Source organism: Hydractinia symbiolongicarpus, chromosome 15, assembly GCF_029227915.1.
Source record: "Hydractinia symbiolongicarpus strain clone_291-10 chromosome 15, HSymV2.1, whole genome shotgun sequence".
NCBI lineage: Eukaryota > Metazoa > Cnidaria > Hydrozoa > Anthoathecata > Hydractiniidae > Hydractinia > Hydractinia symbiolongicarpus.
In genome coordinates this window covers 11,039,478-11,264,398 of record NC_079889.1, presented here as the reverse complement: position 1 = coordinate 11,264,398, position 224,921 = coordinate 11,039,478, and the positions used below count along the sequence as shown (strand labels likewise).

Genomic DNA, 224,921 nt, shown 5'->3' with positions numbered 1-224,921 from the left:
TTTCTTCTTGCTAAGGTTCTTTTTCGACAAAGCTAAGCACTGGCGGGTCATCAATGTTATATTTAGACCAAAATTGGGGAAAATCGTAAAACTGTTTCGGACACAAAGCATACAGAACGTGATAGTAATATTAAAAGTTTCGTTTCACTTTTAACAAAAATTGTTCATACCAAACATTATTTAATTTCCATACCTAGTACCTTTAAACTGGTCTAGGATTTAATATTCATCTGTTTACACTGCCATCCAATCTATAACTTCTCATTCTGCAAAAAATTGAATTGCATTCGCACAGGGGCGTATTTGGGATTTTTCCGCCTGGTGTAAAGATAGCCTAGAAGAGGCTATATCGTCCGTAAGGGTGATAAAGAACAAATGGGGGTTTGTAGAGCGTTGCGAAGCTTTCAACGGGTCGAGGGCGGCGCCCCGAAAGCCCCACCTTCTAATGCTCTCCAGTAGTCAAAACAGTCTAAATCAACTCTTAAACCTTGTTGTTTTTAATTTACTTAAGTTGTTGCTTTTATTGAAGTCGTCACGTTTATTTACTTTTCTTTGCCAGTACAACAAAAAAATTTGTTTCTTAACAATGTCGTTCTAATATTTATTTATTTTCACAGACAGCATACGCTGTGTGACTTAAGGGAAAATATTAACCCTTTTACCTTCTTCGCAAGGGTTGGGTGTGTCAAAAAAATAAGCCTATTTGATGAATTGTAAACTGTTTAGGCTATCTATTCTATTCTATTTATTAAGTTTCAGCTCGTAATAAAACTTTGATATACACGAGCATTTCTTCGCAAGGATTACGTGTGTCAAGTAAGTAGGCCAACGCAGGGATAAATGTCTATTTCATCAAGACTTGTGGAATCGTGTGTCTATGTAGATATATAAGTATAAGGGCTTTTGCCACCATTTTGTTCTTACCTTTTATCACGTGACTTTGTTCATGTATCGGCTGTTTTTGCCGCCATATTTTTGGAACTTTAGTAATAGATATAAAAGAGATAACACGTGCGTTTTATTTATCAGCTTGTGTTCAATTTTATGTTATACAGTCGTCAAAGTTACACAAGAATAGATAATACAAAAGGCACCGGAATTGACTTTTCTTAGCTGTTTCCTTCCCTCTTTAAGAATAGTTAACCAATGTAAATGTATTACACTAAGGGGTATGTAGTTGGCTCGTTTTTTAAAAGAAATTAAATTTGGAGGACTATCGAGCAGGAAAGACTTTTTCCAGGTCAAAAATTTCAACAAAAAACACACTGAAAAAAATGAGTCTGGCGATATGGTTTTGTTTATTTTAACATTGAATTTTTTTGGCTTTTGTATTTTTGAATTTTTTTTTTTGACCCACATTTCTTCTGCATCTTGCTTGTATCAACAATTACAGTTGTTGATGTCCACTTGATTTGAAAGCAATGAAACCATGAAATTTTCGTTCACGCGATCTCCAGTCCTTCGCTTGTTCCATCTATTAATTTGTTATAGATGTCTCCTTTGCTTGTAAAACAACACAGCCATGTTGATGCAAATGTAATTAGCAGAATAGTATGTACAAATGCGATTATCTCGTCTTCGAAAAAACATTTACGCTTCCACTTCGTGAAGCTAATTGGCTTCTGATTCCTACAAAGAAGTAGTTAAGCTATACAAAAAATGATTTTTTTTTCTGACGTAATAAAACCTTCAAACGAGCAAATAAACGTTTTCTTTCTCCCATCTTGCTGAACATGCGATCTCCGGTATTAACAGCAACAACATGTTAGAGGAGGCTGGTTGACATCGTGTATGTATCACGTTCAGTGCCGTGGACGTGGACGCACATGGAATATAAATCATGAACACAAGAGACAAAAAGTAGAGAGCGAAATCAATGAATTCATATTTCGTGCACTGTGTTATGAATTCTTTTTTTCTCCCATTATTATTACAGACTAGTCGTTAGCCCTTATGCTAAATTCACACTAAAAAAATTTTCTGCGTCGCGACGCGTTTTCGCCATATATATTAGCCGCTAAATGACGTATGCTCACTTTCGGTTTGCCGTATGATGACGCTGCGTCAAGTTTGGATCAAAACCAAACTTGACGCAGCGTTATGTGTAGCTGCATGCTGAAATTAGCATTTTTCATTGTTGAATTTTCGCGCCCGAAGGGATATGAAATTCTTTAAAACCGTCGTTTTTTTCTTTTGGAGCATTTTTTTAAAAAAAATCGACCCTGGGATTTCACGTTCCTCTGATTATTTGTTACCTAAATGTCATTTTAGGCCAAAATTGGTCCAAAAATTAAAACCACCTCATTTTCGACCAAATTTGGCACGGTTAACAAATAAAGTATGCTGAAAATGATGGCGATACAAAAGTTTGATTTTTTGTCACTTAAATGTTATTTTAGGATTAGGGTTAAAAATGCTGACTAAATGCTGTTTAAGACCATAAACGTTTCAATCGCAAGACTTACAACCATGAATGATAGGCTGTATTTTTTGTTAGCAATTTCTTTAAAAATGTGAGTTTATTATGACACGTTTCATTTTGCTTGCGTTTGTTGTTAATGTCACTTGTGTGCTTTATCTTCAGAGCTTCATGCACCAAACCTCTTCGAATGTTTGGCACGAATTAGCAGGTTGTCATCAAATATTTTGGTAGCAAGCGGAAATTCTTAGAGCCTCCAGGGCTTCTTGTTATTCTTGAATTGCCTGTTTCTTTCTATTGTATACAAATATAAAACTGCGTTTTCAGTGTGAATTTAGCTTCACTTGTTATTTTTAGCTTAGAAATTTTGCGTTGTTTAACATGGCACGCTTTTGGTCGACAATTATTATAGAGACTAATAGAAAATCCACAGAAATTTCCCTTCACAGAAAAATCGTTTAGATTATATTGGAATTTTAATGCTTAGTTTAATATGACACAGTTTACATATAGACAGCGGCTACCATTATGGAGACCAGCTGTAAGCCCATAAAAAATGGCCACCGGAATTCACACGTCAGTCTTCGTTTTTTTTGGATCCTCGTCCGCGAAAATGTGCTGTGATCGGACATAAGCTGTGCGCAACCGTTTTTAGCACACGCAACCTCGTTCCAAGGGCATTAACAGCTCAGGGGCCATAAGACCCTGGGGACGAGGTTGTAGCACACAAAGTACAGGCATTTTATTTTTTATATTGCTATTTTTCTGTAGGTTTTACCTTCTATTTCTGCATCTTCTTCAGTTAATTTTGGAAAAACATCTTTTAGAATTTCTTCTCCAGATCTTAAACTGAAAAGCAGAATTTGTTGTTAAGGTGTATCTAATATGAAATACACGCATAAGATAACAAATGTGCTCCGCTTTGATAAACAAAATAACCGTCTTCTCTTAGCATTTGAGGAGAGTGAATTGTCAAGATTTTCACGTTGTGAAAAAAGGGGCACTGAGAACGAGGTTGGTCAGTGAATTAAAGTTTAAAACATCCATACAAAAGCCAACCTCTTTCTCGTAGCATGTCTAATGTCACATTCAACTGTTTCTTCTAGCTGGTCCATAATCGAGTTATTTGAGTGAAATTTCGAGTTATTTCTTGTCTCATTATTATGTTTTTTTATTTCTAAAGAAATATCAAGAGGAAGTGATAAAAGTTTAAAGGCGTTCATCTCACCTGTGAAACTAACAACAACAACCCTCCGTACAATCCCTACACAGGGATGGTATTTTTGGTTATCTCCGCCGATAGATGGGTATGCGGTGTAACTTTATACTAAATCGAAAACAATAGAATGCGCATAGGCATATGGAGGACAAAAAATACAAACAACAGATCACATATTAAGTAAAAAATGGCTGACGCTAAAGTTGGTAATGTTTGATCTTAAACAGAGATGACAATAGTTGAGAAAAAACAACTCCGATGAATTTTTAATCTTGTAACTCGTAAAAATTGATAAAGTAACGTAAATTAAATAGTCAATTTGGTCTATGCAACCTAACTTTCTATTGCCTTGAACAATGGGCCTTTTGGTGTTAGGATGGACGCTTTGGCGTTAGGATGGGCGCTTTGGCGTTACGCATATATGAAACGTTTTTTAAACATTCCTAACTCATCTATAGGGTTTTAGCACTGACTCTTTTGGGCGTAACAACCTCGTAACCAGGCTGAGGCCGTTTGTATACTCGATGGTATAAGTGATAACCGCTATAATGAAAAAACCTCATTTTCATGTCACTCTTTTGTCAGGACAAAAACATACCGACCTTCAATATCAAGACTATTTTCGTGATAAAGAAAATTTTTTTGATAATCTGGCTGCTTGAGTTTTTCCAATTCCAACATTCCTTGTCGAAAATCACGATTTGTGTTTGCAACGGCGCGTACCATGTTCAGAACTATTTCTTTTTCTAAAAGAAAGTTGGTATGACTGTTGCTATGGGTAGTAACGTTTGCAGCCGGCAGCAAAAGATAAAGAAAATCAAAATGCGCGTTTCAACCCATTTTAGTAAAAATGCTTTTATTCTCTGATATATCTGACACAATTTCTATATGTGTTGTTTTGATTAACATCCGCCATCTATGATTGTACGAAATAAAAAATACGATACAATTTTATCGCTTTTGTTATTAACTCCCGCAGAGAAAAACGCGCGCATCTGCGGCGTCGGGTATCCAGGCTTGCAAACACTAATTTTTTGAAAAGTATCGATTGCGTAATAAATATTTTGAAGAGAAGAACTCAGGTTTTATCTTAAGCAGCTCTCGGGATGAAAATCTGAAAAAAACACTTTGTTTTGAAATAAGAAATACCTCTTCCTGGTGCCTGTAGAAGCCAACTTCCGATATCATCGATCGAATCTGTTTGTAAAACTTGAGACAAAATATAAAAAACCTAGAAATATAAGAAAAATGAAAAAAAAGAACGGAGGGACAAGCAAGAACAAGGAATGAATAAAGCAAACATAAATAAATAAATAAATAAATAAATAAATAAATAAATAAATAAATAAATAAATAAATAAATAAATAAATAAATAAATAAATAAATAAATAAATAAATAAATAAATAAATAAATAAATAAATAAATAAATAAATAAATAAATAAATAAATAAATAAATAAATAAATAAATAAATAAATAAATAAATAAATAAATAAATAAATAAATAAATAAATAAATAAATAAATAAATAAATAAATAAAAAAATAAATAAATAAATAAATAAATAAATAAATAAATAAATAAATAAATAAATAAATAAATAAATAAATAAATAAATAAATAAATAAACATATAAATAAATTTTTAGTCCTTACATACGCAGGGTTGTCTTCAAACGAAATATTCTGAATGTTAAAGAAACCATTTTTGATGTTGTTTTGATTGACATCCGCCCTCTTTAATTGTTCACACGATTGGCGTACAAAATCCTCTTCGATTCTTCGTAAGTGTGACCGATTTTGTGAACGATGATTCGACGCTCGTGAGGACTGCCGACTCATAACACCTCTCTGTGGGGAGGTTTCACCCACAGGAGGAGGGAGAGTTACTTGTAAACGAGGCATCGGAGTGGTTGTAGAGATACGCATTTCGCGTTCTTCATTTATCGATTGTAGCCGCAATGGAAGCGATTTTGTTCGAGTTGGTTTCTCCTCAACTTTTTCGGTGAACTCTTTTAAAAGTTTTACCCAGGATGGCTCTAAATTTACTTAATGCAAAAAACAATATGCAATTTTTAAAGTATAATTTAAGATGTAGTAAACACAAATCAAAGGTACGTACCTATACCAACTCCAGGAATGAATTTCTCTTTTTTTTTCTCACCAGGATAAGAAAAAAGGAAGTTAGTTTTCAATTGCTGTTTTTTCGGTACATTTTCGTTGTATCCGGCGTCCAGCACTGTACAAACTGGAACATTGAGAAAACCTTTGATGTGCCTCACTTTTGTCGGATGAGGCGCGTTTCGGATAAAAAAAGGATTTTTACTTTGTCTTTCTGGAAAACTCTGCCCGGTGTTTGGACGACTACTATCTTTATCCCATGCGTTGTTTAGCGGCATGGAACGTTGAGATCCCGGGCGTTGTTGACACAGTGAGCTTTTTCCAAACAAAGAACGTTGTTGAGCCACTGGGCGTTGTTCAAACACTAGTAGTGGTTGGCGTGGGCGTTTGGATTTAAATGATGCGGAGGGCGGTTGGGACAACTGTGAGATGATTCTCTGTACAGAAAAAGTATTTCATGATTTTTGCACTTACATTTGAATTGAATTTTTTGCAAACATAGATCACAGAGGCAAATATTTTTAACTGCTGTAATAAAAATTTTTACAAAAGAGAATATTCTTTTAATTTTATATTAGAAAGAAATATTTCATCAAGACTCATTCTGGATGAAAACATGACCAAGGCTGGACATAAAAATTCTAGATATATCTATATGTTCGAGTCTGTAAATTACATACATGCCAGAAAAAATTGCCATTTTTGTTTTTCGCCGCCTCCATCTCGACTTTCGTGTAAGTCACTAAAGTCAAAAACCAATAGCCGTTCCGTAGCCCCTTTAACGCCAAGAATAGGCGTCACATTCATGCTAAATATAGCCGTCATTTAAATACCAAAAATCGCTGCCACATAAATGCGACAGATACAACAACCGTCGCTTAAGCCGAAAATTAGCATTCGCATTTTGATAGTGCATGCATGCAGTTTCTGTTAACAAAAAAGCCTTATAAAAACCTAAGCATTGTAATTTTTTTAACGTAGTCAGTATTCAGGTTATCTTGACGAATAAAAATAACGAAAAATTTCTAAAATGAAGTGTGTTCTGTGAATTCTCGTAAGCAGAGCTCCTTATAGTCGGTTTACATTAAAACTTGTAATCGTTGTGCAAGACTTGTTGTGCAACATCTCCTGCGTCGCTTTTATTGTGCAACATCTCCTGCGCCGCTTTGTTGTGCAACATCTCCTGCGTCGTTTTGTTGTGCAACATCTCCTGCGTCGCTTTGTTGTGCAACATGTTTTACCAATAAAGTGGTAACAGAGAATGTTGTGTGTCAGTTATACCGATCTAACATATGGGTGGATGAAACTTTAATCCAAAACTAAAGTCTATTAAAATTTGAATATTTACAATACCTTCTCCACCATCTTGAATTTTTAAATTGATTGCTGCTTTCTTGTTGTTACAAAGTTACATCACTCGTGAAGTAAATTAGTATGCAAATAAAAGAGAAGTAAATATAAACCATAAAAAAGTTTGTTGTTACTTATTCTACCATCTTGCTGTTTTTATATGTTTAATACTGTTGCCATGGTAAAGCTTTTAATTTATGTAAATATGCGTAGTTATATTGATGGGTTTTTGTTTTTTCTCATCATAGCGATGCGCTAAATATTAAAATCCCTTAAGAAGGACATCTTTATAATTGATACAAAAGAAATTAAAGACCTAGTCAGACAAGTTTTATGCTAGGCTTTTGTGAAGAGGTTTTTCAACCATTATTTTTTTGTAAATGCTCTATTGGGAAGTAAAATCGAAAACTCATAGCTCATAGTCCATAAGCCCGTGGAATCATTCATGGTTTTACCAATCATACATATTTTCGACCGGAAGTTACATTCCTTCAATAAGTTTGAACAATGCACAATAGTACTCACTACAAAGCCCTACCTTTCAAACCTACCTTTCAACTAAACCTACCAGATACATTGCCGTCTCACCATAAAAACACCGGACATATTACTGTCTTACCGGGCACATGACTCATCATCAAATTTACTGGACATATAAGTTACAATATAACCATCCACATGTTTCACAAAAAATACTGCTGAAATACAAAAAAATACAGGCTGAAATCTATATTCCTATATTCTTGCTGTTATAGTTGTCATTCCAACCTTTTAATTTTCAGCAGCTTGTTATTTCGTGTGCGCGGGAACTATCTCTCAATAGATATAAGTATGAACAGAGAATCGGTAGATTTGATCGTAGTCAGTGCGACCACAGACTGTAATTACCGCAGTATTTTGAAATCAAAGTTTTTCTTATATCGCATATTGCTCTTTAGCCCGCAAAAAAGAATACATGGATTTGCCAATCGCAGCTACCATTTTTACTTACAGACAACTTTGGACCCAGTCCCACAGGCACGAAAACTAAAACAGCTTTTGCAACATATACGCATATTTATAAACAACATTTTTAAAACAACACGAAGTTCAAAATCTTGAAACAGAGAACTTCAATCTTGGTCAAAAATGTTGAAACAAGACAACAAACTTCGAAGTTTGCCACCACAAGTAATTGCGTAGGTTCATTCTATATTAGATTCACACACTATGAACTTGTCAAGTCTATCCTACGTGTGGGCAAAAGTAGCAAAACTGATGATTGCAGAGCATTGACCATTTGACGCTTGTGTCAATATTTGAGAAATGGAGAATAAACAGCATTTATCTCAATTTTTTTGGCCACGATTGTAGAAGCCATCCTTAGTTTAGTAAAAAGAAAGATGCAAAAAACATAAAAATTAGTTGCTTCCACGTTTGCTCTGCTAAATCTATATCAGTTTCATAAAAAGAAAACACGTGACTTGATTGATTCATTCGCCTAACAGAGGAAGAAAAGACGTGCCTTTTGTAGCCTACAAGCACAACAGTACAAAATCCGACTTAGTTACCAGTTCCCTGCTATTTTAAAAAATGAATTTTTAACATAACGTATTTACACAATAAACACACATAACTCCGTTACCAGTTCCTTTTTATAAAAAGGAGTCTGGTAAAAACACCATAGCCTATATACAAATCTAGGATCAAAGATCCAAATTTATATGAGAAGTCCTAGTATTACAATCAATTACCATTACAGTCTGGTGACGAGGTTGCAAATAAAAATGTTAAAAAACACAAAACGAAATACTTGCTACTTAACGCTGTGAAGAATTTAAGATAACACTGTACAGGGAGATTCAACTTTGCATAGATACTACTCATCCTAGTGTTTGGATGATTCAGTACAGGACAAGACTACACACGAACGTCTACTCTGTATAGATACATTTTACGCAGAAAACTTATCATTGCTTCGAAAAAACGTTTATAAAAAAAGCTAAAAATTCTATCATTAAAAAAAATACTGTATGTATAATGGAGATATTTTATCTCAATCATCAAAAAGAAGTCTCTTTTACCCAGCTTATGAAACTATTTGTCTCGATGGTTTGTGGGTCGGCTGGGTTGATGAAATTTTTACACCATTGACTAAAGTGCTACTATATACACGAAACATATGAAATTTTAATTTCAACAATTAATTAGAATCTATTGACAGAAGAAAAAAGAAACTGAAAACATAAAAATCAGTATGTTGTTTCTGCGCATGCGCGCAGCATATAAAATATTTGCAACACAAACATTTACGTGAAAAAACAACATAACTATTCTGATATAAAAAAAAACTATAAAAAATTGCTAGATAAATAAATTCAGTATAAAAGTATGCTATTGCCATGGTTACTCGTATTCACCCAATGGGACAACAGAATGTCTTTCAGTAGATGAGGCGGAGTTCGTGCTTAGTAATCTTTTGAATTCAGTGGAATGTCTATACGTAGGATTGTCCGCGCTGAAATATTTACGATTCGCCTCCCTCCTTAAAGTCTCATTCGGGTCTAACTCCACAGTTGGCGCCATGTTAGCTGTTTTAGGCGGTTCTTTTTCTTCTCTAAAATAGAAATATCCTCAAAAGCTATTTACACCTATACAGAAAAACATATCAGATGGAGTGTGAAATTAATAAGCGAAATCTACATCACAAGAAACAAATATTTCGAACGTGATGACATTATATTATGACAGTAACGTGATATTTAATAGAATTGATCTAAACGCTCCATCGCAGTGGAACTTTAAAAAATATTCAAACTACAACAAAGTTGATTAATGCAAATCGGGAGGAGAGACAATTCTCATCTCTCACGAAAAATATAGTTAAGAGTGCTGATGTTTTTATCACATTAACTTATTTCTGCGTTTTATTATTACTGCGCTACTTTCTCGATTATCCGTACTTTTCTCGATTATCCGTATTTTATTCAATTATCCGTACTTTTCTCGACTATCCGTACTTTATTCAATTATCCGTACTTTTCTCGATTATCCATACTTTTCTTGATTATCCGTACTTTTCCAACTACTACGCTACTTTCTCGATTATGCATATCATTGGAACTTTGTCACGTGCCTTGTATTATAAAATGGGTATATTAATATTTTTATTTATCCTAAACCCGGTCCCCAAGAAATAGTGAAGAAAATTTCTCAATTTGCAAAAAACTTTTGAATTTTTCCGAATTAATTTTCTTTTCCAATTGGACTTACTCGAGGATGATGCCTATTTGATGAAAATTAACCTTAGAGTAAGGCTTATCCGAAGGAGGGTGGGTAAACAAGTATTTTCTGTTATGATAGTTTAAAGACGGGTTTTATTCTAACTGGTATACAGGCAGGATTTGAATAATCAAGAAAGTAATCATGTGCAGATTTGGATAATAATCGAGCAAAAATTTAATCAGATTTATAATAAATTTAACCAAGCGTTTTAAGTTATTTAAAGATATTAAAACACAAAGCACACAAACAAGTGCGAGGAAGAGTGTAATGACAGTGCTCACACGTAGGTGCTCCTTTTTGTGCTTCAAATCAATGTTACTTACATTTACATATTTTTTCTTTACACAAAGTTTGGTTGATTCTGCTCTTTAGAATTAGAATTTAAACATGCATACCTACATACAAGGTTAGCGAGACAAAATTAGTAGTTTAGAACAATATTTTTAAGTCACAACTCCAATACATCCTTTTATTAATTCCTTCATTATGGCGATTTTTAACAGTAAACCAAATAAAGCAGATAGCAAAATTTTATACTTAAATTTTTTATTAGTTTCTTTAACAATATAAAATAAAAATTAGTAAGTATAAAGATTTTTCTGCCAAAAATGAAGCAAACCTGTTTTTAATTCTTTGCAGAACCAGTATTAATCCTACTCCAGTTAAAAGTCCAAAAATTAATCCCAAGATGAGACATATTGCAGTTATTGTTGTGAAAGTTGTTTCTAGAGAAAAAAAAGAACATTTAATTTTGACTTTTAGAGAAATTTGAACATCTTCCTACCGATTTTTAGGGGCTTCAAATATGTCCGAAAGTTGGTTTACTTTTTTTATACAAACGATTGTTCTTGTTTCTTTTATAGCCTATTTTAACAAAGCTTGACATTTCCCACAAAGACCAAAATAAAATTTGAGGAGGTTACCAACGCTTAAATAATTTCCTAGATCTGCCCCGCCCAACCACAGCTGGCACAATATAGTAAAAGTTGTTTTTACATATTCAAACCGCCTTCTCCAACTATTAACAAGTAACAGTAAGATTAAACTCTGTTAACCCAGAAAGCGTTAGAAAACATACCACCACATTGTTTGTCTGATTGAGACGGAAGTGCAACTATTTTCTTTTTTGTCGTCTTCATAGTTGACGTCGTCGACGACGTTGTTGTTGTTGTTGTTGTTGTTGACGTTGTTGATGTGACTGTGAAAGCTTTTTTAGGATTTCTACATGCCGGTCTTTTATGACAGTTCGAACCAACCTCTAAAATAATATTAATTTTCTTTTAAAATAATCAAATTCAACAGGTTTGCGGATGAAAGGGTGTTCCAAGCACTAAAAATTTCTCATCAATTCCCCTATTATCTTCATGTTACGAAAGCTGTTCTGCCTTACCTGTAACAACCATTGATGTGCCTTTTAAAAGTGGTGTAGTCTACGAAATTTGTTGTCCGCGATATAATTCGCACTATGTCGGTCAATCAAGTCGGCATGTAATCACCCGTATAAAGGAACATTCAAGAGTTTCAAGTTCGGTGCCCAATAAATTATGCCAGATTCCTCATAACTTGAGATATTGAAAATGGCCTCAAAATAAAAAAGGACTGACCTTAAGTAGCCCGAGAATGGCTTTTTCGAACATAATAGCTGATTGATTTATGCTGATTGAGTTTATTTTTGCACTTGAATATCTTGATGTTTATTTTTACCATTACTTATTGTAAATCATCACCTTATGACCAACACTGTTTGTTTGTAATTGAACAAATGATCGAAAAGATAAGGTTTGTTTAAACAAGGTTTGTATGTTTTTATATACTTTAAGCTCTATATTTATATATTTTGTTACTTATTGTACTTTTTAATGCTGGAAAAGGCCTGAACAGAGCTGGAACCGGTGAGAAATTTTGTTACTATTAGAAACGCCCAATTGGCTTAGCCACTTTATTGTGGTTCCTGTGTACTTAATGCATATATTAGGTATACACCAGCATTTCCTATCCAATTTTCCTCACATAGCATGGGTTGATCTGTAGTTGTGGTATGGACACTGGCTAAACATGCTCGCGCTCTGGACCGAACCACGGACCTTGTGATTACGAAGCAAACGCCATAATCACAAGGCAACGCACCACAAAGATTCAAAATGTCCAAGTGTACTTTGCTTTACCTTTCCTTATTTTTTATATTGAAAGAGAACTACTTTGTTCATCACTAACATACTGCCTGGCAATGAGCGGGATTCGATCCGCGGTCCCGAGAACTGGAAGCCGCAAACGAACCCTCTACACTACGTGTGGCAATATGTTAGTGATGAACTCAGATAGTTTATCCGGATGGTGTGTATACATAGGTGAATATTTATCATTTTATTTATTATATTTTAGTTATCAGAGCAAAAAGAATGAGTAACAACTGTCTTTTCAGTTTGTTTGACCATCTTCTGTCATCTCTTGTTAAATATCCCTTAAACGATTGCATACTTTCACTATGACTTTTAAGTATGTGATATGATGTGAAATGACGGAGCATTCAACTGATATTCAAAGGGTTTGTAGGTAACGTTTGTATATATCCAGTGTTGCCAGCTATTTGGCCATCTACTGACTGGCAATTGGCTTGTGTTGCAGGCAAAAAAGTTAAATCAATAAGTATTTCTATAGCAGGTGATGTAAGTGCGATCAATAAGAAAAATATTGGCATATGACCACAAATTTAAGTTCTGTTGCCACAAGTATTAATTAGGTTGTTTTTATACTAGATTCACACAATTTGAACATTTACGGCAGACTTAAAACTTAGTATCTTAGGTTACGTTAGAAATTATTGTGCAAGAAAAAAAACTTAAAATTAGCAATTTAATTTGTCAATTTCCAAGAAAAAGAGGAGCAAAATCTGTCAATGCATTGATATATGAGAATTACCAGGGGAATCCCCTGAATTATTTCCACTGAAAGAAATTTTTAAAGGAATACATTTTAATGACCAAAATGAAAAAATTGATTAAGCCAAAAATGATCCATGAATTTCCTGAAAAAATTCATGGATCATTGCTTCAATTCACAATTTTAAATTCTGCAATTTTGTTTTGCGCAAACTTTTATTTCCCTTTTGGTTAAATCCAAAATATTAAGCTGTGCTGATTGTTGCTGACATCAGCATGACCTATAACTTGAATTCATACATAATCTTAGCATGTTAGAAAGTGCAAGCAGCGCATTCAAAATGCTGCTTAGCATACCTATGTCTATAATAGAAGTATTACATTTGCTTCCCGGTTGTGCAGTATTGGTGGGTTGATGCTCTTTGCCGTTTTAAAACATGTCAAAAAATTTTTGTCAAATATTTTGTCACTGATTGTAGTTTTTTATTATCATTATTTGGAAACAAAGAAAAACTAAACACTAGGATGCAGCCTCTGTAAAACTCCCTGCTTATTTGTTTAACAATACGAACAAAGAACTTACCACAGACTGTAAGTGCAATTCGCATATTATTGGTTTCACAACGACCACCTTTTAGGTTATTTATTCCACTTACTGTTCCATTAGATGTTGCTAAAATAAATGTTATTCAATCTAATAAATATGCACATTCACTATACTTTTTTCAAAAATGGCAGCTCAGTTGCGAATCAAAACAGACCAACCATTTTTTAGGTTATGTATAGGAAATTTACGAGGTGTGGCTTCCCTGTATTGTATGGTAAAAAGGATGTATACAATGACCCAAATGACAGACTGTATGTTTCTGATCAAAAATCTGTACTAGTTCCACCATAAGGAAACTAATTTTGCTGAAAGGTTTACTTGCTAACTCTGTATTTTTGTGTGAAAAAAATTAAGGACACTTAGCAGACGAAAAATATATTCCCATTAATTCAACAAAAAATTAAACATTTCTCAGGACAAGAACTTACCAACAAGAAAATATGTTTTATTGACACCAAACGAGTGACTGCCTGACGTAATATCTGAGATATACCAGGTCTTGAAAATTATATTATTGGGATTCAGCGGAGAATTACAATTAAGTATGCGATTTTCTTTACTTTTATTAATATCACAGTTTTTAAATTCTTCTTCTTCGACAAGATACATGCTCTCATATAAATCACTCTTGCTGACTTCAGATTTTTCGCCTGTGAATCTTATTACACTGGATGGACATAAAAAGTTCATTTGAGAACCACTATCAATAAATATATTTGTGTACTCATCATCACAATCTTGCAAGTTGAATCTATGAAATTAGAAATAGGATTTATGTAATTATGTTAAATGAAAGAAGTAGAGTAGGTTACAGGGAGAAAATTTAAAATGTAGGAATTGATCAAATATCCCTACTTTTAATGAATTCTTTTTTACTTAACCCCTAAAATTCTTTCTACAAAAAAGGATTTAAGAATAAATTTTTGATATTATTGAAGATATTATTTCGGTTTGTCTGTGCAGTATTTATATTACTGTGGAAAGTTTATCATTTCTTGAACATGATAGTTTAGTAGCCTACGTTTCGGGAGATCCTTCTCCCATCATCATGGGACTGCATAACAGTTCCTAATTTTTTAACTGAACTTATTGAACTAAGTATTTTTGTCTCAATGCTGTTTACCCTGTTTTACAAAATATTTTCCCTTGATTATATAGTACTAGTTAAAAAACAAGTTGAAAAAATATCAGGTTTTTTATTATGCCATTAATCAGTCTGCTCTGAAACGGGTGGGTCGACCCAGCTTTAGGATGGTGGCAGGTGGTGCCTAGTTACTTCCGCGGTGAAGAATAAATGACATCATCACCCCATTTCCTAGTTACTACATGTCCACTTTCTGTTTTAAAATGAGAAGATGAATAAATTAGTTATCTGAATTCATGACAACTTATAGTCTTTGCCTATTACAATGTTGTTGTTGTTGTTAAGGTTTAAAAAAAGACATATGACAGAGACCTTTTTCATAAACAAAACAAATTAATACTTTTATATCTAAAAAGTAACTTTTAAAGAAAAATTTGTTTGCTTATGTCATTGGAGTTCATGGCTTGCAGTACTGTTTTTGTTGAACACAGTATGTTGTGTCCACCAGATGGTAGTTTTGGACACTAAATTTAAAATTTTACTGTTGTTCTTTTCAACTTTCAAGTTTTACTTTTGTTTATAAGGTCCTGGGAATAAATTTGCAGGTTTTCTTTCTAAGGAATTGGTTATCCAACCAACAGACAGAAGGTTTTTGCAAATGAGATTTCTACTTCTACTTCTGAATAACTTCTTGTTTTCAACTTTCACCTTTTAGAAATGTTCCATTTTAATAATGAATGAATTAAAAAATCATGTAATATATACCACTGAATTAAAATATTTTCTGCACAGATCACAAATTTTATCATTTAAAACTGACATTTAAATTTTCATGATCAAAATATGTTGTGGCGTGTTATATTGTGGAAACATTTAAAACATGATTGGGTTAAACTTGTTTAGTGTTAAAAAAATGTCAAACTTTATGTTAAAAAGAATGTATATACATCATTTTTGGTTTAACATTCCTTTTCTATGTTAGCATAATATAGCTTTCAACACTGATACACCTTAGCACTTTGTTCCTGCTAAAGAAATGCCAGAAAAAAGTGTACATTAGAGAACATGATTTATTTATAATAATTATCTTATATTTCGTTGTGCAATACTATTTACTGGTTCTAAACATAAATCAATTCACTTAATTTGATCGAGAGAAAAAAATAATAATGCTGACTTAGGAAAAACTAAATAATACAAGTTTGATCTCTATGGCAACACAAAAAAATTATATGTCTAATTACAAAAGGGAATGAAAATTAAAAAGTTAATTGAGTTTTGACGTCCTACATTCCACACAACTCTATATTAAAAATAACTTGCATTCTGTAAAAATTAAAATTATCCCAATGGAATTTTACAATAAAGTAAATTCCTTTTTGAGAATTAAAACAGTATATGACCATAACATTGTAAGATCCCAACCCCCTGAACATTTGGCAACAATAACAAATAATTTATGGTGCCGGATGAATGATTGACCTTTTTTAATAAGATGAAATTTTAATGGGATAGCTAAAGGTTTGTTATTAAAAAATTTGCTAGCTAGTTTTTACAAAGTCTTCTCAACATTTCAGAATTATGTTCCCTTCCCTTTCCTTGAATAAAACGCAAGTAGCTGTCGTGGAAAACACCAATGACACAATTTTGTTTGACAAATGTAAAATGTTCATATTGTTAAAAAAAATTAAAAAATCCCAACACAGAGAAGGAGAGTTGCCATCTAAAGTGAAGAAATTTATAACTGTGTGAAATTAAAATAGTGTTAAGTAGCACAGTCATTATTAAAATCAGTTTCTGTAAGACAACAGATCTCTTAACATGTTTCACACCATGCTTTAAACAAAGATAACCTGTGTTATTTGATCTTCATATAAAATCAAATAAAAACAATGCTCACAAAAGCATTTGACTTATTACATAAAGTAAAGAGAATCCTTATTGCTAGTTTAAAAAAGGTTTCAGTGAATGGTTTATAGTTAACCCTGAATAATTGACATTGACATTGTGGTAAAAACAAAGGGATTGTCAAAAGTATTCTGGATATAGAATAATCATAATGTAAAATATTGAAAAACAAAACAATGATTGTTATAGCTGCAAACACAAATAAAACTGTCACAAAGCAAACAATGCAATGATAAATATTATTATCCTTTATTAAGTTGCATCCTTTAAATCAGCTTGTGAATATATATAACACGCTTAGAAGTGCTTGTGAGTCCATCCTGAATCTAAGATTTCATAAATATTATGAAACCGCATCTTACTTGAAATACAGAAATGTGATATATGAAGTCTTCTTAAACTAAAAAAATCTTGCACATCCTATAAAATTCTCTTTAAAAAAAATATTGAAAGACATGGGGACAGACAAGGTAAAAAAATCAACTTTTCAAAGTGAAAATTTCTGTATTTTATTTGAGAGAAACAAGGACTTTTCACAATCAAACTCTTATAATAGAAGCCTTTGTGGAAGAGAAAAACATAATAATGACACAATTACCAAAAGGGATACAATAAATTACTAATATATATAATATTTAAGTTAGAAAAAAAAGAATGACTCTGAAATCAAGATTTAAGTTCATGAATTCAATCACCTCATATTGCTTTCCTAAAAGAGCACTACATTTACATTACAATATTGCATATGAGCAAAAAAACTCTTGTTGTTTTTTCATGCTAGTTGCTGAACGAAAATGTTTTTTGACTTCAGACACTAGCTACCTCTCTGACAGAAAATTTCTGTGTTTTACAAGAAAATCTCCAATTTTGGAGATGATCTCCTAAAACAGATATATCCAACCTCCTAAATAAGGTCTGTACTGCACTTACAGCTAGAAAGGGCCACTTTTAATTAAAAAGAAGACATATACATCATAAAATAACAAGAAAATATAATACTTACAGTGGATTTCGAATATCCCAGTAAAATGTAGGCAATAGTAAACATTCTGCCATGTAAATGAAGGTGTAAAATATTAAAATCTTTTGACTGAACATTCTTAGCTACAGTTTTGTTTTTTGAAAGTTTTATTTTGTTAAATATTTTTCTAAAACGATAAATATAATGCATATAATATTATGTTAGTCATAGTATCATATAGCCGTGTAGCTGTCATTTAAAATTTATATAGTGGGAGGAAAAGCACAGCATATATACATGCCACACATAATTCACACAAACTTCAACAAAATATATTATTTATGCATAGCTATAAACTTTAAAAATGTTAAGCAAGATGAAACAAGAAATTTATTTGACCTCTTGATGATTCATGTATACACACAAACCTTATATATAAATATATATATATATATAGAACTTCAAATATACATAGATGGCTCAAATGCAAATGAAATACAAATAGATGCTTCTCCATTATAAACGAACTTTCCGTCTGTCTGTAGGTAAAAATAACAACTATAGCTAGCTAGCTTCTTAGGTAAAGAAGGGTCACTATTAAACCCCATTAGAAATCTGTGGTAATATAACTGAACCCTTCACTCGTAATAAAAAGCACTAAAATTCCATTAAGATATTATTTTCGTTTATACAACGGTCAAATCAATTTTCAACTATCACACTTCACACCAAAACCAATTTCACAATCTTTGGAAAGACAACACACTTCTTACCGTCCCACTGTAGTAAAAAAACATCAATGGATTATCACGGTTTATTCGGAAAGCATAAATTACATAACATCGTCGGTATAAATTTCCCGATGACGTGTCGGAAACAATTTTTAAGTTTCCAAAGAAGATAATATTTTCTATCGAACACAATTAATGTCGATTAGGTGACGTTAATGTAGAAAGTTGACGAATTTATGAAAACTTAAGTAAGCAGTTTTTAACACAAACGGAGAGGATCCACAAAGAATTTATCCTGATACTAACCTTACAAACTGTAAATTAAGCACAACCAAATCCCTAGCTACAAGTTTCTACATGAGTCAATACATCAACTAGCTTTCCTCTTCATTATTTTGTCTCATTACTTTTTTCTATTTGACTATATGGTACTGAATTTTCACTAACCCTAACTAATTATAATCAATAATGCTTTTTCATTTTAATCTTTGTAAACTTACAGTATTTACTGACATATGAAAATATTTCACATTTTTCTTGGTGGCTTTCTCCTTTGTTTAGCCTTGGCTATCGGGAAAGTCTCCTTCCTAATTGCTAATTTATTCTTTTAGTAATGTAAATTGTCATTTCTTAGGTAAATAAATGTTTACTTACTTACTTACTTACTTACTTACCACGAGGATGAACATTTCTACGACAAAAACCGACACACAACTATATGTGTCAAAAAACGCGTGCTTGGGAATAAACAAAACCGCCGCCACATGTGATGCGTCCGTGTTTTTGGTTTTTCTCGTTAAAAATACAAAAAACTTTGTGCGAAAATGACGCTGTTTTAACACATTATCTTCAGTTACATAAGGACGGTATCACTTTCGACGATAAGAACACGAACTTTCGTTTACCACTTGGCCAAATTAGTCGACTTTTCTATTTCGTACATTTTTTTGTCAACCACCTTTGTTCAAAGCAAACGTATTTAAAGTGTACTACTTTCGACATTATTATGAGCCTGTAAAGTAGTTTTTATATGAATTGCAACTTTACTAAGAATGTGGAGAAACAATTAATTAGTTCTGTTGCAAACATGATATTCAACTAAACTCTTTACCACCCGAGTAACATTTTTTACGTCGGAAACCTAAAGGTTCCCGTCCAGGAAAACTTGGGGAGAGCTTAACAAATTCTTAAACTTCACTGTTTCCCACAGTTACATTAATAATTTGTTTTAATTTTTGCTATATATTTTGCTATATTTGTGGATCAAAACTCTTCAACTCTCTTGTTTCCGGGAGTCCCTTGCCTAGAAAGTCTCCTTGTCATGGTTACCGCAATTGGGATCAAATCGGTGGGTAGAAATAATGGTCAAGCAAACAGTATAGAATCTTCTTTTTTTAGTGGAAGGTGGAAAAAATAGTGAAATTTTAGTTAAAATGGTGGGCGTGATTATTCGTAGAAACGTAAAGCATGCACGTACAAACGTTGGTACAAATAAAAAGAAATTCAAAGTTTGACATACATGGAATATGTAAAATCGCAAATAGTAAGTCAGAAGAATGATTTGGAAAGATATTTGCAAAACATACAGTGGCATATATATACACGATATATTATAATAGAAATATAAAAATAAAGGAAAGAATATATAATTAATTTATGTTTCCTCGAATATCACAAATTTCGTAAAATTTTCGCGATAATAACCTAGTTACTCAATTTGGGGAGATAATGATTATACGCTGTTTTAGCTTGGGGAGATAATGGCTTTTCTCCATTAAATGTATTAGCTCCGTGATCATAAGCACCCCTCTTCTCACTGTAATACGACAATTTTTTCGATTTTTTTGTCGGCAGCTTTCTAACTACAACTACCATAGTACGAAGTATTTATTTATGGGAACCGTGAATTTTGAGTTTAGCAAAACGTATATGCATGAAAAAAATTGCGCGAATAGTTAAATATCTGGGAACATTTTCGCGAATAGTAAAATTTGCGCTAATACCGTAATGCTTCGAATAAACGCCCGGGGCTTTTATTAAATTTTTTGACATCTTGGAGGGGCTTGTATTCAAGGGGGCGTTTAAAAGAGGGGGCGTTTATTAAATTTTTTACACTTTGTCTCTTTTGCAGTTCTTAAGGAAATCTATAATATATATCTTCACAACAGAAAATAAAAGATATTTACATGTTTTAGAGAACGAACTTCACAAGCGAAAAGCTAAATTTCCAATCTTAAACCTAAGATTTAGGAAAAAAGTAAGTAAGTAAGTATACTTTTACTATCGCCTCGCATAAACTCCCCTTATGAGGGAGGGGCGTCTATTCGAGGGGGGTGTTTATTTAAAAAATGACTGAAAAGGAGGGGAGTCTATTCGAGGGGCGTTTAATAGAAGGGGGGCGTTTATTCGAAGCATTACGGTAGTAAAATATATGAAAAAATTTGGAGATATTTTCAACCTCGTTCCCGGGGCTACGTCTTTTTTCACCATGACGGTGAGAATTGACGGATAATAAAGAGGTTGGTACGCTTCATAATAATAGTTATGGGAACAACAAAGATTGTCGTTCCGCCACTTTTAAATCATAGATGATATTACCCAGTGTAAACAGTGCTTAACTACAGACGCTAATGAGATTAAACGACTTTCAAATAAAAACAAAGAAAGCTTAAACATGTTGTCCCAGTGTCATCGTCAGTATATTAACATTGAATGTCGTCATTTCAAGACGCGCCATGATGTATACACGTTTTTTTCTTTTTGCTCAAACTTAAATTTGGTACCTTTAATTTACCTTTAACTTTAAATTCAGCCCCAACCTCGTCCCCAGGGTCTTTTTAACTTTTTGATATCGGTAAAAAGGGACTTGTTAACCTGTCTGTAATGTCACATATCCACATTTCCGTCTCTTTCTTATCACAGTAAAAAACGCAAAAGTACCTTAGATGTAGTAGAGACAAGGGAGGAGGGTGAGGAGGGTTTTTGGCGAAGAAAGCTACCACGTTATTAAGGGCTATTATGCAGGACTCATAAAATAAAGACTGGTGCGTTGAAACTCACATATGTATTATATTATATGTAGTTCTAGAAACAAATCAGAAAAAAAATTAGTGTAAATAATTTATTAACGGAAAAAAAATCTTAATGTTGCAGACATTAATTTATGATTGGAGACTTTCACAATAAAATTGATTGTTTCTTTCAAATTCCCTTGTCACACTCACTGAAATGACACAATATTTGAAAATCGCGAAATTTTATTTTCTAGTATTAAATGAAGAAAAAAACTTTTAACACAAGACAATCCGTATCTGACGAATATTTTGAACAAAAAAATAAATGTCGGTCAATATTTGATGCGACAAATATGTAATCCGGCGAGTATTTTATTCGACGAGTATTTTATCCGACGAGTATATGACCGAACGAATATTTTATCCGATGAATGTTATAACGGATAACGAATAAACCAAACGGAGTTTTTTTTAAAAATTCAGCATTTGTAGTAGCGAATAATATCAGATAATAAATTGAAAAAAAAATTATATATTTATAAGTCATAACATTTTAAAATACATACATGATATACATGATACGTCATTAATAGCAAAGAAAATTGCCCCTCTTAAAATTTCTAATATTACTACCACAGTATTATCAAGGCAATATTAAGAACAACAGAATTTATTAATAATTAACTTATATAGGAAGTGTGACCATGGTACACACTCGACCAAGTTAATTTTGCTACGACAGTTTTAAGCATCGACATTTTACCGGCTATAATGCGCTAGTTGATATCTAGCTAGCTAGCATGTGCCTAGCTGATTGTGCCCCGCTAACATCTACCCAGCTAGCATGTACCAAGCGTTTATACATTGCACAGCCTCCTTCCGAACAAAACGTTTCTTATCATCCAATGCCGGCTTTACAACTCGAATAACACCAACTCGTCGTGGTTCTACGATGTATGTCGGATAAGTCGATAATATAGTGAGACATTGCAAACAAGTCATTCTAACACACATTTTTTGATGTGCTACTAACCCCGACAGATTTGATATCAGAGAATCTATATACTCAATAGTCGTGTCTTTATTTTGTTCCAATACATTTTTGACGGTTGTTAATGCCGACGTAACGTCGTTTTTCTCACTTGCCGACAAAGATGTTAGAAGAATCGGCATCAACTGAAACACAAAGAAAAAATACTCAAATTATATTTTGTCTAAACTAATATACAAATTTTAATTTTGATCATGACAAATGAGTTTTAAACTTTAGGTGTGAAGGGTACATATAGAAACCGAGTTTAAGTTAAAACCAGTTTAAATAAAACCAGCTTTATTTGGTACAACTGTGGTATAACTAAGGTTGAGTCTTCACTATACACGTGTAAATCTAGTTCAAAAATAAAAAGATCTGGCTGTCTACGACAAGCTGACCGTTTTAGGGAAGATTGACATATATGTACTACTTACTGATTTCAAATATTTCTGGATTGTTGTTTTCGGCATAGCTGACAGTGTATTCGCAATTGCAGTCATGTAAAATGGCTTCGTAGTGGTGCTACCATTATGATAGCCTTCCAAAAGCAATGGAAGAACAAATTGACCAAATCTTTGTTTGTACATCAACTTTATGCGAGCTCCGGACTTCAAGTCAAAAGAATTTTCAATATCTTGAACAATGCGACCAAATCCACTGGCAGCCCAAAATCCGGTCGATTCTTTGCTTAAACATTCGTACAGTAACTGGATGCTGGGTACAGATTGCTTTTGCCAATTCAGGACAAGCGCTTTAGTAAGCCAAGTCAAGAGAATTACACTGGAACATGGGTATGTTACCAATTTGCTCTCAATTTCGTGGAGAAATTCCTTCGCTAAGGGTGTGGCAGAATCTAAAAATAGAGTTGACATATAAAATAAACGCATAGATATAGCAGTCCAAATTACAATAAAAGCATTTACGGTGTTCACTGCAAAGTTGTTGCATTACAGGGACTTAGTGAATAGTTTGAATTTCTGTTATTTTTCCCAAGATTTCATAAAAAGATCACGTTTTTCTAAGATTTAAAAAAATCCTGCTATTCTTGACAGAGTAGATACCCTGCCAGTTATTTGTGCAAATAACTGAAAAGCTAAACAATGTTTTTTTTTATCTCCGCCACCTCCTCTCTGAAATGAGACATTTTTGTTAAGAGACAATTGGGTTAAAATGTGGACGGGATATCCAGGACTTTGTGCTATAAGAAATAATCCAGAAATATTTCGGCACAATGATACATTTCTACCCAAAAAGTTTAAAAATTTGCCAGATACCGTTTAGCTCATTTAAAACCTCATGTAAGTTTATTAATTTTTTTATGAATTTTATGAATAATAAATTTTATTTAAAAAAAATGAGTAATAATTTTTTTTAAATTGGGGGTAAATGTCTCAGAGCTGTAGCAGACACCCTAATTTGCGGAAGGATTTGGGTGAAAAATTTGAGATTTCTGAATATTTTGTGCTAACTTATTTTACCAACAAACAACATCTTTCAAAAACTGACACTTATCCAATTAACTTTAAGAATTATTTCTTAGTGGTGAAAAATAACAGAATGCTATGTCTGAAATTTTGATTTGGACATAACCGATCTGAAAATTGTCATAAGGAAACAGTACTGAAATAAAAAAAACTGTAATCCTTGTTGAATAAGGTTTTCTTTCAGTGTGAGACTGTGAGAACATATAGGATACTGTTTTTATAAGACTGTTTGAGGAAGCAACGAAGGTTTTTGCAGGCTGTTGCTAAAAAATACATCAGTCAGACTATAAAGACACAAACAAAAATAGCCATACCTTCTGGAAGTTTGTTAATTACACAACCAATTGCCACACTTCCTTGTTCAACTGCAAACTGATCAAAATTTGAAAATACTCCAGACTCTATTTTTACCATTGCAAACCAAATTTCTTTTAAAACATTTTTGACATCATGATTCAGCAACATCGCTATATCAACTTGAGTAAAAAGACTTCTGCATAATAAAATAAATTGTTTCTCCTCAAAAGGATTATGATGAATCGAATTGTGCTTCAACACAATATTACAAGTTTCGTCAAGAACTGTTTTACTTTCAGACACTGTCAGCTTATTGTATGCATGTGATAAACATTGAGACATCTTGCTGAATTCTTCTATTGTGTGTTGAGTGGAAGTATGTAACAACTTTAGCAAAGGGTCATACACAACATTCCTGTCGAACGTTTTTATAGTGTGTTGCAATATTTCGCTAACTGCTTCGAAAACAGCCATGCGCTTATTGGAGCTTGTGGATGCAACATCCAATATAAGCAACAAAATTTCTTCAGTAAGGACTTCATTTATACAACATTTTGAGAAAATCTTTATGGATTGCTTTTGCAAGTCAAAATCCTCAGTATCGATTTTCTTCTTAGCTGGATTAACAAAGTGATGTCTAACCAAACGTGGCAACTTTGCTGAACAGATTTTAATTAAGGATACAAAAGCATTATACAGCTCAGTTGTTAAAACTTTTGATAGTGGTATAGCAAGTACGGATTGTGCTAGTACATCAGAATCTAGATTATTCAGTAACTTTTTCTTTGCTACAATTCGCTCAATGCAACTCAATGCTAAAACATGAAGTTTGGTGTCTTCGTATTGATTTAGTATAGTATACAAAAGTGGAAGAAGTTCTTTCGCAAACTCAACTAAAATAACAGGTAACATTTCACTGTGTACGCCGAGAATTTTCCATGTAATTTCAAGGAGATTTCTACGTTGAGGAACAGATGAATACTTCAGTAGTGAATCTTGTATTGCAGGAAGTAGCCTGTTTGCAACTTTATCAAACACATATTCCGATGCATCACAAAAACAAGAAATAATGGCTCCACATTGTACAGCGATCATCATATCAGGGTCTTTTAAAGTCTGTAAACAATCTTTAATCAAAAGCTCAATCAAATTTGACAAATGTTCTTCATTATCTGATTTTGATAAACATATGATAAAATTTGAAACAAAGGTTAAATAATAGGATGAATATTCACTCGTTTCTGAAAGGAGGTAGTCTTTACGAATTTGTAACCAGATCTCTTTGGTAAATATTTCAACATCTGCAGGATTGTATATTTCTAAACATTTTGTAAAGGTTATGATTGAATCAATTTTAGCATCTTCCATGTCGGCAGATAACTTTTCAATGAACAGTGGGACAGCAAATGGTGCAAAATTAGCAGTGGCGGTTAAGCATTTTCGAAGTGATAAAACTAAATCTTTTTTTGTTATTTCAAAATTATTTTCTTTAGGTGGTGTAAAATCAACTGGAAAATAACATGACAACACTTCAAAAAAATCTTCCGTAAACAAAGAAAAATCCAATTTCTCCAAAACCATAAATGAATTTTCAAAGCATATCAAAAGATTACGAGGGTCTCTTTCCCCATCCATTGCTTGAATAAATCCAAGTACAAAATCAGCACTGTACTTCTTAAGACATTCAATCCTACATTTAAGAAGGTTCGAAAACAAATTGAATACATTGTGACGATCAGATTGAACAAGTGACTGCACATGAACTTCTGCGAAAATGGATTGTAAAATTGTAATAATAAGCTTGTCACTAACATCATGAAAAGAGGTTAATCCAAGAAAAGCATAAATAACCAAAGGTTGGATGGAATGATGATCACGCAGTCGATCACAAAAGAATTGAATTATAGTTATAAGCTCTCTTTCATCAAGGGTTCCACTGGAAATACTATAAATATAAAACAAAAATATTAAGCATTGTGATTTATCGTTATGTATGTATATATAGCAAGTAACAAAGAAAAACGCAACAACTAAAAACTGATAATCATTGTCACATCACAATTGCCTCCAGGGAATTTAAGCATACGAAATACTACAACTTGTAGCTTAGTATAAATCATCCAACTAACATTGTTAAGGCAAAGGCAAAAAATGATTTTTTTTCGTTTATTTTTTTTTTTCTTCATGAAATTAGGGCAAAATATACTAACTTTTTAATTTTTTCAAAAATTCCATCTGGATCTTGTTTATTTTGTTTGTTTATGTTTACCCACTAATAACGCTGTGATGATCTTTGTAACACTCTTTCTGTATCATACGGAAAAGGCATTATCCCGCAAATGAATGTAACTTTCAAAAAAAATACATTGCGGAATGTAGTAACAACTATCTTTGTCTTTATTTTATTTCCCTCTGAGAATTGTCACAATAAAACATCTTCATAACCATGGAAAGTCATCTCATTTACAAAATGTCAAACTATAATCACAATCCTTATTTGAATTCGAAAAAAAGACTCACCTTCCAAAGAGAAAAATATCACGCTTTTAAAAATGGAAAACCTGTCAAGTGTAATTTCAATGCCGCAAGTAACCACATGTGAGTAAAAACTTTAAAACTCTTATTCTCAGTGTTTATTTTTTGATGAAATGGTATCTACATTTAAACTTTCTCTTAACTAAATAACATCTGTGTAGGAGTGCGGTTTTGAAATAAAGCTAAATAATATATCTAAGAAGGGTTTTTTAATTTTTTTGTAAAAACCAGTTTAAATTTTTTTACAGCCGTTTATGTAAAAGAAAACAAGTTGAAAAACAAGTAAGTAGCATTTGATAAAATATGAAATATATAGTAAGAAAACTAAAATTTTGAACAAAATAGTAAAACCCCTTTTTAGATACAGCCCAGGTGGGAAGAATGGTAAAGGTTTGAAAAAAAATTCAGCCGTTTTGTAAGAGAAACATCAGTTAGGAGAGCCTGGGGAACTTTTGTATACACCTAAACCTCAAACAACCTTAATATTTTTACAAAAAAATTATATCACTGAATTGAGAAAAATAAGAGCTTCCAAAATATCTACATATCAGGTTATAAAAATGTCATTTAGAGGTGATATTTGGATTATAAAAACCATGCACACTTTCCTTTACACTCTTCGCCCAAGTTACTTAAAAGTTAATATTTTTTGGACTAAATTCATTAAAAATAAAACTTAAAAATGCATATATTGCTGGATTTCAAATATTACAAAAAAATATTTTGGGAATTGAGTATTTTGGAAATTATTTTGTGAATTAAAATTGTTTACCTTAGCGACCGTCTCCACCATCGTTTCCCATTTTATAGGAATGATATCAACATTTTTTCAAATTGTTTACATTACAGAACGTTTCATGAAAAGAAAGTGAAGCGTTTTGAAACGATTGTAATTTATTATAAAATGATACGGAGTAGAAGTGTATGGAAAAAGATTGGGAAACGATTTCTAAACTATTTTAAAGCAAATCTAGAAACCAAATTTGAAACAAATTACAAAAGAAGTTCTGAAACAAATTGTTTTCCCAAAGCAACTAAAAACAATTAAAAACATGACAAATTTATTACGTTAAACTATACGAAATAGAGCAATCTTTTCAATGATCCCGTTTTCACGATTTTTAACTTTGCATTGTATGTCTTTCAAGGATGCTGACTCACCATGGAATGGCAAAAAATGTCAGTTTTGTCTATATTTTCCCCAAAGCCTTCATTCATTTTAAAGATAAACAACATACTTCTTGGTTATAGTAAAGCATCAATGCTGTATATATGTAAGAACCCCATGAGAACTTACTTAGGCGGACGTCACAAATATCTGGTGTTAGAGTCATTTGAGGACCAAAAATAGAGTCAGTCGGTCGGCGAATGATAACTCAAAAATTCGAAAAATTGTATCCAACCATCCAGCCATTAACATGTGCCATTAAATCGCTGCCGATATTTAAAGCTTACCTCCCGAGAAAAATTAAGTTGACCTAAATTGGCTCATATTCATACGTGATTTATGAATATAAAGTTTATTTTCCTTAATTCGCACTTATAAGTTAATAATGCCTATTCAAAGATTCAAAAATTCACCTCTGACACGAGGTAACACATCCGCAATGTTGTTTTATAAATTTCTTCACCTTGAGTGCTCTGACGTCACCTGTTAGAAGATCGTAAATCATCTTCCGCATTGAAATTTTTACTCAAACTTTAATAGTGAAATTAATTGGTAATGAGTATATTTACCCCCGTGAAAATATCAGGAAACTTTGAAAATGAATACTAACTTCGATTGAGAAATCATCATTCAATTGCAATGCCGAGAAGCTGTGACGCAAAAAAAGAAAAAAAGTGCGACAGGGAAAATGTTGTAGAATTTCAATTTCAGCAGGCCAAATACTGGACCAAGCACTGACTCGGATTTCAGTTGGGAGAGCTGTGATGAGGATACTATTCAAGAAGAAGTCGCTTCACGTGTTGCTGTTGCTGTAAGGACGTGGTGCAAGTGTGGAAAGTGTAAGATAATGACGAGCTAAGCGGAGTGTCGTTGCTATTGCGAGTTAGAATCCGCGAATATTTTTAATTTGATCAGTGAGTTTTGATATGTAAATGTATTCGAATTAGATAATAGCGCATGAGTTCGATGAATGACGATAAAAATGAAAAAATCAAAGTCAAAAAGTCAAAGAACTCGGAAGTAAAATGAGCTTCACAAATCTTAAAATTCTTTGGAAGCGTATCCTCTCTCTTGATCAGTTTGATCCATATAGTTCGTTGTTTTGGATCTTTGGAAAAGTTGAAAAAAATACACCTTGTTTCTTTTGGTGGTTAAGACAACTAGGTAAGTAGGCAAGAAGCCATATTATTATTTAAAAAAAGGGTTCGTCCTTATTCATCAACATGTGGAACTTTTTTTTACAAATCACATCACATCACATCCGCAAAGTTTCGCCTCTCATCCCAGGGGTCCAAATGTGAGCTTCTAACTAGTGACGTCAGGCGCATAATTATACTCTTAAATGCTCACTTGAAAAATGCCGAACAAGTGAGGTGAAGGCTTAAAAACATGAGGCAAACATTGTCTGGTTTCGTGAATACTGTAGTGATTTTAATAAAATAAACGTTAAATTGTTTTTTCTGAAGATGTTATGAATCGATTTAGGTCAACTTGATTTTTCTCGGGAGGTAAGCTTTAATATGATAAATTTGGTACCTCGTTTAAATAGAGTTTCCGCGCCCCGTTTTATTTCAACTAGTTCTCAGAACCCTTTTCGCATTTTAAAGGGAAACACAACAATAATAGTGAGTAATGGCTGTTGGGAGACAACAAGTGTATAATAATTTTTTGTCATTTTAGTTTTTCCGACTCAGTATATCAAAAATTTTGATCAAAAATTAGGGTTGGTTGGGTGTCTGCCTTATGTCAGAAAAACAAAGAGTTTATGTCAACAATGTTAATCAAAGCAAGGATCTTCTTGTAGAAGAAGGCTGAAAAACTTTCTCATTACTTTAAAAAAAAATTGTAAGAACCATTTGTTAAGTAATAATACGCACTAATTAGAAATGAGTGTTTGCTATGATGAGCTTACCAGTGCATGCATTCAGCCAATAAGTTGGTTCCCTTCGCCCGATTTTCAACAATGTTACTAGTTAACATAAATGAGAGAAGCTCCACAACATTCAAAATCGATTTATCATTCTTTAAAGATATTGATGCACAAATCTTTGACGCATATTCTTTAACTGAGTCAGAGTTATTATGATATTCCGTTACTAATTTTTCCATTAGATCCTCGTGGCTGGAGTCAGCCATTTTGCGTAGATGGAAAACAACCCAAAATGCAATTTTACGGACCTGAATGTTGAACGCCCCCGGGATGTACTTCCGGGGTACTTAAATTAAAATAAAGGGTGCCTTGAAACAAATTCACATGTTATTCCCTTTCGAACCTTATCCCCAAATTATATTACAGTTTTCGTGTTGGGATGAAAAAAAATGTCTTTGGGATTCCTGAAAAACTTAAAATTGCAAGAGTTTTACCAGTATATAAAACAGGCGAAAAGACTAATGCATCTAATTATAGACCAATATCAGTTCTTCCATGTTTCTCAAAAATACTAGAACGCATAATGTACAATAGATTTTACTCTTTTTTAACTGCTAATAATATTTTATACGACAATCAATTTGGCTTTCAAGCAGGTCATTCTACTGATCATGCAATAGTTAAACTTGTTAATGAAATATCAAAGGCGTTTGACGAAAACAAGTACATGCTAGGAATTTTTATAGATCTAAGCAAAGCATTTGACACCGTAGATCACAAAATTCTACTAGAAAAACTCAAAAACTACGGTATCCGCAATTCCAACATTCGCTGGTTTGAAAGTTATTTATCCAATAGAAAACAGTACATTTCCTTTGACGATGGAAGTACAAACTACAAAACAATCATCTGTGGAGTTCCACAAGGTTCCATATTAGGACCACTCTTATTCCTTATATATGTCAATGATTTAAACAAAGCTTCGAATATTTTACATTCAATTTTATTTGCAGATGATACAAATCTGTTTTATGCACATAAAGATGTAAAAACATTATTTCGCACAGTCAATTATGAACTCTCTAAGCTGGCAGAATGGTTTAAGGCAAACAGACTGTCCCTAAATATTTCTAAAACAAAGTACACACTTTTTCACAGGCACAATAAAAAAGATGATATGCCATTGAAGTTTCCTTATTTATATATAAGTATAAAAAGAGCACAATCCATGAAATTTTTAGGAGTTATTCTTGATGAAAATGTTACTTGGAGAGAACATATAAATATTTTAGAAGAAAAGGTCGCAAAGAATATTGGCATCCTATTTAAAGCAAAATTTGTTCTAGATCAAAATTTGTTTAAAAAACATATATTCTTCTTTCATTCACTGCTATCTAAATTATGCAAATATTGCGTGGTGCAGCACCAACGCTACAAAATTGACAAAATTACAAAATAAACAAAAACATGCAATCAGAATTATTTTAAATGTTGACAGGTACACTCACTCCAGAGAGTTATTCAAAAAGATCAGTGTACTGAATTTATACCAACTAAACATTTATCAAACTCTTATTTTTATGTTTAAGCTTGAAAACAATATGTTACCAAGAGTATTTAATGATATGTTTCAGAAGATACAACATAAATATCCATCCAGATTTTCAATTAACAGTTTTTTTCAACCTAGAATTAATTATACAATCACAAAGTTCTCTATAACTAGCAGAGGACCTAAATTGTGGAATACATTTCTTGATAACGACATGAAAACCATTACATCACTTAACGAATTCAAACATAAACTAAAACATAAACTATTGACTACTGACAATCTATGTTTATTTTAGAACACACGACAGTTACAACGTACGACACATATAACACAACTCCTCATCATCTTCAATGCTAACCTTTTATATAGGTTGGGGGCTTCGTGATAAGGCTATTATAGCCTTCTTCTCGCTCCTGCCATTTTTTACCTCTCTAGCTAATATTTTTAGCATATGCAATCCTATCTTTAGATTATACGATATAATAGCTTAAGATTTGTATTTTATTCTTACGGAAAACTGTAAATTCTACAACGGCAAAATAAATTAAAAAAAAAAAAAAAAAAATGTGTATCGTTATTTTTAACATTGTCTCTCACTGGACCTGCGCGCTGTCCCCCACCGTTAAAAATTACGACAAAACTGGCCCAATAGTAGAGATGCAAAATGGTAGATCACAGAATCTTAATATTACTTATTACAAAATATAGCGGCATATTTAACGGAACCCTTTTAATTGATGTCAAGATCGCCATCTTAGGCGTTGTTTTTTCGCGAAGACATTTTGTATTTTCCTACTATAAATAAACAACAAATGGCTACCACAAACTTCTTTTCTATCACACGTTTCAGGTTAATCAGTGGATGCTAATTAGTTTTGATTCTCCGCTTTCATTGCAAGTTTTAGTCATAAATTCATCTGCGAGATTTCACATTCATAAAACAAGTTTAAGAAAGTTGGGAACGAGACACAGTGATCGTGGTCAAACCACGTGATTTATGACTCTTTGTGAATGAAAATTGAAGAAACATCACATTATGGAATGCGACGAAAATAATTCGAACAAAAATTGTTTTTAAAAACACCGTATTAAAAGATATATTTACAAATTGAACTTTAAAATTGCTACAAATATATACAAAATAAAACTGTATTTATTAAAACGAGATAAAAGTTAATGCGAACTTCAACATTTGTTGGACATCTAAAAAACAATATTTTTAATTTACTCATTTTATTTACATTTATAACCCGGAAATTTACTCCCATCAAAACTTAGAAGTTTTCGCATCCGTTCTATTAAATTACTGGAAAACCGTATTCCTCAAACAGTTTCTCACCTGAAGATTGTAGTTTTCCAAACAAATTGAATCTTGAGATATTTTAACTGACATTTTAACTTTTCATTTGATAAATTATATCAAAATTATCTTTTTTCACAATTCAATAATCTCTCTGCTTTGAAAAAAAATTTAATTCTCTTTAGGCCGGAACAGCACAAAAATGTAAAGCGCCTGGGTACTAAGTTGTGTCGCTATTCAAATTTAATTATATCTTTATTTTATATTTTATAAATATATTTCATATCTTTTCTATGTTTTCCCGTAAAGTAAAAATTTAACATCAAAAGAATAAACAAAACAATTTTCAAAATACACGATCTGGGTACGAGATGTATTATTCGAATAGCTTTATTACATTCAATCTTTGTGTTTATTAAATTAAAAATAACACACAAAATAATTTGTCTTTCTAACTTTTAAACTTAGTAACTAAATTCATTTATTCATTTATAAATATTAACTTTTCGAAAACTTACTTTTCGTAATCTTTAATCATCCTTCTTATTTCGTCACCATTTTGTTTATTCTCCCAACTTCCAGCCATATCATACGCAGTTTCTCCCCATCTATTTTAACCGCCACATCAATATTATTATGACGTAACAAAACATCAACACATGAGATGTGACCACGATATGCAGCATGATGTAATGATTGTCCAGTTGTCAACATCTTCACGGTTGATGTTTGTTACATCATGACGACATAACGTGTCTAATATTTTGTGACGATTATACAATGCTGCGTTTGAGTTGTATTCATCCATCGCCCAAACATCACATCCATATTCGATGAAAATGTTCACTATTGATGAATTGTCAGTGTATTCTGCTGTCCATATCAATAGTGTACGTTCATTTCCATCTCTCATATGGACGATGTTTGGATGTATTGAGAAAAGTCTTTTTAACTCAATTGTATTTACGTTTTGGATAACTTTCACCATATCTAAAAGTAAAAAAATAAATAAAAAGTATAATTATTAATTTAAAAATTTAAGAATAAAATATTATAAAATTTGTGAACAAGAAATTAATAAAAGGTAGGATTGGTAGAGATAAATGGTGTTAAGGATATATTTTTGTAAAATCATTTATGTATATTATAGTCAAAAACATTTTTTTAAAGTACCTGCGTTGTCATATTGTTTTGATAATAATTATCAAAATGTTATCTGGTAGGAAAGAAATTCTGGCTGAATACGTTTACTCGGTCTTAACGTTCTTATAACCTTTTTTTACAAAAAAACGTTTAGCTATATTTAAAAAATTGAGATGAATATATTAATACCGTCATCAGAAATGTGCATAACATACAAAATTGAGAAATTATGGAACTTTTTTGGTAGAACATGGAGGTAGAGGTAGAAATAGAAAGAACAAAGAACTTTACATCAATAAATACAAAATTATGAACATTGAAACAAATAAAATTTTAACTGAAGGGAACGATCTTTAAGTGACATCTTAATAAAATAACGAAGCGTCATAGGAGAATTGTTTAATATTGTAAAAATTCCAGGTGCAATATTTTTTAAAATGACGAAGAAAACGTTGTTAGTTTGTTAGTTTTCTACTTTTGTATCGTAAAAAATCTCTTAATCGAGATGAGTCGTTATACCTTATTCAACATTTTTTGGGAAACGAAATCGTTGATGTTATACTCGGAGATTTTAATGTAAATGCATTTAGTGACAAAAACTATTTCCTTGATTTTCTCAATGAATATAAACAAGTTATAACCTCTCCAACTCATATATCCGGTTCACTCATTGACCACATTTATGTCCATGAGAATGTCCTCAACACCTTTGAAGTCGATACACTCGTCAAAAATGTATATTCCAGTGATAATGACGCAGTCAGGCTTAGACTTCTCTAACATGATGTTTTTCCGAAATCTTTTAGAAGGGCTAATTCATATCAATTTCGTCCTCAGAACGAAAGATATTTACGCTGGGTTGATTTTATTGTTTTCTCTTTGTTTTAAACTTGTTAAACTTTGGTTGCAAACAACATGCATGGCGTTTTTGTTCTCTGAGGATAGTCTGGGACTATATACTTATTATCTATGCTAATGGCGAAAATCTTCAAGCCATCGGGCTTCTTGTTTAAGATTTATACATGGCTAAAGCGTGACAACTTTTTCACCCTAACATGCAAAACATATAAAGAGCACAATGCACAGCATTTAGAAAGAAAAAAGGTCAAGAAACGACCTACAACTTTTCAAAATGGCCACCATTACATTAGCACTACCACTAAGCACACCGTCATTGCTAAAACTTGTCTAAAAAAAATAATACAAGGGATAACCATGACAACTTCGTAACAACGGCATGACTGATAGCAAGCATGTTATTAAGGTAAAAATAAAAGAAACATTCCGCAAGTACAGGAAATGTACAAAAAACGCGTCGAATGCGAAGCGTTGCGGCTTGGTGCATAGCTTGAATACTGTTTCGCGACACAAAACGCGAGTTTTGAACACGGAACAACGAACAAGGTGGAATATGTGTTGGAGAAAAAAATATCCTTATTCGCGAAAATTATTTCTCGCGAAATGTAATTTCCCAGGCATGCTGTCGCTTATCACCGCGTGAAACTAAAGTTAAGAAACAAGGTACAGCCTCTCAACTCATCTACACTTGAAAGTTCGTTTGATATAATCATGAACATAAAATGTATTTCTATTCACAAGCTATTTACGTTGAAAATTATCTACATAATAAAAATAATTACAAAAAATAAATCATTAAAATCAACAAATATATATAAAAATATATAATAATATCAAATAAAAAGGATATCATATGAGAACTATATATAGGCTCAGCACCTTTTTTTAGAATTTTTATTATTCATAACAAATTTAAAATAAATACCCAGGTTCTAACAACTTGTAGATCAGTTTAGTCCAACTTTTATCAGCTAATCAGTTATCCTCATACTCCTCTTGAATTCAATACATTTACACCAATTTATCCACGATCTCCATAGTAACTAATATAAGCATGGAAACAGCCAATCTCTTTTTTTAAATAATTTTTAATTCCACCTCTGGATTTTGAGAGTATATTTTTTTATTTTCGTTGTATAAATTCGTCAGTTCATCGATGTATTCCGCATGTAGAGAATCGATTTCTTCTTGAGACGGATTCGTTGATTTTTTCACTTTGATCGGAGCGCCCACTAAAAATGATAACATATATGCTACATCGGAGCGTCCACTAAAAATGATAACATATATGCTACATCGGAGCGCCCACTAAAAATGATAACATATATGCTACATCGGAGCGCCCACTAAAAATGATAACATATATGCTACATCGGAGCGCCCACTAAAAATGATAACATATATGCTACATCGGAGCGCCCACTAAAAATGATAACATATATGTTACATCGGAGCGCCCACTAAAAATGATAACATATATGCTACATCGGAGCGTCCACTAAAAATGATAACATATATGCTACATCGGAGCGCCCACTAAAAATGATAACATATATGCTACATCGGAGCGTCCACTAAAAATGATAACATATATGCTACATCGGAGCGTCCACTAAAAATGATAACATATATGCTACATCGGAGCGCCCACTAAAAATGATAACATATATGCTACATCAGAGCGCCCACTAAAAATGATAATATATGTTACATCGACAACCTAAATTGTTCTTACATTTAATAAAATTTGAGTTCAAATATTTCCATCCAAAATTTAGGTAATTTCTCAAAAATACGACAATAGATTCTGCAAACATTTCTACCTTAAGATAAATACTCAATGTTTGTTGTCTACTTTCACAAAAACAAGATAAAAATATTTTAGTCTTGCCATTGTTCTTATTTCGTTTGTTTTTCTTTCTTAGTCACACCCAGTCTGACTTTTGAGGGTGTCTAGTGTGTCCTCGATTAAATGTAGGCTCATTTACTGGAGAATCTTGTGACTTCCCATAGTTTCTGTTTCATTTTTACACATCAAAAATCTTACATAAAATAAGGAAAGTGTCACCAAGTTACTTAGCTATTAAATATCTCACTGAAATTTGTCATGAAAAAATAGAGAAATATACTATTAAAACAAGAGATTTACAAAACTTTCTGAAAAAAACTTTTCTTCAATCAACAAAATTGTAGAAACTCATTTAATCCATGCCAAAAGTGTTGAGAAATTATTTATGACAAAATTTTCAGCATTTTTTTTCAATATTTATTTTGCATTATTTTTTTTAATAATTTAGATAATTTTAGATAATTTTTTAATAATTTATCTAAAATCCAAGGTTCTTAGTGTATGTTAAAATTTGTGTACTAACCAACAACCTTCGAAGTTCTGAACGTAACAACTGCTCACATTCTGTGTCTCTAGTGACAGTGTATTATTCTAATTTTGGAAACGGTAAGCAAATATAAAAGTCTTTAGCAGGGCACATTGAAAAAAACGTTTGACCCATAACATAGCCTTGAAGAAAAGAAACATACTTTGATGAAAAGAAACATACTTTGATGTCAGAAAATTTGAGAAATTAAAGTCGTGAAAAAGTTTCAGCTATACACCATGGTCGTTACAAACGCATGTTTTTTTTCTAAAAAAGAAACCTGGATATGTTAACATTTAAAAATTTCAATATTTTCTTAATGAGCTACGGGAAGAACGTATTCGCCAAAATAAACTTGCGCAAAATATTAGATTTTAATTGATTCGCGAAAATATATTCTCGCGTCTCGCGAAATATCAAAAATTTCGCAAATGGCGCGATTTTCAAAAATTGTCACTAAAATTTTAAGTATTAGTATCCAACTAGTATTCCAAAAAAAAAAGAAGAAGGAAATTCTTACCCACGATAGAAACCGGAACGCGGAAAGGCATCAAACCGAAGCTATATTGAAATATTCCTCTCCCGTAAAACATAACAGGTGCAATCCCGCTCCATTTGCGAAACATCTCTTGAAATTTGCGAAGCATCGGGTATTTGGCTTGGTTCAACAAATCGTTCTCCCCAAACGCGTATACAGGGACGAGATGAGCTCTAAGAATAGAATTACATTATGCAAAGCAAAAAGAATGGTATCTCCGTTTGGTTGCTTACAAAGAAAATTAGGATCAGCTATCGTAGGGGTAAGGAGAGAATTAAAAGTTGATTCTAAGTCCTTTTTTTATTTATACGTTTTTGAAGCAAAAAAAAATTAATGGTATTGGGGAAAGATTTCTCAAACAAAAAAATCGACACTGTTTTCATTTAATAAAAGGTTTGGTTGTAAAATTCTCCATTTTGTGACGGGAATGTATCGTAAACAATTCTTCAGTATCAAATAAATTAAACTTGATAACCTTGTTTAACACTCAACAATATACCCTATAAAAAATTAAGAATATCCGAAGAATATGATCATCTTCAAATTTTGCTTGCAGACTAAGTGGAATATCATTCTTTGTTAACTTGTATCCTATCATTGATGTAAAGTGTCTTTTGTCCGGTTTTATTTGAAGTATTTTTCCCCACCTAATCTAGTTGTCTGTCTGTCAGTTAAATTAGGCTGGTTAAACAACAGCGCCTTAGGTGAAATTTTTACGCACCCGTTTGCATTCTCTTTCAATCTTAACCGTGATAATTTTTGTGTAAAAGTTAGGAATATTCGTGTTGAAACGAAAAAAACAACATTGAAATTGTACACTGGAGTTTTAAATTGAAAAACAAAACCATAAAAAAAGAAAAATGTAAAGAAACCTCACCCTGTCTTCAGCGCCATTTTAACAAAACCCTTCCGATTTTTCAACGTCAACGTAGCAGCCCCTGGGTAGGCTTCCAGCGACTCGGCTGCACCCCCAATCACCACGACAGCTGCGTTCCCTGCACCTTTCTTTGTGCATATATATGTGATGCTTTCCTTTGATACATCACACAATCCCAACGACATCAAGTAGTCGCGATGAAACGGCCATCGAAAGTTAACTATAAATAGAAATCGTCTACCATAAAAATAATTTTATATATATATTTTAGGTAAAAATTATGAAGCTTCAGCAGTGTTTTGATAACACGTGGTTTTGAAATACTATATTTCCATTAAAATGAGGTTGGTGGTCTTTCGCGATACTCTAAAACGAGGTCATGAGAACTACATATTGACCACCTTTTTTCATTTAAGCAAATGAGTTAAAAAAAATAGTCTACCAAGAAGTATTTTACGCAGTGTTCCGAAGGGCACACCTAATTGATGAAACAGCCAAACCTGTATACAGCAATACAAAATGCATTTCTGTTATATACAGGATTATGTGTTTTCTCTTCTAACCTTACTACATGGTTACAATATACTTACATTTTAATGTCAGCAGATGTGGAGTAATGCCTGGAAATAATTTGGAAAAATGCGCCCCTTCAGTGGCGAAACTACCAAGCGCCCCACTGCTTATAACGCCATGTGGGTGGTAGCCAAAAATGTAATTTTCATTTGTTTTTAAATCCTGTGTTTTTATAAGCGTGATCGGAAAATAGTCGCAAAAATATTTCCAAATTGGTAGCCGTCTCATTAAAGTAAAACATCGACCCCCTCTGGAGGGTTTATCGAAATCCCACAAAAACAACACTCCAACGTAGAGTATAGAAATAATTGATAGCGGTGTAAACAGCATCACCAAAAAAGTCGCTGTACCAAGTAATGGACCGAGACCCCCCAAAATGCTGACAGTTAAAACAGCCAATGTTTGTAATCTTCGTGGGAAAGGCATGGATAGCGGTGCAAATCTAATCAAAGTCATTCTCAATACAGGTGTATAGAATCTAGAAGACAAGAATAAGCAATGTTTAACAACATAAAAACTTTTACGAGATCTCGGAACGTGCTACAGAATGGACACTTTTGGTGAAAAAAAATTTTAGCTAGTGTTATTTAGCCTTTTCACAAAAATAATTTAGTTCGACGAAAACATAAATTTCATTAAAAAAAAATATCTTAAAAGGTCCTCTGACGGCTAAAACAAAACAGGAAAAAAACGATTCAAATTCAATTATGGTCACCCTGTACTAACGTAAAGCGCGTCATTGAGATTTTAACTTTGCGTAAATCAACCACTTCGCTAAAAGTAAAAACCACACAGCGTTGAGAGAGACTGGTAAAAAAGTTGCATCTGCGTTGAACAAATAAATAAACAAATAAAATTATATTGATTTGATATTTGTGACAGTTTAAAATAATCAAAATGGCTGCTTTTACTTGTAACAGTTAAAAAAAAAGAAAATCGTCCTGTACGACATATGAATAATACAAGTATCCCGACTGACTTAAAGATGGTTCGGTAATTTAATCAATGTATTTTGAGGAATCCTTTACAAATGTCAATTTATAAACCATACTTTAATGTTAATAACGCTTAAAAGTCATATTATAAAAGCACAAACAGGGTTGCCAGATTTTACAGGAAAATAAATTTTAAACCTTCTTTACCAAAACAAACTTAAAAATACTAGATTTCCAACCATTCAGAAAATTTAAAACAAAATGCCCTGAAAAATCTTCAACAAATTTTGTCTTTATTTAAAAATCATTTGTTTACGCTTTTTCAGTTATATTCGCAAGACGTTAAAAAAATCTGACGGGACTCTAGACTATGACTTTAAGTCAACATCTTAACGCAGACAAAAACCTTGGTGTGTTAAAAATATTCGTTGAAAAACTTCTTGTCACTCTTAAAAGTTTGTCACTTAGTTGCAGTAAAGAGTTGAGACAACCTTGGTGAGTTCAATAACATAAAATCTGACTACAATGTTATAATTCGTTTATTTTGAGCCCTGGAAACCCTGTTAAAAGTCATACATTGAAATTTAAATCAAATTTTTCTTGATTAAACGACCGTTAACAATAGAGTATGGTGTGAAAACAACTGAAGCAAACAAGTTACAAGAATGAAAATAAGTTTGGGTTAAAAAAAAGTGTTTTAAGAACTGCTGGCATGGCATGACGTCATACATATTTATATCACAATGGAGAGCATGCTCTCCTCCACATGCAACAATTCTCAAAAAAGAGTAAAACGTTAAAATCTAAAACTTCAGAAGATGCGAAAAAAGTGCATCGTGAGATATACATCAAGAAAGAGTAGATAGTAATTTATGCTGACTGTCAGCAAAAAATAAAATTAATAAAGTAAGGTCAAATAAAAAGAACATTGACAAATAAAAAGAACATTGACAAATAAATTACAAGCGGAATACAAATAGATTTGAACCAAAAAAATATTTTATTGTATAAAAATAAACTAAAACCATGCATTCGATGAAAAATGGTTTCGCAACGTGCAACTAGAAGTTTGAAGCCTACCAAGGGAATATCTAATTTGTCAAGAAGTATTCGGTATTTTTAGTATTTAAACTTACAACAGATCCTTAACATTGGATTGTACGGTAGCTTAACTTTGCATCTTTTAATGGAAAATCTGATCACGTGCGAATTAGAAGTCAACAAGGGTTTTCAAAGTGTAGATGCAGCGTAAAGTTAACTTTAGTATATCTGGTAAAAGGACACGAAGCCTTAATCACAATGAGAAGTCTTACTATATCCTGAGGAAAACAAGAAGAAAAATAATGACCTATTCCCTCCTTTTTACCCTGAAATTAAAAATCAGCACAATAACGGAGTGCAGTTAGTCAGGTCTTTATATAGGCTTCTCTTCACCACAGGAGATATGTAACAGATAGATAAGGAAGGAATATGTTATTGTTAATACTATGGTCACACTACGTGTATGCATGGTCACACTGAAAATAATTTAATACAACTACATACAACTGCTATTAAATCGCAGTTTCAACAGATTTTCTTTTCTCAAGTTTAGACTCCACCTCCATGCTACTTTCGAAGTTATTATCAACAGGCGGTCTAAGATTTATTAAGTTCTCCATCCCTGGGTCCGTTAACACACTTTCAGAGAATGAGAGTTCGGGAGAAGTAGAAGTAGGGAGGAGATCAGACATGTCTGTATTTATGTCTAAAGCTCCTCCATCATCTTGATTATCTCCATCAATTTGTTCACTAGTGTCTTTCATATTAGTATCCTCATCTTCCTCGCTCACTTCGAATATGTGTTCAGATTGTTCGATACATGTTTGAATAAACAAGCCCATGTTCATGTTTTGACTCATGTTTTGTAAGGAATCAAAATTAGGACGAAGGAGTGTTGGATAGAGAACTGTTTGCAAGTTACGCACATCCATTTTATTCACCGTTTTGTATTCAGTGATGCTAAAGACGAAATAAAGAAAATAATCAGCACGTCGTAAATGTATGTCGTAAACGTATTATTAGCGAGGTTAAAATTTTGGTATTCTCTTAGTGTTATGAAAAAGGTATTAGGCGAGAAACAGAGAAACAAACTCTCTTCGATGACACAATAAAAATGACATACCGTTTTAGATGACACATAAACATTTTGAAAACTTCTAAATTCGCTGATGGTAAACTATTGACAAGCGAGCGTAACCGCTTCAAACGTTCTGCTGCATCCATAAGAACTAAAATAAGTAAACAAATCAAAACAGTTCAGTTACACTTGAATCCAACTAAGAAAATATTTAAAATATTTTAGCCGTAGAATAATAGAATAAAAACACAGCAGACACTCTCTTCCAAATCTCCCTTAATTCGAACCATTTTCCCTTAATTCGAACATTTTTTGACACACTCGTGACTTCCCATAATTCGAAAAACTCCATATTTTTTTCTGTCACGTTTGCCGATTTTTGTTGTTGTTGTTGTTGTTGTTATTTTTCTTCTAATTCGAATAGCTCAAAACAAAATTTAGCAAATATATCAGCATTAAACGTCAATTTGGATGTTCTGAACGCCTCAAACCGTGTTAAGCAAACTTTCTTTTTAAATCAATGTATACCAGTGCAGTAACATTAATTATTGACTTTTTGAATTTCCGCGCCCGAAGGCGTAGGAAATTCTTTAAAACCGTCGTTTTTTCTTTCGGAGCATTTTTTGAGAAAAAATCGACCCTGGGATTTCACGTTGGTCCGTCACAGATGTAAACTTCGTACCCAAGCTCCTTAACTACTGAGAAGTCTAGTATTGACGCTTCAGGCCAAAATTGGTATTTCTTTTCGACAAAATTTGGCACAGTTAACAAAAAAAGTATGCTGAACATAATGGTGACATAATAATTTTGATTTTTGTCACCTAAATGTCATTTTAGGCCAAAATTGGTCCAAAAATTAGAACTACTTTATTTTCAACAAAATTAGGAACAGTTAACAAATAAAGTATGCTGAACATGATGGTGACATCAAAATTTTGATTTCTTCTTACCTAAATGTCATTTCAGGCCAAAATTGGTCCAAAAATTAAAACTACTTTATTTTTAACAAAATTTGGCACAGTAAACAAATAAAGTATGGTGAACATGATGGTGACATCAAAATTTTGGTTTTTTGCCACCTTAAATGTCATTTTAGGCCAAAATTGGTCCAAAAATTAAAACTACTTCATTTTCAACAAAAATTGGCAAAGTTAACAAAAAAAGTATGCTGAACATAATGATGACATTAAAATTTTGATTTTTGTCACCTAAATGCCATTTTAGGCCAAAATTTATCCAAAAATTAAAACTGCTTTTTTTTCGACAAAAATTGACACAGTTAATAAAAAAATGATGGTCACATCAAAATTTTGATTTTTTGTCAACTAATGCCGTTTATGACCATAAACGTTTCAATCGCAAGACTTTCAACCATAAATGATAGGCTGTATTTTTTGTTAGCAATTTCTTTTAAAATGTGAGTTTATTATGACACGTTTCGTTTTGTTTGCGTTTGTTGTAAGATATAATGTCACTGATGGGCTTTATCTTCAGAGGTTCATGCACCAAACCCCTTCGAATGTTTGGCACAATAACACAACGAATTAGCAGGTTTTCATCAAATATTTTGGTAGCGCGCGGAAATTCTTAGAGCCCCCAGGGCTTCTTGTTATAATTCGAACGAATTCTGTGCTCCCAGGGTTCTTAATATAAAGTCTACAACATCATAAACAAATTGGTGGCCAACTGACTGGTGACCTTGTGATAAAGCGTTCTTCTTCAGTACAAGACGGTCGTGGATTTAATCCCCGGCCATGTCAAGTCAGAGACTATAAAAGTGTGAATCTATCCTTTCTGCTTAACGTTCAGCAAGAGAAAACAACTGATATCTTAGGCTGTTGTGTTTGCACACCTTCCGTCAGGACCCTTATTGATAGCAGTATCATTAGAGCAAATAAAAACAATAACAAAAATAATAACAAAAACAACAACTTAAACAAAAAAAACAACAAAAGAAGAAAAAAGGAAAGAACTATAATGACAACGACATGACAACGACGACGACAACGACGACGACAACGACATGACGACGACGACATGACAACGACGACAACAACGACATGACAACGACGACAACGCCGAGCCGTCGTTGTAGCTGTAACAGAAAAAACAAACTCACTCATAATGTCGTTAATTTTACATCCGAATTCATATGGTATCAGCGGATCAGGTAAAAGTTTAAAGAAATTTTTAAGTGCTCCTGTAATGGCGTGAACAGAAACACCAAGTTCTTGTAAACTGATGTTATTATCTAGAAGAAAAGTTGATTGATTAGATGCTACGAAATAAATAAAAATACTAGCCTGATTTCCAAAATGCTAGGCTTGTGCGTAACCATATTTTTGTTATATGAAACAAAAATCGTTAGCAAGGCAAGGCAAAGTTTGATAAACATAACATAAACGTGTAAACACTACTTCAAAGGCGGTGATAAAGGTGGTGATACACGATTCAATTCGTCCCCTTAGATTTATCGAGTATGTCTTCTGCTCACTTTAACACTACATACTTGGACTTTGCAACGAAATATTTTAAAACAAGACACTATAATGAGAGCATCATCGCCTGCTTCTAATTCTTTCGCATGCCTTTTCTTCTCATTCCTGTCATTTTGTGGCCTTGACATTCTGCTTCAAAAGTTTCATTCCTTAATTTTTTTTAAGCAAACTCTACTGCACCAAATTCGATTTACAATACCAAGCATTTTGATTGGTTGTACCAACAAAATCAAGTTTTTTGATTGGTTCTACCAATATACTTACTAGCTTCAAATTTTTCCATTATGACATCTATATCTGGTTTCTTCCCACTTAATCTGTATATACCTTCACTTTGCATACCTGAATGAAGCAGATGTAAGATGAGCATGCTAGCAGTCAAAACAACCAAGGCTGCTACTGTTTTTGTCAACAGTGAAAAATATATCATGTAAACTTAATATGATTATTTCTGATTGTTTCATGGCTTAAAAAGTCAAGAAAAAAAACATTTTAAGAGCTAGATGGTTCGAAAATACAAATTGTTTTACGGGGTTGCTTGTATGAAGCCAGATTGGCTCAGCCACTTTTTGGGCTGGTTTCTACTTTGTTTATATGCAAAACACTTATCTCGGTTAGGTCAGCTGGCTCTGAACAATGGAAATAATAAATAATGTAGAGAAAAATTCTTTTTTATAACAAAAAATTAATAAGATAAGCATAAAAGACCATCTAACCTACAATCGTGGACAAAAATATTGAGTATCCAAATATAGACAAAAGAGTCAAATAGTCAATACTCTGCAGCCGGTAGGCTGCAAAGTTGCTACTTTTGCACACAAGCAGGCCAGGCAGAGAGCGTTGAAAAGTTGCTAGTCACATTGTTTAGCACGCCCGCACACCGAAATAATTCACGTCGGGGACCATGAAGGCCCCCAAATTCGTATTTACCAAATAACCTAAGATCCAAAGTCCTAAATACACACTGAACATTGACAAGTGAACTTTAACAAGTTCATAGTGTGCGAATCTAATATAGAATGAGCCTACGCAATTACTTGTGGTGGCGAGCTTCGAAGTTCGTTGTCTTGTCCCAACATATTGTGACCACGATTGTAGGCAGGTTGGCTTGGGTAAAATGTGTCTACATGGGAAAAATTTATCTCGCCTTGCTGGAATCTCAGCCAATTTAAATGAGATCTCCGAAAGACAAGCTTCTTTCATAAACAACCCGTAAAAAGTATAAAGTTCCAAAATTCAAATTTATTTTTAAATCAAAAAATTTCAGGTGCCAAAATATTACGAAAATTGGGGCAAAAAGTATAAGGTGAGAAGATCATTACTTGACAAATTTGTTAAAATAAATTTTCAAAATTCATTTCTAATTTTCCCTTATACCGCGAAATAGGATGAAACTAAATTCACTTTATTGAAATATATAGGATTAGAATAAACCAACCAATCAAGATATCTTTAAACTACACTTATATTTCAACTTGTGGACCAGGTCCTATTCAGAGTGCCACAATAATTTTTGTACTGAAAAATTTAAAGTGCATCCATGCCCAAGTTAAAATGCATAATCACGTGTTTATTGACAAAAGCAAAAATTGCAACATCTTATTCACATAATATACATTGAATAATAACTACGATCAAGTTGAAACTGCAAGCTGATTGCGTTCGAAGACTGAGGTTTTATTTAAACTTTGATGTAAATGTGACTTTAGTGAAAGAAAATACTTAAAAACAAAAACACAGAATAAAGGCCCTTTCACATAATAGCAATATATTTCCAGTAATGTTTTTCAATTTAAACAATTATCTGCTATATTGCTGTAGTGTGAAATGGTCTTAAGTATATTACCGTTTGCTTCTACATGCGCAATAACACTTTTCACAAAGAGTGGACATGCACTATTAACTGGACAAATATCTTTCAACGGTCGACCAAAATAATTACTGGATTTAAATTTCTGGTTTTTAAGTTTCTTCTGTTGCCAGTCATTGACTTTATTTGAAATGTCTGAATCACGTTTACGAGTTTTGTTTGGACGAGAACCCTTGGGAAATCTCAGAGATGGTTTCTTTTTTTGTGGTTTTCTTTTTTCCTAATTACAAAAAAAAAAAATAAATAAAAATAAATGGGTGGATGAATGAATGAAGGAACAAAGATTAGCACAAATGCATTCTTTTACTTCACTGTAGTTAATTTGCACAACATTTTTGCTCTATGAATAAAACAGTGGGCGAAATACACAACACTTGTTTACAGATGATTTCTCATACAGACTTTCTAATTTTTGAATTTTAGACAGCGCTCACATGAACGTTTCACTCGCTACAAGTGAGGTGAAATATTAATCCAAAATGCTGTTAGTAAGATTTCACTTCACTACCCAGCAAAAGAGAACACCCATGAAATGCTAACTTAAATTTTTCTACAAAAACCTATAAAGACGAAAGAGCGATGGTATAAGAAATTGTCACATTGAAGAAACAACAACTATGCTAAAAAACTCACCCCTGAACCTCCTATTGACAAATACAGATCATCTCTTGTTTCCTAAAAATTGAATTAATAAATAATGTGGAGACCAAATAAAACCACACCAAAACAGAGAACAAAAAGCTATACTGACAAACTAACATTACCTTGGTTGGTTTTTCAATTTTGTTATTTTTATTTTTTCTGAGATCTAAAGTATGATATTTTTCTTGTTCAGCTGGTGTTGACACCGTTAAATTGATTTCCGGTACGTTTTTCATAAACGATGGCAATTTCAGCTTTTTCTTGCTGTCTAATGATGCGAACTTTGGTGTGTGTTCTGAGATGAAAGTTTAAAGTCATAAAGTAAAGTTTAACTATACCCCCTAAGAACACACGGCTAATGTGTAGTAGTAAATGAAGCATGGCATTCATCACTATAAATTTTACCATAACACACTGTTTGAAAAGTAAGCTGATGATAAAGCAGAGACAAAAAAAAGTTAAATGTCTTACTTGGACTGTCAATAACAGGTAAAGTATTTGACCGATCTTTTCCACTTGCATCGGCTTCATTTACTACAACTGTTGGAGTGCTGGTCGAAGTTAGGTTTTGTTTCAGACGTTTACTCCTACGTTTCTTTCGTGGTGATTCCACAACTACTTCTGACTGATCAAGATCCACGTCCGAGTTGATTGGAGATGGGTTGGGTGACACTTTATTCATTAATTTCTTTATGAAACTCTGATTTCGCACCTCAAGTGAACTTGTGCTGTTGTTGCTTTCGGAACGTCCTTTTCGTGACTTTTTGTCTTTATATTGATCACCAAATTTTCGCGGTGATACACTTTTGCTACGTGGGGTGTCAACAATTAAAGTTTCACTTAATTTTTCACGCAGTTCTTTGATCTCATCATTTTCATCATCCTGTCACAAACAAATTAAATTATTTAAACACCTAACCCAACCTTCTAACTTGACCCATCGAACCTAAAAATATACAGCCTCTCTGGTCTGGACATTACTAAAATATCCCCACACTAAAACTACTGAAAAAGTTGCCTTTATAATTTTTAGTTGTATACTTTATATATGTATATTTACGAAAAAACATTAAAAACAAAAAGTATCAGTAAATAATAAATTCCTCCATTAATGGCTCTAAAATCTCTCTCTTTATTTCAACAATATGTAAATACAATAATGTTGCTCATTCGATAATAACTGAACAGAAAGAAGTTTTGCCTTATATTATACCATAAAGCCTGATCTTTGCTGATTTAGGGGCCTGATGTATAACATTCTCTTTGTAGCTTATAATAAAATGCCTATAATCAGTACAGTAAGGAGTACAATGTTGCCAACTACAACTTTACAATAAATCCTAACACTTACATCTTTTTTTGCAAGAGGAGCTACAGGTTTTTCTTCAGTCTTTTCTGGATACTGCCACATCATTTGCAAACTTGAACTACTTCCTGGAGAGTTAAGTGGAACTTTTGACTGACTGGATGACTTCAAATCACGCAGTTCTAACTGTGAACCAGCTGACTCTTTGCTTTTGGAAGACACACTACTTAAACTATCAGCTTCATATCCTTGATCTTTATTCGAGTTAATCTGAGATTTAATCTGTTCTATGGAAGCATAATCTGGTTCATACCAACCCTTCTTTGAACTTTCAGCAGGCAAAGTTGCAAACTTCTCAAAATCATGTAAAATCGGTTTATGTCCTTTCGGTAAGAATGGAACTGTGGCATAAGGCCTATCAGATATTCTTGGCGAATCCAAATTTGATGACACGCTTACTCTAGTTGGCTCTCCACCCTGGGCAGCATCATATGCGAGATTCTCTTGCCAAACAAGATCATCATCGTCTTCCTCGAATGAAAATCGCTTCTCCACTTTTTTAATGTACGTAAACTTTTTATTTACTTTTGCGTATAATCCTGACTCATCATGATCAACATTTATCACCCCATCATCATCGTGACTATCAACAGTTGAAGCTCGAGAGCGATCATCAAGCAATACATGATTGCGATCTGGAGATGAAGGTGACGAATCACTTTCAATATGATTCATTATAAAGGAATGACGAAGAGCAACTTCAACATAAGGGCTATCTGGTACTCCAGTATCTGATATAGATGCGTACATTCCATTTTCTATGTCGCCATTGGTTACTGGATCAACTTCACCAAACCTAGTAGGAACTTTTGGTAAAGGTTCTTGCCGACGCCGTTTTATGCCTTTTAAAATGAGCTCTGTATCTCTGCGCTTGTCATAAACATTGTTGAAAAAGGTTAAAAACTTTCCAGCTAAAAAAAAGATATGACGTACATCAATTATCAAATAGAAGAAAAGTTTTACAGGTTTTAGGGTTTAAGTGCTCACAACAGTGTAATATAAACATTTTGTGCTGAGTTCAGCATTTTTGTGTTGAATTTTACGAGGAAATATATATGCTAGCCAGTGAATTGCCATTGTAGAGATCATGAACATAGAGTTGGTTACCATATATTCTGGTCTGAAAAATACAATATTGGGACCAACCACTTAAATAAATGAATAACACACCTTGATTTTGTGGAGTTTGCTGCAGTTTGGCACTAAGTTTACTTGCAACATTTGATCCTTCTGTTAACAAAAGCATAGCATTCTCTTCATGAAATATGATGCTTGCACCTGAAGCGCTGCCAGTCACGGCTAATACTTGCATAGGAACTTCTTGATAAAGTGTCGAAGCATAAGCCCTATTAGAAAATTTACAAAAAGTTTTGTTTAACACATTAGTTAGTTGCCCAAGACTATTAAAATCACTCTCAAAAACATATTGGTCGCTCATTTTCAACAAGTATTTACTTGTTGAAAATCAGTTTTACAGGGGTATTATTAGGAATGACCTGGTTCACAAAGAAAGAAATTTAAATAACTAAGAAAGAAACTTGATAACAATAAGAGCAATAACAAAAAAGATCATTATCGGTGCTGAGTATTGATTATTATAAACTATGGCAAACAATTAAATTACTATAACAAAAAACTGACAAGTACACAGGGCACGGATTAGCTGGTTGCAATTCGCAATTCGCGAATAGAAATGTATTATGCTTGATTATTTCATGCTGATAGTGGAAATAATACTTCTTTTTCGTTATGGTATTTTAGTTATACAAATTTAAACAAAGTTTAAAATGAAACCATTTGAGAAAGTTTTGTAACATTAATTTCTTCTAAAAAGATGTTTGCATTATATAAAATTATTAGTAAAACCTTATTTATCAAGCACAGCTCAGTATACGTGGTCTGCAGTGTTCCCATAGCACATCTAGAAGGTTTATTACAGAGCGGAAATTTTAGTTAATCAACCTTACATTCCTAATTCAAACCCTAGTATATATTCTATTTCTAGTTTCCGTGAGTAGTCGCCACGATCAATAAAGTTGGTCTACATGTGCGTTTTTATAAATATATGATCTACTAGTGCATCAACATTTACACACGACAACAAATCATTACCTTAATGTTTCCAACGATGCCAACCTGGTAGCCGAATAAACCAAAATACATCCATGAAACATTTTATCCTTTAAACTGTAAGCACCTAGATTTAAAAAGAAAATTAATTTGAATTTCTTGTAGATTTAAAAAGAAAATCAATTTAAATTTCTTGTAGATTTAAAAAGAAAATCAATTTGAATTTCTTGTAGAGTTAAAAAGAAAATCAATTTAATTTTTTTGCAGAGTTAAAAAGAAAGTTAGTTAAAATATCCAGCACATACACTGCTAAAACAAACAAAAACATTTCATGCATGTGCACATAATTTATTGGCATAACACTGAGACAGAAACAGATTCACATATGTTGATTTTGAATATAAAAAAATGGCCTGGTAAGCACTGTACTTAAATTTTCTGTCAAACATACAGAAGATATCACATGGAAACAATTTTAGTCTTGCTTTAAGTGTGCTACAATCTGATAACACCACAGTGTACACAAATCTTCCTGACAGAATATCAGGTTGGTAACTAACTTACTCAACTCTAAAATAGCACACCTTTATATTATTCTGTAACTGTTTTGTAAGCGCTATTACACCCCCTTCGAAAGGATTGTCAAAATAATAAGAATTTTTTAGACACCACTTTGCTCTACGAAGTCTGCCTAATATATAAATTGAACGCAATCTAACTTAACAATAGATATGCCAGTCCTGTCCATGCAATTTAAAGCACATAAAAGTAGCAAACCTGATTTTTTTAAAATAAAATGATTTTCACTTACGATGATATGATCCAAGGGTAACTGAAATTGTTTTTCTAGCGCCACCCAACACCGCCTCAAGCATGATTGTATCTTGTTTCTCAGGGTTCGAATAACACGTGTTATGCTGAAGCATCGTTCCAAGAATCAGTTCAACGGGATATTCATCACCGCACATAGCACACAACAAAATCCTGAAAAATATCATGAAAATACAAAATTGGAAAAAAATGTAAATAACTTGATTCATTACTTAAAAGCACAAATGTTTTAAAACATATATAATGAGTTTAACAACATTTCATTTTTTTATTAAAACACTATTCTTTGTTCTGTACGAAAGGTTTTGCAGTCTTTTTTACTTTACCTTAACAAGATCAAAATAGACAGTCAAAGAAAGTTAGCCACTAATTTTGGAAATAAAAATTCCAAGTATTTCAAAGTGTTTTTAAGAGGAAATTGTATGGAAAGATAAGTACTAAATATTCTTCTTAAAACATTAAGCAAAGTAGGATCTAATAACTCTTGGGCTTACAATTCAACAGGTTTTATTCTGCATTACCAATTTACACAAAAAAATATTTGCAAAAAGGTTTTCTTTAAAGTATCACACAACAAATACTGAAATTAAAATCATTATCAAACCAACCTGACATCAGCAACTGCTTCACAACCTCCCGTGGGGGTGGAAGCAGGTCTTGCTCTTCGATTAATCACATCCACTATCCCACGTATGGCATCATGAACTTGCGAATCGTGTATACGATCATCCATAAGTGAAACAGTGTAAGGGTAATCAACAAAGCTACACTCCATGCTAAAATGAACACAGCAAAAATTGAAATACCTAAGAATACCTTTGTAAGAAACAACACGAGGTGATGAGGGCACAGTCTTTCTATTGGAATTGTCAATACAGATACAGATATGTTAACAAAGCAAGAAGCAAATAACATACTATGTCGGTAATATTTTGTTAAAGCAGAAAATTAAAATTAAAAGACGTGGCATCAAAATTTTAGCAATAAAAACAATGGTTTACGTGTTAGCAAGGTTTTGTCCCCTGTTTCGAAGCATCTGAATCTCGTCATCACGGCCAGTTTCATTCGCCAGTAAAACAATAAGAGGTAACGACATGTGATTGATGCTTTCATATTCCTGAATCTTTTTTAAACAAGTGTCAACAAACTCAAACGAATCAGCTTTTGAATATATAGCCAGGTATCCTAATAAACATCAATATCATAATAATGACTGAAAATAATTGGCTTCCTTTGGAACACAAGTCGTTGAGGCATCAGAAAGACAGATATTAAGTGGCCTTTGTTAGAGTGTGTACTCATAAGCACTCGGGAATATCAAATAAGCTTTTAACTCCTAATCAAAACAATAAATTAAGTAAGCCAAAAAACATACTCAAGTACAGTGTTAATCGAATATGCGGCACCCTTTTCTAGCTCGATCATAATGATCAAGCTGGAGGATCAAGATAACATACTTCGAAAAAACTCATTTACCATAAATTAAGAAAACGAATGTGTGATGGAGCAAATGTATGTCAGGACACATTTTAAATTTCTATAAACTTTGTACAAATGATGGATAGATATTTTATGTTAATTTATTTACCTTTATAATATCTATGTATTGATAAGTCTTAAGGTCTTAAGTTACTGATAACAAAAATGTCAAAATTTGCTATTACTTAAAGACGACATCATAATTTATGCAATTAAATTTGAAATTCTTTGAATGTGAATATCTTAAGAACCAAAAGAGCTTTTTAAAAAATTTAAGCTTTGTAAACCAACTTTTTAAGCTCTGTAATATAAGTCCAACATCATCCTATACCTTGGGTTTCCTTTAAGCTTTATAGAACAAATTTGGTCATTTTCAAACAAAATCCGATGATTTTAAAGCTTTATATGGCTACGTTATTAAATCCACACCATTTTTTTCATCATTTTAGAACGAAATATCGCTATTTTTAAGCTTTGTAGAATCAATTATTTGTCATTTTAGAAACATTTTAACAAGATACCACAATATTTAAGTTTTTCATAATTTAATTTGATGAACAGATAAAAATAAATCTAAGTAATTTTTATTCTGACAATTTTTGTCCCAAATATGATGGTTTTAACAAATTGAATTGGAAATAAAAACTATTTTTATTTTCAAACTAAACCATAAGTTGATTTAAGATTTTAGCTCTTATGAAACGAATTTAAGACAAATTGAGCTGATTTAATGTCAAATTATACCTTAATAAATTAGTCTTGTGATAAATTACGAAAAAGAATTTTAATAATTCAGGAGAAAGTTCATTCTGAGCCGAATTTGTAGTTCCTTACCTTGTGGCTTAAAATCCGCAATAACTTGTGCCAAGTCCTCTTCTGAGTTATTGTAAACTTTGATATTCAATTCATAGATTTGGCCATCAACAATAACTTCAATACTATCATATGATGAGCTCTCAATCTAAAAAAACAACATTTACTTAAAGCTAGCAAGGTATGAATTCAATAGATTTACAAAATTAATTTTTTACAACTGTTCATAAAAAATAACATATGCACGCAGTACAGTTAAGTTTCAAATCTTTAAATTTCGAACAAGGAAAATTAACGTGGAAGGTTTAGGACTTTGAACAATTTTGTTAGTTGGTGTTTCTTTTACCTACAATCATCTTCTTGATCTTTGCAACATATAAGAAACGGTACAACATCTGTTTCAGTACAAACCTTGATTTTCTCTTCTAACTCCTCACCGAGACCATCTTTACCAAGGACAAGCAAATTAATCAACTCATCTTCACTGTCACGGAATATTTCATTCTCATAAGGATTGTGAGCAGTTCTATAAAATAATACGTTACGCGAGTCCAGGAAATGTGAAAAAGACTCGTGTAAAAATAAGTTAAACAAACCTATTTTTTTGGTATTATTTCACTTATGCTTAAAATAATGACATAAGTAACATCCGAACAAAGTTTATTAGAAACAAAAACAATACTTACTACCTTACTTCACTTACGCGATTTAATTTTTTTTTTAATTTTGATTTTCTATTCCTCTCTAAAGCACAATCCTCATTTTTTCATGTTGAATGTGTTTCTAATCTATTTATTTCTTTGCAATCACATTGAGCATATTGAAATGATTTGCTTCTGGTAATAGAACAGTACAACAGGTTCCATTTTTAGGTGTTATTGACATGATTTCACAATTTAGTGTCCAGGACTAAATTCATAAATGCTGTTAAACATAGTAAAAAATGATAAAATTAAACTTGGATGATATTCAACTTTTTTCTTTTTTATCTTTTATTATACTAGAGAACAGGTAGTCACATAAATAAACAATTAATAAGACACATGAAGCTTTGTCATCCTCATTAATGCCACTCATTTTATTATACACACTGTGATTGCTAAGATAAAAATGGATTCACAAAATTATAAGGATATGAGAAAAAAATGGTCCGTACATCGTTGTTTCAGAATTATTTTTATACGAAGAAAACTTTGCATATATTAAAGACCTAAAAATAGATTTAGATCAAATAATTATTAGTGGCATGTGTTGCTTTCTTGTTATTAATTTATTTAATTTTCTATTTTTACTTCGTTAGAATAACTATTGTGACCTAATATTTTTAACAACGCAATTTTCTACATTACATAAGAAAGATTAAAGTTAATGACAAGGGGTGTAAATCCTTCTTACACCAAGACTGTTTTAAAAATATCTTGGCAATTACATCAGTAAATGCTGAGTTACAATGAATTACAAGGGCTATGTATATATTCAATTGTTGGTTGGGTGTTATTTTCCTATTGATAGGCCTGGGAACCTAACTTGCAAAGTTACGTATACTGATATATCAAACAAATGGGGATTATTTTTTGAATAATGGTTTCTTGTGGAAAAATGTTTTTTTTTTTACAATCCCATCCTGAACGACAAAAATTATTTGTTCTACATTCAATTCTTAAGTTTGTTTTTTAAGGAGAGTGTTCCAATTCCAACATCATTTTGTACTGGATAATAAATTGTATAATGTTTAATAAACAATTAAAATTATTTTATACAAACTGTCTTCTATTTATATTAAATTTTAGACAGACTGTTTCGTCAGTGAAAATATAATCAACTCGAAAACCTATTCTGAATGCAGAGAACTCCTTCTAAGTCTGTACATTGCATAGTCTGTTTATTTTAATTCTTTGTTTATATAATTTCTTAAATTTTCAAAGAAACATAAGCTGTTTCAGTAAAGATATTTAACAGTTTCTTTATTTTCTGGTAATCAAAAAATCTCTGTTGTTGTTAGTGTTTTAAAAACAAACTTTGTTTAATAGCTTTCAGACTATGCTATGATTTATCCTTATAAGGATATTACTCTACCATATATGGAAAACATGGACGTTATAAAACAAACATGGAGGTTTCGCACATTTTCAATCAAAACACATGTGTACGTTCTGAATGAATGCTTATTTTGAATTTTGATTAAAAACTAATCATAAGTGGAAAAAAATATTTGTAAAATAATATAAAAAAAAATATTTAGAAGCAGAAAAAATGAGCCCATGTGTTTTTAATAAAATTTCTGAAAAAAAATTCTGTTGATAGATTTTAAAAAAGGTATTATAGGCTTTTATTTACTTAAGTTCTATATTATATATTTTATATTTATAGACCTCAAAACATATGTCACAAAAAATAATGCAAAAAGAACTTTTTTATTTTGTTTACAAAACGTTTTTTAATCAAATGTTATAATTAAATGTGAAAACGAAATTAAAGAAAAATATTTAAAAAAAAAATTCTACAGTTTGTAGCAATAAAATTGCATTAAACCAGGGGGAGTCACTTAAATTAAAATGCTAACAAGTTTTACATTTCGCTCATATAGTATTAGTTCAATCTACCTTAGAAATTAATAATCCATACAGGACAGATTTTTTTTCAGGGTCAATGATTTTATGAACAGTTACATTTTTAATTTAGAAAATACAAAAATATATACTGATTAAAACAATTTAAACAACCTGCAAATTTTGCAAAGAAAAAGTTTCTCACAATGATTGAGGCCAAGAAGGTATTATACATAATGACAATTTTTTGATTCTTATCCATAATTGTTATAAAAACACTTGTTCCTTTTTATCGTTTCTGTGGGATAAACAAGTTTGTGAATGCCATTCAAAGCACAAAAATCAAATTAAAAGCAGTAAAAAAGGTTAGTAAATTGTGCTATTGTCCAGCTTATTCTCGTGAATTTTTGGGAAGGAAAACCAAAAGCTGGTACATTTGATTTTCAATTATCCATACAAAATTCATATGCATAAAAAAACACCTTGCACATTTAGGTTAAGATACAACAGCATGTAAAACTGAAATTAACATTCACAGTCAATAAGGCATGCGGAAAAATCAAGATGGTAAGTCTCAATAGCAAGCTATGAGCAAAAAACATAAAGAAGAACTTACGTTCTTGCAGTCATTTCCACAACTTGCTGCATCAACCTATCCATACATTTCTCTGGACCACTTAAGCAGCGATTTGGACTTTGCATTAATGCCATATGATTAAACAACAAAATATCTCTAGCGTTACCAACATTTTCGAGGCGTTTGTATCTAATGTCATCTTGTAAGTAACTGTATATATTTTTCATTTCTTCAGGTGATGGTCTGGAATCTTTGCTCAGTTTTGAAAATCTACTGGCAGATTCAAAAAGCAACTCTTGAAAATCAAGTTTAGCTCTTAGTGTAATGTCTCGAAGATATGTTTCAAATAGCATTTTGCGTGTGTTTTCATCCAAATATTTATAACTTTCTTCATGGGAAATCAACTGTGATGCATCTAACCAATTTGTACCTGGTTGAATTTTAAGCGTCAATTCTAAAAGTTTTCTGAATTCATTTTTCATGTGTGCTTTAAGTGCAGATTCTTTAAGCTTTTTGATGTGACGATCAAAACATGCTCTTGACCGTTCAACCTGAAGTACATCAAATGGGATTCTGTTGTTTGTTGTTGTGAATAATCGCTCAGGAGAGTTCCATTTCTCTCCGTTAGGAAGTACATGAAACCATTTATCAAAAAGAATATGGTTCTTAATTGCTTGCTGACAATTTTCCCAATTCCATTCAATAGATTGTAATGATGGTAAAAGTTCATCTAATGCATCAGGCAACTTGTTAAGGAATTCATTCAACTTTTTATCTTCGTAATGCCTTCTAATCTTTTTTGCTTGTTCATTAAATTTTTGTCTGGCTTTTGGCATACCACATGAAGAGATGTATTGTGTAAAAGCTTCTTCCTCGCTGTAGGATTTTTTGAAATCTCCCCAACTCATTAAGAGTGCTGAGTCAGTGGCTGTACTTTTGACAAGAGAAAGGTATTTTTCATCTAGCTTTGTCAAGAACTCTTTTCTCACAAGTAACCCTTCATTAAAATTAACAAATTTTGCACGGTATCGGCTTTTAGTATCCACCAAGTGAACAAGTGCTTGAAAACCTAAGTCTATATTAACATGACATTCTGCTGACGATTCAACCAATGGAGCTGATAGTTTCTTTTGTACAAAGTTGTGTGCCCTCTGCAGTATTTCTTCACTGCTTTCATCACATTTTGTTGCAACAACAACAACTGGCTTTTTCGTCTTGCTTATACTTGATAATAATCGAGACAGTAACTCCTCTTGTATTTCCGTATTATTCACTCTTTCTGCTAAAGTTTTGCTGACATCATATATGCATATAAAAGCATCGATTTGTATCTTTCCATCCCTATCCATTTGTACCTTTTCGTAATCTGATTCAAGGGCAACCTGATCTCTGCTTATATACATAATTTTACCTGGAGATTGTAACCTTGTAACAGTAGCACGCTTAACGTAAGGTATTAGTTGACCACTCTTAGATAATGGTGCATAGCTAGCATCGTCAATAAACTCAGTCTGTTCGATAACCCTAAATGTCATTGTGGTATTTTCGTCTAAAGTTTTTTCTACTGAGCCCCAGTAAATAAAATGGTCATTATTCAAGACACTTCCAACAAAATCAGAAGTGCTGAAAAAAGATGCATGACCTTGATAGTACTCATCTTCTTTTGGTCTCACAAAGCGATTACAAAAACATGATTTTCCCACTGCATATAAACACTTTTCTTTTATATCATACCCTGATAATCCAACAACGCATACATTAATGACTTTTCCAAGCTTCTTGTTAGCCATTGTAGCTCTGCTTCTATAATAACGGTCAAAGATACAGCAAAGCGCGACTTAGCTACGAATTTTGAATTAAAAAACACTTAGCTAATACCATAAAACATGCTTCTAAAGTCATATTTTTGTAACACAAAAAAATAAGGAAGGTTTTGCTATTGAATCTAAATTATCAGAGCATTTTTTTCTTTATCACCGAGTAATCATAATTTCCCATGTCTCGTAGAAAAAAATTCTATCACCTTCCTACAGTTTCTCGCCAGACCGACTACAATATTTTCAAAATGGCGGCTGGGCGAGTTTACTATTTAGTCACGTGACCAAAACATTCTAAACAAAAAATCGAGTTAAAAAACAAGCCAAAACCTCCCACGGTTCCAAATGCACACTTAATATAATCGTTCTCGTTAGCCATATAACTATTCTTAGTGTTATCGATGCAATGACAAGACAAATCTGCAACGAAAATCAAACGTTTTAATCTTAATACATCCACACGGTGGCTGAGAGTTGAAGCAAATGGTTCACGCATCAAACATGATTCTCAAGCATGATCACACTGTGTTTGTTTTAGGAGTTTTTTCATAACATAGATAAATGCAACTTACTTATGACAAACTTTATGGAAAGAAGCCTTCATTGACATTATTTAGCTATAAAATGTCATTCATTTTACATTTAATTGGTAATCCAATGACTTTTATCGTTCAAACAGACTTGACACCAACAGAATTGGAATTCATAAAATTAATTTGATGATAAGAATTTAGTAACTTTGTTTACTACTGTGAAACAAAGTTTCTTGCTGTGTCCTGGTTAACAACGATTAAAACATATCCCCAAAATAACATATTTTTACGATGAAACAACCCCGAACTTATACCTTCCTATGCGCTTGTAATGCGTCTCTTCTAAAAGAAAACTGGAAACAAAGCGTTCGTCTTACAGTTTTGGTTTTTTCTTTCCTTACAACAAAGGCGTATAGCTTACTGCTCTGTATAATATTTCTAACGTTTCACTAGGTCGTAACGTAGGACAAATGCGTTGGTGACAAAACTAAATGTGCTTACAAAGGTAGCATCTACACATTTTATTATGAACTTCACACCGGTAAAGTTTAGCATATTTTTTTGCAAAAAAACAACAACATTATTAAATAATTCAGGACTTATTTGTTGGGATTACAACTGTTTCCATTTTACGGATTCAATAATTAATGTGAATTTATTAAAGCTAAATTACATTCAATTAGAATTTAATTAGAATTGAAAAGAATATTAAACGATTACCAAAGTGTTTGAAAACACATTGGTGGAGATTATTCCTAAGATTCTACAAAGCCACCGTGCGTCTAAGTGCAATCGTTGCTCGTGTTATTGCGACTAAGTATGTTTACAGGATGGTAATCGTGCTTAGTCGTCCATGGGTCGTACGTAAACTCTTTTAGGCGCTTGAAATTTTTTGGACGCGTGGTACAAAAACATTGATCAAGGAAACTGCCATCCCAGCGACATGTTGTGTACCACAATAAACAAAGACAAAGAGAGGCCAATGATTTCAAATATATTCTAATTTTGATGAAGTTTGATCCCTTTTATAATCAATTTTTCAAGTATTTAGATAGTAAGCAAATATTTTGATAAACCGCAGTGTATAAGACACTCTTTTTTATAATAATATGGTTTATAAGAACATCAAGCTAGGAGTTTAGGTTAGCAACAATAGGTTTATTGTTTACAATAGAGAAATAAGAATAATTGCCAGCTTGGTTGAATTTTGATATTCCTATCATTCCCCTTGCTTATTGTTACCAAATTTTAGCATGTAATTTTAAAGAAAAAAAGGGGCACTAAAAATACTTTTCAGTGTGCATTTCTTACTGTCTGGCGTATATAAACACAACACAATTTAAGCTTAATCTGAAAACGCATGTCCGCATAACACACCCACTTTGTTACCAGGCTATTGATCTTTTTCGCGAAATTCCATTTCTGGATCTACAACTGCGTGTTGCTGATATTAAAACTACGCCCTGGGAACGAATATTGTATTTCGCCACACCTAAGAAAAAATTTGAAAATTCACAAACACGTCACCAGCGCTTTTTGTCTCTTTTTTTTTATCAGTCCAGTAAACAAAGCAGAGACAAAAGGCGCTTTGGACGAGTTTGGAAAATTCAAAGTTTGAAAATGTTGCTTTTTTTAAGCCATGCGATTACCTTGCCACAATACTCTCTCCTTCTGAATGTGAAACCTAAATCAAATACAAACAACAAAATAAAAGTTTGTGGTAGATGATAAGTGTGCAGAGAGAAAGGGAGACGCAGACGTTTTTAATCCGATTTAATCCGATTAACAACATGTCAACATACACGGTAAATTGTTCATGCATTGCGTATTGTTTATTTATATACCGGTCGTTCTCGGTAGATAAAATGCTATCAAAATTCCTCAGTATCCCCAAAAATGTATTCTTGAATTATCAATACTCATTCCACTAGTTTGTTACTAACCTCGTTCCCAGGGTCTTGTGGCCCATGAGCCGTTATTACGGAATCAAATTTACCAACAAGGAAAAATGCCCTGAGGACGAGGTTGGTTTGTCACATGGTTACGCAAACGTAGAAAACTATGGGCAAATGTTTTAGCAACAAAATTTCACATTTCCAATAAAGTTCGTAAAAGGGGCTGCATTCCGTCTTGAATTTCTTTAAAAGAATTAAAATTTGATTTAGTTATATATTTTGTCCTTTGGGCAAGAATATTCAAGCAGTTCTATCACATAGCTACATGAGTGGTTTTTCAACATGTGAAGCAAAAGTATTGAGAAGAAGAACGGCGGGCTGGTGCAACAACAATACAAATAAATTCTCTCCCTTCTTTTAAAAGCACCTGCGCAACCACGTTTCCAGCGCCTATTGTCTCTTTTTTTATTCGGGTCGGCGAGACGATCGTCCCGTCGTCACGAAGCCCTGGGGAAGATGTTGGCTTACGCGCTTTTTTATAAGAACCAGTAAAATTTGATTTGCGTGCTCTCTGATGCATCTTGACTTTTTTTTAGCCTGTGTTCTTCTTTTTTATATAACAAGAATGGCTCAGGTTGTTTGTTGATGTTATTTTTGAGCTTACATTTCTCCATTGTACATAGTTATATAACGTATTGTAACATTTTTTGGGCAAGCACAAACTAGTCTAAATTGAACAAACTTCACAATAAACAGAAAGATGCTTGTTGCATAGTGGTCGGTGCAAATAGATACACACCCTCTGACCCTTCATTTAAGAAACTCGGAGTTTTAAATATCTTCAAACTTAACATCTATCAGGTATTTAGTTTTTTTGTTTAAGATAAAATCCGCTTCATGCCCGTTAGCATTTGCTGACAAATTTTCAACATAAGTATGAACAGGTACTCGAAAGATAACTTTGTTATATCAAAAACTACTCTAAAAGTGAGTAGCTATTCCATAAAAAGTAAAAGACCAGTATTGTGAAACAGAATTTTAGACAATAATTTTAAAATGAATATTAGTTTAGAACAATTTAATAAAAAGGTATCAAAGAGTGTCATGCTCAAAACTGACAATGATTTAACTCAATTTTTTTAATCTTTTATCCTAGTTTTAATTCAATATTTTTAAGTTTTTAACACATTATAAGTTGTAAATAGCTCAACCAACGGGGCTTGTTGATAAGACGGTCCACTTCTTCTACTTGCTCCGGACAATGTATTTATAATTTAGTAACTGATTATGTGTATTCTTTTTTAACGGCGAAATATATCTTATCTATCTATTTTGAAAGGTAATGTGTATAATTTCTCGCACTACTTTTCATGTATTCTCGTATCGTGATCGACTGCTTTGTATTCTCGTATCGTGATGGACTGCTTTGTATTCTCGTATCGTGTTCGACTGCTTTGTATTCTCGTATCGTGTTCGACTGCTTTGTATTCTCGTATCGTGATGGACTGCTTTGTATTCTCGTATCGTGTTCGACTGCTTTGTATTCTCGTATCGTGATGGACTGCTTTGTATTCTCGTATCGTGTTCGACTGCTTTGTATTCTCGTATCGTGATGGACTGCTTTGTATTCTCGTATCGTGTTCGACTGCTTTGTATTCTCGTATCGTGTTCGACTGTTTGTATTCTCGTATCGTGTTCGACTGCTTCGTATTCTCGTATCGTGATGGACTGCTTTGTATTCTCGTATCGTATTCGACTGCTTTGTATTCTCGTATCGTGTTCGACTGCTTTGTATTCTCGTATCGTATTCGACTGCTTTGTATCCTCGTATCGTGTTCGACTGCTTTGTATCCTCGTATCGTGTTTGACGCTTTTTGGACAAACATTGCAGTAAAATTCTGTAGCCTGTACGTACATGGTAACTTCGTCCGCATTTTCTTTGGGAAAAATTCCTTAAGATGAATGCATTGACGAATAGCAGCATGTTTTAGCATGCGCGTATTTAAATTTCGTTGACAACTTTTCTACTACATGACGTATTAAGGAGGATAAGGAAGCTAGTTTTAAATGCAATGTAACTTCCTCAACATTACGTAACGATTTACACTTATGTTTTAATTAGCTAATTAAATTTCTTCATTATAAGAGTGTTGTTGTCATCATCGTGTTGTTTGAATCTACTAATAGAATGGTGATTAAAACATTTTTAACACGAAATGGATAGTCACATACTTCGAGTTATTCAGTGTAAAAAACACAGGTTTTATAAAACCGCGACGCGTATAAAAGTTAGCCTGATTGAAGCAATTTTCTTGGCTATTTCATATGGAGGGCTGCATTACCAGCTTTTTGTCATTAGTTTTAGTTATTTATTTTTTCATATATTACCTTTTGGTGTCCTGAGTTATTTTTGCTGAGAGTTTGCAAAACTAGCAAGTAAAATAGTTTACTCACGTTTTTGCGTTGCAGTGTTTCTCTTCAACACTGCTTACTGTTTTTAAACTTAATCTCTCTATGGTTTCCCGCGCAGAGCTGGGCACTAGCAAAGCGGTTGTAGGGACAGGTTTTTGGCATGTTTTCATTTGGCAAACTCGTTATTTATCTTCTTTTTTGGCCTTTCAAATACGCAAAGTTGTTCTACCGATTTTTATCTGCTCGGTTTTCTTATTTAGACCATTGTCAGGCTGACGACACAAGAATAAAAGTAGAAGGGATGATATTTTGTTGATGTAGGAGATCCCAACATGGTTGGTTCTGACGCGTGAGAGAATTTGTAGAATATCTAATTATTCTTGATATTATAATACCAGTATCAAAAGGTTAAAAAAGAGCCCTGTGGACGAGGTGGGGATTTTAGTTCTGACCCCACATTTGTCATTTTTTGGCGGGAAGCACAACTGACAAGCAATCCAACAAATCTCAATCTCGACCCCAGGGTTTCATCCTCTTGTTGACATTGGGAAGGAACGTTGTAATTTGGTCAAAAAAACAGAAAATAATATTTTTCGCAGCTACTAATGCTTTGTACCGACCAGAATTTTTCACCCAGGTTGTTTATACCAACACTACACACAAACTTGTGTAGTGTTGGTATATGCACATTCACACACAAACCTGTGTAAATGTGAAGTGCTTACAAATATAAGTCCGCCATATTTTTATTCAGCGAATAAAAATTTTCCCAATTTTTTTTCGCTGATAAGGTACATGTCACAAAATTCCTGGCTTCACTTTTAATCAGTTTGCTCACTTTTTACGTAAATACCCTGGGTGTAAAAGTAAATATATATCCTTCTTGACTAGGAAATCCATACAAAGTACTGATCAAAACAAACAAGGCAGCAAAAGCTATCACAGTGGTGAAGAGAACGGTTTAGTGGGACCGTAGTGGGATGTAAGAAAGTAACACCAATGTTTTGTTCCAAAATATTTTCGCACTTCTAAATATACATCTGTAATCGTATTTACATTATTTTGAAGAAAATTAAGACAACAACAAAGACAACAACAACAACAAACAAACAAACAAACAACAACAACAACATCCACAAGAAAAACAACTAGAATAACAGCAGCGCCATACAAACGCACAAACAAACAAACGCACAAACAAACAAACACATCACGAACCAAACACCTCCTGAGAAGCATATACTATATACAAGAAGCCATCTTCATCCTTCTCATCGCGGTATACGTCACAGATTGGCATGGATGCAGTAAACATATTTCGGTTGTTCACTAACAGAAATAGAGCTTGTGTAGAGTTTAGCTGAAGTCTTCTTCTACAAGAAAATAATTAAAATAAATACCCAACTTAGTGCCCAAATTATCCCTCTCCCTCCCTCCCAATTATTATTATCCCAATCCGAATTATTAACACACGTTTTTTTATAAGAAACCTAAGCATTTGCTTAAGCCTTAAAATAATGAGAATTTAAAATGCTTCTTGGAACCTAAAATATATTTTATTTCTAAGGCTTTTTGAACTTTAGAGATGTTTTTACAAAGTGAATTCTTATGAGTATATTACTTCCATTCTGGTGTCTAGGTATTCCTATTAGGACTGAGGATTTATATTTTTTTAAGTAGACTTAGTAACAAGTATACGCTCTAAAACTAACCTACGTGTGCTAAGACGAAAAGGCGAATTGGAAAGTTAAAACATTCTGGTAAATACATGTTATTTTTTATACGCAGCAATTTTAAGTAGACTTGGTATTAGGACTCCTATTGGTAACAGGTGAGTGTTCCAAGTATACGCGCTAAAACTACCCTACGTGTGCTAAAACGCAAAGCCAAATTGGAAAGTAGGAAATTGTAAGTGAAGTTTTATCAAAACATTCTGGTATATACATGATATTTTTTATAGGCAGTGATTATTAGACGAAAAAATAATAATTATCAGGTCTCAATATTAAATTCTACCCCATAGGTTTCATTCCAAATTCTTACAACTGAATACAAAAGCGGAAGGAGTACCTCAAAATGCTGTTGAGTGTTCCAATGGTCATATCAGATGGTACAAGAAACTTGATCTTATCTATCACTGGTAAAGCCTTCTCATTTTTATATCGTTCAATTATAAGCTATAATGAAATAATAAACAATACAAAAGTAAAATATAATGTGTATAGTGCAACATAATTTCAGCATGTAGTATTTTATATCATAACGCTTTTAACTTTAGATGTCTAATGTGTCATTTTTAGGGGTGTTAGACCCCCGAATTTATAGAGTCCCGCACAAGAATAACATGGATGAAAATGGCTATGAAACTAGAATATGAAAGGACTATTTACACATGAAAAAGTTTAAATGAAAAGAGTATTTGAAGTCTACCTACTGGAAGTTTGTCTGAGTATTGCTCCATGATACATTCTGAATCACGTTGCCTAGCATCTAAAGATACAAGATAAAGAGAAAAAATGTTGAAGTCTCTGTTGAAATGATAGCCATGGTTTTTCAGTCAGAAGATGTAAATCTATTGATCCTTCTTCATATTAAGTGATTAAGGACACCCACAATGGTTCAGACCTATTAGACAGAAAATAATTGGAAATTTAATAAGACCTACAGTCTGGCTAAAAGGCTCTTTAAATTGTAGGATTGAAAAAGACAAAAAAATATTTGAAAGGTGCTTAAAAACAAAATACATTTTCAACTTTCGAAGGACTTTTAAAACTAACATGTGCTTTACTTTGCTGCATGAGAAACGTGAACATACAGCTAATGACAATGACAGTGACAATGACATAATGACATAAGCACATTCTATGCATTTAAAACTTGTTAACTTACTTTTTTTATTTCACTAGCATTTGCAAATATTTTCTTAAACAAGTGTGAAATAACACATTAGTTCCTTTTCTTCGTTATATATACACCATGAATTCACAAAATTTAATTCTGGGAACAAATTCATATCAGCCAATTCGTGAAGTCTGTGAAAGTTTCTATAAAACATTATTTTGCCTCACAAAACTTTGTTACAGAAAATTTTCCACCTTTAGTGTGACTCAACCATGTTTAAAACTCGTAATTTGAATGAAACACCACCAAGGATGCATTTTTTGAAAAGAAAAGTTACCTATTACAGGAAATTGTTGAATCAGAAAATTAACAACTCAGAAATTCACGTATATACATGATATTACACACTCTGTCAAGAATTTGCATTTTGGAAGCATAAAATTATCACCATTTTCTGAAACAAAATGCATAGTTGGTGCATGAAATTAATTCAGTTTGGGAGAGTGTAGTAGCAAATAATTTTTGGTTTAAGTGTACAAATATTCTGATGATTTATCATAAATTTTAAAGGACACTTGTGACAATGATTGAGCCAGGGAAAGCAAAGAGAGTGAGAGTGATGAAGAGATAGATGAATAATATATATATATATACACAATATGTGTTAAATAAACGAAGCCTTTGTTTAAAATTTTCTCTCCCAAGTTAAAATGTTTACTATGCACCAAAAACAATATTTATTTAGTTACAGTCACAAAATCAATATAATACTAATTAACATGTATTATGAAATGAAATTAATGCTTCATAAAAATATAACTACATTAATTTTGAGTAAGAAGGTCTATTAGGGTAACTATGACTATAAGTAAGGGAATATCTATGTGAGATGATGACTAAAAGTGATAAGTACAGCAGGCCTGGAAATTTGTGGAGTGTAGGGAAAGGATCCATCGTTACCGTGATTTGAAGCTGACTAAAAAGATCAAAACGTTTTTTCGTTTCTGCGAAGTAGACCTTGCGATACGTTAACGACAGTAACAATTAGCTTTAAACAGATAAATAAGTGTCCTTATTTTTATTACTTTCTTTTGTCTATGAAAGTTTGAATACTTTCGTTGTTACTCACAAAGAATAACAATTTATGATGCAGCACAATTCTCATACCATTCCATTCTAAACAGTCAAGATTATCATGCTTCACTGCCCATGTCTCACTAGCATACTGTATAACACTTCTTACACAGGCCCCATATAACCTACCTTTAACCTCAATTAACAAGACTCTTCTAGACAACAAAGGAAGTATGTAACTCTCTGAACTTTTTCCAATTAGAACCTACCCTACAAGTAACTTTTTTCAAGTAACAGAAGTTCTCAACTATCTTTAACGATCCACTGTTGTGCATTATTACAGCCGGAAATACTTTATTGTCCATAATCTCACCTTTGCAACACTTGCATACAAACTGAATGTCAGCTCTTAACCCTAACACTACACTTCTTATGTACCCAATGCTTACAAGTCTGATAAAAAATAGTTACTATCAACCCCTTTCCTGCAAACTGCACAAGGCCACCAACATTTACACTAAATTCATTGCTAAATGAATCAATAATCCTGAAAAAACTTCTAGCATTGCTGTACATAGACTCTATTGTATTACCAAGCTACCTAATTAATTTTCCCCTTAATTTTAGTCTAGTCTGAACTCGTCATTTTTTCTGAATTCCAAAACGAGGCAACACCAGACTGCTGGGGGAGTGGAGTGCAAGAGCGAAAGAGGGACAGGTTATTCTGTCTTGTCTAACAACACCCACTAAAATGTCTATCAGTTTATTATGCTATATTTTAGCTAGAGTAAAAACTGAAAAAAATAGCCTTCGAGACCACCCTCATCATCTCTCCTCTGATCTCTGAAAGAAATGCAAAGATAAAGTATTATATAGAGCTATATTTTACTTACGGAAATTTTTCTTATCTTTAAAACACTTTGATGATAGAGAACTCATCGTAACAATAAAATTTAAAACCTTGTTTGTATAAAAAGAAACATGAAAATGCACAGAATTCTTTCGAATTATGGCAAGTTTTCCACAAGTTTCCTGCACTGAAATTTTTTGTTTATGTTTTTACTTCTCTATTGGACGCCGTTTTGTACATGCAATGAAGCGCTAAATCTGAAATAAAAACAAAAAACAAAACCCTGGGTGTGTGTGTTTTTTTCCACACCACCACCACCTCATGGGGAACCACCCATGTTCTGCTACACCAGTACAATATATACGGTTTCAAAGCTACGATGATAAAAAATCCACATAAACGAGTTCTTAAAATGTCTTACCCCTGAAGCGCAGTATATTTATAGCAAACTCTCTTGATTTCAAACTCGCAAGGAACTGAAAAGTTTTCGAGACAAAAAACTTTCAACGAAAAAGATAAAAACAGGGAAGAAACCATAATATTTGTTCGTTACAGGGAGAAGTTCGAAAAAAGACCTCAAAATTAAAAAGTCCATTGTGGTTTTCGGACATTAGATACCTATTATGCGTATGTGTATACCAATTAATATTTCTCTACTATGTTTCTAAACAACAGCGATGGTTATTCGGACGATTATCAGGGCCGCTAAAAAAGCAAAACGATGAGGCGGTTGGGTGAGGAAGTTTAAATAAAGTGAGAATAGTATACGTCTTTCCTTTATAAGAGTATGCTTCATAAGAATATTAGGCTGAAATTTTGGGTTAACAAAATAGGTCTCTTGTTTAAAAATAAAGGCATGAAAATAATAACCGGCCTGCTTAGAGTTTTGATACTTTTCTACAAAAAATCGCGTAATAGATTTGTAATCAACTACAGTAGACGTCCGTTAATTCGAACACGCAAGGGACTAAATTATTTGTTGGAATTATCGGAAGTTCAGAAAAACAAGAATTTTAATAAACGTTAAAAGGTTTTATGCTAATATAACTTTATTACAACTTTAGTACAACTTTTATAAAAATCTTTTAACGTTTTTTGCTTGGCGATGGGAAAGGCATCCAAATTCCTTGTAAACTTTATTTTATTGGAAATGCCAATTTAATTGATAAACTGAAAGAAATTTTGTCACCATTAATGCAATAAAAATAAATAAAATTGAAAACATTTTTTATTTTCCATAAGACTATATTTATTGACACACAAAATTTCGAATTAACGAGCATAATGCAGCCTTGTAATTAAAAAATTGTTCAAATTAGCGAAATGTTTGAATTAGCGAAGTTCGAATTAAGCAGCTCAAAATATAAGACTTTATTAAACCAAACTCAAGGGACTTGGAAATTTGTTCGAAATAACGGAAAGTTCGAATTAAGCGGCATTCGAATTAACGGACGTGTACTGTATATACGGCAAGTTGGTTTACTTTATCTTTTTGCCGGTATAAAATAAAAATGGGAAGCTGTAAAACTTGGGGAAACTTACTCTCCCATCTCTCCTTGTAGGGGGGGGTCAAACTACCGATTTTTTGATTTTTTCCATGGATTTCAATTTATTAGCACCCCCAACCACCCCCCAACTTATAGAAATATCAGCAACTTCCTCCCCCCCTAATATTATTAACAACCAACCCCCCAATTTACGAATTTATTGGATACCCCCCAATGAGGGGGTATCCAATATGAATTTCCGAGATTTCCACCCATTTCAAACTATTATCACCCCCCAATTTACAAATTTCCAGTAAAATGCCTACCCCTATAATTAGAGATGGGAGAGTATGACTGTAATGCAACCGGTCAATGACCTGGACGTTGTGTTTAGTATTTTGACATTCTGTGTTTGGGAAGTGTACATGCGAAAGAATTGCCCACTGTCAGAGACACAGCGGGCATGAATCAACGTGAACATGAATTCAACTTATATCTTTTGCGGAACCAAAGTAATGTAAGGTATACTTTCAGATGTTTTGTAATACATTCCCGGAATCTTTTGCACCAGAAGTAATAAACTTTATTAATCTGATACATTTAAAATAAGTTCCACATGTCATTTTAATTGTATTACCATTTAAGTCTGCCCAAATTGTTGTATCCCCACCCTCGTCCCCAGGTTTTTTTGACTTTTTGAAACGAATCTCTCATATCAAAAAGACAAAAAGCCTTGGGGGGGGGGGGGGGAGAGGGTGGTTGTATCCCTTTTCTGCACAACAGAACCGTCATTCCTTTATTGTGCACACATGAATTTCATTTTAAAAATGCATAGATAAGCAACCGGATAGTACCTTTAGAATGCTTCCCAATAAACTATTTTTTAATGTTAGAAAGTTCCACCGCCACCACAACTTAATACGCCTGGCGAAATAACGAATATTCAGATATGTCAGATAGAGCAGATCCTGGGATCCAGGTTGGAGGCTGATGTCAGCGAATTTTTTGAACGTTTTAAGAAATTTTATTTTCTCCGTAAATTTGGCATTTCTGATTTTAACTTTTCACTTTCGTTGAGGGCCATTTTGGTGATGGCGCGCCAACGTATTAGTTAACTATTGTTTGACGACGAGGGCAAGGGCAGCTGACTTGAGGTTTTACGTTGCCGCCGCGCTTTCGTAAGCTCTCAATCGATATTTTTGTGAACACATCATCTTTGAAAAACCTTTTCCTATATTACGTTTTTTCAAACTCTTCTCTATCTTATATCCTAAACGCTACCCTCTTTTAAACGTGCACAAAAGTTGGGTAAAGAGTGTAGTTCAGAATCACGAAAATCAAGAAGGCCAAAGGAACAAGGGTAAATATTCCCTTTTTTCCACAAAAGAAACTTCTTATAAAATTATTTGATAAAGGCGTTCTCTAGAAAGTTTTAACAAAAATCCAGAAAACTTAGGATTTTGGAGGCATGAGAAAAAGTTGTGGCAAAGAGAAAGGAAACAGATACGTGCATTCCACTGGCAAAGATGCAATAGGAAATTAAAGCATAAAGCTAACTCTGTTTGCCAAAGTTAAGGCAAAATTCCAACAAAATTAACCTAACAAATTCCTAGATCCTTTTCAACCTCAAAACCATAAAAGAATGCCACCAATACGAACTACTTACTGTGAGGTTGTTAGATAGATAGATAGAAAGATAGATCTATTGTTACAACAAGAAGAAACAAAACAATTTATTTGTAGTGGAAGTGTATTATTATCAACCAATTGTACAAAGTTGTATCTCTGCATCCAAATTACTAAAAGAAAAATAAAAAAAAAATTATTAGTAAATTTTCTGGACATACAGATGTTTTGTCTATTAGCAGCTTCAGATGTTTTTTGTGCACAGCTGCTGCACAATGAACACGTATTTTATTAGGAAACTAAGGTTAAAACAAGGGACAAAGAAATTTCTAAAGGCTACCTTAACTCTATTGGCACAGGATTTCTTGGCCTTGAAGTACCCACAGTCTATAACTTTTGACAAAGTTATTATTATGTCATAAAACTTGTAGTATGTGACAAAGAATAAATTAGAATAACTATTAAAATCAGGGGATAATCCCTTACCTAAAAAAATCAGTTTAAGAACGTCAAACATTATTCTGTCATTCTATCTTGATTTTATGTTAGTAGAATAAATGGTTTTTAACAATCTTCTGGTTTTTGCACACAAAAATAAATAAGTATTGACAAAAACTCAATATATTTCATATAATGGAATTAAATCAGGAAAACCAAATCAACAAATGGCAAAAAATTGCCAAAATATTTTAAATAATAACAAACACTGTGAAAATTCATGTTTATATGATTATTACATTCAAATTTATAGCATTTTTACAATTTATAAGTTTACTATGGTTGAAAATGGTGCCAATTGTTAAAATATCAATAGTCTTAAATGTTCATAACAATCGAGAAAGTAATTCAGAAGATATGGAAATTGCTGCAGGCACTTCAAACAAGAGTAAATTTGCCTTGTATCTGAGTCAATTCCCACTTTTCTTAAAAAAAGAAAGATCCTGTAATCTTGTATTGTGCTTGTTAAAAATATTCCTGTAACTTCATACTACATACACTAAGCAGACATTTGCGTTTTCGTTCAAGAATTAAGATTATCGACTCGTTTTCATATTTTCATTTGTTATAGAAAATCAAAAATAATTTTTGCCAAAACTCTGGTCATGCCTAATATAATTTTTTTAAAACTACCGTTTTCATGTGTTTATACGCAGTAACAATGTTTGAGAACGAAAAACGGCATGAAAACGTAAAAACATTTTTGAACTAGATTTTGTTTTTAGATTTATCCTTTTCCATCAGAATTTTACCCACAAAAAATAAATTTAAAAAAATGTATGGAAACCGAAAAATTTGCACCAGTGTAAATGCAGTATTATTATTAAATCGCCTTTAGACACAGGATATTAATTTCAATTTGTGAGTCACCACTAATAATGTGAGAAAGATTTTAGTTAAATTTTAATATACTCGTATAGCATACAAAGAAGAAACACAGAGAAAAACAGAATCAAAGCTCTAACTCACCTTTTTGCCACCGCTCACTTTCGCTTTGGCGGTACCGCGAACCTTTTTCATTCTGTTCTTTCTTTCTTTACGTTGCTTTCTTGGTGCTTTTTCTTTCTTGTACAGGCCAAGCTAAAAAGTAAAAAATATTGAATAATTTAGGGTTGTTCTTGTTTCAAAATCTGTTTTAATCAATTTAGAAAACCTTTGCGCAGTAAGCATACATACACATATATACACTACTAAGTAATTCTACGTTTCTTTTGGTCTTGGAAAATAATTTAATCAAATATAATCTTGTGAAAATCAAGGGGAAATACCAATTAACTGTCAAACTCATTTTTGCAAGAAACTTAGGACATAAACACGAGAATGTTTGATGGTGGCCCCAGCAGCCACACAAATAGCCAATTAAGCTAGTATATTCACAGTATTTCCATAGCAACGGCAAAATATCAGAATATGATGGTGAGTACTATTTAGAAACTCTCTTTTTAACCCAAGTCAAACATCCAGTCTTATCATGTAATATTTATAACATCTTTGCTAATGCAAAAGTTCATATAGAGTCACAGAACAAAGGATGTTATATCCTGTGATTGCAAATACTACGTTCATTCTCACAGCTCTTGCTTACCCTTTGTAATCTGTATTTTGGTTCGTATTTCTTTAAATAATCCAAATTATCATAAACCAAAGCAAAGCCAGTCGTTTTACCACCACCAAAAACTGTTTTAAATCCAAAACACATAACACAATCTGCAGTCGATTTATACATGCGAGCTAACTTTTCACGAATTTCACTTTTTGCGACAGTTGCACTTCCTGGATGCAAGACATCAACGACCATTTGTCGTCTCATTAAGAGACGATTGGTCATAAACTTTCTAGTACGGATGGTGGCGGTATCACCCTATAGAACAATAATAAAACACTTTGAATATCATTTTGTAGCCACCCATCGTATAGTAATTCATTTAAAAAAATAATACCATCGCAATGAAAATTCTACTAGGATAAAGTTCTGAGAAGATTTGGATGTCAAAAGTAAAAGATTGGCTTGATTGGAAGAGATCAGTAAATCATATAGAATCAAATTAGTAATTTCACCCACCATCTTGGCTAGAACTTTCAAAGGACATGACTGATCGGTTCCGTAAAATAAGACGGTAGCTGCTTCTCAGTTATTTCCATGCCGCATGGCCCCTTGCCTTTCCGTTATTGAACCCACATACCGAAAGTCGAAAAAAGCTCTTTGTTGTGGTTGTTTTTTTTTGTTTTTTGCTTTATTGTCATGTTTATTTAAATTCTATTAAATGTCAAACATAAATTAGGTTGTTATCTTACGTATACAGGTATAAACCCCTTTTTTTTAAAGTCAATCACACTTCTTGATGAATTGTGACGTTGCTAGTGCGAGTTCAAACTCTTCTAGGTTATTCTCCGCATTTCTCGCCAACATAATTGATCTTATCAGTGAAAAATTCTTATGACATTGGTTGCGACCGAATTTGAAATGCTTCGATTTTCTGGAATGACATCAGCTAACCGCTTGTATTCTTTTGCCAGTGCACTGTTCGTAGCGAACACCAGTGGTGTGAACGTACCGTTATCGATTTGCAACACCCGTTCGTTATACTGTCGCTTCTTCTCTCTTTCGTTCATCAGAAAAAAATCGCTTAATTTCAGAACGCCTGTACCTCTGAGCGTGTTGGTAAAAACCCTTACGTCAAAGAATACTTTTTGGCCAGACGTCCAGAAACCCTTGACCTCAATCAGCATTGGCTCCGTCTTTACGTCATGAAAGATTTCTTTTAAGAGTGAGACGGTGATGTCACGCAGTTTGTTGTGTTTCAGGGTGACCATGCCCTCTTTTTTACAAGACAAGGTACGGCTAAGGTCGAATTTGTCACCACATGCACATTTTGTCGGGAGTTGCTCGAGGTTCCAGTTATATCTTACTCTGATTAAATCCCAAAACTGCAGTTTATTTAGATCGTAACCCCACTCTTTTAGTGGTAGTGTTGTCAGCCAGTTCGGAACGCCACTTTCAAGGTTGGTGTCATATAAAAGTTTTTCGGCATCCACCATTTGTTCTCGTAGACTGTCCAGCTAAGCTTGTTTCTATTGTCTCTGTTTTGCCTTGATCGCTGATTTTGTCTTTCCACCTTCTACCAGTGTGTCTAGAACCATGCTCTGAGGACCTTTTCGAAAGGTTTTAAGTTGTTTTCAATCCCTGGGATTGTTCTAAGGAAATATGTCAACTTATGTTGATATCCAGCAATATAACAGCCGTATGCTGCTTGCGCTTGTGTTGTTGCAATTCGAGAAAGCAGAGACATTTCATTCACCCATTTTTTGACTAATTCATCGACGTATTTTCGCTTGTACTGTTCGCTTCCTACCATTGACCCGAGATCTTTCTCCTTCAGTGGTTATTTCACCCTAGCTCCTTAAAAATCTCTCTCGCCTCGTCTAACCTCTCTGGCTTCACGATAAGCCACGGCTTTGTTGATTGGGGGTGATATTCATATTTTGGTCCATATTGGATGAGATTTGACCACCAACTTCAAAGTGCGATGAGTGTTCCAGATGCGCTTAGATCATCTGCGAACGCCACCACTTTGTTTTTATAATCCTCAGTTGTTAAAATTAGTATGCCAAGTAGAGGCGATATAGTCATCGCGTAAATAGTCATTCCGAGTGGATTACCCGCTGTTGTGCCCCTTCCGATGACAAACTTTTTTTTGCTTCCGTAGGTATTTCTTTAAAATCTGTACTCAAACACAAACAAAAGTAAGCATTTTTTGATAAGAGGATGAAACGCATACACAGCGTGCACGACACGGGGACTACAGCTTTATCAAGCAGTGTTTTGCAAATCATCCTCGTCTGCAGGGTTTGTTGCCTATGCCAAAGTTGCTAGCATGGCGCCCGCCTCGATGTCAAAACGACAAAAACCCCTGGGACGAGGTTGCTTTGAAAATTACATCTTTTATTCCGATTTTGTTCGCTGTATTGTACATATTTTGGGCACCACAATGTCGTGGGCATCCTGAGCACAAAGTAGCAATTCGGATATCATTTTGAACACACAAAATGCTACAGAGGAGACGGATTCACGAAGCCATCTTGAAAATTATGGGTATTAAATAAAGGACACACACTGCGCTTTAAAGGAAATTTAATTCCTAACGCTAATTTTTTCTCGCAGCAGATAGACAGAATACGACTATTATTAATATGGAGATGGGGTTAATAGAAATAACAATATCAATGTCATTGTACAATAAAAATCCGCTGTCCACGTAAAGAATTTCTGTGCTAAAGTTTTAAAAAAAATAACAATGCTTTTTTGTTACTCAATTTTTGCGTAAAGAATTGAGTTTTTGAATCTACGCGCCCGATGGCGTAGGAAATTCTTTAAAACCGTCGTTTTTTTCTTTTGGAGCATTTTTTGAGAAAAAATCGACCCTGGGATTTCACGTTCCTCTAGTTTTTTGTTACCTAAATGTCAGTTTAGACCAAAATTGGTCAAAAAATTAAAACTACTTTATTTTCGACAAAATTTGGCACAATTAACAAAGAAAGTATGTTGAACGTGATGATGACATCAAAATTTTGATTTTTTGCCACTTTAAATGTCATTTTAGGCCAAAATTGGTCAAAAAATTAAAACCACTTCATTTTCGGCCAAATTTGGCACAGTTAACAAATAAAGTATGCTGAACGTGATGGTGTCATTAAAATTTTGATTTTTTGCCACCCTAAATGTCATTTCAGGCCAAAATTGGTCAAAAAATTAAAACCACTTCATTTTCGGCCAAATTTGGCACAGTTAACAAATAAAGTATGCTGAACGTGATGGTGTCATTAAAATTTTGATTTTTTGCCACCCTAAATGTCATTTTAGGTCAAAATTGGTCCAAAAATTAAAACTACTTCATTTCCAACATAAATTGGTTAACAAGTAAAGTATGCTGAAAATGATGGCGATACAAAAGTTTGATTTTTTGTCAACTAAATGCTGTTTAAGACCATAAACGTTTTAATCGCAAGACTTTCAACCATGATTGATAGGCTGTATTTTTTGTTAGCAATTTCTTTTAAAATATGAGTTTACTATGACCCGCTTCGTTTTGTTCGCGTTTGTTGTAAGATATAATGTCACTTGTGTGCTTTATCTTCAGAGCTTCATGCACCAAACCTCTTCGAATGTTTGGCACGATAACACAACGAATTAGCAGGTTGTCATCAAATATTTTTGTAGCGATCGGAAATTCTTAGAGCGCCCAGGGCTTCTTGTTACATTTGGAATGGCTTTTTTTATCAGCTTTAAACCTGATCCCCAGTGCTTGTTGGGTTTTTAATACTTGGACGGAAACAGTTCATTAGAGACGAGGTTTGAAAAGTTTGTATTGTCTAAGGAAAAAAACCAATTCAAGGACTGCCTCAAACAATGCAATGAATTCAAGAATTTTTTTCCACAGTTCGGGTCCGAGATTATCTGGAAGAGAAAAAGAGTCCTGTGGACGAGGTTGAGAGGCAAAAATTTGATCAGAAATTATTATGACAATTACACAGTACCCAAATGACAGAGTAAAGTTTATACGTTGCGCATGCGTGTATATTATAAAGGTGGGAAGCTTTTTCTCAAATAATTTTTTTACTTCCAACAAGAAAGTGTAGAGACTTGATAGTTCCTGGGGCAAAGCCCAGAGGCAGACCGAGAGAGACTTGGCAGGAGGTTATAAGGACAGACTTGACACAGAGGAAGTTGAGTTTATCTAACACGGTCTAGATCAGATTGGAAGAGGGTCATTAATATACCCCGTCCAGCCCATGCTAGCTTGAAAAACGGACGTTAATGAATGAACACGAGCAGTTGTTTAGCAGTAGTTAATTATGACCTACACCTTCACTCTCGTTCCAAGGGTTTTTGCCTTTTTGATCTAATATAAGAGGCAAAAAACCTGGGGACGAAGGTGCTACACCTCAACTAAGTTTCTTGGTTGTCTAAAAAAAAACACCTCATTAGCTTTAAAAGTGAGGGAATTTTACATTTATTATAACATGTGCGTAGTCGATTGAAAGTTTTTTTATTTAACCAACATATTACAGATGAATAGAATCTCAATCCCAGGGCTTGCCGTCATTGCGTCGCGTGGAACATTCTAATCTGATGTTAAAATAAACACTCCCTGCTCTTCAGTTCCCAATTAAAAAAAGAGAAGAAAAATGGGTTGGGAATGAATTTGAAGTTATAACAAGTAAAAGGCGACACGGTCAACTTCATGCCCAGGTAAATAGGTTTTTTGGGACCAGTTTAAAAGAAGAAATTAGTGAGGACTGATTTTCAGACACAGGATTTAATCCTAATCCCAAATGGACCATACTTCAAAGTTATTGCTGGCTTTATAGATGAAAGACTCGTTTTTCCAATATACACAATGTGACAGAAACAAAACAAATAATACATAATCGAGACAAAACGAGACAATATTAAAAAAGAAGTTTGGTTTAAATCACAACTATGTTGCCAATGTTTACGTTGTCAGAGCCACTAGTGTTTACTTGATGAAAAGGCAAGAACTGGTCCTGGTAACAAAGTTGTGAGAATTAAATAAATAAATGTTAAATATAAAAAGAGATTCACCGAGTTAAATAGAGTATGAAAAAAGTTCAATTTTGTATAAAATTACTCTTCCAGAAAGAAACCTCGTTCGCATACTCTACTACTCAAGATTAAAAGTTAAGTTAAGGAGAATGAGAACGAGGTTGCTTAGATTAAAAATATTTTCAATAAATATACACAATCAACTGAAAGATTAACAGAAAAGTGTTTTTAAAAAGAAAACGGCAAGATGTTTCATGAAGAATGGGAGATAGCATGCAGAATATTTGAAAAGTCCTATTCTATTTGCAAATTCTTCCCAGCGCAAAAACAATTTTATCTCCCTTTCTTAACCACGGTCCCTGCCTGGCGATATATTCCAATATTTTTAACAGATAACTCCGCCCTTTAACGCCAAAATGAACGCCACTAGGTGGTATCGTAAAAGAATTTTACGGTATATACATGAAAGGTGTGGAAACCTCTTCGGATTTTGTTTTTGTTGTTGGAAAATGTTAGATGTCTAACACCGTGTCATTTTATAAATAAAAAAATTACGTCATCTTACAAAGATTTTACATCACCTGACAAAATATCAACCTCGTTCCAGGCTACAAGAATGAGGGTATAAAATAAGTGAAACATTACAATAACTGCAATAAATACTCTCCATCATATTATCATCAACGATGGAGAACAACGAAATATTCGAATATTTATACTATGTGCAGTAAATATACAAAAAATCAACAAATTGTTTGCTATTCTGTAGAATTTTGAAAATTTCAAAATTATAAAAAAAGGGAAATAAAATTATCTCTTAAGCACATCTGGTCAGTTTTTACGGTACCGAATAAACCTAGGGATAAAACAATACCTGTAAATACATTAATTTATTAGAAATTAGAAAACAATACGTCTACTAAATGGGGATTCCTATACAAAGGAATCCTCTTCACCCTTCACAAGCTTGGCTTTTTCATCTTGTTTATTTTTAGACCCCTTTTTACTCTCCTCTGTATTGTCTTTTTTGAACCAGTTATTTTTCTTTTTCTTCTGCGAACTGTTTTTACGAACCAATGGTTCATCATCCTGTGTTTCGTCATGCGCAACGTCACCATGACCGATGTTGCTCATTTCGTACTCCTCCAGAGGTGGTTTTTCAACACGCGACTGATCGATGTTCTCGTTATCGTCTTCCGCTTCAACATCAACGTATCGCCTTGAATCGCGGCTCGCGATCACAACATCTTCAGCGCGATCCATTTGCGCGTAGGCATCAGTGTTCGACTTGCTTTTCTTTAATGATGCATTTTTAAATGCTTTTTCGTTATCTTCCGCTTTGCTGTGTGACCACGGACGTTCTTTAATAGCATCACGACAATCTTTAAACTCCCACATGTAGAGCAAAACCTAAAACAGTCAGAAAAGTTTGAATAATTGCAGAATTCCGTCTGTCATTTTGTGCGCTAGAAAAAGGTGGTGTTACAAGAACACAAAATGCAGTATATAAAGGACGGGCGACCCCGTAGATTTTTCCACGGGTGGCCGACTAGTCTCTTTAATAATAGCCATCGTCTGTCTGTTTGTGTGTCTGTTTGTCCTTCTGTTACGAAAACACGACAGACGATATAAAAAGACGGGCGACCGCACGTATTTTTCCACGAGTGATCGACTAGTCTCTATATTAATACCTGTAATTTGTCTGTCAGCCAAAAGCGAGTCGTGGTAACCATGCACAAAATCTTCAAGCCGTGAATAATGCCATATAATTTAATTAACTTTGATGCGACGGGCGAATTCCCATGGATTTTCCACGGGCACTATATTCATAATAGCCGTATTGTCTGTCCGCAAGAAAAACGTCGTGCAACGGAAACACGAAATGCGTTATATAAAGGATATATATATATATAATTTTAATTATTTAGTGGTTAGTTTTTTGTTGATCAACTTAGAAAATTTTGTTTTTACATAAAAAAAAATGCATCGCAGTTAGTTAGTGACACGCGCGCCTTATAGTTAATGCCACGCAAACTGCAAGCTGGAGTAATCAATTCATCACACCATTCTAATTTTTACAAAAAAAGGCTGTGAGTGCGAACGAAAACATGCGCGGTAATCGATGAACGTACCCTATTCGCTTCGAGGATGACACGTTCGGAATACACTCGAAGCGGCTTTTCATCTTGTTTTCGTCCGCTCGATGCTTCTCTGGTTAAGCCAATTAGTTTTTCAATACCACCGCCATCTTTAATATACCTAAAAGTTAGTCAATAAGAAAAATTAAGCTACGAATTTCAACGATAGTCATCGACAAACAATACATTGAACATTTTAAGGCGAGATATTTTCAAACAATGAAGTAATAACAGAAAAACGAGCTAACATCGAATGAGATGAATGAAAGTCCTGTAAAAGAGTAAAATATTCAAAATAGTATTATTCTGGAAACGAGGCTCACTTTTAATCGTAAAAACCTTCAACAAATAAAATAATAACAGCAAACAAAACAAACAAACAAACAAACAAGCAAATAATCAATCTTACTTCGAGTTGTAGTAATCCTTGTAAGCCAGAGTTTGCAAGACAGATAATACTGCACAGATGGTTGAGTCAGCTGGCTTCAAGTCAGTTTCGTAAGTTTTTACCGTGGGCAAAACTTGCAGTAAGCCAGTGTGGGCAAACTTACCTACAAAGAAAACAAGGACATTTAAACTATTTTAGCGTCTGAAAGATCTACTAAAAAGTTGTTATAAGTTAATCCAACCTTGTTTCCAACTCTCCATGCAGATTTAACAATAATGCATCTATCAAATACAAATGAAAAAACTCACCAATGGACCATTTGTTAGTGCGATCTATAGACAGATTTCTTAAAGCATATGCGATGGAGCGCACTACATATTCTTGATCAACGGAGAGCAAATCGTGCATAGGGGGAATCCCCTTCTGTAGACGTATATGTACACGAAGTAAGCCTGCCCACTAAAAATAAAATTGAACAGTTTGTGAAACAATTTCACGCCTTGTTTAAAAGGAACAAAAAAGCTCTTTTTTAGTTAGGGGCTAGTGAACCATACCTCTTTCGTTGGACTAAAACGCTCTAAAACGTTTTTTCTTGCAATAAATAAATAAATAAATAAATAAATAAATAAATAAATAAATAAATAAATGAATACATAAAAATATGTAACTCCTTACATTCCACTTGCAACCACACAAATTGTGGATAGCCGCAGCAGCAGCCTCTAGCGTGATTGGATTCGTTGAATTCGTCAACAAATAGCTATAAATAGTCACTGTTTCTTGTTGCCATAGTAATTCAACACCAAGGGGCGTGGGTCTGTGTTCTTGAACGGGCACAAGGTACTTCCACTGTTCAGGGGGTGGTTTTTTGTTGCCGTTTGATAAAGGATGTTTGCTACGATTTGTCTTTCGCTTCACGAAGGGTTTTTTCTTCATCCCGATACAACCGGTTTTAGTTGCGTCTTGTGGAACAAGTTCTGTGGTCGGCTCCTTTTTCGCTCCTTTGCTACCATTTTTATTACTGTTGTCATTTACTTGATTGTCATTGATGTTACTATCGGTACCATCTTTAATTGTTACCTTGGCAGCGTCTGGGTAAACATTTCGGTCTATCTCTACATCGACTTTGTACGATAAATTCCTCAGTGTGCAAGTTACGTTTTCAACAATCTGTCAAAAACAAAGTTTACGTTAACAAGCAACTTGGAGGAGAGCATAGAAGATTTTACCTCGCTCTCAGGCGTCATGCTGATAACGAAACATAAACAAAAATCTGTAAGATACAACGTAAAATACACTGTGGAAGAGACTCTATAGAGAAGATTATCCCTCCTGCAGAAATGTAAACAAACGGCACCTTATTGTTGATATCGTTATTCTTGGATGCTATGGCGGCTTTTAAAATCCACACCAACGAGTCAACTAGCCCGTCAATGGAGCGCAACTTTGAGCGTCCTTCAAAACCGGCAGACGAAACATTTCGTAACACGCCTGTAGAGTTACGTAATAGTGTAGACCACGTGACCACACCGGGTTTCTTTCCCATCTCTGCAAACTCTTTCTCCCATCCGGAGAGAGGAATAACGATGAGTTCGGCAACAGCTTCGACGGCCTCGTTCAGAACATCTTGTTTGATCGTCTAAAAAGTTTTGAGAAAATGAGCTATACATTTTTAATAAACGCTTGATAAAATTGCTATCGATAGATTATCGAAACAGAGATTATCGATAAAGATTATCGAAACAGAGATTATCGATACAAAGATATTCTCTAGATAAATCACCCAATTTACCTCAATTGAGCTAATATTCCACAGAACACCAGTGACATGCTCGCGGACTTCTATCCACGATGTTCGGTAAAGTAGTCTGGTACAAGCCGTGATACCTCCGCAATTTCTAATTGCCATCTAAGAAGACAAGCAAAAAAGTCACGAAATTAAATCAAATCGCGAATGTTTCGAAATAGATGAAAGAGTCATTACGGCTTATAAATATTTAAAATGAAGCGCAGAGGAGGAGAAGAAAATAGAATTGCACTCCACCGCTGTTGTTTACCTTATTATCTTCAATGAAATGTCCATAGGAGAGATTTTTGAGCGCTCCTGCAGCATTTCGATGACAATCTTCGTCTTCGTGATCAAGCAGTTGAACCAACAGTGGAATAATGTCCACTTCTCTAATGTAAACAAACATTCTAACTGCAATTTTAAATTTGGGAGAATTGATTCAAGTTCAGAATGGAAAATTACAATATCCTGACAAAAAATGAAATCCTAACAACCAAGTTTAGTTTTTAATGGCTTTTCTGAGCACTCTTAAACTTTGCATTAACAGGGAGGCACATAAAAGGGGTGGGAGGGAGGCACATAAAAGGGGTGGATAGTTATACAATAATATCTGAAATGAGAGCGAAAACAAATGTACATGAACTTGTGTAAATTTGGTTAACAAAGGATGAAATAAGAAATTTTTTAGAGAGGGGTGCTTTTTGGAAACAGAAATTAACCCGACATGTAATAATACCCTTTTGAATTAGAAATTATTTTAGAGTGGATGTATGGTAGGATTTTACATTGAAAGCTCATCCTTATATCTAAGAGCAATCACATGTGGAAAACAAAACATGACCCTATTTGACTAAATTCCCAAAACCGACCACGCCCATTCTCACGTACCTTATTCTTCTTTTGGCGTCATCATCATTATAACTGAGATGCATGATATAACCTGCAGTATTCGCTTTCAAGGCGCTATCATCGGTTTTTAAGTACATTAGTAAGTCAAGCAGGTCGACGCCATTTTGTTGAGCAGATTTCTTCGTACCTAAATTTAAAAGATGCATTGTTGTTGTTGTTGATGTATTTGCAAATATGAAGACGGCGTTCTCATGAGACTTTTACTGCACCCGAAATAAAGTAAAATCAGTCCTGCCTTTACATTAAACACCCGAAATTGTGGCTCATTTCGGTCAATTTAACAAAAGTGAAATGTTACTGCGGATGTCAGTGTTTTTTTTTGCTATCATTAAACGATAGTATATAATCAATCTTAAAATTCAGTTTATAAACTTCATCAAGAGATAAAAAAAACTCTTCTTTGCTTCAATTTAAACTTTAACTTGTTGAAAGAAAAATAAAATTAGAATAACAAACATTCAAATGATGCTCTGTCTCTACGCGCTATAGTGTCTTCCATATTCGTTACGTTATAACAAAATAAACCACTCACTATCCGCATGATTTTCGCTTCCATAGTAGTCCGTTTGTTCCATTCCAAACGTAGAACTACCAACTACACCACTATTGAAATCATCATCCATTAAACCCCCACTAGCTGCTCCTTCATCGAGGTAAATATTATTTTGTGTTATCACTTCCTCAGTAATATAAGACTGACCACCTCCATCTGCTTGTAGACCGTACGGCAGTTTCACAGATGATGATTTTGATGACCGACGCTGGCTTTGATCATTACGTGTTTGGTATTCTGTGTATTCAAACGAGGTATTCATCGTTCGGCTTTGATTGTTATCGCCATAACTTGATCTATTGTGCACAGAACTAGCCTGGCTAGCAGGTCTGTATGGAGGGTTACTGTTAGGCTGTGAGCCTGAGCCTGAATACGCTCTTTCACTACCTGCAACAAAGAGAATTTAAAACATATGCAAAAATCATTAAAAACATACTGCGACCATATTGTTATTACCATTCTAAGCAAATGGTATTCTGGCAAGAAATAGGATGCAAACATGTTTTTACCTCGAACAGAAACTCGCTCATCGTTATCTTCGTTGTACTGATGGTCAGCACGCATCTCATATCTGTTGTCATGGTTGTATGAAGTTGTAGTCACTTGTTCATATTGGGACATCGAGTTCATTTGACTGGATGAGTTTGTCTGCTGTTGGTGTAAGTGCGTATTTAATTGATGATTTGGTGACAATGGGGGAGATATGAGAGTTTCTGTAGCAGGGCTAATATGTACTTCAACTTTTGGGACCTCGTTTTCATGATAGGCTTGTGTGGTCGTTGCTGTAACAACCCGCCGAATAAGCACTGTTGAACCTAAGAAAGGAAAATGCACGTCATTCTAACATATGGTAGGTTTTGCACTGAAATAAAAGATAGCCAGTACCTAACCTATATGCATATGTATTTACCTGATAGTTGACGTACTTAATTGCATTCCAATACTGCAAACCACAAACAATTCGTTTTAAAGTAAAAAAAATGGATTTTTATAACAACAACGTAGGAAGCCTTCACATAGTCACAAAAAGAGATTCATCCGAAATGAATTATTTTCATCGCGTTCACATAATGTCATTACTTTGTATACACGAAGCCTCTTTTCAGATGAATCGTGTTCACATGTAAACTTTGAGAGTTAAAGAAATAAACACTAAAATAAGTTTTATTTCACTCAAAAACCATGTAAACATTTTTGAAGACTAAACTAGAGACCCAAATTTTCATTTTACCCTAAAATACAACTTTAAATTTTAAAAGAAAACTCTCAAAAGAGAAAAATATGGATTTGATCAGATATTATAAGGATGGTTTGTTTACAAACTTGAACAAACGTAGAAATGTTTTTCTTATAATTTTAATAACTGAATAATATTTTTAATTTTAATAACTGAATAATATTTTCTTTAATGTTTTAAGAAAATATAAAACATAAACACGAACCATCAGCATTTACACGCTCCTCTTCTACTATAGCTTCAGAAGTTGGCTCTGGCGTGTTGGTTGAGGCTGGTCGCCGTGGCAATGTACTTGAACGAAATTCCTCACGATAATAAGCATGGCCATTATTCTTCGGCAATGTTTGTGAACGTTTCACGGCATAACTACCACTGCTGTTCCTGGTACGTGACTGGCTGTTTGTTTGAAATTGGTTTGTTTGCCTGTATGGGGGAGGCTCACTGCGACGTGATAAGGAACTTTGACGAGATACTGGCCGACTATACTGATCTATAATAAAGTGATTATCCTTTTTAACAAAAATAAACAAAAATAGCGAGCTGAACAAGTCATAGAAGTCATAGAAAGTCACAAGTCATAGAAAGCTGGCAGAGGGTATAGACAAAAAAGCTTCTTAGTATTCATCAAAATCTAAGTTTAATTTTTTAATGGACTTGTGAAAGAATTTGCCTAACGTTGAAAACACACAACCTATGATTAAAAAAAAATTGATTCGAAACAAAGAATAGGTAGCCAATAAATGAACAGGTAAAAAGTTAGAATCTGAAAAATTCCAGGTAAGTTTTATATCCCTTTTTATGTCAGCAGTTTTAAAGAGGTTTACTATAAAACCTTGCATTTTTTTAAATCTTATGAAATGTAGTTATTTAATGTCAGTGATTTACATTTGATGTGAATAATCTCACTAATATCGAGGGATATACCTTGTCAATTGAGGAACCACACAGGCGGTTCTAGGGTGTTTAATTTGTGAATTCACAACCTCTTTGACATGATTCGAACGCTCTACTGACTGGTGTGGACGTTCTAATTTTTCATAATGACAATTACTTTCATTGCTAATCAAAACACTACTCATTTTTGTATTTGTAAGGAGAGACGACATTTATCTTCGATTCATCTACTCTCTCTTACTAAACCCAAGCAAAATAAAACAAGAAGGCCATGGGAAATATAACAGAATACTAGGGAAAAACCTTCATAAAGCATTTTGGACTAAATTTGAATTGCGTAAAGCTGCAAACAAAATTAAATGATGCTGCATGATCTGAATTTTTGTGGACTGATTAACCCTCCCACAATTTCCTTGTCAACAGCAACAATTTCACAGTTGTTTTTATAAAAAATAAAGATTTTAAAGACCAAGTCTTAAGGGAAAATTGTTTTAAAAATTTAACACAAAAATATACCTTGTTGAAAAATAAAAACCAGCTTGAGAAATAAAATTATTTGTTGAAAAATCAAAGTTGTAGAATAAGATGATAAGTTTTGGTTTTATCGAAAGTTGCAAGAAATGCTAGACGGATAGGATTTGGAAATCAAACAATTATTTCTTGAAGAGCGAACAGAGATTGAGCAAAGCATTACCTGCAGTTATAATATCATATTCTTCCAAATCCCCATTTCGGATTGATGAACGATTAGATCGCACAGAACTGGGTCGACTAGGAATCCTATTGGCGCTGCGATTAGATGCACTTCGTTTCATATTTGTTCCGAAGTGGTACATTTCTTCATGTTCCATTATGTCATGACTTCTGAGGGAACCAATTGATATGTCTGGATCTTCGTTGTTGTATTCATAATTTCCTTGATAAGATGCGTTGTATTGAACATCTCCATTGTGTGATGAGTAATTTGTATTGCCTTGTTGTGTGTAACTGTATGAAGATTGTTTTGTTTGTGAAATTCGGTTATCTAAACACAAACAGATTTCACGATAGGCAAACAATAACAAAACAATGTATCTTATAACAGGTTTACATTTTGTTTGTTAAAATGGCACTTGGATGGAATAGGAGAGGAAAATAATTAAAGTGCAGTAAAGTGAGATATAATAGTTCCAGGGACAAAGCACAGAGGTTAGTCAAAAAAGACTTGACAGGATGAAATAAGGACAAACTTCTCACTGAGGACTGGTTGGAGAATAATCAGAAATATACTCTGGTCACACATGCTAAAAAGGAAAAATAAGTGTTATGTTAGTTAAGCTGATGGTGACTTGGAAAGAATGAAGGAGGATAATTGGGGAAGAAGATTTGATAACTTCAGGCACTCAAATCAGAGTAAACCGAGGAAGGCTTGGCAGGAGGTACTAAGAAGTTTAGAACTAACACAATCGTAAACCAAGTGTGCAGAAGGCCATTAATTTTACCCTGTTCAACAATGAAAAATAGATGTTAAGCCAAGAATAACCTCCTTATAACAGTGTAAAACAATAATATCTTTATCTTCAACAACTCTTTTTTTGGGCTAACTTCAATTTAACCTTCATAACTTTAAAGGAAAACTTACCATACATTCTGTTTGATTTCTGGTCAGATCTAAAGACAGAGCACAGAGGTTAATGTACTTAGTGGTTAAATCAAATCTTATTTTTACAAAAAAATTATACCTGATGGCTACTCTTTACTAATTTACATTTCCATGTGGTTATTAAAATTAAGTTGTGGCCTCATTACATTTCAGCATTTTATTGAACTACATTTGAAGCAAAGTTTTAGAAAACTGTATTTCCATTTTCTTTTCATGATGGTCAAAATTGATCTAATAACTTCTTCCAGAGGCAATTGTTCTTATGCATAAAATAAAGATTATCAACCTGGGTGTTCATTTTGCTATTGTTAAGTCCTTGCTTGAATTTTCACCCAAATTGAGCAACTTGTTTGCTTCATGAAAACAAATATTTATCATTAAATGTTTAGTTATCAAAAAGTTACACCTATGGTTGCCAAATTCTAGCTTCAAGCTGGTAATGAACAGTTCCACTTTATTTTAACCTTATTATAATTTTTAAGCAGCGATCCCTAAGTTAAACAATACTCATAATCATGTGATCTAACAGCGAGAGTTTGAAATTTGAAAATGGCGACACAATGTAAATAATTAGACAGAAGATATGGAATAAAATTGATACTAAGGTTTTTATTAAATCACTGTTCGCAGAAAAAGAAAGTTGTATACATTGCATTATCAACGCATAATATAACGTTGCAAATGGAGCATATTTCTTTAAGAAATACATTGTCAGCTGAAAGTGTCTACCATTTTGTTTTTCAAAGGGACTGCTCATGGTTTTCACTAGAGTCTGTTGTTGTGTATAATGCATATTGTCTATAGCAAAGAATTTTGTGAACTCCCATGGAAAAAACAGTAAAGTGATTCTTTGTTTGGCCTTAATATAATCGCATATATATTTAACATTCTGAAGCATAATCATATGCAGGGACAAACACATACGGCTAAGATTCCTTACACGCTAAACTAACTAAACAACCTTATTATGTGGAACGAGTGTCATTTCAAAGCAAACATTTGTGTTCGTATATCTTGTAGTAATTGACAAAACTTACAGAAAAGGTTCAGCTAGCACGTCGGATTGAATTGACTCATCGTCACTTTGGTCAAAATGATTTGGATCCCAATAATATGAACCATCAGTCCTAAAACATAATTTAAAACAATGAAAAGTTTTGTTAGAAACCAACACCAACGCTAGAAAAAAAAAATAAACATGTTTTTTTTTTCTTTTTAACTGGGTAAGAATATAAAAAATGTTGAATGTGAAATCAACAGTTTTCAAATATCAAAATCAAAATCTTACATAACTCAGAGGTTAAAAAAACTACTTACATACTGGCTAGTATGAATCTTAAGTTAAAGTCCAATCAATAAATGAATTAAAAAAAATCAAATCTGAATGAAAAAATCAAAGTGAACTAGAGGTCCAGATTTTCATGCAGTTGTATCAAGCGTTGTAAATTATACAGTACATGTTATAGAAACTGATTCAACTTAAAAAAATAGTAATTTATAATTTATTTATATATTATTCATTACAACTTGTATAACCTTGAGAAATGACACGCATTGAAATGTCTATGAACTTAAATATATCATCTATTCATGAACAAGTCATCTCTGTTTTTAACTCTTTTTATTTTTTTATTTCTGACCTTTCTGTAAAAGCTGAAAAAAATTATAACAAAAACAATTGAATTTGTTGCTTTTATTTCACTTTATTTTTAAATTCAGTTTATTATATAAAAAATCATAAAACAATAGGCACTCTGTAACAAATTTGAAGCTGACAAAACACTGGTCAAATGCTTTCTCATGCAATTTTGTGTGATATGCCATTTCCCAGTTTAGAGTCAGCAAACTTTTCACGTCAACAATTTACATTTCGTTTTGCAATGGAACGGGAATAATAGTTAAATTAACAGAGAAAAGTAGAGCATAACTTTTGTAAGTTCAAGTTACACCGAACTTAAAAAAATACCATGTTTACAAATATTTGCTGATTTGAATCAATAATTTCTGTAAACATACAATTCTAATTGCAACATGAATACAGAGGCTGGGTCATGGTCACACCAGGGCTTTAAAGTTCGAGTTGTAGTAAAGATTTACATAAGAAACTGTAAATTTAACATATGACAGAAAAAAAAGATTTTTTCAAAGGTAGAGAAAAAAAAATTAACTCTGATGTGTTAATGCAAAATTTACAGAATAAGAATTTTGTTTTTCCGAATTTGACTTCGCGGATTTATATTGACATTCAAAGTAAGGTTGGATTTACATTGACTTTCAAAGTAAGGTTGGATTTTAAGAAAGATGTATATCGAATGAACACATACAATGGTGCAAGATTTAAAAAAAGGTCATAAACTATAACCTACTTAGTTACTCAAAATTTGCTTGGGTGATACTTCACAATCTATACTAAAAAGTTATTAAATAAACTATTATATATTTGGAATGACATGAAGTAACAAATTAAAACAAACATTGAAGAAACACATCTGAAACTACAACTGGTCAAAAAATGGCTTTCTGTATAGCAACTTATACAAGAACTAAATATGAGATAAATACAAAATGGACACAATATTAAAAAAACTAAAAAATGATAGCTGAATAAAACCTACAGCCAAAAGAGATAGAAATAAAGAACAGATTGGCTTAAATATATTGAACATAAATACTCTATATGTCAATAATTATGTTAATTACACTAAACTACTATCAGCTTAATGGAGAATCACTTAACTCATTAGACTAATAAAGCTTTGTGATTACCATAGCTAGCATTCAATTTTTAGAATAACAACAATAACAACAAAATACACCAGTGAAGCTCAGTAAATCACATCATTATATAAAACTGTTGTTTTTAAAAAATGTGTTTCTTATTAACAAAGCTGCACCTTGTATTCCATCAGTTAAAATAAATGTGGCATGAAAAAAATAATAACGGTATGTACGTGACATGGAAAACATTCCTCTTTTTCTAAGGAATATGTATGTGCTTCTTTTTTATACCTGGTATTGACTCAGTTAAAAGAATTTAATTGCATAAAAAAAGTAAAAAGTAATACCAAATAATATGATATGTATGAAAAATTAAGGAATGTATGTTTATATGCATTTTCATATATATAAAAAAGTGTTTATACTTTGAGAAAATGGCAACACAACTATACAATTACAACATCTTTTTGAGACAAAATACTTACAACTGTGATTAAAACTGCAGTGTCAAATTAAAAATCAAAACAAAATTCTGAACTATACAATACTTGCAGAATACTTTTTCGTGTTTTTCTCATGTACTGGTTATCTTAAAATAATTTTCATTAAACATTCATCACATCCAGCCTTCCTATAACTCTCCTGAATTGCTAAAGTACTCCATCTTACAGATGATTAAATTCAACTCATTCATATTGATAATCTGGGGGCTTATTAATTAATAAAACATTCTTTTTTTTATTTTAAAACTTTTAAAAGAGTTCTTTCCTGAAACAAAAGTTTCCTTGTATCGTTGTCTTTGATTTTAAAGTGCCACTCTGCTAGTATTGTTCTCTGCTGTAAAACATTTGAATACATCATGTGCAATCAAGCTTTATGTTTCAATGTATGTTTTATTCTAGCGAAACACTAAAATGAGAATACCTAACTTCATCAGCTGTTGAAAACAGAGTGTGGTTTAAGTATGCCTAGAAAAATCTTGATTTATCATTCCATATTTTGTAAGAAACATTAGGACACTTGCCAATTAAAAGAGTAAACATAGGTGAATATTTATCATAGCACATCCACATTTCATTCTCAACAGAGAATGCTTCACCCCAATCAGACCTCTGATCATGACGAGTTTCAGTATAAAAGAGTAAAGTTAAAAATTAGGAAATAGGATAAAATCACAGAGAAATTGTAAAACTTTAATTAAGATAAAATCAGAGAGTAATTCTAAACTTTAAATAATTAATATTAAATTTGAGTTCATGCTTGATTAATTCTATTGATCAGAATTTTTTTCAAAATAAATAGTTTTTTAAATTTTTTAACTGACCCAATTATAACCAGACATAACTTGTTATTAATGCCACCATTAATGTTATCATGTATGCTTAGCGAAAAGATTTTGTTTTGTGTTATTATTAAAGTCCTCTAAACCATCCCATCTCATACAAGCACATAGGCGATCAAAATTCAATTTCTTTGAAATAAACTAAATTTTATTTCAAATATATTAATAATTTATGGACAGGTACAAACAAAAGTTATATATAAATCATATATTCAGGACTAAACATCCTTTAAGAAAAAACAATTCCACCTTGGTTTGCATAATTTATGAAACAAAGTACGATACCAACCACATATGAATGAAACTTATTACTTTTTGTTACTAACAAGTCACGTTCTAAAAATTTCCTGTTTTTTAAAAAGAGCAGACAAGTTGTTTCAACTTGTTCTCCTTTTAATCTACTATCCTTGAAAACAAATACAACAAAGCATCTAAAAAATCCATGTTTTTTTAGGGTAAGCTTGTAAAAGCTCTATATGCTTACTAACAAAATTTAATTGCAAACCCACATGCACATCTCAAGTTCTGGGGTCGTCAGCAAAAAGTTAAGAGGTCTGGGACAAGCAAACAAATGTTATTTTGGCGAAAAATTTTATGTTAATTAATTCACCTTTAAATATATCTATGCATTGATAACGTTTGAATTTACATCCCTTAACAGGTCTAAAATTACTGAAAATGTCAAAATTTGCTATTACTGAGTTATCCCATCATAATTCTTTAAATGTGAAATCTTGAGAATGAAAAGAGCCTTTTAAAAAAATGTAAAAAGACTTGTTAACCAACTTTATATAAGTCCAACATCATTTTATACCTTCGGTTCCCTTTAAGCTTTTCAATATTTAAAAAAAAAGTTTGGAAGGATCAAACAATTGAAGTCCAAATTTTGAAGGACCATTGTCAGATATAAAATTGTGCATATTTGTAATAAATTGGATTTGTTTAGACGCGTTGTGGTCCCTTTAAGATTTGCTTTCCCATAAAGTCTGATTGGACAAAATATATATATATTTTTCTTTTTCAATATGTTACTCGCTCTCAAACCAATAAAAAAGAGAAGAAAATTATTATTATTATTTGAATATTTATACAGGACACAACCACTTCAGTGTTAGAAACACTGTTATCAATGTGGGTCTCCATAACATCAAGGTCACACACCACTCAGAATATTTTTCTCTCTACATTTGTTAAGCAGAATGTGGCAAATAAAGCTGTTAGTTATAAGAACTAAAAAATAAGTTTAAAACTAACCTGTTGCCATTGTTGTGACCAAATTTTGAGGGTAAATGAAGTTGACCCTGAAATGAGAAATTAAAGATATAAACTCAGATAAGTTTTTATGTTATTGTTTTTTTATCAATAAGCAATTTTTTTAGCTTTGGGGACACGTGTTATTGTCATTTTAGGACAAAATAATTCTTTAGGACAGAAGGGACGTTTCTTGTATTATAGAACGAAATACAGCAATTTTAAAACTTTGAGAGATTGCTAATTTTTAGCTTCTCAGCGATGTGATTTTGTAATTTTAGGATGTTCTTTGTTTTGAACGTGAAACTATTGTAGTAACTTATGATTTTTTTAAATGTTCAATTTTTTTTGAGTTGATGTGATCTATTTTATAAGTTTTTTCGTCTTAAACTCTGTGTGAGATTTGTAGTGTCCATTATTAAAGTATAAACAAAGTTGTAGGTAAAATATCACAAAAACAAAAAATATGCAAGAATTGTAGACAATGAATAATGTGGAATTAAAACATGAGATAATTGCACCACATAAACCAAGCATAATTGGAAAAGTACAAGTAGCTATACTCCACATGTTTCTTTTGCAAGATCTGCTCATTGAATATGTTACTTGTTGTTTTCAAAGATTTAGCAAATCAATAGAGTGTCAACCAGCCAAATGGGACAAGACAATCACAATTTGTCTAATAATAATTAATAAATTCAAAACATGTATAAAATATATAGTTGACATAAGCATAAGTGACATGATAAATTTTCCTATATTTCCCACGTTATGATAAAATTTTGATGAAAGAAATCATCATAGACCTTTTGAAATCGTATCACAATTTTTTACAGATCGTTTCATGGGACCAATATATTTCTTAACATTTTATTCAATGCTATTTTTAACTTAAATTACGCTAGCTAAATTGTAATACAGCAAGACTTTTAGTCAATACCAGGATAAATAATAAAAACAAGGTAAAATATGCAAGGAGGGTGTTACAACCACCCTTCTCCGTTATGAATTTTAAATAAATGATTTTAGCAATGCTAAAGATTTTAAATATTGTCAACTAAAGCACTTAAATTTAGATTTCCCTATAAAAATGTGCAAAAAACATTAAAATTGTTTGTTTATTAATTTAAGTAGGAGAAAAATAACTTACATTTTGAAACGGTGCAAGTATAACTTGCTGTATAGATTTTAAAACCATACAAGTATATTCTGTACAACTTTCAAAACAGCACAAAAATAGTATTCTTGCTGGCATACTAACTTTTAAAAAATGTAAGAAAAATACTTCCTGCATAACTTTTCAAAACAAGTTTTTGAGCATGCAAGTATTTTTATCTTTTCACCTTGAGAACTAGTTACATTTTTTTACTGAGAAAATTATTATTATTTTTCCTTCACAACTAAAAAGTATAATCTGCGTGCATTATGCGAAAATACATGGAACACCCTCCTTTGTTACTATTTTTTATTATTTTTTTTGTTGTTGTTCAGACCATACATTCTTTAAAACAAAGTTATTTTATTTTGCCGACCGACTTTAACTTCGCCCGTTGGAGTCGCCTTATAAAAAAAACTGAAAAATTAACTTAATAAAAAATTTTTGTGCAGTCATAAAAAATCTATTTCCCACATGTGCAAATTTTTTTAAGGAAGATAGTATAGGCAAAAACTATGTTATGGAGGGTGTTACGACAAACATATTCTGCGATGTATTTTTTATATTATTTTTCCTATAAAGCAGACTGTTTAAGGGATAGTCAGCAGTATTACATTTTAGCCAACAAACGTATTTCACCATTATATAATATATGATTTATTATAATAATCATAAAGAAGGAGGGAGTTACGACAATAACGCGTATCTTGTTTTTTTCTCGAGTCTTTTCAGATCAGCGTCACGATTACTAAGTTCTACAAATGTATTTAAATCGTGTTTTGAAAATATAAGAGATTTTAAATCTTTCTCCAAGATAAAAATTAAGATAGTACAGTAAAGTTTATTTTTATATTTTTAATTGCTTTTGTTTACAAATTCTATATAGACTTCGCGCCGAAAGTATTCTTAACATTGTCACACACAGGTTATTGTTATTTATACAATAAGTTTCCCTGATCTTCTCAATTTTTTGCCGTGCAATTGTATTTTCTCTAAACGACAATAGTCTATTATGAAAGTAATTATTTATGCAAGTTGTGTGTACGCGGAAGGTTACATTCAGACTGCACTATAGCTAAACCCATTTTTTACCTGGGATACATTGTTGTTTAGGATTTACCTATTTTTCAGTGTTTAAACTTTAAAATAAGCCACAACAGGGCAGTGCAAGGGCAGCAAGAGAAATAATAATGTTTTTCATAAAAGGTAGCAAAATTGTAGCTACCATTGACACTGCTATAGCCAGAAATGTGTTAAAGGCGCATAATCACCCTGTAGGCAACTTTTTTAAGGTGCCTATTTTATTGTAAAAATTAAAAGATATACTAAGAAAACATTATCCTGAAAATTTTATTGAAAACTGACAACCAGAACATGTTCAAATGTTTCATAGAAATAGCAAACCCAATTTATCTTCGCCTACAGAACCGCCATTACATTGCAAGAATCATGCAATAATAAACGCACAGCAAAATCGATCACATAGTTGCTGCATTCAGAAAAAATAATGAATGAGGGAGGGCATCTACAGCTGTGTTTCCATCGTAACAGTTAGTCGTTTCCTTATGGAGACAGTATCAGATCTAGACAATTAGAATACCTAAATTTCCAGAATTCCCCCTTTCATGCTCTTAATTTTATTATCTCTATAGTGCTTCAACTATCTTCAACTATCACAATGAGCCTTTTCCCCCATTGGGTTTTTTGGCTTATAATATGCAATAATGCCAGCCATGTTAATAAAAAAAGAAAGAGCGTGATAAGCATTAATTATCATAATTAATAACCACGAGGCAATGCGTGATTTCTTCTTTCTGTTTTGTTTTGTCTGTGGTCTCCAAAAACAATGGCGAATAGAATAGAAGTAAACTAAATCAAGTGGAGAAAGTGATACAGATGTTTTTACGCGCGGCCACTTTTTTAAACAGAACCAAAATTTCTTTCCACTTTTTGATGCCATGTTTTACAAAGAAAAACAAGCCAAAAAGAACAGCATGAACGAAGACTAGCATAATGGCGATTTTATTGAACTCTATCCCAGTGCTCGTTTAAAGATAAGGCCGTTTGTTTACCTACGGATTCACACAAACATTTTGCGACAGCCCGCTTATTAGAGGAGAATAAGAGATCCACAAGATCGTTAAATATGGCGGCTCGAAAAAAACAACAATAAATTCAAGATATGGAAGTACCATTATTTCCATTTCTAGTAGGTTTTATATCCTAAAATTTTCAGGAAAGTTATAACTCAGTTTGAACTTTAAAATAAATATAAAAAATGTATATGTTAATTTTTTTAGATAAGGGTGATTACGCGCCTTTAAGATATTTTGTTTGTCAGAAAATGTTGGTTTAAAATAATTTATGGCTCGTGATTCAAAAGTGACCAGCTGATCAAATCTAACAATTCTTATATCAAACTATTCTGCCCGGATAATAAACGCTGCCCTGATTAAGTACGGCAGCTTGCCCCGGTTTAGAACAGGGCAGAAAATACATAATCAGGGCAACATAATCAGCGCAGGCCAGTTTATATACGACAGTCTAACATTATTTCTCACTTATTATAGAACACACTTAATCGGGGAAGGCCGGCTTATTATGACAGACCTATAGAACCTATATAATCAGAGCCGAGCTTTTATATCATTCGTTATCACTGCAAGCAAATAGCGCTGGTGGGAAAGTTGTTGTTGTTCTCAAATGAAACGAAATTTCGTGGCAAATACTAAAATTTGGGATTTGCAAGTTTAATAACTTTTCACCAAACTTAATTCCTGCAAAAAGAATAATTTAGGTTCCGTGAAATTTAGTTACTTCAAAGTATATTATGTTGAAATGTATTTACTACACGAGTAGTTTATACTAAGAATTATGTCAGGACTTTTTTCTTTCGCCATGTCTAGTTTTTAGGGGTGTTCTATCTTCCTCAGAAAATGTTTAATTCACAAAAGTTCAAAGAAAATGCCATTCACAGTCTGCCTGGCCAGCCATTATATCAGCGTTCATAATCCGGTCACCACGACATAACCAGTGCAAAAAAAACATAATCGGACAATGCGTACATAATCCGGCTGTCCCGGTTGTAAACAGGCTGTTTTCGCAATCTGGGCAGAACAAAACCATGATATAAGAAACCTATAAAATCATGTCTTACAGATTTTAACAAAACCCCTTCATTTCTTCCACCATCAGCAACAGCATCATCAGCATGTTGAAAGCTTTCGTCTTGAGTAAAATTTCCCATCATGATTTACAAGTTAGAAGATGGGTTTCCATTATATTCAACATGCCATATGGAAATTGTGGTGGATCACGGAATATTGCTTTGATTGATCAGAAGAGATGGCCTCGATATAGCCAGCTAGCTACGACTGTTATTGGCGTAAACTTGGATGTTCAATTATTTACATCTTGATCAAACTTTGTGTAATCTTTTTAAACATTTTTCTATCAATCTTTTGTTTCATTTTGCTTGCAATGAACAAACAAATCATCAAAATTTTTTATAGACAGTACGTCTGCCATTAATTTGATTAAGCGCCAAAATGACTTTTTCACTCTTACGAGGTGCCGTTTTTCTCGCAAACAACAGTTCCCTGGCGTTCCATTAACTCTGGGGTCGTCACGTATGATATTCATTACGCTATAACAAGTACGGTAACACACCGGTGCGACCGTTAGCCAACTTTTCTTTGTTTAAATAGAACTACTTAATATGTCAATCAATAGCCATCAACGCGCGAAGGCCTGCCCTACTGTATTACTTTCGCAATACAAACTACTTACCACCGTCGAGAACTCGTCCCTGCGTAGCGAAAGATAGTCATTTCAAATATACTGCTCGGATAAGTAAAAATGATAAAATGGCACCAAAGCTGTGCACCAAAATTCAAATGCATACAAAAAAAATCCAAAAAATATCGGAGAAAATATCACGCCATAACCTATTGATGACGGGCCGCCCCTCAGGCGGTCGATAATGTCCAGAAAATCACTCGCTATGCTTCTTCACACAAGCTGGATAGGTGTAAATATTTCACATGATTAGTCCCACAAATATCAGGGATATAACCTGTCTATTATTTCATGACTTAGATAGGGAGTCCTGAAGTATTTAATGCTCATTTGAGCTACGCAGATTTAATTACGGTCCGCGCTTTCTTAGAAAACTCCCTGCAACAACCAACGGCCCACATAGTGTGTCATCTCTCTATATCCATTACATGGTTTAGGTTAATCCGGTACTATTGGAGCATTTGATCGCTCAATTTAAATCGCTGCTAAGGAGAAACGAACCCCGGTTTTCACCTGTCTAAATTGCGGGGGTTAAAACCACTAAGCTATTGCGATAGCATAAGGTGGATTTCTTGTCTACCATTATAAGGCTATTGCTTATTTTTCAATTGTCAAACGCTCACCATTAATCAAAAACGCTTTGCCTGAAACAAATTTACAAATCAACATCTATACCCCATTTTTTGATTATCTAATGAGTCAATTCTATTTTCGCAGCGCAAAGTGCGCACGGGCAATACTGGGATATTTTTTTTATAATTATTGCTTGGATCTGAGAAACTATCATGAAACCTACTCGCGTCACCATAAAATAAAAACTGCTGCTAAACATGCTCAAACTAAAAATCACAAACGAACAAACACGTGTTATGCTGCAATGGATTTTTAACTGAGCTTGAACAAATATAAAAACCTAAAAAGCTCTGGGAACGAGATCGGTTAACGTTCTTATCCCTGATGCAAAAAAGTTCGTAATAATAGTAACGTGTGCAGAAGAAAATACGCTTAACAAGATTTTTCGTTGCTAAGCATACTTACTTATTTGCTGCTAAGCACATTTTTATACATGACGATGCTGTTGGGTTTGGGAGAATCAACACAGTAGAATAACAACAGCGCACCCTGGCCTCGTTCCACGTTTATTATATGCCCTGGGAACGTATAGAAAGAAAACGAGAACAATGCTGCAGAATTGTCGAGTCACAATGACTCATAAAGAAGGACAAAAAAACGTTGAAAATAAGACTGTGGAAATTCATGTACCTTATTATTATTTTGAATACTTTGATGTTTTTTTCTGGAATTGTTACGGTTGCCGTCACTTAAGTATCCTGATCTGGAATGCGGCCGATGCCGTCGTTCGCCATGTTCATCTTTGCGCGAAACTTGTGGCGTAAAAAATTGTATTTTCCCTGCAGCGTTGTTATTCATATCAAGTTTTTCTCCACGACGTTGACCTCTTGAATATTTGTTCTCAGCCGTATGAAATTGATTAATAGTATTATTTGCTCCCAATTGATTAGGATTTTGCCCGTTTATTTGTCGATTCCGCGGTATCACTTCCGGACTGGATAGGACATCTGTACCGTGACTATTGTTGCGACTGCGAGAGCTTGGTGTAGTATTTAATTCGTAACTTTCAGAAGAGTTTTCTCGCTGCGAATATTGTTTAGATGTTTGACGCGATGATGAAGTTTGAGAATAATAAAAATTTTGATGATGATTCATAAAGTTGTTTTGATGCAATGCAACACCACCTTCTGCCATCTTTAATTATAACACGATACTGTGTAGTCAACTTTGTAGGAATTTTACTACGTCTACTACCTTTCAACCTGTACTTAGTACATCTAAAATAATATTTATTTGTTGCTAGTTATCTACGTTTTCACCTCCTGATGATCTGTTTTTAAAAACACACTACACTTTATTAAAAGTCTTTCTCCATGTTTCAGTGCAGAAAAGTTCTCTTTAAAGCCAGGTTTTGATACTTCATCTCCACACAGGATGATCGGTGGTAATTGAGCCTACTTTTTTTAAACATCTATAATTGCTTTTACTAATCTGATTCTTTTTTTTGTGAATTGGATAACATCATTTGAGAATTATAAAAACACACAAAAAATGCTTTGATTTGTCAGATAAAGGCTTTTCAAGTGTGCGTTTAATTTTACTATAAATACATTTGTGCTTTTTCTTGTTCTTTCATTTCAATGCTATAGCTCTCCTTTCCCGACGTTTTTACTTAAATCAGTTTACCAACTTCGTACTTAAATCTCGTAGCTCTTATTTCATTTTACATACAAAAAACTTACAGGCTCCTGGGTACGAGTATGCCATCTTGCTTAACAACTCAGATCCCAAGAAGCCCTGTTCACTTAAAGGATGCTTTGGGTTTCACAATGTCAAGTGTACCTTTAGCTTGACTTAGAATTTTTAATAAACAAATGGGAGATAATTCAAGGAAAGAGTTTGCAGGTAGTGTAAAGTGAGCCATAATTCTTATTCCTAAAAATTGAAGCTACAGGTGCATTGGGAAAAAACTTTCCGCACAGAATTTTTTTTTTTATTTCTAGATTCTACGGTTTTATATAGAAAAAGCTTTCCATCATCATCATCATCATTCCAACATTAAATCTACTTATCCTCGGTCTTTCACGGTGCGTAACACTGACTCGATAAAACATCTATGGGGGAGATTTCGGTGCATCCGGTAAATATCAAATGCATGGGAAAATATATGAAGTATACAGAAGTGATAAGAATAAAACTCAGTAGGAGACTCTCAACATTCCAATTGAAGAAAAATTGTGTTGCTGCTGACCACAAAAACAATCTCGTACGCCGTACTAATTCGTATGCATGTCAAAGTGCTTATAACATAAACAATTTATGATCATGAAAGCAGGGAACTCAGATGTTCATTACACTCAGTAATGTAGCTTGTCACCACAAACTTCTGAGTTAGATTAGACATTTCGAACTTGTAACTTCATTCGCCCAATGTTCGTCGCAGACTTAAGATGCGAGGTTCTCTGTTATATCTACATCCAAAGTGGTTACTATGTGTTGTCAACGTCGTTGTCGGCAGTGTCGTCGCCATTAGTGTCGAATTTAACGCATTTTTGATGTTTAAGGGACCTTAATACGAGTGGCTGATCGTTTTTTTATAAACAATGCCAAATTTCGTACCAAAAATTGAAACAGTACACGTTTCCCGAATTTCTTATAATTTTGATGTTTCGACTTAAGATCATATTCAACATCATTGAATTGTTGTGTGTATTTAACTTAATCCGACATGTGAAAATGCTGTTTTCATGTTGGTATTCGTGTTACAGTCAGTCTTCCCAATTTTCTAATTGTACTATTTAGCCTCGGTTTCAAAAAGAGGTTAATTAGCACAAATTGTTTGTTTGTTGTACCAATCTGAAGATATCACATTTTATAAAGTTTCAGGTGAGAATTTTAAAAATCATTTTTGTTTGAAAAAGTTGAGCAATAGCAGCGGTTTATTAAAGAAAACTCATTCAGGAAAGGTGTAAACAATTTGCATGAAAAAATAGTCGAAAATTAAACAATTTGCTTGGCATATAATTAGTCAAGTAAAACACAATTTCTATGGTGCGAATTCAAGTCGTGAGTACAATTGCTTGCAACCTTAACTTAAGAATTTAATATAAAAACATTTGAAAATACTTTGGAAATAAACAATTCTCCCCATATAAATTTGCCCCGATACACAATAACTACAAAAAAATTGTTTTCCCTAAGTAGCTACACAACAATGTATTGGGGCGAAGTAAAAACATCAATTGATTATAAAAAGAAGTGTTTATTGGTTCTGTCTATCCTACAGCAGAACCATTATTGAGAGAAATAAGGGCCTTGAGTATCTATAAACTGAACATACGCCAGGTTTTGTTGTTTATGTATAAAATCAAGTATGGCATTGCACCCAAGGCTTTCACAAATCAGTTTCTAGAAATAAAACACAGATATGACACAAGATATTCAATAAACAATTTTAACATTCCAAAGACCTTACTATGACTAGTTGACTCAATATCTTATCGGGGGCCATTATTACGGAACACAATCTTAGATGAAGACAAAAAATCTATTTGCTTGTTGGCGCATTTTAAGAAAACCTTAAACATTTCTTGTTATTTAATGATTTAGATTATTCGCGATATTTTTAGTATCACATTTTTGTAATTTTTACAACTCCAGAGGTATTGTAAATATTTTTTCTTTACGTTAATTTTAACCTACTCTCTTTAACCTGTCTGAACTATATGGGGCTTGATGATAAGACAAAATATGTCTTCTACTTGCTCCATTCATGATTTGATTGTAAAAACGAACTGTAAAAAAAAACTTATTCTGACAAAATATATACATACATACATACATGCGTATTAATTTCACTTTTTTCGCCCCTTTTTTTCTACCTAACAAAGGTTCGTAGTGCAAGCTTTCAAATTTCCGACATTATTAATCCGCTAAAATTTTACCCTATAAGATAAATATTCGTGGAAAAAAAGAATTTGGAGTTAAAGTTCGCGAGTAGTGAGTTGCATGCTATCCTAGGTTGAGAATAATCCTACGAGATAAACACGTGGTAATAAACGGAATAAAAGAATTGCAAATGCGTTATGCTAGCTTTGCCCAACTAAGTTTGGGAATATCATTCTGAATTTTTTAAAAATCCGTTCTTCTGCATTTTAAACGAAAAAGTACCACATAAAACCATCCTCGTCCCTACGGTTTGTTGCCTATGCGACACCGCTAGCGCTTACTTGACGATAATTTTGCCGCCGCTTCGATGTCAAAAAGGCAAAAAATCTTGGGAACATGGTTGTACATAAAAACAAAACAATTCCAAAATATTAACATTATTGATACACAAAATTCAAAAATAAAAATCATTAAATTAATACATATTCATTCGGTATAATTTCGGAGGGGACGGGCTCTTCATCGTTGGTTTTACCAACTCGAGGGAAACAATATTCGAATCTTGTGAAAACGTACCACTCCTCCGTCTTGACTCTCCACCTAAGAGCTCATTTTCCAACGCATGGATAGGTATACTGTCGATGTAATCCAAAAAGTCAGATTTTATTATTTCATCATTGTTACATTCGAGCGTTCGATTCGAACGTCTGCGATTACAACGAAGCGTGTTAATTGGCTGGCTTAAGATAGTTTGAATGTTGGGTTGAGAGAATTTAGTAAAATAATCATTATCAAGCACAGATGGATGTGGAAAGTCTCCCAACTCTGGCCTGTTACAATGTCTAGTCGGTCTATTTAGATGCGAAATGTCGTGTTTCTGATTGAAGACATTCGAAATGTGTGAAATCACGTGACGTTCTGTATGTGAGAAAGGACTTGTTTCTATCGTGTTTCTACATTCTTCGGGAGGCTAAAAAAACATTACCGGAATAAAGGTTAGCAACGAAGGAAGAAAACACTCAAAGGTCAAGACTTTTCACTAGAAAAGGAGTTTTTAGTACCTGAAATTCCTTAATTTAAATAACCAGCCGACCTGAATTGTTTAAAGCAAGGGATATACAAAGGGATATACCTTTTCGTCTGTTGGCATGTTTACATTTTGGGCTGGTTTTTCATCAAGTTGTATATCATGTAACACAAAGTCGTGTTTTGGTGACGTGGAAATAGTTTGAAATGGATGAAACGAAAATGGCGGTGAAGAAGTGCTGAAATGCAAAACATCGGCTTGTTACAGGAAACTTTTCTTTCTATTATCCTTATTTTTGAACTTGCTAATCAGGAAATTCACGAAAATTAATTCTCGCAAAAGCTGGATTTTTTTTCTCATTTGAAAAACGATTTAAAAATAACTTTTTCATCTGTTTTACTTTATAAAAGGTTTAAATTGAGAAAAAAAATTCTCACATTAATACCAGTTTTTTGCACGATTTTGTACCGTGGTACGGATACACGAAATATAAAGGGTGAATTAATCCACTGGCTATCGATCTCTTAATAATAGCCGTAAAATATCTGCGCACTCATTCCGCATCCACTCAGAGTAAATAAATTTTGCCGGGGTTAACAACTAGTGTTATCAGTGTTTTGTTTTTGAGAAATATTACGACTATTCTCGCGACAGTCAATTCCCTTAATACACAGTAAAGTCGCGCTAAAATATCACGGAGACAGCTGCTTATCAAAAATACTACATAGAGATAAAAAAGCAACCTGGTGCAAACAACGTTAATACCTAAAACCACCACAGAGTCAAGTGTTACTCTCAAACATGAAAAATTATTTTGTTTTGGATCCTTATGTTCTCTTTATCACATGTTTTGTCTCCATGTCCACAGAGATTTCTAGGACAATGGCGTCATTAGAGTAAATAAAAGAAGTGACTTACGTTGTAACATGGTTAGGTTTCTGTTTCTTTAATAATGGTTCAGTTTCCTAAACGAAAGGCGAAATGTTAGCGGCAATTTTGGAAGTAAAAAGTATTTTACATTATTTTTTTCATCTGGGTATTCCCTCAATTTCTGACATTCTTAACAGAGTGGACATCTTGTCGAGATCTTTCTTTCAATTGCAGAAGATATCTTTCCTTAACATTTAACAAGAAATGGTATCCTCCTTTATAATTATACTAGTCGTTGGCCCGTGGAAAACTCCACGGGTTCGCCCGTCTTTTTTATACTGCATTGCGTGCGTCTCGCTACCTGCGCAGCTAAACTACCATTTTGCGTGACAGACAGACGGACGGACAGACGTATACGGATATTATAATATAGAATCCTCATCCTTTAAAGTCCCCATTTTTGTTTAACTTTTAAGACCGCCATTTTATTCATCTATATGTTTTCAAACATTATAGCATGGAATTGAAATCATTTCACCATTTCTATCAGAGCGGAGTCCTTTTGTTTCGCCTATGAGATAGGTTCTGTTTCGTGCCAAGAGACTGTGAAAATCGTTTCAATACGACCTTAAAAAACACCGTCGTAAACATTATTAAAAACAACAACAACAACAACAACAAAAACACAAAACACTACAGTAATTGAAAAAAACTTTTCGAAGCCAGTCAAGATCTTCTCATGAATATACTATAAGGGAAAAAAAAATTTTGTTGTTGCTTATTTTCACTAAGTAAATAATCTGTTTTTTTATGTTAGTCTTTTAGTAGTTGCTCTCGAACTGTACCATTCAATAAAGAACGCACAAATATATTTTTTCTCAGCTTCGTGTAACCTTCCATTCCCAAACTTATACATCTCGCAAATCATCTTAAGTGAATGAAGAGTTCTGTGATTCATGACGCAATTAAACGTAACTTGATATCAGTGTACTGACTTTTGGGCACCTATAGACAACGATGTGCGGGTTTTTGACCTAAAAGCTCGAAGATATAAGGGATGGAAGGTCAATAATGGTCATGTAACATAGAGTTGGAGAGGAGGAATAGCCAGCCGTTCGGATGGAATCCCCAAAGACATCTTACCGTTACTTATTTTTAAAATAAATGAAGATGAAAACAAAAGAAAACAAAAGAAGTTAAAACAAATGAGTTATAATTGTAGAAAACGGATCGTTCACACCAATAGTATTCGCGACGAATGGTGGGTGCAATTGGTTAAAAAAAGTCTGCGATTTTACAAACGTCTTTCTGAAATGATAGCAAAAAAGAAGGACATAAAAGCTGCACGAGCAAACTCTATTGTACGTACGAGGTTCCAGAACATTAAACACTGAACATTCTGTAAATAATATAGAATTATCAAACGCTATCTCGGATATTCGGAAACGCTATCTCGGATATTTGGAACAGTGTTTGATTTATTCTCATTAACTTAGGGTGAAATTATTTTACGTCATGTCAACATTTAATATTTTTGTATCCTTCCTGGTGTTATGTCTTTTTTCATCGATATCATATTTTGTAAATTAAAGTTAATATTTGCCGGCAAATCTGCATTGTATATATTTATCAACGAACATAAATTTAACATGAAAAAAAGGAGAATACGCTGCCGCCTTTTCATCAAGTCTTTTGGGATGTTTGATGAAATGGAAATTTTCATGGTAGCCTTTCTAATTCAAATTTCTTTAAGACCCCCATTATACTGTTTCGCGCCGGCATTTACACATTTTATTTCAGCAAGAAATGTTAATGTGAATTTTTTTTATGATGCGCTTAGACAATCAACAATTTTACGTCGGCAAAAACGGTGACATGAACTTTTATTTTAGTGTCTGCTTCGGCAAATTGCCTTTCAAATTGGAGCTTTTCTTTTTCAAGCCAGCTTGTTCACATTTAAACTACTTTAATTCTATTTAGGGTAAATAATCAAAATGCTCAGCAACCACTTTATGATCTTTATTAATTCTTGCATGTAAGAAATACATTCTACCACTTTTCTATCTATACTTTCTATATATTTATGAAAGGCAATTGAAGGATTCTATAAATTGCGAAGAAAAAATACGCATCAGCAAAATTTGTCGACGTGAACATGTGTTTTTACAAATCACCTCAGCATTTGCCGTATGCCGACAACACGTGGTTCGAACTTTAAGGTGTGAGTAGGGGGAAATCTCTAAATGGCTAATAATTTGGCAGCTTATTTCACTTTTAAAATTGTAAAAACGCAAATAATAGGGAATCGCGAAATGTATGAAACTCGTATATGCGCAAAAGTTTATCTCCGTGAAAATAACCGCGCTTAAAATTTTAAGGCGATTTTAGTACCGCGAATTGTGCCAAGGTATTTTCCCTAAGGTATGAAAAACAAGAAAAGTTTTTAAACAATTTGTTTTTTATAAGAAAAAAAAAATCTGAAATGTTTGTTTGTTTAATCATTTTTTAAACAAAAGTTTTCAAATTAATAATAATGAGAATCTCGATACGATTGACTTTACTTATCTCAGATTTGTATGATTTGAAAATTCCCTGATCATCTTCAAAACATCGGTTAGATAATTCAGAAATACAGGTCACATACAGGTTACAAACAGAAAACTAACTATGTATTGTTTTAGTTATCTCATTTAGTTAACTAACCATGTTAAGGAAGCATTACAGACAGAATGTTGCTGTATCTGGTTATTTTAACTGGTAAACTTGACATTGTTATTGTTTCTATCCTATGAAAATGTTTTTGTCTGTAAATGTATTGTAGGAGTTAGATATATAATCATTTCCAATGCTCCTTCAAACTTCTTAAAACCATATTTCTTGACGACGGGCAATACCGCTCCATATCGGCCCGTCGTTAAGAGCGCTAAGCGAATCAGAATGCCTAAAAACCCGTATTGCCCGGTTGCAAAATCCAGACGGTTAACAAAGTTACATAATTCAGACATATAGCTCAAATACAGGTAACTACTATATGCGTTGTTTTCAATTCAAACTGAATAAAATATCATACTTTGGTAAACATTGTATCTGTTTCTGGATGGTCAGAAGCTTGGGAACTAACACCAGTCGCTGGCTTCTCAGAAGCTTGTGAACTAACTTTACTGTCTGGCGTTTTCTTTCTTGTTTCAGAACACACCGTGGGTTGTGAGAATTCTTCCTTCTTAAATTTAGGAATCACTGTTAATGAACTAAAACAGAAAAATTGATAGATAAAAATATAACTGGGTGGTAGTTCTCTTTTTCACCAAGCCTAAAATATGACCAATGATAATCGATGTAAACGTACCATTTCTTTAAATGAATTTTCTTTAGTTCATACTTAACATCTTTTAGATAGTCTAAGAAACAAAGAAATATATCAAAGTTCTGTTATAAACTACAACTTACTAAGTGTCAAGGCTGTGACAGTAGCACATTCAGTTATCTTTATCTCTTTAATAATAGCCATATTTCGTCTGTCTGAGACGCATAATGGTAACTGCAGTAGCGAGACATTGTGTGTGTTCAAAAGAGTTGCGCAGCAGCTTTACTTAAGACCTCCCGCAGAGTAATGCTACTGTGAGATGTGTATTTTTCTATTTATTAAGTTTGGGGTCTGAGTTCAAAGTTGGGGGGTGTCCTGCCCCTGTAACATATATGTTTATGTGACAAAGATAGCAGCGTCATTTTCATGTTTATGCACAGCTATAATTGGGTGCCGAAATGAACAATATGTCCTTTCAAAGTTAGTACGGTTGTTTGACGTCAAAATAGGATTATTTTTAAAAACCGTACATCTATAATCCTTAAATTTAAAAATATACACCTTAGAGCTGTTGTAACTTTGCAAATCCAAAAAAAATAGCATAGGCGTATCTGACGCCCTCACAACATAATATTGTGGACGTTAAAAAACATAAAAAGGACGCAAATGAAAATTGAAGAATACAAAACAGAACATTCAGTAGTAAAATAACCAACTCATCAAAAATTATATGGTTTTGCCCTTTTCCTGTATTGGTTACCTGGTGGTACCAGATAACTCAGCAAGTGTAAAGCTAAACCTTCCAGAGAGCAATCACACAAAGAAACATATTCTCCAATTTCACTTTCATAATTTAAAATTAAAATGCACATAAATCTTTCAAATTTCAAACAAAATTACAAGCAAGACAAGATTTTTCGGTTGCTTGTAATTGCTTGATGGACAAAAAAACATTATCATTTACTTTGTTCGGCATTTTATACGCCATTCATACATTAAAATTTTCCAGCATGCATCTCCAGTTGCAAGACAGAAGTCTCACTTTAAATCAGAATTTATAGAAACACAGAAGTTTGCATATGATAAATTTCAAAAATCTGATACTTCATCATTTTCATTCCTATTCTTTCACTTTAGCATAAGTACTTGTACTTGAATGTAGTTGAATGCAGGTCTTTGGTCCAGGTTCGTGTTCACACAAAATGGGTTATAGAAAAAGTTTGAGTAGCATCATCAACTTTAACCTCTTTTGAGGAAGTGTCATAAAAACATACCTTTATCATTAAACAGTTTCAAACGTGGTATTGCACTTCGTATACTATCCGCAATCTGAACATATTGTGTCTGCAAAAGGAAAGAGATACAATATATATAACAAAATAACCCATTACAGTTTAACCCCGCTGGGGAGAGGGGTGGGGATGTATTCCATCACCAATCCACTTCTTTTATTATGAATTCTAAAATACTGATCCAATAGGGCCAAAACGTTGTGACTTTAAAAATTTTTCTATTTGGAAATTCATGGAAAATTTTTTGAAATTTTATTTTAAAAGATGCAATGGCTAAATGTTGTCCTAAAAAACAATCCTAGACTTTAGAAAGTTATTCCTACACACCTTCTTTCTAAATGGATATTAGTGGTGTAATAGCAAGCAGAATTCACATACACGCCAATGAAATTAAATTCAAACGGTGGACATTGAGAATACGTTTTCTCAAAAAAAATAAGGCCATCACAAAATTGTTCAGTAAGCAGGTTTTTATCCCCACAAGCAATTCAAATTTTATAGACTAAATTATTTATGGTTGACATATTTGTGTATATTATGCTTAAATATCTCACATAACATAAGTTCGCTAAATGAGAATTTTACGAAAATCAGTGCTACCAACATTTCTCAGTTAAATTCAACTGAACAACAACAAAACAACAGTTGCAAATTCTATTATTCTTGTGTTAAATGCTTTATCAGTAAAATAATGTTTTTTTTGATAACCTTATGTTAGGAAATTTACACTACCTCACATAACTATACCCTGCAGAATATTACAACTTTTACAAGTTCTATCACCAATTTATCACCAACCTGTAGTGGTTGTGGTGTCTTTTTAACAGGAGAAATTAAACTACTGCTACTAACTGATCTTGCTACAAAACTTCCGATACTAAAACAAACATATCACTATTCCTTTTAAACTTGATGAGTTACACATTATAACTAATAAATTCAAAAAAAAAAAAAAAACTAAAGTTAAAAGGTTTAATAGACCTGGTAAAAAATGGCCCCTCTACTACAAATGAGATCTCTTTTACAAAACTACTAGAATTTTTTTTCCACATTTCGTACAATTCTCAAGGTTTTGTAAACTGTAATTCTGTAATCTATTGACTTACATAGCATTGATTTCTTTAAGGCACCATATAAATTTTGCCAAAGGTTTTCTCTATTTTTAAGATTTTGTAAAACATCTTTATTGTTTTAAGAAAACACTGACAGTCAAGTTTATTTAAATACAAATGTGAGATACAATGTGAGAGAAAACAGAAATATTATAACTCACAAATCCTGATTTCAAGAAAAACAATCGTTTTGTATAGAATAAGGTGTCCCAAATATCTGGTTTCTAATTATAAAGAGACAAGCTTCTGCGACTAAAAAAACACCAAACTTTGCTAATTCTTGAAAGTGTCTCTAATTAAATTGCCTTACACTGCAATTTTCAGATGAAACATCAGGATCACAAATCTGTTGCGATTAAAAATAAAAACAACAGCTATGACAAGTTTCCTCAATCACCCATCTTGTAATAGAACTCACCTTCGACTTTTGTGTATATCTTTATTAATTGGAGTGGATGTATCACCTAAAAGAAAAAAATAAATTAAATTTACATTACTGTGCAGATAAAACAATAGTGTAGGAGATGTGAGCACACCACGCCAGACACTACAAAACAAAGAAAAGAAGAAAAAATAAGTATGAAGTTAAAGAAAAGACCTACACAACTCAATGACATAAATTTCAGGTATATTTGTGTTAGCAATGTTGCTTCGAGTTAGGAATAACAGAGAAATAAAATCTATATTATAATACCCGTATACGTCTGTCCGTCTGTCACGCAAAATGGTACCGAAAGTAGTGAGACGCACGCTATGTGGTTTAAAAAAAAACGGGCAAACCCGTGGATTTTCCACGGGCCATCAACTAGTTTAAGTAAAAAACATACTAAAATAACGCTAGTGTTCTACAAGTACTGAATTTTTAACCTACAGATGTTTTTCTGATGTAAAAGTTTCCATTATGTTAGTTTTGATGATCTAATTTTCTAACTCAGGCTAAGTTAAGTGGAGAATTTTTTGGAGAAATTGACCTAGACTGGCTTGTAACCTAACACTAGTGTTTGCTAACAGTGCAGAACGTAGTAAGTTTAAATATTGACTGAGTCATACAAGAGATTACAAAGCTTAAATCTACTTTTTCGCTTAGCGTTCAGGATCTAAAACATTTTAACTCACAGTATTAACCAGTATTTAAAAGAAAAGACGCCAACAAATTGTTGCATATGAGCCACATGAACTAAAGAAAAATTATGCTTAAATTTATATTTACGTGAGAAAGAAATGAATTTTTTTCGGATTTTATTGACTTGAATTGGATTAAATAGAATTAAACAAGAATATACCAATACAGGCCATCTTTTAAAAATATTTTTTTTCTGGAACGGCAAATTATATATAAATTGAAATATTTGGAAATTATACTTTAAGAGATTAAGTTAGTAGGAAATCAAAGGTAAAAAGTTGATATTTTTTACAAACATTAACTTACCAAACTTGGAACTTTCTACTGTTTTATTATAACTTAAAAATTGTATCCGCGACTGGGTCTTTTTTGATAATATTTTCACCCAGCCGAATGTTCAAAAAGCAAAGTTGTTTTTAAAGTTGGTGTTGATGTTTTGGTAATTTTGGTAGTGATAATTTTGAAATTATACAATGTTGAATGGTCAAAATGTCTTCCGTGCATGCATTATATACGCATTCATTTTAATCCATAACATGACATGGTAATTCAGCCTAAATCACTGTGATTTATTCAACTCTAATTTCATAGTTCAACACATAGTAGGGAATATCAAGAGCCATGATAAATTGTTTCTTAAAAATTCAGAGTTGAATTGTGAAATTCTTTTTTTCAAGTTTGCAACAACCACGTACCTGGTGTGTGAAAACTAGAGTTGTAAAACGTTCGCAGACAGCTGTTTGATTTGTCCGTATGTCTGTCATGACTTCTACTGGGTACAATTCTTGATAAGCTAAGCTCGATTTCGGAAGCAACAGCTTTAGAATACTAAAAAGACAAAATATGGATTGTTTAAACAAAGGTACATTATTCCCAATAACAAAAAAATTTTAAAAGGAATTTACAAAATTCTATTGCACAGTGTTTAATGTTCTTCCTGCTTACATGAAACTAGTATGCATATTCTAACATAAAAGCATATGTGTTTGCTTGTCACACATCATCAATTAAAAAAATTAGATACTGTCTTATAATGCGCTTACAATCAATTTTTAAAAATATGCACAACTTTGCTTAGAAACACTTGGTGTTCATTTTAAAATGTAAAAGCTTGATTGCATGTGCTACGAAGCTTTGTTATATTTATACCAAAGCTTCGTATAAATTTAGAAAGGCATCATAACTCTCAAAATTTCACTTTGTATTTACTAATTTGTATTGTATTTATGATGAGGAGATGGGAAATTGGTTAATTTATCTATTAGAGTGATTGGACACTTTCAGGTACAAAATTATTCACCTTTTTTTTCTCAATCCTGTCTTGAAGATCTAGTTGAAAATTTAAAAAAAACATTAACATTGCCCTTTTAATTACATCTTCTGCTTTATATATCTTTTTTACCTCGATATACAGAAGACGATGTCTTTGCATTTCCAAAGATACCTTTAACTCCAACCTGTAGAAATTCAATAACTGTTGAAAACCAATGTATGTTTTTTTCAACAGTCTGACAGTATTACTTTGGTGACTAGTTATATGTGGTTGGATCAGCATAAACGGTAAAAATTTCCAGCATGGAATTCATTTTAGACAACTTGGAAGAAAAAAGTTGCCCAAAAGGAAATTTTAAAAGTTTGCGGATAAATTTTTTAAAGAAAAGTGTGTTTAGTTTCTAACACTACATTTAATCTAACATTTTTTTCTAATTTAAAAAGCAGCAAATATCACTAATCTTAGAAAAAGGGTTAGATTTAACAGGGAGGTACAAAACAACAAAACTTACAGTGATTCTCTTTGCTGTGATGACTGAACTATTCAACTGACCAAGTCTGAAAGGCTTGTCCACTTTTTTTTCGAGCGGATCATTTTTTGATTTTATTTCCTACAAATGAAGAACATTCTGAAAATATTTTGACTTTTCAGTCCAGTTAGGATTTTCTATCTTGATATGATTTTTTATCATGTTGTGGACCTGAGGATTTACGTTCGACGACGTTTCGAGAGATCCTTCTCTTATCATTGGCCGATGCAAAGGAGATGAAACATTCGTTTTATAGTATTATTTCACATGGAAATATCCGGACCTTGATGTAAACACTTCACACCTGGATTATTGCGGACGCAAATGTAAGATGTTTGCCGTACGGAATTTGATATATAGCATGCAGACATTTTCTTTGTTTTCAAAGACTGTATTTTATAAGTATTTTGTTTTAGCTGCTTTAATATCTTGGCGTTAGAAAGGCTGAATTAAAAGATAATTTGCACACCTTCAAGAACACGCATTTTGACAAAAGTGTACAAAAAACAAATAGTAAAGAATGGCTAAATAAAATTCTAGGTGAGAAATCTGCAACATTAAGAAACTTTATTCATACTCCAGAGAAAAGACACCAAGAAATAGATGCATAAAATCACATTTTTATCACTCACAATAAAAGAATTTTTGTACTTTGCATGCTTAAGAAATTTATACCTAAAAAGAAACTATTCCTTTTCAAAAAAAAGTATAAAAACTCAAAACAAGATGATATTTGACTAGATATTTGACTAGAAGCTTTCACCAGTTTTCTCTATTTTTTGTAAATACTCATATAGATAAAAATATTCATACTAACTAGTCAATAAGGCCCATGGAAAAACCCACTTTAGGTAAAAAAACAATGGAAAAATAGGTTGTTTTAGATGTTTTGCTGACATCAGCAGTAAAAATCAAAAAAATTTGTAAAATTTAGCTTATTCTTTAATTGTAATGTGTAGAGGTTGAAACTTTAATGAAGATAATGTATTGGATATCCTATGGTACTGACGAATGGTTAAGAAAATATAAAGGTTTTTGTTGGCATCAGCAAAGTCCCTAAAAAAAGTACAAAATATTTTTCTTTTAAATTTATTGCCTTTGTCGCAGAGATCTTGGATTTCTGATCAAGAAAATGTATAGGATCATGTACTTTTGACAAATGTTTGCAGAGATATTGGGGTTTTAAGGTTTTTGATGACGTCACCTGAGTCCTCAAATCCATTTCAGAATGGACTGGTTGTCCATTCCGAAGTGGATTTGAGGACCCAGGTTTGGGAAAGTTACCCAAATTGGTTCTAGGTGGTCCCTAGTTACCCACATGGTGAAAAATCATTGACGTCACGACCTTGTTTTCAAGTTATATTTGGCCTCAAAATTTAAAGTGCACTGTAATGGCTTCATTAATTTAATATAGGATATTGACGTTAAAGTAGTGTTATTGACGTTTCGCCGTAATGTCATAAAATTTAACATTTCACTTTCACTTCATTATAAGAGATTACCTGGTGACTACTCTTGTGTTCTCTTTTGTGATGTTCTTTTTTACGATGCGATTTATACTTCTTCTTTTCATCCTCCTCTTTTAATTTTCTTTTTGATGATGGCATACTAACTTCCTGTATATATTTTTTATATTTATTATTATTTAAATACTATAGTATGCAAATTATTATTATTGGAAACAATTTTTGTTATTTTTTAAAAAATAGTATCTTATATTAGTACACATACAGGCCTGGAAATTTGTGGAGTGTAGGGAAACGATCCATCGTTACCGTGATTCGAAGCTGACGAAAACGATCAAAACGTTTTTTCCGTTTCCGCAAAGTAGACCTTGTGGAAACGATACGTTAACAACGGTAACGATTAGCTTTAAACCGATAAATAAGTGGAGAAGCATTTCATAATCGCCCTATTTAGTGAAAAGACCTACTCCATAGTAGTAAAACATTATATTATAAACATATATATATTATAATATAAAATTATTATAATTTAAAATATTGACCAGGGGAAACAATTTATCGTTACCGTTTTTATTAATTTGTGGAAACGTCGCAGAAACAAAACGATTGTTTCCGCCAAATTTCCAGGCCTGACATATTTTGTCTCTGTGCAGTTTTATAGAAATGCTAGGGATACATGAAATAAGGATAAGCAGAAGTGGGCTTTAGACAGCACTGTCTGTTGTTCAATAAGCAACCTAAATTCCAAGCCTATCAATAAGAAAATAAAACCAAAGCAATGATCGCTCCCCAAAGGTTACATTAATTTAGACTGGGCGAGCAATTAAACGCATATTTTAATACAAAATCTTGTTTATATTTTTTATCTATTTTATCATTGACAAAAAAGATAAAAAAGATTTTGTAATAAAATATATGTTTATGAACTTATTCTAGTCATTCAGATTGCTCGCCCAGTCTAAATTAATGTCTTTTTCATAATATATTTTGGTTATTTTTTACTGAAAATAATAAAAAGGATAACATTGATTTTTATGTGAGATGAATTGATATTGCTTAGCCAGACAATTTTTTTTCAGAATTGGAGAAGGAAATAATGGCTCAGCTAGTTTCTCATTTCTCAGAATTGGGTGATTCTTTGCAGGAGCAAAAGCTACCACTCTTCCCTTATTGATAGGCCTGGGTTTCCAGTCATATTTCCAATATACTGCATCATCTTAATGATTGTAACAGGCATACTTGTCTCCTTATTTTAAACTGTTGAAACAAACTGTGTCAACTGGCCTGCTGTGAACTTCCACAAATGTAGGCTAGGTAAAAAAAACAATTGCCTTTCGCATTTTCTTATGTGGTTGCATCAAAATATCAAAATATCAAAATGAATATTAAACATTGCAAATTTTTGCGAGCTGACTTTATATTTCTAATTAAACCCGGACATAATACATGAAATGTGCATAATACAGCTAGTCTACGCACAACAACATAAAATTATTTTACTATATATATAAAGCATGTAAAGAGAGTTCAGAGATTCGTAGAGTAAGCACTTGAAATCGTAATATTTATCTATAAGTAGTTGATAAAAAAACAAAACAACACCTAAAAACACTGATATTTTTATATGTTTATAAACATTAATAAAATTAAGCATGTATGTTAAACTACTAAAAAATTAGTACAGGCTTTCATCGTTAACAGATTTTAACTTAACATAACGATCAACATATTGCACTGAATGAACTTTAAATTTTATTGGTCGAATTAGGTAAGTCATACTCTCTAGCTCATTTTTCATTGGTTGCAGAGAGTCCTCAATATCTGATACTGTTCCAGTTAAACGCAACAAGTACTTGTCTTTTTCTGCTGTTGTCAATGTTATCGATCTCTTTAGTGTATCGGCTAACTTAGGAGCAGCTTCCAATAGGAAATACAATTTATGGAACTTCTTTTTTACACTTCTCTTTGAAACAAGCAAGAAGTAACTCAAGCTTTGAGATGCGTCATCATCAGGTATTTCCTTGTCCATGTTTAAATTAATCAGTGCAGATATATCAGCTTTTAATTCGATTTTTGGGGCCATCATTGACAGTTTGTATGGCGTGTGAAATTTTAAAGAACGAAAACACTCACATGTGATATAGGAGCTTTCAAGGAACTTTCCAGTATCCGTCTTTAAACTAAACCATGTTCCCAACATGTCATTTTTCAAGGGTATAGGAGAACAACTATAAACTTGATATGTTGGTATAAGGAAAATAACCCATGCAAAACATAATACAAACTTAACTGCAGAACGCAATGATTCAACTTTTGACATAAAGAACAACGCAATTAAAGCTCCACCGATACAGGCTGTAAACTGCATTGCTGATTTCTCAAACTTAAAACGGCCAAGCATTTCATAAACCATCACGGCACCCGTAACTAACATTGGGAATATCATAAACAAAGCCACAGCTCTCTTACTGGTCAGGTTCTCCTCCTTACCCTTTTTTTTCTTTTTCTTCTCGTCAACAGATACTTCTTCTCTCAACATGTCTTCACCACTATCATCACTTTCTTCACAGCTGCCACATTCATCAAAAGATACAGTTTTGCGAGGCTTCACTCTCATTGGCTTAAATTTTTTTATTTTTTCTAGTAGCAAATTCTTGGGAGTTGGTTTGCTGAAATCGATTTCATCCTCAATGGAATCAGACATCTAAATAAAAAAGTTATAGTCAAATAAAGAGGACATCTTATAAATACTGTAAATATTTATTTTTTCCACAAATTTTTTTTGGTGTTACATCATCAGTGGAGAATGAAAGTATGCCAATTACATTTAATAAAAATTTAATAAAAAAATATGTCAATATTATAAAACAAACTTATTAGTCGATTACAAAATAATAAATTTGTCATGCAATTATTCAAGCATCCTTTATATATAAATATGCATTAAAATTTGTTGTGAGCCAGTCGAAAATCCATGAGAATTTGTCCAAGGAATTTGTCAGCACAACTGACAGAATATGGCTGTTAATAAATGAGATAAGCTGCCCCTGATCAGGTGAAAATTTTAACTAGTTGAAATATAATAAAATAAATCACAATTTTTTCCATTGTGCAATTTTATTTTAAATATCCACGTGTTGTTACATAATTGTTCTAAGAAATATGTAGTACACTTCAAATCTTCTACCGCATAGACATAAATCTAGTGCATTGATGCAGGGTTAACACAGGAAAAAAATATTTGAGAATCCAAGACTTTCTAGGAATATTTTTCTAATTTTACAGGAAATTTACCATAAATAATTTGATGACAGAAAATTCCATGGGGGATAGATAACACGTCATACATATTTCCTCAGGGAATTCCACGAAGAAAACAACACGCGTGCTACACATCGCACGCGTAAATCTATTTTAGAAAATTTGCGCGTGCGTTTTTTCGATTTTTTTCCTGGTTTATTTCACTCTTATCAGTCCCGTGAGTGTTAAGTGGTGTAAATGTGCTAAATATATTAACAAAACACCTTGGTTCGTTGTAGGAAGTAATTTATAATAGGTAAATAACATATAATTAAATTTAAACAGTGGACGAAGAGACGCTGACACGTGCCACACGTTGCACTTACTGCAATGGTCTGCCATTTTGTTTGTAGTGCTATTTATCCCCAACCTTGTTCCCAGGGTTATATTTTCTCCGTGGGTTATCTATTATCTATAAAAATGGTAAAAATGGGAGTCATTTTTTATTTATTGAGGTTTCAAGTTTTGTTTGTTAGATTTTGGGAGACGGCTTGTTTGGAATAGTTTAAAGTTGTTTTTAAATTTAAAGTTGTTCTTTAGATTTTTAAAAGTAAAACAAGTATGTTATGTTCTTTTATACAGTTAGGAATTTTAAATTAAAATGTTCAACATACATTTAATTTCACACAGGCAGAAAAAAACACATTTAATTTAAACACGGGAAAAAAACACGGCGTTTAATTAACGTTTTTAAAAAAATTTAATTTAACCACAAGTGGTTATTAACTGTTTTTAATGATACAGTTGAAGCTGTCGATGTAAAACGATTGATTTTTGGAATACAGTTTTTAATAGTTAAATGCTTAAAGCATAGCCTTAAACGGCGACATTAACTACGCTGTAGAAAATCAACTTTTATAATTCCTTCGTTAATTTTTTTTATTTTACGAGAGTAAAGAGCGTAATTAACGCGTGCGATGAATTGCACGCCTGAATGGCTGTTGCACGTGTGTGGGCGCGTGCGCGTGCGATCGCACGCGTCTCATGGAATTCCCTGTTTCCTGCATCGCAATGGTGTACATCCTTGCCTGCATGTTAGCAAAGTTAATGAGATTACTTGGATAGGGGTTATTGCTATGATTAAAGGTGTGATTATAATGCTGTTTAATTGGGTCGCAGGGATACAGCAAGTAGTATAACAAGATCCAAGGAAAGTAACTGTACATGTATACGCAATGTGTTGCACGAGCTTTCGGTCAGGTTAAAACTTTCATTGTTATTGTTATCAATTGTTAAATACATGAGCTAATTTTGCATGTCAAAAACAATATAGTTTATTTTTCACACACAAACTTTAAAAGTACGATATATTTTTATTATTATAGAATCAACAAAGAATATATATATATATAAAATGCTAGTAGCAAACGTAGTTCTATAAATAAAAAAATGCCGTACAAAAGCTTTAAAATCAGGGAATTCCATGTGACTTGTGCAATTGCACTAAAACTGGCCCACACGCATCCCGCACATGTGTGTATGTGTGTATTATTATAAGAAAGTTTGTCTATTCTTCTGACAAAGTGGATTGTTGCATGGACCCTTTAACTAGTTAGCAATTATTTGTACATTTAACCAATTTTTTTTTGGATAAGGAGAAAATTAAAAAGGTTAGCTCACCTTTCTAAGGTTCACGTTTTGTTTTAAATTTAATGTGTAGCTAAAGTACAAAAAATGCTTAACAATTTTTTTAAAAAATTATCTTTAAGGACAATTTCTGAGCAAAAATGTTGCAGAATTAAAATGGTAAATTTTAAGCCTTGTAAGGTGCCTGACCTTTTTCTTAAATAAAAATAATTTGCATGTGCACATTTAAGAGCCAATGCCGGATAGTTAAAAAAAATTGTTTATCTTCAGATATTTCATAGTATTCATTGTGTAAAACAAATTCCCAAAATTTTGGGATCCAAAAATTCACTTTGGCAAATTTATGGCCATTTGAAGTTTATGGCAGTTTTTGCACAAGTGGAAAATTTTAAATTTAAGGAATAATATTTCTTGTTGGAATTAAGATACGTTTATGATTGTACAATAAGACCGTACCTTGTATTATGACTTATATACTTGAAAATGGCCGTTCAACGGTCGTCAAGCTAGTGCTTATTACTTTCTATTTTATAACCCTACACACATAATAATTTTTCAAACTGTACAAACTTTTCAAATTTTACCAATTGTATCGGAAAATAAAATTCTTGTGATTATGTTAATATAAATATTATTTTTTAAGAATGCCAGTTTTTTAGTTATATGAGCACAAACACAAACACACTAATCTCAGATACATATATGCGTTCATGGGGAATTCAAAGATCAAATACACGTTTCTGGGGTTAAATAATTAAAAAAAATTCTAAATTTGTTTCAGTTCAAATCATTTTTAAAACGCCTATGCAAATATTTCTCATTGTATTTTGTTCACGAACCATCAAAACAAGAACGGAGAAAGCATAAAGATCACTATAGATTGTTTAAAACCATCAAAATGAGATTGTAGAAAGTATAAACATCACTGTGTGATAGAGAGTGAAAAGAGGATCATAGGAATCAAAAAACATCTCATTGTTTTAGCCATCTTTCATGTTCACAAAAAATTTAGTATTCAGCATAATTGCCAAACAGTTTTTTTTAAAAGAATGCAATTATTTCATGCCAGGGGCTAATACAGGTCAATTTAGACATTGTTATACCGATTTTGGGGACATCCAATTTGGGCACAGATGAAAACTGGGTTACTTCTTGTAATGATGGGTAGGGAAAAAATGTGGTGATAACAGTTCAAGATCTTGTAGGTTCACTGTAAAATATCAGTTGTTTGATACTAACAAATTGAGTTTCTCGTTTTCTGAAGAGGTTGAAAGAGAATTTAAGGGATTAACGATGCTCACAGTAATTTCCTGGATTAACCCCTGAATTCTGTCATAGGTATACAACTAAAACATGAATCGTGCAGTTTTTTTTAACAAGGTCAACAAATAACAAATTTTTTTAAAAATATAACTATTCAACCTGTGATCCAGATTCTTCTGTGTGTATGTCTTCGTTACCAGAATCTTCTTTATTTTCCTCATAATTATTTATTTCGTTTTCTTCTTCTTGTTTTGATCCTGGAATTTCTTCATCATTGTGTACTTCTTCAATATGAACCATGATAAAATAATTTTCCTATATAAATATACAAAATGAAACACAAGAGTTAGAAGAAGTTTACAGAAATTTGTATTATGTAGCACCTATAGCATTAATAAATTTGAAAAACCAGTACTCAATCACTTCCTAGGAAACCGTCTTCACCATTATTTCAAAACTAATTATTTCAATTTGTATTATTTCAACATTAAAAAGTAAACTTGTGAATTTTTTCGGACAGCTGATGAAAGTGAGAACCGGATGTCTAAAAATAGCTTTTTATTGCTTCAGGGAAACAATTCGCTTCAGAGTTCGCTTCAAAAACTGACTTAATTTTTTTTTTGATAAAGTTTGAAATTCATTTTGCATTTGTTTTACAAAAGAATATATATACAAAATATATATAAATAATGGAAAAACTGACGACATGATCTAAAACGATCATATGTGATACGACCATGGAGACATTCCTTTATCAGATTTTTTAGCATGCCACTGAAAATATTTTCTGTTAAATAAGAAACCAGTCATTAGACCTTTGGAAATAATCCACTTAGGCCGGTCTGTGCTAAAATTCCAAAAAAAATTAATTAAAAATTTGTTTATTCATAAGAACAAAGGTATCTAATACAGAAAGTATAGTGTATATCACCCTATTATGGCCAGCATTCTAAGTTTGGTACCAGAAAAAAACGTATGATCTATGGCCACGGTAGCTATTCCACACCCAAAAATGAAGTTTTACCAATGCTGTTAAAGCAAGTCTGTACGATATACGGTTCAAAAGTTAGAAATTGACTAAAATTTGACAATTGAATATATAAATTATAGCTAGATAAATTAGCAATAGTGGCACCATTTTAATAGTGCTATTCTAGGGGAAATAGGTGTAAAATGAAATTATCATTACTCAGAGTTTGTTTATGTTGGAGATTTAAAATTTTGTGCATAGTCAGATATATTATCAAGGTTACTGAAAATTATGTTACTTTTCGAAATGGCTGCCATTCCTAGGAACAAGGCAATGTACCATAGCAGTAATATTGGTGGAAGGTTAAGTGCTGACACTCAGTTTGTATGCAAGCATTGCAAAGGTGAGATTATAGAGAATGGAATATTTCCAGCTTTAATGATGTACAACAGTGGCTCGTTAGAAATAGTTGAGAACTTCTGTTTCTTAGGTGATATGTTGGGCAGTGTAAAAGAAGTGTTACCTGCAGGTAGGTTCTGCTTGGAAAAAGTTCAGAGAGTTATTTCATTTGTTGACTAGCAGAGTCTTGTCAATTGAGGTAGTGTAGAGACTTGATAGTTCCTGGTGCAAAGCCCAGAACCAGACCGAGAAAGACTTTGCAGGAGGTTATAAAGACAGACTTGATACAGAGAAAGTGGAAGAGGGTCATTAATATACCCTGTCCAACCCATGCTAGCATGGAAAAAGGACGTGAAGCTGAGAATGATTAGAATGACGAAACAAGTCACTACCACTATATTAATGAAAAACAACTTTTAAAATTTGAGTTCTACATTAGCTAAAAACATTACTTCTATGAATTTTTGCCTGATAGATCAAATAAAAAGCATTGGAATGATTCATGATAGAGACGAAAGAGAAAAGGCACATACAGTATATTTAATTTATACAAATTTACAAAACTAAGTGTGTTATCTATAACATGTACATTTATTATATATTTTATATATTTATACATAATAATATATATACTATAATGTATGTATATCAAGAAAAAACCAAACACATAAGACATAAAAATATAGTTTGATAGTTGAAAATATCACCTGCGGGTGGCTTTTCAAAAAAAAAAACTGAAAATTTACATCACAACTGTGGAAAGTTTATCATTTCTTGAACATAATAGTTTAGTAGGCAACATTCTGGGAGATTCTTCTCCTTCTCCCATCATCGCCCGATAATATGGTTTTGATGAATAGAAAATAGCTGAAAATCGGATTAATCAGTATTTCAATGTTATATACCGGAGGAAAGCACAAGAAAAGCACCTGTGGGACCCAAAAACCGCATTGCAATAGTTATATTGGTTTAGAAAATATAATGCAAAGAAGTTGAGATAAATTTCGAATTTTTTCAATGACGTCAATGGAATTTTTGTGTCCCGTGGAATGGCTAGCCATGGTTTGTGTACGGATAGTTGTTTTGATATGAACAGATCAAAGTAGCAACTAACTACATAATCACACCCTTTTTCCGCGCAATTTCCAGTCATTTTCAGGAGAAGCATGCAAACGCAAGAGTGCACGCCTTGGCACCCGCCTCCTAAATCGTTGTGATTAATAGCACGCCTGAAAAATAAATATTCAGTTTTCAAAATCAACCTAATATATATATAAAATCCATTTTGTAGTGTGTCCATGCTTTCTTTTACTAAAATAAAGCTTAGAAAATAGGAAGTGAGTATTTCACCATATTTTTACTTTCATGAATTCTAAAGGATTAGCTAGTCATAAATAAATCAAGCACAAAAATTTTACCTAAAGAAAACTACAAGAAAGCAACACAGAAAACGTTTCCATAGGGATATACAGCTTAACATTTATAGAGGGTCTACCTATTTTTCAATTAATCAATCTAGCTACGTCTACTTTCTAATTAATCACTTATCATTTTACACTAACAATAAGATAAAAATGTTTTCAACAGCGTTTATGATTAGAATAAAATGTGATAATATTTAGGCCCGCTCTGTTCCCGCCATGTCTATTTTATGACTACGTATGTGTATTTACTTATTTATTTGCTGAACTGTAGCGGTAAATATTTTTAACGGGCCAGAAGGCGCGGCGCGGCGCGGCAAGGGGGAAGAAAAAAGGTGCAGACAAATGTTACAGAATTTTGCCTAAAACATTATTTTGCCTAATTGTACATTGTCTTTTCATAAACAATACGATTTAATTTCAAACAAAAGATTGAAAGTGATGAACATAAAAGTAAAATCGGCCCCTAAACGAAGGAACGAACGAAAATTTGTTAGGCCTGAAATTGAAGCATGTTTACTATGGTTGCTGTGACAATGTTCTTTTTGTACTGTCATGACGTCATCACCAAAAATGCTAACGTCATCATTTTTTTTCAATACATTGTTTAATACCTGGACCAGGCGCGGATCCAGGGTTAGTCAGATAAGTCTAGGTGTAAAGTGACTAAGCGTAAATTTGACGAAAAATGTTAGCCAAGTGAATGATGTCGACGATTCATGTTGCAGACGGAGGGCGTTAAAAAATCCGTTTAGATTATAATATTTTTACGGCGAAAAGCCACGGTTCACAGCCCTCTCCATTTTGCCCTATATAGCGATGGTGACGTCAAAGTTGTGACGTCGCTACCATATAGACTGAGAGGGTTGCAAATTATGGTTTACAGATTTTGACTGATTCATTTTAACTAATCAGTCACTTAGTCAATCAAACTTAGTCAATCAAATAGCTATGGCCAGCAACCCTTCCCATCTCACTTAAAGGGCATGGGACGTCAAAATTGTGACGTAATTTCGCATTCTATGCGTAGCCCAACTAGAAATTAAAAAAAGGTTGTGAAGCATTTCGCAAGTTCAAGCAAAATTAAACTATTCAATGCTTTGTCCTTAGTGCTTCTTGTTTCTTTAGCGCTAACATCTTCCGAAATACATCAAAATTGAATATCATAGCGTAGAAGAACCCTGGGGACGAGGTAGGGAAATGAACGCTCTGCAGAACAATTCGCTGCGCAAAAACAGTTTTTTTGCGAATAGACTGCGCGAGCATTTGATGTGCGTGGGATATTTCTTTTCAAATTCTGCGAGAAAATTAGATTACGCGAAACTAACAAAAACGAATAACGAGTGTTAAAATTTTGTACCACCTTTTCCAACAGAATGATAAAAAAGAGAATACAAAATTACACTTTTAGCAGCATTCCAAAAGATATGTAATACATCGAGTTGTACAACCCGCAGAAGTTGGTCCTAACGTTAACGATTTCGTAGATGACCTTACAACAAAACAGTATTTTTTTCACGTAAAAATACCGACACTAGAAGCCACAGAATCTGCTGGAACGAATTTCGAAAACTCACGGGAAACAATTAAAACAAAAACAAACAAATCAAAATAGTTTTTTAACTTTATCAAGATTTATTAAATAAATTTTTGGCAGAAAAAACAATAATGGTTTCGCCTTCTTTTCACCACACGGATTGGAAGATTACCTCACTCACTCCCATTGTACACAATCTAAAAGAAAAAGAAAACATTTTCATATAGTGAAGCTTCCAGTGCCTTTAGGGGATGGCCAAGTCAATGGAATTGAAAGCGCTGTTTTTCATCTCATAAATAATTAAGGGAATTCGGAAAAGTATAAAAGAAAAAACTAAACAATCTGGCAACTTTACTAATTGATTGATGCAAGGCCAAGGGAAATTAAATAATTAAATTCAAAAACACATGCTTCTCATCATTCAGGTTTTTTTTCAACCAACATTAATGTAATCACCCAGAGGAAATTATAATGTCTATGGTCTGTGTTTTAGAAGCTGAGTACACAAATACAAAAATATTACAAGTGCTGAACTTTTGCAATCATATTTTGCAATCAGACCCTTTTAAAAACTATGCTGAATCATGTCAATTATTAAATTCAGCACTAATAGAAAAGCACCTTGGATAGGATTCCTTGTTGGATGAATAAAATGACTGACAAATGGTTTATCGTGAATGAAATAGTAATTTTTACACAAATAATTTAAAAAATAACGAACTTTTTATGTGGGTTGTTCTCAAACACACGTGGGCGGTGCACAAGTAACAGTGATGTAATTTCTCTTGATCTATTATTCCTGAGAATATTCTAAAATAAGAGGGTGTCAATAAGCTGCAAACACCCACATATATAAGGGCGAGTTCGGGCAACTTTCGAATTAAATTAGCGGTTGTCTTCCAAAACCGCCAGCACTTTCCCGAACTTGCCTTGAGCATTTCCAAAATTCAATTCCTTGTAACATACCTTGTGGACGATAGTTGGAAAAAGATGCTTTAAGAGAAAGGAGTTAATAAAGTTTATAAGTTATTTATCAAGTAAATTTTATCAAAAAACATCAAAAACAGTTCTTTTAAGAACTTTGCTACCACATAGTTTATTTTATGGTCTATGCGGGATTTTTCGGGTGAATACTTAAATTTTTTTCAAAACGCCAAACTTGCTTAAAAACGCCTGCACGTTATACGGCGTATGTAGCTTATCAGCACCCTTGTTCTAAAATAACAAGCAGTTTCGAAGATGCCCACGACGTGTGCGGCTTCGGCATCCTTGGAGTTCTGTTTAATGACAGTTTTAATGTTTTAATGTCGTTTTAAACCTTGTTCTCAGGGAGGGTGTACGGACAACTAATTCCTATTGACAATTACATTGCTGTTGGTTTGATAGCAAAAGTGGATAATTTTTTTTAATTACTGTAACAGGTTACTTAGCTATATAATAAAAAAAACTGTGATAAAAAACGGTTGGTCGGCTCACTCTAGCACCCAGAGCTATTTGTTTTGTCTGCGCCCTAGCTACAGGTTTTCCTATATTTGGCTATCAGTCAGGTAGTAATGCAGCTTCTCCATATGTATTCTACAAATTACTAAACAGAGCTCTAGCTAGCTAGCTAGCTACCTTTCGTGTGATTAAGCCTTACCTTGATTTGAATAAAACCAATTAAAATTGGTAATATTGTATTCTTACATCTTCTTAGAAACAATAAAATAAAACACGGCTCGGCGCGTTATAATTGTACAAATTACTTCAATATATTTTTAGAAAAGGGTACCTTACACAGGAGCTTTCCAATCCAACTCAAATCTCCAGAAAAAGCAGAGCAACGAAAAAGCTTAAAATACACAAGTAAAATCGATTAGAAACAGGACGCATGTACAATTTTCTGATTGCAAAAAGTCACGCCTTACTGTGAGGAAATGTTGATCCACACAATATCTTAGCCACAATAATAATTAGAGAAAATTTTTTCTTTAATTTTCTGAGAAAACGTTATTCGCGCTAATTAAAGAACGCCCTAAAGTAAAACCTCATGCACGAAAAGAGTGGACGTAATTTTTTAAGAATATTTACCGAAGCCAGCCTCGTTCCCAGGGCTTTTTGTCTCTTATCGGCGCTGCGCTTATTGATAGGCCGTCCGATATGCAAAAAGAGACAACATGTCCTGGGATCGAGGTTGTACCGAAGCCTATTGGGGCCATGAAGAAACTTATTTAAATATTTAGAAACTCATTTAATTTGTAAAATTATCTTCAGATAATAAATCTTCGAAAGAAAATTGTAAATCTTTTTCAAATAAAAAATTATCTAATAAAAAAATCTTCTTATGAAAATTATAAATCTTCAGATAAAACATTTTCTTCAGATAATGAACAAGAAAACACTAAGCTTGAAGCGTTCTGACAAAAATGTATAAATTGAGATTTCTACTGCAAAATGTCACATCTTTACTCAGTACATTTCATTCATTCATATCCTTTTTTTGAGCGCAAAAGTTATGGAGGGATGATTTTTGCGCCCAAAAATCATTTTCCTGATTATAAGTATTTCATAGAAATAATTTTGTTAGGATTATTCTTAGGGCTTGAAACTTACAATACAACTTTATTTCATCGAAAATCAAGAAAAAATGGGTTTTCTTCCTGCGAACTATGTAAAAACCAGTAAATATCGTAAATAACTTTTATTTGGTTGTCAGAAACTGTAAACAAAATGTAGAAATTCGCTCTAGAACGAACGTGATTGAATTTTAAGCAGATAGCTGGTATATTAGACACATTTTATGCTTCCAAAGAAGTCACAGAAAATGTACTGACATAAGAAAAAAGTTCTTGCTCTTGTTTTGTTTCTTGTGCCAAGTTTGGTTCAATTTGAACAAGCCTGTCTAAAGCTATGGAGGAGGAGGGAGGTTTGCGCGAAAAAATCGTTTTCTCGAAGAGATTTTATAGGAGTAGTTTCAAGTAATAGCCAATATCTAAAGCTCTGAGAGTTATGGGACCTAAATATTTGGCATACAAGTGCTTAATAGCTAAATATAAAAACTAGATAAGTATCATAACCATGCATCATGGTAAAAAAAGAATTTAAAAAAACCCGGCAGTCCAAGACCAAATATATAAGGTTAGAAATTTGAAGATAATAGAAAATCAAAGTTTGTTCATCAAAAGTTTCAGTGTATCTCTCACATCATGATCACTAGGTTAATACAGTCAGTTAAATCTTTTAAATTATATAAGTTATTTGTTAAAAAAAACAACCAGTTATAGTGTCTTCGGGTGTGATGCTACATTAATGTTGAACTTTTAATGTTTAGTGATTCTTGAAATGGATGATTTCTATTTAGTGACTGTTCGGTAACTGCGAAAGGTTTTCGGTTACTTAAACGTTCTTTGAATAATTTTAAAGACGACGTTTTGTCCAAACCTACAACAACGAACATATTTTACAGCGTGTAAACCAAACAAAAGTTAAACATTTTAGGTATTACACAGATTTTTTCTACAAGTTATACAGAAAATCAGTCTCAGGTCAACTTTGAAATAATTATCCGCGAACAACCTAACCGAACTTTATTTCAATTTTTCTGAATTAGAACTGTACCCAGTTAACACCAAAACTACTTCTATTTGTCATTTCACAAAAAAAAGAAGAAACAATGACTATTCTGCACCTCTGGAAAATAAAAACACAAAAATTCTTATCCTGTCAGAGCTAAAACAGTCATCACTATGTTACGTTTTGTCAGATAAAATATTCGTTCAAGCAATTAACATTGGTAGGCCATGTCACACAACCAGTAAAGCGTCTCTTTCGAGCAACACCTTAAATTTTTCTGTTTAAAAAATGAAGATTTGTTAGTCCAACCTAGCTAAAACAGTCACACAGGGATATTTATTTACAGAATAGGTTCCTATGAAGCTGGCGGAATTATTGGTAACCAATGCTCAAAATACAGAACAGCAGTGAATACATGTAAACGATGTTGGTTGTAATCATAAAAACACTTCAGGTATATTGCTTCACATCTACTCATTTCCAAGAAATACCTTTGCCTCAACTTTTAATTGAAAAGACAAGATTTTAAACCCTGTGATATAATTCACCCAGCATATGGTCTTACTTGGTAGAATACGTTCCTTGCAGATCTGTATATGCTGCACAACCACGGTATAGCCTGGTTTGGTTCACGAGTAAATTATTTCTTTAGGCAACGAGGTATTGAAGGTTTTTACACATCTACTTTTTAGACAATAATATTCAGAGTTGAACTCGCCCATAAAAATCTTTTTGTGATTTCACAATTTTTGGTTTCGGTGTAGTCGCTCAATTCGTTAGAGCATGATGAATTTGGTGTCTTGGAAATCGAAATTATTTGATGTATTTTGTGTTATTTACAAATATCAAAAATATGTTCCGGCATAATCTGTTAGTTTTCTATTGTGCTACCTGTTGTTTGTTATACAATAAATCGCGTAGTTATAATTCTTTCAGGTTATTGCTTTATTGCGCAAAATTGGTATACAATTGTAGCGAATACTGTAACACGTATCTCTCCAAATGAATTAAATAATGCTTACGGTGAAATTAAACAGTGTCATAGTCATCTCAGCGTGGTTTAGCAAAAGACAGTTGTTTTAAAGGTTGTTAAGCGTGTGAAATGTTCATTCTAGAGTCCCATGATTTTCGCGATTTAATAAGATAATTGACTCGTCTACTTTTCAATCAGTCCAAATTACCTATTTCAAATTTTTTTGATATGATCTTGCCACAAAATTTTGCTAATTTTTGTGCTGACGTTGACAATGGTAAGCAAGAATTGGAAGTAAAAAAGTGAAAGTGTTGAGATTGATCGCTGGTAAAGTATAGAATTTTTTTTTCTCTTAAGGTCTAAAATACCATTTAATGTTTTAACGACGACTCCACTGAGATTTGTCATTGTTTATAAAAAATATTGTTAAAGTGAACAAAGATTAACGGTCTCCATGTAGACCTATGCCAGCGCCGTTATCGTAACATGCAATTTTGTTCGCCTGTTCCTGTGTTTTACCGAAATTCTTATTGCTATTGTAAAAGCCAGAGAAGAGACTAACAGCAGGACTGAAAACAAAATGCCATTTTTGAGTATTTGTCACCCAAGAAAGTATTTTAATGCTCTCAAACAATCTCTATGTGTTGTTTTATGTCAAATTAAGCAAGAACCCATTTTTCTTAACCAATCAAACGCATTTTTTGTACACGTGTTTGTTTCCAAATCTCAGCTCAATAATTAGTATCTTTTTGAATTTCCGCGCCCGAAGGCGTAGGAAATTCTTTAAAACCGTCGTTTTTTTCTTTTGGAGCATTTTTTGAGAAAAAATCGACCCTGGGATTTCACGTTCCTCTGATTTTATGTTACCTAAATGTCATTTTAGGCCAAAATTGGTCCAAAAAGTAAAACTACTGTATTTTCGACAAAATTTGGCACAGTTAACAAAAAAGTATGCTTAACATGATGGTGACATCAAAATTTTGGTTATTTGCCACCTCAAATGTCATTTTAGGCCAAAATTGGTCTAAAAATTAAAACTACCTTATTTTCGACAAAATTTGGCACAGATCACAAAAAAGTATGCTGAACATGATGGTGACATTAAAAATTTGATTTTTTGACACCTTAAATATCATTTTAGGCCAAAATTGGTCCAAAAATTAAAACTACTTCATTTTCAACAAAAATTGGCAAAGTTAACAAGAAAAGTATGCTGAACATGATGGTGACATTAAAATTTTGATTTTTTGCCACCTAAATATCATTTTAGGCCAAAATTGGTCCAAAAATCAAAACTATTTATTTTCGACAAAATTTGGCACAGATCACAAAAAAAGTATGCTGAACATGATGGTGACGTTAAAAATTTGATTTTTTGACACCTTAAATATCATTTTAGGCCAAAATTGGTCCAAAAATTAAAACTACTTCATTTTCAACGAAAATTGGCAAAGTTAACAAGAAAAGTATGCTGAACATGATGGTGACATTAAAATTTTGATTTTTTGCCACCTCAAATGTCATTTTAGGCCAAAATTGGTCCAAAAATTAAAACTACTTAATTTCCAACAAAAATTGGCAAAGTTAACAAGAAAAGTATGCTGAACATGATGGTGACATTAAAATTTTGATTTTTTGCCACCTCAAATGTCATTTTAGGCCAAAATTGGTCCAAAAATTAAAACTACTTCATTTTCAACAAAAATTGGCAAAGTTAACAAGAAAAGTATGCTGAACATAATGGTGACATCAAAATATTGATTTTTGTCACCTAAATGCCATTTTAGGCCAAAATTGGTCCAAAAATTAAAACCACTTTATTTTCGGCCAAATTTGGCACAGTTAACAAATAAAGTATGCTAAAAATGATGACGATACAAAAGTTTGATTTTTTGTCACCTAAATGTCATTGTAGGCCAAAAATTAAAACTACTTTACTTTCGACAAAAATTGACACAGTTAATAAAAAAAAACTATGCTGAACATGATGGTGGCATCAAAATTTTGATTTTTTGTCAACTAAATGCCGTTTAAGACCATAAACGTTTCAATCGCAAGACTTTCAACCATGAATGATAGGCTGTATTTTTTGTTAGCAATTTCTTTTAAAATGTGAGTTTAATATGACACGTTTCTTTTTGTTTGCGTTTGTTGTAAGATATAATGTCACTTGTGTGCTTTATCTTCAGAGCTTCATGCACCAAACCTCTTCGAATGTTTGGCACGATAACACAACGAATTAGCAGGTTGTCATCAAATATTTTAGAAGCAAGCGGAAATTCTTAGAGCCCCCAGGGCTTCTTGTTATTTTTGGAAAAATTCACACTCAGTGAATTACAACGTGTCACTCAATAGCCGTCTCTTTTTTACTGGTTCTTAGTAATTCGTTTATATTCTTATTTACGAATTCTTTTCAAGTTTTTTTTTTAAAGGAAGTCCTATCGCCAGTGTAACAAAACAAATTGGATGTTCACTGTTGAAATCGAAAAAAAAATTAATATTTGTGTTGACTATAGAACAGACTTGATGTAAACATACATTTGTGATAAAGTTACCACCTGAAATAATAAAGAAGCAAGAAAATTTCTGAAAATAAAATGATCATAAAATTTTACAATTGTGAAAAAAATAGACTGGCAGCACAATATAGTTATAAAAATCGTCGTTCGCAACTCCTATTGCATCTTGCGACAACACTTTTATTTTATTGCACATTTTTCTACTTCTGGCATTGCTATTCATTTAATTGCATAATAATCTTTTTTTCCAAACTTTAACTCTATTTTGGGAATCGAGTAAAGTAGGATCTTTGTACAACGATTTCAGATTTTGAATAAGAAGCCTAATAATTGAACGAGTGTGTAGTTGCAGAATGTCTTGAGAGATCGTACTTCAACAGGCTTTCGTCCTTTTTGATAAAATTGATAAAAATGACACAGTTGCAAGTTGTTTGTTAACATACGCACCACCTTACATATTTCTAGCGTCCGTCAATATTAGTTTAAAAATTAGTAACTCTAGCATGCTTCGTTGTACATTTCAAAAAAAATTATTTGGGAGTTAAAGGAACCAAATTTCCAAAAACTAATAGACAGTTTCCTTGCATTCACCTTGTTAAGATATCCAGGTTCTGCACCAGATAAATATAAAAGCAAAGTAACACCAAAGAATGTCCCTTTCCTATGGCAAGTTAAATTTTATATATTAGGTTACCAAAACTTCTATATCATCAAAATCACAGCTGACACTAGAATCATTTAAAAATGCTGTCGCCAAATCGATTTCGTCTGTCCGTTGTTTTTTTTATTATGTTATATTTAATGAGTGAGTTCCTTGAATCGCACAGCATAGTTTACAAAAAAGTCCTTACGTCTATTTTATGCTTAATGCTACGCCTAAGTTTTATCCCGCTGTTTGGTGGTTTGGTTGCCGCGATCTGAAACATAGTTATCCCCAATATGGATGAGAGTCAAGTTCCCAACTTAATGTGGTTTGGCCACCTCTACTCTGAGCCATCGTTGCCTTGACAGTCCAGTGAGTTTTGATTTAAAGACAATAACAACTATCGGTCTATGTTCGCTCCCGACAACGGCGTAAATTCGATAACATCGGTAACAGAAATACGATAAAACGCAATTAATATCGATAAAAAAATATTCGTTAACACGCAACTATTTCTCAACTCAAGTAAATGTTTTGTCTTCAATGACATCCTTGTTATTAATAATTATCAAAAGTTCTTTCCATCCAACATAATCAAGTATATTACCGATCTCAACACCACGGGTTTTGACATTCATCGAGCAGCAGATCTAGACGGGTGCGAGGTGAAAACGTTTGTATTAATACAAAATTTGCTCAAAATAACCTTACACCATCTAGAGATGGTGTCCCTCGAGACAGGGTTATGTGGTTTAATTGACCTTATGAACAGCTTTGCAAAACACCAAGCTAAGATTGGTGATTTTCATCATCAAAGATTACTTTTGATGCTCTTTTCTCGAGGCTTTTTAATTTCTCACACTGCATCATTGTCAACTTCAAGGGAATGAACGAACAATATGTAAATAGATGCGTTATCATGCAGTTGTAGTTCGACAAAGCTGAATTTGAATCGAGAAGATATCTTAGTCTGGCAAGCAATCTCAGTCGTCTAGCAAATTTTCGATAGTCCGCGCCAAACTGTTCTTCTATGATAAGTGTTTCGTTTGCATTCACTCCAAAATGATTCTATGACTTTGTAACATTGACAACATCATCTTTAAATCGTATTTCTAAAGGTTTGGTAACTTTTAAAAGACGTTTCGAACTGCCAAATAACATAACCACCGTTTTCCCTCTTTTAGCATGAGCAATTAGATCATTCAAGTCAAGCCATTTCCCAAGATTTTCCATGTCTTTATTTAGTGCATTCTCAATCACTTGAAAATGTTTACTACTGAAGTAAAGGATTTTATCATTCTCATTAATACCATAGCTACTTACTTCCTCAGTAGACTGGCGTGGTTAACAGTGTTAAACTCTTTAGATAAATCTACAAAAACAGCTCTAACTAATTCTCCAGAGTCAACGGCCGATCTAATATCATCAACAAAAATAGAGATATACCCTGTCTATTATTTCCAGGAGGAGCCATGGCTTAGATGGAGAGTCCTAGAGTATTTATTGCTCATTTTGAGCTACGCAGACCCAATTAGGGCCCGCGCTCTACTAGACAACTTCCGGCAACATCCAACGGCCCACACAGTGTGCCATCTTCCCAATTTCCCTCACATGGCTTGGGTTAACCCGGGGCTATGGTAACATTCACTCGCCCATGTTAAATCGCCATCAAGAGGAATCGAACCCCGGTCTCCTGCACAGAGTACGAGAGCTGTAACCACTAATCTACGGCGCCACAAAATACTCGCACCTAATTCGTAGATCTACATTTGCGATAGTCAAATTGTGCAGTTGATAAAATCTTGTTTTCCTCAAGATAATCTAAAAGTTCACAATACACTGCTTTTATATAATTTTGGAAAAAACTGGTAGTCAATTGGTATATGGTTTTCAATGCAGGTATCTCTCCCTGATTTATGAAAAGGCACAAATGTTGGTTAAAAATAGGTTTATTATTTTGGCTAGTAGTTCAGCGATGATAGCAGCGGTAGTAAATCATCCATAACCGCGTATTTTTTTCGTTTAAGGCTTTTTAGGTGTGCGCGTACTTTTAATCATTTCACAACCTAAGCTCATTATACTGTCAATAACTCACGCACGTGTGTTTAATTAAATTTTATTTCTGGAAGCTTTTGTTTATATCTCTTTAAAAATTCAATTCTCTATAGTAATAAGCTAAAGTATATTTCCCGGTAACATGTTCGGGTCTGTATATTACATTCATGCCGGAAAAATAGCCAGTTTGTTTTTATGAAGAGACGAAGGCAGCAGAAGGGAAGAAGCTCACTTAAAATGTTTCTTTTATTTGCTTTTTTTACAGTTTTTACATTTGACTCTCGATAACTCGAACTTTTACGGCGCCCTAAAAAAAGTGTAACCTACCGAGATGTCCGAGTTATCGAGAGCCGAATGTATTTTCTATTTTAAAGACGGGTAACAAATACAATAATAATCGATAATTGCCACGAGTTTGCAAGCTCCGTCAGTACATAGGCCCTTGGCTGATAATTTGCTGTACAGCCCGTGGTAATCAGTTATTATTGTATTACTAGTCGATAAAGCCCGTGGAAAAATCCACTTAAGCAAATGAACAATGGAAAAATAGGTTGTTTTGGATTTTTATGCTGACGACAACAGTACAGATACAAAAAATATTTGGTAAAAATTAGCTCATTCCTTGGCTGTAGTAAGTAGAGGTTGGAACGCTGATCAAGAAAATGTATAGGATCATGTACTTTTGACAAACGGTTGCAGAGATATTAGAGTTTAGGGGTTTTTTGATGACGTCATCAACCCGTCCATTCCGAAATGGATTTGGGGACCCAGGTTTGAGAAACTTACCCAAATTGGTCCTAGGTGGTCCCTAGTTACCCACGCGGTGAAAAATCATTGACATCACCACCTTGTTTCCAAGTTATTTAGCCTCAAAGTTTTAAGTGCACTGTAATGGCTTTATTAATTTAATATAGAATATTTACCATATTACACATGCATTTTTCGGCCACTTCAAAGAAAATTTCATCGACATCAAAGGAAAATGACAATATCCACTAGCGCCGTTCATTTATTGATTTAAATAAAAAAAGCTGTTGAATGTACTGTTGAATGAAAGTTTGACATTGTACTCATTGTTCATAAGTTCTAAAGTAAAAAATATATATTCAATATTCCAAAGAACGTTTCTCTCACCATCCAGTAAGTAAATGAAGATTTAATCACTATATAGCTCCTTGCAGACACTTCTCTATTTTAAGCGCAGTCTCTGTTAAACCAACACTCTCCATATTAACAATGATTGCAATCACGGAGCCGTTCGGCTGAACGAGTTTCTGGTCTTGGTTTTGTTGTAGTTTCTCTCCTTCGCAAAGCATAAATACGCTACTACATCCAATAGCACCTCCTAAACAAAAAATGTGTACAAGCAAGCGGATGCGTTTAAACTTGGCCTTATGCTGAAATCTGTGGGATACATTTCAAAGCCCTTATTTTTTTACGAAAAATAACGTACTCTAAAATCTGGTAAAACAGCACAAAAAGGTTCGACAGGTATTTTACAAATATCAGTGCAGCCACATCCTTATAACAGGTATTTCGGAGTTCAAAAGCAAAAGATAATGGCTTGTTTCATTCGCTACCAGATCAACAGTCTCCGCCGTTTGGAACAGTTGCTGCAAATGACTGATTAACAAAATAGCGAACCTGGTCAATCAATTACATGCATGTTTACGACAAAGAAGGCGCTAACTTGAAAATTTTTTGGAGCACGGGGCTGGGGTATGTAATGCTAAATTGAAAAAAAGTCACGTAGTATACTCAATTTTGGTTTGCTGCAGCGTTTTGCTCAAATGAGCATTTTTCATTGTCATTGACTAATCACCTGTTTCTTTCTATTGTATACAAAATTAAAACGAAATATTTTAAAATTTAACGTGAAACAAAAAAAGAAGACGTGTCGCGCCGCCAGGAACTGCGCCTTTAGTGTGAATTTATCTTAAACGTACTAAGCATGCGTAAGTAACTTGAGAATTAAATTTCAATAGTTATTATTGTCAAATAATTGTACCTATGTGAATATATCACCCTTCTTCGACTTTACAATACAATTTACAAAATCCAAAGGGTCGCCCGCCCTTAATACATCGCATTTAATGTTTCCTTTACAGTCAGACAAAAGAGCATCTGACATATCCTAAAATGCCAAAAACTGGTCGACATAGTCAGGTAAATCAGATAGAGGGCATCTAAAAATTGCTAGTGACATTCTCCAGCGCATTCGCACAAGGAAATAATCCATGTAGGGGTCCACAATAGTTGCGAAATTCGACATATATGGCCGTGCTAAAGTCTGCAATAATTATCATGTTCTAAGAATATCAATTTAAGCACATAACCTCAAACCATAAGTCCAAAGTTCGAATTTAATTCTCTCGTTTCATTATATTTTACCCAGGTTTGTAAACTCATTCAAAACTAATTCAAAAACACATGTAGTTAAAACAAATTTTAAATCCTATTGAGGATTTTAATTACATGAATGTAACTGAATATAACATACCTGTGTGTAATACTGCTCTTCTTTGATTCTCCCTGTTCGGCAAAATAGCCCAACCAAGTGCGTAAGATGATTCTGGATATGTTTTAGACCCTTTTCCGGTGGTGACACGACATGGTGTCCATAGTGTTGACACCGTGGAAGGTTTTAAGAAACCTGTCATTATAAAAAAATTGTTATATTTTGCAATTCGCGAAATCGGACTTTTAAAGTTATGTTTTCATAAATTTATGCAATTTCCTTTACAACAGTTTCCTAACTTCTTAAGCAGCTTTGACATACAGCTGACTCTCTCTAATCCGAATCTCTATTAACCGAATCTTTCTATAAGCCGAACAATGTCACCATCAATTTTCTTTAAGAAACTCTCATAATTTACTTTCTATCTCTGTAATCCGAAAATCTCTATAATTCGAACTAATTTTCAGGTCCCTTCGGCTAAATTCTAGATTTTTTTGTAAGACAAAGAGAAATCGCAAAAAGTCAGAGAGTTCTTTTATTTTCGTTCAAACTTACTTATTCGTTTTTATTTCTCACCTTACCTTTTCTTTTTCTTTTTTTTTTCAAAAAAGTTCAATTTCTCTCTCCTATAGGAATTTTCACCCTTGAAACCTATAAATTCGAATTAGAGAGACTTTCTACTATCCGAATCTCTCTGTAATCCGAATATAAAGTTATCCCCTTGAGATCCAGATTAGAGAGAGTGAACTGTAGTAACAATTTAAATTTTAAAGTACAATATCAGATTTAATTTGTTATTCGGCCGCAAAATCTGATTCTCGCAAAATTTCCTTGCTTCTCCCATTCGCGAAATTTAATGATCCATAGAAAGATAACGCTGGTAATAAGTACGCGAAACCGCATTCTATAGCTAGCCTTTCCTCTTTTATAGACTAACCGTTACAGTAACATTTTGGTATAAAATTTGGCGCGTACTAATTTTGGCGCACATACCATTTGCGCATAATAATGGTATAAATTTTGGCGCAATTTTAAAATTTTGCGCAAAAAAGCGCTAAAAATTTATACGCGCCAAATTTTATACTAATAAGGTAGCCTTTTCTTTTTCTTAGACTGACCATTACAATCACATGTCTGAGAAAACTTTTCCTGGACATTTTTTTACTCTTTTTGTTTTGCTCACAAATAAAAAAATTAAGTAACAGAAAGTTTTAACATCCTTGGGAATTTCTTCCCAACGGTTGGTTCCTTTTCCCCTCCAACGATAACTAAGTTACATTACCGTCTAGAGATACGTATAGCATTGCTCTAACTTGCCTGCGTGACACACAAGAGAATTGGCGGTTAGTAGATGGTTTCAAATGTATTAAAAAGCTTACATTTTAAAGTGAGCTGAAGTAGAAACTGGAATCTAAAACTTTATGATTACAAGTTGACAGCGCTACCACTATCTCCGCCAGATAATCTAAGGCATACAGGACATGTTTCTTTAAAGTCTTACCTTTATCAGTAGCAGCTGATATTAACATTGCATTTCCAAACTTCTGCAAGTCTTCCACATTTGATAAAAATCCACCACCACACCATTTGTACGAGTTGTCTACATATGGAACATTTTGAAGACGACCATTTTTTCGTATATAGTTTCTGCAATATAGAATATAGAAGATAACAAAGATTAAATAGAACAATGAGGGTCATCTGTGGAACCTTACCTGTTTTTCTGCTAGCAAAATGTTACTATTAGATCCCAAAAGATGTCCAGAAAAGCCAGTGTGACATATGCTAGCCATAGCTGGTAAACATTTCACATTAACAAGATATCAAAATGAAGGTACGTATGAAAAAGATCAATTTGCCCTTTCAACGGCACGTACCTTCATTAAATTTGAAACAAAGACCGCAATATACAGGGTCTTAACGTACTGTTGTGCTTAAAATTAATGGGAGACCGATTCGCTTTAATTTGGTAACAAATGAAAAAGCTTGTCTACCTTAATCGGACAAATTTTCGCGCGGAGAAATTTTCGCGGTTTTCGCGAATTTTGCCCAAATTCGCGAAATTAAATCCTCGCGAAATATTTGCAAACAGTCAAATCGCGAAATTAAATCCGTGCGAAATTTTTAGAAAGCCTGAATTCGCGAAATTAAATCCTCGCGAATTTTTTTTTAATTTGTACCATCGCAAAAATTAATACTCGTGAAATGTTTTGTTCTCGATTATTTTTTTCTATGTAAAACTTACAACAAAATTCGTAAAAAAATACGGTAAATAATATTATTTTATCTCTTTTGAAAAAAGTTTCGGATGTCTTTGCTCCCTGCTGTTGGTTGTACTGTTTTTTTAACGCATTTGCGTTTTTTTGCTCTGGCTGGTTCGGTACGGCTAACATTGTTCTCAAGAAACGAACCCATGATGACCTCATTCTTTGGTTGACAATATAATTCATCCACCATATCTTGATAGCGTCGAAGAAGCATGTGCCCCTTGATACTTCCAGGCATCGAAACTGTTATTTCGCAGGCAATTTCAAGACCTCCTTGAAATAGAGGCGATCTTCTGTAGTGGGTGGCTGTCAGCTTTGCCACAACCGTAGCCCCTCTATCCAAAAGATATTTGGTAGGGCGAGAAATTTCCCTTGGTAAATGACCAACTGTTTCATTATTTTCGATGCGACATGTTTTGATCGCGAACATATCAAATATATTGTTTTTCTCAAAACGACATTCAAGCTCTTCATTTTCATAGGGATTCCAAACATCACGGTAAACGTGAAAGCCACGTACTGCCAATGAAAATACCAAGACCTTGTTCGTGTCCGCCATATTTCTGAAGTGTTGTTTAAACAAAGAAGGAATTCCATTGGAATTCGAATTTAACGTTCGAATTTAAGTACGTGGGGAAAAACCTGTTTTCCATTTCATGACATCTTTTTCTCATTTGTTTTGGTGAACGAGGGAAGTGTACGATCAGAAGTAAAAGATGTCTATTATTAATAGCCTTGGAAGAATTAAAAAAAGTAGACAAAATTCATCAACGCCAAAACAAACTTTATGTGATGTAGATTTGACAGTTGACGACTATAGTTCTCTTGCATCATCGTCACCGATTAGCACGCTACAACCTTCTCATTCGGAAACAGGACTTGGTTTGCTGGACTATGAAGCGTCTGCCGCAGCAACATCACGTGAACTAGGAGCGAAAAAGAAGCTGAGAGGATCATACACTAAGTACTCTGATAACCAAAGACACGCTATTGGAAAGTATGCTTCGGAATACAGTACAGCTAGCACTTTAAGAAGATATAAAGATGAGTTTCCCGAACTGAGCGAAAGCACTGTTCGAACAATGCGAAAAAAATGCGAAGAGGAGATTCGGAATGCATTACGACAAAAACGCCAACCAAGTAATACATTGAAAACCGCTCGTCGTGGAAGACCTTTGCTCTTAGGGCCAATCGATTTGATGGTACAGAATTATCCCAGTTATTATCCCAGAGACCCAGTTATTAATGTACACCCCAAATAAATGTCTTACTTAGCATTAGGACAAGGTCTAACTTATGGTAAGTATGCCCGCCAGGTGTGAAAAGATTTCTCAACAAGCAACATCCTCGTATGTACTAAACTATGACGTCAACAAGTGAAATTCCCCAACTTAAAAATGAAATTGAATAGCATTTTTTTAATTCTCACCCGAAGGCTGAGACCTAAGATTATCGATAGAGGTAGAAGCATATACTTTTTGAGACAAAAAGGCAAAATTCTAGGCAATCATGTAGGGGTAAATACTTTGCCTAGAATTTTGCCTTTTTGTCTCAAAAAGTGACAATCATGTAGGAGTAAATCGTAGGCCGGCTGAGATGCTTCACGCCTGCGTGGCTATTTCATAATTTTTTACTTTTTAGGCTGTACGCGGAAGAGGAGGAGTTATCACTTGGGGAATCGCCGAGTCAGTCGCAAAATCATTAATAAAACGTCATCCCGAGATGAATCTCGATCATATTGATCTCAGCCATTCACACTGGGCACAAAGCTTGTTTCGAAGGATGGGCTTTGTCAAAAGATTCGGTACAACAGGGAAAGTCCCTATTCCTGAAGCACTTCGAAAAGAGCTTGAAATTTCATATTTACATGGAATTGTCCGAAAGATCGAGGAAAACAATATCCCACCATCACTTGTTCTCAATCTGGATCAAACGCCTTCAAAATACGTACCCGTATCCAACAAAACGTTAGCACAAAGAGGATCAAAAACTGTTCCAATTAAAGGTTCGAGCGATAAAAGAATGATTACCGCGACCTTCACAATAACATTGGATGGCAAATTTTTGCCAATACAGTTGATATATGGGGGAAAAACACTACAAAGCCTCCCTAGAGTAAGCTTTCCATCGTCGTTTTCACTTAGTGCGAACCCCAAATATTATAGTAATGAAGAGGAATCAGTTAAGCTGTTGAATGAAATAATTGTTCCGTACGTCAAGAAAGAGCGAGAGAGGCTGGGATTGGAGAAAGATCAGTCGGCTTTAATGATTATGGATGTCTTTAAAGGGCAAATGACCGGTCCTGTCTTGAAGGTATTGTCTGACAACCATGTATTGCTAGAGAGCGTTCCTGTCAATTTCACATACCTCTTCCAGCCTCTTGACGTCCAAGGAGGCCCAAATGGCTATGTAAAACGCATGATGAAAAAGAAGTTTACCACCTGCTACGCAGATCAAATCACCCAAGCTATGGATAAAGGTCAAGAGCTCGAAACGATTGAAGTAGCACTAAAGCTTTCGATTGTCTAACCGTTACACGCGAAATGGCTTATTGAGATGTACAATGAAATGACGTCGGATGATGGGAAACAGGTGTGCTTGAAGGGTTGGCAAGTAGCAGGTATAAAGGATGCTGTAGCCAAGGGTATGTCCGGTTTACCAAGCCTTGATCCGTTTAACGACATCGACCCAATATTAGACGAAGAACCTAATGTTCAAGCTGTCAATTCTTCTGGTTTGTCCACAGCTTCAAAATACGTCAGTGATTACGGGATCGAAGACGAAAGCGACGAAGAAGAATGGGTCGAAGAAAATGAAGAGGATGAAGATAGGAATTTTTTTTTATGTTTTTGATGACGAAGATGATTTGTAAATAGATTTTGACATGTAACTCGGAAAAAAAAGCATGATTCTTGATACTGATGACAATAAATCAATTTCTTTCCTTTACAATTTTTACGATATGCAAATGTTTCGTGAAAATTTGTTTTAAGTTAAGACAGAATTTGCGAAATTAAATCCTCGCGTAGTTTTTAGAAAGCCTGAATTCGCGAAATTAAATCCTCGCGAAATTTTTGAAAAGACTAAATTTGCGAAATTAAATCCTCGCGAAATACGATTTATTTGACCTCGCGAAATTAAATCCGCGCGAAAATTTGTCCGATTAAGGTAATTGACGTTAAGCTTGTGTAATTAACTTACTAAGTAAACCCTAACGTCTTGAGACTTACAATTGCCGACAAATAAGCCAATGCACTATCAAAGCAAGCAGGCATATGGTTAATACTTTATTGTAGGAAATTTCACGAGGGGTGAGAGGCGAAAGTTTTGCATATTCGCCGAATAGATATTTGCAGTTGACAAGTTCAATGGATCTTGCGCGGAAGATAAAAAATTAATTTTTTCCGCATAAGAGCTAGATTCTAATACTTTTTAGTACTTCCGAATTTTCCGATTTTTTTCCCGCTAAAAATGGGATTAAAGGGGCGGCAGATAAAATGAATCAGAAAATTGGCAATCCTCGTTTTAATGTTTCCTGTCATAAAATAAATTGTGAAACAATACCGAGCACGGTGATAGATCAACGGGTCATTCAAATCCACCATTGTATTATCCATTTCAAGCTCATCACAAATTGATTTCATATACTTCACGTAATCCACTTTGCTCGCTTTCTCAACAATACAGCTAACAAGGGTATAAGCGATTGATGAATATTCATAATCAGTGCCAGGTTTAAAAATCAGTGGGTCGTTTTCAAATAGAGCCAATCCATCAGCAACTTTTTCATAGTAATTTTTATTATACATTTCATCTGAACCAAAAAAATTGTCACCGTACTTTGATTTTCGGATGTTTCTTTTGCGTTGTAATTTATCGTCAATCAACTCTTCACCTTTAGAAAAAATAATAACATCAAGTATCAAATCAATTTCGGGAAGAATTTAAGTAATCCTCCACCGCTAATACTAATTTCTATACTCTCCACCGCTACTACTAACTTCTATATTCTCCACCGCTACTACTAATTCCTATACTCTCCACCGCTACTAATAATTTCTATACCCTCCACCGCTGCTACTTATTTTGATTTGGAGTTAAAGGAGAGCCTGTTGATCCGTAGGGACAAGCCAAATAGAAATATTGCGTCTATGCCATTATTTCTATTCTCTGATATTTGACTTCCCCCTTGGGATAATTTTGATCGTACGATACGATCGTATCATGTTATTGTATATTTAAAAACATATTGTACTAGGACTTGTTTACTTGAAAATGGCTGCCGAACGAACGGCCGAAACGTCGTAAAGTGGAGTGGTTATTACTTTTTCATTTTACAACGTCACACAATAATTTTTCAAAAATCTAATGTCGTTGATCACCCTCTTTATATATAACCACTTAGATTTTTTAGGACAACACAGTCATACCAACATAAGCACACTGCAAGCATATCTGAGCCTCAGATTTAAATCCAAATTTAAGTCCGGTATTTTGATCCGAGAAAACAAAAACAAAAAATATATATAAAAGCATTTCGATAAGCAAATGGTAAATTACCTTCAGTTTAAATTATACTTAGCATTTTGAAAATTTCAGCCTGAATATATGCTTATCTTAAACAATATTAAAATACATACGCGAGAAACTTTTACGACCTAAATACTTACTACAGTCTAAAAATTGACAATAAAAACTTGCTTACTAGAGCCTTAAAATTGACAACGATATCTTGCTTTCTAGTGTCTAAAAACTGACAATAAAAGTTACTTCTAAACGATTTTAAAAGCACAAAACCAACAATAAATTTTAAAGTAAACACAACATTTTTAAGTTTACAGTACATGTTTCGATTGTGTTACATCAATCATTTTCAACTGAAACATTTAAAAAGCTATTTTCTAAGACAAACTTACAGTTTAAAAAATTGAGAAGTCTTTTCAGAACTGGAAACTGAACTGGAAGTTTATTTTTAAAACACTATGGTTCCCATAGTTTTTAAAGCGGTAATTATTTACAAAAAGTGCAGCAAGCCTGGCACGCTAAGCTTCCAACTTAAGTGCCATGGTATGTACTAATAACTATGCTAAATTTCTTTCGACAGTCTCCATTCTTTTAATGTGTATGCTTACACAATAGGCATATGGTTTTAAGGGTGAACTCTTTTACCTAATTAAATGAACCAAAACATCAATAAAACTCACCCTTATCATCAAAGTAGCCTCTGATTCCACTAGTATGAGATAGCAGGTCATATGTTGTGATTGAAACATTGGAACCTTCAAATGTCTTCAACGGAAAATTTGGAACATATTCTTGGACGGGTTTATTTAAATCAAGTTTGCCTTCCTCCATTAGTTTTCCTAAAATATTGAGAATGGTAAAGCATTTGGAGACAGCGTTAGATAAGATTTTCAGTGAGGGGACAAAAATCTTGACCTTCTTCAATGCTTTTACTAATTGCTTAAAAGAATATAAACATCCATATTAATTCTAGAAAACTGGAAAAAAAAGGGTGTCGTGAAAAAGTATTTAATCAAAATGATGAGACATGGGCAGTGAAGCAGGAAGATCTTGACCGTTTAGAAAGGAATGATATGAGAATGGTTAGGTGGATGTGTAATGCCAGTCTGAGAGACAGAAAGAGTTCAGATGAGCTAAGAAGCAGGCTAAGTCTCCGTAGAATTAAAGATGTTATCCAGATAAGAAGATTGAATTGGCTGGGGCACTTGGAAAGAATGGACGAGGATAATTGGGTAAGAAAGTGTAGAGACTTGATAGTTCCTGGGGCAAAGCCCAGAGGCAGACCGAGAAAGAATTGGCAGGAGGTTATAAGGACAGACTTGATACAGAGGAAGGTGAGTTTAGATCTAACACAGTCTAGTCTAGATCAGATTGCGAAAATCAAAATCAAAAACTTATATAGCTATAGGTAATTGAAAGTAGATTCTTTAAATATGTTCTTACGTAATCTACTTGGGGTTTTTACGGATTTAGTAGGTGTACTTGCTCATAATATATTTTTCCTCTTAAAACCTTTTATAAAGCTAAACACCTACTGCTTTGAAAAAAACAATGACTTGTTGACATACTTCTCATGAATAGGACAAAAATGTGCGTAACACGTAAACCATAAATACACACTTGCATATCATAGTCGTGATTCTTCAAAAGTATTGGACGAAGAGTAAATAGACTGTATCAAGAAAAGAGGAGACAATATGCCAACACCTATACAATTCATGTTTTTTCAAACTACATGCACGGTAACTTATCAACATACCTATCGCTAATGTTGTTAAACTTTTACTAATGCTTGCAATCCGAAGAACAGTTTCACTAGTGCACGGAACATGATTTTCAACATCAGCCAATCCAATTCCACCTTTAAGTACCAAATCACCATTACGTGAAATTGCAAAACTTATACCAGGTGTGCCAAATTCTTCTTTTGCTTGATGTAAAATTTTAAATATTTTTGGAACGATTTTCTTATACTTTTTATTGAAGACGACATTGTGACTTGATAAACCACATACTTTAGAATTTATTTTTATGTGGTTTCTTTCTGTATCTTTTGAGTGATCGTTTACAAAATTGACATATGAGAAATCAATCTTTCAAATATAAATTTGAATTAAGGAAAGTTAAGACATTATATTATTAATATTTATACCTGCGAAGTTTTACTAATAATACTAAGTTGTAATACACTTTAAAATATTAACAGAATAAGAGCAACTTTTTTCAACTAACCTATTCAGACTGGAGTCTAAATGACCCGATCGAAGGTTAAGAAGGAGGTGGTGGAAGTAATTTCTAAACTACAAACTGTGTTATTACTACAAACACCTATGACCTGTCACAAATTCAAAATGTTGGAAGACTTGTTATCATGTTTAGTTAAGTGGTAAATTCAAAAATTGCAAAATACTGACTTTTACAATGTGTATACTTTCAAGAAAAGTTCCAAAGATCCCAATTGTCTCATACATGATTTAAACATCTTATTGCAGTGAAGCAATTTGTACTTGAAACTCTATGTTCTTGGTAGCAAACAATAACAAAAAAATTGCCTATTTGTCAGAATTGAAAATAAACCACATAAAATAAGCTCCTTTTTAAAACCCAATCGCAAATTTGGATTTCTTTTTTCAATAATTTATCTATTTTTTAATTCAATATATATAATTACAAAAAATTCTCTATCAGATATGATGTCAAAAATGAATTCAGGTTTTCCACATTATTAGGACCTCTTACTCAAAATGGCAATCCCATTTGTATAGAAGTTTAATCTTTTATTTTTTTACTCTTTTAGTATCCAGTTAAAAAATATAATTTCCTAAATAAAATTTTACATGACGACACATTTGATTTAGATAAATTGGACATTCGACTAAAATGAATATCATTGAACACACATAAAAACAGTTGTACAGCTGTAAAAACACATCAAAAGATACACTATCATCTGTGTGAGTTTCTTTTTTATCTTCTGCATTGATGTTTGACTTATACCATGCCAGTGTCAGCAAACCAGATGACACCCCAATGATGCCACCCAAAACTTTATAGATCCTATTGAAACCAGGATACACATATGTCATGTTTTTCTAACCTGCACTGAAATAAAAAAAATTTGATAACAATGAAGGTGTTTACTTGGACATGAACACAATTCAAAATTCAAAAAAGTTTTGAACAACAGATTACTATTAGACACATTCAAAAGCTGTGATTAACCAATTCGAAAAAATATCAACTTTTCGATGTACATCATGTACAATTTGTTTGGATTATTGTTTTAACAAGTTTACTGACACACTGACACAGATTTCCCTTTTAAAATTGTGTCAGTTGGGTGATGCTAACTAAACAAACTTCTGTTGGTGGTTCTATATGCGAAATCGAAATGCAATCAGTAAATGTATGTACAATGTGAAGGAAAAGGTGTAAAGTCTTTTCTGTAACAAAATGGAAGTACAAGATGTACAGATTGAAAGAAGACATAGAACTGTATAACCTCAGGAAGACAAACCGTCTAACCGAGTTAGGAGAGAACACAATGCTTCTCAAAACACAATATCTTAAAACACTTTCAAATAAGAAAACATTTTCTTTGCTAAATATAAACACTAACAGTATCACAAACATTTTTGACAATTTAGAATCTATGTTACATGAGCTAATATTTTCTTCTCAGGCCATTTTTGTTAGAGAAGCGTGATGCAAAAATGCATCATATGATGCAAATTTCAAACTTTATAATTATACTTCTACATATACATCAATCTTGTGATTCTTATGATCATTATAAATACAAAGATAGTGGATCCCTTACACAACAGTGATAGCTGTCTCTCTATTCATAACTCAATAATTATAATTGTACAACAATTTGAGTATAAACAATACAGACTGAGAGTGCATAACAATAAAAATTCTTAACAAATTTTAACAAAACGTACTAAAAATATATATATATTATATAATTATTACCATGTATAGATCACCAGACACCAATTTTAAAGTTCATGCATCAAAAATAAATGGTTGAAACAAACATATTTACATACTTAACAGCAAAGTTTGCAAACACTTGATCACATAATTACTAACTCTTTTTACAATGGCGTTAACATGGAAACTGGAATGATAAGTAAACATAACAATGTAGTTTTTCTATTATTATCTTTAAGAATGTTTGACTAGACAGAAATGGTACATTTAGATATATATCTCTAATAAGAACTGTCTGACTTAAGGTGATTACACGCCTTAAAGGTACCTATTTATAGTAAAAACTGAAAGATATACATAAGAAAACATTATCCTGAAAATTTTATTATTATTATTATTATTATTATTATTATTATTATTATTATTATTATTATTATTATTATTATTATTATTATTATTATTATTATTATTATTATTATTATTATTATTATTATTCAATAATTTACTTGGTTACAAACTTCAGAAAATAATATTCTGCTATAAATGTTGGACCAAAAATATATATATTAAAGTTACAATAAATGTATAAAAATATTCAATAAAATGTTATAAGGTTAAAAGGTTAAAAATAAATAAAGAAGTTAACATACAGAGTGTCTAGAAAAGTGTAGCTGAAGAAGAAAGAAGCTGAAAAAGCAAGACGTAAAACACTACAAATACAGACTATACCAAACACTCCACATACTCTTAATCAAAAGTTTATTGTTAATAAAAACAAATTAAAATTCTAGCACCTTGATATGGTTTTTAAAAGAATTAAAAGTTTCAACTTCTCTAATATTCCTGGGTATGAATTGTAAAGTTTAGCCCCAAGAAAGAGGAAAGACTTCCAAATTCCAACCTAACTTTAGGGAATTTCAATAACAGCCCTTTATTTCGAGTGTTTATTCCGTGTTCATTAATCATAAAATAACTTTTCAAAGGAGTACAAACATCATTCAACATACATCTTTTTACTGTTAAACAACATTTGATTTTTATTTTATTGTTAATTGAAGCTACAGTCTCACCATTGAGTGCTGATGCCCGGTTCTCAATACTTATGAGCTTCTTTTGCTGGGTTGAAGTAAGATCTAAGTTTAATGAACAACAATACAACATCAGTGGTTCAATCATGCTATCATATACTTTATATGTAGCTTCAGGTGTTAGATATTCACAAATTTTTGTTAACAATCTGATCCTGTTGGACATGTTCAAATGTTTCATAGAAATAACAAACTCACCCCAATTTCTCTTCGCCTACAGAACTGCCACTGCATTTCATTGCACAAATCGTGCGATAATAAACGCACGGCAAAATTGATCACATGGTTGCTGGATTCATGCCATTACAGAAAAAATAATGAATGAGGGAAAGCATCTGTAGCTGTGTTTTCATCGTAATGCTTTTATAATGTATCCACAAAGTTCCGAACATGATAAATCAGATAAATCAATCGAAGTTTCTGTGTTATTCTTTATTATTTAAAAGTTTAACTTACTGAAATTAGACTTCTTTGCAACACCGACCTCTCGTTGTTGTTGTTTCAGAAGACAGCTTCTCCTCGCTAGCTGTCTTACTTTTTGATTATTTTCCTTTGTTCAAACAGTTAGTCGTTTCCTTAGGGATACAGTATCAGGTCTAGACAATTACAATACCTAAATTTTCAGAATTTTTCTTTTTTTGCTCTAAATTTAATTATCTCCATAGTGCTTAACAACTATCTTCAACTATCACAATGAGCATTCTCCTTCGTTCGTTTTTTTTGCTTATAATATGCAATAATCCCGATCATGCTAATAAAAAATGAAAAAGCGTGATAAGCCTTAATTATCATAATTAATAACCACAAGACAAGGCTGTGATTTCTTCTTACTGTTTTGTTTTGTTTGGTCTCCAAAAACAATGGCGAATAGAATAAAGAGAAAATTAAATCATTCCTTCTGTGCCTTTTCAATAGAAACTCTGGATAAAATTTCTTTCCATTTTTCGATGCCATGTTTTACAAAGAACAAACAAGCCAAAAAGAACAGCGTGAACGGAGCCTACAATAGCAATTTTATCGAACTCCATCTCAGTGCTCATTTAAAGTTGAGGCTGTTTGTTTACCTACAGTTTCACACGAACATTTTGCGATGGCCTGCTTATTAGACGGGAATAAGAGATCAACAAGATCGTTAAATATGGCGGCTGGATAAAAACAACAATAAATTCAAGATATTAAAGTACCATTATTTCCATTTCTAGTAAGTTTTATATATCCCCAAATTTCCAGGAAAGTCATAACTCCGTCTGAACTTTTTTAAAAAAAAAAAATGCACATGTTAATTTTTTTTTGATAAGGGTGATTATCAGAAAACTGTAAAAATAATAAAAAAACCTTTATTATTATATACCACAAATTTCAATTTAATATCTATTTGTAAAATATTTTTGCTAGTCAGCAGAAAGCAAACGTGGTTTTCAAATTTCCCGGAGTTGAAGGAACCATCACGGCATTATCGGATGATAGTACATGTCGGATCCGGCTTATTTGTCCACAAATAAATGTATTTTTTTCTTGCCATACCCCCGAATGGTCCGGGACAGATAGCGCTACGATAATAAAAGTTTGAAATAACCGATTTGTTGACGATATGGATATAAGGACGTTAAATGTGTTTTTTTTCACGGAGTTGGTGGATGATACACTATGCATTTTATGGGACTGCCGAAAGGAATTTTTAGAAAATCGCTAGGCAAGAAATAAAGTGAAATTATGGTTAAAATCTTTTGTACTCTGGCTACTGTCATCTATTCACTGGTATATGTTCTAAATCTAAACTGCATGCAGGCTATAGCTATATTTTAACTTCAAGATCGAATCGACTGGTCCATGGCTTACCGCCTGCCTGCATTATTTTGCCTGTCAATTTGTGTTAGAGGTCTGAGGATTATAAACAACTATAGCCTCAAAATAAAAATCGGCTATTAGATCCCTTTCTACTAGGTAGGGAGTAAATGGATTTCCACCAAACGTACATGGTGTGAGAGACAAATCCACAAGAAAAAATGCACAGGGCTGAAAAAACACATTTAAAAGAATAATGCAATGTCACTAAAAATATTTCAACAGAATAAAACACAGCACAAAACAAGCAGCGCACATACTAGCTAGCTATAATATAGCTTACAATAAAAAAAATCAGAAGAAAACGAAAGTGTCTGTATCTAAATATTTGGTACCATTTTTATTGCGAAGCGCTAACACAAACGCGCAGCGTATTTGTCATTAACATATTTTCGCTGGCCAACCGGCCTTTGTAAAGCTTTTCATAATCTCGTTCCCAACCTCGTCCCCAGGGCATCTTGTATCTTTTCTGACACTGGGACAGCGACGATGCCTCCTACAGGGCCATGTTCGTATCGCCGTCCCGGGGTCAGAAAAGATACCAGATGCCCTGGGGACGAGGTTGGCATTTTTTATCACACAAGTAATACAAGAAAGTGATGGACGTTACGTTACCAACCACGAGAACAGCGGTATTTTCAAATTGCAATCACTAAATAAATTTTTGAAAAAGCAAAATGTATTGCAAAATATTCAGGAAATGTATTAAATGTATGTACCAGGTTGCGCTGTATTTGCAGCTTACTAAAAAATAATACCACTGAGACCCGCAAATTTAAAAAAACTAAAGGGTTCTTCCAGTCGTACGTATAAGAGCCCTGGGGACAAGTTGATGTAGCGGGTATTATTTGACTTTGTCTGACACTGAGGGATTGTAGTAGCTACTAAATGCAATTTATCCTTTCAGCTAACCATCAGAGCTAGAAAAGGGATCACTGCTGTGGTAATTGTTACAGTCACCTAAATTCTTTTTCTGCGCTAGGGTATTAAGGTCGAGCTGAAAACGTTACGCACATTTTTCACATATAAGTTTCGCTCCACCTTATCCCCGGCGCTCATTTTCCCTTTCTGACAATCTAGCCTTGAAGTTCCGCTGCATCACAGGTAGAAAGAAAAATTAATGAAGGTAAATCTTATTGTCTAAGGTGCAGAGCGTAAAAGAAAAGATGGGACAGATTAAACAGTGTAAAAGGCGTGGAGCGTTAGCAAAAGAGGACAGATGGTACGAAGGGTACACTATACGAGAGGTACACCATACAAGAGGGGGAAGGGGGGGGGGGGGGGGTGCTGGCGTACATGAGAGAGAGAGCACGCAAAGAGGGGAGAATAAAAATATAGTAAGCGATTTATCAATGCGCTTGCCCCTTTGAAAGATTAAGTTTAAAAGCTTACCTGGCATGGGGCAGGTACACGGATCTCCACCTTATCCCCGGCGCTCATTTTCCCTTTCTGACAATCTAGCCTTGAAGTTCCGCTGCATCACAGGTAGAAAGAAAAATTAATGAAGGTAAATCTTGTTCGTATCCATGTCTGGTTAGTCAGAAAGATGCAATATGATCGAGACTTGGTTGTACTTTTTATAAACCCTACCTGATGCAACCAAAAATTGATGTATTTCATAACGGTATCAAGATTTTGCAGATTTATAACGATATTCAGCAGGCCAGATGATTGTTTGTAGGAGATGGGCGTCCGCCCATGTTATCACCAACCACCCTACGCGGTGCTAAATAACCGATCAGGGCAATCGCAAGAGACCCCGTTTTAAGCGTTCAAATCTCATAACGAGTTATAATAACTTCTACTTGTAATAGTAGATAGCAGATGAAAACACGGACCCTCGGCCTCAGTGTTTAATAAATGATTAAATGATTAAGGTAGCCGCCTTTTTTACTGCACGATTTCTTGACGAAGTTGTCCGAATTTGCTACAGTAGCATTTATCCTCGTTTTCAAGATTGTTTATCTAATTCAAAGCTAATACTGCTTACTTGACGGCTTCGATGTCAAAAAAGAAAAACCGCTGGTGACAAGGTTTTGCAGCAGGGCGTCATACCGTTTACAGATTGGCGAAAAGAAAGAGAAAGAGAGAGAAAGTTGTTGCGCAGAGATATTTTGATTGTTAATTCTGAATGCTATCAATAATATAAATTTAACATGGCACGTAAATTTAAATTTTTTCAAAACAAATCAAATATGGGGAAAATGTTAGCACAATTATTTATGCATAATTTATTTATTCTCGTCTCAAACGACTCGATATTAATTATGCAATTTATACAACTTATGCAAATACCATAAAATTCATTAAATTTATGCATATGTATGAATAAAATTATGGAAATTAATGAATGAATTTTAACAATGAACGCATGTCATTTAAATTCATAAAAAAAAGAGAAAAAACAGAAATATTCAAAGACGTTTTGGCGAAAGACATTACTTCAAAGTTTCCTTTGTAGTAACCTTTCATCTAAGTTTTGTCAAAAGTGTCCAAGAAAACATTAATATTTCGCACAATGACTTTCATTACATTCGTTTGTTTTATATCGCTCGTTGTTGTAAGTACAAGTTTGCTAGTTGCACAAGCGTTGAGTTTCAGACAGTGTTTCAGAGGTACGACACAAGCGCATGATGATGGCTGCACTGTACCCTGAAGATCGTTGTATTTAGTCAGAACTAACAAAATAAGAAACTGCAAGATTGGAAAAAGAAAAGCAATTTCATAGGCAGACATGAATTAATGTGTTATAAAAAGCCATCAATCGATGTGTATGTGCTGTGGGTGGTCACTGAACGAACTGTAAAACATTGCAAAAAAATTTGAAAATTTTAAATAGTCGTTGATAAATGTAAAAATATTTATTTATATATATGATATTTGTTTCGATTTCTTTTTACCTCTTTGTTACTTCCGTTGGATAACCAATGTATAAAATCAGGGAATAAACGGCCTCAATTACATTTGTGAATGTTGTGAAAAGATGTTTAGAGGGGATTTATATGAAATGACAACTCGGGTAGGGAACTGCTTCTAAATGTAGTAGCCTATTATTTGTATTCTTTTGTAGCAGCGAAATATACCTTATCTATCCATCTATCTAAAATATCGTTTCTCTATCCCATTAACACAAAACGTTTAGATAGGAGTTGTTCTTAAACCCGTTCGCGTGCTAAGATTTTCGATAGTCAAAATCTCGACTAACCCAACTACTCCCGTCTACATATGATTTCAAATATTTCTTCGCGAAACTTTACCTAACTTTATTAAGCCATTTATTTATTTATTAAAACAGTTTGTGCTTGAATTTTTTCGTTTCCAAAACTCGTACAAATGCCTGAAAAGATACAAAATACAATATTCTCCTTTCCTTTCCTCCCTTCCCCCATCCTACAATTAAGCACAACAGTCTGACTAAATCCCTTCATCATTTCCGATCCCTGAATTTACTTTTCGAGTTCTACGCACGTCCATTCAATCCCTGTGTGGATTTACGATAATTGATATTTAGACTAGCTATGGGAATCGACCACATGAGTTAAATGTCCTGATTGTAGAAAAAACATCAATTATAATTTTCATATTCAAATGTAAAAAATCATTGGACTCTAAAATCAAGAAGTGAAAGTTGTTTTTTCCATAATCCAAATAGTTACCGTACTTAATTCGAATCTCGCTAATTTGAAAACTCCCATAATTCAAATTAAAATTCAAACACTTTAGAAATTCTTAACCTAATTGTAATAGGGTGGGGGTAACAGTGACAGCAACACATTTTACCACCCATTTACCAGGCTCTCCCCAAGCTTCGATTTGAAGCTATACAAACTCCGAAATAGGGGTTACTAACCCCTACAAATGGTGGTTTAGCGAATCCCATCAAATAGTTTCTATTTCTCCGTCGAATGGTTACATCGATTTTCGTAAAATTGAACACAAAAGCGAGAAGTAAATTTACCATAATACCTATTTACCATTTCATCATCCAGTAATGCAAGTAGCTTTTTTAAGTGAACTAGTCGGTGGGCTACGTCCGCCCGTCCTTTATTTACCGCATTTTGTATGTTTAGCTACTGCGGTTACCATTTTGCGTGACAGACTTGTTAAATTTCGAAATTTCACATGTGGAGGGGAGTAGAAGGGTTGTATTGTTTATACATGGTCTGCAAAAAAAATCCCATTGCCATCTAATTAGCCTAAAAACCAACCTAACTGATGTAACATTTCGAACAAGTCATAACAACAAATTCAACTTTTAAGCTAGCGAAAAGAGCTATATATGCCTGGATTCAACGAGACCTTAACCAGTAAAGGGTAGCAGAGGGTGGATTCAAAAAACAATTATTTTCTGTACCAGCAAAATATTCTGATAAAACACAATACTAAAAATAAAAATAAAAAACTTTAAGACCATGTACTCCAGTGTTGTCGAAGTTAAAAAACATTTTATCTGTAAAAATCTCTATACATGGGGTAAAACCTACGGGAAAAATGGGGTACATGATTAAAAAGCGTTAGCTTAAAACTAGGAGGATTTATCTTGAAACAATAGGCAGGCCTAAACATTTTCAATCCAATATAACTTATTGTCACTGGTTAGTTCTCAACATGGCCTATGACATTTTCTATATGCAGGGCACTCTACAACCACGAGCTGCCAAAACCCATAATATTTGTTGAAAATAAAATAACCTGTCTGTAACCAATCTATATACATAAACGCTACGCGGCGTGAACATAAATTTTATAAATAAAAAAACTCCGATGAACATACAATGACGCACGTCCGTGATTAATTGACGTCTCAAATGCTGTAGAGGTGGCGACTGACGTAAAAATAAATCTTCGACAAAAGAAAATGTAAAATTCTATAAAAAGAACAATCGATCTGATAATTCCAGTGCTGGAGCCTTGTGTAGTGACTGACCAACCAAGAATGCAAGTTTGTGAGCGTACTAAAAAAACCAGAAAAATTATTACAAGGGGGTAAAGCGCACACGGAGTGGAGGGTTCAAATTGTATTATGGCAAAGCTTACAAGAAGGGGCAAAGCGTACTACTAGGCGTAGCGCGTGCACAGAGTAAAGGATCCAAGGAGGGAGGGCGTGGTATGAGGAAATATTGTCTGTTTGAAGATAGATTGTCTAAGGTGCAGAGCGTAAAAGAAAAGATGGGACAGATTAAACAGTGTAAAAGGCGTAGAGCGTATACGGGGTAAAGGATACAACTGGTTAGCAAAAGAGGACAGATGGTACGAAGGGTACACTATACGAGAGGTACACCATACAAAAGGGGGGAGGGGGGTGGGGTGCTGGCGTTAATGAGAGAGAGATTACGCAAAGAGGGGAGAATAAGAGGGGAGAAGAGAGGGGAGGAGAGGGGAGGAGAGAGGGGAGTAAGCGGTTTATCAATGCGCTTGCCCCTTTAATAGATTAGGTTTAAAAGCTTACCTGGCATGGGGCAGGTACACGGATCGTGCCAGGCCAATTGTAATACAAATGCGTAAGTTTATACGATAACCTGAACAACAAGAAAAATACAGTATGAAGGAGAGCGAAAATACAATAAATATAACACATGTCGACAAAAACAAAGTGAATTATAGATTGCAGCAAAAAGACAACGAATTTTGGAAGGCGAGTTCTTGTATAGTCCAATAAAAAAAGCTAAGTAGGCAGAGAGTGCGACATTGTTGGTTGTCCGTTGAAAGACACGCAAATTGAGAGGTTAGGACGCACATAGCAGCGCAAAGTGAGATTACAAAACTTTCAACTAAACACATAGAGGGCAACAGCGCTTTTTCTTTGTCCACAACACATGCATGTTAGGAGTGCAGCCGTATCGTCCACACAAGGCGAGAGCACTTTATGCATCCGCTAGAAAACACACAGAAAAAAACAACCTTAATACTGCATATCGACGGAACTATGACACTACCTTTTTACTTATACGCGGACACAAACAAACAAAAAAATATTTGTAGTAATGTAAAAAAGGTTTATTTTACCTTTGGAAATGATCAGCTTTCATTCCAGTAGTGTCATGCACAACAACGTAATGTGTAGGCGTCACCGTCCCTTGACGAACATGCTGACTCACCAAAAAGAAATCATCCCTAAGAAGAAAGTATTACAACTCAATGTCGTTCATTTTTACATAGTTACTTAGTACATAGAGCCCTGAAAACATTTAAAATTCACGTCTAAAAATACAATCAAAATTATTACCAATCACATCTAGTTATTGAATGATCGAGAACTGAACCAGGTTTTGGATTATCAAGGTTACCGCTTCCCTAAATAACAACAATATTAAAAATCGTTGAAAGAAAAAGTAAAATATAACACAAGAACACAACATTGAAACAAATATATTCATTATTTATTTGAGTAACTACAATTTACGGTTTAACATTTTACGCCCGACCTTTTCTTTTTGATTCGAAAACATAACACGTCCGATTTCTCGCATAGGTTTAAGAGTTGCTTACAAAATAGCATATGTTGAAGTATTCACAAGCCTAAGCAGGGCCTGGTTTGTCTGCAAAAAAAAAAAAAAACGTCGATTCCGCACCTGCACAGCAAAGATTCTTTGAGAGATTCGTTTCTGCACAACGATAACTGAGAGTTTAGGTTCGTATGATTCACCAAGTAATGGAAAACATTCTTGGAGTTGTTTCACTTCGTAGTTAGCAACTACACTGAGTTGGCCATCACCTACACCATCTCGAAACACAATAATCTTTTCTGGAAGCGAATGATTTTCCTACAGGTAAATTCAAGTACGTTACATGTTTTTAAGCAAAACTGCTATCATCTACGTCTGTGTCTATCGGGGCATACTTAGGCTTAGACAGACGTATTTTTAAAGCATTTGCTAAGCATATCCCACCTATTCCTTTCTTCTTACACAGGCTTAATTAACGCTACTATGCTGCCTGAATTTCGCCGTGTCAATTTGCCCAGTTTTTTCTATCAATTTTAAAGTGATCAAACGATGTATAATACAAAAAATTAAAAGTACAATCACAATCACAATAAAGATACACTTTTAATTCAGTTTTATAAATATTTCTTATGTTCGTCGCCGCTTGAACAATCCCTTCAGTGGTCAGTTTGCCTATATGCTTCAAAAATACTACAGATTCAAGTCCACTAAAACCGTGAATTTGTATAACAACAAAATTGATACTAACAACTTTAGCCTACCTCGTGATATTTGCGCAGTGCGCTGGTAAAACACACTTTTAAACCATCGATCAACTCCTGGCCTGGCATTTGAAAACAACATCGCGAGTACCAGCGAGTGAAGGATTTATTTGTACTCGCCACAAAACCTCCGATCGATCGTGTAGATTTAGATGAATCGTGGTAAACATCGATACCAACAATCATGACGTTTTTCTAGACAGTAAGAATAAACTCAACCACAGGGTGATTAAAAATCCTTTATCAAAAAACTTTAACGAAAATGAAAAAAAAAAGCAATCATTTTCAGCACCAAATTCTAGTCTCAATAGCCTAATAAGATACCAAACTCTCAAAAAAGTGACTTTTAGTTAGTTGATAGTGGGTAAAGACCTTGTTTTTGCGAACCAATCACCCTTCCCTCCCTAATAATTCAAGTCCTGCTACCCAAGCTTTAACTAAGCGTACACTCGCAATTTGACTAGCTGACTCTTCATTATACAAGCTTTTGTATATAGCAACAAAAGAAACAAGGGAAAAAAAACAGCTAAAGTTTATTTGATATTTTAAAATTATTTTATATATTTCAATTTGCACGCACTTTTCTTGTTTTCAAAATTTTAATGCCATGAACCGGGATTATTGGGGTGAGTTTGACCACGAAATAAGGACTTAATGAGTTCACCAGCCACACAATAAACTTCAGGAACCGGGATTGTTGGGGTGAGTGTATCGAAGCAAGGATTTTATAAGTTTACCAGCCACACAATAAACTTACCATTGGAATCTGCAACGCCCACAATTCTCCACCTAATTTGCAGTTAATTTGAAGTGCGACTTTTTGGGTTACGCTTCGAAGTTTGTTTTGTTGCGATATTGTTCTAGCGTTTATCATCTACAAACAAAGAATTTTACTTTGATATCACAAAAAATCATTTTAAACAAATACAGAAAATCCTAAAAATACAGATGATTGTTTGTCATAGCACTCTACTGATCGATTCACCCTGGTTAGATCAGTATAATCGGAGTAGCTTTGTGCATTGCCAACACATTGCCTGATAGCGAACGAGGAGTCGTAGACGAACTTGGCCATTTGACATCATCAGTGTAAGACGAGTATTCATCGTAATCAGAAACACTTATATAGCTTCTTTGTGCTGGGATAAAGTTTTCAAATATCCTTATTTTGAAACAAAGCTTATAGTTTCATGCAAATCAAAGAAAAATGTAAAATTACAAACGAAAAAGTTCCCTAATTTTATCAAATTTTTTAATGATGGTACCGACAAACAGTACTAACAATGTTACAAACTAATTTTTTAAACAAACAACAAACGTCACTTACCTGTGATGGAACTGGCGACTCGACACAACATAACTTTTTCACAGCAGCATATCGATCATCTCTTGAAGTTGGAAATATACACACAACACATTGAACTTGCGGATTTAAGTTTTCCCTGATAGCACGCAGGTAAGATTCCGTACGATCATCTCTAATAGCAAACGTAGATGGGTCGCGACACTATAATAAAAAGATTTATATGTCTCCACATCTTTATTTAATCAATTATACTTAATTTTGTACACAAATTCTCCTCCCAACTGCAGTTATACTTGTGACCAGCATTGTCATTATAGTTCAGACTTTTTCTGTCATCATTGCCTTAAATATCAAGTTTTGAGATTGCCTATCTCTCATCATTGCCTTAAATATCAAGTTTTGAGATTGCCTATCTCTTGCTAACTGCACTTTTGCTTGTGGCTAGCCAAGTTAACTAAGCTAACTGTCGCATCAGAAAGACAAAATATGTCTAGAAAGTCAATGTAATATTGTCTACGAAATCCCGTGTAAGGATGTTGATGGTGTTTATGTCGGTGAAACGAAACGAATGTTCAAACAACGTGTGCAAGAGCACAAAAGAGCCGTACGCAACGTAGATACAAACAAAAATGAGATTGCGAACCATAGTTGGAAAAAAGATCATATTATTGATTTTGGACAATAAAAAGATCATAGACCGAGAATCCGGATGGATAGCAGGAAAAGTGAAAGAAACCAGAAATAGTTTAGACAGAAATACTCTTATCAATAGTATTTCCTATCAACTTCCAGAAATATGGTTACTCGCATTTTGGAAGGCGAATATTTAGAAAAAAAAGTGCAAAATCGTTCGAAACAAACGTAACAAAAAGCGAACTTTTAGGCCCTCTTTTAGAAAAAAAAAAAAAAAAAGATTTTAATCAATCTATCGCATCCATTTGCTGTGATCTGATTTGGTTGATTTCGATCATCTAACCTTAACTATCCCAATTATCTAGACATGGAAAATTATGCTGCAATTCTCCAAGTAGTTACATAGATTAGCTTCAATGCTAGGTTCACGCAGTTTAAACTGTGAACATAGGACTCAATGTTATTTGGTTACACTCTGAAAATGCGCTAATTTCTACTGACGTCAGCATTTCTCAAATTTCAGATCTTTGTGGGCCCTAACGTGGATTATTCAGTGCTTACTTATTAGCTTGTTGTTACTTTTTATTAACTTTCTGAAATAGCTAAAAAAGTGCCATTGTGCCAATATTTTAGCGAAGGGTGGTTGTGACTTTCTATGTTACTTGTAGTGATCACGTGGTAATACATTGACATTTAAACAAACAAAACACATACCTGTATTCCCATTTGTGGGCAGCATTGTTTCATGGTTTGTACAAAATCCATTGCTTTTTGCTGATCACGTTTCGTGCAGACGACCATCCAATTATTGATATCAACCTGTGAACAAAAAAACAAAGACAGCTCAACTAACATGCTCTTCTAAAGGGATCAGCGTTTTTTTTTAATAATTATTTGGAGGTTCCTTAGAACACGGAAACAAGAAAAATACAAGAAAAGGTAATGTAAAAATACTTAAAAATGACAGTGCTGAATATTTAAACCTTTTGGGAAGTTAACTATTTTTTTAAAAAATGCAAACACAACATTCTACTGAAGCAATGTTCCACAACAAAACACAAATACATTTAGATATCTATATTTTATGGGTTTTAAGGTTTCTAGAGCATAATCGATACTTAGGATTTTCAAGGTCACCTTGTCCGCTTAAAGTTTTTAAGTTCCAGCAGACACTCTGATTAAGACAAAATAACACCCTGAATATATATAAATTATTTGCAAAAAAAAATTTTTGAAAAAAATTTTGTGGAACTTATTTTAGTGGAATATCCTAAAGTTGTAAAATGAAGTTCAGAAATTTTTTCAAAATCAGACAATTCTTTGATCCGCAACAATTTTTACCACAGAATTTTTCATCTCTTTGTCCTTCGACTTAAGTTCAAAGCAGCATTTATTAAAATAATTTAAAACCATATCTATTATTTTAGGGGTCTAAATTAGAGATATCTCGCAAATTGGTATGTCATAACAATGTCTAAAATAACCAATGCAACTGCAGACAATCAATCTTAGGTAAGGTTAAGTTAATGAATCTACTAAAACATTCATAAGGAGATATTCCTACAGTACATCCATGATTGAGAAGATAAATCAAGGTTCCCACTCATTTTGCAATTAATCTTAGAGAATATTTAGGAGAATTTAGAAGTTTTAAGGAGATTAGCAGGGAAAATACAGATTTAAGGAAAGTGAAACTTAAATTTACAAAAATCAATGATGTTGTAATTTGATTCCCTCTTTAACCAATGCAGAATATAAATATTTTGGATTTTTTTTATTCCACAAAAGAAAATCTATTATAAAAATTGAGTTTAACAAATGGATGTTCCCTAACAATGACGGAAATCTTAGCAGTTTCACAAGACGTGGTGAAATTTTAGGCTTTTTTAGGATCATATAGGTGTAGGGACCCTGTAAATACGGTGCCATAAACTAGTACCATTTCATACTTACAATATCTTTACAATGTCAATTTTAGTTGTTAGCTGTTTCCCTGTTTACTTTTACTGCACAAATGACTTTTTCACGTGTGACCACTCTATTCCTCTGCCCTCCTCCAAAAAACCTGCAATACTTACAGCACTGATGACTTGTTCACGTGTGGCCTCTCTACCCCAGTCAGCTTGATCGTTACACATAATCGTTTTACTTCCAAGTATAATTTTTTCGGGTGGTAATAAACGTCCTTCCATCTAGTAAGAAACAGAAAATAAAGTTGAATGTGGTCACTAAATCACTGAATGCTTAGAATAGCCTTCTCAATCTCATTGGTATTATTATCAATGACTGACTCAAGGGGTCCTAGTGCATTCAAAATTTTTATCTTAGCCACAGAAGTCGTGAAAGCACAGCAACCACTGAACTAGACAACGAATAAGAAATCAATCATATTTTAATATTGATGGCCAAGCAGGTAGGGCTGATTACACTTTCATGTCTCTGATCGAATACAAGCTTCTGCACTAGAATCGAACACTAAATAACATGTGCATAATTACTTTCATTAAATCTTTATCCAGTTCCAATCCCCATGAACGTAACTCTTCGACTGCTTCTGGTTTACTGTAAATATTTTGTATAAATTTTGTCATGGCTTGCTTCCTTTGGTTAGGTGTCACTCTCGTGTGTTGTGAGATGTCCTGAAAAAAAAAAGTCAAACATCAAGCATCTCACCAAATTTAACTGACTTAATTTAACGATAGAGGATAATTTTTGCGGCAAAATATCTGAAATTAGTATATCTTTTGTACGCAATTAATCCCACAAATCTATTTTTTTACAATACATGAGAAATCTTGATATAACTGAATGTAATATGGCTAACCCAAATAACATCTACTTTACCTTCATAACGCGAAAATCTGAGCGGATGGCATCTGTTAAACCAGTCATTGAGCAAAGTTCAGGTATCAAACAAATCACCTCGAGTGGTTTACCCTACATTATAAATTAAAGTGGAAATAACATTATATACAATAATAAGACCTTCCTTGCACAAACCACAACTGCCACTGAAAGATTGGAAAAATTTGTTTGCAACTAAATTCTACAACATAAAAATTTTTAGTTAAAGTGCAGTTCCGTAAAAACAGGCATACTTTACCATACCAAATATGGGAAAGTTTATGTCACAAAATAATTAATTGATGAAGGTTTATAAACATGAAAAAAAGTTTTTCTTTAATTCACAAAGTAACTGTTTACAATAGAGAAAAAATTCCAACTAAGAATGGCTATTTTTGTTTTAATTTTAGCTATTTTAAGCACAAGTTGTTATATTTAACTTATAATGTTTCGTGAAGGTTAATGCCTGCAGAAATTTCTAGGAGCATTAATTTGCAAAAGTTCACATTCGCAAACATTTTATTACGTTATCATTTACAAGATTTATATTTGTGGAAATGTTGCAAATGTTTATTTGGGAAAGTTTCTGCATTAAAACTTTATCACATTGTTCTTTTACAGTACAATCTAATGGTTATCCTTCTGTTTCACTTACTTTCTGTTGAACACCTTTTTTTTCTTTAGGTCGATGTATTAATAATGGTTGGCCGGTGTCTGATAAAGTTTTGTCATACGATTTTCTAAAATACAACATTATTTCAAAAGGTTAGAGTTATGTTTTTTAGTTTTTTTTAATCCATATTAAACAGATTTACTTAAATTCCATTTTGTAATGACTCCTATCCAAACTGCCTCCCTTTAAAAACTCATCAAAATTGTGTAAAAAACTTTGCAATAGTTTGGGTTTCAATACAGACAGTAGATGAGGTTTAGGTGGTAGTAATTCTCTCTATCCAGCTACTCACTTATAATAATCAATGTACGTCATTTCCTCGCCATTGTGATATGTAAATTTTGATTCTGGACTTTTATCCCATGCAATATCGTCTATCCTATACGTCTTGTTGTTATACCTGAAAAAGTTGTATTCTATATATGTACAACAACAATGAAAAGAAATAATAAATATAAGATGACACTTTCAAGTTTGTAGTTTCAATTTGTTTTTTGCTATATTTCATGATATATGTACACCAAGCATTTTAAACACACAGAGCTAAGCAAAAACCCTACGATAGAACAGAGTAAAAATGTAAAAAAGACAAATCTTTATATGGAAATTGGAAATGTGTATTTCAAGATTATTAAGTTCTTTTTCTAAAAAATAAAGGGTATTCCACATAGTCCTAAGTTTTTTATAAGGTCTTTAGGGTTTGAAAGACACATAGTTCACAAGCTCTTAATGTTCGAAGGTTTAAAATAGAGCATCCAGTGGAAGCAGAGCATCCAGTAGACAGTAATTTCATTTTGAGAGCACCCAGTGGGCAGGGATTTTCATCTTGATTGTATGGATATTCTAGATAACTGTCACAGTAAATACAAGTACTTTATTCTGATAAATGACATAATTAAATTTACCGTGTTAATACAACAGTTCCAACCAACTGCTTCGTTACTTCTGCTTGGAAGTTTTGTGGATGTTTGCGGAGGATATCATACCTGAATTGATAAAGTATTACAGTTAACTTCTGGTAACTCTAACACTGGATAACTCTAAATTTCATTATTTAGAAAAATTTTCTTGGATCCCTTGAACTTTCGTTAATACTTTCTTATAAAAAACTCAGGTTAACTCAAACCTTGGATAACTCGAACATTCTTTAAATTTATTTTTCGTCCTGCCTAATTTCTTTGGATAACTTGAACAGCTTTTTAGATAAGATAAATGTCAGTCAAGTTTAAATTTTTATTAACTTCTGATGTAAAATGCATAAATAATGTTTCTGTCAAGGAAAAATTTAAAGGGACTTGCATGTTTTGTTCATCGCCAATATTGCAAATTTTTCCTGTTGCTTTAACATGAACTATAATCTAATTTTAGACTTCAGAGCTTCATTTAACCCAAACATTTGTTAAGCCGAACTATTTTCCTTGGTCCCCATGGAGGTTCAAGTTACCGGGAGTAACTGCAAATGTTTTAAAGTACAATAAATTTGGTGTCAATATTTCTTCAATACAACAATATTAATTTAAATATTTTTTAAAGACAGAACATGATGTTGGGTCATATCAAACACGGAGAGATAACAGCCTTATATTTTGATTAGTTCCATTGCTTTATATTATCCAGCCTTCTAAATTAACGAGAACATTCAGCTGCTAAGTCCCATCATGTTCCAAATCCACAACAACAAAATTACAAGAGAGATGATTAACTGTCTCAGCATCAGACCAGACTAACATAAAAAAAACAAAAAAATCACTCACATAAAGTTTAAACAAGTATCTGTTCGTAATAACCTATGCGAAACGTCAGCAAGTAGCATAACACCACCTGCAAAAAATATAAACAATTCATAAGAACATATCACCCAACAACAAAAATATTGTTGAGCATCTGCAAACTTTAATTGCACTAAAAATGACATAAGAAATGGTGCACAATACAAATTTTGCCACAGTGGCACAACACTGCTTCTTTTTCACGTTTAAAAAACTTTTCCGCAACAACAGGAAAATGGTTCCAAGAAGCAGAATTATAAAACAAACAGAGAACTCTATATTTGTGTTGTTTTCAATAAAAGTACAATGATAAGATAATTTTCCTCTTTTATTTGCTCTGGCTAATGTAACTTTTAGTTGTATTTTACTTGCATTCTTATTTTAACGACAAAATAAATGTTATCTTATCTTAAAAAAAGAAAATATGTTAACAGACATATGAAAAATATTTTGTCAACCCTGGACTCGATTGCACTGGAAACCTAGTTTAAGATAACACATTAAAGACAGAAATTAATACAAAGATTTACAAATGTTTAAAAAAAATAAAGTAAACCTTCATAGGCTTGTATAGCTGTGATGTAACCGGGCCACAATTCCAATCTATGTTCTGGTATGGGTGAAGGACGCTTAGGATCGTAGTAGTAACGACCAACTTGACTCATTTCCAACAGCTTCATAATTCTAAATAACGTGACATAAATAACGAGTGGAAAATTGTTATAAACTGGGACACTGAAATACTAAGGGGGGGGGGAATAATAGCGGGAAAAATTTTATGTGTCACAACCAAAGCTTACAATGTGCAGAATCTCAAAATAAAAAAGTTGAAAAAAAAATTATTTATACAACTTTTTTTATCCCCCATACATCACACATGGGATCCTGCTAAAAACATACAGGCAAGTTCCAACATTATAGGAGCAGTTGTAGGTAGAGCTATTAAGTTATACTTAGGATTTCCTAGTAAAACAATCCTTTAACGTTTAAAGTTTTTAGACACTAAAAAACTTGACCCATGCCCCACATAAAACCCATGTTTTAGGCGCACATGATTCCAATATATACAGAAATTGTCAGTAAATTATCAAAACAAAATTTATATGCAGTACAGAGAGGAAAACAGTACTCTCTTAGACACAAGAAACATACAAAAAAATTGAATGTGATTTCTGGAATGCATGCCAAAACAATTTGAAATCACCAACTGGTCGAAAAATACATGAAAGAGACTTATCTTATCAACATACATACAAATACACCTTTTGTGTGATAATTTGGCTGTTTAAAACTCTGATTCGCAACTCTCTTTCTTTAATTTCTTATAACAATAATTTTCTCTAGCATTGTTTATACGAGGCCGTTGTTTTCTAATTCTTGTTTGCCAAACGAAAATTCAAAAACTTCGGTGTCAAATCAGTATCTCTACAGTAACAAAGAAAGTCAAGATCTAACTTTGCTTTCCTTAAATTTAAGTCGTTCTTCTAGAACTTTCGAATCAATCTTACACAAGAATCACCATAACGGTCTCCGATGATTTGAATCAAGGAGCGTGATTTTGGAAAACGTAATCTAGCAAGAAATATAATTACAAGCGCAGCAACATGTAAAAGTAACATATTTTTTCCTTACAAATAAGTGAATATCACCGACGGATTATGTGCTTCGACATGGCCACATGAAATAAAGTTTTGTTTATGGTTGTTTTTATCAAAGATTGATGTGAAAGGTAGCAGTTTTCTTTGTCATTGTAGGGATATGAGTTGGTACAGCCATTATAACTTCCAAGCAGTCACTACCTTTAAAGTGTGCAGTATTTTAACAATTGTTTTATTATACATGTGTTACTTAATTTTTTTAATGCAGTTAAAAATTCTAGTTTGTATATGCTGTAATAAACCTTTCCAGAATTTCCTAATTATGCCAAACTCAATTAAAGAGGTCGATACTAAAAATGATTTTTATCCCTAAGTTCCTTAGCAAAAGGTAGAACAAATTACGTAATTTCCTAAATACATTTATTTCCTGGAGACCTATTAGTCTTGTGTTTTGATGGAATATGACCACTGACGTAAATGGAAAGCCTCGCTTTTGTGTACACATTTTAAAATGGAGAATGTGATCGAAGACATGGAGGAAAAGCTTCCAAAATCAGAAAAACAACATTAGAGCTTGGAAGTTTTTTGTTCTTCAACTTTTAACTTGAAATTGGTAAATAGTAAGACTTGATCTCTCAGTTAACTAAATACTTAATTTAAGCAGTCACTACTTTTAAGGAATTTTCTCAACCATTCCCTATTTATATTATTTATTTTAAAGTGAAGCAAATAATTTATACCTTCGTAAAATTATGTTGTATAACTGGATGCACTGTGTTGGGTCAAGCACCTTGACAAGGGTTAAAGTTAATTCGATTGTGGCGCCATCAGTAATTCTTTTGCTTTGTAATTTCATTTGCTACAAAAAAGTGCAGATATTATTAACTCATAAGAAATAAAGAAAGAAGAATTAAAGTAGACCCAAATTTTAAGAGAAATTTACATTTGAAATATGAAGTTTTTTGACCTGGACAAATCACAAAACAAAAATGTGCAGGTTTTTTAGGGAGGCGAAAAAACCATGTTTTATAAAAACATTGACAATGGCAGCACACCTGATACATATGCTTTTTGCTACGCCTTTATTTAAAAATTTATGAAAAAACCTATGCTAAAAAAATTACTTAAAACATTTTCATTTATATAAAATTTTTACAATATTATACTGGCCAATTTGTTGATATATTTACCGGTTCTGGTAGACGATTGGGGAGAAACAACGTTGAACCATCAAAAGCTTTTGTTTTTCCTATGATATCTCGATGCTCATTCAACATTCCAAAACGCATATTTTTGCTTTCTATAGGTGGGCTAAAAATAATGAACATAAATTCAGACAGCAAAACTAAACATATAAAAATACAATATAAATTAAAAATACATAAAAACATGCATACTTAAAGGACACACTGTATTGGAATGCCGCTTCTTTCTTGCTTTTAAAGCCAATAAAGTTTACACACATGGGATTTCTAAAAAATTAAATACGATTTAATGTAAATACAAAAGAATTAATATAAAGAGACAAAACCCAGGTAATATTTGTTGTTTTATATATTCAGAGAAAACTTACGGCGTACCAGCACTCCCCTTCTCCAAATTTTTCCTGGAAGATAAAGTCATAAATACATAATTCATCTATTAATTAGTTATCCAGTTCCATCTGCTTCTTACAGGAAAAATGGATATGCTCGTTTCCTTTGAAAAATGCATGTCTCAATGATCGACAAATTAAACTTCACAACCTCGATAACATTAATTTAACGTCAAGGGCTTACTTTAAATTACACTGATAACTTTGAGGGTAAATAACTTGGATATGGGAAGAAATAACTGACGCAAGGGATCAAAATGGGACCAACTTCCGAAAGTTGGGTTAGTTCGTCAAAAGCACACGTTATACATCTTTTGATCAGTAAATTTTTTGATCAGTATTTGAAGCTTTTGACTATAGAAGCAACAGGTAAACAAGCTTTTTTTAAAAAAATGGACAGGCATGGTATTTCCTTAAGTATATGTTTGAAAACACATCAACCTGTACATCATTTTAATCATCAAAATTCCTGAATCATCTATTCTTTCTATTTTAATTCTGCCTGAGTAGATCTTTCCACAGGCCTTAACAATTCTTTTCACAACAAAATGTTTGTCCTTTTTCTTATCGCTAGGTTTTCTTTGAGAAATAATTTGCTTCCATCCCACAACTTGAGGGTTTTTTTGTTTCTACAAACAAACTGCAAACACAAAATTTTTATGCTAGCTTCAAATCAAATTTTATAATCAATTTTAAATATTCTATGAAAGTATATTATGACAGTTAAAAAAATAGGCCCTGTGGTAAATTCAGAAAAGTCTGCATTTTCGCAAAAAACATGTTAACGTTCCATATTGTTACAAGGGTTCTTCAAGTCTGAAAACAAGTCACAAGACCCCAATTCTTTCTCTACCTTTGTGTATGTGTGCAGTATTTTGGATTTCGAGGAATTTTTTCCCACAACTCAGTAATGCTTGCAGAGATATCAGTTTAGCGCTAGTTCTGTTTAAATTTGTTCGGGTGATCTGAGTTAATGTTTTACCTATTTGCTAATTCTAAAATAAAAACAAGAAACAAGCTTTTCAATGCGTTGTAATATTAACTGGCAATGATTTTTCCTCTTTATTTCCCTTCTTTAAAAAATAAATCTGCAGTAATAAAAATAAAAATTAATCTCAAAAATGTCAACTTTGAAACAATGTTTATCCATAGGCAAAAAGCTTTTAATTAAATAAACTTTAGCATTTTTACAAACTGTTTTTAATGATGACTTTGAGATTTTAATCTTAAAATTCTTCATACATTGCAAGGGTCGAATTATTACTATACTATGCTTGAGGGTGACAATTTTTTCTTTGTTTTTGTTATTTTTTCAGTGCTAATTTTGTGAATGCAAGTATTTTTTTTGGTTTAAATAAAAATAGGCTAACATGGCCATGACATAGGTCAGACTTACAGACTTTTGTCAGATTTGAAGCTGGCAAAAGAAGTTATTCAAATGCAAACTGCAAAGGGCAAGGAAACAAAACATTTTTAAAGACAGTCCCACACAGTCTTGAATATCTTTGTTACTAACCTTGATGTCACTGTCATTTGTTCTAATTCTTTTACAGGTGGTGATGCCTAAGTGAGAAAAACAAGTGCAATAATAATTGTATAATGAAATAACTATATGATAATAGTCAAGAACAAAAATATTTAATAAATTGTGACATTTTTTCTGAAATTGAGGCCATAACTCTTTTAAAACATGGCTTTTTTGGCATAATCTGGTATTCAAATTTCAAAAGAAAGAAAATGTGCTTACACAGAAATGTTTTTTTTTGTACTTCAGAAGTAATGTATATATTAAAAATCACTTTCAAAAGACAACAGATGTGAGAATCTTCAGCTATCTTTTAGCAAAGCTAAGTCATGCAATGTATTATTTTATGCAATATACAAAATATATACGAATAAAGTTGGCTTTTGTTCAATAACGACTGTTAGCAAAATTGACCCCATTGGGAGATTAAATTTGGATGCAAAACATGTAATTTAAGAAATTGCAAAATGTTTTATTATTAAAAATATATTGAAAATGTAACACTGTTACGAAAAGCTGAAAATATGTAAAATGTTATCATAAAAAAAGTAGGAATAGATGTTCTCTAGATTTTATAAAGTTCATGAAAAATACTCACCTCTCGTTTCGCATCAGTAGGTAAACTTGGAGAAGTAGAGGGTGGTGGTGAAACTAGTGAATGAAAAAATGTCTTTTACATTAACTATGTCTGTCCATAACTCCTAAAGTGGACATTCTCTTATAATGTAGCTAAAAAAATTATGTCTTGTATGTACCTTTACCTCATATCATTAAATTCTTATCGACTTAGATTCCATTTAACTTAGACGTAAAAATATTTTGCTCCTCTTTTCTGTTTCAATTTAATTGTTGTTTGTGTATATACAGGAAAAAGTTTCAAAGTTTAGACAGATAGACCTCAAAAATATAGAGGGATTTTGCCTATCTGTTATTTCCAGGAGGGATCATGGCTTCGTTGGGGAGTCCTAGAGTATTTAATGCTTATTTCAAGCTAAGCAAACCCAATTAGGTTCCGCGGTCTGCCAGACAACTCTCTGCAATATCCAACGGCCCACACAGTGTGTCATCTTCTGAATTTCCATCACATGGTTTGAGTTAACCTGGGGCTATGGTAACATTCACTTGCCCATCTTGAATCGCCGCCAAGGGGAATCGAACCCCGGTCTCCCGCACAAAGTGCGAGAGCTATAACGACTAAACTGAGGCGCATTAATAAGCCAAGCCTGGTCTCTTGCAAGAATTATAACCACAAAGCAGACAAATAGCTTCCTATGTCAGCAATTTTTTGCCAACATGAGATAAACAGAATTAGAACTAATGAATATACTCCAAAAGATGTCAACGCACAGCATGTTTCAAAATGTATAATAAGTACCTGTAGGAGGGGTTGTTCTTTTTTTCTCCTCCAACTTCTCAGCTGTGGGTGATGGAGACTTTTGCTCCCCAGGTGAAGGAGATTTGGATTTAAGCTGTTCTGCTAATTTTTGTGCTAGTAAACCTCTGCCCATCATCATCGGAGGACGAGAAGAGGCTGTTGATGTAGCTGATGTAGTTGACTGACTTGATGCTTGATCTGTGTTTGAGGAAGGTAGAACTCCTGATGGTGTTGGTGACTGTCCATTCTGAAAAACAATTTTAAGTAGAGGATATTGCAGCTATAGCACAAACATATGCCTACCTGCTAGTTGATTTGCAGCTATAGCACAAACATATGCCATACCTGCTAGTTGATTTAGGTGTGCTATCAATTGCACATACAGAATGCTAATCTTTGAGACATTGGTTAATGGAGCATAAATAAAATACTTTGTACGCATTTTGTGCTGCATGTATGGTAGACAACCTATATTAAAATGCACACTGTTCATGTGAGGCAACAAGTAAATTGATGTAGGTTTTCTGAGAGGTGGATTTTTCTACAGGGTAACGACTAGTTAGAACTTAGATAAGCAAACATTTGTGGTCCATTTAAAAATTCACCTTAATAATGGTGTGAGGAGATTTTAAACCATGTGGTGTCATGTAAAAAGCTGAAGAGTAAATAGTAATTTGGCCTTTTACAGTATTATAATTATAACTATAACTATAAATGTGAATCCAAAGTACTGAAGCTCAGCACGAAAATGAGCAAGCTTCGGCCGGCAAAATTGTGACAACATACAACGAAAACGAGGTGGGCAAGGTTGATTAGAGGCCCTTCAAGGGTCATCATGTTATATTCTCCTTTACTCTAAGGATTTAAATTAAACATTTATTTAACTAATATCTTTCGCAAACGTGTTATTTTTTCTATTAATTGACAATTTTGACTTAGAGTGGCAAAGTCAATTTGTGAACGTCTGAAATAACTTAAAATGTAAAATCTACGTTTTTTTGCCTTTGTCTACAAAAAACGTTATAAAGTTTTCTCAGCATTCCAGCTTTGGCATACATATAGGGTAGCATAACAAAGCTGTTAATGCAGCTCAGCTTTGAAGCAGGAAGATCTTAATCGTTTAGAAAGGAATGATATGAGAATGGTTAGGTGGATGTGTAAAGCCAGTCTGAGAAACAGAAAGAGTTCAGATGAGCTAAGAAGCAGGCTAAGTATCTGTAGAGTTGAAGATGTTATCCAGATAAGAAGATCGAATTGGCTGGGGTACTTGGAAAGAATGGAGGGGGATAATGGGTAAGAAAGTGTAGAGACTTGATAGTTCCTGGGGCAAAGCCCAGAGCCAGACCGAGAAAGACTTGGCAGGAGGTTATAAGGACAGACTTTATACAGAGGAAGTTGAGTTTAGATCTAACACAGTCTAGATCAGAGGGTCATTAATATACCCCATCCAACCCATGCTAGCATGAAAAACGGACGTTAAGCTGAGAATGATGATGATGATGAGCTTTCTGATCGACAATGCCAACGGCCAATGTGAATTCACAGGACTGTAAATATAATTAGTATATTGAAGGGGAACTAAAGGTTCTTAAGTATATATCTATATAGGTTATTAAGGTTATATAGGTTAGTAACTATATATCTATTGTCTGAGCATGCTGAGACAATAGACATGGTCACACAATCTGAGACAAGCATTAGAAATTTAAAAATGGCAGCATGCTGTAAACAAATAACGAGAGAGAAACGGGAGGACAAAATTAATTACAGAGATTTATTATTTAATTAGCAATTACCCCAATAATAACTTTGCATTATATATAAATGAAGTTTAAGAGATAAATATTATGCTTGGAAGTTACAAAATACTTTGTTAGGTAGCTGATTAGTTACACTTGCTCAGCATTTTTAAGTTACTTTAGGAAGTTACCTGTTGATACAGAAGGCTATGGTGAATTTAAGTATAATTTACTTATGGGCAAAAAAAGGTTATAACTACCAAGTTCTCGGATTTCCTTATAAATAGAGCTAGTCGGCCTTGTGGTTTGCTCACTTGTGTCTGCAATTTTGATTTTTCTTGCAGGGAATTGGTGTTGGTAACGCAAATTGTTTGGTGCAGAAAAGTTTAAAAACTGAAATGATGTTTCTGTGAAAAGAAATTCACATGAAAAGACACACCATCCTAGCATCTTTTTTCCCGCCACTTAAATACCAGAGCCCAAGAGTTTACCACTGAAAAGTAAACATATATTGTCACACTGAAATTCATCCTTTGCGCATTCAGCTTATATTCTCGGATCCAGGTTAACAATATCAAATTTTGAAAAAGAAAACAAGGAACTTTTGAGAAAAATGAGTGCCATTTTTGGATTTATCAGCAAAAATTATATAACATTTTAGCTACCAAATAGAGGCAGTTAAGTGTATAAACTTGAAAATTTGCATGTTTTCATAAATGTTGGTGCTGAATTTAATTTAAAGCATGTTAACCCGAATCCGAGAATATAACAATCTTGTCACAATTTTATATTAAATACAACACAAAAACAAGCCTTACCTGGGAATGACCAGGGGTTTTCATAGGAGTTTCCAACGCCTAAAGAGAATATACTTCATTACACAGAGATGTCAAAGCATTAGAGAAACCTTTGGGACCATAATTTTTGCCCCTTTATGTGTCCCGTTCTTGCGTCCAGATGTGATAGCTAAAACCAAGTAAAAAAAAAAACTTTACCTTAAGCAACAAAGCTCCTCGCCCTCCCCGGCCAAGACCTGCCATGATTTTAATTCCAAGTTACAAGAAATCACATAAAATCTTTCTCAAACTTGTTACAATGGTTCTGTTGTCTATTTTTGACCACGCAATGCTGTTTGAACTTGTAGCGCGTGAAAAGAAAAAATAGCCTGGATGCACTGCACGGTACAAAAGCTAGCGTGCGTCTTTTTGCGCACGACACAGACCTGAGAGCCTTTTCTCTATTATATGACAACAAACGCAACCCTCTCAAATTAAATTTCATATTGTTATGCTCTAAAGGTCAAAGTGTAGTGATCTCGCTCGCAGAACGTAGTTCCGGCGACCACTGAATTTGTCTCATTGTTAGACAGTTGTTGTTTAATTTCATCTTTTTCCTTTTCTGTGTCACAACCTGCATTAAATACGCAAAACGTCTGACACTATTAATTTTGTGAACACGCAACTTTTGTGGAAACGCAACTTTTATGGACCCACGGACGATTAAGCAAACAGTCTATAGTTGTTACGCGCTCTTTTAACCAGTAAAAGCATATAGACAACGCTGTCAACTCCGGCGCACTTTAAATGTAGTGTTGTCAGTCCATTTGGAAACACTTCTGACTGCCAGTTAGAGCAGTGCTATACGTATCTCTAGCGGGTAATGTAAGAGCCAACCGTTAGGATGGCTTCCCCTAAAAACTTGCTGTTACTTACTTACAAACTCGTCCCCAGGTTTTCTTGCCTTTTTTACATCGAGGCCGGTTGATTTGACATCAGGCAACAAATCCTGAAGACAAGGATGGTGAAAATGTGTACGAAGAGCGAATTTCCGTGAAATTTTTCACGTACTAAGAACTTTTTAAAAGACTTACAGAAAACGCAGCTTTGTTCCTAGTACTAGCGAGGCGAACATCCTCGTATAAAATGAACAACAAGCAGAAATTGCAGAAAACAATGGTGACAATGTTGGACGTCGAAACAAAGAAGAAATAGTTCGTGTTGTATAGTCAGAATTTTATGTAAAACTTAGATTCTGCTGTTCTGTGCAATATCCGTATTTTAGAAAGATAGATTCATCATGTTCTCTGTAGAGAGTAAATGTATTTTTGTTTTCTTGTTGACGATACTTCAGTTGAAACAATGGCACCCTCGTATCAATAAAAAGAACGAGCATACGAAGTTGTAGATACTGACGTAAGTGGAGATCTGGGTACAACATTGTACGAACTTGTTTAATTTTTTATGCGCACTTTTTGTTGATGAGTGGTTGAGTTAGACATTGAACATCTCTATAATGTAAACATTTCACACATGAGTGAACAGACAAACGATTTTTAAAACTACCTCGTAAAAAAGAAGGCTGGAAACTTCAAAAAAATGGCTTGCACAAGAAAATGAAAATAAAAATTAGAACTTATTTATGAAATAACAAAGAAAAAATTAGAAACAGAAAGAATGCTTGCTAATTCGTTATGATCTTTGCTGTATTTTTTCTACTTTCTTTGACATGCTTCAACAGTGTGTGCACGCTTGGTAAGTAAGATTCATGTTTATGTACGAAAAATATCATGTTTTCAAGTTTGCCCATTTCAGATCACAATTCTGAGTCATAAACCTATTAATGCCCTTTCTTTAAACTTCTTTTATGGACTTTTTTGCTGCTTTTTTCTACCTGCACCATAGTTAGTAGTCTTTTTCTACTAACTATAGTTGCACAATTCTTTTCTGTATGATTCGAATTTATCACTTCTTATTTTTGCGACTTCCACAATGCGCGCCTAATAGGAATTAAGTTTATGAGTCATGGTTTTAAAAGAAAATCCCCGGATTTTCTCAGTAGTCCCAATAATCTTTCGTCCTGCTCTTGTTTATACTTTATTAACCCCTGGGGTTTCTTTTTACGTAGAAACTTTCGCCATAACAAACTTCAGCCGGTATTGGAATGTTAGAGCAGCAAAGTTCAACTACATTCGTACCTATCTTTTACACATTCTACTCGTATATTTTTTTAAAACTTTTTTTTATTACAAGTTGGATTACTTTTGTTCAAAGCAAGCTTACACGAATTTGTGGTAGCATGGTGCAATATCTTACACATAGCGTAAGTTTTAGCTCTAAAGCAATGCCTACACTCAACCACGCCACAAGCTTCTACGACAGAACCCCAGTTTAAAAAGTAAGAAGTCCTTGGAAACAAAGTTGATGTCTATTAATACAACACGTTACAACGTAAAACTTACATAATTTTTGCTTCAAAAACACTAAACACGTGTCTTCTTGATCATGTTCTCTGATTAAGTGTTCCGAGCACAGGGCAAATCATTCCAACCTTGTTCTCTGGGCATTTGTCTTTTATTGGCGCTGCGTTTATTAATATCGTCTCGCCGTCCGATATGCAAAAGAGACAACAGGTCCTGGGTTCGAGGTAGTAAACCATCCGTTATTGTGTAGTTGTAAAACAACTGCAAGGCACATAAGTAAACAAAAGACAGTTTCTGTTTCGATTTCTGATATGCGTGCTGGCGCGAATCAGAAAGTAAAAACCCCGGGAACAAATTAGTGCGAATATTCGAGTATTGGAGTATATATTCACGACCAACCTTTATAATCAGCAAAAATACCCTTTAATATTATTGGCTCTCTATGACGTCACTTTAGTAATCGTGTTAAAGGAAAATTTACGTTGATTAACCAATCTCGTCCCCAGGGCTTCTTAGACATTTTTGCGTCATACATCATATAAAACACATATAAAGTCCTGTGTATGAAGCTTGTAATTGCGTAAAAAGGGCCAATAACGTAATATCTACAAAAATCTATATATAAAGAAAAATATAGACGGTACATTTAAAGTACTATAAGTTTGTAGTAAAGTATTCTTTTAATCTAATTTTATTTTTCAGTAGATGACGATGAACATTTATGGAAGAAAGAACCAAATGGGAAACTTTATATGATCAATCACAAGCCGCTTGCGTGGTCAGACGCAAAACATGAATGTGAAATGAAAGCGGGAAAACTTATCACCATTGAGAGTCCGAAGGTGCAGGGGATTGCTAAAACTATAATTCGAAATCAAACACCAACTGGGTATTGGACAGGTATTTATATAACTTTTCTTATGCAGAGATGGTGTGGTGGTAGCGCATTCGGCTTGTAATTAAAAGGTTTCAGGTTCGAGTCCCCACTCCGGCGCACTTTAAATGTAATGTCCTCAATCTACTTGGTGTCATCTACTGACCACTAAACAGCTTGTGTGGCAGGCAAGCAAGTTAGAGCAATTCTGTACGTGTCTCTAGCAGCAATGTAACATAGTTACAGTCGAAGGGGAGAAAGAGTCGGCCGTTATGATGGAATCCCAAGGACGTTGAACCTTCCGTTAAATATTTATGCACAACCTCGCTCACTGCGCCTGTTGTCTGTCTTTTATATATCAGTACGACGTGGCTTTGGATTAATTAAGCTTTCTAATTTTAAAAAAATACAAATTGCCTTAAATATTTTACTGCACCTTAACACCTGTTCATTGCGGACTCCCCACCACAACAAAATGTTTTTCTGTGATGCAATCATTATGCGATACATCCGGGCAAATCAGTTTTCATATTGGATCAGCCTTCTGCAGGGCCATGCCTGTCTCGATTAAAGACGCTGGAAACAAGAGATGTTCTATGTATTATAATAACATTACGCAATTCAGTAAAACGTAGGCATTGTGGATCGATAGGTTATTAGTTGTAGCGTTCATAAATAATGACAAAATCTAAAATCTGAAATCTAAACCATACGGGAATTCCTTTTACAGGATTAGTTGAAGACTTATTTAAGCAATGGACGTGGGAAGGAATTGGAAACCCGAAATTCTCAAACTGGGAATCTGGACAACCTTCGGATGATGCTGGGTTGGCCGGTTGCGCAGCTATGAATGCTGGTGGAAAATGGCACGTTTCCGATTGCGAAGTCGAACGAAAATCAATCTGTCAGAAGGAGGCTGATGAGGCAGGTATGTCGAGTTTGGTTTCCTACACTTAAAGCTATCCCTGCAAACCACAATGGTAAAAAGGAACAATATGTAGCAGAACTACAATTTATAAGGAAACAAAGTTTCTAAGCAGAGGATAAATGCGAAAAAAATTTGAAATTAATTCGAGAGGTTAATGTTAAGTGCTAGTAATAGTGATTCTTTTTCGTTCTCAGTTTTCCCTCTGAGCATTATCCCTTCCAATCTGATGAAATAGTTCTCCTCCAGCGATCCTGTTTTTTTAATTGGTAGATGAGGGCGATGAAGTGGACACCCTTTCATACGCGAAATTGAACTTTGCTTTAAAAAGCGGAGAAAATAAACACAGTGGCAATGTAGCTGAAACAAATACTAAGTACAGTCTTGACGTAGCCGAACCAAGTAGTAAAAAGACTTCTACACCGCACTTGAATCATAACAAAATCAACAAAACATCTGCAACACATGGCGCCAGTATGACGCGTGTGAAGCCAGGTGATAACGCTGATAATGTTACATTAGAAGTGTTTGATGAAGAAATTTCCAACAAGACACGTGAGATATCGACTTTGGTGACTAGAGACAACGCAGAAGACACGAATTCAAAGAACGTCACACAAGAGTTATCGCCTTTGTTATCGAATTTTTCTTCAGTGAACTCCACCACAGGTATGCGTTCTCTACCATACATAAGATTAACTAAACAGGAGCATTTCCAGTGGCAAAATGATTTCTTGCTAAGGGGAACTTTTTACGAAGACAATATAAAAGTTGCAATAGGAAAGGATTTTTCACCGCAACAGTTTATTTTAAATTTTTCTTGTGTGCGCAAATAATCATTGGCTAATTCTTCGTATAAACCAAATTAACAAAACAATGAATTGTAAAAACCAAAAACAAAAATTGGGTTTTCCGCGATTGCGAATCTTTGGCCCTTGTGTTCTATTGTTATTTGCTGAATCTCAAAACATCAAAATGGCGAAATTTATTCCTAACTTGTACACCTTTTCTTTGAACCTTACTTATAAGTCATTCGTTTAATTTCATGCAGCTAGACGTAGTAACGAGACGAACCAAAGTATCAAGGCGATTAACGAAAGCAGCAATTTAACCAATCACAGCGTTACTGGGACAAACCAAGTTAGCCACGAAACACCAAAATCGCAGTTAAATAATTCTTCGGAAAACAGTAGGTTTGTTTTGCTAGTACCATAACTTTATATATTTCAGTCTTAGTTACTTACGGCGCACTTTACCTCTTTTATTACTAATCGAGGCAGCAATTAAAAGGCAAACCTATTTTTAGATCAACTAGCTGCTGATTCAAGTTTTAATGATAACACGACATCGACAATAAAATTAAAGCCGTACGACATATCCCACATGGCACCTTTGAAACAAAACAAAAGTTTCCAAGAAAACCAAAATTTTCTTTTAAAAGAATGGCTTAAAGATTTCCGCGCCGGCTATAAAGATATTCGTCCGCAGGCTGAAGAAGATATCCACTCAGGACTGACATGGAGCGAGGCGACCTTTCCCACACTTTCTGCAGCTAAATCTTTTAAACCCGCCTCAAATATGGTGTTAGGTGGTGACACCAGAGATATAAAAGGATCTGCTGAAATAGAAACTTACGGTGGTACAGGTAATGGGTTGATGTGTACATTCCCGTTTATATATAATGGCGACACAGTATCAAATTGTCTCGACAGTGAATTAGATGGAGAAAGAAGATGGTGTTCTGTGTCTAGTAACTACGACCGTGATGCATTGTGGGGATATTGTGACGACACAACCAAACAGCGTGAAGTTGATGCTCTGAAAAAAAATTTATGCGACACTCCAAACGGTTATCGCCTGCAAAACAGTGTCTGCGATTTGTCCGACAGTAACAAGCAAGACAATAATAACCAAGACAACAATAACAACAAAAATGACGACCTAAGTAACGCACGACACCAGGTACATAATCAAACGAATGAGATTGACGAAATTTTAGGTACCGTTCTTGAGAACGAAGGAATAACTTCCACAGAACAAATGCAAATTTTAGGTAGAAAACACATCAAAGGTGGAGATATATTTGGAGACTCCATTGCAGATTCATCCAGTCCAACTAATAAAAACAGTGAAAGTGAGGCCACAGCTAAACACATCGAGTTAACAAAGTTTACTGGGGATGAAAATGAGTTGATAGATATGGATATCAAAGAAACAAAAGAATCTCCAACTTTGAAAGAATTAAAACGTGTTACAACCGGAACACACACACAAGCGCCTACCATACACACAATGCATGCTCACACTTCTAGTAAAACTGAAGGAGCAACAAAACAATCATCCATGGACGAACCTACCCATTACGCTTTAATAACAGATGGCTTCATTCAAGATGACTCCAGGAAGCATTTGCGGAAAAATGCAAAACAATCATCCATGGACGCACCTAGCCAAGACGCTTTTACAGCAGACGGATTTATTCAAGACGAGTACAACAAGAATTTGCTAACAAATGGAACAGAATCATCCAAGGACACACCTACCAAAGATGCCAATGGTTTTAGCAAGGACGAAAGCAGTCAAAATTTGCTAAAAAATTCAAATGAAACGTCGATAGACATTCCTACCTTTGGTGTTACAACAGACGGATTTATTAAAGATGAACCTAGTGAAAATTTGATTAAAAACAAATCAAAGAACAGTACACTACCTTCAAATAAGACATTAAGCATAAAACCAACCAGTCATGGTCACACGTGGAAAGAAAAAAATCACAGTAAATACAAACTAAAACACAAAATACAAAAACAAAAAACAAAAAATTCTCAAGAAAATGAGATCGTAGTTAAAACGGTCGGTGGGCATCCTGGTACAGGGGAGCCATGTACATTTCCCTTTGTTTATCAAGGGGAGACATACTTTAAATGCATAACAGAAGACCGAGACAAACCTTGGTGTAGCACAACAAGTAACTATGATAAAATGCCAACATGGGGCTATTGTTGCAATGGTGACGAATGCCCAGATGTTAGACCTACTCACAAACCGTCCCTTTTGACCGGTTTATGGAAAGCACTTTCCACGACTAAAAAAATCGAGTCTGAAACCTTAGCGTCAAAACTCAAAACGAAACTCGACACGCCAACCGAAAGATTCATTGAGAACGAAATGAACGCTAAGGAAGAAACTTCTTCTCATACTACAGAAAAACAAACAAAAAACACTCCCTCGCACATCATACACAACGAAGGAGAGGAAGTGCTCTCCATTCATAGCGGACTTAAAACATACGGGGGAAATACCGACGGCGATAGATGCGTCATACCGTTTGTTTATGACGGCCAAACTCACATGAAATGTATTCCACGTGATGATGGCTCAGCATGGTGTGCCACCACGCACAGTTATGATCGAATTCCAAAATGGGGAAACTGTTGCGATCACGAACACTGTTCCAGTATATACTAAGCGAATATTACACTTTCTACACAAAAACATTAAAACAGGACAAAACAAAAAACATCCACTTGGGAATTAGCTTTTCTACTATATGAAATCTACTAAATGTACAGTACTTTATTCATATTTTTATAACACTTGTAATATATTCTTTACACACACCTAACTAAACTGATTCTTAATAAACCTGTACATAACACCAAAACAGGATTTGTTTACAAACCACATCCGCAATTATGGATCCAACAATAGGTTCCATTACGTCATCATGTCTAGCTACGTTCAGTTTTGTGTTTAATTCTTGCGAGTGCTTGAGAACGTCTCTCAGTGTTTTGGAACAACGCACGTATTAATGTTCGAACTTCTCCTTCGGTCATACACTTCTCAAGTTCTCCCTGAAAACAACAACAATAAAAACAAATGTGAAAAACAACATTACCTCGATCGTACTAATTTTTGAGTTAACAAAATAAATATTCGTTAGCATGCAAAATTTAAGCACAGAAATGACGCGTAAAACATTTTTGCGTGAAAATTTATATGCGCGAAAATATATCTTTTTTTGAAACTCTTTTCTATTCAGTGTTTTCAATCCTGAATTTTAGTATTACTTTCTTGTTATTTGTTGAACAATTTGAACTTGTGTGAAAATTAAAACGCGCGAAATAAAATCATCTTGTTCCGGTACTAAATTTAATAAGCGCGAAATAAAATCATCTTGTTCCCGCGCTACAATTAATAAGCGCAAAATAGATTATTTTCGTGGCGCAAAAATTAGTTCGAAAATAGTGGGATTACTTACGGTGCCAACTTACGACGACCTTACCATTGGCATTTTGAGACAGAGAATTATAAATATGCAGTACCAAAAAAACTGAACTTTCTATTTTGGTAGTTCTAATAGGAGTTGTGGAAGAATTAGTCATATTTAGGTTTATCTCGTAAATTTGTGTGTGGTTAATCGAGTCTCGTATTTAAGATCATACTCATATTAGTTCTTCATGTTAAATGCGCGAGTAGCGTATTGTCTTAGTAAGTCAAGATTATTGGAATAATTATGTAAGTATTGGCCTGAATAACCAAGTTTAATCTTTAGACTTTGTTGACAAATAGTAATATATAAAATGTGAAGGATATTTTGTCACACGTTCCTAACATAAATTAAACTAACCTCTCCAGCATGCCACATATCCACAATTTCTTGTAAACTTGCTTCAAGAAGTGTGGCCAACATTTCAAATTTTGTCCAAGAACGAACATGTTCAATTATACCCTGGGTACAGAAGATGATAATTAAACTGAAAACACTAGATATATCAAAGTAAATTCACGTTGTCCGATACCAGTATTCCTCAGGCCGCTAAAGTCACACATGGCACATACCGTTTCTATGATATCTGAGCTGCACGTTTGTATAATTTCAGGACCACGATCGATCAAGATGTTCATAAAAGCATGAAGCTGACCTGCCTCGTCCACTGATATATCCTGCAAATAAATTAGCCGAGTAAAAATGTAAAATGCACTATCTTATTTGACGCTCCGTACTAGGCTAATCTTTGCCAATCTTTGCCGAGACAAACTCATAAAATATTTGAAGAGATTTGGGGCTCGCCTCGATATTGCGTGCGAAATGGGTTTTTCATATCACCTGGACTGATTCTTCCAGTACAATTAGCTTACTTGTGGACTCTGTTGATCTAGGCTAGACCTGTATACAATTTCGATAGCGCCATATGGTTCTTTACAAGCAAGAAACAATACGTGTTTACTTCGCACCAGCAAAAAAGATAAAGCTACTCTTTAAGTTTCTCTTAAACGTACCTCCATTTTGAAAACTGATGATATGATATTTTCCAGAACAGTATTAAACAAAACAGCTACTGATTTTTTGAAAATATTTACTGGTAAAACTAGATCCCATTGTTTGGCAACTCGCGTAAGGTGATGGATGATCTACCGAAAAACAACAAAACAATATAACAATAAAAAAAGTAACAAAAACAAAACTAAAAACAACAACAACAACGTCAACAACAACAACAACAACAAAAATAACAACAACAACAACAACAACAACAACAACAACAACAACAACAACAACAACAACAACAACAACAACAACAACAACAACAACAATAACAACAACAATCAAATGAACAGCAAAATATATTCATACTTGATTTAATGATCTTTTAATGATATCAACAGACTCGTCGCTTGTACATTCCGTGAAATTGTTACATGCATCCAACATGGCTAACAATTCTTTTTGTTGACATCGCTACAAAAATCATGTGAAAGTTTGGTGTATCGAGTTAAAATAACAGTAATATTTGGCCAATGAGTGAGCAACGTACAACAACACGATCTTAAGATAATCGGCAAAGAGCAGTATGGTAGCAAAGCAGAAGTGGTTTTTCAGTTGTTAATTCGTTTTACGTTGCAATTAAAATATTTGTTCTTTATCTCCAGCTAGCTAAGTTGTTCTTTCCAGAGATGACTTACAAATTGATAAGTATACGCGTATCAAATAAACCGGCGTTCAGATTTCATCCCCTATTCTCCCTGTCCTTAGCGTTAAAATCAAATGTCTAATTATCTCTCCATTTCTGAAATCACACTTGTTATTGCGCTTCTATGAAGCCAAAAGACGTCACATCATTTCACTTTCTATTTCCAGAAAAATTAGGATTTACGGTATACGGTAAAAATCAAAGGATTTAACCCTCTCCCCAACGTCGGTTTGAAGTTTAGCGTACACTTTTCGATTTGTGATTCCATCCTTATCTTAGACAATTTTTCTTGTTTTAGACATATACTTGTTTATTTTTTTATCACAAAATAATCATTACCAAAAGTTAAATGTAAATTACAGGTGAAAATGCATTGAGACAAAAAATCAAATTATCGAGGTCACCGAGACAAAGAAAACTAGATATATTACAACGGACTTACCAGTTGTTCCAAGAAACAATCAGTGCCACACTTTCTCAAAACAGTGACGTAATCTACAAACGTAGTTATAGACGAGTTAAGCTGACCAGGTAAGCTACTGCGGAACTGGTGACCCAATGTGATGCAATGGTGCGCCAAATACATACAATTGTTGTAGTGCACGGCGGCCATTTGTGGAAGTTTCTAAAATGGAAATTAGAATCTGCAAAAGAACAATTAAACGGCTACATAATTTTGCGAAATTAACCAAAATGCGAGAAATCAAAATGTTGATTATAAAAATATATAAACAAATAATATAATCAATGGGGAAGACTAAATTTACACGAATCAGCAAGAGTACACACGACGAAGACGTTGTTTGTTTAGAAAAAGCATTAATATTCTATACCTACCAAGTTTTCTTTATGATACGTTGGTACCACATTAACAAACAGTTCAAATGTGTCTCTGCATGAATAGAAGATTTGACACGCCCTGTAAAACAACAAAATTCGTGATAACAAATCACGATATTCTTTATGTGAATATCTCACAAAAGCATTTTGTTTATGAAATTGTAACAGTATGGTAGAATAAAGGGTAACAGGGATTCCTCCTAACGGTGGCTCCCATGATAAAACTAGAAGTAAGAAAAGTATAACTGACTAGCTGGCTTGATAGCACTAGAGATTAGAAAGGTACAACTAACTAGCTGGCTTGATACCACTAGAGATAAGAAAGGTACAACTAACTAGCTGGCTTGATACCACTAGAGATAAGAAAAGTACAACTAACTAGCTGGATTGATACCACTAGAGATAAGAAAAGTATTGCAAACTAGCTGGCTTGCTACACAGATTAATAAATCGGCGCCGGAAGAACAGAACAATTGCTGAAAACATATTATATAAAAAACAGCGAACAATTACAAGTTGGATGAACTAGTTTAGGTAAGCCGGGAGAAATTAATAGTAGGGAAAAACTTAAGTCACCAATTGTAGTCGCTTTCACATAAATAAAAGTTAAATCTCGGGTGAAAAAAAAAATCAATTTATTTAGAATTTCGATTTCTTCTTGTGAATCCTGGATAAATGATTATTTTTTATCATAAAACATCATCGTTTTTTGAAATAACATGGGACAAAAAACAAACAAACAGGATAGCAAAATACAACAACAACAAAACGAACATAGTATACAAATAAACCTACATTGGATACGGTGATTCTGTTGCTTTCACCATAGTTTGGTATATGAAGTCAACAAGTCGTTGAACAGAGTCGCTTATCTGGCAATGTGGAAAGCCAAACATGTCAACATTTAAAAAATCGTCATCGATCGCTTCGACACCAGTTAGCTATAAGATTAAATGAAAACATTAGCAAATGACCTAACAGTAGGTATGTGTCAAATTTATTCCAATAACTTTTAACACCTTTCCCTATTTTATCCTGCCTTTTTAAGGTTTTTGCTATAATTTTTTACCATATTTTAGGGTTCTTAAGGACACTCAAGGCGATCAAGGCAAATACACATGACCAAAAAATAGCATTGTGAAATCATTGTGAAATATTGAAATTTATACGAGGGGAAAAAGGCTGCAAAATCGATAAGTTCTGTAAAACAATATACCATAACAGAACCATTGATATTTAATGTGAATATTCATGATTCAAATGTTAGCTAGCCTGATTGCAAGGTTTGCAAGGTCTGGCAAAAAGTCAATTAGAAACGTTTTTTCCGACATATACGCATGCATAGTTACTCCTGAGAGTAGAGAAATCAACATAACTTAAGTAACGCGTTAATGATATTTTTAAACTTTTCGTGACATCAATCTAAAATGATCACACCAAACACTCTCCTTCTTTTAATTTTTTGCAGCCTGTACCAATTGTACTTATATAAACAAACAAGTATTGCTCAAACTGATAATTCAACACGCACAGAAAGGAACTAATTATATTTTTTTAAAACAATGTGAAACAGCTTTTTGAGAGTTCGTTTTTAAGGATAGGTTCGATAACTTTGGAAATGTTTCCACCGTGTTGAATGCGTTTCCAAAATTTGGGAAATATGGAAATCACCTGAATGTTCTTCGGGAAAGGGCATAATTTTTGTACGAGTTTTAAAGGCTTCTAATGATCATACCATATTTTTGATTTTTTTGCTCATCACTGGTATCTCACTGTCAGCTGGCAACGGGATAGCAGCTCGATCAACTTTGCAATCCACTTCAATCAGGTTGTGTACATTACAAAACATTAAGTCACGTGCTTCTGATAAAATGTCCTGGCACTAGAAAATGATTGGGTAGAAATAAACAATACAAAACATTAGGTGACATGCACCTAAAAAGATTTCCTGCCAGTAGAAAGTGATTGATGCTTCAAATAAAGTATTCAATTGTTGTTCGATCTTTCCCTGTTTCCTTTACTTTAAGCTATTCAAATACCAAATTTTTATTCCTTTTATTCCTTTTCAGAACAAATATCAGTGACAAAAACAAAGCTAACTTACTACTTTATTAGCAAAGTGGACATTAACATCTTTGACATATTTTGATAAATTATCAGTTCCCGCCGTAATAAAACCTTAAAAAAAGAAGAAAAAATCTATTTCTATTACACTGGAAGACGTAAAAATTACTGCAAAAAATGTTTGCTGATAATAAACGGTTCCAACAAGCATTTTGCAAGACTGTTAAGTAACTTAGGATACAATATGAAACACTCAGTTGGGCAGCATAATCATCTCACAGATCCTTTGGATCATTAACCTGCAGTCAGCACCACAAAAATAACTTTAATCTAATACAGAAGTGCACCCTACCTAGTTTTACCAAGTCTAACTCAAATTGTATCGTCTCCTTAATTGTTGATTCATACTTTTCCATCTAAAAAAAAAGTTGATGTCCCCATGATTAAACTGAAAGTAAAATAGACATATGACATACTCTAACCCTAACGACAGCAAAAAACAATGACGACAACAACAACAACAATAACAACAACAACGATCACCACTATCATAACAACCATGACAGCAACAACCACAACTACAAAAAACAACAATAAAAACAACAACAACAGCAACAACAGCAACAACAACAACACAAACAAGAACATCAACGACAACAAAAACAACAACAACAAAAACAACAGCAACAACAAAAGCAATAATGAAAACAACAACACTAATAATAACAAAACAAAACAACAGTACTTGGCTGTTCGTGCTTGGTACAGCAGCTGCTAGATGATCATTAATCAATGTTTCTGACAACTCTTTCCAAATAAAACCACCTGAAAAAGAAATTCAAACATAAAGGTCTATGAACTGTTGATATTCTAAGCACTGAGCACCTTATACAAATACATACAGATAATAAAGACAATTAAACAACAAATGTATTATTTTTTAAAGAATCGATAAATCTAGAATGTTTGTTCATTTGCTGGATTAAATCCGCACCATATTAAAAGCAAAGTTTACGTAAGTGTTTTTGAAGTGTACTGCTTTGTACAAAATAATAGATAATAATACCATTGCATTTTACAGCTTCACTGCAAACACCACCTGCCAAATTAATTTATTTTAAACTTGCAAATTCTATATACCAATTATTTTTCTACATCACGTAATTTGTCCTGGCATGTTGTAGGTAACTTACAGAATGACACAAATGTTTAAGTCTATAGAAATACTTTTTCGTCATTAAATTGCATGTGTCTAAAATCTATACTTTTAAATACATACATAAAAATGGTGCACACTATACACACGGCTGCAATACGATATACACAAACCTATTATGGACATTGGATTAATCTCGACATGTGTTTCTGCATCTTTATAAAATTCAGCAAACAAGGATGAGGTGAGAAACTGCAAAACTTCCATGATCTTCTTGTAAAGTAAGACTGGAAGAAAATGAAAAGGGGATAAAGATTTTACAGTCAAAGTTCAAAAACATTTAATGTTTACACGCTCTTATAAAAAAACTTAATTTGAGTATACACAGTACAGTTTCTGACCAACAGCATTCCATTTAATGAAATTAAGCTGTCACTTTTACACAATAAAACATCAAGGAGCTATAAACATTTGTTGAATATCTGGAAGAGCTAACAATAACAAATTACTAACCATGAGACCTAGCAATTTTTTGGTTTCCACTTTTCTTTCCAATTTTTAATGTGTGTATCTTATTCTAAAAATAAAGAAAACTAGTGTTGTGACAAAAATCAAGTGTTCAAAAATAACATTTTCAACCAATGCAAACAAAAGATATACGCATGGGGATCAGGTAGCTAAAAATGAGTTACCCACTGGTCTATTTCAGTAAAGTTTTACATTATAAAGATAATGAATCGAAACGCTTAGTTTTGAAAAAAAAAGTCATTAATTCAGTTGCCTATTAGAACAGAAAAACATGGACTGGATACACAATTAAAGTAGATGGGTTGATCAATTTGCCATAACAGAGCAGAAGCAGGTGCTGTTTTGTGTTTGCTTTTATAAAATATGTTTCACAAGATTGACAGGGAACTAATTCAAGCAAACTTCTTTGTAATAGTAGAAGACTATTCCTGTTTCTTATTTTTCCATCGGTGAAATTTATACCGAAAATGTAAAATTGTTTAAATTAAAAGCATAAACACAAACACAATGGGAATAACAAATTAATGTTGTTTAGTTTTTCAAGACAAAATTCTCCAACTCACATTACGCTTTTTATTTTGAAAATTACCTGTCCACGCAGGATTTACAACAATGTTAACATGTTTCAAGTTTCATTATCCCAACTAAAATCATTATCATTGAAAAACGCAATGCAATGCTTATTGTCTAATGGAAACATAAAAGGTGCAAAAAAATGTAAAATATCACGAGTCATAATTGATGCATTGACAGAAATATTATAACTACTTACCTCTGGTTTTGATTGAGTCATAGGGACTAAACTAAAAAAAAGTATAGAATCTTTTAAAAGGATATATACATTTCAGAGATAATCTAGATACTCTATACGTAAACATTAGAAATGCAAATAAACCCTATTTGTAATATTCATCCTATTAAAACAATGCTAATAAGTATAATCCTTTATGACAGTCCAGAGTCGATTTAGTCACATCAATTTTTTATTTAACTTGATTTTTAATAAAAAATAAAAAATGTTTGCATGGATTGTCTATTTTGGGGGAAAACAGTAACAACCTCCATTATACTGGTTATGCCGTTAGAATGGTCAGTATTTTTGCATATCTTTTTGACAAGACGTAATGTTTCCGAGTAGAACTAATTTGGTCTACTAAATTTAAATCTTGGATTTGGTAAGCCAAATTAGTTCGATGCAAAATCAGTACACTGATGCCTATGATTGGTTTGGATCAGTTGTATTGGTTTGTGCGTTGTTGTTCTGGCAAATATTTACGTGAAGTTCTTAATTGACATAAATGATAAAAAGTGACAACAAAATAATTTTTTTTTTTGGGGGGGGTGCCCATGGGTCAAGTTATTTGCAAATAAAACGATTCGCAACAGGGTGTTATGTAGTTGGCTTTTAAAAATATATACCATAACTCTTTGTCAAGTTAAGGAAACACATTCTCAAAGACACTACTTGACCATAAGTTTATTACACCATTTTTCAACTAGTGTACATTTGCAATCTTTTTATTCTCAGGTCATGCAGGTTTGGTTAACAGCAGCAAAGTACAAAAAATATTGTCAGTGCTCAGCTTCTACTGTTTACATAAACAAAATACGTACTTTTGAAATTTGAGCAATGGTTTGATTAAATAAGTATAAAGTTCATTGCCAAATGATTTCATGTGTCGCTGTAAAATATGCATAGAATCCATAGCTTGAATAATCTCAACTGTATTGCTATCTGTGTGAACATCAGTGCCTGACAAATATATTAATATAAACAAATTTCATCCTGATGTGCCTTTTATCTTAAACATGCTAGCTACAACTGTTGTTCCTAACCAATAGTTTATACTTTTCTTGTTCATACTAACAAATATTTTATATATAGGTGAATATTTAACATAACTATCTGAGTTCATCGCTAACATATTGCCGCACGTAGTGTAGTGGGTTCGTCTGCGGTTCCCAGTTCTGGGGACCGCGGATCGAATCCCGCTCACTGCTTGGCAGTATGTTAGTGATGAACAAACAAAGTAGTTCTTCTTCAATATAAATATTTTATAGTAGTCAAAACAAGGAGTGAGTGTCTGAGCTAGCATCACAAACAGTCTGTCGTCACTGGTAGCTTAAATGTTTAATTGAAAGTTAAATGTCGGTTTTGATCTGATGTTTCAAAATTACTTTACTTGTGTATCATCAAACTGATATTAATGTTTCATTGTTACAATCCCTGTTTACCTAAGATAAGACTGTAGAGGTATCTATTGACTGTGCTACCTCCAAAAGGTTAACTTAATACTTAAACAGAGATTTTTATTGACAGCTTTTCTAGTGCTGACGCCTTAGCCACTCAGGTATCATCCGTCCATGGACTAACTTGTCACTCCAGCCTAAATTTAGTTAACTATCAATCTTTGTTGACTATGGCCAATAGGAAGTTTAAATTGCATGGGTTCGAATTCCACTCTGTCTAAAAATTTCAAGTAATGCCTTGCCCTTCAATGGTTTATTAACAACCTATCAACAAGTTTTGATATAAAAAATCATTTTACCCTTATTATTCAAAAAATGGAAACGAGTATTAGTTTGATAGTTTTATTTACACATACATACTCACCACTCAAATCTATCTTTAATGATGTTTTTAAATGTCCCTCCATTGAGTCCCATGACGCACTTGTTGATGTTGACCATTCAAATAAAGATGACCATGCATCATAAAGATGGCACATAACTCGGGTTTGTTGTTCAGCATATTCGTTCTAATGGCAACAACTTTTTGTCTGAAAATGCTGTATTTTAATTTTTTTACTATTTTTATTATCAACAAAGAATAACTCTTGACTCAGTAGTTAAGTATACTAAAAAGTAAACTAAAAAATCTCTCCTAAAAAAGGAAAGGATTCTAGGAGCATTTGTACTGTGACTTTATTTGATAAAAAAAAGCAATTGTGACGAGATAAATTATCTACACAAAGAATAAGAAATTTGACTTTTCCATGGGTTTTTGCAGAAAAAGGGATATTTTAAGGGCTACTAATACCATAAACATAGGCCATAGTCCCTTTAGTCTACTGCGGGAGAGGGGGAGCAAAGGAAAAATTTGGTCATAGTTAAAGCCTGGGGGAATGGAATTTTTGACACTATCTTAGGGAGGGGGGGGGGGGGTGTTAGGGTGTTAGTGTTAGGGTTGATTGTACTATAAAACATTTAGAAAATGGAAATTTAAGAAATCACAGCACTCTTAGGTCAGTGAGTTAAAAGTTTTCTTTCAATTTCGGTAATGAGGTATGATTTCTGGTTTGGTGCAGTTTTCTCAGAACAGTGAGTAAAAATACTTACATACAGTCAGGGGAAATTGATAATTGGCTTGACCAGAGCCAACAATCGTCAGGAAAATACCTTTGCTTAGGGGTTGGGAGACTAAGGGGCGAGGAAACTAATGGTCTTTGAGAGGACTAAGGGGGCGGAGAAAAAAAAAGTAATATCAGATAAAAATGAACTCATACCCTCACTACTTTAAATATTTTTACATCACAACTTTTAGACAACAACTCATCCAATTCTTTTTTCTATAAACAAAAAATTTTCTTCATTAAAAATTAAATGAATATTAAATATATAATACAATATTGAAACAATATTGTGTCTTTTTAAGACAATGGAATACATAGTCACTTATGGCAATGGAGAAAGGGCTAGACGGTTGGTAAAACACCGAAAATTGGTTTTTGTCAGGCATCTCAGTTTTAAGTTTCTATAATAGGTCTTCAATTTTGCATGTATGATATTAGTTTTACGCATGCAAATAAGATCTATAAACAGCACACCCAATTCTGTTTCAGGTGTGTGGAGTGTGCGGGTATGATCGCACGCGAAGAATGACAAGACTGACATGATAATAATTAGTCAATCAGAAGGTGATGCTTTAAGAAATAAAGTGTGAGTGCCCAAAAGAACACAATAAAACAATAATGAAAATTATACCACAACTTCTAGATGTTTTGCAGATTTCACATACTGATTCAACGGAGTACTCTTGCATGCTGATAATTCTCGATGACACTAAAACATAAACATTAAATAAAAGACTTCAGCCCTTAAAATTAGCGTCGGCATTCGGCACTGCCGACGTGATAGCCGACGTAAAATAAGAAAATACCGTATTTGCGTCGGCAAAAAAATTGCCGACGTAATTTTGTTGTGAAATTTTTAAAAACAACAACTTATTTTCAACATCAACGAAGAAAAAACTTAACAAAGAATTAATTTTTATTTTGGCGGACTTTTAAGAACATGTGCTCATGTATATTTCTATCGTACCTGTTCATGTATTATAACCTGGTTTCTACTACCATTTTTTTTGAAAAACAAACTTTTCAACTGATCGCATATTATTCTTTGTAATATTAAAGCCTTTCCTTCCTTATCCTAAAAGAAACCAGGTCTCCACATGGGAATGCACACGGGAATGTACACAGTATTCGGCGGGTGGTTTTTTTCACTGGAAACTGACGGATGGTATAATTTCCTGAATTCACGAAAATAGAATAAAAAAGTAAACATGGTGAAAAAGTAAACATGGTGAAAAAGAAAACAGTTCTTTTGTGGAATTTTCCTGAGTTAGGGTTTGAATCAGAAAATGACTCTAATGAAATTGCTAAAGTGCTTTGCAAAGTTTGTAAATGTCATTATCAAAACAACAAAAATAATGAAAATTTGAAAGGAACTGTGGCAAGCAAAATCAAATAATGTTAACTGTGGTATTGTTTGCGCTTCTTCCACTCATTGCAACTGAAGAATAATTACACTTGATTTTGAGTAAGTTAGGTCATTATCATTAAAATTATTCATGTAACAGAAATACCGTGGTGCCATTCGATTCGTAATAATAATAATCGAAAAATTGTATATCGTATTAAAAAGAACAGCAGGCAATAAGTCAGCCCTGCCCTCGGTTTTGTGAGGAGAGATGTTCTGTTAAGACTCTATAAATTGAGCCCCCTGTACAGTTTTGCTTCATGGTGAACTGTGTCGGGACAAGCATTTTCGTTAGGGTTAGGGTTAGGGTTAGGGTTAGGCTAACCCTAACCCTAACCCTAACCCTAACTACTTTCTAATGAGTTTGTCTCGAAACATATAGAAAATCAGTTGGTAGTGAACTATTAACTTAACGAAGTACACCATCAGGAAGGTGGGTCAATGGGACTTGTACTCCGTTTCCATTTGTCATCGTCTTCGGAGATCAATACATCGAATTTATGCGAGGTCTAGCCCCAATACAAGGTGAATGACGAAAGTTTTTGCCAGCTGGAAAATTTTACTATAAAAAAAATGCAGACGCAATGCCGACGCAAATCAGTTGAAATGCATCTCACGTCGGCAGTTTTATTGCCGACGTAAAAAATATCTAATTTTAAGGGCTGAAGACTTGTCATTGTCATTCTCGGCTTAACGTTCGTTTTCCATGCTAGCATGGGTTGGACAGGGTAATAACCCTTAATAACCCTCTTTCAATCTGATCTAGACTGTGTTAGATCTAAACTCAAATTCCTCTGCATCAAGTCTGTCCTTATTACATCCTGCTAAGTGTTTCTTGGTCTACCCCTGGACTTTGCGCTATGAACTATCAAGTCTCTGCACTTTCTGACCAAATTATTCTCCTCAATTCTTTCCAACTTGTAACCAATAAAAATCGAGAAAACTTAACAAAGAATTAATTTTTATTTTGGCGGACTTTTAAGAACATGTGCTCATGTATATTTCTATCGTACCTGTTCATGTATTATAACCTGGTTTCTACTACCATTTTTTTTGAAAAACAAACTTTTCAACTGATCGCATATTATTCTTTGTAATATTAAAGCCTTTCCTTCCTTATCCTAAAAGAAACCAGGTCTCCACATGGGAATGCACACGGGAATGTACACAGTATTCGGCGGGTGGTTTTTTTCACTGGAAACTGACGGATGGTATAATTTCCTGAATTCACGAAAATAGAATAAAAAAGTAAACATGGTGAAAAAGTAAACATGGTGAAAAAGAAAACAGTTCTTTTGTGGAATTTTCCTGAGTTAGGGTTTGAATCAGAAAATGACTCTAATGAAATTGCTAAAGTGCTTTGCAAAGTTTGTAAATGTCATTATCAAAACAACAAAAATAATGAAAATTTGAAAGGAACTGTGGCAAGCAAAATCAAATAATGTTAACTGTGGTATTGTTTGCGCTTCTTCCACTCATTGCAACTGAAGAATAATTACACTTGATTTTGAGTAAGTTAGGTCATTATCATTAAAATTATTCATGTAACAGAAATACCGTGGTGCCATTCGATTCGTAATAATAATAATCGAAAAATTGTATATCGTATTAAAAAGAAGTCCGGAAGTTCTCTCTCCCACACGACACAGCAGGCAATAAGTCAGCCCTGCCCTCGGTTTTGTGAGGAGAGATGTTCTGTTAAGACTCTATAAATTGAGCCCCCTGTACAGTTTTGCTTCATGGTGAACTGTGTCGGGACAAGCATTTTCGTTAGGGTTAGGGTTAGGGTTAGGGTTAGGCTAACCCTAACCCTAACCCTAACCCTAACCCTAACTACTTTCTAATGAGTTCGTCTCGAAACATATAGAAAATCAGTTGGTAGTGAACTATTAACTTAACGAAGTACACCATCAGGAAGGTGGGTCAATGGGACTTGTACTCCGTTTCCATTTGTCATCGTCTTCGGAGATCAATACATCGAATTTATGCGAGGTCTAGCCCCAATACAAGGTGAATGACGAAAGTTTTTGCCAGCTGGAAAATTTTACTATAAAAAAAATGCAGACGCAATGCCGACGCAAATCAGTTGAAATGCATCTCACGTCGGCAGTTTTATTGCCGACGTAAAAAATATCTAATTTTAAGGGCTGAAGACTTGTCATTGTCATTCTCGGCTTAACGTTCGTTTTCCATGCTAGCATGGGTTGGACAGGGTAATAACCCTTAATAACCCTCTTTCAATCTGATCTAGACTGTGTTAGATCTAAACTCAAATTCCTCTGCATCAAGTCTGTCCTTATTACATCCTGCTAAGTGTTTCTTGGTCTACCCCTGGACTTTGCGCTATGAACTATCAAGTCTCTGCACTTTCTGACCCAATTATTCTCCTCAATTCTTTTCAACTTGTAACCAATAAAAATCGAGAAAAATTAATCTTCTTGGTGTTTATACTTACAGTACAGAGTTTTTCAAGCAGATTTACAATCTCCTTTGTGTTTTTATGTGCAACCAGTAAATCTTTGTGTTGCGTTGTTGCTGCACGAATTTTCGGCTGTACCTCATTCTGTATAAATTAAACAAAAGTACATCAAAAAATAATGATAGTATTGAGTAACACAGGAAAATTCTAACATACCTGAATACAGTCTTCAACTTAGGGGAACATATAAAAGCTAAAAGAATAATAAAAGATTCCAACCTCAAATCGCTCCTCTATTCTTTGAACATCTTTAAGTAATGGTTTCACCAACTTCAACAAATCGTTTTGACTTTTACTTGGAAAGAAATCACTGTATTCTTTGTGTATCGCTTGGTATATGGTTGCCTAAAACATATAAAGTATGTGTGTTACTAATTGTTTAAATGCAGTTGATGGGGGTTAAAAGTTTGTTAGAAAACTCCTCGAACACAACCGAACCACAACCATCTTTCATGCTATCAAACAAACAACCTGAGCAATTTAACTGAATAAAAGTTTGTTCATTTTATGATCACCGTAGGGAAGGAGTTTAAAATAAAAATCTTTCCACAAAATGGAAATGAAAGAAAAAGAGATGAATGTGGACAGAAAGTCATATTTTTCTGCATACCAATTGTATTAACCAATCAAATAATGGTAATGACCTTTTTGTTTTGGAAGCAATAGAATATTTAAAATGGTATATTTGAAATAATAACATTGCGAGCTTGTTAATTCAGGCAGGTATTGTGTTGTCTTCAGATAGATTCCAAGTTACCCTAGAGATGCAAAGCTAGAGGTATAAGCGTCTCATAGATGATGTCACAAAAGCATTGATGTCCTAAAAATATTTTTAGACATTATTCCAAACACTGCTACACAATTTTTTTCTAAAGTGAGAGGTAATAACTTACAGGGTTTTTGTGACTAGATAAGGATTTATATAAACAATCAATGTGTGAAAATGGAACATTAAACATTTGTAAACTCACCTTAATATGCTCAGCCTTTTGTGATACTGTTTTTACTTGTCCATCAACATCAGCCATTAGTACTATCTATAATTTTATCCAAAACATATCAGCATGGTGATTAAAGTCTAGCATTCAAACTTTTTTGTGACTGAGGGTAAACTTCATGCAACGCCCAGAGGTTCAGGCAGACCGTACGGCAAGTAGGAAATAGCGCACAGAGAAAAATAGAAGCCTGCAAATTTCTGCATCATACCAATATAGTGTATTTTATCTAAACAAACGTCTCTACTGACAATCTAGCAACTCTAACTTTATGGTTTTGACTATAAGCCATCCCTTTAAAAAACTTTGCAAAAATACTGGTAAACGAGGCTGGCATTTGCGTGGGTCAAGCAAAAAAAGGAATCGGTTGAAACTTCCTAGTTTCCTGATTAATGTCTCAATTTTGTGATGTGTTTCTTCAAATGTGAGATCCACTGGAATTATTTGTAAAGCCTATTTTATTTTATGAATAAAATGATTGCAATATTTGGCAACTTGCTTCAGATGTAGCTAGTGGCTGCCTTAAACATCGCCATGTCCCTTTTTTATTGCTTAAAAACCAGACGCAACATTAGAAAAACTTGGTGAAGCAAATTACCAAAGAGAATCTGTGGAGGAGAGTTACGTGGCGATGAAATTTTTTTCTTAAACATGAATAATTTTGAAGATAACAATAGATTAAAATGACATACACACCACACAAAAGTTTTCTCATCGATGAGCTACTCAGCAGATGTTTAGGCTGTCTGTACTGTAAAATAAACAAAGTTGGGTACCAGTGAAATTGGTTATATGGTAGATCCTAGACTTATAAGGCACCAGATATCATTTCATAGCCATCCAGTGTTGCCACTGAACAGAGAAATTTAGTGAGAAAAATGAAATCACGTAATTAAGACGTTCACGTAATAAAACATTCACGTAATATGGAAGCATGTAGCGTATGCTACATGCTTTTTCACTTATAAAAATATCAGACTGGGATTTAAAGTTAAAAACAATAGGTCTTTTGTTTAGAACAATAGAGAATAATAACAAACTATTAAATTAGAATAATGGCCATCCTGGTTAGAATTTATAAAAAAAAGTGTGTAATACAGAAGTCCTAGGCACAGTGCAATAAAAAAAAAAGAACGCACAACTATACCAGATTTTATACAGGGTCTTTGCTCAAACGAAAAGACCACATAGGCTGAGATTAAAAATTGTAACAGGCTTTATGCCAGAGTTGATGAAAAAATCTAATAAAAAGTGTTCTTCCTATCAAAACTCGTTTTGGAAGAGTATCGACTCTGTTAATAATATTCACGCAGCATGTTGTTTCTTACCTGTTTAGAAGGATGAAAAAAGAATGCTTTCTGGCTCTTGACTTCTATATTCTTATTGAAAAAAGGTATAGCACAAGAACATATTTTAATTCACAAGTTTCATGTTTTGTGACAACATGTTCAAGGGTCTTTTTCCTTTTAGGTGACGTTAAACTGGGTTTAATTCTAAAAAATTGCCACAGATGAGAAAGCATGTTGTAAACACAAGAAAATGTCACTTTATATTTGCTTTATTATTTTAAATTTTACTTAAAAGAGACCTTCCACCTAAAAAATTTTTTCTTGTATCTAAAATATATTTAGTGTGGATAAAGAATTCAATAATTATTAGTTTCTTTCTGATCTAGTATCTCCACAAAAAGCCAAACATTTTATTAAAATTTACATTTTCTTATCAATGTCCACACTGTTTTAAAAATGCTGAATTCATAAGGGCGAATTTGCTTATGTGATGCAAGTTATGATTTACACAGATAAAAATATACTGAACAAGTGTTGGAGAAAAACACCATAATTTTGTAACATTGCTTTAAGAAATATAATTAAGGTTCTCAAAAAAAGATCAGAAAGGAGATTATACTAATTATTGAGAACTACATTGTTTTCTCTGCAGCCAATAGAAGTTTACTGAAAGTAACGATCACACTCACATGTAGAACACATAAGAGATGTAAGTGAGGAGTACAATCTTTGCGCAATAATACAACATATCTTTCCATTGTATTTCAAGAGAAACTTCTAAAGCATTTTTTTTGCTTTTTTTTCGTTTTACTTAGCATATCATTTCGGTTCACAATATTTTAAACTGATGATCTTTACATCTTAGTGCAGCAGTATAGTAGCGGAATCATAGACTCAGTGAAAGATTTTTTCTTTGATATTATGATAGTGTGCAAGAGAATGAACATCGTCCCCAAATCATAAGTTTAGAGTTATGTGGAAGATCTTAACCGCTTGTTACGAAAATTACAGTACAGTCCAGATGTAAGCGTACGCGTACGCTCAACTTGCAAAAATAATTGCTTTCATTAAAAAAAACAATAGGATAGCGAGTTCTATTCAAATTGCGCGAAAATAATTGCTTCGTGTTAAGAACAAAAGCATAGCAAGAAACATTGTTTAAAAACAATACTCTGCGCGAGAAAAAATTAAACGCGAAGGCCATTGAATTTTAATTTTTTTTAACAACGAAACTAATTATAGTAACGCGATTTTAATCTGATATATTTAAAAAACACAAGCTCTTTTAAAAAACAAGAAATGCAATGATCTAAATATTTTTAAAAAAACTAATGCTACTTTTAAAACTTTTAGTAATATTTCTTTATCGTCGAAATATATTTTTTAACATGCGAAACTTTTAAAAGTTCTTTTTATAAAAAGCAACGTTTAGCAACGCAAACAGGAAAACCCTAAGTTCGGGACTTTTCCCTTCGCGATAAGATTTCGAAAACAGATTAAATTTTAATACCGAAGAAAGAAAAAATCTAAAAATATAACTTTTGACGTTTTATAGTATCACCTACATTTTATTGTTAAAAACATTGTCTTTGTTTTTTTCCAGCGCAACAGCTCTATCTCTTAAAAGATTTAAACAATGCATCTCGCTGTCTATTTAGTTTTCACGCAAATCTTTTATTTTATAAACTATCAAACAATGGATCGCCATGATAGAGTTGATAACATTTTAAATACTTAAAACACTATCTAACGAAGCTTTCCTATCGCCGTTCTTCGTTCTTTAATTTTCTAAAAAATCATTTCTATCGCCGCTCTTCGTTATTAAACTTTTAAAATGTGATATAACGAAGCTTTTCTATCGCCGTTTTTCGTTTTTAACTTTTAAAATGCGATCTAAAAAAAAACATTTCTATCGCCGTTTTCCGTTTTAAAACTTTGAAAATGCGATCTAAAAAAACATTTCTATCGCCGTTTTTAGTTTTTAAACTTTTAAAATGCGATCTTAAAAAACATTTCTATCGCCGTTTGTCGTTCTTATACTTTTAAAATGCGATCTAAAAAAACATTTCTATCGCCGTTTTTAGTTTTTAAACTTTTAAAATGCGATCTAAAAAAACATTTCTATCGCCGTTTGTCGTTCTTATACTTTTAAAATGCGATCTAAAAAAACATTTCTATCGCCGTTTTTAGTTTTTAAACTTTAAAAATGCGATCTAAAAAAACATTTCTATCGCCGTTTTTCGTTTTTAAACTTTTAAAATGCGATCTAAAAAAACATTTCTATCGCCGTTTTTAGTTTTTAAACTTTTAAAATGCGATCTAAAAAAACATTTCTATCGCCGTTTGTCGTTTTTAAACTTTTAAAATGCGATCTAAAAAAACATTTCTATCGCCGTTTTTCGTTTTAAACTTTTAAAATGCGATCTAAAAAACATTTCTATTAAAATTAAAGTTTCATTCTTTGTCAAAATATAATAATTTCTATCTCTTAAAAGCTTTATTTAACCTGCGCAACCAACAATGCCTTCTCGCTAGTTTATTTAGTTTCCACGCAAAACATTTGTTTAATAAAAATATTAAACAATGGCTCTTCGTGTCACATTGATAGAGTTGATAACATTTGCAATTATGCTATTGGGAATAGTTATGTTAACACTATTTAACAATAGTTACGCGCAGTTATAATAAGCTATTTTTTCTTCGATAATCTTTTGTTTATTACGCGCAAGTTAATGACTTACAAGACTCGCAAGATAATTAATAAGAACAAAAGACAAACAACTACCGCCTCCGAGAAAAAGGTGTGAAACTTGAGCGTACGCGTACGCTTACATCTGGACTGTACTGTAGGAACGTGCATATGAAAAAGGTTTTTAAGGAAGATAAAATAATTATATCATACAATATTTATTATTTAGAATTTTTAGCCAAAATATTTTAAAAACTTGGTGCAAACTTTTTTATGACAATCTTTTTAAAGGGGACATGTTTGTCATGCCATCCTGGTATAAAAAAGAGAAGCGTTGGGAAGGAGGTTGCATAACTTCAAAATGTAATGGTGTCAATATAAATATTACTTCCAGTCATACACAATAGTATGAAAAGGTTTGTTAATTTTTTTTCTTTTCAAAAAGTCCTTGATTAAAGTTAATTTGTTTGTTTCAGGTTTTATCAATATTCATAGTTTTTGCTTGGTGTATACTTTTTCGATTGTATTTTTACGAAATGTCATTTGTCTAGAAAAGTTAAATCTGTCTGCGGTGATAGAAATATTTTTTTAAGATTGCATTTTAAAAGTTTATAAACAAAAAGCACCGATAGAAATGTTTTTTAGATTGCATTTTAAAAGTTTAAAAACGAAAAGCAGCTTCGTTAGATCGTGTTTTACAAATTTTAGAACGAAGAATGGCGATGAAAAAACTTTGTTAGATCGCATTTTAAAAGTTTAAGAACATAAAACGGCAATATATTGTTTAAATATTATCAAAACACGAGAATGTTTGTTGGAACTTGCAAAAAACAGAGGTTGTGTGGTACACCCCTTCTTTAAGATCTTAAAGGCGCCAAAGGTGGGCCTAACATGGTCTTTTGCCCAAGCTTGTGACGCCCTGCCCAGTCTTAAGACTGGGCAATTTTATGTCCAAAGATTGGGCAGCGTCCTAAGATTGGGCAGAACAGCCCCTTTATGTCATTTCAGGGAAATTTTGTTAAATGACTCTTGATCTATGAATCATTTATATTTAAAAAAGCACCTTTGTGACCCTTCATATTCAACGGAAAAGATATAGCTATGGCTAGCTCCAGCTATACATTGTCAATGTCATTAAGTACAGAAATTCAAAAAAGGCTTAACAAAAATTTAAAACTTTCACTTTAAACGCTATCGTGTAAATAAATTTTTAAAATTTTGTGTAAAATATAATTCAGGGCTTATAAGTATATTCAAATTAATGATAAGAAAAAGAAATAAAATCGCAGCACTTAGGAAAAACAGCTTTTTGGTTAAGTGTTTTCCCAAGTTCGCGCCATCCACGATTCTTATACCATTTTCTTTTACTGGTTGGTACGTGTGGTCCGCTTTTATTTAACGCCCCCTTGGCGGTCACTTTTTTTTATGGGAGCATTAGGTTTTATCTCAAAGACCACCGGGAACAATGCATTACTATCTTATATTAACATATAGCTATAGTCGTAAGTTTTGTCTCCTTAGCTAGTATTTTTTTCTTTATGGCGCCGTAGATTAGTGGTTATAGCTCTCGTACTCTGTGCGGGAGACCGGGGTTCGATTCCTCTTGACGGCGATTCAACTTGGGCGAGTGAATGTTACCATAGCCCCGGGTTAACCCAAGCCATGTGAGGGAAATTGGGAAGATGGCACACTGTGTGGGCCGTTGGATGTTGCCGGGAGTTGTCTAGTAGAGCGCGGGCTCTAATTGGGTCTGCGTAGCTCAAAATGAGCATTAAATACTCTAGGACTCTCCATCTACGCCATGGCCCCTCCTGGAAATAATAGACAGGGTATATCCCTCGATATTTGTGAGGCTAGCCATGTAAAATATGCACATCTATCTATCTATCTCTGCGCCCTGACTAGCTCCGGACAAGGGCCAAAACGTCAATAGATAGATAGATGTGCATATTTTACATGGCTAGCCTCACAAATATCGAGGGATATACCCTGTCTATTATTTCCAGGAGGGGCCATGGCGTAGATGGAGAGTCCTAGAGTATTTAATGCTCATTTTGAGCTACGCAGACCCAATTAGAGCCCGCGCTCTACTAGACAACTCCCGGCAACATCCAACGGCCCACACAGTGTGCCATCTTCCCAATTTCCCTCACATGGCTTGGGTTAACCCGGGGCTATGGTAACATTCACTCGCCCATGTTGAATCGCCGTCAAGAGGAATCGAACCCCGGTCTCCCGCACAGAGTACGAGAGCTATAACCACTAATCTACGGCGCCATAACCACTAATCTACGGCGCCATATGGTAAATCGAATTGTGTGTGCGTACTTGTCTGAAGTGACATTATAAACACCAGATTATCACAAATAGTTATTAATAGATTAAAAAAGAAGAAAAGTGCACACCCATTAGTCGAAATAACCAAAATCCGTCATTTCATTTCAATTTAACGAAGTTGGGGAGGAGGGAGGCCAGAGTTAACGCATTTGCGTTAACTCTGGTAGCTATATCTATCTTGCTCGTGTTTTGATCAAAAATTGTATATAAGATGGCAGTCTAAAAAAGGAATGAATTTTCGAAGGCTAATTTGTGTTATGGTATGGGCTGGCTTGGTATAGCTTCAGTAATTTTTTTATCGTATCTAGCTAGAAAATGTGACTAGCTTAGATTTTCTGTGCCATGGATGATATAAAAGGAAGACAGCAGGCACTACTAACCACACACCATCATATATAAGCGAGAAAATAAATAGATAAATTCTGTTGCTTACATTTCCAGTGGTGAGGTCTATGACATCTGCGTGGTAGGGAAAAATGGGGCTCCTAGGTTAAGCAAAGTTATTTTCAGTTCATTTTGTCACACAAAGGCATTTGAATTCAAATAAACCAGAAGGCATCAAAAAAATAAAAACACTTCTGAATGTTAAATCTGGAACGTTTGCTGCATTTTCTGTACAAAAATGTGAAATCAAAGATAAAACAATGTGGCAATTAGTCACAGTTAATTCCGCTACTAAATTGTTTTTTTAACTAATCAGCTGGATTTCATGAGAATGTAAACCAATTAAAAAAATTAAAAATTATAAACAAACGTTTTACTCGACATGTGTAGCTAAAGTGGAGTAAACTTAATTTAAAAACTAAAGTAAAGTACCTATAAAACTAACAAAAATAATACAGTTTGCTTAGTCTGTGTTAGCAACCTGAAATTACATAAAGTTAAATTCGCCACGAAATTAACTGAATATTGCTCTTCTCGATTCAATTTATATCTGTTTATATTTCTTTCATTGTCCCTAGCATGAATTTTGGATTATCCAACAACAAAATCCGACTTACATGTTTAAAAAATCTTGCAAAATATTGCACAGTACTTGAATCAGGACACCTACAGTACCGGAATCAGGACACCTAACATCGTGGATCGCAAATAATGCGCGTCGCGCACGATTTACGATGCTGTCGTGATTGCACAATTTTTTAGCATCGTGACTTTCGCGATCCATATCGCGACGGTCATGGTACATCTTTAAACATTAGACTCTAACTTATTTAGTTGTTCTACGGGATCGCCCGACCCTAACTTTCACGATAAAAAAAATAATAAAAATATCAACAAACAAACATTTTCTCATCCCATCTCGTAAAAAATAAAATGAATAAATAAATGAAATAAATAAATAAATAATTTTAATGTCGTGAAAGACTTTAAATATTGTCAACTAAACTATAGTCCGTGAAACTTTTTTGCACTTTTAAATATTAATTTTCTTATAAGACTGTGCAAAAAGCATTAAAAGAACACTTAACTTTTTTATTAAAATAAATTTTGTGTTTTATTATTTTAAATGGAAAATAATAATTTGCTGTATAAATTTTCAAAACAGCCTTAATATAATCTGCTGTATATCTTTCAAAATAACACAGGTATATTCTGTATAACTTTCGAAACAACACAAAAAAACATGCTGCATTACTTTTGAAAACAAGTTTTTTAACATGCTTTTTTTTTATTTTTATTTTTTCACCCTGAGTACTAGTTACATTTTTTTAGTGAGACAAATTATTTTTCCTTAGCACCTAAAAAATATAAACTGCGTTCGTTATGCAAAAATACATAGAAAAGGGTTGTCCTAACACCCTCCTCCATTGTTACTTTTTTATTAATATTTTTTTTGTTGTTCTGACCATACATTCTTATTTTTCCATGAACTTTCATTAAATCGGACATTCCCTAATTTAACATTTGCTAATACAAGCAAAACATACATAGAAAAATATGCTTGTCGTAAACCATCCTCCGGTGTTTTTTTGTGTCCGGTGTTTATTTATTTTGTTTTTTTATTTTTTGTTGTTTCGACCATTTATACATTCTTGATAAATTTATTTTATTTCGCCGACCGAAACTACTATCTACTTCGCCCGTAGAACAAGTAATTAAGTTGGGGTCGCATTATTTCTAAAATCCAATTTCTAATAAAAATACAAGATGCAAAAGAATTTTTAAATGCAAAAAAAAACAAAAAAAAAGACACAAGATTAGCTAGACACATCTATTTACTAAATTTTTTTAATAAATAGATGTGTCTAGATAAACTGAATTTTGTAATAGAATATGCTATTATAAACTTATATATTCTATTTATTGAGGCTGCTTACCCAGTCTAAATTATTGTAACTTTGGCAAGTGATTTATTGCCTGGTGTTATTTACTTATTGATACGCTTAAATAAGACGTCACATGGTCACGTCTATGACTTACAATGTGTATTTTTCTGCCTGTTAATTTCAATAAGAGCTCTGGGTAGTACAACACTGTGCCATGATGAAAAACTAATGGTACCTGCATATTTCTTACATTTCTATTTTATGTCATAGTTTTCTTTTTATTTATTACCATAGATTTAGTACATATATACAAGCTTGGTTGGTTATGTCCAGTATCAGTGTTCGGGAGTTTCTTCAATCAACATCACATGAAGATGAGACAGATCCTTTATTTACAATATCGAACAGATTTAGCAGTGAAAATATAAGAAAAGATAGTCAGTGGTTGCTAAGACGCCATGACACCATATTTGATCATGAATACCGGTATAGGTCAGGTATGTAGTTTTTATGTTTACCAGATTAATATTACATGTGTCTACTTTTTTTCAATGATTTAAAGTATTTTTCTTTGAAGCCTGGACATTTCACATACATGCATAAATGTACAAAAACAATTAGAAAGATGAAAAATAATGTTTTAAGATTACATATATTTGAGAGGAGAAAGTAAAGTTTATAAAATAAAATTTAGAGAAAATAGGCTTTCGTGATTGACTGTGAGAAAGCTACGATTGTGTTTCAACTCTTTTTGACAGATTGTGCTAAGTTTCAAAGAGTTGCTTTTTTTAGAGTAACCTGATGTTATCATATTTTATGTTTGAAAATTATTTTTAATTTAAACTGGTCTTTTGTTATGTTTTTACCCATAGACCATTGTGTATACCCTGGTGTTCGACCACACTTTGTTAACATTCACAACGTTATTGTTATGGTTGGGTTGCCAGCTCGTGGAAAAACATATATAGCTAGAAAATTATGCCGTTATCTTAACTGGGGTGGAATATGTGCAAAAGGTTTGTCATTGTTGTTTCCCCTTTTTGTTAAAAATGTGTGGATGTTGTAATGTTATATTGTGGTTATGTTTGTTTTTTAGTTGTCAGTGTTGGTCAATACAGAAGAGAAGCAGTGGGTCCTGATATTACGCATGAATTTTTTAAAAAGAACAATGTAGAAGCTGAAAAAATTAGACTGTAGGTTTTTCTTGATGTATTGGAAATCAATGTACAATAATTGATTTAAGAAGTTTTATATATTCTATTGTATTCAAGTTTTCGCTGAGTAGAACTATTTCCAATTGCTTTGAAATGTTGAAAAAAAATATTGATATTTTTATACACACAGACAGTCTTACGAAAAGGCATTACAAGATGGTGCTGCTTGGTTGAAAAAAGAAGACCGCAATAAGATATTGGTTAGTATATATACTACTTCCCATATACATTTAAGAATAAAAAATTGAAAATTCTTATTCACATTGTCATGGCGGCAAATGTGATGCCACTTTAAACCTTGGGACCCAGGGCACCAAAAAACATTTTAAGCACAACTTGAATCGTTAGTTCTCCTTTAAGCAAATACAATGGAATCCCTTTAAAGCAGACACTAAATAAATTTGTCCGCTTTAATGGAGTGTCTGTTTTATAGAGATTTTGCCGAAAATTTAGCTTTAGGCTGAATTTTGCGATTTTTCACGACAAATGTGAATTTGAGATTTTGGTGACGTGCTTAATATTTTCCGTGATGGTAGGCAACATTTCTTGGCTTTCAACATCAAAGACATGACATCACTTTATCTTGTCAACTTTAAAGAGAATGTTAACAATAGAACTTTTTATTTGGGCAAAAAAAACTTTCCACCTTTGTAAGTGTCTGTTTTATGATTGTGCACTGTATAGAGATTTCTCTTTGAGAGTTTAACCTAAAATCTATCTGTTCCAAGCATCACTGTTTGTCGGGATGTCCTCTATAAAGGTACCGTCTTAACGCGATATCACTGTAAAATGTTAAAAATTAAAGAAATTCTACCTTTTTTATGTAGATTCTAGATGCTACTAATACTACCAAAAAACGTAGAAAGTATGTTTATGATTTCTGTGAAGAAAATCAATTTCAAGTAAGTGTAATAAGATAAATAATCTAACAGAATGATACATTTTAATGTTTTTCTTCACATTATTGCTGTTTTTCAGACCTTCTTCATTGAGTCAATTTGTGATGATCCAGAAATCATTAAAGGCTTCATTGAGGTATGGTATCGTTTTACAGAATCTATAGTGTTCAGCATCTATAGTGTTCTTTTAAGTAATATGTACCGTGAAAATAATAAACTAGTGCGCTTGTTGATTTTAGCAACACATTAAACCCTTCGTTATTTCCTTACTTGTGATTAGCCTGTGATAAAACTGTAGGATTTACTTATCACCTGACCACTCTTCATAGTAACCAGTATTAAACATTATAAAAAAGGCCAACATTTGAGTTGTTCTGTTCTGTATTTAAGGAACTCAAAATTTATAGTCCTGATTATGTTCACATTGATCAAGAAAAAGCTGCAGAAGATTTTAAACTCCGTTTGCAACATTATGAGGAAACATATCAAGAGATTTCAGATAAATGTGAACTAGAAAGGTAGGTTTCTACGTAACTATTTGATGCAGAAAAACAAGGAAGTTATTTTTTATTTGTTTATTTTTGCAACGTTGATTAAGTGTTTAGGATTCAGAAGGCTCAATCAAAGAGAATTTTTTTGTTTTTCTCATTTCTGTAAATAATTTGATATATTTTAATTAATTTTGGGGAACCTGATCTTGCATAAAAACTTTAGTTTATTAGCACTGCGATAATCTGCAATGATATGCAGTTACGCAAAAAACTATTATGGATTAGTATAACTTGACTTGCAGGCATCTATTATATGGTTTAATAAACTTTCCAGAATGGGAAATTTGAATTAAATTTATTTATTTGTCATGACAACAGCATTTTTTTTATGGGCGAGAGCTCCCCTATATATGGAAATTATAGTCTTTTAGGAAGAACAAAGATGGAAATCTTTGTATGACATTTTTTTCCCTTGCAGAACATTCTCTTACATAAAGATAATCAATGGTGGAAGACAGTACTTGGTGAACAATATCAATGGTAGGATGTATTTTCAACTTCTTCACTTGATTTGCCTTTTTTTGCTTGACTTTTTAAAATCATGAAATAGGAAGTTTTCTGAAAGCCTAGAATTTTGTGGTTCTTCTTAAGTCATCTATCACTTTTTTCTTTTTTGGAATTTGCCCACTGCTATGTATTTATATAATGTCCTGTTTTGAGTTTGACTGATAAAATAAGAAGGGTTTTTAAAATTCGTGGATTTTAACTGAAATTCCTTTCGACAAGAGTAAAATCAGTAATGACTCTGACAAGTGGAGATATTTTGAGCATGCTAGTTTTAGATTTCTGTCTTATGGTAGGTGGGTGCAGTGATTTCGTCTGAGTTGTGGTCAGGTTCTAATTTTTTACCAGGATACCTTCAAAGTCACGTGGTTTATTACTTGATGAACATCCATGCACAATCTCGATCATTGTATGTTACTGTGGTAAGCTTGCTGCTGGTTACATCTTCTAAAAGATATAATTGTTTTTATTCTACTATTCTCTCTCATCTTTTAGCATGGTGAGTGTGAATATAATGTCATGAAAGAGTTGGGTGGCCACTCTGGTCTTACGGAAACTGGAAAAAAGGTGAAAAATTAAATAGATTTAGTTATAGAGATTGTATTCACATACATATAGGAAAACTATAGCCCACATAAGAATTCATTACATTCTTTTGTATAAGCAACCAAGTTGAGACATGGGTTAAACATGGGTTAAACTTGAGGAACTGGTAAACAACTGTGTAAACTAAATATTTGCATTTATAAGTTGAGCAACCAAAGCTTAAACTTGGATAATCTAAGAAGCAAACCTGAAAAAACAAAAAATTTCAGACTAGTTCTAGTCTTTTTTTAATAATTTTTAACAAAGAAGGTCGAAGTTGGTGGTCGAGCGAAAAGAAAAATAAATAGTTAAAGAGTTAAATCTGGAGTCACATAAAGTTTTACCAAAAACTGAATATGTCATTGGGAATATCTCATGCAAATCTTTCATGTTAGTTCAACTTGTAAAAGTATCGTGGGATCCCTTTAAGTAAATTATTTTTTGTTTTGTTTAGTTTGCAAAAGCGTTACAGCAGTATGTAGCTGAAGAGAATCTAACAGACCTGAGGGTAATCGAATACTTTGTGTATACTATGTCTTCCATTATTTCAAACTTCATGTTGTGTAGCCACATGTGTGGCTGAAGTAACGGAAATCAAAAACATTTGTTAAAAGAAGACTTGGAAGGAATTTCAAAAAGTCATAACGTTTGAAGATTTCGAAATTTAACCCTATTGTGTGTGAATTTTTAAAATTTGCGAAGAAACCCTACTTTGCTTTTGATTTTTTCCTTAACAGCTGCCGTTGAAAAGCTGACCCTTTACCCTTTTATTTTGGGTACTTAGCATCCTCCTTTGTAACCGTTTACTCGATAACTTTTTATTATGCAACCTTAAGACACGAGGTGATGTGTATATAATGCAATGTTTTATTTTATTCTAGGTCTGGACGAGCTCCCTTACTGGAAATCGAGAAACAGCGTCATATATACCTCAACCTAGCGAAGTGTGGAGAGCTTTAGATTACTTAGATTATGTAAGCATTAAGGCTTAGTTTACACGTGGACCTTAATACTTTAACACCAAGCCTTGTACACGAAAGCCGTTTAAACGACGCATATGCTCAAATTATGCTTCCATGAAAAGCTCCTAAGAAAATGTAGTAAATTACCATCATCACTATCATCATTATTAGGTTGAATCGGGTGAACCTACTTCCAATCTTATCTAGACTGTGTAAGTTCTAAACTCAAATCCCTCTTCATCAAATTTGTCCGTATTACCTCCTGCCAACCCTTTTTGGGTCTACCTATGGGCTTTTCTCCAAGAACTATTAAGTCTCTACACTTTCTTACCCATTTATTCTCCGTCCATTTTTTCCAAATGTCCCAACTAACTTCATCTTCTCGTCTGAATAATATTTGTAGTGCTATGCTTCTAAGAACTCTTTTTATGAACAATAAATGAAATGGGATATAAAAAGGGAATTTTTTTCCTGATATTTATCCCTTTCTCAGTGATACCTGTACACTGGTAAAAATAAAATTAAAAAACTGGCAGAAGTGACACAGAAACAAACATTCTTTTAATCACGAGTGTTTCTTTTACAGGGTGAATGCCACGGGGCGAAATTCTCAGAATTAGCCGAACGATTTCCAGGTATTTTTACGAATTCGAAAGGACCGTTAGATTTACACTGGCGCTATCCTTCCGGAGAGGTACTTAATGTTTTTCACTATGTTGTACTTACCATATGTAAGAATCCAGTTAAAGCTGCGTCTACACTGTGTTTTTTCAAGTAAGTAGTAAAGGAGAAGAAAATTATTTTAACAATTTCTGTAAACGAAATCACATCAAAATGTGTGCAACTAGCAAATTCCGAAGTAAGTTAAATTTGAAACATTTTCTGTCATTATGGATGCAAGTAGAATTCAATTTTTAAAAACATCACGTATTGTAATTCTCACTTTCTCCGTTATATTTATTTATTATATTTATTTATTATATTTATTTATTATATTTATTTATTATATTTATTTATTATATTTATTTATTATATTTATTTATTATATTTATTTATTATATTTATTTATTATATTTATTTATTATATTTATTTATTATATTTATTTATTATATTTATTTATTATATTTATTTATTATATTTATTTATTATATTTATTTATTATATTTATTTATTATATTTATTTATTATATTTATTTATTATATTTATATTTTCATTTACGTTTCTCTACTGTTTAGTCTTACCAAGATCTTCTTTCAAGATTAGAACCAGTGATTATGGTGAGTGTGACCACGTATAGTGCTTCTACTTATTTTGATGGTTCCTGTCTTTCTGATGTTGATATTTTGTATTTTAGGAACTTGAACGACAACACAACGTTCTTGTCATCTCACATCGAGTACGTATTTCTACCGTTTATACTTTATTTTACAATTTCACAGAGGTCCTAAATGGAGTGGAAGTTTGTACTGATTGTTAAGGTTCGGTATTGTCTTTGCGAATTCGCACAGCACAACAGCGTATAAATGCAAGAATAAAATGATTTTTTTTCTTGAGCTAGTGGTAGAGCTTTCGCTTTCAGTTTGGAAGGTCGTAGGTTAAAACCCGAACAAACCGTACCAAAGATTATAAAAACATGAATTCTTTTTTTAGCCTTCAGCATGATAATAGGGTTAAGGGTTTCCTGTGTAGCTTTCGTAGCTCCAATCTTTTATTGAACTGGCATTCAAACTGTCTTTGCAAGACCTTTATTGGTTAACGCACCACTGAGTGAACTTGGTAATTGATCATAATAAATCAGCAGAAGTTTCCACTACTGTTACATGTATTTCTACTGCTATTTTTAGCAATCCTGCGATAAATTGCACGTGCATGTGATTATACTCGCTCGTCATGATCGGAGGTCCGATAGGGGTGAAACATTTTCTGTTGAGAATAGACACACGTATGTGCCTTAATAAAGAATCACCTACGCAGATAGTTTATCCGAATGTATACACACCATTCGGTGCAAAAGTAACGTATTTCCACACGTAGTGTAGTGGGTTTGTCTGCGGATCCCAGTTCTGGGGGTATCAAATCAAATCCTCCTATCGCCAGACATTATGTTATTGATGCGCAAAGTAGTTCTTAAATATGATTTAATCAAATGTTTTATTAAAAAATGCTTTAATATTATTGATATTCGGGGTAGTAATATATTTGTCAAAAATTATAAACTGTCTGTCTTACGTGTTTAGACGACTGTGCGCTGTTTGATGGCATACTTTTTGGATCATAACCCAGGTATGTGTGACCAATGCTGTTTTTCCTTTATTTTTGTTTATATTATTTTGAGTGACTGCGTGTAAGAGATGAACGTTGTCAATTTTGTGCTTTCCGCCTGCACAAAATGTTGTAAATTTATTGGAACACGGACACTTGTTGGAACAATAGAGAAATTAGAATAATGACTAGTCTGGTAAACCTTTTGGTATTTTTATAACGAAGAATGTATTAAAAGTTTTTTTAGTTTTTTCATATATCAATACTTTGCTTCCATTAAATTAAACTCTCTTCCCAAGTGTCTTAACTTCTCATATATGCCTTTTATAATTTCGCTTCTCAAAATTGTGAAAAACGGGAAATTTTCTCTACGCGGAAATTAGGATCGTCCTAAGGCATCGACTATATTTTGTTACAGTCGATTCCACTTGCATTTTGATTGCTAGAAAAATGTACTTGTTATCCTTTCAGGAAGGAAACATTTTGTTATTCTTGCTATCCGCTCACAAGGAAACAACTATCTTTTTTAGACGAAGTAGCTCACATTAGAGTTCCACTGCATACGGTGTTCAAACTAACACCCGTCGCTTACGGTAAGTGTTTAAAATTTACCCGATCTTTTTTTTTTAAACTCTAGTGCGTACTTTATCAGAATAAGAATTGCAGAAGGTTTGTGGCTAATTTTTTCCTGACTAACCGTTTAACGGGTTTTCGGAATACAGGTCAGCATCTGACGCTGTTCGTTCTCACAACATGCTGCAAAAATATACAATCGTCGATAAGATCTACCAAATTCGTGTACATTTCCCGACTTTTTTTTCGAGCGATGAAGTTAGAGTGTAATTTTGTCTGTCGAGCGACTAATTCCGCGAGTGTTGATTTTCGCGAATTTTGATTTCCGCGAGTGTTGATTTCCGCGGGTTCAAGTTCTAGTAAAATTTCCGCAAGCTAAAATTGTTTTTGTTTTTTAGGATGCCGAGTGGAAAAAGTTACGTTGAACGACAAGGGGACATTGTCTTAATCGTCAAAAGTTACGTTTAACGACAAGGAGACATTGTCTTAACCGCCAATAATCACTCAAATTGTATATATTTGTCTAACCTACGAAAATGTTAATATCAAGCTATTTCTGTTGTCATTTTGTGTTTGAAAGCGAGGTTATATAAACATGGACTCGCAAAGCAACAAAAAGATTGCTCATATTTTCAATTAGGTCAGAAAACTCATAAAATTTTCATTTTCTGATAACGGAAGAAATTTTCACGACAAGAAATTTTCGCGAAAAAATTTCGTGGAAGTTTGAGCCTGGAAAATCTTGAATAGCCAGGAATTTAGAAGTGCCTAGAAAATCTTCTTGTACAGTTGTATACAGATGAAAGATATACAGATGGAAACGAGATTGTTTTTTGATGAACCTTTTGTCAGCAAGTTATTTAATTGGAATAAAGCTGCAATCTTGAACACATGTTCATGTCTCTGTAGCACGGATACAGGTAGTACTAATATAGAGACTTCCACGGGATCGCCCGTCCTCTAAATTCCACGCTATTTCGATAAGACTTTCGATTATATTTTCACTATTTTTAAGAAAATTTTCAAAAAAGAATATATAAATTTCTCGAAGGAACTCCTTCCCTAATCGATATTTGTTTTGAAAAAGTCGGCCATAGATCCTGCTCAACCTCGTCTCCAATGTTTTTTTTCTCTTTCTAACAAAGACTGTAAGGAGGGGAAAAAGCCCTGGGTAAGAAGTCCTGGTCTAATATTACTCTGTTGACACACATATTCACCCAATCTGTGACGTCAACAAAATGGGCGTTTTGTAAGGCGTTTTATATCACCTTAAAAATTACGAAGGCTTCCTTTTTGACGACTTTCTGAGAAAAAAATTTTTTTATCAGATGGTGATTTTATGTTTTTAGTTTTTAACTTTGTTTTTAAATTTTATATTTATGGTGTTATACCATAATGTATCGATTGTGCTCACCAAATTACATGCACCAATGTGTTTTTGCTTTAAATATAATGCAAAGGTGTTACGTTTTTTAGAATATGTGCGCCTCATTCATTCACATTTGAGGCGACATAGCGTACAAAAGTAAGATGTTAATATTTACAGCGTTCGTTAGGAATAATTGTAGAATACGGACTCGGGATGTAGCATTCTCGTACGATATTCCGCCCCAGGCACTTATCTCGCGTATGCCATTATTATAAATTTTTTGGTAAACCAGACAAAAGTCCCTCAAATTGTGCGTTAGAAAAACAATATATTTGATATAAAAGGACATTTTCCCAAATATTGCTGTTCCTAGATCAAATGTACAGCCCGCTCTTTTTCTGTTTTATTACATCTGCTCTCACGATACTGAATTAATAAATAAATTGATAAATTACATCAATTGTGAACCAGTTTGTTTCTCTTTTTTTACATCTGCGTCAATAATCTCACACTTATCAGATTCTCGTTTTAACAGAGGTTTGGATGAGAAGAATAAAGAGAAAGAACACGCTCCATTGTAGAGGTTCAGTACTTTTTTAAACACGATGGATGAGAGAGTAAGGGTTTATGTTTGAAAGTAGGTAAGAAAAGAGAATTGTTGTTTTTGGTATTGTGGTTGTTGTTGTTGTTGTTGCTTTGTTTGGGGTATTTGTTGTTGTTGTTGTTGTTGTTTTTGTTGTTGTTGTTTTTGTTATTGTCGTTGTGTTTAGCCAATGATTATAAACAATGATTTTCACACAGAGTTCCAGCATTGAACTTTTAGTACAAATACATCTATTTGTTTTATGAAAGAAAACACCATTTTTATCTCCACTTGCTAGCAGGACCCCTACGACTTGGGAAGTATCACGATATGTTCTTGCTGTGTTTTTAAGCGTGAAGGAAACAAGTGCAACATTTTAGAAATCGTGAGAATTCTTATCGTGCGATGTCATCACTTTACGGTTTAATTACGGCTTCCTAGTTCTTCTGAATACACTGTATATGATTAAAAAGGATACACCGTTTGTTTCCCTCATCAATTTAATATCTCAATGGGAGCAAACATTTTCATAATCTAACCTTTTGTAGATGTGCGTCTAAACTTTGTCGCTTTAAACTTTTGGCACTTCTAACTTTCGTCGCTTCTAACTTCTTTTACTTATAAATTTCGTTAGTTATACCTTTTGTCGCTTATAACTTTCGTCGCTTATAACTTTCGTCGCTTATAACTTCTGTTGCTTATAACGTTTGTCGCTTATAACTTTCGTCGCTTATAACCTTTGTCGCTTCTAACTTCTGTTGCTTATAACTTTTGTCGCTTCTAACTTCTGTTGCTTATAACTTTTGTCGCTTCTAACTTCTGTTGCTTATAACTTTTGTCGCGTCTAACTGCTGTCGCTTTTAACTGTCGTCGCTTTCTAACTTGTGTAACGCCTAACTGTTGTCGCTTCTAACTTTTTGTGCTTTTAATTTAGTTGCTTCTAAGTTTTGTCGCGTCTAACTTTTGTCGTGCGTTTCATCTTCATATCAAAAAACGCTACAGGCCCTGGGGTCGAAATTGTATATTTTGTTGATTCTAACAAGATTTTTCGCTTCTAAATTTCACTTGTTCTGGTCTGTAATACGCGCTCACAAAAAAATTTAAAATGGTGAAGCTGAAACATGTTAGTAAAGGTATAATGACTGGACCATAAACTATTTTTCGAAAAATTTTCGTCACAATTCGTAATTCTGTGCTTACAAAAAACAGTGTAACTTAATTGATAAAAATTCTCACTCAAAAAAGCCTCGTGGTTGTCGGCGGGGTATTTAAAAGCTGATTGGCGGGAAAAAATTCGTTATGAACGTGTGAGGTTTATTTTTTCTACAATCTTAAATTTGAATAATTTATTCCAATTTGTAACATTGTATGCATATAAATATTTGATTGGTTGGAAATGACGTCATTTGTTTAACCAATTTACCATGCCGTGTACAAATTTAAAAATGGAAATAAATGTGAATGATTGAAGTGTTTAAACAAACTGCGGCATCTTTCATCTGATTAAAGATCCCTTTGATTTCGTGTGTAACAAACACAAACCGCGTTGCTTCAAAACATACGTCGGTACCAACTACGTACCTAACTCTCTGATGATTATTATTATTGACCCAATCATGCGAGAGATATGGTAAATAGATTATAAAAAACTCTCTATAGAAAAATTAGAACATAAACTGGGAGGTTAAGAATCACAATAACATTTCGTTTTAGCTATTTAACTGGCGTACTTCTGGATCATCATGACCCCAAAGATGGAAAATTCTATCGACGCCATTAAAGATGAGGCACCGAAACGTAAAAAATCAACTATCACAACTTTCATGAGGAAAGTGTCGAGCATCTCAATCCGCAGTAGTCATGAAAGAAGTGGAATTCCTCTTTCAACGAACTGCAAATTTAAAATCGTCATACGAACAACCAAACCTGAGTTGACTGTTGGGTTTGTTTTGGTGGATATGCCAGGATTCGCAATGTGTGCTGGGAAGACTGATGAAATGTATGCAGAGAAAATATCCAGTGATCCGAAGTTTTGTAAGTATTGGCGCAGTTACTTTAACCTCGACCCCAGGACCCAACCTCATCCTTATGACATCTTGTATCGTTTATGACATCAGACGGCGATACGATGTTCGTCTCGTCTTCCTGGTTATAGAAAAGAGACAACAGGCGCTGGAAACGAGGTTGCCCAGAACCTGTTGTCTGTCAATAAGGGCAGCGTTAGTGAGATATTTTTAAAAAAAATATATGGTTGAATGGATTATTATTGTTTATCTATCATCAGCAACGTGTTTTAGCAGGATTTATGCTACCAGAAGGCATAAATACTGCAGCTTAAAAGTTAAGAACATACGAGAAGAACTAGTGAATCATCCTAAGGATTAAATCGAATTTTTAAGATCACATCATCAAATCAATTTTTTTTTTCCGTCTTCTTGTCCTCTTTCTGTTGAAAAGTAAGTACTAAAAACAAACCAAAAGCTGTATATTAACAAAGTGGATATATCGATGAATTCGCTCGTTATGTGTTCCTTATGTGCAGCAGCTCAGAAGAGCACGCAATTGTCATTTGATATTTCGTTTGTCCGCTGCAGGACTATAAAATCGTGCAGACACAGACAAAGAGTATTAACATGCAGATATTATACCGTAGTGTTAAAGTCGCTTGTTGCTTAAATATTTTGCGACATTTTCAACTACTAAGGAGAACAAAGTCATCGCCAATAACAACACATATCACAAATTGTTACGGCAACAACCTTTTTCCTACTTCTAGAATACTGCTAAGACTGTTTTTTCTCTCTTTCTTGTAGGGGAAAGATGTTCATTCCATCCATCGGTTAATTTGTGGTACGATTCGTTCTGTGCGTTCGAGTGCGCTCGCGAAGCAGGTCGATATATAACGTTTCGTAACGGTTTATTTAAATGCAGAAAATACGATGGAACGCCAGAGTTCAAACAAGAAGCAAGTTTTGTGTTCAACACCAATAAATTGCGTAAGTATTTCAACATCCTCGTCCCCAGCCGACGGTTAAACTTTCGATGTTAAAAAGACAAAAGCCCATGGGGATGAGGTTGATTCACAGGCAGATTTTATTCGATTTTGAAAACGCCTTCTAAAATCCGAAGTTCTAGATGGAACAATACATCGCGGTTTCAATTAATTTAAAAACCGGATAGAATTTATAAATAGGAAATAGTAACTACAGACAATCTCGTCCCCAGGGCTTTTTTTCAATTTCTGATGTGGCTCGAAAAAAGTAGCACATAAAAAAGAAAAAAAAGCTCTGGGGACGAGAGATAGTACACTCAAACTTATTAACGGGGGAAGTTAAGTTCCATGTTAGTGCTGTGGTTCGTGAGTCTGTGTTTTACACTGTGTATCAATTGTTGGTACAGAAAGACTTGTATCTTTGTATCTTGAGTCAGTTTATGTGAAGTATATGTAAGACAGATTCTGCATTGTATTTTTTTTTTGTGAGACTCTATTATCCTTGGACATCTGTATCATAATACCCGTATGCGTCTGTCTGTCATGCAAAATGGTAACCGCAGTTGCGGCTAATAAAGGACGGGCAAACCACGGGTTAACTACTTTATTTAAGAATCCTGGAAACGAGGTTTCGAAAATCGAGAACCGCTCTGACTCAGTATAATTAGCATGTCTGCTACACTAACTGTGTTTATGGTTCACAGTAACGAAACAGAACAGAAATTGGAACCTGTGATAGACAGGTTCGACTTCACCCAAGCAGAGTTTTGTATAACAAAAACGCTAGTTCTTTCCAGCGTTTTCCTTTCGCGACAAAACCTTTAAAAAGGTTCAAATCCGACGTGAAAACCCTAAGAAATCCAGGAGTCGAAGTTGTGAGAAAAGGAGAACGTACTAATCTTTATAAAAAAACATAGAGAAAAGTTGTATGAGTTATTCTATCATCCTCGTCCCTAGGGTCTCTTGAGGATAAGCCAATTTACAAAAAAATTCCTTGGGAACAAAGTTGTTGTTTTATTTTTTAATTTCATTGGATTAGAGCATTACTTTTGTTTTTTTTTAGTTAAAAAGCAACAAAGACAAAGAGCACATTCGAGTATCGTTCCACCCAACAAAGAAGAACTCATTTCAACCACAACGGCAATACGAAAGCTATCTTTAGATACGTTTCAAAATGATCATGAAAATGAACAACAGCGTTTCCGTAGCAACCAGTTGTCGCTAAGAATGAACCGCCCTAACGAAAAAGCTTTGTACAGTGTCAATTACGATTCGTGCGCCGGTTGTTTGAATTTAAAATTGTATCGCAAAGATACGCTCTCCGCCACTGTTGATACCATTTTTCAAACAACGCACTCCATCGTAGATTTAGATATTCCTTCTCATTGTAACATCGAGGGAACGCCAGAAGCCTATAAATGCAGTTGTCAACGCAGCGGATGAATTTTTCGATGAAAAATTAATGTTTATTGTGATAATGAAGTGTTCAGCGTATGAAAATAACCCAAGGCACTTGTATAAGCATAAATGCAACCGGTACCTCACAAAAATGAGCGCAACTGCAATGACGTCACGACCAGAAACTTGATTACGACACACAACGACAGAAGAAAGACGCAGGCGACTTTTATATGAAATTCTGAAGGAGCGTCACATTTTTGTAGTCATGCAAAAGCCTCTTTCTCAGTAGCAATATTTTGCTAGTATTTTGTCTACACTTGTATTAGTTTGATTAATCAATTTGTATAAGAAATGTTCATGTGTCGTCTCAAGTTTTCTTCTCAGTGATTTTACCTTCTGATGGAGGCGAACAATTAGTTACAAGTTTTTACTGAAACAAGTCATAAAAAACCTGTGAAAAAGCGATTAACCACCTGGTCGCCTTGTAGTGGATTGTTCGTTTCCAGTGCGAAAGGTCGGAGGTTTAAACCCCAGTCGAATCATGCAAGAGCCTATAAAAGTGTAAATTGATCTTTTCTGTTAGAGTCCAGCATGAGAATAGGATTGATATCCTAGGTGGTTGTCAAATTGAGTAATTGTTGTGTCTATACAGATTACGTTGTTTAAAAATGCGAAAGCTTTCGCACTACTCCCACTGATAACCGTGCATTAGAACGTTACGCTTGCTTGTATGAATAATATTTTGTATTATTGTAATAAGCTCGGGGACATCAGTTATTTATACCCTCCCAGGGTCTCTTGCCAGTCCAGTATTTGCAGTTCCGGACTGATTATGTAAGCTGTTTGTATATTGTATATCAGGTCATTTTGAATTTGTCAAAAAATTTGTTGTATTCCCACTTGTTCACTGCTTTCATCGAGACATTCCCACTTGTTCACTGCTTTCAGCGAGACATTCCGACTTGTTCTCTGCTTTCAGCGAGACATTCCCACTTGTTCAATGCTTTCAGCGAGACATTCCCACTTGTTCACTGCTTTCAGCAAGACATTCTGACTCCTTCTTTGTTTGTTGTGTCGTTGTGTTGTGTCGATGTGTTGTGTCAAACCAGAGATTGGCAGTGTTTTTTACCAAGACCTTGTTAAGATCACGATGAATCTTCTGGAAAAGAAGAACGCAGCTATAACCAACTCAGTTTGGGACCAAAGTTGTCCCATGAATTTTGAAAAGATTTAAATCGCTTTGTGTACACTAATCTATATTTTAAAGTATACATGTCGCTATACGAAGTCATAGCACGTATTGTCATAAATATAGATGCATGCTCCTGAATGTAACACCTGGCCTCATCTTTTCCATATGTCAATATAATATTTCACCATTGTGAATGTTTGCATTAAAACAAACCTCTTTACTGGACTCCTTATGTTTTTTGTATTAGGACGAAATCAATGTGAAGAAACCCTTGGAACGAGACTTGGTCAAATATACTTCAATTTTCGTAAGAGGCACTGGTTACTAAGTATCTGCCACATTAACAAATACATCTAGAAATTAATCTGAAAATTAAAAAAAAATGGAAAACATAAGCCCTTTCGATGTTGTTCTATAGCTATTACACTGTCGAAGAGTGCTATTTTTTTTCTGGACCAAATTGGTCCAATTATTTTTCCTGAATCGAAAAAGCAGAAACACTTTTGGAAGGTCTGAGTTAAATTGAGAAGATATCAGTTATAATTGAGAAAGTTTCAGCAAAAAATGGGAAGGTTCGAGCCAAAACCGAGAAAGTATTTTTTGAATATCACAAGGAACTGAGTGATAACTTGGTCTTTTATAAAGAACTTTTAACAGCTGGGAAAAATCTCATTTTCGCAGCTCGATAAGTTATGCCAGCCTTAATTTTGTCGAATCATTTCCTTATTGATCTGAACAGCAACCAAACATCATCATATTTCCACTTTTTATCTTTTTTATATAAGAAAAAATATTTACAGCTTGCTAAGTTACATAATTTTTATTTACTTTTAAGCTGCTGACGTCAGCTTTAAATCCCATCTCATATCTTAAGGATCTATTTGTCCCCAGGCCATTTCACGAAACGGTAAAAATGGGGTCTGAAGAGAAACATAAATAAAATTTTTTAGACAACTTAACATAAATTCATATCTCACTTGCTTTGACATTAAAACAAAGGAGACAGAATTTACGTTACGTAAAAGTTTTTATTTTTTAAAGTAATGGAAATTTTAAAAACATTGTCCTTGTTTATTCTAAAACATTTTTTTTTTGATTACTTGTATTCGCATTGCGATTAATCATCAACTCCAACGTTTTTTTCTACATTTTCCCACACATTCATAATGGTAACTTTAAAAAGTTCAAAAGCTGGCGGAAGTGTCTAGCGGCAATTTTAACGTCATATGTTATGGTTTACGTCAAGTACTAATGAGAAATAATCCATGGATTACAAACTCGAAAAAATTGGGTAGAAAATTTAAATTACAATTGAAATTACAAAAAATAAAAAGAAATATGATTTAAAAAATGACGATGCATGATTGTTCCCGGCTGGAAACACACAGTCTTTCATATGGCAACACCGCTACCGAGGTTGGATTCTTCAGTCCCATACTGCTCATTGATAACGTCCGGAATGGACGATAGTCTTTGTCAAGAATTTTCAATGAATCGCTGCCATTCTCACACACTAATAAATTGCCGACCGGATCGAGTTTCATACCAGTTGGGTAGTTAAATAACCGGCTTCCATCCGCATCAAACTCGATAACCTCTAAGAACTGGCCTTGATCGTTAAAAACCTGCAATCGGTGATTATGTGTGTCGGACACAACAACACGCCGGTGTTGGGCATCATATATAACGTCATGGGGGAAAGAAAATTGACCCGGACGACGACCAGGTCCCCCAAAGCAAAGAGCGTTATAACCGTCATCTTGAATTATAAAAACTTCTTTTCTCTCAACATCCGTGACTAATGTGCGATTGTCATCTGTGACTGTAATGCCATGCGGAGCTTGAAATAATCCGTGACCCAAATAGACTACCGGAGTTATGTCATCAGCGATGTTAAATATCTGAACACGTGCTTGTCCTTTAGCGTGGGCGTCGCATACAAACAAACTCTTCTCTGTAGAGTTGATTGCCATTCCTGATAACATTGAATGTTGACTCTCTGCGTGCACACTTGGTAACCTCTTTCCATTTGTGTTATAAATCCTAATCGTCTCCGTATAATCAGTCATAAATATTTTCCCCTTCACACTTTCTACAAACACTGGCGAAGAATCGACATGATGCTTGCGCGCTGCTCTTACGGTGTCTTCGTAACCCATGATCGCTCTTTCGCGATGTATCGTGCCTTTGCGGTCTTTTACGTCTGGAGTATATTGATGTGTATGTTTCGCCATGAAATGATCTTCTTCTTCTTGATCTGTTTTAGTATACTCCAATCCTGACCGATTCATGGCATCGTGTTTTTGCTTGCGAAATGTTTTAAACCACGCCATGTTTCTGTATGAACCTAAAAGAAAGTCAACTACATAGTTACGTATGTACCTAACGGAAAGTTATGTTAAAATTTTTGCTGACTTTTTTATTACCGACCAAACATTTTTGCTGATTTTTTTTATTTCCGACATAACTTTTTTGCCGACTTTTTTTTATTTCCGACATAACTTTTTTGCCGACTTTTTTTTATTTCTGACATAACTTTTTGCAGACTTTTTTATTACCGACATAACTTTTTTGCAGACTTTTTTATTACTGACATAACTTTTTTGCCGACTTTTTTATTACCGACATAACTTTTTTGCCGATTTCTATTTTGCAATGTTTTTGCCGTTTTCTTTCTTGTTGCTAATTTTTATCAGTTTTATTCTTGTTGTTTTATTTTTAAAAAAACCCTATAAATAAACTTTCTGGATTATTTTTGATGGAAATTAATGGCAAAAAGTGACTAAATTCAAATATTTAGTCCGCAAAAAGTGATTAAATTTTGTGCAAGTGACTAATATTTTGCCGACCTTTTTTTGCCGACTAATTTTTTGCCGACTTTTTGTTTACCAAAAAGGTAGATATAGTACATTTAAATATAAACCTCGATCACAGGGCCCTGTCTGTCTTTTTCCGCTGTCACGATATTAGGAAAAGAGAAAAAAGCCCGGAAGGTCGAGGTTGATAACAAATCACACATTTGATATTTTTATGATAAATTCGTATTTTTGGTTGGATATACGAACGTGCTATAATCAGTTTATGAATTATTTTTCGAAAATCTTACCAGTAGATGACTTGGACAACAGGCAACCTCATCCCCAAGAATTTTTAGGTTTTTAAAGTAAGTAAAATTATCTGCAAATTTACATACAGTGATCTTTCTCCATCTCGTAAACAAATATTTTCAGTTTATTGCTAAATATTAACTCCTTAAATCATTTCTTCAATTCTAACAAAATTTCCGCTATCTGGCAAGGTGGACATAGAGAAAGTTCACTGTATGTGCAAGTAGTTCTGTATTATTTCAATAGAGTAACAAATTCTGCGTAGGTTTCTTGTGTCAACCAAAATGTATGGCCTTATGTTTTCATGTTAACGGTGATTGACTTTTTCATAAAAAAGAAGAAGAATTACGACCTATAATACGTCCTATATTTCACTAAAAGAAATCATAAAAAAAACTTTTTACCTGTTGTAAACAACTATCTCGTCAAAAATATCTTCTCAAGTTTTAATCTAAATATTACGTTCGCTTGGATAAGCATTCCATCGGGTCCTACTTATAGTACGTGCTCATGCAAAAAGAATCCCATGCAGTGCCTTACTTCGACCTTTGACTTCCTCTACTTTAAGCAAGTCATTTTATGCTTTAGCAGCGCTGCATGCAGCTTTTATATCTTCAGAGGGATCATAATGATTTTTCATAATAGATGCATCGCTTTCTTTGTTTACCATTTTATCGTGTAATTGTATATATAAATTAAGTATACAAAAAAGAACTAAGACAAATAAAAGGCTAATTAACCAATTTAAAAATTAAATGAGTAATCGCATGATGAGTCAATAGCTATATATCGTTAAAGCTGTGTTTACATTGTGTTGAACCCAAGTAAAAATGATATTTTTATTTTTAATTAACTTTCTCTTGCAAACAGTTATTTTCAATTTGAATTGAGAACATTATACAATAAAAATCTACTGTGTTATTGACAAGTGAAGTGAATTCAGTGTGACAGTGAACGTGGAT

At 33.4% G+C, this 224,921-nt stretch overlaps 17 protein-coding genes across 24 annotated transcripts; 3 read left to right on the top strand and 14 right to left on the bottom strand.

The window, feature by feature from the left end:
- Positions 1–1,016: 1,016 nt before the first annotated feature.
- On the bottom strand, positions 1,017–8,517 carry LOC130628835 (uncharacterized). The gene is made up of 8 exons (XM_057441859.1): positions 7,113–8,517; positions 5,761–6,196; positions 5,295–5,686; positions 4,788–4,869; positions 4,241–4,384; positions 3,479–3,596; positions 3,198–3,268; positions 1,017–1,629 (listed from the first exon to the last, which is right to left on the bottom strand). The coding sequence occupies exons 1-8, from the start codon at positions 7,122–7,124 to the stop codon at positions 1,568–1,570; spliced, it is 1,317 nt and encodes a 438-aa protein (XP_057297842.1). The 5' UTR covers positions 7,125–8,517; the 3' UTR covers positions 1,017–1,567.
- Positions 8,518–8,651: 134 nt separating this feature from the next.
- On the bottom strand, positions 8,652–18,024 carry LOC130628836 (ephrin-B2a-like). Of its 2 annotated transcripts, none has more exons than XM_057441860.1 (6): positions 17,855–18,023; positions 14,288–14,610; positions 13,836–13,925; positions 11,452–11,631; positions 10,993–11,098; positions 8,652–9,705 (listed from the first exon to the last, which is right to left on the bottom strand). In XM_057441860.1, the coding sequence occupies exons 1-6, from the start codon at positions 17,947–17,949 to the stop codon at positions 9,495–9,497; spliced, it is 1,005 nt and encodes a 334-aa protein (XP_057297843.1). In that variant the 5' UTR covers positions 17,950–18,023; the 3' UTR covers positions 8,652–9,494. The 2 variants fall into 2 exon arrangements, with proteins under 2 accessions (XP_057297843.1, XP_057297844.1); XM_057441861.1 differs by lacking the exon at positions 8,652–9,705 and adding an exon at positions 10,689–10,768 and having other exon boundaries at positions 17,855–18,024.
- Positions 18,025–22,073: 4,049 nt separating this feature from the next.
- LOC130628804 (MMS19 nucleotide excision repair protein homolog) lies at positions 22,074–30,236 on the bottom strand. The gene is made up of 4 exons (XM_057441815.1): positions 29,987–30,236; positions 24,389–26,316; positions 23,025–23,443; positions 22,074–22,733 (listed from the first exon to the last, which is right to left on the bottom strand). Exons 1-4 carry the CDS (start codon positions 30,208–30,210, stop codon positions 22,389–22,391), a joined length of 2,916 nt encoding a protein of 971 aa, XP_057297798.1. The 5' UTR covers positions 30,211–30,236; the 3' UTR covers positions 22,074–22,388.
- A 1,061-nt stretch (positions 30,237–31,297) lies between these two features.
- On the bottom strand, positions 31,298–40,003 carry LOC130628805 (2-acylglycerol O-acyltransferase 2-A-like). Of its 2 annotated transcripts, XM_057441816.1 has the most exons (5): positions 39,181–40,003; positions 38,591–38,810; positions 37,696–37,886; positions 33,318–33,789; positions 31,298–32,702 (listed from the first exon to the last, which is right to left on the bottom strand). In XM_057441816.1, exons 1-4 carry the CDS (start codon positions 39,617–39,619, stop codon positions 33,452–33,454), a joined length of 1,188 nt encoding a protein of 395 aa, XP_057297799.1. In that variant the 5' UTR covers positions 39,620–40,003; the 3' UTR covers positions 31,298–32,702; positions 33,318–33,451. The 2 variants fall into 2 exon arrangements, with proteins under 2 accessions (XP_057297799.1, XP_057297800.1); XM_057441817.1 differs by lacking the exons at positions 31,298–32,702; positions 33,318–33,789 and adding an exon at positions 34,084–36,032.
- A 623-nt stretch (positions 40,004–40,626) lies between these two features.
- Positions 40,627–58,922, bottom strand: LOC130628802 (rho GTPase-activating protein 5-like). The gene is made up of 17 exons (XM_057441810.1): positions 56,952–58,922; positions 54,198–54,312; positions 53,808–53,934; positions 52,496–52,679; positions 52,103–52,270; positions 51,475–51,647; positions 50,706–50,790; positions 49,764–49,939; positions 48,579–49,504; positions 47,699–48,110; positions 47,350–47,522; positions 47,219–47,260; positions 46,562–46,805; positions 44,980–45,057; positions 44,337–44,468; positions 42,263–42,368; positions 40,627–42,099 (listed from the first exon to the last, which is right to left on the bottom strand). The coding sequence occupies exons 1-17, from the start codon at positions 58,700–58,702 to the stop codon at positions 41,652–41,654; spliced, it is 5,340 nt and encodes a 1,779-aa protein (XP_057297793.1). The 5' UTR covers positions 58,703–58,922; the 3' UTR covers positions 40,627–41,651.
- A 5,649-nt stretch (positions 58,923–64,571) lies between these two features.
- LOC130628810 (microtubule-associated proteins 1A/1B light chain 3B-like) lies at positions 64,572–68,561 on the bottom strand. Its single transcript, XM_057441823.1, has 4 exons — positions 68,378–68,561; positions 66,004–66,059; positions 65,640–65,746; positions 64,572–64,942 (listed from the first exon to the last, which is right to left on the bottom strand). The coding sequence occupies exons 1-4, from the start codon at positions 68,421–68,423 to the stop codon at positions 64,780–64,782; spliced, it is 372 nt and encodes a 123-aa protein (XP_057297806.1). The 5' UTR covers positions 68,424–68,561; the 3' UTR covers positions 64,572–64,779.
- A 2,992-nt stretch (positions 68,562–71,553) lies between these two features.
- Positions 71,554–74,108, bottom strand: LOC130628809 (40S ribosomal protein S24-like). 2 transcript variants are annotated; one of them, XM_057441820.1, is made up of 4 exons: positions 74,008–74,108; positions 73,531–73,806; positions 72,915–73,025; positions 71,554–71,620 (listed from the first exon to the last, which is right to left on the bottom strand). In XM_057441820.1, exons 1-4 carry the CDS (start codon positions 74,008–74,010, stop codon positions 71,618–71,620), a joined length of 393 nt encoding a protein of 130 aa, XP_057297803.1. In that variant the 5' UTR covers positions 74,011–74,108; the 3' UTR covers positions 71,554–71,617. The 2 variants fall into 2 exon arrangements, with proteins under 2 accessions (XP_057297803.1, XP_057297805.1); XM_057441822.1 differs by lacking the exon at positions 74,008–74,108 and adding an exon at positions 73,886–74,002.
- Positions 74,109–78,969: 4,861 nt separating this feature from the next.
- On the bottom strand, positions 78,970–100,321 carry LOC130628803 (plakophilin-4-like). Of its 4 annotated transcripts, none has more exons than XM_057441811.1 (17): positions 99,589–100,321; positions 93,375–93,421; positions 89,098–89,187; positions 88,040–88,068; positions 87,113–87,442; positions 85,730–86,014; positions 84,797–85,102; positions 84,267–84,674; positions 83,714–83,861; positions 83,094–83,214; positions 82,829–82,945; positions 82,394–82,675; positions 81,712–82,206; positions 81,345–81,495; positions 81,058–81,199; positions 80,643–80,769; positions 78,970–79,920 (listed from the first exon to the last, which is right to left on the bottom strand). In XM_057441811.1, exons 1-17 carry the CDS (start codon positions 100,090–100,092, stop codon positions 79,444–79,446), a joined length of 4,059 nt encoding a protein of 1,352 aa, XP_057297794.1. In that variant the 5' UTR covers positions 100,093–100,321; the 3' UTR covers positions 78,970–79,443. The 4 variants fall into 4 exon arrangements, with proteins under 4 accessions (XP_057297794.1, XP_057297795.1, XP_057297797.1 ...); XM_057441812.1 differs by lacking the exon at positions 99,589–100,321 and adding an exon at positions 97,685–98,043; XM_057441814.1 differs by lacking the exons at positions 93,375–93,421; positions 99,589–100,321 and adding an exon at positions 91,264–91,421.
- Positions 100,322–103,113: 2,792 nt separating this feature from the next.
- Positions 103,114–109,410, bottom strand: LOC130628808 (uncharacterized). Its single transcript, XM_057441819.1, has 6 exons — positions 109,262–109,410; positions 108,030–108,081; positions 107,754–107,931; positions 104,732–104,778; positions 103,919–104,051; positions 103,114–103,756 (listed from the first exon to the last, which is right to left on the bottom strand). Exons 3-6 carry the CDS (start codon positions 107,763–107,765, stop codon positions 103,262–103,264), a joined length of 687 nt encoding a protein of 228 aa, XP_057297802.1. The 5' UTR covers positions 107,766–107,931; positions 108,030–108,081; positions 109,262–109,410; the 3' UTR covers positions 103,114–103,261.
- Positions 109,411–114,813: 5,403 nt separating this feature from the next.
- Positions 114,814–121,888, bottom strand: LOC130628807 (uncharacterized). The gene is made up of 2 exons (XM_057441818.1): positions 121,092–121,888; positions 114,814–117,486 (listed from the first exon to the last, which is right to left on the bottom strand). The coding sequence occupies exons 1-2, from the start codon at positions 121,230–121,232 to the stop codon at positions 116,458–116,460; spliced, it is 1,170 nt and encodes a 389-aa protein (XP_057297801.1). The 5' UTR covers positions 121,233–121,888; the 3' UTR covers positions 114,814–116,457.
- A 14,104-nt stretch (positions 121,889–135,992) lies between these two features.
- Positions 135,993–147,376, bottom strand: LOC130628785 (serine beta-lactamase-like protein LACTB, mitochondrial). Its single transcript, XM_057441794.1, has 7 exons — positions 147,193–147,376; positions 146,010–146,343; positions 144,931–145,089; positions 143,291–143,621; positions 138,961–139,106; positions 137,502–137,654; positions 135,993–136,346 (listed from the first exon to the last, which is right to left on the bottom strand). The coding sequence occupies exons 1-7, from the start codon at positions 147,334–147,336 to the stop codon at positions 136,165–136,167; spliced, it is 1,449 nt and encodes a 482-aa protein (XP_057297777.1). The 5' UTR covers positions 147,337–147,376; the 3' UTR covers positions 135,993–136,164.
- Positions 147,377–155,777: 8,401 nt separating this feature from the next.
- Positions 155,778–174,556, bottom strand: LOC130628528 (piwi-like protein 1). The gene is made up of 26 exons (XM_057441462.1): positions 174,381–174,556; positions 174,204–174,242; positions 171,647–171,893; positions 170,870–170,922; positions 170,263–170,309; positions 168,726–168,758; positions 168,550–168,624; positions 168,343–168,463; positions 167,893–168,011; positions 166,111–166,238; positions 165,540–165,606; positions 164,691–164,771; positions 164,078–164,185; positions 163,768–163,852; positions 163,113–163,205; positions 162,767–162,907; positions 162,347–162,460; positions 160,983–161,087; positions 159,657–159,836; positions 159,087–159,203; positions 158,330–158,524; positions 157,695–157,886; positions 157,349–157,416; positions 157,129–157,236; positions 156,572–156,641; positions 155,778–156,077 (listed from the first exon to the last, which is right to left on the bottom strand). Exons 1-26 carry the CDS (start codon positions 174,423–174,425, stop codon positions 155,991–155,993), a joined length of 2,718 nt encoding a protein of 905 aa, XP_057297445.1. The 5' UTR covers positions 174,426–174,556; the 3' UTR covers positions 155,778–155,990.
- A 1,127-nt stretch (positions 174,557–175,683) lies between these two features.
- Positions 175,684–182,008, top strand: LOC130628526 (uncharacterized protein DDB_G0283357-like). Its single transcript, XM_057441460.1, has 6 exons — positions 175,684–175,916; positions 177,287–177,484; positions 178,189–178,386; positions 178,657–179,052; positions 179,435–179,572; positions 179,690–182,008. The coding sequence occupies exons 1-6, from the start codon at positions 175,856–175,858 to the stop codon at positions 181,849–181,851; spliced, it is 3,153 nt and encodes a 1,050-aa protein (XP_057297443.1). The 5' UTR covers positions 175,684–175,855; the 3' UTR covers positions 181,852–182,008.
- On the bottom strand, positions 181,906–197,407 carry LOC130628527 (centromere/kinetochore protein zw10 homolog). Its single transcript, XM_057441461.1, has 22 exons — positions 197,155–197,407; positions 196,403–196,528; positions 196,160–196,267; positions 192,931–193,008; positions 192,453–192,515; positions 191,561–191,705; positions 190,561–190,699; positions 189,719–189,749; positions 188,932–188,995; positions 188,592–188,705; positions 188,008–188,087; positions 187,615–187,678; positions 187,303–187,376; positions 186,934–187,080; positions 185,994–186,139; positions 185,196–185,277; positions 184,801–184,983; positions 184,022–184,126; positions 183,667–183,798; positions 183,226–183,330; positions 183,014–183,115; positions 181,906–182,237 (listed from the first exon to the last, which is right to left on the bottom strand). Exons 1-22 carry the CDS (start codon positions 197,209–197,211, stop codon positions 182,115–182,117), a joined length of 2,268 nt encoding a protein of 755 aa, XP_057297444.1. The 5' UTR covers positions 197,212–197,407; the 3' UTR covers positions 181,906–182,114.
- An 8,632-nt stretch (positions 197,408–206,039) lies between these two features.
- Positions 206,040–213,868, top strand: LOC130628933 (6-phosphofructo-2-kinase/fructose-2,6-bisphosphatase 3-like). Its single transcript, XM_057441997.1, has 18 exons — positions 206,040–206,260; positions 206,636–206,779; positions 206,860–206,956; positions 207,108–207,177; positions 207,805–207,879; positions 207,956–208,012; positions 208,267–208,394; positions 208,846–208,907; positions 209,280–209,353; positions 209,427–209,498; positions 209,971–210,024; positions 210,398–210,490; positions 211,065–211,172; positions 211,716–211,757; positions 211,835–211,876; positions 212,718–212,763; positions 213,273–213,335; positions 213,714–213,868. The coding sequence occupies exons 1-18, from the start codon at positions 206,089–206,091 to the stop codon at positions 213,761–213,763; spliced, it is 1,449 nt and encodes a 482-aa protein (XP_057297980.1). The 5' UTR covers positions 206,040–206,088; the 3' UTR covers positions 213,764–213,868.
- Positions 213,869–215,216: 1,348 nt separating this feature from the next.
- On the top strand, positions 215,217–220,049 carry LOC130629191 (uncharacterized). Of its 2 annotated transcripts, XM_057442324.1 has the most exons (4): positions 215,217–215,325; positions 216,981–217,301; positions 218,081–218,263; positions 219,323–220,049. In XM_057442324.1, the coding sequence occupies exons 2-4, from the start codon at positions 217,010–217,012 to the stop codon at positions 219,700–219,702; spliced, it is 855 nt and encodes a 284-aa protein (XP_057298307.1). In that variant the 5' UTR covers positions 215,217–215,325; positions 216,981–217,009; the 3' UTR covers positions 219,703–220,049. The 2 variants fall into 2 exon arrangements, with proteins under 2 accessions (XP_057298307.1, XP_057298305.1); XM_057442322.1 differs by lacking the exon at positions 215,217–215,325 and having other exon boundaries at positions 216,895–217,301.
- A 1,555-nt stretch (positions 220,050–221,604) lies between these two features.
- On the bottom strand, positions 221,605–224,524 carry LOC130628950 (E3 ubiquitin-protein ligase TRIM71-like). The gene is made up of 2 exons (XM_057442015.1): positions 224,364–224,524; positions 221,605–223,199 (listed from the first exon to the last, which is right to left on the bottom strand). The coding sequence occupies exon 2, from the start codon at positions 223,183–223,185 to the stop codon at positions 222,196–222,198; it is 990 nt and encodes a 329-aa protein (XP_057297998.1). The 5' UTR covers positions 223,186–223,199; positions 224,364–224,524; the 3' UTR covers positions 221,605–222,195.
- Positions 224,525–224,921: the final 397 nt, after the last annotated feature.

Coding starts and splice junctions, on each gene's coding strand:
- LOC130628835 (XM_057441859.1), bottom strand. Junction 5,687..5,760: donor CATTCCTGGAGTTGGTATAG/GTACGTACCTTT, acceptor TTTTGCATTAAG/TAAATTTAGAGCCATCCTGG. Junction 3,597..4,240: donor AAATAGTCTTGATATTGAAG/GTCGGTATGTTT, acceptor ATATTTCTTTAG/AAATAAAAAAACATAATAAT.
- LOC130628836 (XM_057441860.1), bottom strand. CDS start 17,949: ATGTTCAGTCAAAAGATTTTAATATTTTACACCTTCATTTACATGGCA. Junction 14,611..17,854: donor TGGGATATTCGAAATCCACT/GTAAGTATTATA, acceptor CTAATTTCATAG/ATTCAACTTGCAAGATTGTG. Junction 13,926..14,287: donor TAAAACATATTTTCTTGTTG/GTAAGTTCTTGT, acceptor CATTTATTTTAG/CAACATCTAATGGAACAGTA.
- LOC130628804 (XM_057441815.1), bottom strand. CDS start 30,210: ATGGCTGACTCCAGCCACGAGGATCTAATGGAAAAATTAGTAACGGAA. Junction 23,444..24,388: donor AATTAACAAACTTCCAGAAG/GTATGGCTATTT, acceptor CTCTATTTTTAG/ATTCTGCCACACCCTTAGCG. Junction 22,734..23,024: donor TCCAGAAATATTTGAAATCA/GTAAGTAGTACA, acceptor TTTGTGTTTCAG/TTGATGCCGATTCTTCTAAC.
- LOC130628805 (XM_057441816.1), bottom strand. CDS start 39,619: ATGACTTTGATTAGATTTGCACCGCTATCCATGCCTTTCCCACGAAGA. Junction 38,811..39,180: donor ACATCTGCTGACATTAAAAT/GTAAGTATATTG, acceptor TTCTATTTATAG/TTAACTTTCGATGGCCGTTT. Junction 33,790..37,695: donor CGTTCCGGTTTCTATCGTGG/GTAAGAATTTCC, acceptor TTTTACTTTTAG/ATATGGTGAAAGTTATCCAA.
- LOC130628802 (XM_057441810.1), bottom strand. CDS start 58,702: ATGGCTAACAAGAAGCTTGGAAAAGTCATTAATGTATGCGTTGTTGGA. Junction 54,313..56,951: donor GTGGAAATGACTGCAAGAAC/GTAAGTTCTTCT, acceptor ATTATTTTATAG/AACTGCTCACAATCCTTATG. Junction 47,523..47,698: donor ACCTGTTATTGACAGTCCAA/GTAAGACATTTA, acceptor CTTTCATCTCAG/AACACACACCAAAGTTCGCA.
- LOC130628810 (XM_057441823.1), bottom strand. CDS start 68,423: ATGAGTTCTCTATCATCAAAGTGTTTTAAAGATAAGAAAAATTTCC. Junction 65,747..66,003: donor AATACTCAGACAAACTTCCA/GTAGGTAGACTT, acceptor ATTTCATTATAG/CTTATAATTGAACGATATAA. Junction 64,943..65,639: donor ACACTCAACAGCATTTTGAG/GTACTCCTTCCG, acceptor ATTTTCTTGTAG/AAGAAGACTTCAGCTAAACT.
- LOC130628809 (XM_057441820.1), bottom strand. Junction 73,026..73,530: donor CAAAATACAGATTACAAAGG/GTAAGCAAGAGC, acceptor TTTACTTTTTAG/CTTGGCCTGTACAAGAAAGA.
- LOC130628803 (XM_057441811.1), bottom strand. CDS start 100,092: ATGGCAGAAGGTGGTGTTGCATTGCATCAAAACAACTTTATGAATCAT. Junction 83,862..84,266: donor AAGCGAAAATCATGCGGATA/GTGAGTGGTTTA, acceptor TTTTAAATTTAG/GTACGAAGAAATCTGCTCAA. Junction 79,921..80,642: donor TCATCCTCGAAGCGAATAGG/GTACGTTCATCG, acceptor TGACTGTTTTAG/GTTTTGCTCTACATGTGGGA.
- LOC130628808 (XM_057441819.1), bottom strand. Junction 104,052..104,731: donor AAACCTAACCATGTTACAAC/GTAAGTCACTTC, acceptor TTTGCATTTCAG/CACTTCTTCACCGCCATTTT. Junction 103,757..103,918: donor ACATGCCAACAGACGAAAAG/GTATATCCCTTT, acceptor ATGTTTTTTTAG/CCTCCCGAAGAATGTAGAAA.
- LOC130628807 (XM_057441818.1), bottom strand. CDS start 121,232: ATGGTTCATATTGAAGAAGTACACAATGATGAAGAAATTCCAGGATCA. Junction 117,487..121,091: donor CAGAAGAATCTGGATCACAG/GTTGAATAGTTA, acceptor TTTTTTATTTAG/ATGTCTGATTCCATTGAGGA.
- LOC130628785 (XM_057441794.1), bottom strand. CDS start 147,336: ATGACATATGTGTATCCTGGTTTCAATAGGATCTATAAAGTTTTGGGT. Junction 146,344..147,192: donor AAACTCACACAGATGATAGT/GTATCTTTTGAT, acceptor TATATTTGAAAG/ATTGATTTCTCATATGTCAA. Junction 136,347..137,501: donor AAGAGCAGTATTACACACAG/GTATGTTATATT, acceptor TTTTTTGTTTAG/GAGGTGCTATTGGATGTAGT.
- LOC130628528 (XM_057441462.1), bottom strand. CDS start 174,425: ATGGCAGGTCTTGGCCGGGGAGGGCGAGGAGCTTTGTTGCTTAAG. Junction 159,204..159,656: donor AGTCGCCAGTTCCATCACAG/GTAAGTGACGTT, acceptor CTTTGTTTGTAG/ATGATAAACGCTAGAACAAT. Junction 157,887..158,329: donor CACTGCGCAAATATCACGAG/GTAGGCTAAAGT, acceptor ATTTACCTGTAG/GAAAATCATTCGCTTCCAGA.
- LOC130628526 (XM_057441460.1), top strand. CDS start 175,856: ATGATCTTTGCTGTATTTTTTCTACTTTCTTTGACATGCTTCAACAGT. Junction 175,917..177,286: donor CAACAGTGTGTGCACGCTTG/GTAAGTAAGATT, acceptor TTTATTTTTCAG/TAGATGACGATGAACATTTA. Junction 177,485..178,188: donor ACCAACTGGGTATTGGACAG/GTATTTATATAA, acceptor TTCCTTTTACAG/GATTAGTTGAAGACTTATTT.
- LOC130628527 (XM_057441461.1), bottom strand. CDS start 197,211: ATGGCTGATGTTGATGGACAAGTAAAAACAGTATCACAAAAGGCTGAG. Junction 189,750..190,560: donor CCATTGCTCAAATTTCAAAA/GTACGTATTTTG, acceptor ACTTTTTTTTAG/TTTAGTCCCTATGACTCAAT. Junction 188,706..188,931: donor AAAAATTGCTAGGTCTCATG/GTTAGTAATTTG, acceptor ATTTTCTTCCAG/TCTTACTTTACAAGAAGATC.
- LOC130628933 (XM_057441997.1), top strand. CDS start 206,089: ATGTCCAGTATCAGTGTTCGGGAGTTTCTTCAATCAACATCACATGAA. Junction 206,780..206,859: donor GGGTGGAATATGTGCAAAAG/GTTTGTCATTGT, acceptor TTTGTTTTTTAG/TTGTCAGTGTTGGTCAATAC. Junction 206,957..207,107: donor GAAGCTGAAAAAATTAGACT/GTAGGTTTTTCT, acceptor TTATACACACAG/ACAGTCTTACGAAAAGGCAT.
- LOC130629191 (XM_057442324.1), top strand. CDS start 217,010: ATGACCCCAAAGATGGAAAATTCTATCGACGCCATTAAAGATGAGGCA. Junction 217,302..218,080: donor ATCCAGTGATCCGAAGTTTT/GTAAGTATTGGC, acceptor TCTTTCTTGTAG/GGGAAAGATGTTCATTCCAT. Junction 218,264..219,322: donor GTTCAACACCAATAAATTGC/GTAAGTATTTCA, acceptor GTTTTTTTTTAG/TTAAAAAGCAACAAAGACAA.
- LOC130628950 (XM_057442015.1), bottom strand. CDS start 223,185: ATGGCGTGGTTTAAAACATTTCGCAAGCAAAAACACGATGCCATGAAT.